General features: G+C 43.6%; 13 protein-coding genes and 1 pseudogene across 14 annotated transcripts; 10 read left to right on the top strand and 4 right to left on the bottom strand.

The window, feature by feature from the left end:
• The first annotated feature begins 14568 nt into the window (after window positions 1–14568).
• On the top strand, window positions 14569–25378 carry LOC139309849 (vomeronasal type-2 receptor 26-like). The gene is made up of 5 exons (XM_070934047.1): window positions 14569–14847; window positions 16759–17571; window positions 19525–19752; window positions 23339–23465; window positions 24468–25378. The coding sequence occupies exons 1-5, from the start codon at window positions 14569–14571 to the stop codon at window positions 25376–25378; spliced, it is 2358 nt and encodes a 785-aa protein (XP_070790148.1).
• Window positions 25379–30794: 5416 nt separating this feature from the next.
• On the bottom strand, window positions 30795–176224 carry LOC139309847 (zinc finger protein 721-like). Its single transcript, XM_070934046.1, has 9 exons — window positions 176220–176224; window positions 174007–174226; window positions 173691–173805; window positions 172623–172705; window positions 170152–170278; window positions 169176–169826; window positions 167891–169091; window positions 31411–32247; window positions 30795–30906 (listed from the first exon to the last, which is right to left on the bottom strand). The coding sequence occupies exons 1-9, from the start codon at window positions 176222–176224 to the stop codon at window positions 30795–30797; spliced, it is 3351 nt and encodes a 1116-aa protein (XP_070790147.1).
• On the top strand, window positions 50356–53515 carry LOC139311735 (zinc finger protein 420-like). The gene has a single exon (XM_070936224.1). It carries the CDS (start codon window positions 50356–50358, stop codon window positions 52549–52551), a length of 2196 nt encoding a protein of 731 aa, XP_070792325.1. The 3' UTR covers window positions 52552–53515.
• LOC139311734 (zinc finger protein 420-like) lies at window positions 59476–62636 on the top strand. The gene has a single exon (XM_070936223.1). It carries the CDS (start codon window positions 59476–59478, stop codon window positions 61669–61671), a length of 2196 nt encoding a protein of 731 aa, XP_070792324.1. The 3' UTR covers window positions 61672–62636.
• On the top strand, window positions 65829–71746 carry LOC139311733 (zinc finger protein 420-like). The gene is made up of 3 exons (XM_070936222.1): window positions 65829–65931; window positions 68252–68378; window positions 68578–71746. The coding sequence occupies exons 1-3, from the start codon at window positions 65920–65922 to the stop codon at window positions 70785–70787; spliced, it is 2349 nt and encodes a 782-aa protein (XP_070792323.1). The 5' UTR covers window positions 65829–65919; the 3' UTR covers window positions 70788–71746.
• Window positions 74962–83048, top strand: LOC139311732 (zinc finger protein 420-like). Of its 2 annotated transcripts, XM_070936221.1 has the most exons (4): window positions 74978–75068; window positions 77030–77112; window positions 78441–78567; window positions 78776–83048. In XM_070936221.1, the coding sequence occupies exons 2-4, from the start codon at window positions 77092–77094 to the stop codon at window positions 80977–80979; spliced, it is 2352 nt and encodes a 783-aa protein (XP_070792322.1). In that variant the 5' UTR covers window positions 74978–75068; window positions 77030–77091; the 3' UTR covers window positions 80980–83048. The 2 variants fall into 2 exon arrangements, with proteins under 2 accessions (XP_070792321.1, XP_070792322.1); XM_070936220.1 differs by lacking the exon at window positions 77030–77112 and having other exon boundaries at window positions 74962–75068.
• On the top strand, window positions 100278–114342 carry LOC139311731 (zinc finger protein 721-like). The gene is made up of 2 exons (XM_070936219.1): window positions 100278–102097; window positions 111003–114342. Exons 1-2 carry the CDS (start codon window positions 100278–100280, stop codon window positions 112477–112479), a joined length of 3297 nt encoding a protein of 1098 aa, XP_070792320.1. The 3' UTR covers window positions 112480–114342.
• Window positions 133383–137289, top strand: LOC139311730 (zinc finger protein 420-like). Its single transcript, XM_070936218.1, has 2 exons — window positions 133383–133506; window positions 133705–137289. The coding sequence occupies exons 1-2, from the start codon at window positions 133473–133475 to the stop codon at window positions 135915–135917; spliced, it is 2247 nt and encodes a 748-aa protein (XP_070792319.1). The 5' UTR covers window positions 133383–133472; the 3' UTR covers window positions 135918–137289.
• Window positions 144159–150084, top strand: LOC139311746 (zinc finger protein 420-like). The gene is made up of 3 exons (XM_070936240.1): window positions 144159–144222; window positions 147567–147693; window positions 147889–150084. Exons 1-3 carry the CDS (start codon window positions 144211–144213, stop codon window positions 150009–150011), a joined length of 2262 nt encoding a protein of 753 aa, XP_070792341.1. The 5' UTR covers window positions 144159–144210; the 3' UTR covers window positions 150012–150084.
• LOC139313437 (zinc finger protein 331-like) lies at window positions 155204–163289 on the top strand. The gene is made up of 4 exons (XM_070939048.1): window positions 155204–155341; window positions 156626–156751; window positions 161757–161883; window positions 162082–163289. The coding sequence occupies exons 1-4, from the start codon at window positions 155204–155206 to the stop codon at window positions 163287–163289; spliced, it is 1599 nt and encodes a 532-aa protein (XP_070795149.1).
• A 152-nt stretch (window positions 176225–176376) lies between the features above and the next one.
• LOC139311744 (zinc finger protein 420-like) lies at window positions 176377–182192 on the bottom strand. The gene is made up of 3 exons (XM_070936237.1): window positions 182142–182192; window positions 180678–180804; window positions 176377–180479 (listed from the first exon to the last, which is right to left on the bottom strand). Exons 1-3 carry the CDS (start codon window positions 182160–182162, stop codon window positions 178267–178269), a joined length of 2361 nt encoding a protein of 786 aa, XP_070792338.1. The 5' UTR covers window positions 182163–182192; the 3' UTR covers window positions 176377–178266.
• Window positions 182193–191248: 9056 nt separating this feature from the next.
• Window positions 191249–196846, top strand: LOC139311743 (zinc finger protein 420-like). Its single transcript, XM_070936236.1, has 3 exons — window positions 191249–191299; window positions 192639–192765; window positions 192964–196846. The coding sequence occupies exons 1-3, from the start codon at window positions 191279–191281 to the stop codon at window positions 195174–195176; spliced, it is 2361 nt and encodes a 786-aa protein (XP_070792337.1). The 5' UTR covers window positions 191249–191278; the 3' UTR covers window positions 195177–196846.
• A 2253-nt stretch (window positions 196847–199099) lies between these two features.
• On the bottom strand, window positions 199100–210962 carry LOC139309846 (zinc finger protein 558-like; annotated as a pseudogene).
• Window positions 210963–212693: 1731 nt separating this feature from the next.
• On the bottom strand, window positions 212694–215229 carry LOC139311749 (zinc finger protein 420-like). The gene is made up of 2 exons (XM_070936243.1): window positions 215109–215229; window positions 212694–214911 (listed from the first exon to the last, which is right to left on the bottom strand). The coding sequence occupies exons 1-2, from the start codon at window positions 215140–215142 to the stop codon at window positions 212786–212788; spliced, it is 2160 nt and encodes a 719-aa protein (XP_070792344.1). The 5' UTR covers window positions 215143–215229; the 3' UTR covers window positions 212694–212785.
• Window positions 215230–223973: the final 8744 nt, after the last annotated feature.

Raw genomic sequence — 223973 nt, 5'->3', positions numbered from 1 at the left:
CCGAGCTCTTGCATCAGGAGGGGGTGGTTCTTGCTCCTCGTCCGAGCTCTGTTCCTCCATTCCTGCAGACCTTACTACTTCCGAAAAGTCCTGCCTGGACTGACTCTGCCCTTCCCCCGTTTCTTCCAACGCCAACAGAGCTGCCCTCTCACTCTCTGTCAGTTCTTCTTCCATCTCATCTTCCCTCACAGATTCAGACTCCGATGGAGGCATGACAGGATGATATGTTGGCGAGTAGCCTGCAGGTTATTCTTTAGATGAAGATGCTGATCCTTTCCTACTTTTCTTAAAATAAATTCATTTGCTGGATGTTCTTCCTCTCCCTCCCCAGCCGCTGCCTCCTTCAAGGTGTGTGGAAAGTTGCCATCCCGGATTCAGGAAGGTAGCTCAGGAAGGGAGGCCCATCTGCTGCTATGACTGCATTCCTTGTGCAGAAGGAACCATCTCCACCCAGGAAGGTGGGTGACATTGGGGACCTGAGATAGGCAGATGTTCTTTCATATAATTTTAAAGGTATCACTGCAGGATGTAAGCTGTTTCAAGTAAAGCTGCCATTTGCAATTGACTGGTTATGATTTTGTCAATGCCGATAATATTCAAGTAGTGCCCCAGATGTTCTGGGATTGCACCCAAGATGTTGATTACTGTTGGTACTATCTTTGTTTTCTTTTGCCACAGTTTTTGTATTTCTATTTGCAGGTCTTTATATGTTGTGATTGTCTCCCATTTCCCTTCTTCTGTTCTGCTATACTGCAGCATCTGTTATCCAGACTTTTTGTCTTTCTTATCAACAATTGTTAAGTCTGGGTTATGTGGCAGATGGTTATCTGTTTGAATTCTAAATTTCCAGAGCGTGTTAGCATCTTCATTTTATATTTCTACTTTCTCCATTTTAGAAATGGTATTTCTTGCAGATCTTCCAATGTACCATTGTTGCTATTTTGTCATGCCGTTGTGGTAATCAATCTGGATGATCTTCTTGCAGCAGCTAACCAGGCAGTCCATTGTTTCTTCGACTTCTTTACAGAGGAATCATTTGGGGTCTGTTGCTATTCCATAGATGCTTTTTCAGGAGGCAATTGGACTTCCTTATTATTTCTTGGAAGATGTTTCGCTTCTCATCCAAGAAGCTTCTTCAGCTTTGACAGGATAGTAGGGAATGGAAGAATTTATATTCTGTCTGTTGCTATCTTCATAATTCTGGTTTTGAATTCATTTGTTTTTAAGGCTCCTTGGGAGTTGGGCGGCATAGAAATGCGATAAATTAAATTAAATTAAAATTAAGTTTTGTGCAGCCAGAATTAGCCTCTCTGTCTCTTCAAATGCCCTGCTCACAACTATTACTAGATATCTGCTTTGCCTCTGTGTGTCTGTGCGTCTATGTGTGTATGTGTGTCTGTGTGTACTGGCCATGCCTCTTTTCTATTCTTCCTTTGGTCTTTCCTGTAGGTCAGTTTGGTCTTTCAAATTACTTAGTAAGCCTTCGTGTGTCCTAGCTTCAGTGCATCTTCTTCATCATTCTTCAGATAATCTTCCAAAGGACCTTTTTTTCTTCTTCAAGTATTTACGATAGTATTCCATGCCCACCTATTCTCCTTTGTAAGTAGAGCCCGTCAATATTGCTGCATGAATGAAAGGCATGATTCATTGTCATTATTTTTTGTTCTTCCAATTGTTGGGGAAAAAATCTGGTCCGGTTCCAAGTCGGGAGAAAGGCACTAGAAATAAAATGGAGGCTGACTGGAAAGAAGGACTCTGTTTATTGATGAGCAGAACCAACAACAGTATGTAGTTTTGGGACAGCTGACAAATTGGTTTGACGAGTACCTGGATTTTCATAGGGTTCTGAAATGCTGCAGGAGGTTGTGCAATGCAGTCAGCCTTGTGCCTTTTGCCTTTTGTTATTCTGCTGCAGGGCAGGGCTGTCAAACTGAATGCATCACGAGCTGGCCATGCCAACACCTGGTTTAATGAAGGTTATCCAACATCTTCTTAAAAATTTCCAGTGTTGGGGCATTCACAACTTCTGCAGGCAAGTTGCTCCACTTATTAATTGTTCTAACTGTCAGGAAATTTCTCCTTAGTTTTAAATTGCGTCTCTCCCTGATTAGTTCAGATAATCTTCCAAATGACCTTTTTTTCTTCTTCAAGCATTTACAATAATACTCCATGCCCACCTATTCTCCTTTGTAAGTAGAGCCCATCAATATTGCTGTGTGGATGAAAGGCATGATTCATTGCCATTACTTGTGGGTCTTCCAATTGTTGGGGGGGTAAAATTAGGTCTGGTTCCAAGTTGGGAAAAAGGCACTGGAAATAAAATGGAGGCTGACTGGAAAGAAGGACTTAGTTTATTAATGAGCAGAACCAACAACAGCATGTAGTTCTGGGGCAGCTGACAAATTGGTTTGCTGAATCCATGGATTTTTATAGGGTTCTGAGATGCTGCAGGGGGTTGTGCAATGCAGTCAGCCTTGTGCCTTTTGCCTTTTGTTATTCTAATGGGGATGGGTTAATTCTATTATGTCCTAAAATTCCTGTCCTGTCCTTCTTAATCCTATTAGCTAGAGCTGATGATGTTTTTTTTTTGGTTTTTTTTTTTGGTGAATAGATTAGCCCAGTCTTTCTTAATGGGTACAAAATATCCATCTCTAAAGACTTTGGGCATCTGCTGGAGGCTGTTTTGCTATGCAGGAAGACTGGGAATCCTTTCTGCCTTTAAGAGCATGTTTCTCCATTTCTCCTTTGGGAAAATATAATATTTTGCCTCTTTTAATATTCCCCAAAATATTTCATTCTCAGCAGGTGCTTCCTACAATTCACCTTTGTGCCAATAATTATTTCCTTTAAAAAAAAAACAGTTTTTATTACTTTATAATATAGCATACAAAGAAAATACAAGAGTAAATAGTGGGGGGGGGAAGGGAAGGGGAAAGAGAGGGAAAGAAAATGGAAAAAAGAAAAAAAGACATTGACTTCTGACTCCCTTTGGTGCAGTAGGATAAGGCATTAACATCAAACCTCAACTTTTTACTTTTACATAATAGTATAAACTAGCCATTTCTATAACAACAAATCTATCGAATCGGTAAAATCCAAAATAAAAGTTTCATTTTTTTCCCACCTCAAGCACAAAGTCCAGAAGTGGTTTCCAGGTAGAAACAAAAGTATCTGTATTTTTTTTTCTTTGATCAAAACAGTCAATTTAGCTATCTCTGCTAACTCAATTTTTGCAGCCATTCATTCATTTCTTGCTGCTGTCAACATATATAATATCAAAGTTCTGTTTTGTTTTGTTTTTGCAACTATTATTTGCAGAGCTTCCTTGATTTTCCTTGCTTCTGGTGATTTTTCTTGAACTGATATTTTTTTATCTTCTTGTTTTTCAGCGTCTTTTTTTTTTTAAATCTAGTTTAGCTCACTTATATCTGATTTTAGCATGCTGGTTTTATTTTCCAATCTGATCTTCCATTTGAGTTGTGCACCCTGCAGAGTTTGCCGCAGGGGTGGGTGGGGAATACCTGATCTAGCACTGGGAATTCTTCATCTTCATTCTTACTGCTTATCTGTCAACATTCATTGCTTACTAATATTATGCAAATAACAGTTTCAGTAAAAGGTGAAAAATCCAACAGTAAGATGGACAATACTCTTGCTCTTTTCAGATTCAGAAAAATGCACCCCTTGTCCAGAAGACCAGCATCCAAATATCAGCAAAGATCGTTGTATTCCTAAAATTAAATCCTTCCTAAATTATAAAGACTATTTAGGGCTCATGCTAATTTCCATTGCCATGTTCCTGTCTTTAACTACAGCCTTTGTCTTGGGAATCTTCATTAAATTCCTAGACACTCCAATCATCAAAGCCAACAACAGAGACCTTTCCTACATCCTCCTGGTCTCCCTCCTCCTTTCCTTCTTCACTTCCTTCCTCTTCATTGGCCAGCCAAGGAGAGCCACCTGCTTTCTCCGACAGATAACCTTCAGCATCATCTTCTCCGTTGCCATTTCTTCCATCTTGGCCAAAACAATCACGGTGGTGCTGGTTTTCTTGGCCACAAAACCAGGGAATAAAGTTCAGAAATGGCTGGGGAAGAGCTTGGCCAACTCTATTATCCTTTCTTGCGCTGGTCTTCAAATTGTCATTTGCAGCAGCTGGCTTGGCACGTCTCCCCCATTTCCTGACTCTGACCTACACTCTCAGCCTGGAGAGATCATCCTGCAGTGCAATGAAGGATCCGTCACCATGTTTTACTCTGCTCTCGGCTACATGGGGTTCCTGGCTGCTATCTGTTTCACTGTGGCTTTCATGGCCAGGAATCTGCCTGGGACCTTCAACGAAGCCAAGCTGATCACCTTCAGCATGCTGGTCTTTTGCAGCGTCTGGATCTCCTTTGTGCCCACCTATCTGAGTACCAAAGGGAAGTACATGGTGGCTGTGCAGGTCACCTCCATTTTGGCCTCCAGTGCTGGCCTGCTGGGCTGCATCTTTTTCCCCAAATGCTACATTATTATTTTGAGGCCAGACCTCAATACTAAGGAACAACTAATCATGAAAGCTAAAAGTGAAAACTGATTCTAATGAGTGGTACTTATATCACAAACAGCGGAAGAACCTTTTCTCTTCCCCTGCTTCTTTCCCTTGTCCCCATTCAATGGTTTGGATTTATCAAGAAATTCCTCAATTAAAAGAATTTGTTTTACTTCCCATCTGAAAGACCTCTAAGATTGTTTATTATTTTTGTTTTCCTAGCCACTGCTGTGCATTTTAGTAATTAAACATTAAGTTTAATAATAAAATGGTGACAGATAGATAATAGGTACAATAGATAGAAAGACAGATGTCTATGGAGATTCTCAGTCATCCAGGCCATGGTTATCCCAAAGGTGCTTTTTCAAGTGGCAACTGGACTTTCTGGTTTTTCTTTGAAGATGTGTCAAGAGGGGGAGGGATATGACATCATCTATCCCCAATCTACAACACAGTCCTTTCAACAGTTCCAAGAAGGCTCAATACCCATTTGCACCATTCAGATGATCCTGATGACACAGATAAACCTCCAACACCTTGCTAAAAGACTAACACCTTGCTAAAAGAATGCAAGCGACCAGCTGTCTGCAAGGAGTATAAATCCTTCCATTCCCCACCATCCAGTCAGAGCTGAAGAAGCTTCTTGGATGAGAAGCAAAATGTCTTCAAAGAAAAAAACAAGAAAGTCCAGTTGCCTCCTGAAAAAACACCTTTGGGACATTTGTGCCAGCCACTCCGTTGCCGTTTCTCCATTGCAGTGTAGCGCAGCGTCCAGTATCCACTTTGATAGTGGGCGGTGGGTAAGTTAACAACCAGTTCGCTCAAACCGATGCAATCCAGCTGAATCCCACCACTGAGGAAGTAGAATCACTGGACAAAAGTTAGAATTTTGCAAAGGTTGAAGGTTGCCGGTCCAAGCTAATCTGAATCTCCACCTTGGGTTGACCAGCCCCAAAATGGTGTTAAGGAGAATATGATATATGCCCTCCAGAATATAGATTGTGCTTAATCGCTGCATCTGATTCACAGTTTAAGGTAAACATTGAAAACACAAGAAGCTGGTAGAATCCTACCCTCTTTAGTAACTCACAGTTTGGTGTGGAATGCTAGTATCTAAAGTTGATGACTTTAGAGTCGTGATGGTGAACCTATGGCACGCAAGCCCTCACTCCAGCTGAGCTGTATATACATCCAACAGGAACAGGAAGTGCCTCATAGGATAGAGGCAGGGGTGAAACGCTCCCAGTTCGGACTGGATCACTCGATCTGGTAGCGATGGCGGTGGGTGGTTCGAAGAACCAGTAGCAGAAATCCCTCCCCAGCCACCACCCCATGCCCAGCTGATCCACGCAATCATCAGAGGCTTTTTTTTTTACTTTTAAAAGCATTTTTTCTACAAATGCTTTTAAAAGTTATTTTTAAAAAAGCCTCTGATAATCGCGCGGCTCAGCTAGGATCATCAGAGTCTTTTAAAGGCATTTTTTCTACAACCTCTTCAGCTGAAAGGTTGTTAAAAAAATGCCTTTAAAAGGCTCTGACGATCCCAGCTGAGTTGCCTGATCGTCAGAGCCTTTTAAAAAAAAAAACCTGCTTTTAAAAGAAAACAAAAGCCTCTGAGGATCAGGCAACTCAGCTGGGATCGTCAGAGCCTTTTAAAAGCATTTTTTTTACAACCTCTTCAGCCGAAGAGGTTGTAGAAAAAAATGCTTTTAAAAGTAAAAAAAAAAGTTGGCCATGCCCACCCAGTCACATTACACTCCCCCCCCACACACCAAGCCATGCCCACAGAACCGGTAGTAACAAATTTTACATTTCACCACTAGATTGAGGTAAATCCTAGAGAGGCAGGAAATGCATCACTGAACAATGGAGATTTATTTATTTATTTTATTATACTTATATGCCGCCCTTCTCCCAAAGGACTCAGGGCGGCTCACAGAATTAAATGATAAGAACAATAAAAATAAACTACTAAAAACGATCAATTTAAAATCTCCCAATTAAAAATCACCCATCAGATCAGCAAATTTTTTGGAAAAGCCATGTCTTCAGGTCATGGCGGAAAGAGCGGAGGTTGGGGGCCGTCTGGAGCCCTGTGGGTAACCCATTCCAGAGGGTCGGTGCACCCACAGAGAACGCCCTCATCCTGGGCACCACCAGCTGACATTGTCTGGCCGATGGCACCCGGAGGAGGGCTGTCCTATGTGAGCGCACAGAGCAGTGGGAGGCCGGTAGAAGGTGGTCCTGCAAATACCTCGGGCCCATGCCATGTAGGGCTTTATAGGTAAGTACCAGCACCTTGAAGCGGATCCGAAGGATCACCGGTAACCAGTGCAGCTTGCGCAGGAGCGGTGTAACACGGGAGTAACGGGAAGCTCCCGTAACAATCCACGCGGCCACATTCTGGACCAGCTGGAGCCTCCGGGTACACCCCAGGGGCAGCCCCATATAGTCAGTAGTCCAAACGGGAGATAACGAGAGCTTGGGTGACTATACGGAGGGCATCCCTGTCTAGGGAAGGGCGTAACTGGCACACCAGATGAACCTGATGAACCCCCCTGGTCATGGTCGTCAGATGCTCCACTAAGGACAGCTGCGAATCCAGGAGAATGCCTAGATTACAAGCCCTTTCAGAGGGAGTAAGCAACTCCCCTCCCATCAAGAGTGATGGGGTCACTTAGACCATGAGATGCCAGCAACCACAGCCTCTTGGAGGGGTTGAGTCTGAGCCTGTTCCTGCCCATCCAGACCTGCACCACCTCCAGGCACTCAGACATTACGGAAAGGGCATCTCTGGGTTGGTCAGGGGTGGAGATGTACAACTGGGTATCATCAGCATACTGATGATAGCTCACCCCAGAACTACGAATGATCACACCCAGCGGCTTCATATAGATGTTAAAGAGCAAGGGAGAGGGAACCAACCCCTGAGGCACCCCACAAGTGAGGGGCTTCGGGGAGGATCTCTATCCCCCCCCGCCCAGACAAACTGCGTGCGACCCGAGAGGTAGGAGGAGAACCACTGCAAAATAGTGCCCCCCACCCCCAACCCCCTGAGTCGTCGCAGTAGGATACCATGGTCGATGGTATCAAAAGCCGCTGAGAGGTCAAGTAGGATCAGGATGGAGGAATAACCCCCATCCCGGGCCCGCCAGAGATCATTCACCAGAGCAACCAATGCCGTTTCCGTGCTGTGACCTTGCCTGAAGCCCGATTTGTACGGGTCTAGATAATCCGTTTCCTCCAGGAATTGTGGAAGTTGGTACGAGATGAATGCTAGAGAGGAATAAAGCTGCATACAAGGCAGACATAACACCTGTAACAGTGTAAGCATGCAGGGGGGGCAGGGGGAGCATGGGGGATGTGGGGTGACCCCCACACCCCTTTTTTGGTCCCAGGAGGCTTCAGGGAGGCCTGCTAGGCCCAAAACAGGGTGCAGGGGGCGCGTATGCGCAGGGTGGGGTGGGTGTTGTGCTCACATTGTATTATGGGTGCATGCACGCACGCTTTCGGCATTCAAGGACAAAAAGGTTAGCCATCACTGCTTTAGAGCAACCAACAATGAATTTTGCTTTAGGTGATTTTTTTTTTCTTTAAGCAACAATAGAACCCTGTGGTGTGTATACACGTTTATCTGAAAATAACTAGTAAAAATAATATTAGCAAGCACTTAGTATTTATGTTTTGCTTGGCTTTTTGTTCCAAATTTTAATTTTCACACCCATTTTCTGCCTTTTCCTATTTACAATATCAGAGATAGGATAGAAAGTGCTTCTCTTTCTTTGGTATCTGTTAAACTAAAGAGTAAGAATTGGAAAAACTCAACCACCGCATGAGATGTTATGTTTTCTCCAGCAATAATAGCATCCTTCACATGTGCCCATGTTTAATCACAGTAATGACAAAAAGTCCATTCTTTTTGGATTTACCTCATGAGGTCACACATCTGTATGTAACAAACAGAATTTACTCTTAGGCTGCATTAAGAGACTGATAGAATCAAGACCTATTCTCCAAAGCACCTGAAAACAGAATAGGAAGCAATAGATGGAAATTAATCAAGGTGAGAACCAACCTAGAAGTAAGGAGAAAATTCCTGACAGTTAGAACAATTAACCAGTGGAACGACTTCCCTCCAGAAGTTGTGAAGATGCTCCATCACTGGAGGTATTTAAGAAGAGATTGCACAACCATTTGTCTGAACTGATACAGGGTTTCCTGCTTGAGCAGGGGGTTGAACTAGAAGACCTCAAAGGTGCCTTCCAACTCTGTTATTGTGTTATTGTCAGGTTTCGAGGTCGTCTCAAATAAATTGCATTTCAAACAAAGTCTTTGAAGAAAACTCCCATTTATTGAGCACGACATTCAAAGCCTGAGTCATCGTAGCCAACACTGACTTCCAGACCCAAAACCCTCCCTTTCCGTTCCCCACTCCCCTGCACTCATTGGCCATCTTCCAAGTCACTCTACTCCTATCTACTGCTCCACTCAAAGGAATTTCCCCCCTCCCATCCCATCTCCTAGGGGATATTATCTACAGGGAAAATAAGTAGGTGAAAAGTCAAACGTCCCTTTCCAGACGCCTCCGCTCCTCCTTCTTATGTCAGCACTAGAGTAAATGCAGCTTGAAGTGCTGACAGTTATAACCACACACATTTTGTCACTTGCTCCTACTTGTCCCTACATCAAAAAAAATGGGAACATATGAAAGTAAGTTCAAGATGAAGAATCATGTCTCTTTCACAAATGTCCAGAAAGGAAAGCCAAGGCTAGATTCATGCAGTGGTGAAATCTGGCTGGATCTATCCAGCTTGCATGAACTGGTGGTGGTAGGCTCCGCCCACTCACCAGGACGTCATTACGTCCCATTTTTTACCCTCTAAGCATGCGCAGAAGAGGCATGCTCAAGCATAGCGAGAACGCATGCACAAGCGTTCACATTCCCAAATTAGTAGCGAAGGTAAGTGCATTTCACCACTGGATTCATGACTAGCATTGAAGGAGGTCCTGCAGGACTAAGGACACTGGTGATATTGTCTCGGTCTTGGCCATTCTGAAAGAGTTCCACCACAAAAAGTTGGGCCAAACTCATCAGCCTCCTTCTTTGATTTGTAGTAAGAGTTGCATCAGTAATTCTCCAGCTGATTCCAGCACATGGGTTCACACAGGCCTGAAGATTTCACTAAGGTCATGCTACTCCTTGTAATTATTAACATGACTGTGTTTCCTTCATTGCCTTTATGCCAAGGGATTCTTTTCCCCTCTGGAAACTGGTCTTGAAATAAACAACATACTCAGGGGCAACATATAGTAATATTTACCAGCAGTAAAGTTAGTGCATAAATACATCTCATGCCACTGGGAAGCTGGACTGAGTTTCACAGCCAACAGGTGTTGTGTTACTGTATTGACCCTAGTTCTATCACTGGACAATCCTTGCTGGACTTCATATGCATTAAAAAAACCCATTGAAATTCGATCCTGTTTCAAAAGACTTTGTGCTTCTCCTAAGGTCATACAATCCATCAGATCAGGAATGGTCTGCTTGCTTCTGCTTCTCATGCTGCTCTTCCTGTTGCCACAGGCTACCTGCAAGATACTCAGTGGCAAATGCCTCTTGACTCTGAGGAGGGCCGCAGTAGACCCATTCAATCATTACAAGCCAGGACACCATCTCATTAGTGGGCTCTTCTCTGCAACCAATCTTGCTAAAATTCAGCCATTTAGTTTCAACAGGAGTCCCTCTGCAAAATTTTATGGGTAAGTCATCCCATAGACGATGGAGCTACACCACCGTCTCTGCTTTTTATCTGAGCTTGGCACATTGCTATTTTATGCCTAAATCAAGCTGGTGTTGTGTGAAATTGGCTTTCTTCTTAAAACTCAATTATTTATTAAATAATTGCTGAATTGAATTTTTCAGAAGAGAGAGTCTCATTGCACAATGACTCTAGAGCAGGGGTCTCCAAACTTGGCAACTTTAAGACATGTGGACTTCAACTCCCAGAATTCCTCAGCCAGGAATTCTGGGAGTTGAAGTCCACAAGTCTTAAAGTTGCCAAGGTTAGGGAACCCTGCTCTAGACTTTCCTATTTCTATATGTTTCCATTTTGTGAGTTTGCTCTTAAATTACAGCACTTGCTATCCTCCGTCCACATCTTATATTGCTATGTTGCTTATCTTCTATCGTCTTTCCAGTTTTTGGTTTCCTCACTCAACTGACGTAGGAAAGACCGCAAAACTTTGATAGCTCAGAGATTTCTGAGTTATATTTCTCCCCCACTTTTAACTAAGCAAAACGGACAGAATTGCACAATGCACACAAGTCCTGATTGTTCAATTAAACCCTTTTTTTTTTAATTTGATTTATATGCCGCCCTTCTCGGGAGACTCAGGGCGGCTTACAATGTGTTAAGCCAGTGTTTCCCAAACTTGGCTATTTTAATATGCATGGACTTCAATTCCCAGAATTCCCCAACCAGGTTGAAGTCCATACATCTTCAAAGGGTCAAGTTTGGGAAACACTGCGTTAAGCAATAGCCTTCATCCTTTTGTATATTTATACAAAGTCATCTTATTGCCCCCACAAACTGGGTCCTCAATTTACCCATCTTAGAAAGGATGGAAGGCTGAGTCAACCTTGAGCCTTGGCGAGATTCGAACCTGCAGTAATTGCAGGCAGCTGGTCTTAATAACCAGCTTAATAACAGGGTGCCTTAGATCACTGTGCTACCAAGGCTCTGGGATTTCTGGGATTATCCAATACATTCAGTTGCAAGTTAACTTAACAGGCTTGCTGCACACCACCCACTAACCTGAGGTAAACATGAGGTAAATTTCACCTTAACAAAGCTCCGCATGTTGTCTGAATGCCACTTGAGGTCTTTCACTCCTCAGATTAAGCCTCTTGTATGAACTAGCCAAATAAATACCAAAATGGGCAGAAGGTAATTGGCAAAACCCTGGAAGGGAACTCAAAAGCTAATACAATCCTTGGTTGTATAAACAGAGGCACAGAATCAAAATCATGTGAAGTATTAGTACCACTTTATAAAGCCTTAGTAAGACCACACCTGGAATATTTGCATCCAGTTTTGGTCACCACATTACAAAAAAAATGTTTAGATTTTGGAAAAAGTTCAGAGAAGAGCAAGTAAGATGATTAAAGGCCTGGAGACTAAAACATATGAAGAACAGTTGCAGGATTTGGGTTTGGTTAATCTAGAGAAAAGAAGGACTAGGGATGACATGACAGCATATTCCAGTATCTGAGAGGTTGCCACAAAGAGGAAGGGTCCATTTATTTTCCAAAGCCCCAGAAGGGCAGGACAAGAAACAATGGATGGAAACTAAACAAGGAGAGAAGCAACCGGGAACTAGGGAGAAACTTCCCAACAGTGAGGACAATTAACCAGTGGATCATCTTACCTTCAGAAGCTGTGGGTGCTTCATCACTGGAGGTTTTTAAGAACAGACTGGGCAGTCACTTGTCTGAAATGGTACAGAGTCTCCTGCTTGAGGGGGTTGGACTAGAAGACCTCCAAGGTCCCTTCCAGCTCTATTTTGATTAATTGACTGGTTGATTTTATTAAGATTTGAGCACCACTCAACTCCAAAACAGCTCTGGGCAGCTCACAATATCAACACAGACATAATTAATAAAAACGGAATGCAAAGTCGATAAACAGGATTGATGGAATAGACAAGCAAGATGGCATCCAGTCACTTCATAAAATTCATAGACAAAGATGCAAAAATGCATCCTACAAGGGACACTGAGTATATGAGTATTCTCAGGGGATACAAACCAAGGGAGCAAGGTAGAAATGCAAAGAAACATAGAAAGAGATCATACCCTTTCATTTGAAGGGATACAGGAGCTAGTAATTCACTACAATTCTTCACATATTTTCCTTCTTCCCATAGCTTTTCTTCTGGTCTGTCATATAGACACACATTTCCACACAAGCTATTGATACATTCAATGATCAATTGCAAAGTTCCCAAGTGTTCTGTCCCCGTCCCCACACACACACAAACAGCCAGAAGAAGAATTACTTGGCACACACAATGTTCGTTATCAGGAACTTGGCAGCAATACGATAACCGTCTGCCAAGTGCTTTACTACGAGAAGAGGGAGTGTCCCTCCACCAGATAACCCCAACGAATACACATAGTTTTCAAAACAGTCCTAGCTCAAACATGGAATCTTCAGCACATTAGGCGTTGTACAAAGTGACTAGCCAGAAGTTAGCTTTGTCCGTCACAGAGTCTAAATGGCCACCACACTCTCCAGTGATTCAGCTTAATCCCTGGCACGCCTCCTCATCTGCTGCAAACGTTTATCTCGCCTTCGTTGGCGTGGATCCAGGAACGACTTATCACCGTCATCGGAGACACCTGGCTCCTGGCCAATCTCCTCTCCCTCGGCAGACACCTGAGGCATTGCCAGAGAGGAGGGGCCTGGAGAGGGAGGCCTGGCCGACTCCTCTCCTTCTTGTTCGGAGCCTTCTTCCTCCGATAAGATGGGCTCGGGGGTCAGAGCCACAACACCAAGGAGTGACTGGATTGCTAGAAAGCCATTTCATAAGACCCAGGAAGGTAGAGAGATACCTTATCAGCAGCAGTCACCAACTGGTGGTCTGTGGACCACTGGTGGTCCATGAGAAAAATTTGGTGGTCCCCAGAAAAATTATTTGCATTTTTTATATTGCACTAAATCAGGGGTCCTCAAACTACAGCCCCTGGGATGGATATGTGCAATGAACATTTGTGTTGCTGCGGAGAGTCTCCCCTTTTGGGGTCTTTTTGTGTGGGTTGGAGGGGGGCAGAAATTCCGTCTCAGGGTCTGCTTCAGCCTCCTGGTGTGGGGCTTTGGGCGAAGGCTGGAAGGAAGTGCCGCTGGTGGCAAAGAGCCGGAGGGCCTTGTTCCAGTGGGACTGCATCATGGCCTGGAACTGGCTGACCATCTCAGCCTGCTGAGCCTCCAGGCGCCGGTACCTGGCCTTGCACTCCTGCAGGTCTTCTCTCTGCTTGGAAAGCCTATGCTCCTAGTCCTCAGTGAGGTGCTTCTCCTGGGCCTCCTTCTCGGTCAGATCCAATTTGAACTGAACCAGCTGTTTTGCCAACTTTTTCTCATGGTGGCTGCTTAGCTCCAGCAATTGCTTCCTGTTGGGGCCCTAAAGATCCCAGGCGGGCAGGCGAGGAATAGCGCATAGAGACTGGCAAGGTGCCCCTTGACGTGAGTGACATTGAGTGGGTCACGCCCACACCAGTCACATGACCACCTAGCCACGCCCGCCCAGCCAGTCATTAGGCAGATCATATTAGTGGTCCGTGGGATTTAAAATTATAAATTTAGCGGTCCCTGAGGTCCGAAAAGTTGGTGACCCCTGCCTTATCAGTATCAGGAAGCATTTTGGGGGCTAAGACATAGTCTTTGATTTACAAATTGTCTAGGTTGTTTCAGTTCTAAAAGAATAACAGAGTTGGAAGAAATCTTTGAAGTCTTCTAGTCCAACCCCCTTATACCATTTCAGACAAATGGTTGTCCAATCTGTTCTTAAAAACTTCCAGAGCTCCAGCACTCACAACTTCTGAAGGCAAGTTGTTCTAACTGATTAATTGTCCTCACTATAAGGAAATTTCTCCTTAGTTCTAGGTTGGTTCTCTCCTTGATTAGTTTCCATCCATTGCTTCTTGTCCTGCCATTAGGTGCTTTGGAGAATAAGTTGACCCCTCTTCTTTGTGGCAACTCCTGAGATATTAGAACACTACTATCCTTTCATTCCTAATCCTTCTTTTCATTAAATTAGACATACCCCTTTCCAGCAACTGTTCTTTGTATATTTTAGCCTCCAGTCCCTTAATCATCTTTGTTGCTCAGCTCTGCACTCTTCCTAGAGTCTAGAATTCTATTTTAATTCAGTGATGCAGTGGTGGGGAATTAGGCAGGGATCCTTAATTCAGGAACATTACTTTTCCTCAATGCAGAACGATGACACGATGTGCATATATTTTCAGGGAAGGAGATGTGATGTACTGGAAAATTCTGTCCTTCCTTTTTGCCATTCAGGAGATCAACAAAGATTCCCACCTCTTACCCAACATCACTCTGGGATACAGTCTCCAAGACAACTTTAGAAACAGACGAATGACTTTGGACGGTCTGTTGGACCTGCTGTCAACCGGAGAGGCCAATGTTCCCAACTACAGTTGTGGAAGGAAGAAAAATGTGCTGGTTCTCCTGGAAGAGGCTGATACTGACATATCCATCCACATTGCTGCTATATTGGGCATATACAAAATAGCACAGGTATGTGAGTGGAAGGCAGTGGTGAAATGTAAAATATTTACTACCGGTTCTGTGGGCGTGGCTTGGGGGGGGTTAATATGACTGAGTGGGTGTGGCCAACTTTTTTTTTTTTTTTACTTTTAAAACCATTTTTTCTACAACCTCTTCGGGCAAAGAGGTTGTTTAAAAATGCTGTAAAAAGCCTCTGATGATCCCAGCTGACTTGCCTGATCTGCAGAGGCTTTTTTCTTTTTTTTTAAGCCTCTGACGATCCCAGCTGAGACACACGATCATCAGAGGCTGTTGTTGTTGGTTTCTTTACTTTTAAAAGCATTTTTTTGGCCGAAGAGGTTGTAGAAAAAATGCTTTTAAAAATAAAAAAAGCCTCTGATAATTGCGCGGCTCAGCTGGGCATGGGGGGAGCAGGGATTTTTGCTACCGGTTCTCCGAACCACCCGCCTCCATCGCTACCGGATCAGGCAATCCGGTCCGAACCGAGACCAGCCTCCAGAGACTCCTAGAGAGGTTCTGGAGGCTGGAGACAGCAAAAAACATTACTTCCTGTCCCACTGGGAGTTGGGAAATGGGCCGTTTCAGGCCTCTGGAGGGCCTCTGAGGGAGTGGGGAAGGCTGTTTTCGCCCTCCCCAGATGCATAGAGAGGATCTGGAGCCTGTTGAGAAAGAAAAACGGGCCTACTGGGCCATCGCGTGCCAGGAGGGGGGGTTGTGCGTGCATGCACAGGGCAGGATGCATAGAATTATGGGTGTGGGCACACATGCATGCGAACCTCCTCCGCTCCCCCCCCCGGCACACGATGGCAAAAAGGTTAGCCATCACTGGTATAGGATCTCCTGCTCAAGCAGGCAGTTGGACTAGAAGACCTGCAAGGTCCCTTACAACTCTATTATTCTATGTTCGAAGAGAAATTCCTTTAAAACCAAGGCCCCTACTTTCACAGTAACAACTACCATGTTGAACCTAAATCTCAGGCTGCCCTAGAGGCTAAAACAGAACTGCATCTTTATTGTACTCCAGAAAACAGTGCCCACTCAGTCACTGAGTGAGCAAATATAATGCAATACTACAGAATTTATACTTGGGCAGATCTCAAATTATGCAAGTTGACATGCAATGTCAATTCTCATAAGAGGAGATGTCCAGTGCAAGATATCAGGAAGTGAAGCTACTCAAAAGACTACAAGTTTATTCTATGCTAGCTCTCTATAAGTATCTGAACTACTAACAGTCAAGGCAAATTGGTGGTAGATAAAAATTCAATGGAATTCAAGGAGGGTTGAATTTATTGTAGATCACTTGTGGGCACGAAGTAACTCGAGACTGATTACATGTTTGACCCCTCCCTTGGGTTCAGCCTGGTCATTTCCTACAAGACACTTGGATTTCTTCTCAATTTTAGCCCTCATAATGTCCACAACTTCTGAAGGCAATAGCAATAGCACTTAGACTTATATACCGCTTCATAGTGCTTTTACTGCCCTCTCTAAGCGGTTTACAGAGTCAGCATATTGCCCCCAACAATCTGGGTCCTCATTTTACCAACCTCGGAAGGATGGAAGGCTGAGTCAACCTTGAGCCTGGTGAGATTCAATATGGTAAATTGTAGGCAGCTGGCAGTCAGCAGAAATTGCCTGCAGTGCTGCACTCTAACCACTGCGCCACCACAGCTCATGTGGAAGGCAAGTCGTTCCACTGGTTTATTATTCGCACTATCAGGAAATTTCTCCTTAGTTTTAGGTTGCTTCTCTCCTTGATTAGTTTCCATCCATTGCTTCTTGTCTTGCCTTCTGGTGTTGTACTGTCCCATTGTGTCCATTAAATTAATCTGGAGTCACCCAGTCATCATCTGAGCTCTAATGCTACTTTTTCAGTACCTTTTTCAGTAGGCGTCGTTCTTCTGTTTTCTATTTCAGATCAGCTACACTTTTATTTCACCGTCCATGAGTGATAAAGCTCAGTTTCCTTTTTTCTCCCGGACTGTCCCCAAAGAAGGTGCCCAATATTTGGGCATTATTAAATTGCTCCAATACTTTCGGTGGACATTCACGGGGCTCTTTGCTGCAGACACTGATAATGGAGAACATTTCATTAGGACTTTCACTCCAGTGCTGGCACAGAATGGCATTTGTGTTGTTTTCGCAGAACCCCTCTTGCTGAATACCAAGAATTTCCACTATCTGATCTCTGCTTTCCACAAATGGAGGCAAATCAATGTGCTTGTTTACTATGCAGAGTTTACATCTTTCCTAGAGGGGATACTTATTACCAATTATATATTTAAGCACTTGAGAAAACGTGTTCTGGGGAAAGTCTGGATCACAACAGCTTTATGGGACCTCACTATGGAGATAATATATAGTGATCTCCCTTTCAGATATACCCACAGTATTTTTTCTTTTCTTATCCAGACAAAAAAAAGGACCAGATATGATGGTTTTAAATATTTCTACCATCTTATGAGGCAGCTGACTTATAAACATTTTCACTGTTCATATGCAAAGTCTGCCTTGTCTGTGAAAGGCCGGACAAGGTGTTTAGAGGAAGAGAACTTGAAGACTCTGCCTCAAGAGAAAATTGAGAGGATATTCTCGCTAGACAATTCCTTAACTTACAATGCCATCTGGACAGTGGCCCGTGCCTTAAATGCGGCCTATTCCTCCCAATCCCTGAAGACAATAATGGCGAGAAAAGATAGGTTGGAAGTTCAAGAGCTTCAGCCGTGGCAGGTATTCCCTTCCTCCATCTCGTACAAAAGGGTGAAACAGGTGGATTGAACCTGACAGGTTTGGCTCCAAAGCAGGGGTGAAATCCAGCAGGTTCTGACAGGTTCTGGAGAACTGGTAGCGGAAATTTTGAATAGTTCGGAGCAGTGGTGAAATCCAAATTTTTTTACTACCGGTTCTGTGGGCGTGGCTTGGTGGGCATGGTGTGGTGTGGCTTGGTGGGTGTGGCAGGGGAAGGATACTGCAAAAACCCCATTCCCTCCCCACTCTGGGGCCAGCCAGAAGTGGTATTTGCCAGTTCTCTGAACTACTCAAAATTTCTGCTACCAATTCTCCAAACTGCTCAAAATTTCCACTACCTGCTCTCCAGAACCTGTCAGAACCTGCTGGATTTCACCCCTGGTTCGGAGAACTGGTAGCGGAAATTTTGAGTAGTTTGGAGAACTGGAAAATATCACCTCTGGCTGGTCCCAGAGTGGGGTGGGAATGGAGATTTTGCAGTATCCTTCCCCTGCCACGCCCACCAAGCCACGCCTACCAAGCTACACTATGCCCACCAAGCCACGCCCACAGAACTGGTAGTAAAAAAATTTGAATTTCACCACTGCCCCAAAGGTATTTTTTCCAAAAGGCAACTGGACTTTCTTGGGGTTTTTTCCCTTGGAAAATATTTCACTTCTCATCCAAGAAGCTTCTTCAGCTCTGAAGGAGTTTTTTTGGATGAGAAGCTAAACATTTTCCAAGAAAAAATCAAGAAAGTCCAATTGCCTTTTGGAAAAACTACTTTCGGGACAACCATGATCTGGATGACTGAGAATCTCCATAGACAGGTTTAGCGATTCCAAAATCCATTCTTTATACTCCTCTCCAAACAGTACATGCATTTTAGCAATTATATTTCATGACTCCTTTCCTTTAATAAAATCTCTTGGTTTCATTCTCCTTTCCCTGTTTCAGTTGGTCTCTGATACTGCCAAATGGTGATTTAGTCTTGGCTCTGGGGCAGAGGTGGTATTCAGCAGGTTCTGACCAGTTCTGGACAACCGGTAGCGGAAAGTTTGAATAGTTCAGAGAACTGGTAAATACCACCTCTGACTAGTCCCGCCCCCATCTATTCTCTGTCTCCCGAATTCCAGCTGATTGGGAGGAAATGGGGATTTTGCAGTAACCTTCCCCTGGAGTGGGGTGGGAATGGAGATTTTACAGTATCCTTCCCCTGCCACGCCCACCAAGCCACACACCCACCAAGCCACACCCACAGAACCAGTAGTAAAAAAATTTGAATCCCACCACTGCCCTGGGGTCATATACTACTATATCTCTTCTTTTTCTGTGTTTGGAGATTTTCTTTTCTCAATTTTGAGAATTTGATATTTGAGGAAGGAATTTATATGTATTTCCTACCTTACCATTATCTTTCACTGCATCATTTGAATGGGGCCCAAAATAAGCCAACCCATGAAATTTTACTCCGCTAGTCGTTGCAAACTATACGGGGCAGTGTTCATCTCAACTTCAAGACCATTGAGCTAGCATTGCCTAAAGACATTTCTGTGGTCATGTGCCCGTCATGACATCATGGAGCATTGTTACCTTCCCACCAAAGTGATACCTATTTATCTATTCACATTTGCATGCTTTCAAACTGCTAGATTAGCAGGAGCTGGGGTGAGGACAGCAGCTTACCCTGTCGCATGGCGCTTGGGTTTCGAACCTGAACTGCGGATTTCCAGCCAATAAGCCCAGCCTCTTAACCACCGTACTGCCCTATAGATTGATTACATCTACCCCAAATTCTGAAAGCAAACACAAACATTCAGAATAAAACCATCCCTTTTGTACACAAATTGATCTGTAGAGATTTGACACCATTAGAGATGCAGATGTGGTATTTCCACAACTAAGATAACAAAACCGATAATGTGTCATCTACGTTGTTCCATTTTCTGTCTGTAGCTCCACCCTTTCCTGAAGAACCCCCAGATCTACAATAACACCATGGACGGAATGTATGCAGACGGAAATGGAAATTTGATGGCTGACTTTGACATCCTGAGCTGGATGTGGTTTCCTAATAGGTCAGCCACCAGAGTGAAATTTGGAACTCTAGCAAGAGGGGAAACTGCAAGCGTCAAATTCAGCATTAACAAGGAAGCCATTGTGTGGTCCAAATGGAACAAACAGGTGAAGAATAACAGAATGACAAAGTTGGAAGGGATCTCAGAGGTCTTTAGTACAACAGCCTGCTCAAGAGGAGAGCCTATATCATTCCAGACAAGTGGCTATCCAATCTCTTTTTGAAAGTCTCCAGTGATGGAGCACCCACAGTTTCTGGAGGAAATTTCTCCTTAGTTCCAGGTTGTTTCTTTCCTTAATTACTTTCCATCCATTGCTTCTTGTCCTGCCTTCAGGTGCTTTGGAGAACAGACTGACCCCTTCTTCTTTGTGGCAATGCCTTAGATATTGGAACACTGCTATCACGTCACCCCTTGTCCTTCTTTTCACTAGAGTAGACAAACGCAATTCCTGAAACTGTTCTTCATATGTTTTAGCCTTCAGCTTCCTAATCATTTTTGTTGGTCTCCTCTGTACTCTTATAATATTCGAAAACTGCTATCATATCACCCCTAGTCCTTCTGATCTGTATATACATTTCTCATGAAGACAATGAGATATTCTGGGATTCCATTTTTAAGGATAGATTCCACAGCTTGTTTTAGAATGGAATGGAATGGAATGGAATGGAATGGAGTGGAGTGGAGTGGAGTGGAGTGGAGTGGAGTAGAGTGGAGTACAGTACAGTACAGTACAGTACAGTACAATACAATACAATACAATACAATACAATACAATACAATACAATACAATACAATACAATACAATACAATACAATACAAAACAATACAAAACAATACAAAACAATACAAAACAATACAATACAATACAAAACAATACAAAACAATACAATACCAGAGTTGGAAGGGACCTTGGGGGTCTTCTAGTCCAACCCCCTGCTTAGGCAGGAAACCCTACACCACTTCAGACAAATGGTTATCCAACATCTTCTTAAAAATTTCCAGTGTTGGACATTCACAACTTCTGCAGGCAAGTTGTTCCACTTATTAATTGTTCTGTCAGGAAATTTCTCCTTAGTTCTAAATTGCTTCTCTCCTTGATTAGTTTCCACCCATTGCTTCTTGTTCTACCCTCAGGTGCTTTGAAAAATAGTTTGACTCCTTCTTCTTTGTGGCAACCCCTGAGATATTGGAACACTCCTATTATGTCTCCCCTAGTCCTTCTCTTCATTAAACTAGACATACACAGTTCCTGCAACCATTCTTCATATGTTTTAGCCTCCAGTCCCCTAATCATCTTTGTTGCTCTTCTCTGCACTCTTTCTAGAGTCTCCACATCTTTTTTACAACATGGCGGCCAAAACTGGATGCAGTATTCCAAGTGTGGCCTTACCAAGGCATAATAGAGTGGTACTAACACTTCACGTGATCTTGATTCTAACCCTCTGTTTATGCAGCCTAGGACTGTGTGTGCTTTTTTTGGCAGCTGTTGCACACTGTTGGCTCATATCTAAATGGTTGTCCACTAGGACTCCAAGATCCCTCTCACAGTTACTACTATTGAGCAAGGTACCACATATACTGTACCTGTGCATTTTATTTTTCTTCCCTAAATGTAGAACCTTGCTTTTTTCACTGTTGAATTTCATTTTGTTAGATAGCGCCCAATGTTCAAGTCTGTCAAGATCCTTCTGTATCTTGAGCCTCTCTTCTGGAGTGTTGGCTATTCCTGCCAGCTTGGTGTCATCTGCAAATTTGATGAGTTCCCCATTTATCCCCTCATCCAAGTCATTGATGAAGATGTTGAAGAGCACTGGGCCTAAAACAGAGCCCTGGGGTACTCCACTGCATACTTCCCTCTATGTAGATGCAGTTCCATTGAGGACTACACGTTGAGTGCGGTTGGTCAGCCAGTTACGAATCCATCTGGTGGAGATGCTGTCTAACCCACATTTTTCTACTTTATCTAGTAGTAGGTTATGGTCTACTTTATCAAATGCTTTACTGAAGTCCAAGTATATTATATCGACAGCATTCCTCTGGTCCACTAATTTTGTCACTTTGTCAAAGAATGCAATAAGATTAGTCTGGCATGATTTGTTTTTGACAAACCCATGTTGGCTTTTGGTTATTACTTGGTTTTGACTAACACAATCGAAATGATTTTTTTAGAATTGATGAAGCACACACTGTCTTCATCTTAGTATTCTTTGGCTTCCTCAATTATGTAACATGCATCAGCAATAATTGAAGTACATTAATATTCCTTTCATTCAGCATCAACAATGGGCAAGGTGTTTTCTAGACTTTAAGAAGAAAGTTTTCTGTCCCAAAGACACAGGGAGAAATGACATGAAGATAAAGGGAAATGGAGGGAAGATTTAAGAGAAGAGAAGTAAAACTGTATTTGTTCATTTGGATGTGCATAGATTCAGCAAGTTGAAGAGATTTGATAGAACAGATGCTGGAGAATTCTAGAATTTCCATTTCTTTTCAGAATAGTAATGGTATAGTTGTTCCAGATTTGCTTTGGCAATATTCTAGAAGTCAGCCCTCCAAATGGGAAGCAGTTGGTACTGTTCCAAACATAGGGCACCCCCAAAGTAGATCCAGAATATCACAACTGGACTATCACAAATGCTTTCCAAGTTCAAGAATTACTTTCAAGAAAATGATTGGACCAACTCTGGAATGGCCAGCATAATATGGTCCTAAGGAGAAATGAATCTTCCAGAGTTTTCCAGAATATTCCATTTCTGGAATGGTCGATTTTGCTCAAACTAGCAAGAGCACTTAGATTTATACACCACCCCATTGTGCTTTACAGCACTCTCTGGGCAGTTTACAACATCAGCATATTGGGTGATGATGTAAAAAAATTTGGGTCCTCATTTTACTATCCTTGGAAAGATGGAAGGCTGAGTCAACCTTAAGCCCTTGATAGTACAGGGGTTTAGTGCACCCTGTTATTAACACAGCTGCCTGCAATTTCTGCTGGTTCGAATCTCTCCAAGGCTCAAGGTTGACTCAGCCTTCCATCCTTTCTAAGGTAGGTGAAATGAGGACCCAGTTTGTGGGGGCAATAAGCTGACTTTGTATAAAATATACAAAAGAATGAAGGCTATTGCTTAACGCATTGTAAGCCGCCCTGAGTCTCCGGAGAAGGGCGGCATATAAATCAAATAAAAAAAAAAAAAAAAAAAAGCCCGTCAGGATTGAATCAGTGGTGGGTTTCAAAATTTTTTACTACCGGTTCTGTGGGTATGGCTTGGTGGGCGTGGCATGGATGGGTGGGCTTGGCTTGGTGGGTGTGGCAGAGGAAGGATACTGTAAAATCTCCATTTCCACCCCAATCCAGGGGAAGGTTACTGCAAAATCCCCATTTTCTCCCGATCAGCTGGGACTTGGGAGGCAGAGAAGAGATGGGGGCGGGGCCAGTCAGAATTTTTACTACCAGTTCTCCAAACTACTCAAAATTTCCACTACCGGTTCTCCAGAACTGGTCAGAACCTGCTGAAACCCACCTCTGGATTGAACTCCTGACTGTGGGCAGAGATAGCCTGGAATACTGCATTCTAACCACTGCTCCACCACAGCTCGTTCCTATTTTGTCGACACTCTTCCAGCTCTATCTCTCATTTCATAACTGATCAGTTGTGCAGATGGTTCTAAATGCCAATTCTCTTCATTTTCAGCCCTGGCCATATTCTCAGTGTGTGGAGTCTTGTCAACCCGGATACTTCAAGGTGGTCCAGGAGGAAAAACCAAGTTGCTGTTATGACTGCATCCCCTGTGCAGAAGGGAGCATCTCCACTCAAGAAGGTGGGTGACTTAAGAGTCAAAGTAGACTTTGGGAAAGGAGCAAAGATTCCTAGAGATCTTTTCTATGAAGCTTTTTTGTCATTGAGATATTTTTTCCTCTCTTTTCTTCCTATATTTAACTTCTCACCTTTTAGTCTCAACATTCCTCCAGAGAAGGAAAAAGGCAGGAAAATCCTCCAGAAAACAAGAGTTTTTGGCAAACAAGCATGTCTTGCTTCAAACTCTACCCCTTCCTCTCCCAGCTACCCTTTCTCTCTTTATCAGCTTTAGTGACTTTGTTAAGGATATTGTTGAGTTACACCCAAAGTTGTGGTTTTACGCATGGAAACGTTTTGAGAGTAATTGTGAATAACATACAGACAAACTGGGTTTTATAGTATTTTACTTTTAGGGAAAAGCAAAATCATAGTCCTTTAACAATCCAAGTCTTAGCCATATAAAGTGCAATATAAGATCAATCTAGAGATATAAAATCTTCTTACCAGTTTGTAGAAAAATACAAGGAACAATCAGGAACAATATAAAAACAGTTCAATAAATATCAGAAAGCAGTAAATAATCATGATCAAACAATGACCATATAGAGCGATAAAAAAGAGTTACAGCATAGCAGCAGGTAAAAATGGTGTAGTATCCACAGCTAACCATAATTTAGCTATCCTTAAATACATTGGCTACAGAGCTCAGCCAATCAGGATGCAGAATGACTCAGCACAGTTCTTAAAGCTACATAATACATTCACATAATACAAACATACAATGTTGGCTTATATATTTCCTGGCCAACCAATTAGGCAATAACCATTTCCTAACAGACTTACTTGTGCAGGCAAGCACATACACCAACATGCATTCATAACTCCTTCTCTCCTCCTCTCTCATACAATCACACACACAAAGTATTAGGGTTGAGTTTTCTGAGCTCAAAATATGACTCCCGTACTATAAATTATAATTCCCACTATATACATTTATGAAAGGTGTTACCCTTGTCCTTTGCAGATGCAGACCACTGTACCAGATGTCCAGAAGATCAACATCAGAACAAGAACCGAGACCAATGTATCCCCAAAATCATCACCTTCTTGTCATATCAGGAGAATTTGGGGGTCATCCTTACCTCCTTTTCCCTCTTCCTAATCTTAACCTCCAGTTTTGTTTTGGGAATCTTCAGTAAATACCGAGAAACTCCCATCGTCAAGGCCAATAACCAGGATCTCTCCTATGTTCTCCTGGTCTCCCTACTGCTTTCTTTCTGCGCTTCCTTCCTTTTCATTGGTCGGCCAAGGAGGGCCACTTGCCTTCTTCGACAAACAGTCTTCAGCATCGTCTTCTCAGTTGCTGTCTCTTCTGTCTTGGCCAAAACAATCATGGTGGTGCTGGCCTTCCTAGCTACAAAGCCAGGGAACAGAGTGAGGAGATGGTTGGGGAAAAGTTTGGCCAATTCTATCATCCTTTCCTGTTCTAGCATCCAGGTCATCCTTTGTTCCATCTGGTTAGGAGTCTTTCCCCCATTCCCTGATTCTGACATGCATTCACAATCTGGGGAGATCATCCTGCAGTGCAATGAAGGCTCCACTGTTATGTTTTACATTGCTCTCACTTACATGGGCTTCCTGGCCACCATCTGTTTCATGGTGGCTTTCCTAGCTAGGAACCTCCCAGGGGCCTTCAACGAAGCCAAGTTGATCACTTTCAGCATGCTGGTCTTCTGCAGCGTCTGGATATCCTTTGTGCCCACCTACCTGAGCACCAAGGGAAAGTATATGGTGGCAGTGCAGGTCTTCTCCATCTTGGCTTCCAGTGCTGGTCTGCTGGGATGTATCTTCATCCCCAAGTGCTACATTATTTTACTAAGACCAGATCTAAATACAAAAGAGCAGCTAATATTGAAAAATGAAACGGGAAACTGATTCTGATGCAAGTTTCTTAACTGTGTAATTCCCACCCAGTGTTTTAGATCATTAATTATTTTTCAGGGAAATGGCTGCCCTTTCTAGGTGATTATATATAGAGGAACCCCTTACCTAAAAGCTGAACAATTACTATAGTACAACTTTATAAGGCCTTGGTAAGGCCACACTTGGAATAATGCATCCAGTTTGAGTTGCCATGATATAAATAAGATGTTGAGACTCTAGAAAGAGTGCAGAGAAGAGCAACAAAGATGATTAGGGGACTGGAGGCTAAAATCTATGAAGAACGGTTGCAGGAACTGCGTATGTCTAGTTTAATGAAAAGAAGGACTATAGGAGACATGATAGCAGTCTTCCAATATCTCAGGGGCTGCCGCAAAGAAGAGGGAGTCAAGCTATTCTCCAAAGCACTTGAGGGCAGGACAAGAAGCAATGGGTGGAAACTAATCAAGGAGAGAAGCAACTTAACATTAAGAAGAAATTTCCTGATTGTGAGAACAATTGATCAGTGGAACAGCTTGTCTCCAGAGGTTCTCAGCAAAAAAAAAACAACACCGTGAATTCAAGTCCCGTTTTAACCATGAAAGCAAGCTGGGTGACTCTGGGCCAGTCAATCTCTCTCAGCCCACCTCATCTCACTGGGTTGTTGTTATGATGAAAACAGGAGGAAAGTGTGTTGGATAGGTGTGCCACCTTGAGCTATTTGTAAAAATAACAACGGCGGGATATAAATAAGTGAATAAACACACAAACCAACCTGATTAGCTGGTCTTGTCAAATCATTCATCTATGTTCATCTTGCCAAGCATTAACATTTTTCCAGATCAGAATGACACACCTGGCATTCAGTGGTGGGTTTCAATTTTTTTTACTACCGGTTCTGTGGGCGTGGCTTGGTGGGGGTAGCATGGCTTGATTGGAGTGGCTTGGTGGGCGTGGCAGGGAAAGGTTACTGCAAAATCCCCATTTCCTCCCGATCAGCTGGGACTTGGGAGGCAGAGAAGAGACGGGAGCGGGGCCAGGCAGAATTTTTACTACCGGTTCTCCGAACTACTCAAAATTTCCACTGCCGGTTCTCCAGAATTGGTCAGAACCTGCTGAAACCCACCTCTGCTGGCATTTCCTTCGTTGCTAATTTTAATTGTGAGAAACGCTTGAGAAGTAAAAGTGTTGTTTCTCCTTATCGCACTTCATACACACACATGCGATATTCCTGCGATATTGGCGTTTCTTAGCAGCAAGAGCCACTAGGGGGCTCCCGCTACCAACATCAGAAGTCCTGGCAGCCTTGTAGCTTCAGACCCTGGAAATTTTGCCAGAGCTTGTTGCAAAGGGGAAATATTAAGGGTTGCCTCCTGGTATTTGGGGAGGGGGCCAGGGCCAGGAGCAGGAAATGGGAGTCCGCATCCAGAGTTTGGCCTATCTGGGAGGAAGCTCTCGTTCACCTTCACTTTTGGGTCCTAGAAATCAGAGGCCACACGCGGAAGAATCTTGAAAGATAGTAAACCTGGTTGTGAGAGGAACCTCAAGGTCTTCTTCCAATGTGAGCAACAACTGACCAAGAAAACAAAATAAAACAAAACCCAAAACAGGGACTTTTGGCTCAGAAGGAAGAAGCACTAGTAAACAGAAGTAGGGAAATCAGAAAGCTGTTGTGCAGCTGTTATCTCAATGTGTGTTTGATGGTGCAGGAACTGACTAGTGTTTCTCGACCATGGCAATTTGAAGCATGGCTGGCTGGGGAAATCTGGGAATTGAAGTCCACCTGTCTTCAAATTGGCAAGGTTGAGAAGCACTGGACTGCTAGCTCAGTTCTAAATCCCAACCAGTTCCCAACTGCATGCCAACACTGGCAACTCAAGTATCCAAGATGCCCGTCAGCCCACGAGTAAACTAGACCAGGAAATCAACTCTGCAGGGAAGCTAAAAATACTTTTTATTAAGAGACTCTTGCAAATCTGATTCTCCTCCACTATTTCCTGACCAGTGAGAACAACTATCCAGTGGAACGACTTGCCTCCAGAAGTTGTGGGTGCTCCATGCCTGAAATGGTATATAGCCTCTCCTGCTCAAGCAGGGGGTTGGACTAGAAGACCTCCAAGGTCCCTTCCAACTATGTTATTCTATGTTTCAAATGCAGCAAAAGATATTTTAAGTATTTGAAGTGTTGATGGAGCATGTCTGAGAGCAATACAACTTAGAGATTGCTCCCGTGCTCGGAAAGAGGAGAACAAAGCTTTTTTAAAATGGGGGGGGGGACTACAGAAACAGCTTTTTTCTAATCTTATTCCCAATAAATGCAGAGTCAAAAGACCCCCCCCCCTTAATACTTCATAAGAGCATCCCATTAACTATACCATTTTGAAGTGGAAGAAAACCTCTGAGCTAGGAAATATTTAATATTTAGCTATTTAAAAGGTCTGAGTTGAGAAATATTTGATACATTTAACAGTGTACTGAAGTTCAGAAGAAAAACTACACTACGCAGTACAAAAGAATTTCTCCTAGTTAAACAGCTCCAAGCCCAATAGAGGATATTTCAGTGATAGGGTTCCTGGCTTATTCCCCATTTCCTCCTAAAGAGTTGCACTTCCAGGGTGGTTGAAAGAAGGAAAGAGATCCTTCTGAACTCAAACTTACTTTTGGTTTTCGTTACCTTTCCTGCTCCAGTCGTGTTACTAGATCAGTGGTGGGTTGCCCCCGGTTCTGACCGGTTCGCAAGAACTGGTAGTAAAACTGGCGGGAGGCCCTGCCCACTGCCCTGGATGTCGTCATCAGAGATCTGCACATGCGCAGAAGCTTTGCTCGCACACACGCACGATCCTGTTGCGAACTAGTGGTAAAGGTAAGTAGAACCCACCCCTGTACCAGATGTGCCCGCGCCTCAAACTGAACACATTGAGGTGGAGATTGTAAGCAAAAGGTTTATTCTGCAGAAAAAGTGGGGCACAAAGATCTCTCTCAAAGCCTGTTTTTCCCACCAACATCCACCGGTGGGTTTTACAAAGCATTTCCCACAGTTTACAAGTCAGAGTCAGAAGGCCTAAATTCCTCTCCCCTTTTTAAATGTAAATTTTAAATTTTAATTTGTTTTAAATTACGGGGTTTTTAAATTCAGCCAAATTATTTAATTCGTTTTTATTTGATTTTAAATTTTTGTATTTATGTGTTTTTATCTTGTGGCCGTTCACCGCCCTGAGTCCTTCGGGAGAAGGGCGGTATAGAAATTTAATAAAATAAATAAATAAAATAAGAAGGTATTTCCTCATCTCCCTTTAGTTTAGTTTACTTTACTTTATTGTCATTGCACATTGTACAATGAAATTAAATGTCATCTTCAGTGTACATTATAGCTGTTAAAATAAAAACACAAAGATACATCCTTTACATTCTATATAATTGAAATTGAAAACCCGATATTGCACTATACCGTAGAATTCAATATGGTTATTGCCCTGGGATAGCAGCTGTTTTTCAGCCTATTTGTCCTTGTTTTTATTATCCTGTACCGTCTGCCAGATGGTAATAGTTCAAAAAAAGGGTGCCCAGGATGAGATGAATCTTTAAGAATGTTTTGAGCTTCCTTAAGGCACCGGGAGCTATAAAGCTCTTCCAAAGAGAGGAGAGGGCAACCTTTACAGTAATTCCTGCCTGTTTTACACTAACTTTTTAGCCATAGAAGAGAATTTTTTATTGGCCAAGCGTGATTGGACACACAAGGAATTTATTTTGGTGCATATGCTCTCAGTGTACATAAAAGAAAAGATACGTTCATCAAGAATCATAAGGTACATGAGGAAGAGGAGTCAGCCAGGCCTCCCTCTCCAGGCCCCTCCCCTCTGGCACTGTCTCAGGTGCTGGCCGAGGGAGAGGAGATTAGCAGGGAGACAGGTGTCTCGGATGAGAGTGACGGAGAGACATCATTCCTGGACGCACGCCTCCGAAGGCGTGATAAACGATTGCAGCAGCTCAGGAGGCGTGCTAGGGATTAGAACTGAGTCACTGGACCACACCCCAGAGACTATATAATAGAGGGTGGTGGCCAGTGATCCCTGTGACGAACAAAAAATAAACCTTGGATAGTCACTACAGCCTCGTCCGGAACTGCTGAGAGGAATATTTATTTTTGTTGGACTCTTGTACGCTGAGTATATTATCTTTCTGTTTCTGTGGAAATAAAGCACTTGGCAGACGGTGTGTATATCGCTGCCAAGTTGGAGATAAAGACCTGGGTGTGTGCCAAGTGCTTCCTTAACCCTCGGCTGGCTGTGTTTGTGTGTGTGTGTGGACGGGGACAGATCAGTGTTGAGGGAATTATTTGTTTAGCAGAGTGATGGAGTTTGGGAAAAAACTGTTCTTGTGTCTAGTTGTTCTGGCGTGCAGTGCTCTATAGCGTCGTTTTGAGGGTAGGAGTTGAAACAGTTTAGTGTACATAATACAAAGCTAAGCAAAACTATCCTAACATGCAGTGGTCCCCAACCCCCGGTCCGCGGACCGGTGCCGGGCCGTGGAGTACCTGGCACCGGGCCGCGCAGCGGCCGGGGGACATAAACGCTGCAGTGCAAAGGCTCCTGGGCCGTGCGCAATGGGCCGTGCGCAAAAGCTCCTGGGCCGTGCCCCCACCCCTGCGCGCGCTCAGCGGGCCGCGGCGATAAAAAGGTTGGGGACCACTGCTAACATGTACACAGAGTAACTGCAACACTTTCATAAATGTCGCTTCAGCAGTACTAGAGCATAGTTTTCCGTGATACTTCCTATTTTACTAACAGCATACGTCTTCTTTTTAGAGGTGTACAGGGGCAAATCTTTCCTGTTTGTGCCTTTTGTCTTGTCCCGTAGTACATTTGGGGTTATAATTTAGCAAGCTGAAGCATTTACGCCCCTATTCTAAGTTTAACCTGTTAACTGAATCACCAAGGATCCTTCTATTTAGACCAGGGATGGTGAATCTTTGCCTTTTTATGATTGTAGGCTTCAACTTCCAGAATTCCTGAACTGGCATATCTGAGATGTGTAAGCTAAGCCTTTAGCTACTGTACAAGTTAGGGCATTAACAGAAAACAAACACAATCAATATCATATCTCAGACTAGAAATCAGTTAAACCCAACCAATTTTAGATGGTGCAGACACAACACCAACCATCCAGTGTTTATTTTTGACAAAAAACTTGAGTCTTGTATTGGTTTAATGGTTCATTCTTTTGCGTCTCTTTCTCCCAGCGAAGTGCTCACTGAAGATCCTATTTCTCTTTGTTCTGGCGTGGCTTAAATATACAACGCAACTCTTATTTTTAGTGGGTTGAAAAGCTTCTGTTGCTTTGGAAGCCCTTCCCATATGCCATGTATTTCTACAGATTGTCCTGGGACACTTCTGTGGGGATGAAGCAAATTTTGAGAATCAACACAAGCCAATTAGCATCGTCTTTTCCTGCTATGCGCCTTCTTATGGCGATTAAAGTCACTCCCGGTTCTGAATTTCTTTCCACACTCCACACACTCATAAGGCTTCTCCCCTGTGTGGAGTCTCTTATGGACTGTAAGATGACTGCTGAGTCGGAAACTCTTTCCACAGTCGATGCATTTAAACGGCTTCTCTCCTGTGTGGATCCTCATGTGGGAGGTAAGCTGGCCACTCTCTCTATAACATTTCCCACACTCCAGGCATTTATAGGGTTTCTCCCCTGAGTGAAGCCTTCTATGGATCTTGAGTGAATGTCTTTGACTAAAGCTTTTTCCGCACTCATGACATGTATACGGTTTCTCCCCAGTGTGGGTCCTCTTGTGGCTACCAAGGCATCCACTTTTTCTGAAACTCATGCCACACTCCATGCACTTATATGGTTTCTCCCCTGTGTGAATTCTTTTATGGATCGTCAGTTCTCCAGAATCACTGAAGCATTTTCCACACTCCTGGCACTGATATGGTTTCTCTCCAGTGTGGGTTCTGCTATGTACAACATAGCCATTTTTTGTATTGAAGCTCTTTCCACACATGTGGCATTCATATGGTTTCTCCCCGGTGTGGAGCCTTTTGTGACGAGAGAAAGCACTCAAATCAGCGAAGCATTTGTCACATTCGGTGCATTTATAGGGCTTTTCACCCGTGTGGGTCCTTTTATGGAGAGTAAGTTTACATGACTTACTGAAGCACTTCTTACACTCAGAGCATTGATAAGGTTTCTCTCCACTGTGGACACTTCTATGGGAGATTAAGTGGCTGGATTTACGGAAGCTCTTTCCACACTCCAGGCATTTGTATGGTTTCTCCCCTCTGTGGATCCGTTCGTGGGCATGAAGGCCACTAGAACTGACAAAGTGCTTTCCACACTGCAGGCATTGAAAGGGCTTCTCCCCCGTGTGGATTCTCTGATGGGCAGTAAGGTTTGATAAGAAATGGAAGCTCTTTCCACACTCCATGCATTGAAATGGTTTTTCCCCCGTGTGGATCCTCTCATGTGACTTAAGATGAACTTTTTGACTGAAGCTCTTTCCACAGTGCAGGCATTGATAAGGTTTCTCCCCTTTATGCATCCTATTATGTTTAGTTAGTGTATCACGTCTATTGAAGCTTTTCCCACACTCTAAACATTCATAGGGTTTCTCCCCGGTGTGAATTCTTTTATGGGAAGTAAGGTTACCTGGGGCCTTGAAGCATTTCCCACACTCTGTGCATTTATATGGCTCTTCTCCGGTATGGACCCTCTTATGTAAATTGAAATTGCCTTTTTGTGTGAAGCTCTTTCCACACTCCGTGCAATGATACGGCTTTTCCCCTGTATGGGTCCTATTATGGTAAGTGAGGTCACTTGCAAAGCGGAAGCTCTTCCCACATTCCAGGCATTTACATGATTTATTCCCAGTGGGGCTTTTTTTCCGGGAATTCGGTTCCTTGCTCCAAGGAAACCTCGTTCTACCCTCCCTGCGTCGATACAACTTCTCCTCTCTGTGGATGCTTTGATGTGAAGTAAGGGAGGTGCTGGTTCTGAAGGTCTTTCCACAGGTGATGCATTGATGCTGCTGCTTCTCTTCGTGGACCCTCTTATGTGAATTAAGGTGATTTTTCTGCCTGAAGGTCCTTCCACAATCCAGACATTTGTGTGGATCTTCTGCTTTGTGAATTTTTTTATGTGATGCAAGGGAGCGGCTTGTACTGAAGCTTTCTGCACATTCCGTACATTTGTACATTTCCCCTCCTTCTTGTATGCTTTCATGTAAAGGAGGAGGAAGGGTCCCTCTGGAGTGTTGCCTGCTTTCATCTTCTTTCTCTCCAGCAGGGATTTCGCAACACTCACATAATCCCAATTCGTCTCGGAGTGTTTTCCCACACCTTGAACACACTTCTTTTTCTTGGCAATCATCTCCGTCCAATAAGACATTGGGATCTGGACAAGGTAAACCAGAGCAATTCTCCAGCTCAACCGTTAACTGGTTTTGCTCAGAACTTTGCTTTCCATACATCTTTTCTATATCTTCTTTTTTGTCTTTTGGCAAAGATGCTGCTACCTCTTGGCCAGAATCCTCCATCTCCCATCCGTCACCTGCTTGCAACAGAAAAAAAAAATGTTAACACAAACTTAAATGCAAAAGGGATCAAGCGCCGTTACCGTGTTTGAACAATATCAAACTTCCTCCCAAATCCCATTTGTTCCAAACATGGTGCTATGCTTGGTATTAAAGTAATATAAGATTTGGCCTTTGGGTCTTTCTTGTTCTCAATAGTACAGAATAAAAACCTGAAGATTTTGGATAAGATCATTGAACCTTTTTGGGGGAGGAGGGAACCATCCACTCAATTGCTTCATATTTAGTTTCAACGCAGCAGAAGGGACACTTAAAAGTGGCCCATGTTCGTTCAATCATTCCTTCATTCGTTCCTTCCTTCATTAATTTATTGGCCTCTCAGCTTGCCATAGGTAAACCCTGGATGGCTTCTGATATTAAAAAGATAAAAACTACATAAAACCTATACCCAATAATGTAAAATATTATGAAAATATAAATACTCAATCCTAACTAAAAGATAATAGACTTGATGATGGAGAGCCTAGTGGTTTAATTTTAATCTGAGAAGGTAGAATTTTTTTTTTATTGAAAAGTTTTTACAAACATTTTAACCAAGTTTTGAGCCCCACCTCCCTCCCCATTACCCCTCCCTCCCCTCCCCCTTCTTCCCCCCTCCGACTTCTCAGAGCGAAATACAGGGTATTTCATTTAGCAATCTTAATCTAACATATGCTAACTATCTATAAACTCTTTTCATCCCTTTTTCACTTTAACTCCCTATTTACGTAGCTAAGTAATAACATATCTTCTTAAATCCAAATATTCATTCATATACTATTTGAAACTTTTTAGTCCCATATTTGTTTTGAATATAATCAATTCATTTTCTCCAGTCCACAATATATCTTTCTTGTGATTGGTCTTTCAAATATGCTGAGATTTTCGCCATTTCTGCTAAGTTCGATACTTTTAATGTCCATTCTTCTATAGTAGGTAGATCTTCTTTCTTCCAATATTGTGCCACTAACAGTCTTGCTGCCGTTATTAAATTTAACATCAAATTAGTTTCAATAACAATACAGTCTGAGATAATACCCAGCAAAAATAACTGTGGGGTGAAATTTACCTTTTTCTTAAAAATCTTCTGCATAATCCACCATATTTTTATCCAGAAAGCTTTAACTTTTTTACACGTCCACCATATATGATAATAAGTTGCATCATCACAATCACATCTCCAACACTTAGGTTGTTGGTTCGGATACATACATGCTAATTTTTTAGGATCTAGATGCCATCTATAGAGCATTTTATAAAATTTTTCTCTCAAGTTTTGTGCTTGTGTAAATTTCACATTTCTAACCCAAATTTTTTCCCAAGTTTCCATCATTATTGGTTCCTGGATATTCTGTGCCCATTTTATCATACAATCTTTAACTAATTCAGTTTCTGAATCTATTTCTATCAATGCATTATATAACCTTTTTATATGCAATTGACCTTGATCTCTAATTTGTTTTACCAAATTTTCATCAGTTTTTATGATACCAATTTTCTGATCCTCTTTCCATCTCGCATGTATCTGTCCAAACTGAAACCAAGTCTGGGCTATCTTTTCTTCTCTTAATACATTTAAAGTCTTTAATTGCAATATATTCCCTTCCGTTATAAGAAGTTCCTTATATGTAATCCTATCTTGTTTCTGTTCCACACTTACATTTTCTATTGCATGTCTGGGTATTGCCCATATAGGTATTTTGTGATTTAATTTATATTGATATTTTCTCCAGACACGCAACAGAGCATTCCTTAATATGTGAGTCTTAAAAACATTATCCGTCTTTTTATCATACAACAGATACGCATGCCATCCATATAATAAATCATATCCCTCAATATTCAATATTCTATCTTCCGTTAAATTAAACCAGTCACTAATTGTTGATAAAACAGCTGCATCATAATATAATCTCAAATTAGGCATTTTAAGACCTCCTCTTTCACGTACATCTTGCATTATCTTAAGCTTTACTCTTGGTCTTTTCCCTGCCCAAATAAATTTATTAATACCTTTTTGCCATTTGTTCAAGTTCGCATCTTTCTTAAGTATTGGTATCATTTGAAACAAGAATACAAATTTTGGCAGGATATTCATTTTCACCGCTGCAATTCTTCCCAACAGGGACAACTGTAATTTATTCCATCTTTCAATCTCTTTTTGTACCTTTTGCCACAACAATTCATAATTATTTTTATATAATTATTAAAGAAAGTAGAAATTTTGAGGGACTTGGACCTGGAACTGAGCTTCAGCCTCATATCCACGAAGAGGTTTTACCTTGAAAAAAACTGGTTGTCACTCAGGTGACACCTGTGGGGGCACCTACTATCTGGAATGAGCTCCCCCCCGAGATACGGAGGATTCCGGATCTGCGTACCTTCCGTTGCACACTTAAGACATTCCTATTCCATCAAGCTGGCCTGACCTAAACTCTTTCTCTTTTTAAATGGGAATTTTAAATTTGGTTTTAAATTATTGGGGTTTTAAAATGGTTCAGCCAAATTTATTTAATTTGTTTTATCTCTATTTAAAATTTTGTATTTATATGTTTTATTTTATGGCTGTTCACCGCCCTGAGTCCTTCGGTAGTAGGGTGGTATACAAATTTAATAAAATGAAAAAAAAAATCATCTTTATCCCACAGGTGCTTTTTTTTTTCCTTGAAGATGTTTCAACTCTCATCCAAGAAGCTTCATCAGTTCTGACTGAATGGTGGAGGATGGAAGGATTGATATTCCTTGCAGTCAACTGGTCATTAGCACTGTTTCAGACCAGATGACTGCAAGAAATATAAATCCTTCCATTCTCCACCATTCAGTCAGAACTGAAGAAGCTTCTTGGATGATAAATGAAATGTCTTCAAGCAAAGACCAAGAAAGTCCAGTTGCCGTTTGAAAAAGCTCCTCTGGGCCACCAAGACCTGGATGACTGAGAATCTTTATAAATATTCATTCATCTTTAGTTGTTCCTGCATTTGCAGGTAGCACTACAAAAAGGGAAGCATTGGAGAAAATGGGAGGGGTTACAGTTGGAAGATCCCATCTGCAGAGGACCTGGCAGATCAGACAGACCACTTCTCTAGTAGTTACATCTTTGTGATAAACCCATGGACTCTTATCGGGCTCTTAAGTGCCATCATTCTAGACCAAAAAAATCCCAGCAAAATGAAAGCAACTTCTAAAAAAGATATGTACAAAGTGGGGCAGACAGAATCAGAAACTGGCTAGGACGGGAAACATCATGGTTTTAGGCCATTTTATCAGACTTAGTAGGAGTAGAAATTTTCTACTGCATACAGTGAATAAATAAGCTGTCAGTGTTCCAGAAAAACCCCAACTCCAAGTAAAGACGCGGAAGCTAACATTTTCCAAAGTTCTCTTTACTAGAATAGGCAAACTGGCACATCTGGGAAAACCCGAGTCTGAAAAGCCCGGATTTTCCTTCAGTAAGTCAAAGCTCCCAAAACCATCCCCTTTCTCCCCAGTCGATCACATGCTCCAATCAATGTCCGTTCCATCCCAATCCAGCCCCCTGACCACTCCTTCTCCACTCCTTCTCCAGATGCTGGATCGCCCTGACTTTGACCGACAAGAAGAATGCTATTATGTCTATAACCCCCTCTCCTAAATCCCCCCTCCTACTTTCCCACACATGAGAAGGTGGCAGCACTGGAGCTTCCAGCCTAATACGGTTTCCAAAGCTGACATAAGCATTTTATCTGAGAAACAGATCAGGCGCTCACAACCATCACCATTTCAGTCCAGGAAAAGAGAATCTGTCAAGAAATTGTGCAGCAGGTGTCCAAAAAGGTCAGAGATGCTGACACAAGCTTCTAGTTTTATGTAAATTAATATATTTGACATCAATATTTACAGTAAACAAGAACATCAGGTTAACAGGAGCATCATGAGGTAAACGAACACCACAGCATCATCATGAGGTAAAATTACCAAGCCCACAGAGAAAAAAGGCGGGAAACCGAACACTCCCCCTTTACACTCACACTAACCAATCACAGCATAGACTGCCTCATGCAGGAGACAGCTCTCTCCAACCAATCAGCTATAGCTGTGTGTTCTGACTCCTTCTACAATTCCACTGTTCCAGCTACTAAATTTCAATATCTCAACAGAATCCCTTACCTAAGGAGATTATGTTTCTTTCGTTTTCCAGCATGACCTCTCGGTACAGGGCTTTTTGCTCAGAATCCAGCAGGGCCCACTCCTCCACAGAGAAAAACACAGCTACATCCTCAAGCGATACCAAATCCTGACACAGGGAGACAAAAAAACCCGCAATGTATTCCATGAGAATTCCTAACAATGAACACTTCAATTAATTACTTGCAAGTCCTCTTCTTGATGAACATATTCCACCTACAAAGTTTCCAAGCAGGGCAAATTTGCATCTTCTCTAGAGAACCTTTCCAAAAACATAAAGTGCAAAAAGCCTCTGGCTAGAGATACATCTAGGTAATGCGCTATTAGTTTGGCCAATTCCGCAGGAGCAGCAACCTCATATTCCTTTGCTTTCTGCTGATGCAGGGGTGAAATCCAGCAGGTTCTGACAGGTTCTGGAGAACTGGTAGCAGAAATTTTGAGCAGTTTGGAGAACCGGCAAATACCACCTCTGGCTGGCCCCAGAGTGGGGAGGGAATAGAGATTTTGCAGTATCCTTCCCCTGTCACGCCCGCCAAGCCACGCCCACCAAGCCACACCACGCCCACAGAACCGGTAGTAAAAAAATTTGGATTTCACCTCCACACTGATGGGCTAGAGCTTGGATGTGTTGGGCCAATCCAACATTGAGTTAATTTTACCCAATGCAATGAGCCAATGAATCGTGCCAAATCAAGGAAGGTGGGGTTCAACATTTCATTTCTGTGTAAAAGTAAACCTTGGGTTTTACTTTTGACTTTGGGGTTTCATGAGAAGTATTAGTAGTGCTTTATAAAGCCTTATTAAAGCCACACCTGGAGTACTGCATCCAGTTTCAGCCACCATGTTACAAAAAGATGTGGAGACTTTGGAAAAAGTGCAGAGAAGAGAAACAAAGATAATTAAAGGCCTGGAGAGTAAAACATGAAGAACGGTTGCAGGAATTGGGTATGGCTAGTCTAGAGAAAAAAAGGACTAGGGGTGACACGATAGCCGTGTTTCAGTATTTGAAGGCTGCAACAAAAGAGGGAGTCAATCTTTTCTCCAAAGCATGAGAAGGCAAGACAAGAAACAATGAATAAAAACTAATCAAGGAGAGAAGCAACCTGAAATTAAGGAGAAACTTCCTGACAGTGAGAACTAACCTGGTGCCCGGATATCAAACTCGTGAATTACATTCATACAACATGCGTGTGTATCAATGGTGGGATTCAAAAATTTTTACTACCAGTTCTGTGGGCGTGGCAGGGGAAAAACTGTAAAATCTCCATTCCCTCTCAGTCAGCTGGGACTTGGGAGGCAGAGAATAGAGGGGGCGGGGCCAGTCAGAGGTGGTATTTACCGGTTCTCTAAACTACTCAAAATTTCCACTACCGGTTCTCCAGAACTGGTCAGAACCTGCTGAATACCACCTCTGGTCTGTACCAGATGTCAAGCTCAAGCATAGGAGACAAGGAAGAAGCCTCCCCAAAGAGTGCAGGAATCCTACACTCGGAGGTCCCTGAGCAACGACACAGTTGATAATTCTTCCACAACGGCAGCCAAACAATCCTTGCGATTCCCTGCCTTAAAACACATCACCATGAGACGACCTCAGGAAAACAGTCCTCCTAAGGATTTAGCATGCAGGTAGTCCTTGACTTCCAACAGCTCGTTTAGTGACCGTTTGAAGTTACAACAGCACTGAAAAAGATGACTTACGACTATTGTTCACACTTACAACCATTGCAGCATCCCCACAGTCACGAGATTAAAATTCGGACGCTTGGCAACTCTTACTTATGACAGTTGCAATGTCCTGGGGCCATCTGAGTCCTCTTTTACGACCTTCTGACAAGCAAAGTCAATGGGGAAGCCAGTTTCATGTATTGCTAACTTAACTGCGGTGATTCGTTTAACGACTGTGGCAAGAAAGGTCGTAAAATGAGGCAAAACTCGCTTAACAAATCTCGCTCTTAGTAACAGACATTTTGGGCTCGGTTGTGGTCATTTGGTGAGACTATCTAGGAGTCTCCCACCAATCATTCAAATAATGCAAATCACCCTGAAAGAATAAGCAGAGCTAAGTGCCAATAACTGTTGAGTGCCTTACACTAAATAAATAAATAAATGCTCAAGTGTGCCTTGCAAAAACCTGGTGTAAAAGATAAGACAGCAGTCATTTAGGTTTATGGGATTTAGCTGATTTTTAATATAATCTCCAAACAAGCACATTTCTCCCTTATAATAATGGGAATAGAGAGGGTCCTTTAGTGTTCATGTAACTGACCCTGTATGTTTCTTACTTTATTCACATTACTAATGTATCTATAAAAAAGTTGTAACCTGCAAGTATGCTGAAATAGTATGTCTCAATACTGTTGGTAGCTGAGCTTGCATGGTGAGGCGAGCTCCATGCGATCAAGGGAAAAGAGGAACTATACATACCCAATTCCAGCAACCGTTCTTTATGTGTTTTAGCCTCCAGTCCCCTAATCATCTTTGTTGCTCTTCTCTGGACTCTCCATCATCAGAATCCCGATCCACATAATGTTCAAACCCCCCCCCCCCCCACATCAGATCATCCGAGGAGAAAGGAAAACTGTTTTCACAGGTGGGATTTGCCCTTTGGAATAGCCTATTACAGCAATGTTTCTCAACCTTTTAAAATACATGGACATCAACTCCCAGAATTCCCCAGCCAGCCATCCTATCTTAAAAGTTGCCAAGTTAAAAGTTACAGGCTGGCCTATAGGAAAAGAGTGGTACTTGTTTAAATGCACCCAAGACTTTAAAAACACCGTTCAATTAAACAATGAAAAAGAATTCACGAATGAAATTAAGTCAGGAATGAAATTAACTCGGGCAAAGTCAATCCTGAGGATTAAAGGGCCTCAGCAGGAGCCTTTACCCGATGCTCTCTCCTGAGGTGCCTCGTCTTGAGCAACTCCCCGACACAGCAGCTCCTGGGAGGGATCGCCCCCTTTCCCTCCGGCCGGGTTAGCAGCCATTAAGCTTCTGGATCTGCAACAGCCCCAGAGGGAAGAAAAAAAAGGAAGTTATGGGAAACGATCGGGAAGGGCCGGCAGACCAATCTCCCCAAGGAGAAGGTGGGGGCTGCAGGAGGGGTCTTAGCAGCGCCCCAAGAAGCTGAATTGAAGGGTCTCCTGTCCAAGCATTTCCCCAGGTGGGAAGACGGGAGGGAGGAAAGAGGGAGCATCTTACCTGGCGCTCCATAGGAAAGAGGCGGCTCTCTTCCTCGCCCGGACTCCCGCTTCCCAAAAACATGCGCGCAGGAACGGATCCGCGATCCGTTTTCCACGCGGCCACGCTCCCTTCCTTCCTTCCTTCCTTCCTTCCTTCCCGGCCACGCACGTGGATCCCCCTTCTCGGAACGGCCCCAGCCAGGACTTTGCAGAGCCCAAGCAGGAGGCTCTTATAGCTCCGCCCCTCCCCGTCCAACTCCTCCCATTCTCTAAAGGGGGGGAGGGCGCCGCCCCCTCGGGGGTCCCCCTGCCTGCGCCCTGCCTTTTGCAACGGGGGAAGCGGTCCCGCGTGGGATGCTCAGCTGGGCAGGGAGTCCAGGGCTGCTTCTCCCGAGGCAATCAGAGAAAGGGGAACAGAGGGAGGGGACGAAGCCCAGGGAACGGGAGGAGGGAAGGGAAAGCGATGCTGAGCAGCACAGTTAGAAGGGACTCGTCCTTTAACAGAATAACAGAGTTGGGGGGGGGGAAGAGATCTTGTAGTGACTAGAAGACCTCCAAGGTCCCTCTCAGCTCTTCTTCTGTTAAAGGATGATTCCTTCCTAACTTTGCTGCTCCGCTTCCTGTTATGTAAATAGGTTTTCTTGGCGGGAAGTTTAAACTAACTGACCATCAGCTGATTGGCTGACCACCACAGCTGCATAAAGGGAGCTGTTTCCCTAGGTCAGCCGCTGGGCTCTCCCCCTACAATAAAGAGCTGTTGTCACTCACTGCCTGCCTTGCTGCGTCCTCATTCACCCAACTTAACACTTCCCTTTCTCTTCCCCCCCCACTCCCATCCCCGGGATTTGTCCCCTCCCTCTCTCCCCTGTTTCTCTGACTGCCTCGGGGTTGGACTAGAAGACCTCCGAGGTCCCTCACGCCTGTGTTATTCTGTAAATTACAATAAACTTTATTATTATTAATAATAATATTAATATTTAATAATATTTAATAATAGTATTAAAGATTATTATTATTATTATTATTATTATTATTATTATTATTATTATTGTTGCAATATTTTCAGGATCAGACTCAATAAAGATAATAGAAGTTATAGGTTTAAATATAATTCTCTTTAATCATAATAGGCATTCTATATTCGCTGAATATTCAAGATAGAAGCCAGGAAAATGGGGAGGGTGGCTCCTTTTATATACAAGGGGCGGAGCCAGGAATAGGAGTGGTAAAATATGAATACATTAAAGCTCAAGTAATAAGTTAACCCCTGATGTTCCATATATACATTATTTACACATTAGAGAATAAGGCATTTACATCTGACAAATCCCCCTCTAAATGCCGGTTCGTTATACAACACCAGTTACATTCAGATTCAGGACAATATAATACATATAATTTAGAAGTTAAATATTTGTGTTGTTTAGAAGGTAAGGGTTTTGTTAATATGTCAGCTAATTGTTCAGAAGTATCACAATGTATTGCTTTGATGAATCCGTCTTGAGATAGTTGTCTCACGTGCTTAAATTTTATATCAATATGCCTGGACCTTTGTCCAATTGCATCGGATCTAGAAATTTCAATGGCCGCTTTATTATCTTCATGCATAATAAATGGTAAAGTAGGTTTCTTCCAAACATCTGTGATCAAATCATTGAACCATACAAGGTTATTTGCAGCTTTAGACAAGCAAACATATTCTGCTTCTGTGGTAGAGGTGGCTACCAGTTCTTGTTTACCAGTATACCAGTAAACTGGACAATCGTTCAATAGAAAAACATAACCAGAGGTACTCTTTCTGCATGATGTATCACCAGCCCAATCTGCATCAGCATAACAAGTAATTTTTGGTTCTTTGTCATTATTGGGTTCCAATATTAAACAAAAATCTAATGTACTTTTCAGATATCTTAAAATTCTTTTGACAGCTTCCCAATGATACAAGGTTGGTTTGCTAACATATCTTGACAATAAATTGAGAGATAATGCAATATCTGGTCTAGTCCAATTAGATATATAAAGGAGTGAACCTATAACTGATCTGTAAAATGTGTTGTCTTTAAACTCAGGGGAAGATTCATCATTGTTTCTAAGAAAATCAGTTTGCATAGGTGTGTCACATGTTTTGGCATTATTTAAGTTACATTTGTTTAGGAGTTCAATGATTTTATCTTTTTGGGTAAGTTTGAATCCCCTTTTTGTTTTGTTAATTTGTACACCAAGGTATTTATTCACTCTACCTAGTGATTTCAATGAGAAGTGTTCGTTTAACTTATTTACAAAGATTTCCCTGCTCTCTTTGTGCTTTCCAATATATAAAATATCATCCACATAAATTAATACAAATTCAATATGATCATTACTCTTTTTTACAAAGAAACAGTTATCAGCAGTGGTGGCGTTGAAATCCATGGTCTTTAGTACTTTTACCAAACAATCGTACCATCTTTTGCCAGATTGCTTCAATCCGTACAGACTCTTATTTAGTAACCAAATTTCGTTCTTATTAGTGTATTGACTATGTGGTGCTCTTACATATATTTCCTTATCTAATTTTGCATGTAAGTATGCAGTCTGTATGTCATATTGAAACACGTCTAGATTGAGTGCAGATGCTACTACAAGAGCTGTTTTGACACTCTCTGTTCTCACTGTGGGTGAATATGTATCAGTATAGTCTTCTGGATATTTTTGTGCATAACCTTGTGCAACTAGTCTGGCCTTGTATAAGGTATTACCTCCTTCTAAATTCTTAATTTTATAAATCCACCTGGTACCTATAATTGTTTTATCCTTAGGTGCGATCGCAGGTGTGAATACATTTAATCCTTGTAAACTTTTCATTTCTTTTTCCATAGCTAGTTCCCATTTTTCTCTTTCTTCACGGGGAAGTTTCAATACTTCCTCATATGTATTAGGTGTTATTTGTTCTCCATCCATATGCATAATATAATCTTTGTATTTATTTGGTATTTGGTTTCTATTATTTCTAATATTTCTTTCAGGTTTGCTATGGTTGTCATGCAAATATCTGGCTTCCTTTTTTGTTAATGTGTCTGTCTTTATTTTATGCTGACTATTTGTCCAAGTTTTGGTTTTGTTCTTACTTTTGTTAATATTTTGATTTTCTGTTGTTCCTTCCTCGCAAGATATATTATCTTTGCTTTTATTAGGAAAAATTTCATTAAGGTGCAACTTAGACCAATTGGCCTGCTCATGAAACACAGCTGTTCTGGATACTATAAATTTGTTATTATTATCGATGAATCTGTACCCTTTGGTTCCAGTTTCGTATCCCATGAATCTTAATCTCCTGGATACGTTTTCTCCCTTTCTCCTCAATTGTTTAGGTATGTGCACGTCTGCAGTAACTCCAAATATGTGCATGTGTGCTAATTTAGGTTTTCTATTGTACATCACCTCATATGGTGTCTTATTCACAATACTGGACCATGTTCTATTTTGAGTGTAATTTGAATAATGTAAGGCTTCTGACCAAAATTGTTTGCCTAAACCAGCATCCTCTAATGTGCATCTAATCATGGTTTGTAGTGTGGAGTTCTTTCTCTCTGCAATCCCATTTTGAAAGGCAGAAAATGGATTGGACGTGAAATGTAGCATCCCTCTATCCTTTAACCATTGGGAGAATTCTTTAGACATGAATTCACATCCCCTATCTGTCATAATTTGTTTTATTCTGATATTATGTTGTGTTTCTATGCGTTTGTAGAATTCCTTAAATTTCTGAAAGGTTTCATCCTTGTGCTTTAATGTGTAAACAAAACCATAGCGACTGTAATCATCCACTATTGTTAGGAAGTAACGTTTTCTATAGGTAATTGATGGAGTTAATGGACCAACTAAGTCCATATGTACCAAATCAAAAATATTGTTAGTTGATCTGTTAGATTTTTTTGGTCTAGGACTGGTTTTTAGTTTGGTGGATTTACATACTGAGCATTCTAAATAATTTTCACAATTTTTTATTTTTACACCTTCTGCGTGTTCAGTCATTTTTTGTACTACAGGAAAGCTTGCATGTCCTAACTTCCTATGTAAGATATGAGCACACTCATCATGAATTGGTTTACCTATTTTTGGTTTCTTCTCATTGTGTGTATTTTTGTTATCATGAGTTATTTTACATTCATCATTGTCACTGTTACTGACATTTTCATCATCTGCTTCAATACAATCTTCCATATTTGAATCAATGTTATGTAACCATCTTTCTTTGGTTATCAGATAGGGTAGACCCCCTTTTATCATCACAGTGCCTACATTTGTTTTGTTCTTTTCTATAGTTGCTTTCCCCTTTGAGAAAACTATATTGATGTCAGATTCTCTGCTTAGTTTTATAGCACTTAGTATGTTGTGAGGTATTTCTGGGATTAATAATACCCCCTCTATTTTCCCTAAACCAGGCAAGGTCACATTTCCTCTGCCTAATACTTGAACCTTTTCTTGATTAGCTACCTTTATCACAAACTTATCTTCTGTAAATGAAGATAATATACTTTTGTTATTAGTGGTGTGATTTGTTGCACCAGAATCAATAAGCCAATTATTGTTCTCATCTTGTTGTGTTTTGGTGCTGTCTTGTTTATTTAGCCCATTTAGTGACCCAGATTTTCTCTCTTTTGAATTTTCTCTACCCCCTCTACTTTCTCTGTAGTTTGGTGGACTTCTATATTTGTGTCTATCTGTGGAAGATTGTCTGTAATTGTATTTGCTCCTATATTCTGGCCTATGTCTCTCCCTTGGGACTTTGGGACAGTCTCTTCTACTGTGTTCCCTGGATCCACAATTGTGGCATCTAAAGGCTTCATTATATTTATCTTGAAAGACTACTTTCCTAAAAGATTTGTGTTCTGTTTGGTTACTGGAACGATTTTTTCTTGAATTGTCTTCTGCTATCAATTTGTTAGATAGACTTTCTATTGATAAATATCCCAAATTAATGGTATCTAAGTGTGACATAAAGCTATCCCATGATGGATCAAGTGAATTGATAATAACACTTTTCATAGTTTGATCTGAAATCACTTCCCCCCTCAATTGCAGCTCAGCTCTTATTTTGTTTAGATTTATCAAATGTTCACTTATAGAAACCCCTGGTTTCACTCTAGAAGAAAAGAAATCCTTAGACATTCTTGTGGTTGTGGCTACGCTATCGCTGTGAAATAGATTAAACATGCATTGAATTATTTCTGATACAGTTAGGTTTGGTTTGATGCTATGATACATTGCAGGAGACACGCTAGAAATTATTATGAAAAATGCTCTATGATGTAAACAGTCTATTTTTAAAGTCCAAGGTCTTCTTGGAGGACTAGTTATAAAGAATAGTAAATTTTCTTTCATAAAAATAACCTGAAGCTGTTGGTACCACTCTTGTAAATTAATGCCATCAACTCTAAGTTTTGGGAAGTCACTGGGTAAGTTCCCCACATTATTTTGTCCATTACTTACAACCTGAGGCAGTCCGTGGTCTCTCAAGTGCAGGAAATTACAGAACGGCATTGGGATGCTTGTAACGAGTCTGCGCGGTTCTCTGGACAGTTCAAGTCTTTCGGGGCCGTCTACGTAGTTTTGCACATGCGCGTTGCTCATTTCTTCTTTGGCGCCGTTGTGGAAGGTTCTCTCCATTTCAGCTCTCTCGATCCGCTCCTCTTCAGATGAGTCGGTCTCTGGTTCGGTTTTTGGGGCTTTGGTGATGGCGGCGGTTCTTCTCTTTCTCTTGTGTGCGCTGGCACTCGATTCTGTCTGCGGTGTAGGACGGAATCGGCATGGCTCTCTGGGCTCGGGTGTCGTCGTTTTCGAAGTCAGAATGGGAGCGTGCAGGTCTTGAGTTGTCGGTTTGATTGCTTGCTTCTTCGTTGATGTCTTAGAAATTTTCAATCTTGGCCCAAAAGCAGCAAAAAGTGTTTTCATTGCTGACTCTACTTGAGACTTTGTTAAATCGTCTTCACTTTCTGATTTTGGTTCATCTGAAGAGTTTGAGACTTCTTTTTCACTCTCTTCGTCTGATAGCGTTTTTCGCGCCAGAAATTTTGAACTGAGCGTTTTGATTGGCTCTGCTTCACTCTCTTTTGAAGTTCGTTGAAACCAAGATGGCTGCCGTTCAAAATTTCGCGCGGGGTCACATCTTTTCTTTTTTACAACTATTTTCTCAGTAGTCATTTCACTCACAGTTTTTTGATCTTTGGGTTTTTCTTTAATGATGTTTTTCTCTCTCGCTGCTCCGCTGTTCCTCAGCATCTCCTGGAGGTCCGCGATGAGGCTTTCATCATTCTTTTGGCTTTTTAGTATTTTTAATATTTCTGACCTGAGTTCGTTATTTTCTATCTCGATTTCTTCCTGGTCGTTATTTTCACTCATCAGTTCTTCTTCTTCAGTGGTGTATTCTTCGGATTCTCTCGAAATCGCATTAGTGGATTCGTTGATCATCTCTTGATCAGTTTCTATTTCTTTGCTGTAGGCCCTGGTGTTGGGCCTATCTTTCTTGGACATTTTTAATTACTTATTGAGTCAATTAACCATCCTCTGCTACCAGCTTGTTGCAATATTTTCAGGATCAGACTCAATAAAGATAATAGAAGTTATAGGTTTAAATATAATTCTCTTTAATCATAATAGGCATTCTATATTCGCTGAATATTCAAGATAGAAGCCAGGAAAATGGGGAGGGTGGCTCCTTTTATATACAAGGGGCGGAGCCAGGAATAGGAGTGGTAAAATATGAATACATTAAAGCTCAAGTAATAAGTTAACCCCTGATGTTCCATATATACATTATTTACACATTAGAGAATAAGGCATTTACATCTGACAATTATTATTATTATTAAATCTTTAGTGACATTCACAGCCTTTGAGGCTGGTTAATGGCTCAGCAGCTCGAGTCCTAACCAAGGACCTAGGAACTGTTAAGGTATCGTCGGAGGATGTAAGTTGTTGTTGTTGTTATTATTATTAAAGGGCGATTCCTTCCTAACTTTGCTGCTCCGCATCCCTTTCCCTTCCCTCCTCCCATCCTGGGCTTCGTCCCCTCCCCCTCTCCCCCGGTTCTCTCCCTGGGGCAAAGAAGCAATGGACTCGTTGCCCAGCTGACCATCCCACGGGGGAGCGGGGGTGGGGGGGGGTGGGGGGGGCAAGCAGGGGCAACCCGAGTGGGCGGCGCTCTCAGGGCTTTAGAGAGTGGGAGGAGCTGGACGGAGAGGGGAGGAGCTACAAGCGCTTCCTGTTTGGTTCTGTGCAGACTCCTGGCTGGGGTCGTTCCGGGGAGGGGGATCCAGGTGCGAGTCCGGCGGCGATCCTGGGCGCCTCTCTTGGGGAGCGGAGTCCGGGCGAGGAAGAGAGCCGCCTCTTTCCTATGGAGCGCCAGGTGAGAAGCTCCTTCCTCCCTTCCTTCCTTCTTCCCACCTGGGGAAATGCTCGGACAGGAGACCCTTCAATGCAGCTTCTTGGGGCGCTGCTAAGATCCTCCTGCAGTCCCCACTTTCTCCTTGGGGAGATGATGATTATTACTATTATTATTACTATTATTATTATTTCCTGGCCCTTCCTGGTCGTTTCCCGTCCTTTTCCTTTTCTCCGGGGCCGTTTCAGATCCGGGAGGCTTGGAGTTCAAGGGCTGCGAAAGCGGCGGGGAGAAAAGGGGGCGATCCCTCCCAGGAGCCCTTGTTTCCAGAGGAGCCGCCTCCGGAGGGAGCATCGGGGAAAGGCTCCTTCTGATGCCCTTTCATCTCTTTGCCCTCGTTGCTTTCATCCCTTCAATTCGTTTCCATTCTTCAATTTAACTGCGTTTTTAAAGTCTTGGGTGCATTTAAAGGCCTTTTCCTGTGGGCCACTGTTTCTCAGCCTTGGCAACTTTGTGGTATGTGGATTTCTGCTCCCAGAATTCTCCATCTGTGTTGAAGTCCACATATTTTACAGCTCCCAAGATTGGGAAAGGTTGCTGTAGGCCAGGGGTGGGGAACTAGGGCCCTTTTAGGACTGGTGGACTTCAACTCCCAGAATCCCCGAGCCAGCTGTGTCAGGAATTCTGGGAGTTGAAGTCCACCAGCAATAAAAGGGCCCTAATTTTCCTCTTTTACAGTGGGGTATTCCAAAGGGCAAGTCCCAGCTTTGAAAGGAGTTTCTATCATCTGATAAGGAAGGTGGACATTATATAAACATAGAATAACATACTTGGAGTTGGAAGGGACCTTGGAGGTCTTCTAGTCCAACCCCCTGTTTGAGGAGGAGGAGTCTATACCATTTCAGACAATTGGCTGTCCAGTCTCTTCTTAAAAGCCTCCAGTGACCTTAGTCAGGATTCTGGGGATCAAGATTCGTACCTTGAAATGGCTGAAATAAAGACCTGTGTCCCATATCTGGGAAAGGTGAGAGAGAAACCACAACTGTCTTGCTAAAAATCCTTAAGGCTACAGGATGTCGGCATGGCTTCTTTGGCACCTTCCTTACTGTATCTCCTGTCAATCAAACAACTGTATTTCCTGCTGATGTCACTGAAATATGAAAGCATGAAAGAAATCATTCCAGATCTATCCCATCCATTGTCCAAATCTGAATACAGGTAGTCCTTGACTTAGGACCACAATCGAGCCCAGAATTTCTGTTGCTTGGCGCGATAGTGGCTAAGTGAGTTTTCCCCCTTTTTATGACCTTTCTCGCTACAGTTGTTAAGTGAACCCACTGCTGTTGTTCAGTTAGTAACACGGTGGTTAAGGGAATCTGGCTTCTCTATTGACTTTGCTTGTGGGAAGATTGCAATGGGATCACATGACCCTGGGACTCTGTAGCCGTTACAAATATGAGCCAGTTGCCCAGTGTCCAAATTTTGATCAGGTGACCATGGGGATGCTGCAAAGGTCCTGTGAAAAGCTGCCAGGAGTCAGTGTTTTTTCAGTGTCCTGGTAACTTTGAAGAGTCACTAAATGAATGGCTGTAATTCGAGGACTACCTGTATACGTGAGAGACAATTTGGACTCTGTCTCTTTGTTGGTGCCAGGCCAGATCTAGTACTCCTGACTAACAACTCAGCACAACTCCCTGGAAATGGGAGCGGATCTGCTTGAGGCCTCCAGAGTCCAGCTCTGTGGTCCTTTAATACATACATACATGAGATTGCTGCTCCTGCGGCATCGGACAAACCAATAAAACATTAACTAGATGTATCTCTAGCCAGAGGCACTTTATGTTTTTGGAAAGGTTCTCCAGGGAAGATGTTCGGTCATGAAATTGCCCAGCAGCTGTCCAGATAAAGTCAGAGACACTGACACAGACTTGTAGATTTTATATAAATATAAATATGTTCAACCTACAAATTTATCGCAGTCTTTGTCATCATCCAGAAAAGGAAGAACATAAGATAGTCAGGAACATCATGAGGTAAATCTAAAACATCATGCAGAACATACAGAAGGAAAAAAGGAGGGAAAAAAGGGAAACACCCCTTTATACTTACAGCAACCAATCACAGCGTAGATTGCATCATGCATGAGTCAGCACTCTCTAACTAATCAGTTACAATTGTGTTCCGGCCTATTTGTACACTTTACTGTTTCAGATTCTAAATTCAATATCCTAACATGTTTATTTGCCCTACTTGAAAACTAGAGGTTTTTCATTAAGAAGTAGACTCAAATGTAATTCATTGAAGTGTTCATTGTTAGGAATGTTCATGGAATACGTTGTGGTTTGTCTCCTCTCCCTGTGTCAGGATTTGGTATCGCTTGAGGATGTAGCTGTGTTTTTCTCCGTGGAGGAGTGGGCCCTGCTGGATTCTGAGCAAAAAGCCCTGTACCAAGAGGTCATGCTGGAAAACAAGAGGAACATGGCCTCCTTAGGTAAGAGATTCTGTTGAGATATTTACATTTAGGAGCCAAAGGTCAAATCTTATATCAACTTAATAACAAGCATAGCATCATGTTTTGAACAAATGGGAGTTTGGAAGAATATTTTTACTGTTCTAATACAGCAATGGTGCTTGATCCCTTTCACACCTAAGTTTGTCCTAACTTTTCTTTTTTTTTTTGTTACAAGCAGGTGACGGATGGGAGATGGAGGATTCTGGCCAAGAGGCAGCAGCACCCTTCCCAAAAGACAAAAAGGAAGTTGCAGAAAAGATGTATGGAAAGCAAAGTTCTGAGGAAAAGCAGTTAACGGGGGAGCTGGAGAATTGCTCTGGTTTCCCTTGTCCAGATCCCAATGTCTTATTGGACGGAGATGATTGCCAAGAAAAAGGAGAGTGTTCAAGGTGTGGGAAGACCCTTCGAGATGAATCTGGATTATGTGACTGTTGTGAAATCCCTGCTGGAGAGAAACAGGATGAAAGCAGGGAACACTCCAGAGGGACCCTTCCTCCTCCTTTACATGAAAGAATACAAGAAGGAAGGGAAATGTACAAATGTACAGAGTGTGCAGAAAGCTTCGATACAAGCCGCTCCCTTGCATCACATAAAAAAATTCACAAAGCAGAGGATCCACACAAATGTCTGGATTGTGGAAGGACCTTCAGGCAGAAAAATCACCTTAATTCACATAAGAGGGTCCATGAAGAGAAGCAGCAGCATCAATGCATCACCTGCGGAAAGACCTTCAGAAACAGCACCTCCCTTACTTCCCATCAAAGCATCCACAGAGAAAAGAAGTTGCATCAATGCAGGGAGGGTAGAACGAGGTTTACTCAGAGCAAGGAACCAAATTCCCGGAAAAAAAGCCCCACTGGGAATAAATCATGTAAATGCCTGGAATGTGGGAAGAGCTTCCGCTATGCAAGTGACCTCACTTACCATAATAGGATCCATACAGGGGAAAAGCCATATCATTGCACAGTGTGTGGGAAGAGTTTCACCCAAAAAGGCAATTTCAATTCACATAAGAGGATCCACACTGGAGAGAAGCCGTATAAATGCAAAGAGTGTGGAAAATGCTTCAGGACCACCGATTCCCTTACTTGCCATAATAGGATTCACACAGAGGAGAAACCCTATGAATGTTTAGAGTGTGGAAAAAGCTTCAATAGACGTGGTACTCTAACTCAACATAATAGGATGCATAACGGGGAGAAACTTTATAAATGCCTGCACTGTGGAAAGAGCTTCAGTCAAAAAGTTCATCTTAAGTCACACGAGAGGACCCACACGGGGGAAAAACCACTTCAATGTATGGAGTGTGGAAAGCGCTTCAGTTGCTCTTCACATCTTATGGTCCATCATCGAATCCACACAGGGGAGAAGCCCTTTCAGTGCCTGCAGTGTGGAAAGCGCTTTATCAATTCTAGTGGCCTTCATGCCCATGAACGGACCCACACAGGGGAGAAACCGTACAAATGCATGGAGTGTGGAAAGAGCTTCCGTAAATCCAGCCACTTAACATCCCATAGAAGTGTCCACAGTGGAGAGAAACCACATCGATGCACCGAATGTGGGAAGTGCTTCAATCAAAAAAGTAACCTCAATACCCATAAAAGGACCCACACGGGTGAAAAGCCTTATAAGTGCATCGAATGTGGCAAATGCTTCACTGAATTGTGTTACCTCACTTACCACAAAAGACTCCACACTGGGGAGAAACCATATGAATGCCGTACATGTGGAAAGAGCTTCAATGCAAAAAGAAGCTATATCCTACATAGCAGAACCCACACTGGGGAAAAACCATATCAGTGCCAGGAGTGTGGAAAAAGCTTCATTGATACTGGAGCACTGACGATCCATAAAAGGATTCACACAGGGGAGAAACCCTATAAGTGCACCGAGTGTGACATGAGTTTCAGAATAAGAAGTAGCCTTCGTAGCCACAAGAGGTCCCACACTGGGGAGAAACCGTATACATGTTACGAGTGCGGAAAAAGCTTTAGTCACAATAATTCACTCAGGTACCATAGAAGGCTTCACTCAGGGGAGAAACCCTATAAATGCCTGGAGTGTGGAGAATGTTATAATGAGAGTGGCACTCTTACCTACCACATGAGGATCCACACAGGGGAGAAACCATTTAAATGCATTGAGTGTGGAAAGAGTTTCAGAGACGGAAAGAGTCTTACACGTCATAAAAAAATCCACACAGGGGAGAAGCCATTTAAATGCATTGAGTGTGGAAAGAGTTTCAAAGACGCAAGTAATCTTAGGTGTCATAAAAGAATCCACGCAGGGGAGAAGCCGTATAAGTGTGTGGAGTGTGGAAAGAAATTCAGAACCTGTAGTGAATTTAATAGACATAAGAAGGCGCACAGCAGGAAAAGACGATGCTAATTGGTTTGTGTTGATTCTCAAAATTTACTTCATGCCCAGGAGAATCTGTAAAAATGCATGGTGTATGGAAAAGGGGTTCCAAAGCAGTAGACTTTTTTGATCCATTAAAAATAAGATTTTCCTTTTATAATTAGGAATTAAGTTTTGGATACCGTGTTTTTCCCAAAATAAAACCTGCTTACATCTTTTTGGGCTCAAAAATAAGCCCTAGGTCTTTTTTTGGGGGGGACACAATTTCAGGTTAATCAGCCCAGCTGTTCACTTTGCACCCCCTGGTGCATGCAGAAGAGGTGGCAAGGGGGAACAACGTTATCTGGCAGCTGCTGCATCCTGGAATAATATCAACCCAAAAAGAATAAAATGGCGCAGAGAATTAGAGAAATGATGGAAATGATGTACTCGTCATGGAAAACGGAAATAAGAGAAATAATTACAATGTTACATGGAGAATCGAAACTTGAGGACCCAAAAATTGAGATAGAGCATGCTCAAACTGACAAGGAAATAAAGACAGAGAAGTAAGATACAGAGACTGAAAATAAAAAAGAAGATAAAGACAATGAGATTAATTTTGAAAAACTAATTGAATATGTGAATAGCAACAATAAAAAGGAGGTTTTTAGAGATTACATTGCGATTAACAATGGAAAAAAAAGGATGGAAGGAAACAAAGAAGGAAAGAAGGGTGGAATAGAAAGAACATAAAAAACTTAAATGATTACACTGGGATTAACAGTGAAAAGATAAAAAAGAGAGAAAAAGTGTGGAAAACAACAGGAAATGCAGGGCAAAATAGAAGAGTCCAGGATTATGAAATAGGAGAGTTCAAGATTTTAAAGCGCAAAAGAAAAAAAGGGGAAAGAAAAAGGCAAAAATAAAAATGAAAAGGGAGAAAAAGATAGAAATGAAAGAGAAATATGCTATATATACTTAGAATTGAAATATGAATTGTAGTAAGAAATGGGAAATCGTAGAGATTGTAAAAATGAAATGAATAATAATTGGAATATTTTTATTTGCATTTTTGAAATTTAGATAATGATAAGTTTTTAGAAATATGAATAAATTTAAACTAATATTTGAAATACCTTTAATGGTATATGGTGGTGAAAGTAGCAATGACTACTGTATTTTTTGGTGTATAAGACGCACCTTTTTACCCCCCAAAAGGGGGTGAAAATCTGGGTGCGTCTTATACGCCGAATGTAGCCCTGCCTACCCTCCGGCCGCCTCCCTTCGGCCATTTTTGGGCAGTTCCAGGTGGCAGGGATCTGGGTCGGGGCACAGCCTGAGGAACAACCCTCTTCTGGACGGTCTGGGGGGGGGGGGGAATCCGCCTAGCAGCTTCGGGGAACAAGGCGGGTGCCATGATTTGCGGCTGGTCACCCCTCTAGCCACCCAGCGGGCAGCTCAGGGCAGACTGGCTGCGATGACTTCACTCCCCAGCAATGTGAGGAGCCTCCGCCACCGCTGCCTAAGCCCTTTGTGTGCCCAGAAGCCAAGTGAGCCGAACGGGAGCTCCTAAAGTCAAACACCCCTCTTTTCCAGGCACCGCTGCCCGGATTCCCCAATCCAATTTTCAGAGCTGCGTTTCAGGCAGCGGGCAGCCAGTTCCCCTGCAATGTGCAGCCGGGAACTGGAAACCGTTCTGGATTAGGGGTGGGGATTGCAGCGCTGCCACCTGAAAGTGCTTTTCTTCCCATTGCACATTGCAGAGCCACGCGGCAACGGGAATAGATAGAGGAGAATAAATATGATGGCAAAAAGGAAGTATAGAAATTGTAAACTTAGTTAAAATGACTAAACACAGTTTAAATTTGTGAATCGGCCAAATACTCTGTTCAGAGAAAATATGTTTGTATGTGTGTGTGTGTAAAAAATAAAAAAAACTTTTTTTAAAAAAAAAAAGATGAAGTCAGAGACACTGACACAGACTTGTAGCTTTTATATAACTATAAATATATTTAACCTACAAATTTACAGCAGTCTTTGTCATCATCCAGGAACATCAATGAGGTAAGTCTAACACCGTGATGGCCAACCTATGGCATGGGGGCCACAGGTAGCCATATCAGTGGGCACGCGAGTTCAACCCTGGCGTGAAACAGACTGTTTCCTGTCTCTGGAGGGCCAGGGGGTAGGGGGTGGGGAAGGCCCATTTTTTGCTGTCCCCAACCTCCAGAGCCTCTCTAGGAAGTTGGCAAATGGGCTGTTTTCGGCCTCCGGAGGGGTGAGGAAGGCCGTTTTCATCCTCCCCAGACCTCTAGAGAGGGTCTGCAGGCTGGGGACAGCAAAAAACAGGCCTTCTGGTCCCACCGGAAGTTGGCAAACGGGCCATTTCTGGCCTCTGGAGGACCTCCAGGTGGGTGGGGAAGGTCCTTCCCAGACTCCTAGAAAGGCTCTAGAGCCAAGTGAGATAGAAAAAAGGACCTACCGGGCCATCATGTGCCAGAAGCGGGGGGGGGTTGCATGTGCATGCGCGGGGCGGGGGCGCATAGAATTATGGATGTGGGCACGTAGGTGCACGAACCCCCCCCCCCCCCGCCCCCCACTCCTGGCACGCGATGGCGAAAAGGTTAGCCATCACTGGTCTAACACATCATGCAGAACACACAGAAGGAAAAAAGGAAGGGAAAAGAAGGGTTGGCTTTCTTCCCTTTCATCTTTTTTATTGTACAGCAATCTTTCTCCTCAAACCTACCACCTCTCTCTTTTCTTTCCTTCTTACGTTCTCTTCCCCCCACCCTCCTCTTCTCCTCCCTACTTCCTTTCTCCTTCTCCTCCTCTCTTCCTCCCTCTCTTACCCTCACTCCTACTCTAATTTCCCTTCCCTTCCTTCATCCCTCTCTTGCTGTATCCTTTTATGCATATGGACTGTTCAGAGGGCTGAAAAAGTTATTTTTGACTGGTTCTCGCACTTTTGACCAGTCCTCGAACTTACGACTGTCCCCACATTTTACATTTTTGCCCTATCTTGTCATCATGGTGAAGAGAAGCAGTTGTGAAATGAATGACATGGTTGTTAAGAATGCTGCACGGGCATAAATGTGCGGATGGTCATAAGTGTGAGGACCAGTCAAAAGTTCGAGGACCTGTCAGAAATGACTTTTTTCAGCCCTCTGGTTAGTCACTATACACATAGCCATGGCCACCCAGTCACATGACCTCCAAGCCACACCCACAAAATAAGCCACACCCACAATGGTGTCCCGCTTTACCAATGTTAAAATCTGGTCACCTTAATCTTGGAGTGTTAGTGGACAACCATCTAAATATGAGCTAGAAGAGTGTGGTGGCAGCCAGAAAAGCCAATGCAATCCTAAATTGCATTAACAGAGGGATACAATCAAGATCAAGGGAGGTACTGATACCACTCTATAAAGCCCTAGTAAGACCACACCAAGAGTACTGCATCCAGTTTTGGTCACCACACTATAAAAAAGATGTTGAGACCGTATAAACCAACAAACATGATTAGGGGACTGGAGACTAAAACAGATGATGAACGGTTACAGGAACTGGGCACGGCTAGTCTAGGGAAGAGAAGGACCAGGGGAGACAGGATAGCACTGTTCCAATATTTGAGGGGCTGCCACAGAGAGGAGGGGGTGAAGCTGTTTCCCAAAGCACCTGAAGGCCAGACAAGGAATGATGGATGGAAACTGATCAAGCAGAGATTCAACCTAAAATAAGGAGGAATTTTCTGACAGTGAGAACAATCCACCCATGGAACAGAAGTTGCCTTGGGAGGCTGTGGAGCTTCATCACTGGAGGCTTTCAAGAAGAGACTGGACTGCCATTTGTCAGAAATGGTGCAGGGTCTCCTGCTTGGGGAGGTTGGACTAGATGACCCACAAGGTCCCTTCCAACTCCCTTAATTTGTAATGTGTAACTTTGCTGCTCCGCATCCCTTTCCCTTCCCTCCTCCCATCCTGGGCTTTCTCCCCTCCCCCTCTCCCCCGGTTCTCTCCCTGGGGCAAAGGAGCAATGGACTCGCTGCCCAGCTGACCATCCCACGGGGGAGGGGGGGCAAGCAGGGGCACCCAGAGTGGGCGGCGCTCTCAGGCCTTTAGAGAATGGGAGGAGCTTTAACGGAGAGGGGAGGAGCTATAAGCGCTTCCTGTTTGGTTCTGTGCAGACTCCTGGCTGGGGTCGTTCCGGGGAGGGGGATCCAGGTGCGAGTCCGGCGGCGATCCTGGGCGCCTCTCTTGGGGAGCGGAGTCCGGGCGAGGAAGAGAGCCGCCTCTTTCCTATGGAGCGCCAGGTGAGAAGCTCCTTCCTCCCTTCCTTCCTTCCTTCTTCCCACCTGGGGAAATGCTCGGACAGGAGACCCTTCAATGCAGCTTCTTGGGGCGCTGCTAAGATCCTCCTGCAGTCCCCACTTTCTCCTTGGGGAGATGATGATTATTATTATTACTATTATTCCTGGTCGTTTCCCGTCCTTTTCCTTTTCTCCGGGGCCGTTTCAGATCCGGGAGGCTTGGAGTTCAAGGGCTGCGAAAGCGGCGGGGAGAAAAGGGGGCGATCCCTCCCAGGAGCCCTTGTTTCCAGAGGAGCCGCCTCCGGAGGGAGCATCGGGGAAAGGCTCCTTCTGATGCCCTTTCATCTCTTTGCCCTCGTTGCTTTCATCCCTTCAATTCGTTTCCATTCTTCAATTTAACTGGGTTTTTAGAGTCTTGGGTGCATTTATCGGCCTTTTCCTGTGGGCCACTGTTTCTCAGCCTTGGCAACTTTGTGGTGTGTGGATTTCTGCTCCCAGAATGTCCCATGTGTGTTGAAGTCCACATATTTTACAGCTCCCAAGGTTGGGAAAGGTTGCTGTAGGCCAGGGGTGGGGAATTAGGGCCCTTTTAGGACTGGTGGACTTCAACTCCCAGAATCCCCGAGCCAGCTGTGTCAGGAATTCTGGGAGTTGAAGTCCACCAGCAATAAAAGGGCCCTAATTTTCCTCTTTTACAGTGGGGTATTCCAAAGGGCAAGTCCCAGCTTTGAAAGGAGTTTCTATCATCTGATAAGGAAGGTGGACATTATATAAGCATAGAATAACATACTTGGAGTTGGAAGGGACCTTGGAGGTCTTCTAGTCCAACCCCCTGTTTGAGGAGGAGGAGTCTATACCATTTCAGACAATTGGCTGTCCAGTCTCTTCTTAAAAGCCTCCAGTGACCTTAGTCAGGATTCTGGGGATCAAGATTCGTACCTTGAAATGGCTGAAATAAAGACTTGTGTCCCATATCTGGGAAAGGTGAGAGAGAAACCACAACTGTCTTGCTAAAAATCCTTAAGGCTACAGGATGTCGGCATGGCTTTTTTGGCACCTTCCTTACTGTATCTCCTGTCAATCAAACAACTGTATTTCCTGCTGATGTCACTGAAATATGAAAGCATGAAAGAAATCATTCCAGATCTATCCCATCCATTGTCCAAATCTGAATACAGGTAGTCCTTGACTTAGGACCACAATCGAGCCCAGAATTTCTGTTGCTTGGCGCGATAGTGGCTAAGTGAGTTTTCCCCCTTTTTATGACCTTTCTCGCTACAGTTGTTAAGTGAACCCACTGCTGTTGTTCAGTTAGTAACACGGTGGTTAAGGGAATCTGGCTTCTCTATTGACTTTGCTTGTGGGAAGATTGCAATGGGATCACATGACCCTGGGACTCTGTAGCCGTTACCAATAGGAGCCAGTTGCCCAGTGTCCAAATTTTGATCAGGTGACCATGGGGATGCTGCAAAGGTCCTGTGAAAAGCTGCCAGGAGTCAGTGTTTTTTCAGTGTCCTGGTAACTTTGAAGAGTCACTAAATGAATGGCTGTAATTCGAGGACTACCTGTATACGTGAGAGACAATTTGGACTCTGTCTCTTTGTTGGTGCCAGGCCAGATCTAGTACTCCTGACTAACAACTCAGCACAACTCCCTGGAAATGGGAGCGGATCTGCTTGAGGCCTCCAGAGTCCAGCTCTGTGGTCCTTTAATACATACATACATGAGATTGCTGCTCCTGCGGCATCGGACAAACCAATAAAACATTAACTAGATGTATCTCTAGCCAGAGGCACTTTATGTTTTTGGAAAGGTTCTCCAGGGAAGATGTTCGGTCATGAAATTGCCCAGCAGCTGTCCAGATAAAGTCAGAGACACTGACACAGACTTGTAGATTTTATATAAATATAAATATGTTCAACCTACAAATTTATCGCAGTCTTTGTCATCATCCAGAAAGGAAGAACATAAGATAGTCAGGAACATCATGAGGTAAATCTAAAACATCATGCAGAACATACAGAAGGAAAAAAGGAGGGAAAAAAGGGAAACACCCCTTTATACTTACAGCAACCAATCACAGCGTAGATTGCATCATGCATGAGTCAGCACTCTCTAACTAATCAGTTACAATTGTGTTCCGGCCTATTTGTACACTTTACTGTTTCAGATTCTAAATTCAATATCCTAACATGTTTGTTTGCCCTACTTGAAAACTAGAGGTTTTTCATTAAGAAGTAGACGCGAATGTAATTCATTGAAGTGTTCATTGTTAGGAATGTTCATGGAATACGTTGTGGTTTCTCTCCTCTCCCTGTGTCAGGATTTGGTATCGCTTGAGGATGTAGCTGTGTTTTTCTCCGTGGAGGAGTGGGCCCTGCTGGATTCTGAGCAAAAAGCCCTGTACCAAGAGGTCATGCTGGAAAACAAGAGGAACATGGCCTCCTTAGGTAAGAGATTCTGTTGAGATATTTACATTTAGGAGCCAAAGGTCAAATCTTATATCAACTTAATAACAAGCATAGCATCATGTTTTGAACAAATGGGAGTTTGGAAGAATATTTTTACTGTTCTAATACAGCAATGGTGCTTGATCCCTTTCACACCTAAGTTTGTCCTAACTTTTCTTTTTTTTTTTGTTACAAGCAGGTGACGGATGGGAGATGGAGGATTCTGGCCAAGAGGCAGCAGCACCCTTCCCAAAAGACAAAAAGGAAGTTGCAGAAAAGATGTATGGAAAGCAAAGTTCTGAGGAAAAGCAGTTAACGGGGGAGCTGGAGAATTGCTCTGGTTTCCCTTGTCCAGATCCCAATGTCTTATTGGACGGAGATGATTGCCAAGAAAAAGGAGAGTGTTCAAGGTGTGGGAAGACCCTTCGAGATGAATCTGGATTATGTGACTGTTGTGAAATCCCTGCTGGAGAGAAACAGGATGAAAGCAGGGAACACTCCAGAGGGACCCTTCCTCCTCCTTTACATGAAAGAATACAAGAAGGAAGGGAAATGTACAAATGTACAGAGTGTGCAGAAAGCTTCGATACAAGCCGCTCCCTTGCATCACATAAAAAAATTCACAAAGCAGAGGATCCACACAAATGTCTGGATTGTGGAAGGACCTTCAGGCAGAAAAATCACCTTAATTCACATAAGAGGGTCCATGAAGAGAAGCAGCAGCATCAATGCATCACCTGCGGAAAGACCTTCAGAAACAGCACCTCCCTTACTTCCCATCAAAGCATCCACAGAGAAAAGAAGTTGCATCAATGCAGGGAGGGTAGAACGAGGTTTACTCAGAGCAAGGAACCAAATTCCCGGAAAAAAAGCCCCACTGGGAATAAATCATGTAAATGCCTGGAATGTGGGAAGAGCTTCCGCTATGCAAGTGACCTCACTTACCATAATAGGATCCATACAGGGGAAAAGCCATATCATTGCACAGTGTGTGGGAAGAGTTTCACCCAAAAAGGCAATTTCAATTCACATAAGAGGATCCACACTGGAGAGAAGCCGTATAAATGCAAAGAGTGTGGAAAATGCTTCAGGACCACCGATTCCCTTACTTGCCATAATAGGATTCACACAGAGGAGAAACCCTATGAATGTTTAGAGTGTGGAAAAAGCTTCAATAGACGTGGTACTCTAACTCAACATAATAGGATGCATAACGGGGAGAAACTTTATAAATGCCTGCACTGTGGAAAGAGCTTCAGTCAAAAAGTTCATCTTAAGTCACACGAGAGGACCCACACGGGGGAAAAACCACTTCAATGTATGGAGTGTGGAAAGCGCTTCAGTTGCTCTTCACATCTTATGGTCCATCATCGAATCCACACAGGGGAGAAGCCCTTTCAGTGCCTGCAGTGTGGAAAGCGCTTTATCAATTCTAGTGGCCTTCATGCCCATGAACGGACCCACACAGGGGAGAAACCGTACAAATGCATGGAGTGTGGAAAGAGCTTCCGTAAATCCAGCCACTTAACATCCCATAGAAGTGTCCACAGTGGAGAGAAACCACATCGATGCACCGAATGTGGGAAGTGCTTCAATCAAAAAAGTAACCTCAATACCCATAAAAGGACCCACACGGGTGAAAAGCCTTATAAGTGCATCGAATGTGGCAAATGCTTCACTGAATTGTGTTACCTCACTTACCACAAAAGACTCCACACTGGGGAGAAACCATATGAATGCCGTACATGTGGAAAGAGCTTCAATGCAAAAAGAAGCTATATCCTACATAGCAGAACCCACACTGGGGAAAAACCATATCAGTGCCAGGAGTGTGGAAAAAGCTTCATTGATACTGGAGCACTGACGATCCATAAAAGGATTCACACAGGGGAGAAACCCTATAAGTGCACCGAGTGTGACATGAGTTTCAGAATAAGAAGTAGCCTTCGTAGCCACAAGAGGTCCCACACTGGGGAGAAACCGTATACATGTTACGAGTGCGGAAAAAGCTTTAGTCACAATAATTCACTCAGGTACCATAGAAGGCTTCACTCAGGGGAGAAACCCTATAAATGCCTGGAGTGTGGAGAATGTTATAATGAGAGTGGCACTCTTACCTACCACATGAGGATCCACACAGGGGAGAAACCATTTAAATGCATTGAGTGTGGAAAGAGTTTCAGAGACGGAAAGAGTCTTACACGTCATAAAAAAATCCACACAGGGGAGAAGCCATTTAAATGCATTGAGTGTGGAAAGAGTTTCAAAGACGCAAGTAATCTTAGGTGTCATAAAAGAATCCACGCAGGGGAGAAGCCGTATAAGTGTGTGGAGTGTGGAAAGAAATTCAGAACCTGTAGTGAATTTAATAGACATAAGAAGGCGCACAGCAGGAAAAGACGATGCTAATTGGTTTGTGTTGATTCTCAAAATTTACTTCATGCCCAGGAGAATCTGTAAAAATGCATGGTGTATGGAAAAGGGGTTCCAAAGCAGTAGACTTTTTTGATCCATTAAAAATAAGATTTTCCTTTTATAATTAGGAATTAAGTTTTGGATACCGTGTTTTTCCCAAAATAAAACCTGCTTACATCTTTTTGGGCTCAAAAATAAGCCCTAGGTCTTTTTTTGGGGGGGGACACAATTTCAGGTTAATCAGCCCAGCTGTTCACTTTGCACCCCCTGGTGCATGCAGAAGAGGTGGCAAGGGGGAACAACGTTATCTGGCAGCTGCTGCATCCTGGAATAATATCAACCCAAAAAGAATAAAATGGCGCAGAGAATTAGAGAAATGATGGAAATGATGTACTCGTCATGGAAAACGGAAATAAGAGAAATAATTACAATGTTACATGGAGAATCGAAACTTGAGGACCCAAAAATTGAGATAGAGCATGCTCAAACTGACAAGGAAATAAAGACAGAGAAGTAAGATACAGAGACTGAAAATAAAAAAGAAGATAAAGACAATGAGATTAATTTTGAAAAACTAATTGAATATGTGAATAGCAACAATAAAAAGGAGGTTTTTAGAGATTACATTGCGATTAACAATGGAAAAAAAAGGATGGAAGGAAACAAAGAAGGAAAGAAGGGTGGAATAGAAAGAACATAAAAAACTTAAATGATTACACTGGGATTAACAGTGAAAAGATAAAAAAGAGAGAAAAAGTGTGGAAAACAACAGGAAATGCAGGGCAAAATAGAAGAGTCCAGGATTATGAAATAGGAGAGTTCAAGATTTTAAAGCGCAAAAGAAAAAAAGGGGAAAGAAAAAGGCAAAAATAAAAATGAAAAGGGAGAAAAAGATAGAAATGAAAGAGAAATATGCTATATATACTTAGAATTGAAATATGAATTGTAGTAAGAAATGGGAAATCGTAGAGATTGTAAAAATGAAATGAATAATAATTGGAATATTTTTATTTGCATTTTTGAAATTTAGATAATGATAAGTTTTTAGAAATATGAATAAATTTAAACTAATATTTGAAATACCTTTAATGGTATATGGTGGTGAAAGTAGCAATGACTACTGTATTTTTTGGTGTATAAGACGCACCTTTTTACCCCCCAAAAGGGGGTGAAAATCTGGGTGCGTCTTATACGCCGAATGTAGCCCTGCCTACCCTCCGGCCGCCTCCCTTCGGCCATTTTTGGGCAGTTCCAGGTGGCAGGGATCTGGGTCGGGGCACAGCCTGAGGAACAACCCTCTTCTGGACGGTCTGGGGGGGGGGGGAATCCGCCTAGCAGCTTCGGGGAACAAGGCGGGTGCCATGATTTGCGGCTGGTCACCCCTCTAGCCACCCAGCGGGCAGCTCAGGGCAGACTGGCTGCGATGACTTCACTCCCCAGCAATGTGAGGAGCCTCCGCCACCGCTGCCTAAGCCCTTTGTGTGCCCAGAAGCCAAGTGAGCCGAACGGGAGCTCCTAAAGTCAAACACCCCTCTTTTCCAGGCACCGCTGCCCGGATTCCCCAATCCAATTTTCAGAGCTGCGTTTCAGGCAGCGGGCAGCCAGTTCCCCTGCAATGTGCAGCCGGGAACTGGAAACCGTTCTGGATTAGGGGTGGGGATTGCAGCGCTGCCACCTGAAAGTGCTTTTCTTCCCATTGCACATTGCAGAGCCACGCGGCAACGGGAATAGATAGAGGAGAATAAATATGATGGCAAAAAGGAAGTATAGAAATTGTAAACTTAGTTAAAATGACTAAACACAGTTTAAATTTGTGAATCGGCCAAATACTCTGTTCAGAGAAAATATGTTTGTATGTGTGTGTGTGTAAAAAATAAAAAAAACTTTTTTTAAAAAAAAAAAGATGAAGTCAGAGACACTGACACAGACTTGTAGCTTTTATATAACTATAAATATATTTAACCTACAAATTTACAGCAGTCTTTGTCATCATCCAGGAACATCAATGAGGTAAGTCTAACACCGTGATGGCCAACCTATGGCATGGGGGCCACAGGTAGCCATATCAGTGGGCACGCGAGTTCAACCCTGGCGTGAAACAGACTGTTTCCTGTCTCTGGAGGGCCAGGGGGTAGGGGGTGGGGAAGGCCCATTTTTTGCTGTCCCCAACCTCCAGAGCCTCTCTAGGAAGTTGGCAAATGGGCTGTTTTCGGCCTCCGGAGGGGTGAGGAAGGCCGTTTTCATCCTCCCCAGACCTCTAGAGAGGGTCTGCAGGCTGGGGACAGCAAAAAACAGGCCTTCTGGTCCCACCGGAAGTTGGCAAACGGGCCATTTCTGGCCTCTGGAGGACCTCCAGGTGGGTGGGGAAGGTCCTTCCCAGACTCCTAGAAAGGCTCTAGAGCCAAGTGAGATAGAAAAAAGGACCTACCGGGCCATCATGTGCCAGAAGCGGGGGGGGGTTGCATGTGCATGCGCGGGGCGGGGGCGCATAGAATTATGGATGTGGGCACGTAGGTGCACGAACCCCCCCCCCGCCCCCCACTCCTGGCACGCGATGGCGAAAAGGTTAGCCATCACTGGTCTAACACATCATGCAGAACACACAGAAGGAAAAAAGGAAGGGAAAAGAAGGGTTGGCTTTCTTCCCTTTCATCTTTTTTATTGTACAGCAATCTTTCTCCTCAAACCTACCACCTCTCTCTTTTCTTTCCTTCTTACGTTCTCTTCCCCCCACCCTCCTCTTCTCCTCCCTACTTCCTTTCTCCTTCTCCTCCTCTCTTCCTCCCTCTCTTACCCTCACTCCTACTCTAATTTCCCTTCCCTTCCTTCATCCCTCTCTTGCTGTATCCTTTTATGCATATGGACTGTTCAGAGGGCTGAAAAAGTTATTTTTGACTGGTTCTCGCACTTTTGACCAGTCCTCGAACTTACGACTGTCCCCACATTTTACATTTTTGCCCTATCTTGTCATCATGGTGAAGAGAAGCAGTTGTGAAATGAATGACATGGTTGTTAAGAATGCTGCACGGGCATAAATGTGCGGATGGTCATAAGTGTGAGGACCAGTCAAAAGTTCGAGGACCTGTCAGAAATGACTTTTTTCAGCCCTCTGGTTAGTCACTATACACATAGCCATGGCCACCCAGTCACATGACCTCCAAGCCACACCCACAAAATAAGCCACACCCACAATGGTGTCCCGCTTTACCAATGTTAAAATCTGGTCACCTTAATCTTGGAGTGTTAGTGGACAACCATCTAAATATGAGCTAGCAGTGTGTGGTGGCAGCCAGAAAAGCCAATGCAATCCTAAATTGCATTAACAGAGGGATACAATCAAGATCAAGGGAGGTACTGATACCACTCTATAAAGCCCTAGTAAGACCACACCAAGAGTACTGCATCCAGTTTTGGTCACCACACTATAAAAAAGATGTTGAGACCGTATAAACCAACAAACATGATTAGGGGACTGGAGACTAAAACAGATGATGAACGGTTACAGGAACTGGGCACGGCTAGTCTAGGGAAGAGAAGGACCAGGGGAGACAGGATAGCACTGTTCCAATATTTGAGGGGCTGCCACAGAGAGGAGGGGGTGAAGCTGTTTCCCAAAGCACCTGAAGGCCAGACAAGGAATGATGGATGGAAACTGATCAAGCAGAGATTCAACCTAAAATAAGGAGGAATTTTCTGACAGTGAGAACAATCCACCCATGGAACAGAAGTTGCCTTGGGAGGCTGTGGAGCTTCATCACTGGAGGCTTTCAAGAAGAGACTGGACTGCCATTTGTCAGAAATGGTGCAGGGTCTCCTGCTTGGGGAGGTTGGACTAGATGACCCACAAGGTCCCTTCCAACTCCCTTAATTTGTAATGTGTAACTTTGCTGCTCCGCATCCCTTTCCCTTCCCTCCTCCCATCCTGGGCTTCCTCCCCTCCCCCTCTCCCCCGGTTCTCTCCCTGGGGCAAAGGAGCAATGGACTCGCTGCCCAGCTGACCATCCCACGGGGGAGGGGGGGCAAGCAGGGGCACCCAGAGTGGGCGGCGCTCTCAGGCCTTTAGAGAATGGGAGGAGCTTTAACGGAGAGGGGAGGAGCTATAAGCGCTTCCTGTTTGGTTCTGTGCAGACTCCTGGCTGGGGTCGTTCCGGGGAGGGGGATCCAGGTGCGAGTCCGGCGGCGATCCTGGGCGCCTCTCTTGGGGAGCGGAGTCCGGGCGAGGAAGAGAGCCGCCTCTTTCCTATGGAGCGCCAGGTGAGAAGCTCCTTCCTCCCTTCCTTCCTTCCTTCTTCCCACCTGGGGAAATGCTCGGACAGGAGACCCTTCAATGCAGCTTCTTGGGGCGCTGCTAAGATCCTCCTGCAGTCCCCACTTTCTCCTTGGGGAGATGATGATTATTATTATTACTATTATTCCTGGTCGTTTCCCGTCCTTTTCCTTTTCTCCGGGGCCGTTTCAGATCCGGGAGGCTTGGAGTTCAAGGGCTGCGAAAGCGGCGGGGAGAAAAGGGGGCGATCCCTCCCAGGAGCCCTTGTTTCCAGAGGAGCCGCCTCCGGAGGGAGCATCGGGGAAAGGCTCCTTCTGATGCCCTTTCATCTCTTTGCCCTCGTTGCTTTCATCCCTTCAATTCGTTTCCATTCTTCAATTTAACTGGGTTTTTAGAGTCTTGGGTGCATTTATCGGCCTTTTCCTGTGGGCCACTGTTTCTCAGCCTTGGCAACTTTGTGGTGTGTGGATTTCTGCTCCCAGAATGTCCCATGTGTGTTGAAGTCCACATATTTTACAGCTCCCAAGGTTGGGAAAGGTTGCTGTAGGCCAGGGGTGGGGAACTAGGGCCCTTTTAGGACTGGTGGACTTCAACTCCCAGAATCCCCGAGCCAGCTGTGTCAGGAATTCTGGGAGTTGAAGTCCACCAGCAATAAAAGGGCCCTAATTTTCCTCTTTTACAGTGGGGTATTCCAAAGGGCAAGTCCCAGCTTTGAAAGGAGTTTCTATCATCTGATAAGGAAGGTGGACATTATATAAGCATAGAATAACATACTTGGAGTTGGAAGGGACCTTGGAGGTCTTCTAGTCCAACCCCCTGTTTGAGGAGGAGGAGTCTATACCATTTCAGACAATTGGCTGTCCAGTCTCTTCTTAAAAGCCTCCAGTGACCTTAGTCAGGATTCTGGGGATCAAGATTCGTACCTTGAAATGGCTGAAATAAAGACTTGTGTCCCATATCTGGGAAAGGTGAGAGAGAAACCACAACTGTCTTGCTAAAAATCCTTAAGGCTACAGGATGTCGGCATGGCTTTTTTGGCACCTTCCTTACTGTATCTCCTGTCAATCAAACAACTGTATTTCCTGCTGATGTCACTGAAATATGAAAGCATGAAAGAAATCATTCCAGATCTATCCCATCCATTGTCCAAATCTGAATACAGGTAGTCCTTGACTTAGGACCACAATCGAGCCCAGAATTTCTGTTGCTTGGCGCGATAGTGGCTAAGTGAGTTTTCCCCCTTTTTATGACCTTTCTCGCTACAGTTGTTAAGTGAACCCACTGCTGTTGTTCAGTTAGTAACACGGTGGTTAAGGGAATCTGGCTTCTCTATTGACTTTGCTTGTGGGAAGATTGCAATGGGATCACATGACCCTGGGACTCTGTAGCCGTTACCAATAGGAGCCAGTTGCCCAGTGTCCAAATTTTGATCAGGTGACCATGGGGATGCTGCAAAGGTCCTGTGAAAAGCTGCCAGGAGTCAGTGTTTTTTCAGTGTCCTGGTAACTTTGAAGAGTCACTAAATGAATGGCTGTAATTCGAGGACTACCTGTATACGTGAGAGACAATTTGGACTCTGTCTCTTTGTTGGTGCCAGGCCAGATCTAGTACTCCTGACTAACAACTCAGCACAACTCCCTGGAAATGGGAGCGGATCTGCTTGAGGCCTCCAGAGTCCAGCTCTGTGGTCCTTTAATACATACATACATGAGATTGCTGCTCCTGCGGCATCGGACAAACCAATAAAACATTAACTAGATGTATCTCTAGCCAGAGGCACTTTATGTTTTTGGAAAGGTTCTCCAGGGAAGATGTTCGGTCATGAAATTGCCCAGCAGCTGTCCAGATAAAGTCAGAGACACTGACACAGACTTGTAGATTTTATATAAATATAAATATGTTCAACCTACAAATTTATCGCAGTCTTTGTCATCATCCAGAAAGGAAGAACATAAGATAGTCAGGAACATCATGAGGTAAATCTAAAACATCATGCAGAACATACAGAAGGAAAAAAGGAGGGAAAAAAGGGAAACACCCCTTTATACTTACAGCAACCAATCACAGCGTAGATTGCATCATGCATGAGTCAGCACTCTCTAACTAATCAGTTACAATTGTGTTCCGGCCTATTTGTACACTTTACTGTTTCAGATTCTAAATTCAATATCCTAACATGTTTGTTTGCCCTACTTGAAAACTAGAGGTTTTTCATTAAGAAGTAGACGCGAATGTAATTCATTGAAGTGTTCATTGTTAGGAATGTTCATGGAATACGTTGTGGTTTCTCTCCTCTCCCTGTGTCAGGATTTGGTATCGCTTGAGGATGTAGCTGTGTTTTTCTCCGTGGAGGAGTGGGCCCTGCTGGATTCTGAGCAAAAAGCCCTGTACCAAGAGGTCATGCTGGAAAACAAGAGGAACATGGCCTCCTTAGGTAAGAGATTCTGTTGAGATATTTACATTTAGGAGCCAAAGGTCAAATCTTATATCAACTTAATAACAAGCATAGCATCATGTTTTGAACAAATGGGAGTTTGGAAGAATATTTTTACTGTTCTAATACAGCAATGGTGCTTGATCCCTTTCACACCTAAGTTTGTCCTAACTTTTCTTTTTTTTTTTGTTACAAGCAGGTGACGGATGGGAGATGGAGGATTCTGGCCAAGAGGCAGCAGCACCCTTCCCAAAAGACAAAAAGGAAGTTGCAGAAAAGATGTATGGAAAGCAAAGTTCTGAGGAAAAGCAGTTAACGGGGGAGCTGGAGAATTGCTCTGGTTTCCCTTGTCCAGATCCCAATGTCTTATTGGACGGAGATGATTGCCAAGAAAAAGGAGAGTGTTCAAGGTGTGGGAAGACCCTTCGAGATGAATCTGGATTATGTGACTGTTGTGAAATCCCTGCTGGAGAGAAACAGGATGAAAGCAGGGAACACTCCAGAGGGACCCTTCCTCCTCCTTTACATGAAAGAATACAAGAAGGAAGGGAAATGTACAAATGTACAGAGTGTGCAGAAAGCTTCGATACAAGCCGCTCCCTTGCATCACATAAAAAAATTCACAAAGCAGAGGATCCACACAAATGTCTGGATTGTGGAAGGACCTTCAGGCAGAAAAATCACCTTAATTCACATAAGAGGGTCCATGAAGAGAAGCAGCAGCATCAATGCATCACCTGCGGAAAGACCTTCAGAAACAGCACCTCCCTTACTTCCCATCAAAGCATCCACAGAGAAAAGAAGTTGCATCAATGCAGGGAGGGTAGAACGAGGTTTACTCAGAGCAAGGAACCAAATTCCCGGAAAAAAAGCCCCACTGGGAATAAATCATGTAAATGCCTGGAATGTGGGAAGAGCTTCCGCTATGCAAGTGACCTCACTTACCATAATAGGATCCATACAGGGGAAAAGCCATATCATTGCACAGTGTGTGGGAAGAGTTTCACCCAAAAAGGCAATTTCAATTCACATAAGAGGATCCACACTGGAGAGAAGCCGTATAAATGCAAAGAGTGTGGAAAATGCTTCAGGACCACCGATTCCCTTACTTGCCATAATAGGATTCACACAGAGGAGAAACCCTATGAATGTTTAGAGTGTGGAAAAAGCTTCAATAGACGTGGTACTCTAACTCAACATAATAGGATGCATAACGGGGAGAAACTTTATAAATGCCTGCACTGTGGAAAGAGCTTCAGTCAAAAAGTTCATCTTAAGTCACACGAGAGGACCCACACGGGGGAAAAACCACTTCAATGTATGGAGTGTGGAAAGCGCTTCAGTTGCTCTTCACATCTTATGGTCCATCATCGAATCCACACAGGGGAGAAGCCCTTTCAGTGCCTGCAGTGTGGAAAGCGCTTTATCAATTCTAGTGGCCTTCATGCCCATGAACGGACCCACACAGGGGAGAAACCGTACAAATGCATGGAGTGTGGAAAGAGCTTCCGTAAATCCAGCCACTTAACATCCCATAGAAGTGTCCACAGTGGAGAGAAACCACATCGATGCACCGAATGTGGGAAGTGCTTCAATCAAAAAAGTAACCTCAATACCCATAAAAGGACCCACACGGGTGAAAAGCCTTATAAGTGCATCGAATGTGGCAAATGCTTCACTGAATTGTGTTACCTCACTTACCACAAAAGACTCCACACTGGGGAGAAACCATATGAATGCCGTACATGTGGAAAGAGCTTCAATGCAAAAAGAAGCTATATCCTACATAGCAGAACCCACACTGGGGAAAAACCATATCAGTGCCAGGAGTGTGGAAAAAGCTTCATTGATACTGGAGCACTGACGATCCATAAAAGGATTCACACAGGGGAGAAACCCTATAAGTGCACCGAGTGTGACATGAGTTTCAGAATAAGAAGTAGCCTTCGTAGCCACAAGAGGTCCCACACTGGGGAGAAACCGTATACATGTTACGAGTGCGGAAAAAGCTTTAGTCACAATAATTCACTCAGGTACCATAGAAGGCTTCACTCAGGGGAGAAACCCTATAAATGCCTGGAGTGTGGAGAATGTTATAATGAGAGTGGCACTCTTACCTACCACATGAGGATCCACACAGGGGAGAAACCATTTAAATGCATTGAGTGTGGAAAGAGTTTCAGAGACGGAAAGAGTCTTACACGTCATAAAAAAATCCACACAGGGGAGAAGCCATTTAAATGCATTGAGTGTGGAAAGAGTTTCAAAGACGCAAGTAATCTTAGGTGTCATAAAAGAATCCACGCAGGGGAGAAGCCGTATAAGTGTGTGGAGTGTGGAAAGAAATTCAGAACCTGTAGTGAATTTAATAGACATAAGAAGGCGCACAGCAGGAAAAGACGATGCTAATTGGTTTGTGTTGATTCTCAAAATTTACTTCATGCCCAGGAGAATCTGTAAAAATGCATGGTGTATGGAAAAGGGGTTCCAAAGCAGTAGACTTTTTTGATCCATTAAAAATAAGATTTTCCTTTTATAATTAGGAATTAAGTTTTGGATACCGTGTTTTTCCCAAAATAAAACCTGCTTACATCTTTTTGGGCTCAAAAATAAGCCCTAGGTCTTTTTTTGGGGGGGACACAATTTCAGGTTAATCAGCCCAGCTGTTCACTTTGCACCCCCTGGTGCATGCAGAAGAGGTGGCAAGGGGGAACAACGTTATCTGGCAGCTGCTGCATCCTGGAATAATATCAACCCAAAAAGAATAAAATGGCGCAGAGAATTAGAGAAATGATGGAAATGATGTACTCGTCATGGAAAACGGAAATAAGAGAAATAATTACAATGTTACATGGAGAATCGAAACTTGAGGACCCAAAAATTGAGATAGAGCATGCTCAAACTGACAAGGAAATAAAGACAGAGAAGTAAGATACAGAGACTGAAAATAAAAAAGAAGATAAAGACAATGAGATTAATTTTGAAAAACTAATTGAATATGTGAATAGCAACAATAAAAAGGAGGTTTTTAGAGATTACATTGCGATTAACAATGGAAAAAAAAGGATGGAAGGAAACAAAGAAGGAAAGAAGGGTGGAATAGAAAGAACATAAAAAACTTAAATGATTACACTGGGATTAACAGTGAAAAGATAAAAAAGAGAGAAAAAGTGTGGAAAACAACAGGAAATGCAGGGCAAAATAGAAGAGTCCAGGATTATGAAATAGGAGAGTTCAAGATTTTAAAGCGCAAAAGAAAAAAAGGGGAAAGAAAAAGGCAAAAATAAAAATGAAAAGGGAGAAAAAGATAGAAATGAAAGAGAAATATGCTATATATACTTAGAATTGAAATATGAATTGTAGTAAGAAATGGGAAATCGTAGAGATTGTAAAAATGAAATGAATAATAATTGGAATATTTTTATTTGCATTTTTGAAATTTAGATAATGATAAGTTTTTAGAAATATGAATAAATTTAAACTAATATTTGAAATACCTTTAATGGTATATGGTGGTGAAAGTAGCAATGACTACTGTATTTTTTGGTGTATAAGACGCACCTTTTTACCCCCCAAAAGGGGGTGAAAATCTGGGTGCGTCTTATACGCCGAATGTAGCCCTGCCTACCCTCCGGCCGCCTCCCTTCGGCCATTTTTGGGCAGTTCCAGGTGGCAGGGATCTGGGTCGGGGCACAGCCTGAGGAACAACCCTCTTCTGGACGGTCTGGGGGGGGGGGAATCCGCCTAGCAGCTTCGGGGAACAAGGCGGGTGCCATGATTTGCGGCTGGTCACCCCTCTAGCCACCCAGCGGGCAGCTCAGGGCAGACTGGCTGCGATGACTTCACTCCCCAGCAATGTGAGGAGCCTCCGCCACCGCTGCCTAAGCCCTTTGTGTGCCCAGAAGCCAAGTGAGCCGAACGGGAGCTCCTAAAGTCAAACACCCCTCTTTTCCAGGCACCGCTGCCCGGATTCCCCAATCCAATTTTCAGAGCTGCGTTTCAGGCAGCGGGCAGCCAGTTCCCCTGCAATGTGCAGCCGGGAACTGGAAACCGTTCTGGATTAGGGGTGGGGATTGCAGCGCTGCCACCTGAAAGTGCTTTTCTTCCCATTGCACATTGCAGAGCCACGCGGCAACGGGAATAGATAGAGGAGAATAAATATGATGGCAAAAAGGAAGTATAGAAATTGTAAACTTAGTTAAAATGACTAAACACAGTTTAAATTTGTGAATCGGCCAAATACTCTGTTCAGAGAAAATATGTTTGTATGTGTGTGTGTGTAAAAAATAAAAAAAACTTTTTTTAAAAAAAAAAAGATGAAGTCAGAGACACTGACACAGACTTGTAGCTTTTATATAACTATAAATATATTTAACCTACAAATTTACAGCAGTCTTTGTCATCATCCAGGAACATCAATGAGGTAAGTCTAACACCGTGATGGCCAACCTATGGCATGGGGGCCACAGGTAGCCATATCAGTGGGCACGCGAGTTCAACCCTGGCGTGAAACAGACTGTTTCCTGTCTCTGGAGGGCCAGGGGGTAGGGGGTGGGGAAGGCCCATTTTTTGCTGTCCCCAACCTCCAGAGCCTCTCTAGGAAGTTGGCAAATGGGCTGTTTTCGGCCTCCGGAGGGGTGAGGAAGGCCGTTTTCATCCTCCCCAGACCTCTAGAGAGGGTCTGCAGGCTGGGGACAGCAAAAAACAGGCCTTCTGGTCCCACCGGAAGTTGGCAAACGGGCCATTTCTGGCCTCTGGAGGACCTCCAGGTGGGTGGGGAAGGTCCTTCCCAGACTCCTAGAAAGGCTCTAGAGCCAAGTGAGATAGAAAAAAGGACCTACCGGGCCATCATGTGCCAGAAGCGGGGGGGGGGGTTGCATGTGCATGCGCGGGGCGGGGGCGCATAGAATTATGGATGTGGGCACGTAGGTGCACGAACCCCCCCCCCCGCCCCCCACTCCTGGCACGCGATGGCGAAAAGGTTAGCCATCACTGGTCTAACACATCATGCAGAACACACAGAAGGAAAAAAGGAAGGGAAAAGAAGGGTTGGCTTTCTTCCCTTTCATCTTTTTTATTGTACAGCAATCTTTCTCCTCAAACCTACCACCTCTCTCTTTTCTTTCCTTCTTACTTTCTCTTCCCCCCACCCTCCTCTTCTCCTCCCTACTTCCTTTCTCCTTCTCCTCCTCTCTTCCTCCCTCTCTTACCCTCACTCCTACTCTAATTTCCCTTCCCTTCCTTCATCCCTCTCTTGCTGTATCCTTTTATGCATATGGACTGTTCAGAGGGCTGAAAAAGTTATTTTTGACTGGTTCTCGCACTTTTGACCAGTCCTCGAACTTACGACTGTCCCCACATTTTACATTTTTGCCCTATCTTGTCATCATGGTGAAGAGAAGCAGTTGTGAAATGAATGACATGGTTGTTAAGAATGCTGCACGGGCATAAATGTGCGGATGGTCATAAGTGTGAGGACCAGTCAAAAGTTCGAGGACCTGTCAGAAATGACTTTTTTCAGCCCTCTGGTTAGTCACTATACACATAGCCATGGCCACCCAGTCACATGACCTCCAAGCCACACCCACAAAATAAGCCACACCCACAATGGTGTCCCGCTTTACCAATGTTAAAATCTGGTCACCTTAATCTTGGAGTGTTAGTGGACAACCATCTAAATATGAGCTAGCAGTGTGTGGTGGCAGCCAGAAAAGCCAATGCAATCCTAAATTGCATTAACAGAGGGATACAATCAAGATCAAGGGAGGTACTGATACCACTCTATAAAGCCCTAGTAAGACCACACCAAGAGTACTGCATCCAGTTTTGGTCACTACACTATAAAAAAGATGTTGAGACCATAGAAAAGGTGCAAAGAAGACCAACAAACATGATTAGGGGACTGGAGACTAAAACAGATGATGAACGGTTACAGGAACTGGGCACGGCTAGTCTAGGGAAGAGAAGGACCAGGGGAGACAGGATAGCACTGTTCCAATATTTGAGGGGCTGCCACAGAGAGGAGGGGGTGAAGCTGTTCCCCAAAGCACCTGAAGGCCGGACAAGGAATGATGGATGGAAACTGATCAAGCAGAGATTCAACCTAAAATAAGGAGGAATTTTCTGACAGTGAGAACAATCCACCCATGGAACAGAAGTTGCCTTGGGAGGTTGTGGGAGCTTCATCACTGGAGGCTTTCAAGAAGAGACTGGACTGCCATTTGTCAGAAATGGTGCAGGGTCTCCTGCTTGGGGAGGTTGGACTAGATGACCTACAAGGTCCCTTCCAACTCCCTTAATTTGTAATGTGTAACTTTGCTGCTCCGCATCCCTTTCCCTTCCCTCCTCCCATCCTGGGCTTCGTCCCCTCCCCCTCTCCCCCGTTTCTCTCCCTGGGGCAAAGAAGCAATGGACTCGCTGCCCAGCTGACCATCCCACGGGGGAGCTGGGGGGGGGGCAAGCAGGGGCACCCCGAGTGGGCGGCGCTCTCAGCCCTTTAGAGAGTGGGAGGAGCTGGACGGAGAGGGGAGGAGCTACAAGCGCTTCCTGTTTGGTTCTGTGCAGACTCCTGGCTGGGGTCGTTCCGGGGAGGGGGATCCAGGTGCGAGTCCGGCGGCGATCCTGGGCGCCTCTCTTGGGGAGCGGAGTCCGGGCGAGGAAGAGAGCCGCCTCTTTCCTATGGAGCGCCAGGTGAGAAGCTCCTTCCTCCCTTCCTTCCTTCCTTCTTCCCACCTGGGGAAATGCTCGGACAGGAGACCCTTCAATGCAGCTTCTTGGGGCGCTCCTAAGATCCTCCTGCAGTCCCCACTTTCTCCTTGGGGAGATGATGATTATTACTATTATTATTACTATTATTATTATTTCCTGGCCCTTCCTGGTCGTTTTCCGTCCTTTTCCTTTTCTCTGGGGCCGTTTCAGATCCGGGAGGCTTGGAGTTCAAGGGCTGCGAAAGCGGCGGGGAGAAAAGGGGGCGATCCCTCCCAGGAGCCCTTGTTTCGAGAGGAGCCGCCTCCGGAGGGAGCATCGGGGAAAGGCTCCTTCTGATGCCCTTTCATCTCTTTGCCCTCGTTGCTTTCATCCCTTCAATTCCTTTCCATTCTTCAATTTAACTGCGTTTTTAAAGTCTTGGGTGCATTTAAAGGCCTTTTCCTGTGGGCCACTGTTTCTCAGCCTTGGCAACTTTGTGGTGTGTGGATTTCTGCTCCCAGAATTCTCCATGTGTGTTGAAGTCCACATATTTTACAGCTCCCAAGATTGAGAAAGGTTGCTGTAGGCCAGGGGTGGGGAACTAGGGCCCTTTTAGGACTGGTGGACTTCAACTCCCAGAATCCCCGAGCCAGCTGTGTCAGGAATTCTGGGAGTTGAAGTCCACCAGCAATAAAAGGGCCCTAATTTTCCTCTTTTACAGTGGGGTATTCCAAAGGGCAAGTCCCAGCTTTGAAAAGAGTTTCTATCATCTGATAAGGAAGGTGGACATTATATAAACATAGAATAACATACTTGGAGTTGGAAGGGACCTTGGAGGTCTTCTAGTCCAACCCCCTGTTTGAGGAGGAGGAGTCTATACCATTTCAGACAATTGGCTGTCCAGTCTCTTCTTAAAAGCCTCCAGTGACTTTAGTCAGGATTCTGGGGATCAAGATTCGTACCTTGAAATGGCTGAAATAAAGACCTGTTTCCCGTATCTGGGAAAGGTGAGAGAGAAACCACAACTGTCTTGCTAAAAATCCTTAAGGCTACAGGATGTCGGCATGGCTTCTTTGGTACCTTCCTTACTGTATCTCCTGTCAATCAAACAACTGTATTTCCTGCTGATGTCACTGAAATACGAAAGCATGAAAGAAATCATTCCAGATCTATCCCAGCCATTGTCCGAATCTGAATACAGGTATTCCTTGACGTAGGACCACAATCGAGCCCAGAATTTCTGTTGCTTGGCGCGATAGTGGCTAAGTGAGTTTTCCCCCTTTTTATGACCTTTCTTGCTACAGTTGTTAAGTGAACCCACTGCTGTTGTTCAGTTAGTAACACGGTGGTTAAGGGAATCTGGCTTCTCTATTGACTTTGCTTGTGGGAAGATTGCAATGGGATCACATGACCCTGGGACTCTGTAGCCGTTACAAATATGAGCCAGTTGCCCAGTGTCCAAATTTTGATCAGGTGACCATGGGGATGCTGCAAAGGTCCTGTGAAAAGCTGCCAGGAGTCAGTGTTTTTTCAGTGTCCTGGTAACTTTGAAGAGTCACTAAATGAATGGCTGTAATTCGAGGACTACCTGTATACGTGAGAGACAATTTGGACTCTGTCTCTTTGTTGGTGCCAGGCCAGATCTAGTACTCCTGACTAACAACTCAGCACAAGTCTCTGGAAATGGGAGCGGATCTGCTTGAGGCCTCCAGAGTCCAGCTCTGTGGTCCTTTAATACATATATTCATGGCTGAGATAATCTGCCTCTGAATCCAATCCCTGGTCCTTCCACCCCTTTCAGTTTTCTTCTCACCCAGGGTGAGCTTCTATGTAATGTTGGTGTGGCTGCAAGGGACTCACATAAAGGGGCTCCCTAGTTAGCCTCGAAATACAGGCTGCTCAGGAATATCATTAGGATGTTTGATGGCAAACTTTTCCCTTGTTGTTGTTTTTTTCACTCCTAGACACTCTCGTGGCCTCGTCTTCATCCCCCGGAACCTCAGGTCTTTATAGCGGAGGCTTAACAATGGTTGAGCTTCCAAGGCAGGTAGGAGGATTCTTCCCGCCCCTCCCCAGATGTGCCAATCTCACAATAACAGAATAACACAATTGGAAGGGATCTTAGAGATCTTCTAGTCTATCCCCCTGTTTCAAGCAGGAGACCCTATACCATTTCAGACAAGTGGGTGTCCAGTCTGTCCTTAAAAACCTCCAGCCTACAATTTCTGAAGGCAAACCGTTCCATTAGTCAATAGTTCTCACTGCCAGGAAGTTTCTCCTTAATTCCAGGTTGCCTTTCTCCATGATTTGTTTCCATCCATTGTTTCTTGTCCTGCTTTCTGGTGCTTTGGAAAATAAGTTGAGCCCTTCTTGTTTGCGGCAGCCCCAGAAATACTGGAACACGGCTATCATGTCTCCCCTAGTCCTTCTTTTCTCCAGACTAGCCATATCCAGTTCCTGCAATCGTTTTTCATATGTTTTAGTCTCAAGGCCTTTAATCCTTAGTTGCTCTTTGCACTTTTTCCAAAGTCTCCACATCTTTTTGGTAATGTTGTGACCAAAACTGAACTCGGTATTCCAGATGTGGTCTTTAGTAAGGATTTTTAAAAAGTGTTGACCATGAGAGCCTAAAGTAAAAAGTAAAGTTCAAGCTTGACTTTTGCACAGAAATTAAATGGTGAACCCACTTGATTTGGAAGGATTTATTGGCTCACCACACTGGGTACAATTAACCCAATGTTGGATTCAGTCAAGATATCCAAGGTCAAGCCCATGAATGGACAACAAACGAATATGAGATTGCTGCTCCTCCGGCATCGGACAAACCAATAAAACATTAACTAGATGTATCTCTAGCCAGAGGCACTTTATGTTTTCGGAAAGGTTCTCCAGGGAAGATGTTTGGTCATGAAATTGCCCAGCAGCTGTCCAGATAAAGTCAGAGACACTGACACAGAATTGTAGTTTTTATATAAATATGTTTAACCTACAATTTACCACAGTCTTTGTCATCATCCAGAAAAGGAAGAACATAAGATAGTCAGGAACATCATGAGGTAAATCTAAAACATCATACAGAACATACAGAAGGAAAAAAGGAGGGAAAGAAGGGAAACGCCCCTTTATACTTACAGCAACCAATCATAGCGTAGATTGCATCATGCATGAGTCAGCACTCTCTAACTAATCAGTTACAATTGTGTTCCGGCCTATTTGTACACTTTACTGTTTCAGATTCTAAATTCAATATCCTAACATGTTTGTTTGCCCTAGTTGAATATTAGAGGTTTTTCATTAAGAACTAGACTCAAATGTAATTCATTGTTAGGAATGTTCATGGAATACGTTGTGGTTTCTCTCTTCTCCCTGTGTCAGGATTTGGTATCGCTTGAGGATGTAGCTGTGTTTTTCTCCGTGGAGGAGTGGGCCCTGCTGGATTCTGAGCAAAAAGCCCTGTACCAAGAGGTCATGCTGGAAACCAAGAGGAACATGGCCTCCTTAGGTAAGAGATTCTGTTGAGATATTTACATTTAGGAGCCAAAGGTCAAATCTTATATCAACTTAATAACAAGCATAGCATCATGTTTTGGACAAATGAGAGTTTGGAAGAATATTTATACTGTTCTAATACAGCAATGGTGCTTGATCCCTTTCACACCTAAGTTAGTCTTAACTTTTCTTTTCTTTTCTTTTCTTTCTATTCCAAGCAGGTGACGGATGGGAGATGGAGGATTCTGGCCAAGAGGCAGCAGCATCTTTGCCAAAAGACAAAAAAGAAGACGTAGGAAAGATGTATGGAAAGCAAAGTTCTGAGGAAAAGCAGTTAACGGGGGAGCTGGAGAATTGCTCTGGTTTACCTTGTCCAGATCCCAATGTCTTATTGGACCGAGATGATTGCCAAGAAAAAGGAGAGTGTTCAAGGTGTGGGAAAACCCTTCGAGATGAATCTGGATTATGTGACTGTTGCGAAATCCTTGCTGGAGAGAAACAAGATGAAAGCAGGCAACACTCCAGAGGGACCCTTCCTCCTCCTTTACATGAAAGCATACAAGAAGGAAGGGAAATGTACAAATGTACGGAGTGTGCAGAAAGCTTCGATACAAGCCGCTCCCTTGCATCACATAAAAAAATTCACAAAGCAGAGGATCCACACAAATGTCTGGATTGTGGAAGGACCTTCAGGCAGAAAAATCACCTTAATTCACATAAGAGGGTTCACGAAGAGAAGCAGCAGCATCAATGCATCACCTGTGGAAAGACCTTCAGAACCAGCACCTCCCTTACTTCCCATCAAAGCAGCCACAGAGAGGAGAAGTTGCATCAATGCAGGAAGGGTAGAACGAGGCTTACTTGGAGCCAGGAACCGAATTCCCCCCCAAAAAGCCCCACTGGGAATAAATCATGTAAATGCCTGGAATGTGGGAAGAGCTTCTGCTCTGCAAGTCACCTCACTTACCATAATAGGATCCATACAGGGGAAAAGCCGTATCATTGTACAGTGTGTGGGAAGAGTTTCACCCATAAAGACAATTTCAATTCACATAATAGGATCCACACTGGAGAGAAGCCGTATAAATGCAAAGAGTGTGGAAAATGCTTCAGGACCACCGATTCCCTTACTTGCCATAATAGGATTCACACAGGGGAGAAGCCCTATGAATGTTTAGAGTGTGGAAAAAGCTTCAATAGACGTGATACACTAATTAAACATAACAGGATGCATAAAGGGGAGAAACCTTATAAATGCCTGCACTGTGGAAAGAGCTTCAGTCAAAAAGTTCATCTTAAGTCACACGAGAGGACCCACACGGGGGAAAAACCATTTCAATGTATGGAGTGTGGAAAGCGCTTCAGTTGCTCTTCACATCTTATGGTCCATCACCGAATCCACACAGGGGAGAAGCCCTTTCAGTGCCTGCAGTGTGGAAAGCGCTTTGTCAGTTCTAATGGCCTTCATGCCCATGAACGGACCCACACAGGGGAGAAACCATACAAATGCCTGGATTGTGGAAAGAGCTTCGGTGACTCCAGCAGCTTAACCTCCCATAGAAGGATCCACAGTGGAGAGAAACCGTATCAATGCTCCGAGTGTGGGAAGTGCTTCAATCAAACAAGTAACCTTAATATCCATAAAAGGATCCACACAGGTGAAAAGCCTTATAAGTGCATCGAATGTGGCAAATGCTTCACTGAATTGTCGTCCCTCACTCGCCACAAAACGCTCCACACTGGGGAGAAACCATATGAATGCCACACGTGTGGAAAGAGCTTCAATACAAAAAATGGCTATGTTGTACATAGCAGAACCCACACTGGGGAGAAACCATATCAGTGCCAGGAGTGTGGAAAACGCTTCAGTGACTCTGGAGAACTGACGATCCATAAAAGGATTCACACAGGGGAAAAACCATATAAGTGCACGGAGTGTGGCTTGAGTTTCAGAAAAAGTAGTTACCTTGGTATGCACAAGAGGACCCACACTGGGGAGAAACCATACACATGCCATGAGTGCGGAAAAAGCTTTAGTCAAAATAATTCACTCAAGAAGCATAGAAGGCTCCACTCAGGGGAGAAACCCTATAAATGCCTGGAATGTGGAAAATGTTGTAATGAGCGTGGCAGTCTTACCTCCCACATGAGGATCCACACAGGAGAGAAACCTTTTAAATGCATTGAGTGTGGAAAGAGTTTCAAAGACGGAAAGACTCTTACGCGTCATAAAAGAATCCACACAGGGGAGAAGCCGTTTAAATGCATTGAGTGTGGAAAAGCTTTTAAAGACGGGAGTTATTTTACGCGTCATAAAAGAATCCACACAGAGGAGAAGCCGTATCAGTGTGTGGAGTGTGGAAAGAAATTCAGAACCTGTAGTGAATTTAATCGACATAAGAAGACGCACAGCAGGAAAAGATGATGCTAATTGGTTTGTGTTGATTCTCAAAATTTGCTTCATGCCTAGGAGAATCTGTAAAAATGTATAGTGTATGGAAAAGGGGTTCTAAAGCAGTAGACTTTTTTGATCCATTAAAAATAAGAATTTCCTTTTATAATTAGGAATTACGTTTTGGATTCCGACTTTTCCCCAAAATAAAACTTGCGTATATTTTTTGGGGCTCCAAAATAAGCCCTAGGTCCTTTTTTTGGGGGGGGAGAAACACGATTTCAGGTTAATCAGCTCAGCTGTTCACTTTGCACCCCCTGGCGCACGCAGAAGAGGCGGCAAGGGGGACCAACATTATCTGGCAGGTGCTGCATCCTGCCTGTACCTTGGTCAGTGCACTCTGGGGCTCGTCTTTGCACGGCGGCATCAGCAGCAGACAGAGGCATGGGGCAGAAGGCAGGTGAACCTAACATGCTGCGTGGCCTGCAGGCAAACTAAGAGACCTAATGACAAACCTCCTGTGGCCACCCACCCACTCTAGCTCCAGATTTTCGACTGGAAGCATTGCGGTGAGATAATTGGGGAATTAGTGGGCTCCGATGAGCTCTGCAAAAACCCGGACTGACAAACCGCTGCCAAGGGGTCTTCGGACCGGAACCGTCCTGTAGGGACAGGGAAGAAGGAGCTGTACCTCGGAAGACCAAGAGGAACAGGCAAGTTCCTCAAAGGTCAGAGGAAAGTCTCTCCGATTCTGCAGCGGAGGCAGCAGCCTTTGAGGCTGTCAAGAAGCTGGGGCAACCAAGCAAAGTATTGAGCAGGAGTGGTGACTGGAACGGAGTTTTTGAACCTGGGTGAGTGACAGCCAACCCACAGGCGAAATAACAACAACAAAAAAATAACCCGTTTAAACCTGAAAAAACCCCAGCGTAAAAATAGCGGCTAATGGGCAATGGGGGGAAGGAAAGAGGATGTATGAAGTGGAATTTAAAGGGACAAAAGAAAATTGACTATTTTATTTGGAAAACTTTAAAAACCTCAAAATTGGCTAAAGGATTGGAAAGAAAATAAATAGATCCTTTTTTTTTTTAATGTTAAGAAAAACAAAAGAGAATTGGATAATAAGCCTTGCAACAGAAGTGCTGTATAAATAAAAGGTAAATAAAAGAAAAAAGGGGGGGGGAAATATTGTTCAATTTGGACTAGACTATAAAATTGATTTGGTATTTCCAAAATTAAAAAGAAGAAAAAAGAAGCTAGCAAAGATTGTTAATGTGGATTGAAACAAAACGGATACTTTGTCAGACAGCTAAGAGGAATTGTGGATTGTAGACAGACATCTTCAGGAGAAAAAAGATCATTGCAATTTGGAACCTTTGTTTTGGAAAATTCTCAACTTTATTAGTGATAACAGCCGTGAGAACTTGGGGAGGATTGCTTTGTCTGCAAGTGGCTTGACTTTGGGGAAAAAAGAGGAATACAACGGAACTTTTAAAACTGAATAATATCAACCCAGAAAGAATAAAATGGCGCAGGGAATTAGAGAAATGATGGAAATGATGTACTCGTCATGGAAAACGGAAATAAGAGAAATAATTACAATGTTACATGGAGAATCGAAACTTGAGGACCCAAAAATTGAGATAGAGCATGCTCAAACTGACAAGGAAATAAAGACAGAGAAGTAAGATACAGAGACTGAAAATAAAAAAGAAGATAAAGACAATGAGATTAATTTTGAAAAACTAATTGAATATGTGAATAGCAACAATAAAAAGGAGGTTTTTAGAGATTACATTGGGATTAACAATGGAAAAAACAAAAAGGATGGAAGGAGACAAAGAAGGAAAGAAAGGTGGAATAGAAAGAACATAAAAAACTTAAATGATTACACTGGGATTAACAGTGAAAAGATAAAAAAGAGAGAAAAAGGGTGGAAAACAACAGGAAATGTGGGGCAAAGTAGAAGAGTCCAGGATTTTGAAATACAAAATGATTACACTGGGATAAACAGAGGAGAAATAAGAAAAGGAGAAAAGAGATGGGAAACAAGGGGAAATATAGGACAAAATAGGAGAGTTCAAGATTTTAAAGCGCAAAAGGAAAAAAGGGGAAAGCAAAAAGCAAAAATAAAAATGAAAAGGGAGAAAAAGAAATATGCTATATATACTTAGAATTGAAATATGAATTTAGGAAGAAATGGGAAATAGTATGATTGTAAAAATGAAATGAATAATAATTGGAATATTTTTATTTGCATTTTTGAAATTTAGATAATGATAAGTTTTTAGAAACATGAATAAATTTAAACTAATAATTGAAATATCTTTAATGGTATATGGTGGTGAAAGTAGAAATGACTAAGTTGTGGCTTTGAGCAATATATGGGGAAAGCTATATGATTAGAGGATGTTTAATTGTATATTGTGGTGAAAGCAGAAATGATTAAGTTGTGGTTTGGAGGAACATATGGGGAAAACTATAAACATAATATAATAATATATAAACTATAAACATAATTGATTTGTAAGAAGCTGGATTGTATTAAAATGGAAATAATTGGAATATCCACATTCATATTTTTGGAATTTATATAAAGAAACATGGGGAAAATTATTTAGTTTACGATTAATATACAAAGAAAAAAGATAGTTATATAACTAACTGATATATACTAAAATGTTGGATTGTATTATCAAAGGAAATGTATGTTATAAAATAAGTGGCTGTAGTATTCCTATAAGAATTGAACAATTGTAACACTATATAATTAATTAATTTGAGGATCGATATAAAAACAGATGACAGTGGGAAGGGGTGCAACATAGAATAGAAGGGAAAAATTGAATTTGGTTAAGATTAGAGATGAGAATGAAGGGGGTAATATTGGTTTGAAAAAAATAGATGAGAATAAATATCATGGCAAAAAGGAAGTATAGAGATTGTAAATTTAGTTAAAATGACTAAACACAGTTTAAATTTGTGAATCGGCCAAATACTCTGTTCAGAGAAATACATTGTATGTTTGTATGTGTGTGTAAAAAATAAAAAAAAAAACTTTTTTAAAAAAGATGAAGTCAGAGACACTGACACAGACTTGTAGCTTTTATATAAATATAAATATATTTAACCTACAAATTTACAGCAGTCTTTGTCATCATCCAGAAAAGTAAAAACAGTCAGGAACATCAATGAGGTAAGTCTTAACACCGTGATGACGAACCTATGGCATAGGTGCCACAGGTGGCACACGTAGCCATATCAGTGGGCACGCGAGTTCAGCTCCGGCGCGAAACAGGCTGTTTCCTGTCTCCGGAGGGCCTTGGGGAGGGGGGTGGGGGGGTGGGTAAGGACCATTTTTTGCTGTTCCCAGCCTCCAGAGCCTCTCTAGGGAGTTGGCAAATGGGCCATTTTCAGTCTCCGGAGGGGTGGGGAAGGCAGTTTTCGCCCTCCCCAGACTCCTAGAGAGGCTCTGCTGCGGGGGGGGGTCTAATTGTTTTTTTACTACTGGTTCTGTGGGCATGACTTATTTTGTGGGCGTGGCTTGGAGGTCATGTGACTGGGTGGGCGTGGCTAGCTGGTCATGTGACTGGGTGGCCATGGCTATGTGTATAGGGACTACTCAGAGGGTTGAAAAAAGTCATTTCTGACAGGTCCTCGCACTTTTGATTAGTCCTCAAACTTACGACCATCCTCACATTTATGCCCGTGCAGCATTCTTTTTTTAATTTTTTTTTTATTAAACAAGAACATAAGACAAAAATACTTACAAACATGTATACATAAAGACAATACAAAAAAGAAAAACAAACTAACATTAATTCAGCCTATCGGCTGACTTCTGCAAGTGCAGCATTCTTAACAACCATGTCACTCATTTCACAACTGCTTCTCTTCACCATGGTGACAAGATAGGGCAAAAACGTAAAATGTGAGGACAGTCGTAAGTTCGAGGACTGGTCAAAAGTACGAGGACCAGTGAAAAATAACTTTTTCAGCCCTCTGAGTAGTCCATATGCATAAAAGGATACAGCAATAGAGAGGGATAAAGGAAGGGAAGGGAAATTAGAGTAGGAGTGAGGGTAAGAGCGGGAGGAAGAGAGGAGAAGGAGAAAGGAAGAAGGTAGGAGAAGAAGAGGGGGGAAAGAGAAAGTAAGAAGGAAAGAAAAGAGAGAGGTGGTAGGTTTGAGGAGAAAGATTGCTGTACAATAGAAAAGATGAAAGGGAAGAAAACCAACCCCAAACAAATATAAAGATATTAAAATAAAGTATGAATTGTTAAATTTTAAAGAATAAAAGAGAACAAATATGAATAAATAGCAATAATTAGAAACACACATACAAACATACAATGTATTTTCTTTGAACAGAGTATTTGGCCGGGTCACAAATTTAAACAGTGTTTAGTCATTTCAATTAAATTTACAATTTCTATATTTTCTTTTTGCCATATTTATTCCTCATCTATTTTTTTAAAAAAAATATTACCCTTCATTCTCATCTCTAATCTTAATCAAATTCAATTTTTCCCTTCTGTTCTATATTATACCCCTTCCCATTGTCATCTATTTTTATATCCATCCTCACATTGGTTAATTATGTAATATTACAGTTGTTTAATACAAATTCAACATTTTAATATAAATCAATTAATTATATAACTATCTTTTTCATATATTAATATGAACATGAATATTCCAATTATTTCCATGCAATCCAATTTCTTACAAATCAATTAATTATATTTACCAATAATAAACCAAATAATTTCCCCCATATATTCCTCCAAACCACAACTTAACCATTTCTGCTTACAATACAATATACAATTAATATATTAATTATTACCTGGCAGCGGTGGGTTCGGTCAGTGGAGCTCGGGGTGAAGGTTTTTTGAGGCCTCCCTCGCCCCTGGATGAGCCCAGAGGCATTGGCAGAGAATGTGGCTGCTCCGCTCCGACGTTTTGACACTGCCGAGAGTGGCGTTATGGTGGTTTGTTGGCAGCGGCTGTTGGTAGCAGCAGCGGCGAAGATGAAGGTGAAGGAGGAAGTATGGCTGTGGGGCAGCGAGTAGTGGCAGCCTGTTGAATTTCCACCTAACCCACTCAGAAACTGAGGGGAATATAAACGGGTCTTGGGATTGGAGAAGAGAGACAACCCCACCCCCCCGAATACCTTGTCGGCTGCAGAGGACCTGGAGGCCTCCAGTGACATTTAATGGAGGCTGGGGTCTAGAAGAACTGAGGAAAATAGAGCTGGTGGGCGTCAGAGGGTTTTTCTGTCGCATGGATACCAGCCCTTTTCCCCCTCCCCCTCCCGGGTACTGTGTCCGCCTAAATGAGCTCATTATTTGCCCTAACTTTCTTCCCCCCCTTTTTTCATCGGGACTTACTCGGATGTGATCTTGAGTATAAGACTATGCCAAGGATTTTCCATCTTTGCCCCTGGTGTGACTCACTGACTGACTGATAGACTGATAAACTCTTCCTCTGACCATGGGTCAGCCAATTGATGCAACTGTTGAGGGGTCCTCTATTACATCATGATTCTCGTCTGTTGGAGAAGTTTTTTCGATCTATGGCCCCCTGGGGGCCCTGCCGTGAGAGGGCGGGCCGGAGGCCGTCCCCATTGGATGAGATAATCAGGACCCTCCTGTCGTGGGAGGACAGTAGAGATACCAATAGTACATCAATGATCAAATGGCTGTGTTACATCTTTTGTAAAGTCCCCTGTTTGAGCTCCGTGCCTCCATCACTGCACGGAGATGTACACAACAGTGGATCTTCTTGCGCTGCGAGATTTCCCCCTCTCGCAGATGTGGCCCTCCTCACTATCGAGGGCCCACCTCAAGGACGGGTTTTGGGACCCAGAGAGGTGGCATGTGAAAACTAGGGGATTGAGGGGTTTTCTATGGAAATTTTTAGTCAAACTTTTAAGGGATCCCAGGGAGGTGGAGGGTCAGATTGGAACTCGGGTTGTGGGTATGGGGGATAACCCACAAGGGGGAGGGTCGGGTCTGGCCGTGAAGCACGGCGTGGGGCGTGGGGGACCCGGGGTCGAGGGTGGGTTAGAGCTCATCCGGATAGTGTTCTGAACACCAATACTGTAGGTGGGAGGGGTAGATATGGCGGGAGCAGGGGGCCACATTGTGTTGGGGAGTGCGCACTCGCTGTCTTCGAGCGGTGGCATGCTCCGGCCCCCAAGGCTCCACTCGCCCCCCAGGTTGCATAGACCCTCAGGACCCGGGCCTTCGGCTGATACTGTGCAATGCCAGGTCCGTAGTAAATAAAGCCCCCCTCATTTGTGATCTTGTTCAGGAGGGGGGTGCGGACCTGGCAGATATTACGGAGACCTGGTTGGGCCAGGAGGGGGGGTTCCCCTTGTTGAAATGTGCCTGCCAGGTTTCCAAGCATTCCATCAGCCGAGGTCACAGGGGAGGGGAGGGGGGTAGCGGTTATTATTAAAGAAGGTCTGAGACCAAGGGAGGCCACTGTTCCTCAGATGGCCGGCTGTGAATCCCTCCTTGTGAAATGGGGTCATGGGGTTCAGATGGGTTTGCTGATCACGTACCTGGCTCCCTGCCACGTGGCAACAGCCCTGCCCGAGTTACTCAACGTCATCGCCGCGGTGGTGGTTGATACCCCCAGGCTTATGGTCATGGGGGATTTCAACCTGCTGTCCGTTGGTGAGAGGTCTGAGGTGGCTCGGGAGTTCATGGCTTCCATGACAGCTATGGACCTGACCCAGTTAATTCATGGCCCTACCCACACGGGGGGAAACACGCTGGATCTGGTTTTTGTCTCTGGACAGTGGTTGAGTGATCTTGAGCTAGGGGATATAGCCACCGAGCCCTTGTCATGGTCAGATCACTCTCTCCTTCGTCTCGACCTTCGAACTGCTGCACCCCGCCGCAGGGAGGTGGAGCCGGTAAGATGGTTCCGCCCCAGGCATGTGATGGAACCTGATAGGTTCCAGATGGAGCTTGGGCCATTTCCTGAGGCTCTGGCACACACCTCGACTGGAGACCTAGTGGCCGCCTGGGATAGGGCGGCCGTTGGAGCTCTGGATCGGGTTGTGCCTTTGCGGCCACTGACCTGGCGCCAATCTCAATTGGCTCCTTGGTTCTCCAAAGAGCTGAGGGAGTTGAAGCGCCGGAAAAGACGCCTAGAGAGTAGTTGGAGGGCCAGTCTTTCTGAATCTGACCGGACACTAGTAAGATCCCATATTAGGAATTACCTAGTGGCGATAAAAGCAGCGAAATGTAGTTATTTTGCTGCTCTTATTGTGTCATCAGATAACTACCCGGCTGCCCTCTTTAGGGTGACCCGCTCCCTGCTCCACCAGGAAGCGCGGGAGGACCCCTTGGAGCGTAGAGCCGAGGATTTTGCTCAGTATCTGTATGACAAAATCACTAAAATTCGGGACGATCTGGACTCCGACTGAGTAGTCTCAGGGGGAGGGACTGGGGCAGGTCTTGAGAATGTTATCTGGGATGAGTTTGATCCTGTGACCCCAGAGGACGTGGACAGAATTCTGGGCAGACTGAACGCGACCACTTGTTTATTGGATCTGTGTCCTTCTTGGTTAGTGCTGGCTTCCCAGGAAGTGACACGAGGCTGGCTCCAGGGGATTATAAATGCTTGGTTGGGTGAGGGTGACTTTCCCGCCGCCTTGAAAGAGGCGGTGGTGAGGCCTCTCCTCAAGAAGCCTTCCCTGGACCCGGCAATGTTGGTAAACTATCGTCCGGTCTCCAACCTTCGCTTTGTGGCGAAGGTCGTTGAGTGTGGTTGCGCATCAGCTCCCCCAGCACCTGGATGAAACGACGTATCTGGATCCGTTCCAGTCGGGCTTCAGGCCCGGGTACACCACGGAAACGGCATTGGTCGTGTTGGTAGATGATCTCTGGAGGGCTAGGGACAGGGGGTGCTCCTCTGTCCTGGTCCTGTTGGATCTCTCAGCGGCTTTTGATACCATCGACCATGTATCATGCTGCACCGGTTGGAAGAGTTAGGGGTGGGAGGCACTGTGTTGCAGTGGTTCTCCTCCTTTCTCTCTGACCGGTCACAGTCTGTGTTGACAGGGGGGCAGAGGTCGACTCCGAGGCCCCTCATATGTGTGGTGCCGCAAGGGTCAGTCCTCTCGCCCCTCCTGTTCAACATTTATGTGAAGCCGCTGGGCGAGATCATCCGTGGTTTCGGGGTGAAGTACCATCAGTACGCTGACAACACCCAGCTGTACATCTCCACCCCAGACCACCCCAACGATGCCCTTGAAGTGATGTCCCGGTGCCTGGAGGCCGTGCGGATCTGGATGGGGAGGAATAGGCTCAGGCTCAACCCATCCAAGACCAAGTGGCTGTGGTTTCCGACGACCCTACTTTACTTTCAGTTTCGCTTTTTCAGCATAGCTAGGGGGAAAAAATCTGCTCCAGGACTCTTTGCAGCTACAGACCCCTGCGCAAAACAGCTGAGAGTCGGAAGGCCGATCTAATCAACTTGTGGTAATTAACCTATGCTGAAGCTGAAAGGGGCTGTTTTCTCTATTTTTGCAGGTACCGGTCTACTCATTTGTTTTCTTTTAACACTGATCAGCTGTAGGGCGGCCCTTTGAAGCCCGGCGGCAAGAGTTTAAACAGTTTTTTCCCCTCTAGCCATCAGCTGGGACTCAGGAGGCAGCAATAGATTGGGAGTGGGCGGGGTAAGCGAACAGCGACCAGGCTGGGAACCGGTTTGGGGGCGTGGCCAGCCAATCTTATTACCGGTTCTCTGAACTATTAAATTTTTTACTACAGGTTATTGCGAACCAGTGGGAACCGGGAGCAACCCACCACTGCTCTGCAGGCTGGGGATAGCAAAAAACAGGCCTTCTGGTCCCACCGGAAGTTGGCAAACAGGCCATTTCTGGCCTCTGGACGACCTCCAGATGGGTGGGGAAGGCCCTCCCCAGAGTCCTAGAAAGGTTCTGGAGCCAAGTGAGAAAGAAAAAAGGACCTACCGGGCCATCATGTGCCAGGAGCGGGGGGGGGGGAGTGGGAGGATTGCATGTGTATGCGCGGGGGGCGCATAGAATTATGGGTGTGGGCACTTAGGTGCATGACACCCCCCCCCAGCCCCCATTCCTGGCATGCGATGGCGAAAAGGTTAGCTATCACTGGTCTAACATCATGCAGAACACACAGAAGGAAAAAAGGAAGGGAAAAAAAGGGAAACTCCCCCTTTATACCTACATCAACCAATCGCAGTGTAGATTGCATCCTGCATGAGTCAGCACTCTTAACTAATCAGTTACAATTGTGTTGTGGCTTATTGTAGACTTTACTGTTCCAGCTACTAAATTCAATATCCTAAAATGCTTATTTGCCCTACTTGGAAACTGTGGAGGTTTTTCATTAAGAAGACGACTCACATGTAATTCATTGAAGTGCTCATTGTTAGGAATGTTCATGGAATACGTTGTGTTTTTTCCCCTCCCTGTGTCAGAATTTGGTATCACTTGAAGATGTAGCTGTGTTTTTCTCTGTGGAGGAGTGGGCCCTGCTGGATTCTGAGCAAAAAGCCCTGTACCAAGAGGTCATGCTGGAAAAGAAGAGGAACATGGCCTCCTTGGGTGTTAAGATACTGTAGTGCACAATACTTTTTTTAAAAAAATTAATGCACGTGAAGTCCTTTGCTTTACTTTACTTTATTTCGGATTAACTCATTGTGCCCACGTGACACCCCTCCTGCGCGAGCTGCACTGGCTCCCAGTGGTCTTCCGGGTGCGATTCAAGGTGTTGGTTACCACCTTTAAAGCGCTCCATGGCATTGGACCTGGATACCTTCGAGACCCTCTTCTGCCACCAGTAGCCTCCCACCGGCCAGTCCTCTCCCATAGAGAGGGTCTCCTCAGGGTGCCATTGGCCAAATTATGTCGGCTGGCGACACCCAGGGGGAGGGCCTTCTCTGTGGGAGCCCCTGCCCTTTGGAATGAACTGATTTTAATTGGTTTTAAAATATGGGATTTTAAATTTGGTGTTTTAAATTGAGCCTATCATTTAATAATTTTAATTAATTTTAAATTTTCTCTGTCTTTGTGCTTTTAATCAGGCTGTACACCGCCCTGAGTCCTTCGGGAGAGGGGCGGTATAGAAATAAAATAATAAATAAATAAATAAATAAATAAATAAATAAATAAATAAATAAATAAATAAATAAACATACCACCCTACTCCCGAAGGACTCAGGGCAGTGAACAGCCAAAAGATAAAACACACATAATACAAAATTTAAGAAACAATATAAAAACACATTAAATAATTTGGCCCAAACAAATTAAAACACCCCTATTGTTTTAAAACAAATTTAAAATTAACGATTAAAAGGAAGTTAGGCCAGGCCAGCCTGTTGAAATAGAAAGGTCTTGAGGGCACGTCTCGGCCTCCGTTAGCCCGCGATCACAAATTCACAAGAAATATACTCGAGACAAACAGCGGAGTATCTTGGTTTATACATAACTCAGATTCGGGAAGACTTGGCCGCCGACTGGGTTAGTTCAGACGAGATGACTGAGGCAGGCCTTGAGAGTGTTATTTGGGAGGAGTTCGATCCCGTGTCTCCCGAGGACATGGACAGGATCTTGGGACGGCTGAACACGACCACATGTTTATTGGACCCGTGTCCCTCCTGGTTGGTGCTGGCTTCCCGGGAGGTTACACGAGGCTGGCTCCAGGGGATTATCAACGCTTCTTTGAGTGAGGGTGTCCTGCCGGCCGCCTTGAAAGAGGCGGTGGTGAGGCCTCTCCTCAAGAAGCCATCCCTGGATCCGGCTGTTTTGGCTAACTATCGTCCAGTCTCCAACCTTCGCTTTATTGCAAAGGTTGTTGAGAGTGTGGTGGCGCGACAGCTTCCCCAGTACCTGGATGAAGCTGTCTATCTGGATCCGCTCCAGTCCGGCTTCAGACCTGGGTACAGCACGGAAACAGCATTGGTCACGTTGGTGGATGATCTCTGGAGGGCCCGGGATAGGGGTTATTCCTCTATCCTGGTCCTATTAGACCTCTGAGCGGCTTTTGATACCATCGACCATGGTATCATGTTGCGCCGGCTGGTGGGACTGGGAGTGGGGGGCACCGTTTTGCGGTGGTTCTCCTCCTATCTCTCCGACCGGTCGCAATCCGTGTTGACAGGGGGGCAGCGGTTGACCCCAAGGCGCCTTGTTTGTGGAGTGCCACAAGGGTCGGTCCTCTCGCCCCTCCTGTTCAACATTTATGTGAAGCCGCTGGGTGAGATCATCCGTGGTTTTGGGATGGAGCTCCATCAGTACGCTGATGATACTCAGCTGTACATTTCCACCCCAGACCATCCCAATGATGCCTTGGAAGTGATGTCCCAGTGCCTGGAGGCCGTGCGGGTCTGGATGGGGAGAAACAGGCTTTGACTCAACCCTTCCAAGACCGAGTGGCTGTGGCTGCCGGCGTCCCGGTATAGCCAGCTGAGGCCATCGCTGGTTATTGGGGGCGAATCATTGGCCCCCACGGAGAGGGCCCGCAACTTGGGTGTCCTCCTGGATGCACGGCTGTCTTTAGAAGGGCATATGACAGCCGTGGCCAGGAGGGCTTTTTGTCAGGTTCGCCTGATACGCTAGTTGCGCCCCTTTCTGGACCAGGACTCCCTACGCACAGTCACTCAAGCACTCGTCACCTCTCGTCTCGACAATTGTAACGCTCTCTACATGGGGCTCCCCTTGGGGTACACCTGGAGGCTCCAACTGGTGCAGAATGCGGCCGCGCGGGGCACTATGGGAGCGACGGGGCGCTCCCATGCGACTCCTCTCCTGCGCGAGCTGCATTGGCTTCCGGTGGACTTCCAGGTGCGCTTCAAGGTGTTGGTGATCACCTTTAAAGCGCTCCATGGCTTAGGGCCAGGATACTTACGGGACCGCCTTCTGCCACCAATAGCCTCCCACCGGCCGGTTCGCTCCCACAGAGAGGGCCTCCTCAGGATGCCGTCGGCCAGACAATGCCGGCTGGCGACCCCCAGGAGGAGAGCCTTCTCTGTGGTGGCACCTACCCTATGGAACAATCTACCCCCAGAGATACGAGTGATCTCCGACCTCCGGACGTTTCATCAGGCCCTAAAAACTTATTTTTTTCAGTTAGCCGGTCTGTCTTGATTTTAGGGTTAGTTTTAAAATTTTAATATTTATTTTAAATTGACAAGTTTTAAATTACGGGCCAAATTTATAAATTATTTTAACTCTATTTTTAACTGTAATGTTATGTATAGATGTTTTTATTTTGGTTGTTCACCACCCTGAGTCTGAAAGGAGAAGGGCGGTATAGAAATTTGAAAAAAAATAAAATAAAAAATAAAATAAAAAAATTTGTGACGTCAGCTCTTTCTTGAAGCCGGAATGCAAAGCAAAGCAAAGACGCGGCTATCGGGAGCTAACCCCAGCGTTCTTTTATAGAGCTGATTGCGAGGATGTGGTTCAAAACCCTAAACAGCTGGGTGTGATCGTAATTCCCGCCGCTACACTTTGGGCGCACAGTACTGACTTCATCCGCGCCAGCCGCTACCTCTCCGTTGGCGTCGCTGCTGACCGATCGCCGTTCCCACTAGGTCTCCGCGATCCCCAATAAGCACCTGTGCTCCATAGACTCCTAGTTGTGGGCCCTAACCCCACCACCAGCACCTCGTGACACCCGTACCTGCACCACCCCCCTGGGAAGCGCTGTGTTCATGGCTCAGCGTTTGTGGTCATGGTGTCGAGTGCTACTTGACGCTCAACAGCACGGCGGAAAGTGCGCAAATCCGGGATCCTCCGTATCTCCGGGGGGAGCTCGTTCAAAATGGCAGGTGCCCCCACAGAGAAGGCTCTTACCCTGGGGGCCGCCAGTCGACACTGTTTGACCGACGGCACGCCGAGGAACCCCTCTCTATGGGAGCGTACTGGCCGGTGAGAGGCTACTGGTGGCAGAAGGCAGTCTCGTAAGTACCCAGGTCCTAAGCCATGGAGCGCTCTAAAGGTGGTAAACAAAACCTTGAAGTGCACCCGGAAGACCACCAGGAGCCAGTGCAGCTCGCACAGGAGAGGTGTTACATGGGAACGCCACGTCGCTCCCATAACCACCCGCGTGGCCTCATTCAGGACCAGTTGCAGCCTCCGGGTGCTCCTCAAGAGGAGCCCCATGTAGAGAGCATTACAGTAGTCTAGGCGGGAAGTGACGAGGGAATGAGTGACCATGCATAAGGAGTCCCGATCCAGAAAGGGACGCAACTGGCAGATAAGGCGGACCTGATAGAAAGTCCTCCCGGCCACAGCCGTCAAATGCTCTTCTAAAGACAGCCGTGTATCCAGGAGGATGCCCAAGTTGTGAGCCCTCTCCGTGGGGGCCAATGACTCGCCCCCAATAGTCAGTGGGGGCCAACAACTCACCCCCAATAGTGAGGGCCAACGACTCGCCCCCAATAGTCAGTGATGGCACCAACTGACTATATCGGGATGCCGGAAACGACAGCCACTCAATCTTGGATGGGTTGAGCCTGAGTCTGTTTCTCCCCATCCAGATCCGCACAGCCTCCAGGCACCGGGACATCACTTCAAGGGCATCATTGGGGTGTTCCGGGGTGGAGATGTACAGTTGTGTATCATCAGCATCCTGATGGTACTTCACCCCGAAACCATGGATGATCTCACCCAGCGGCTTCACATAAATGTTGAACAGAAGGGGTGAGAGGACTGACCCCTGTGGCACCCCACATACAAGGCGCCTCGGGGTTGACCTCTGCCCCCCTGCCAACACAGACTGTGACCAGTTGGAGAGAAAGGAGGAGAACCACCGCAACACAGTGCCCCCCACCCCCAACTCTTCCAACCGGTGCAGCATGATACCATGGTCTATGTATCAAAAGCCACTGAGAGGTCTAATAGGACCAAGACAGAGGAACAACACCTGTCCCGAGCCCTCCAGAGATCATCGACCAACACGACAAATGCCGTTTCCGTGCTGTACCCATCCCTGAAGCCCGACTGGAACGGATCTAGATAAACAGTTTCATCCAGGTACTGGGGAAGATGTCGTGCCACCACACTCTCAACAACCTTCACCACAAAGCGAAGATTGGAGACTGGACTATAATTCACTAACACCGCCAAGTCCAGGGAAGGCTTCTTGAGGAGAGGCCTCACCACCGCCTCTTTCAAGGCGGCGGGAAAGTCACCCTCACTCAAGGAGGCATTAATAATACCCTGGAGCGAGCCTCGTGTAACCTCCCAAGAAGCCAGCACCAACCAGGAGGGACACGGGTCCAATAAACATGTGGCTGTGCTCAGTCTACCCAGAATCCTGTCGACGTCTTCGGGAGTCACGTTTTTTCCTGTCCCCAGCCTCCAGAGACTCCTAGAGAGGCTCCTAGAGACTCCGAGAGAGACTCCGAGAGGTTCTGGAGGATGGGGACAGCAAAAATTGTCACTTTCTGTCCCACTGAGATTTGGGAAATGGCCCCTTTCATCCTCCGTAAGGCCTCCAAGGGAGTGGGAAAGGCTGTTTTCGCCCTTTCCAGATGCATAGAAAGGATCTGGAACAAGATAAGAAAGAAAAACGGGCCTACCAGGCCATCATGTGCCAGGAGCGGGGGTGGGTGGGGATGCGTGGGGTGGGGATAGATCCTGACAGACTTGAACACTGGGCCCTATCTAACAAAATGAAAGTCAATGTAGAGAAAAGTAAAGTCCTACACTAAGGCAAGAAAAACCAAAAGTACACATATAGACTGGGTGAAACCAGGTTTAATAGCAATACCTGTGAGAAGGATCTTGGAGTCTTAGTGGACGACCATCTAAATATGAGCTAGCAGTGTGTGGTGGCAGCCAGAAAAGCCAATGCAATCCTAAATTGTATTAACAGAGGGATACAATCAAGATCAAGGGAGGTACTGATACCACTCTATAAAGCCCTAGTAAGACCACACCAAGAGTACTGCATCCAGTTTTGGTCACCACACTATAAAAAAGATGTTGAGACCATAGAAAAGGTGCAAAGAAGACCAACAAACATGTTTAGGGGACTGGAGACTAAAACAGATGATGAACGGTTACAGGAACTGGGCACGGCTAGTCTAGTGAAGAGAAGGATCGGGAGACATGATAGCACTGTTCCAATATTTGAGGGGCTGCCACAGAGAGGAGGGGGTGAAGCTGTTCCCCAAAGCACCTGAAGGCCAGACAAGGAATGATGGATGGAAACTGATCAAGCAGAGATTCAACCTAGAAACAAGGAGGAATTTTCTGACAGTGAGAACAATCCACCCATGGAACAGAAGTTGCCTTGGGAGGTTGTGGAGCTTCATCACTGGAGGCTTTCAAGAAGAGACTGGACTGCCATTTGTCAGAAATGGTGCAGGGTCTCCTGCTTGGGGAGGTTGGACTAGATGACCTACAAGGTCCCTTCCAACTCCCTTAATTTGTAATGTGTAACTTTGCTGCTCCGCATCCCTTTCCCTTCCCTCCTCCCATCCTGGGCTTCCTCCCCTCCCCCTCTCCCCCCCCCCTTTCTCTCCCTGGGGCAAAGGAGCAATGGACTCGCTGCCCAGCTGACCATCCCACGGGGGAGAGGGGGAGGGGTGGGTGGGGGTGGGGCAAGCAGGGGCACCCAGAGTGGGCGGCGCTCTCAGGCCTTTAGAGAGTGGGAGGAGCTGGACGGAGAGGGGAGGAGCTATAAGCGCTTCCTGTTTGGTTCTGTGCAGACTCCTGGCTGGGGTCGTTCCGGGGAGGGGGATCCAGGTGCGAGTGCGGCGGCGATCCTGGGCGCCTCTCTTGGGGAGCGGAGTCCGGGCGAGGAAGAGAGCCGCCTCTTTCCTATGGAGCGCCAGGTGAGAAGCTCCTTCCTCCCTTCCTCCCTTCTTCCCACCTGGGGAAATGCTCGGACAGGAGACCCTTCAATGCAGCTTCTTGGGGCGCTGCTAAGATCCTCCTGCAGTCCCCACTTTCTCCTTGGGGGAGATGATTATTACTATTATTACTATTCTTCCTGGTCGTTTCCCGTCCTTTTCCTTTTCTCTGGGGCCGTTTCAGATCCGGGAGGCTTGGAGTTCAAGGGCTGCGAAAGCGGCGGGGAGAAACGGGGGCGATCCCTCCCAGGAGCCCTTGTTTCCAGAGGAGCCGCCTCCGGAGGGAGCATCGGGGAAAGGCTCCTTCTGATGCCCTTTCATCTCTTTGCCCTCGTTGCTTTCATCCCTTCAATTCGTTTCCATTCTTCAATTTAACTGCGTTTTTAAAGTCTTGGGTGCATTTAAAGGCCTTTTCCTGGGGGCCACTGTTTCTCAGCCTTGGCAACTGTGTGGTATGTGGATTTCTGCTCCCAGAATTCTCCATGTGTGTTGAAGTCCACATATTTTACAGCTCCCAAGATTGGGAAAGGTTGCTGTAGGCCAGGGGTGGGGAACTAGGGCCCTTTTAGGACTGGTGGACTTCAACTCCCAGAATCCCCGAGCCAGCTGTGTCAGGAATTCTGGGAGTTGAAGTCCACCAGCAATAAAAGGGCCCAAATTTTCCTCTTTTACAGTGGGGTATTCCAAAGGGCAAGTCCCAGCTTTGAAAAGAGGATGGTGGACATTATATAAACATAGAATAACATACTTGGAGTTGGAAGGGACCTTGGAGGTCTTCTAGTCCAACCCCCTGTTTGAGGAGGAGGAGTCTATACCATTTCAGACAATTGGCTGTCCAGTCTCTTCTTAAAAGCCTCCAGTGACTTTAGTCAGGATTCTGGGGATCAAGATTCGTACCTTGAAATGGCTGAAATAAAGACCTATGTCCCATATCTGGGGAAGGTGAGAGAGAGAAACCACAACTGTCTTGCTAAAAATCCTTAAGGCTACAGGATGTTGGCATGGCTTCTTTGGTACCTTCCTTACTGTATCTCCTGTCAATCAAACAACTGTATTTCCTGCTGATGTCACTGAAATATAAAAGCATTAAAGAAATCATTCCAGATCTATCCCAGCCATTGTCCAAATCTGAATACAGGTATTCCTTGACGTAGGACCACAATCGAGCCCAGAATTTCTGTTGCTTGGCGCGATAGTGGCTAAGTGAGTTTTCCCCCTTTTTATGACCTTTCTTGCTACAGTTGTTAAGTGAACCCACTGCTGTTGTTCAGTTAGTAACACGTTAAGGGAATCTGGCTTCTCTATTGACTTTGCTTGTGGGAAGATTGCAATGGGATCACATGACCCTGGGACTCTGTAGCCGTTACAAATATGAGCCAGTTGCCCAGTGTCCAAATTTTGATCAGGTGACCATGGGGATGCTGCAAAGGTCCTGTGAAAAGCTGCCAGGAGTCAGTGTTTTTTCAGTGTCCTGGTAACTTTGAAGAGTCACTAAATGAATGGCTGTAATTCGAGGACTACCTGTATACGTGAGAGACAATTTGGACTCTGTCTGTTTGTTGGTGCCAGGCCAGATCTAGTACTCCTGACTAACAACTCAGCACAACTCCCTGGAAATGGGAGCGGATCTGCTTGAGGCCTCCAGAGTCCAGCTCTGAGGTGCTTTAATACATACATTCATGGCTGAGATAATCTGCCTCTGAATCCAATCCCTGGTCCTTCCACCCCTTTCAGTTTTCTTCTCACCCAGGGTGAGCTTCTATGTAATGTTGGTGTGGCTGCAAGGGACTCACATAAAGGGGTTCCCTAGTTAGCCTCGAAATACAGGCTGCTCAGGAATATCATTAGGATGTTTGATGGCAAACTTTTCCCTTGTTGTTGTTTTTTTCACTCCTAGACACTCTCGTGGCCTCGTCTTCATCCCCCGGAACCTCAGGTCTTTATAGCGGAGGCTTAACAATGGTTGAGCTTCCAAGGCAGGTAGGAGGATTCTTCCCTCCCCTCCCCAGATGTGCCAAACTCGCAATAACAGAATAACACAATTGGAAGGGGTCTTAGAGATCTTCTAGTCTATCCCCGTTTCAAGCAGGAGACCCGATACCATTTCAGACAAGTGGGTGTCCAGTCTGTCCTTAAAAACCTCCAGCCTACAACTTCTGAAGGCAAACCGTTCCATTAGTCAATTGTTCTCACTGGCAGGAAGTTTCTCCTTAATTCCAGGTTGCCTTTCTCCATGATTAGTTTCCATCCATTGTTTCTTGTCCTGCTTTCTGGTGCTTTGGAAAATAAGTTGAGCCCTTCTTGTTTGCGGCAGCCCCAGAAATACTGGAACACGGCTATCATGTCTCCCCTAGTCCTTCTTTTCTCCAGACTAGCCATATCCAGTTTCTGCAACCGTTTTTCATATGTTTTAGTCTCAAGGCCTTTAATCCTTAGTTGCTCTTTGCACTTTTTCCAAAGTCTCCACATCTTTTTGGTAATGTTGTGACCAAAACTGAACTCGGTATTCCAGATGTGGTCTTTACTAAGGATTTTTAAAAAGTGTTGACCATGAAAGCCTAAAGTAAAAAGTAAAGTCCAGACTTTTGCACAGAAATTAAATGGTGAACCCACTTGATTTGGAAGGATTCATTGGCTCACCACACTGGGTACCATTAACCCAGATGTCCAGATAAAGACACTGACACAGACTTGTAGATTTTATATAAATATAAATATGTTTAACCTACAAATTTATCGCAGTCTTTGTCATCATCCAGAAAGGAAGAACATAAGATAGTCAGGAACATCATGAGGTAAATCTAAAACATTATGCAGAACACAGAGAAGGAAAAAAGGAGGGAAAAAAGGGAAACACCCCTTTATACTTACAGTAACCAATCATAGCGTAGATTGCATCATGCATGAGTCAGCACTCTCTAACTAATCAGTTACAATTGTGTTCCGGCCTATTTGTACACTTTACTGTTTCAGATTCTAAATTCAATATCCTAACATGTTTGTTTGCCCTACTTGAAAACTAGAGGTTTTTCATAAAGAAGTAGACTCAAATGTAATTCATTGAAGTGTTCATTGTTAGGAAGGTTCATGGAATACGTTGTGGTTTCTCTCCTCTCCCTGTGTCAGGATTTGGTATCGCTTGAGGATGTAGCTGTGTTTTTCTCCGTGGAGGAGTGGGCCCTGCTGGATTCTGAGCAAAAAGCCCTGTACCAAGAGGTCATGCTGGAAAACAAGAGGAACATGGCCTCCTTAGGTAAGAGATTCTGTTGAGATATTTACATTTAGGAACCAAAGGTCAAATCTTATATCAACTTAATAACAAGCATAGCATCATGCTTTGAACAAATGGGAGTTTGGAAGAATATTGACAAGTGTTCAAATACAGCAATGGTGCTTGATCCTTTTCACACCTAAGTTTGTTTTAACTTTTCTTTTTTTCTGTTACAAGCAGATGACGGACGGGAGATGGAGGATTCTGGCCAAGAGGCAGCAGCACCCTTGCCAAAAGACAAAAAGGAAATTGCAGAAAAAATATATGGAAAGCAAAGTTCTGAGGAAAAGCAGTTAACGGGGAAGCTGGAGAATTGCTCTGGTTTCCCTTGTCCAGATCCCAATGTCTTATTGGACGGAGATGATTGCCAAGAAAAAGGAGAGTGTTCAAGGTGTGGGAAAACCCTTCGAGATGAATTGGGATTATGTGAGTGTTGCGAAAGCCCTGCTGGAGAGAAACAAGATGAAAGCAGGGAACACTCCAGAGGGACCCTTCCTCCTCCTTTACATGAAAGCATACAAGAAGGAGGGGAAATGTACAAATGTACGGAGTGTGCAGAAAGCTTCGATACAAGCCGCTCCCTTGCATCACATAAAAAAATTCACAAAGCAGAGGATCCACACAAATGTCTGGATTGTGGAAGGACCTTCAGGCAGAAAAATCATCTTAATTCACATAAGAGGGTCCACGAAGAGAAGCAGCAGCATCAATGCATCACCTGTGGAAAGACCTTCAGAAACAGCACCTCCCTTACTTCCCATCAAAGCATCCACAGAGAAGAGAAGTTGCATAAATGCAGGAAGGGTAGAACGAGCCTTACTTGGAGCAAGAAACCAAATTCCCAGAAAAAAAGCCGCACTGGAAATAAATCATGTAAATGCCTGGAATGTGGGAAGAGCTTCCGCTCTGCAAGTCACCTCACTTACCATAATAGGATCCATACAGGGGAAAAGCCGTATCATTGCACAGTGTGTGGGAAGAGTTTCACCCAAAAAGGCAATTTCAATTCTCATAAGAGGATCCACACTGGAGAGAAGCCGTATAAATGCAAAGAGTGTGGAAAATGCTTCAGGACCACCGATTCCCTTACTTGCCTTAATAGGATTCACACAGAGGAGAAACCCTATGAATGTTTAGAGTGTGGAAAAAGCTTCAATAGACGTGATACGCTAACTAAACATAATAGGATGCATAAAGGAGAGAAACCTTATAAATGCCTGCAGTGTGGAAAGAGCTTCAGTCAAAAAGTTCATCTTAAGTCACACGAGAGGACCCACACGGGGGAAAAACCACTTCAATGCATGGAGTGTGGAAAGCGCTTCAGTTGCTCTTCACATCTTATGGTCCATCACCGAATCCACACGGGAGAGAAGCCCTTTCAGTGCCTGCAGTGTGGAAAGCGCTTTGCCTATTCTAGTGGCCTTCATGCCCATGAACGGACCCACACAGGGGAGAAACCGTACAAATGCATGGAGTGTGGAAAGAGCTTCCGTAAATCCAGCCACTTAACATCCCATAGAAGTGTCCACAGTGGAGAGAAACCACATCGATGCACCGAGTGTGGGAAGTGCTTCAATCAAAAAAGTAACCTTAATACCCATAAAAGGACCCACACGGGTGAAAAGCCTTATAAGTGCATCGAATGTGGCAAATGCTTCACTGAATTGTGTTACCTCACTTACCACAAAAGGCTCCACACTGGGGAGCAACCATATGAATGCCGTACATGTGGAAAGAGCTTCAATGCAAAAAGAAGCTATATCCTACATAGCAGAACCCACACTGGGGAGAAACCATATCAGTGCCAGGAGTGTGGAAAACGCTTCATTGATACTGGAGCACTGACGATCCATAAAAGGATTCACACAGGGGAGAAACCCTATAAGTGCACCGAGTGTGACATGAGTTTCAGAATAAGAAGTAGCCTTCGTAGCCACAAGAGGACCCACACTGGGGAGAAACCGTATACATGTTATGAGTGCGGAAAAAGCTTTAGTCACAATAATTCACTCAGGTACCATAGAAGGCTTCACTCAGGGGAGAAACCCTATAAATGCCTGGAGTGTGGAGAATGTTATAATGAGAGTGGCACTCTTACCTACCACATGAGGATCCACACAGGGGAGAAACCATTTAAATGCATTGAGTGTGGAAAGAGTTTCAGAGACGGAAAGACTCTTACACGTCATAAAAGAATCCACACAGGGGAGAAGCCGTTTAAATGCATTGAGTGTGGAAAGAGTTTCAAAGACGCAAGTAATCTTAGGTGTCATAAAAGAATCCACGCAGGGGAGAAGCCGTATAAGTGTGTGGAGTGTGGAAAGAAATTCAGAACCTGTAGTGAATTTAATAGACATAAAAAGGCGCACAGCAGGAAAAGACGATGCTAATTGGTTTGTGTTGATTCTCAAAATTTACTTCATTCCCAGGAGAATCTGTAAAAATGCATAGTGTATGGAAAAGGGGTTCCAAAGCAGTAGACTTTTTTGATCCATTAAAAATAAGAATTTCCTTTTATAATTAGGAAATAAGTTTTGGATACCGTGTTTTCCCCGAAATAAAACTTGCTTACATTTTTTTGGGCTCAAAAATAAGCCCTAGGTCTTTTTTTTGGGGGGGGGGACACAATTTCAGGTTAATCAGCCCAGCTGTTCACTTTGCACCCCCTGGCGCATGCAGAAAAGGCGGAAAGGGGGAACAACGTTATCTGGCAGCTGCTACATCCTGGAATAATATCAACCCAGAAAGAATAAAATGGCGCAGGGAATTAGAGAAATGATGGAAATGATGTACTCGTCATGGAAAATGGAAATAAGAGAAATAATTACAATGTTACATGGAGAATCGAAACTTGAGGACCCAAAAATTGAAATAGAGCATGCTCAAACTGACAAGGAAATAAAGACAGAGAAGTAAGATACAGAGACTGAAAATAAAAAAGAAGATAAAGACAATGAGATTAGTTTTGAAAAACTAATTGAATATGTGAATAGCAACAATAAAAAGGAGGTTTTTAGAGATTACATTGCGATTAACAATGGAAAAAACAAAAAGGATGGAAGGAGACAAAGAAGAAAAGAAGGGTGGAATAGAAACATAAAAAACTTAAATGATTACACTGGGATTAACAGTGAAAAGATAAAAAAGAGAGAAAAAGGGTGGAAAACCACAGGAAATGCAGGGCAAAATAGAAGAGTCCAGGATTATGAAATAGGAGAGTTCAAGATTTTAAAGCGCAAAAGAAAAAAAGGGGAAAGAAAAAGGCAAAAATAAAAATGAAAAGGGAGAAAAAGATAGAAATGAAAGAGAAATAGGCTATATATACTTAGAATTGAAATATGAATTGTAGTAAGAAATGGGAAATCGTATGATTGTAAAAATGAATAATAATTGGAATATTTTTATTTGCATTTTTGAAATTTAGATAACGATAAGTTTTTAGAAATATGAATAAATTTAAACTGTAATAATTGAAATACCTTTAATAGTATATGGTGGTGAAAGTAGATATGACTACCGTATTTTTCGGTGAATAAGATGCACCTTTTTACCCCCCAAAAGGGGGTGAAAATCTGGGTGCGTCTTATACGCCAAATGTAGCCCTGCCTACTCGCCGGCTGCCACCCTTCGGCCGTTTTTGGGCAGTTCCAGGCGGCAGGGATCGGGGTCGGGGCACAGCCTGAGGAACAACCCTCTTCCGGACGGTCTGGGGTGGGGAATCCGGCCGGCAGCTTTGGGGAACAAGACGAGTGCCATGATTTGCGGCTGGTCACCGCTCTAGCCACCCAGCGGGCAGCTCAGGGCAGACTGGCTGCGATGACTTCACTCCCCAGCAATGTGAGGAGCCTCCGCCACCGCTGCCTAAGCCCTTTGTGTGCCCAGAAGCCAAGTGAGCCGAACGGGAGCTCCTAAAGTCAAACACCCCTCTTTTCCAGGCACCGCTGCCCGGATTCCCCAATCCAATTTTCAGAGCTGCGTTTCAGGCGGCGGGCGGCCAGTTCCCCTGCAATGTGCAGCCGGGAACAGGAAACCGTTCTGGATTCAGGGTGGGGATTGCAGCGCTGCCACCTGAAAGTGTTTTTCTTCCCATTGCACATTGCAGAGCCACGCGGCAACGGGAATAGATAGAGGAGAATAAATATGATGACAAAAAGGAAGTATAGAAATCGTAAATTTAGTTAAAATGACTAAACACAGTTTAAATTTGTGAATCGGCCAAATACTCTGTTCAGAGAAAATACGTTTGTATGTTTGTATGTGTGTTTGTGTAAAAAATAAAAAAAACTTTTTTTTAAAAAAAAAGATGAAGTCGGAGACAATGACACAGACTTGTTGCTTTTATATAAATATAAATATATTTAACCTACAAATTTACAGCAGTCTTTGTCATCATCCAGGAACATCAATGAGGTAAGTCTAACACCGTGATGGCCAACCTATGGCATGGGTGCCACAGGTGACATGAGTAGCCATATCAGTGGGCACGCGAGTTCAACTCTGGCGTGAAACAGACTGTTTCCTGTCTCTGGAGGGCTGGGGGGTGGGGAAGGCCCGTTTTTTGCTGTCCCCAGCCTCCAGAGCCTCTCTAGGAAGTTGGCAAATGGGCCGTTTTCGGCCTCCGGAGGGGTGAGGAAGGCCGTTTTCGTCCTCCCCAGACCTCTAGAGAGGGTCTGCAGGCTGGGGACAGCAAAAAACAGGCCTTCTGGTCCCACCGGAAGTTGGCAAACAGGCCTCCAGGTGGGTGGGGAAGGTCCTTCCCAGACTCCTAGGAAGGCTCTAGAGCCAAGTGAGAGAGAGAAAAGGACCTACCGGGCCATCATGTGCCAGAAGCGGGGGTGGTGGTGTTTGCACATGCATGCGGGGGGGGGGGGGCGCATAGAATTATGGATGTGGGCACGTAGGTGCACGAACCCCCTACCCGCCCCCCACTCCTGGCACACGATGGTGAAAAGGTTAGCCATCACTGGTCTAACACATCATGCAGAACACACAGAAGGGAAAAAAAGTGTTGGCTTTCTTCCCTTTCATCATTTTTATTGTACAGCAATCTTTCTCCTCAAACCTACCACCTCTCTCTTTTCTTTCCTTCTTACTTTCTCTTCCCCCCACCCTCCTCTTCTCCCTACTTCCTTTCTCCTTCTCCTCCTCTCTTCCTCCCTCTCTTACCCTCACTCCTACTCTAATTTCCCTTCCCTTCCTTCATCCCTCTCTATTGCTGCATCCTTTTATGCATATGGACTACTCAGAGGGCTGAAAAAGTTATTTTTGGCTGGTCCTCGCACTTTTGACCAGTCCTCGAACTTACGACTGTCCCCACATTTTACATTTTTGCCCTATCATGTGATCATGGTGAAGAGAAGCAGTTGTAAAATGAATGACATGGTTGTTAAGAATGCTGCACGGGCATAAATGTGCGGATGGTCATAAGTGTGAGGACCAGTCAAAAGTGCGAGGACCTGTCAGAAATGACTTTTTTCAGCCCTCTGAGTAGTCTCTATACACATAGCCATGGCCACCCGGTCACATGACCAGCTAGCCATGGCCACCCAGTCACATGAAATCCAAGCCACACCCACAAAATAAGCCACACCCACAACGGTGTCCCGCTTTACCAATGTTAAAATCTGGTCACCTTAATCTTGGAGTCTTAGTGGACAACCATCTAAATATAAGCTAGCAGTGTGTGGTGGCAGCCAGAAAAGCCAATGCAATCCTAAATTGCATTAACAGAGGGATACAATCAAGATCAAGGGAGGTACTGATACCACTTCATAAAGCCCTAGTAAGACCACACCAAGAGTACTGCATCCAGTTTTGGTCACCACACTATAAAAAAGATGTTGAGACTGTAGAAAAAATTCAAAGAAGACCAACAAACATGATTAGGGGACTGGAGACTAAAACATGATGAATGGTTACAGGAACTGGGCACGGCTAGTCTAGGGAAGAGAAGGACCAGGGGAGACAGGATAGCACTGTTCCAATATTTGAGGGGCTGCCACAGAGAGGAGGGGGTGAAGCTGTTTCCCAAAGCACCTGAAGGCCAGACAAGGAATGATGGATGGAAACTGATCAAGGAGAGATTCAACCTAGAAACCAGGAGGAATTTTCTGACAGTGAGAACAATCCACCCATGGAACAGAAGTTGCCTTGGGAGGTTGTGGGAGCTTCATCACTGGAGGCTTTCAAGAAGAGACTGGACTGCCATTTGTCAGAAATGGTGCAGGGTCTCCTGCTTGGGGAGGTTGGACTAGATGACCTACAAGGTCCCTTCCAACTCCCTTAATTTGTAATCTGTAACTTTGCTGCTCCGCATCCCTTTCGCTTCCCTCCTCCCATCCTGGGCTTCCTCCCCTCCCCCTCTCCCCCGGTTCTCTCCCTGGGGCAAAGAAGCAATGGACTCGCTGCCCAGCTGACCATCCCACGGGGGAGAGGGGTGGGGGGAGGGGGAGGGGCAAGCAGGGGAACCCGAGTGGGCGGCGCTCTCAGGCCTTTAGAGAGTGGGAGGAGCTGGACGGAGAGGGGAGGAGCTACAAGCGCTTCCTGTCTGGTTCTGTGCAGACTCCTGGCTGGGGTCGTTCCGGGGAGGGGGATCCAGGTGCGAGTCCGGCGGCGATCCTGGGCGCCTCTCTTGGGGAGCGGAGTCCGGGCGAGGAAGAGAGCCGCCTCTTTCCTATGGAGCGCCAGGTGAGAAGCTCCTTCCTCCCTTCCTTCCTTCCTTCTTCCCACCTGGGGAAATGCTCGGACAGGAGACCCTTCAGTGCAGCTTCTTGGGGCGCTGCTAAGATCCTCCTGCAGTCCCCACTTTCTCCTTGGGGAGATTATTATTATTATTATTTCCTGGCCCTTCCTGGTCGTTTCCCGTCCTTTTCCTTTTCTCTGGGGCCGTTTCAGATCCGGGAGGCTTGGAGTTCAAGGGCTGCGAAAGCGGCGGGGAGAAAAGGGGGCGATCCCTCCCAGGAGCCCTTGTTTCGAGAGGAGCCGCCTCCGGAGGGAGCATCGGGGAAAGGCTCCTTCTGATGCCCTTTCATCTCTTTGCCCTCGTTGCTTTCATCCCTTCAATTCGTTTCCATTCTTCAATTTAACTGGGTTTTTAGAGTCTTGGGTGCATTTAAAGGCCTTTTCCTGTGGGCCACTGTTTCTCAGCCTTGGCAACTGTGTGGTATGTGGATTTCTGCTCCCAGAATTCTCCATGTGTGTTGAAGTCCACATATTTTACAGCTCCCAAGATTGGGAAAGGTTGCTGTAGGCCAGGGGTGGGGAACTAGGGCCCTTTTAGGACTGGTGGACTTCAACTCCCAGAATCCCCGAGCCAGCTGTGTCAGGAATTCTGGGAGTTGAAGTCCACCAGCAATAAAAGAGCCCTAATTTTCCTCTTTTACAGTGGGGTATTCCAAAGGGCAAGTCCCAGCTTTGAAAAGAGTTTCTATCATCTGATAAGGAAAATGAACATTATATAAACATAAATAACATACTTGGGGTTGGAAGGGACCTTGGAGGTCTTCTAGTCCAACCCCCTGTTTGAGGAGGAGGAGTCTATACCATTTCAGACAATTGGCTGTCCAGTCTCTTCTTAAAAGCCTCCAGTGACCTTAATCAGGATTCTGGAGATCAAGATTCGTACCTTGAAATGGCTGAAATAAAGACCTGTGTCCCATATCTGGGGAAGGTGAGAGAGAGAAACCACAACTGTCTTGCTAAAAATCCTTAAGGCTACAGGATGTTGGCATGGCTTCTTTGGTACCTTCCTTACTGTATCTCCTGTCAATCAAACAACTGTATTTCCTGCTGATGTCACTGAAATATAAAAGCATGAAAGAAATCATTCCAGATCTATCCCAGCCATTGTCCAAATCTGAATACAGGTATTCCTTGACGTAGGACCACAATCGAGCCCAGAATTTCTGTTGCTTGGCGCGATAGTGGCTAAGTGAGTTTTCCCCCTTTTTATGACCTTTCTTGCTACAGTTGTTAAGTGAACCCACTGCTGTTGTTCAGTTAGTAACACGGTGGTTAAGGGAATCTGGCTTCTCTATTGACTTTGCTTGTGGGAAGATTGCAATGGGATCACATGACCCTGGGACTCTGTAGCCGTTACAAATGTGAGCCAGTTGCCCAGTGTCCAAATTTTGATCAGGTGACCATGGGGATGCTGCAAAGGTCCTGTGAAAAGCTGCCAGGAGTCAGTGTTTTTTCAGTGTCCTGGTAACTTTGAAGAGTCACTAAATGAATGGCTGTAATTCGAGGACTACCTGTATACGTGAGAGACAATTTGGACTCTGTCTGTTTGTTGGTGCCAGGCCAGATCTAGTACTCCTGACTAACAACTCAGCACAACTCCCTGGAAGTGGGAGCGGATCTGCTTGAGGCCTCCAGAGTCCAGCTCTGAGGTGCTTTAATACATACATTCATGGCTGAGATAATCTGCCTCTGAATCCAATCCCTGGTCCTTCCACCCCTTTCAGTTTTCTTCTCACCCAGGGTGAGCTTCTATGTAATGTTGGTGTGGCTGCAAGGGACTCACATAAAGGGGTTCCCTAGTTAGCCTCGAAATACAGGCTGCTCAGGAATATCATTAGGATGTTTGATGGCAAACTTTTCCCTTGTTGTTGTTTTTTTCACTCCTAGACACTCTCGTGGCCTCGTCTTCATCCCCCGGAACCTCAGGTCTTTATAGCGGAGGCTTAACAATGGTTGAGCTTCCAAGGCAGGTAGGAGGATTCTTCCCTCCCCTCCCCAGATGTGCCAAACTCGCAATAACAGAATAACACAATTGGAAGGGGTCTTAGAGATCTTCTAGTCTATCCCCGTTTCAAGCAGGAGACCCGATACCATTTCAGACAAGTGGGTGTCCAGTCTGTCCTTAAAAACCTCCAGCCCACAACTTCTGAAGGCAAACCGTTCCATTAGTTAATTGTTCTCACTGCCAGGAAGTTTCTCCTTAATTCCAGGTTGCCTTTCTCCATGATTAGTTTCCATCCATTGTTTCTTGTCCTGCTTTCTGGTGCTTTGGAAAATAAGTTGAGCCCTTCTTGTTTGCGGCAGCCCCAGAAATACTGGAACACGGCTATCATGTCTCCCCTAGTCCTTCTTTTCTCTAGACTAGCCATATCCAGTTTCTGCAACCGTTTTTCATATGTTTTAGTCTCAAGGCCTTTAATCCTTAGTTGCTCTTTGCACTTTTTCCAAAGTCTCCACATCTTTTTGGTAATGTTGTGACCAAAACTGAACTCGGTATTCCAGATGTGGTCTGGAATTACTAAGGATTTTTAAAAAGTGTTGACCATGAAAGCCTAAAGTAAAAAGTAAAGTCCAGACTTTTGCACAGAAATTAAATGGTGAACCCACTTGATTTGGAAGGATTCATTGGCTCACCACACTGGGTACCATTAACCCAGATGTCCAGATAAAGACACTGACACAGACTTGTAGATTTTATATAAATATAAATATGTTTAACCTACAAATTTATCGCAGTCTTTGTCATCATCCAGAAAGGAAGAACATAAGATAGTCAGGAACATCATGAGGTAAATCTAAAACATTATGCAGAACACAGAGAAGGAAAAAAGGAGGGAAAAAAGGGAAACACCCCTTTATACTTACAGTAACCAATCATAGCGTAGATTGCATCATGCATGAGTCAGCACTCTCTAACTAATCAGTTACAATTGTGTTCCGGCCTATTTGTACACTTTACTGTTTCAGATTCTAAATTCAATATCCTAACATGTTTGTTTGCCCTACTTGAAAACTAGAGGTTTTTCATAAAGAAGTAGACTCAAATGTAATTCATTGAAGTGTTCATTGTTAGGAAGGTTCATGGAATACGTTGTGGTTTCTCTCCTCTCCCTGTGTCAGGATTTGGTATCGCTTGAGGATGTAGCTGTGTTTTTCTCCATGGAGGAGTGGGCCCTGCTGGATTCTGAGCAAAAAGCCCTGTACCAAGAGGTCATGCTGGAAAACAAGAGGAACATGGCCTCCTTAGGTAAGAGATTCTGTTGAGATATTTACATTTAGGAGCCAAAGGTCAAATCTTATATCAACTTAATAACAAGCATAGCATCATGTTTTGAACAAATGGGAGTTTGGAAGAATATTGACAAGTGTTCAAATACAGCAATGGTGCTTGATCCTTTTCACACCTAAGTTTGTTTTAACTTTTCTTTTTTTCTGTTACAAGCAGATGACGGACGGGAGATGGAGGATTCTGGCCAAGAGGCAGCAGCACCCTTGCCAAAAGACAAAAAGGAAATTGCAGAAAAAATATATGGAAAGCAAAGTTCTGAGGAAAAGCAGTTAACGGGGAAGCTGGAGAATTGCTCTGGTTTCCCTTGTCCAGATCCCAATGTCTTATTGGACGGAGATGATTGCCAAGAAAAAGGAGAGTGTTCAAGGTGTGGGAAAACCCTTCGAGATGAATTGGGATTATGTGAGTGTTGCGAAAGCCCTGCTGGAGAGAAACAAGATGAAAGCAGGGAACACTCCAGAGGGACCCTTCCTCCTCCTTTACATGAAAGCATACAAGAAGGAGGGGAAATGTACAAATGTACGGAGTGTGCAGAAAGCTTCGATACAAGCCGCTCCCTTGCATCACATAAAAAAATTCACAAAGCAGAGGATCCACACAAATGTCTGGATTGTGGAAGGACCTTCAGGCAGAAAAATCATCTTAATTCACATAAGAGGGTCCACGAAGAGAAGCAGCAGCATCAATGCATCACCTGTGGAAAGACCTTCAGAAACAGCACCTCCCTTACTTCCCATCAAAGCATCCACAGAGAAGAGAAGTTGCATAAATGCAGGAAGGGTAGAACGAGCCTTACTTGGAGCAAGAAACCAAATTCCCAGAAAAAAAGCCGCACTGGAAATAAATCATGTAAATGCCTGGAATGTGGGAAGAGCTTCCGCTCTGCAAGTCACCTCACTTACCATAATAGGATTCATACAGGGGAAAAGCCGTATCATTGCACAGTGTGTGGGAAGAGTTTCACCCAAAAAGGCAATTTCAATTCTCATAAGAGGATCCACACTGGAGAGAAGCCGTATAAATGCACAGAGTGTGGAAAATGCTTCAGGACCACCGATTCCCTTACTTGCCATAATAGGATTCACACAGAGGAGAAACCCTATGAATGTTTAGAGTGTGGAAAAAGCTTCAATAGACGTGATACGCTAACTAAACATAATAGGATGCATAAAGGAGAGAAACCTTATAAATGCCTGCAGTGTGGAAAGAGCTTCAGTCAAAAAGTTCATCTTAAGTCACACGAGAGGACCCACACGGGGGAAAAACCACTTCAATGCATGGAGTGTGGAAAGCGCTTCAGTTGCTCTTCACATCTTATGGTCCATCACCGAATCCACACGGGAGAGAAGCCCTTTCAGTGCCTGCAGTGTGGAAAGCGCTTTGCCTATTCTAGTGGCCTTCATGCCCATGAACGGACCCACACAGGGGAGAAACTGTACAAATGCATGGAGTGTGGAAAGAGCTTCCGTAAATCCAGCCACTTAACATCCCATAGAAGTGTCCACAGTGGAGAGAAACCACATCGATGCACCGAGTGTGGGAAGTGCTTCAATCAAAAAAGTAACCTTAATACCCATAAAAGGACCCACACGGGTGAAAAGCCTTATAAGTGCATCGAATGTGGCAAATGCTTCACTGAATTGTGTTACCTCACTTACCACAAAAGGCTCCACACTGGGGAGCAACCATATGAATGCCGTACATGTGGAAAGAGCTTCAATGCAAAAAGAAGCTATATCCTACATAGCAGAACCCACACTGGGGAGAAACCATATCAGTGCCAGGAGTGTGGAAAACGCTTCATTGATACTGGAGCACTGACGATCCATAAAAGGATTCACACAGGGGAGAAACCCTATAAGTGCACCGAGTGTGACATGAGTTTCAGAATAAGAAGTAGCCTTCGTAGCCACAAGAGGACCCACACTGGGGAGAAACCGTATACATGTTATGAGTGCGGAAAAAGCTTTAGTCACAATAATTCACTCAGGTACCATAGAAGGCTTCACTCAGGGGAGAAACCCTATAAATGCCTGGAGTGTGGAGAATGTTATAATGAGAGTGGCACTCTTACCTACCACATGAGGATCCACACAGGGGAGAAACCATTTAAATGCATTGAGTGTGGAAAGAGTTTCAGAGACGGAAAGACTCTTACACGTCATAAAAGAATCCACACAGGGGAGAAGCCGTTTAAATGCATTGAGTGTGGAAAGAGTTTCAAAGACGCAAGTAATCTTAGGTGTCATAAAAGAATCCACGCAGGGGAGAAGCCGTATAAGTGTGTGGAGTGTGGAAAGAAATTCAGAACCTGTAGTGAATTTAATAGACATAAAAAGGCGCACAGCAGGAAAAGACGATGCTAATTGGTTTGTGTTGAATCTCAAAATTTACTTCATTCCCAGGAGAATCTGTAAAAATGCATAGTGTATGGAAAAGGGGTTCCAAAGCAGTAGACTTTTTTGATCCATTAAAAATAAGAATTTCCTTTTATAATTAGGAAATAAGTTTTGGATACCGTGTTTTCCCCGAAATAAAACTTGCTTACATTTTTTTGGGCTCAAAAATAAGCCCTAGGTCTTTTTTTTGGGGGGGGGACACAATTTCAGGTTAATCAGCCCAGCTGTTCACTTTGCACCCCCTGGCGCATGCAGAAAAGGCGGAAAGGGGGAACAACGTTATCTGGCAGCTGCTACATCCTGGAATAATATCAACCCAGAAAGAATAAAATGGCGCAGGGAATTAGAGAAATGATGGAAATGATGTACTCGTCATGGAAAATGGAAATAAGAGAAATAATTACAATGTTACATGGAGAATCGAAACTTGAGGACCCAAAAATTGAAATAGAGCATGCTCAAACTGACAAGGAAATAAAGACAGAGAAGTAAGATACAGAGACTGAAAATAAAAAAGAAGATAAAGACAATGAGATTAGTTTTGAAAAACTAATTGAATATGTGAATAGCAACAATAAAAAGGAGGTTTTTAGAGATTACATTGCGATTAACAATGGAAAAAACAAAAAGGATGGAAGGAGACAAAGAAGAAAAGAAGGGTGGAATAGAAACATAAAAAACTTAAATGATTACACTGGGATTAACAGTGAAAAGATAAAAAAGAGAGAAAAAGGGTGGAAAACCACAGGAAATGCAGGGCAAAATAGAAGAGTCCAGGATTATGAAATAGGAGAGTTCAAGATTTTAAAGCGCAAAAGAAAAAAAGGGGAAAGAAAAAGGCAAAAATAAAAATGAAAAGGGAGAAAAAGATAGAAATGAAAGAGAAATAGGCTATATATACTTAGAATTGAAATATGAATTGTAGTAAGAAATGGGAAATCGTATGATTGTAAAAATGAATAATAATTGGAATATTTTTATTTGCATTTTTGAAATTTAGATAACGATAAGTTTTTAGAAATATGAATAAATTTAAACTGTAATAATTGAAATACCTTTAATAGTATATGGTGGTGAAAGTAGATATGACTACCGTATTTTTCGGTGAATAAGATGCACCTTTTTACCCCCCAAAAGGGGGTGAAAATCTGGGTGCGTCTTATACGCCAAATGTAGCCCTGCCTACCCGCCGGCTGCCACCCTTCGGCCGTTTTTGGGCAGTTCCAGGCGGCAGGGATCGGGGTCGGGGCACAGCCTGAGGAACAACCCTCTTCCGGACGGTCTGGGGTGGGGAATCCGGCCGGCAGCTTTGGGGAACAAGACGAGTGCCATGATTTGCGGCTGGTCACCGCTCTAGCCACCCAGCGGGCAGCTCAGGGCAGACTGGCTGCGATGACTTCACTCCCCAGCAATGTGAGGAGCCTCCGCCACCGCTGCCTAAGCCCTTTGTGTGCCCAGAAGCCAAGTGAGCCGAACGGGAGCTCCTAAAGTCAAACACCCCTCTTTTCCAGGCACCGCTGCCCGGATTCCCCAATCCAATTTTCAGAGCTGCGTTTCAGGCGGCGGGCGGCCAGTTCCCCTGCAATGTGCAGCCGGGAACAGGAAACCGTTCTGGATTCAGGGTGGGGATTGCAGCGCTGCCACCTGAAAGTGTTTTTCTTCCCATTGCACATTGCAGAGCCACGCGGCAACGGGAATAGATAGAGGAGAATAAATATGATGACAAAAAGGAAGTATAGAAATCGTAAATTTAGTTAAAATGACTAAACACAGTTTAAATTTGTGAATCGGCCAAATACTCTGTTCAGAGAAAATACGTTTGTATGTTTGTATGTGTGTTTGTGTAAAAAATAAAAAAAACTTTTTTTAAAAAAAAAAGATGAAGTCGGAGACAATGACACAGACTTGTTGCTTTTATATAAATATAAATATATTTAACCTACAAATTTACAGCAGTCTTTGTCATCATCCAGGAACATCAATGAGGTAAGTCTAACACCGTGATGGCCAACCTATGGCATGGGTGCCACAGGTGACATGAGTAGCCATATCAGTGGGCACGCGAGTTCAACTCTGGCGTGAAACAGACTGTTTCCTGTCTCTGGAGGGCTGGGGGGTGGGGAAGGCCCGTTTTTTGCTGTCCCCAGCCTCCAGAGCCTCTCTAGGAAGTTGGCAAATGGGCCGTTTTCGGCCTCCGGAGGGGTGAGGAAGGCCGTTTTCGTCCTCCCCAGACCTCTAGAGAGGGTCTGCAGGCTGGGGACAGCAAAAAACAGGCCTTCTGGTCCCACCGGAAGTTGGCAAACAGGCCTCCAGGTGGGTGGGGAAGGTCCTTCCCAGACTCCTAGGAAGGCTCTAGAGCCAAGTGAGAGAGAGAAAAGGACCTACCGGGCCATCATGTGCCAGAAGCGGGGGTGGTGGTGTTTGCACATGCATGCGGGGGGGGGCGCATAGAATTATGGATGTGGGCACGTAGGTGCACGAACCCCCTACCCGCCCCCCACTCCTGGCACACGATGGTGAAAAGGTTAGCCATCACTGGTCTAACACATCATGCAGAACACACAGAAGGGAAAAAAAGTGTTGGCTTTCTTCCCTTTCATCATTTTTATTGTACAGCAATCTTTCTCCTCAAACCTACCACCTCTCTCTTTTCTTTCCTTCTTACTTTCTCTTCCCCCCACCCTCCTCTTCTCCCTACTTCCTTTCTCCTTCTCCTCCTCTCTTCCTCCCTCTCTTACCCTCACTCCTACTCTAATTTCCCTTCCCTTCCTTCATCCCTCTCTATTGCTGTATCCTTTTATGCATATGGATTACTCAAAAGGCTGAAAAAGTTATTTTTAACTGGTCCTCACACTTTTGACCAGTCCCCGAACTTACGACTGTCCCCACATTTTACATTGGGGAAAGTAAATAAATATCTTGGAGTACAGATAAGTAAAACTAAAAAAGGATTTAGATTGTCTCAGAAAGATAAAATTATAGAACTCTTGAACAGATGCAATATGAATGATGCAAAGCCTCGTGATACTCCAATGCAGGTTGATTTTCTAAAGAATATGAATGAATTATCTCCTGAGTTTAATGACAATACACTTTACAGATCAGTTATCGGTTCCCTCTTATATATTGCCATTTGGACCAGACCTGATATTGCTCTACCCCTTAATTTACTTTCTAGATATGTCAGTAAACCCCTAATTTATCATTGGGAAGCAATTAGAAGAGTGTTAAGATACTTGACACACAGCTTAGATTATTGCTTATTATTAGAGCCCAACGATGTCAAAGAGCCTATTCTCACCTGTTACGCCGATGCTGACTGGGCAGGCGACACTAAGACCAGGAAGAGCACTTCCGGCTATGTATTCTTTCTTAACAACTGCCCAGTCTACTGGTATACTGGAAAACAGGATTTAGTAGCCACATCAACCACTGAAGCAGAATATATTTGCTTGTCAAAAGCTTCTAATAATCTCATCTGGTTCAATGATTTATTAACTGATGTTTGGAAGAGTCCTTTGCAACCATTCACTATACATGAAGATAACAAAGCTGCAATAGAGATATCTAGAGCAGATGCTATTGGTCAAAGATCCAGGCATATAGATATCAAATACAAACATGTAAGACAATTGTCTCAAAATGGATTCATCAAAGCTATTCATTGTGACACTACAGAACAAATAGCTGACATATTGACTAAACCTTTACAATCGAAACAACATAAATATCTAACTTCAAAATTATATGTTCTATATTGTTCTGACTCTGAATGTAATTACTGCTGTATGTCGAATCGGCATTTAGAGGGGGATTTGTCACGGATAAATGCCTTATTCTCGAATGAAAGAGGTATATGCTCATGGAGTACCAAGGGTTAATTTATTCTTCTTTTCATAATGTATTTCTCACTAACCACTCCTCCTCCCTAATCCCGCCTCCCTGGTATAAAAGGAGATGCACACTCCTCCTCCTTGCTTCTATCTGCAATCACTCTGTGAATATAGAATGCCTTCTGTGAATAAATAAGACTTTGTTTGAATACTACAACTCTGAATTCTTTATTGAGTCTGATCCTCGAATTACGGCAACAAATTTGTAATCTGTAACTTTGCTGCTCCGCATCCCTTTCCCTTCCCTCCTCCCATCCTGGGCTTCCTCCCCTCCCCCTCTCTCCCCCCCCTTTCTCTCCCTGGGGCAAAGGAGCAATGGACTCGCTGCCCAGCTGACCATCCCACGGGGGAGAGGGGGAGGGGTGGGGTGGGGGCGGGGCAAGCAGGGGCACCCCGAGTGGGCGGCGCTCTCAGGGCTTTAGAGAGTGGGAGGAGCTGGACGGAGAGGGGAGGAGCTATAAGCGCTTCCTGTCTGGTTCTGTGCAGACTCCTGGCTGGGGTCGTTCCGGGGAGGGGGATCCAGGTGCGAGTCCGGCGGCGATCCTGGGCGCCTCTCTTGGGGAGCGGAGTCCGGGCGAGGAAGAGAGCCGCCTCTTTCCTATGGAGCGCCAGGTGAGAAGCTCCGTCCTCCCTTCCTCCCTTCTTCCCACCTGGGGAAATGCTCGGACAGGAGACCCTTCAATGCAGCTTCTTGGGGCGCTGCTAAGATCCTCCTGCAGTCCCCACTTTCTCCTTGGGGGAGATGATGATTATTATTATTACTATTCTTCCTGGTCGTTTCCCGTCCTTTTCCTTTTCTCTGGGGCCGTTTCAGATCCGGGAGGCTTGGAGTTCAAGGGCTGCGAAAGCGGCGGGGAGAAAAGGGGGCGATCCCTCCCAGGAGCCCTTGTTTCGAGAGGAGCCGCCTCCGGAGGGAGCATCGGGGAAAGGCTCCTTCTGATGCCCTTTAATCTCTCTGCTCTCGTTCCTTTCATCCCTTCAATTCGTTTCCATTCTTCAATTTAACTGCGTTTTTAAAGTCTTGGGTGCATTTAAAGGCCTTTTCCTGGGGGCCACTGTTTCTCAGCCTTGGCAACTTTGTGGTGTGTGGATTTCTGCTCCCAGAATTCTCCATGTGTGTTGAAGTCCACATATTTTACAGCTCCCAAGATTGGGAAAGGTTGCTGTAGGCCAGGGGTGGGGAACTAGGGCCCTTTTAGGACTGGTGGACTTCAACTCCCAGAATCCCCGAGCCAGCTGTGTCAGGAATTCTGGGAGTTGAAGTCCACCAGCAATAAAAGGGCCCTAATTTTCCTCTTTTACAGTGGGGTATTCCAAAGGGCAAGTCCCAGCTTTGAAAAGAGTTTCTATCATCTGATCAGGATGGTGGACATTATATAAACATAGAATAACATACTTGGAGTTGGAAGGGACCTTGGAGGTCTTCTAGTCCAACCCCCTGCTTGAGGAGGAGGAGTCTATACCATTTCAGACAATTGGCTGTCCAGTCTCTTCTTAAAAGCCTCGAGTGACCTTAGTCAGGATTCTGGGGATCAAGATTCGTACCTTGAAATGGCTGAAAGAAATTCCTGGGTCCCATATCTGGGAAAGGTGAGAGAGAAACCACAACTGTCTTGCTAAAAATCCTTAAGGCTACAGGATGTCGGCATGGCTTCTTTGGTACCTTCTGTTAGGATATGGTTTTAGCCTAACAAGTTGTCCAGGCAATATATGTGTTGTGTGATTTTAACATAAATACGTATTGTGTGACTTTAAAGTTTTACTGCTGATTCATTGTAATGCTGAGTCATGCTGTAATTAGATAATCACTGGTTGTGAACATATTTAAGGAAGGTACTGCAAAGTATTCAGTTGATGATAAGCTACCATAGTGTGATGAGTGCTATCCATTGTGCTATCATCGGTTAGATGGATCTGCTACCATCGTGGTTTGTGAACCAGAGGGAGTTTGTTATTCTAACCAACTACTGTTTGTGTGGTAAGAAGATTTTGTATCACTGGACTGATTTAACTGGCAAAGACTTGGATTGATTTAAAGACTATGAGATTGTTTTTTCACTATAAAGTAAACTCTTGATAAACCAGTTTGCACATCTCTTATTCATTGCTCTCAGCAACGTTTCTCTGTGCTCTACACTCTGCTGGTTGGTAACACAACAACAATATCCTTAACAGCTTCCTTACTGTATCTCCTGTCAATCAAACAACTGTACTTCCTGCTGATGTCACTGAAATATAAAAGCATGAAAGAAATCATTCCAGATCTATCCCAGCCATTGTCCGAATCTGAATACAGGTAGTCCTTGACTTAGGACCACAATCGAGCCCAGAATTTGTGTTGCTTGGCGCGATAGTGGCTAAGTGAGTTTTCCCCCTTTTTATGACCTTTCTTGCTACAGTTGTTAATTGAACCCACTGCTGTTGTTCAGTTAGTAACACGGTGGTTAAGGGAATCTGGCTTCTCTATTGACTTTGCTTGTGGGAAGATTGCAATGGGATCACATGACCCCGGGACTCTGTAGCCCCTCTGTAGCCAAAGTCAGCTTATTGCCCCCACAAACTGGGTCCTCATTTCACCTACCTTAGAAAGGATGGAAGGCTGAGTCAACCTTGAGCCTTGGCGAGATTCGAACCCTGCAGTAATTGCAGGCAGCTGGTCTTAATAACCAGCTTAATAACAGGGTGCCTTAAACCCCTGTACTACCAAGGCTCTTATACTTTGAAGAGTCACTAAATGAATGGCTGTAATTCGAGGACTACCTGTATACGTGAGAGACAATTTGGACTCTGTCTCTTTGTTGGTGCCAGGCCTGATCTAGTACTCCTGACTAACAACTCAGCACAACTCCCTGGAAATGGGAGCGGATCTGCTTGAGGCCTCCAGAGTCCAGCTCTGAGGTGCTTTAATACATACATTCACGGCTGAGATAATCTGCCTCTGAATCCAATCCCTGGTCCTTCCACCCCTTTCAGTTTTCTTCTCACCCAGGGTGAGCTTCTATGTAATGTTGGTGTGGCTGCAAGGGACTCACATAAAGGGGCTCCCTAGTTAGCCTCGAAATACAGGCTGCTCAGGAATATCATTAGGATGTTTGATGGCAAACTTTTCCCTTGTTGTTGTTTTTTTCACTCCTAGACACTCTCGTGGCCTCGTCTTCATCCCCTGGAACCTCAGGTCTTTATAGCGGAGGCTTAACAATGGTTGAGCTTCCAAGGCAGGTAGGAGGATTCTTCCCTCCCCTCCCCAGATGTGCCAATCTCGCAATAACAGAATAACACAATTGGAAGGGGTCTTAGAGATCTTCTAGTCTATCCCCCTGTTTCAAGCAGGAGACCCGATACCATTTCAGACAAGTGGGTGTCCAGTCTGTCCTTAATGTTGAATTCATCCTGGTGGGCTTCTCATGTTTAGTCCAGATTAGGAAAACACAGGACAAGCGTTTTCTCGGGATGAGAGAGCAGCAAACAAAAGGCTACAATCTCTTTTATTAGTTACCCTAATACAGCGTCATCAGAAGGCGTTATTATGGCCACACATCTCATATTACACACAAGAGATAGGGAAACAATGGTAAAGATACAAAGCAAAACCTAACTCTGGCTGCTTGGTACCAGATACTACCAGGCGAGAGGCCCATCTCTGTTATCTGATTCTCAGGAATGTGTTTACAAAGAGATAAGAGATATTTTTACTTTGTACCCCAGGATGTTTATACAAGGAGATATCTTTACTTTGTATCCCAGGATGTTTATACAAGGAGATATCTTTACTTTTGCAGGCACGTCCTATGTTATAAACAAAGAGAGAATGAATAGGGCCCTTCAGAGAGTATCCATATGAACCCGCTTTTCATAGTTTGATTATTTCGATGCTAAGCTCCATACAAGTGTCCAACCAGTTAAACTGGTCTATACATGTACTATGGCCACTGCATTCCCACATTTCCTCTGTTTTTGTTTTTTGCAACTAGGTTCAGCTGTGTTGTTATTATGATGTTCTCTTTATGCCTGGGAAACATGCCTATCATCATAGCAAACAAAGCAGGAATATATTGAATACTACAACATACAGAAATAAGCAAAGCAATGATCATGAGTACAGTAGACAATATGTTCTTCAGCCATCTGGTTTCTGCAAATGTTTTTAGCTCACCCATCCTTTTATTACGGTGAACAAAGTTAGTGGAAAAGTGGCCAGGAGATGTCAAGCGAGGTAGGCCATCAAGTTTCTGAGTTGTACATTTCCACAAATCACTCACACAAATTGTAAATCCATCCGAATCCAGACACCCAAGAAAACCACATGTCAGGAGTTTGTAACCTCTGAGTTATCTTGGAAGCCCTATCTTGCAAGTCCCGAGCACCTTCTCTGACCACACCTGATTTCTTCCTCCAGTTCCAGAAGGGCTTTAGTTTCACTTATCAGGACGTCCTTCCTATTGGAGGGAATAAAACCTTTGCACATTTGCAGAAGGGAGGGGAGACATTGGATACAGCAACAAAGCAAAACAAGCAGTACAATTATAGATACAATAGTTGGCATAATTGATTTCAACCAAGAACCATCCGGGAGCCATGACCAAAGAGCAGCCCAGATGTCAATGGCGCCAGATCCATTGAATGATAAGGGATTGTTTTTTTTTTTTTTTTTTTTTATTGCAAAAGTTTTACAATTACATTTTCACCCCCTTTTTCACCCCCCACCTCCCGCCCCAAACTTCCCATCCTCCCTAACCCTCCCTAACCCTCCCCCCCCAGACTTCCCTATTACTTACTCATAACTAATGACACTAATATATAAGCCTGAACCCGTCCCTCCCCCTATAAAGTTTTTCCTCTTTATCCCTTTGCATTAAAATATTTCTAATACATTATTTTCAAATAAAAGCTATTTGATACTTTCTAGTTTGATATTTGTTCTGAACATATTCTATCCACCTTTTCCATTCCCATTCATAAGTCTCTTGTGAACAATCTTTTAAATACGCTGAAATCTTCGCCATCTCTGCAAAACTGGCCATCTTCACAGTCCATTCCTCGATAGTGGGCAAAGCTTCATTCTTCCAGTATTTACCTATCAACAGTCTTGCTGCCGTTATCATATACAATATCAATTTTGTTTCACCCAATGTAAAACCCTTAACTATACCCAATAAAAACAGTTGTGGAGAAAACTGAATTTTTTTCTTCAAAACATTCTGCATGACCCACCAAATTTTTATCCAAAAAGCCTTAACTTTCCTACAGGTCCACCAAACATGATAATACGTAGCATCCAAACATTCGCATCTCCAACATTTTGGCTGAACATTAGGGTACATACATGACAACTTTTTGGGATCTAAATGCCATCTATAAAACATTTTATAGAAATTTTCCCTCAGATTCTGCGACTGTGTAAATTTAACATTCTGAACCCAAATTTTTTCCCATGTTTCCAACATCACTGGTTCTTCAAAATTTTGTGCCCACTTAATCATACAATCTTTAACTAATTCGGTTTCTGAATCCCTTTCTAGCAAAACATTATAAAGCCTTTTAATATGCATTGGACCTTTCTCTTTTATATGTCTAACCAATTCTTCCTCATGCAACATAATACCAGTTTTTTGGTCCTCTTTCCATCTCAATTGTAATTGATTATATTGTAACCAAGTTAGATTAAGTCCTTCATCCAACAGTGTCTGTAATGTCTTCAGCTGCCATCTGCCCGCATCTGTAAAAAGAACCTCTTTGTATAAAAACCCCCCGAGTGACATTATATTTGTATTCCACAAAGTATGACCAAGATCCAGCCATAGCGGTATTTTGTAATCCCATTTGAGTCGGTGCTTCTTCCAAACTCTCATCAAGGAGTCTCTAAGTATATGGCTTTTAAATACTTTATCTACTTTGTCGTCATAAAATAAATAAGCATGCCATCCAAATTCGAGATCAAAACTTTCTGCGTTTAGTATTCCAGTCTTTTTACTTCCAAACCAATCACTTGTTAAAGTTAAAGCTGCAGCATCATAATATAACTGTAGGTTTGGGAGTTTAAGGCCTCCTCTTTCTGGAACATCTTGCATAATTTTCAGTTTCACTCTCGGCTTCTTCTCGTTCCAGACAAACTTATTCACACCAGACTGCCAAACTTTCAATTGTTTATCACTTTTAAGCACCGGAATCATTTGAAACAAAAACAGAAGTCTTGGCAAAATATTCATCTTAACTGCTGCTATTCTTCCAAGTAAAGACAGTTGCAGCTTTTTCCAGGTCTCCATATCTTTCTGGACCTCTCGCCACAACACCTCATAATTATTTTGAAACAATTTCAAATTTGATTCTGCAACCTGAACTCCAAGATATTTTACCTTAGGTACAATTTCAAAACCTGCCCTCCTTTCAAGCTCATATTTACGATCTTGTGTCATATTTTTAACTATCATTTTGGTCTTTTTTGAATTCAGTCTAAAACCTGAAACTCTACCATAGTCTTGTATAATGTCATTCATCAAGATTATTGATTCCATTGGTTGTGATAGGGTAACCACCAGATCATCTGCAAATGCCTTTATTCTGTAATCCTCTTGCCTTATCATTATGCCTTTCAAAATTTTAGAATCCCGTATTGTGTTTAACAAGACTTCCAATGTTAAAATAAATAAAAGTGGGGACAACGGACATCCCTGTCTTGTTCCTTTTTCAATTTTAAACTCTGTCGTCAAACTTCCATTAATAATAATCTGTGCCTTTTGCTCTTGATAAATTGCTGAGATTGCCTGTATAAATTGGTCCCCAAAGTCCATCTTTTTTAAAGTCTTTAATAGAAAATTCCAATCCACTCTATCAAAGGCCTTCTCTGCGTCCAAAAAAGCCAGCACTGCAGGAATCTGTTTATTCTTATCAAGATATTCCAATAAGTCTATTACTTGCCTTACATTGTCCTTCATATATCTGCCTTCAATAAATCCCGCTTGATCCTCATGAATCACCTTTTGAATTACTGGCATCAATCTGTTGGCTAATACCTTCGCATAAATTTTATAGTCTGTATTCAAAAGAGATATTGGTCTATAATTCTCTGGTTTTTTAGGACCAACTTGTTCTTTTGGTATCAAAGATATATAAGCAGTTGTCCAAGATGGGGGTATTTTACCCCCTTGTTGAATGTTACAAAATAAGTCTCTAAGTTGTCCCACCATTTCAGCTTGCAAAGTTTTATAATACACTGCAGTCAGACCATCCGTGCCAGGAGCTTTGGCTGTTTTTAACTGTTTAATTGCTGCTGTTATCTCCTCCTCTGTTATGGGATAATTCATTCTTTCCTTTTGTTGATCAGTAATTTTTGTAATTCTCTTATCATTTAAATATTTTTCTATAAGTCCATTCTGCACCTCTTCTTTAGCATATAATTTAGTATAATAATCCACAAAAGCTTCTTTAATTAATTTTTGTTGAAAGATTTCTTTCCCGCCAATATCAATACTATCAATAGTCCGTATACTTTGTTTTTTCCTCAATGTGTAAGCCAACCATCTGCCCGGTTTGTTAGCGTTGCAAAATGTATTATGCTTCGCATATTGTAGGCTTGTTGCAACTTGTTCCGCCATAAGCATTTGAAATTGGTCTTTCAAAAGTTTTATAGCACCTCGAATTCTTTCATCTGTTGGGTTTTTAATAAGTAGCTGTTCTTTATTCTTTATTTCCATTTCCAACTCGATTCTTTTCTTTTGTCGGAACTGTCTGTGTTTAGAGTTCATATAGATAAGTACCCCTCTCATATAAGCTTTACTTGCATCCCAAACAATTTCAATTGGAGTACCTTTATTCAAATTTATTTCAAAAAATTCTTTCAAATGCTTTTTAAGTTCTATTATATTTTTTTCATATCTAAACAAGTTCTCATTTAATCTCCAAGAGCGTCTCTCAACCTTATCCATCTCAATTTCTATCCATACAGGGCTATGGTCAGTCAAGGTTCTTGGAAAAATCTTTGTTCTTTTGGTCTTAACAAGTAGATCATTTGACAACAGGATAAAGTCAATCCTAGAAAAAGATCTATGTCTATCAGAAAAAAAAGTGTAATCCAATACATTTGAATTATGTATTCTCCAAACATCTTTTAATTCCATATCTTCTTTCATATCAAAAAAAGTCTGTGGTAGTCTAATTCTAGACTTTGCCAAGCTCTTTTTATCTAATTTAGAATCAATTACTCCATTCCAGTCTCCCATAATTAAAATAGATCTATAGTCCCATTGCAATATTTTAGTATGTAATATCTTATAAAAATAATCCTGTTGTTGGTTGGGAGCATAAATTCCAATCAAAAGAATTGGTCCATTTGCTGTAAGCAATTCAATTGCTACAAACCTACCATCTTGATCTGCTTCTATAACTTTCGCTATTAATTTTTTATTTACATAAATAACCACACCATTCTTTTTCTGCGAAGTCGAAGATATAAAATGTACTCCTAATTTTGAGTTTATCAAATATTTTTGATCTTGAGTAGTTATATGCGTTTCTTGTAAACATATTATATCATTATTAAATTGTTTCAAATATGTAAATATTTTCTTCCTTTTCTGTGCTGAATTCAACCCATTGACATTCCAAGATAGACACTTAAAGGTCATCGACCTCTTTCTGGAGCGCGGAGCAATATCTTTGAAGTTCCTCCGAAAGCTTCGATCTCGCTCCTCCCATAGCGCCACTCTCTTGTACGGTACTCTTAACTGCCTTCTTGTCTTGTCTTTCCTGTTGTTGTTGTTGCTGTTGTTTAAATAGCTTAGATTGAGCTCTAGTTATACGTTGATCTTTCACTTCAGCCAACTGAATCAAATCCAAAATTGGAGAAGAATCCAGCAAGGGCTCACTCAAAAAACCTCCTTCTGCACCTTGCACTGTTTCTAATTCCTGCTTAGACTGTTCTTCCAATTGCCTCTCTTCACTCTCCTTAATCTCCAAAACTGTAGATGTACGTGGAGATGGAGTTCTTTCCTTAAGTATAGTACTATAAAAATGTTGTGCCTTCTCCACGGTATTCAACCGATATCCTTCTCCCTTGTATCTAAAAATTATCCCAGCTGGTGCATCCCACCGGAAGGGTATCTGTAAATTTTTCAATTCCTTAACAAGAAAACCAAATTCTTTTCTAGCTTTCAGCATTTTAGGAGGTAATTCTTTAAAAATTTCAAGTCGTGAACCCCCCACTTGTACAGAAGTATGAAAAGATTTTTGCAGGATATGATTTCTAATTTCTCTATCAGTGAAATATATCACCACATCTCTAGGCAGTTGTCTTTGTCTGGCCACCCAAGAGTTGACTCTGTAAATTTTATCTATTTTGTGAAATACCAAATCAGGACTAGCTTGTAAAATCTTAGCCAAGGCTTCAGAGCAAACTTGTCTCAAGTCCTGTCTCTCCTCCTCTCGAATTCCCCGAAGCCGTATAGCAAATTCCATCGCCCGGAATTGTATCATAACAATCTCATCTTCAATTCTCTGCATTTTATTGTCAACTTCATCAATTTTATAATCATTGTCTTTCATCTTGACATTAACTTCTGATTTAAATTCTTCAACTTTAAAATCAACTTTCCCAATAAATTCTACCAGGCCAGACGCCACTTCTGATATTTTTTTGGTCACCTTTTTTTGATTCTGATTCACCATGTCTTTAACTTCATTAATTTCCTGCATAAATTCCTGATGTGATTTTTGAAGTTTATCATCTATCTCCTGTTGGGATTTTTGAAATTTGTCATCCAAAGTTTTAGAAATAAATTCTTTTAAATCTCCCACATCAAATTCTTTTTTCTGAGCTTGTAACTGTTGAGCAGGGGGAGGTTGCTTTTCATGTTTGTGTGTGGGGGATCCCCCCCCTGACGCCTTCCCTTCCTGCTTCTTTGAAGCCATCCTGGCTCGTGATCTAGTTTTTCTGAAAAGGGAGGTTCCTTTTCCTTTCCCTCCTGCACAAAAACTTCTAAAAAAATCCCCCAGATTTAATCAAATAAAGACTGGAATAAAGCAAAGTCCAGTATTAAAAAGGGAGAAATTATTGTTTCTCTTTTAACAAGCAGGGCAACTTTGTAACAACTTGGAAACTTTGTAACAAAACAAGATAACTTCACCAATCCACATTCACTGGCTCGTTAACTCTGAGGCTAGGCGCCATATTTTTTTCTTTTCAAAGCACTTTCACTCACTCGCATTTCTCAAATTGAAAGTCAATAAAGTGCTGATACTTGCGTTTCCAAATTTCAGGATTCAGGTAGTTTCGCTGTTTATTAAAGCCGGTTCTTTCGCTTTAAGTTTCCTGCAGCCGGCTTGTTCTGCAAAAGCAGAATCGTCCCACGTCGCCCGGAGTTTCAGCAGGCTGGAAGGGAGCCACGCCTGTTCTCTCCCCAGAAACTTCCCTGGGGGGTCACAGGGGCTCAACCAGTGCCCTGCGATCTCTCTTCTTCAATCCTTTAGGATCTAGAAGTTTTCGAGCCGCTTCTTCGTTTCGAAGCGGCTCTACAGGCGGCGGGGCTGGCGGAGCTTCAAAGAGCGCCGCCGACGCCGAAGACAAGGAAACCGGAAGCCGATAAGGGATTGTTTTTTGATCAAGTTTTCCATATGTTCTATGGTGTGAGTGATGTTATACTGATAATCAGATACATAGGTACAACAATGTGAATGTATAAGGGCACAATTGCCTCCTTTAGCTAAGGCATATCGGTTTTGTAGGACTACCTCTCTGATTTCAGCCAGTTCTTTATTCATCAGCTTCAGCACCTTGATAGTCTCATTGAACATATATACTGTCCAGTTATTTAATAAATGAAGATCCCAATAGTTCATTGCCACCCGAGATTGGGCAAGATGCCTCTGAATATCTGAGTTTTTAATGAGCCACCCAGTGTCAGTGATGGGTGTGGTTTAGGAAATAGGAGTAGTGGAGTTTGTCCGATTAGCAGCTATTTGAATGTCTTTTATTACTGTCCCATCATGATTGAATATAGAGGCTGCTGACATGAAGGATCATGAGATGTAGGGGCAATAGATGCAAGATCGTGACTTAATTCCAGAATCCATGATATATAATCTCCTCTATGCAATTGTTACAGAGGCTCATTGTCTTTATTCACTCCCCCCTCAGCTGGAAATGTCAATATGGGAACCTTAGGTGTTGGAGTAGACTTAGGTAGAAAATAAGGACCTTGTGCATAGACAATGCGTTTGTGGCAGGAGCGTTCTTACATGGTCACTTGAGAGTCCCAAAGCTAACAATGTCCAAGGTCATAAACAAATCATAGTCACTTATACGTGTGAAACAAAATTACTAGCAAAATTAGAAAAACAATTCTACTAACATTAGTATGTGTAAGAAAGTGTTAAAATGTATATGTACAATGTGAAGGTATTTTTTCTCCTGATGAATCTTCCGCTGTGCGCAGGGGACCAACTTCCGGTGTAGTTCTGCAAAGCTGATGGTCACCACCTTGCGTTAAGAGTCTGTTGCTGTCTCAGCACCAGGGGTTTCTCCTTCTTTTTGTTGTAAATGAAATGGTCTTACGTGTCTTTTGGGGATCCAAATGATGCGATCATTGTCCTGGACAGCAGCATATCCATGGCCCCAGGTAATAAGGTCAGCAGGTCCTCTCCATGCAGGATCAAGTTGTTGGTGGAAATAGACCTTTGGTTTTAGGGCAGCTGATGGATAAGCAGAAAAATGACGGGTCGCATCCGATGTGGGAGGCTGTCCAGTCAGGTTAAGAAAGTTCAAAGTATATAAACAAAGATTGAGTTTGTTTTGCATGGCTGGGAGGCCGAGGCATTTTTCCTCTTTCAATTTTATAAGCCAAATTTGTGTGTGATGGACCACTTGTTACAAAAGTCTGCAAAGGCAGTACTGGTGTAGCAGATCCATTGTCAGTTTTAAGTTCAATTGGGCGTCCCATCGATGCAGAAGTCCGAATACAATGATTTATTACATGTTTGGTTGCTTCCTCCCTTTTTGGGAATGCCAATAATAAATCCTGAATAAATATCCATGGAAACATGCAAATATTTCCATGGGGCAAAGGATGGGTACTGAGTTACATCCATTTGCCAAATTTCACAAGTTTTAAGTCCTCTAGGGTTAACACCCATAGGGATAGAATGAGCTTGTTGACTACAGGTAGGACATTGTTGTATGATGGCAGTCACTTCAGCTGCCATGAGACCAAATTGTTTCGCTATTTGCTTTTTATTTTGATGAAAATAGGCATGACTGTCCCATGGTGTGATGGAAGATATAACCATGAGCGCAGTTGCAGCTTTGTCATTTCCCTCTTTCAATCTCTGTCTCCGCTACCCACAATATCTATAACCTTCCAATAAACAAATCTCCTTATAACACTAAACATTCAAGTCCTTCTCTCACTGCCATTCTGACTTCCAAGCCAGCCCGTCTGTGCAAACCAACTTTCTCTTAAACAATTCAACTCCTTCTCTGTACCAATATCTGATCGTCCTTCTAAATCTCCTTGTAGACAAGCATACTTCCAAAAGTCAACTTTCTGCTTTCCTTCACTAACTCTCTCTTACATTCCCTGTAACACTGGGTTCTTTGCATACCAGTCTTTATTCAAAATAGCACAATTATCTATTCACAGCCTACAATATCCAGTCAATCCTAAAAATTTCCTCAACTCTTCAGGTGTTACTTCTTTCATTAATTAAATGTCCTAAGTATTTTATCTCTCTGTCTACATATTGTAATTTCTAACTCATCTCTGTGATAATTCCTAAAAATGGCAGCAGTTTTTGCTGCTGACAAACAAAAAAAAAACAAATAAACAAACAACAGACAAACAAAGAACAAACATGCCATTTGTTAAGTATGCAAAATGCACGTAGACATAAAAACATTAAGGAGTATTTTGAGTCAATACTCTGAAATAGAATTGGGTATGAAAGTATTTAAAATGTCAAAAATGTTCAGAAGGAAAAAAATCAAAATTGCATTCTGAGCCGTTCAGTGCTCTGCAAAGGCAGGTATCAGATATCACCCTTTCACTCCCGCCTTTCTCTGGCTGGTACTTTGAGAGAAAAAAAAATGGTTAAAAGTACAAAGTAGCCCCCCCCTCTTTCGTGCCTCTCATCTCCCAGGGAAAAAAAGGAGGGGGTGAGGGAAAGGAAAAATTTTTTTAAAACAGACCAAGCCTCCCTTCTCCTCGGAGGGCAGGGAGAGAAAAGAAAAAAGGTGCTTATACACAAAATTACATTTCATGCAATCCAATACACAACCATTCACATCTGTACTGCAATCAGACCTTTTGTATAATACATCCTTCATGCGAATCAGTCATTCAAATTATTTCAATGAACTAGTTTATTCCCAAAACAGTGAAAAAATTCAGGCAACAGTCATAATCACAAAAAGTGATATGGGCCCATAACCATTGCCCGGTTTTCCACAGTTTCAAGTTCAAACCCAGTCAATTTTTTGCTGGCCAGCCAAGCATATCAATTCCACACACTATCATTATAGATGTACATCAACAAAATATTTTTAAACAGAAATCACTTCAAGTTGATTAGTTCAAATTATCTGAGTCTTCCCATTTAGACAGGCTCTAATTTTATTTCCTGCTAAACCCCGGGTGGGAAGAACAATAAACAATTTATTTATTTATTTATTTATTTATTCAGCCTGAGAAACATACTGAGAGTCAGAGATCAAATTAAAAGCTTGTTGAGAAAAAGTGTGAAAGCTAAGATAGTCGCAGACAATTAGTGTAAGATTCTTTCCAGATGTCCTTGTAAGCAGTGGCTCCTCTGGAGAAAATCATTAAGCAAGTAAACCTAGGATCTTTAGGCAAATGATATGAAATACAGCTTACATAGTCAGTTAGAGCACACTGAAGAGATGAATCATTCCGAAGACAAAAGTAAAAGTCAGATTTTGGGATAGAAAGAATAATATTTATTAGATCAGTTCCATTTCTTCGACAGTCTGGATTACGTCCCAAGGTTATAATTTCAGCAATAGCTTAAATAAAGGGTAAAACATTTTTAGATGGTAATGAGACAAATAAAGCAATGTACCTTTTGCTGTTCTAAAACAGAATTAAATCTCCTGGCTTTTTTCTTTTAGTCAATAACTCAAATAATGGACTAAGTAAATGCATAGGTAAAGAGAAATATGAGCAGTCCCAATTAATTGTACCCAGTAATTGTTGCAAATTTTACTTTGGGTAACTTTAAAAGCCGGAGCAGAAAGAGATTGCACATAGTTTATGCCCTATACAGATAAGAAGCGTACAGCTGTATTTTTTCTGGGGCAATGTGCAATTCATTTACACATAAATCATTTTGTATTTTCAAAAAGCCAATTAGGTTGTATTTTTTGTGCTCCAATTAAAATGTCATCTATATGATGATCCTGACACACTTTAATCATATCTGCCAAATTAAGATTTTTTTCCAGCCCAACAATAGCTTTTAAGTGGTGTTGTTTTTTAGCTTTCTTTCTTTATGTTAGAGAAGGCTTGTTGATGCTTGCCAGAAACAAGCATTTTTCTGAAGGCTTGTTAAGCACATTCAGAAGAAGCTTGCAAAATTGCAGCCGGCAGACACACTGAAAGCATTTCAGCAATTTATTCTATCCATCCCCCTTTTTTTTGTCTAACTGTTTCTTTAAATTCTGCTTAGTGGGGGTGTAACTGACTCCTTCAGAATGAGCTGATGTTTAATTTCATGCCGTGCGTCTGTGTGGGTGATTTAACGTGAGAGCAATCTCTCAACAAAGTCTGAAACGGAACTATTAACAGTGTCCTGAAGGCTTTTATTTATTTATTTTTTAATGTATCATAAAACACTCTATAACTAATCTCCAGAGTGCAAAAAATTTTTCAGGGCTGGGGAGGTTTGTGGAGGCATGTTCCCATCTGCTTCCACATATTCACTTTTAAAGAGCCCTTTTATTGCCAAAAGTATTTTAGAAGGTAAATCAAATTCTTTTCATGGGCAGGACTTTCCCGTTATCTTTTTAAAACAATAATTGAGGACTTGGCCAATTCTCTAAGTTTGTGGAGGTACGTAACCTGGGAGAACTAGAGAATTCTGCCCCCATACTCACGATTTATGGGAGGGTGCTTCGTTCGCAGACGACCGGCCCTGGTTTGCAGAGGCTCTTCCAGCCGAATGAGTATGAGGGTGCCAAGAGACGTGCTCGATCCATGAATCACGTCGGGGACACCAGATGTTGAATTCATCCTGGTGGGCTTCTCATGTTTAGTCCAGATTAGGAAAACACAGGACAAGCGTTTTCTCGGGATGAGAGAGCAGCAAACAAAAGGCTACAATCTCTTTTATTAGTTACCCTAATACAGCGTCATCAGAAGGCGTTATTATGGCCACACATCTCATATTACACACAAGAGATAGGGAAACAATGGTAAAGATACAAAGCAAAACCTAACTCTGGCTGCTTGGTACCAGATACTACCAGGCGAGAGGCCCATCTCTGTTATCTGATTCTCAGGAATGTGTTTACAAAGAGATAAGAGATATTTTTACTTTGTACCCCAGGATGTTTATACAAGGAGATATCTTTACTTTGTATCCCAGGATGTTTATACAAGGAGATATCTTTACTTTTGCAGGCACGTCCTATGTTATAAACAAAGAGAGAATGAATAGGGCCCTTCAGAGAGTATCCATATGAACCCGCTTTTCATAGTTTGATTATTTCGATGCTAAGCTCCATACAAGTGTCCAACCAGTTAAACTGGTCTATACATGTACTATGGCCACTGCATTCCCACACCTTAAAAACCCCCAGCCCACAATTTCTGAAGGCCAACTGTTCCATTAGTCAATTGTTCTCACTGCCAGGAAGTTTCTCCTTAATTCCAGGTTGCCTTTCTCCATGATTAGTTTCCATCCGTTGTTTCTTGTCCTGCTTTCTGGTGCTTTGGAAAATAAGTTGAGCCCTTCTTGTTTGCAGCAGCCCCAGAAATACTGGAACACGGCTATCATGTCTCCCCTAGTCCTTCTTTTCTCTAGACTAGCCATATCCAGTTTCTGCAACCGTTTTTCATATGTTTTAGTCTCAAGGCCTTTAATCCTTAGTTGCTCTATGCACTTTTTCCAAAGTCTCCACATCTTTTTGGTAATGTTGTGACCAAAACTGAACTCGGTATTCCAGATGTGGTCTTTACTAAGGATTTTTAAAAAGTGTTGACCATGAAAGCCTAAAGTAAAAAGTAAAGTCCAGACTTTTGCACAGAAATTAAATGGTGAACCCACTTGATTTGGAAGGATTCATTGGTTCACCAACTGGGTACCATTAACCCAGTATTGGATTCAGTCAAGATATCCAAGGTCAAGCCCATCAATGGACAACAAACGAATATGTGGTTGCTACTCCTGCACCATCGGACAAACCAATAAAACATTAACTAGATGTATCTCTAGCCAGAGGCACTTTATGTTTTCGGAAAGGTTCTCCAGGGACGATGTTCGGTCATGAAATTGCCCAGCAGCTGTCCAGATAAAGTCAGAGACACTGACACAGACTTGTAGATTTTATATAAATATAAATATGTTCAACCTACAAATTTATCGCAGTCTTTGTCATCATCCAGAAAAGGAAGAACATAAGATAGTCAGGAACATCATGAGGTAAATCTAAAACATCATGCAGAACATACAGAAGGAAAAAAGGAGGGAAAAAAGGGAAACGCCCCTTTATACTTACAGCAACCAATCATAGCGTAGATTGCATCATGCATGAGTCAGCACTCTCTAACTAATCAGTTACAATTGTGTTCCGGCCTATTTGACACTTTACTGTTTCAGATTGTAAATTCAATATCCTAACATGTTTGTTTGCCCTACTTGAAAACTAGAGGTTTTTCATTAAGAAGTAGACGCAAATGTAATTCATTGAAGTGTTCATTGTTATGAATGTTCATGGAATACGTTGTGGTTTCTCTCTTCTCCCTATGTCAGGATTTGGTATCGCTTGAGGATGTAGCTGTGTTTTTCTCCGTGGAGGAGTGGGCCCTGCTGGATTCTGAGCAAAAAGCCCTGTACCAAGAGGTCATGCTGGAAACCAAGAGGAACATGGCCTCCTTAGGTAAGAGATTCTGTTGAGATATTTACATTTAGGAGCCAAAGGTCAAATCTTATATCAACTTAATAACAAGCATAGCATCATGGTTTGGACAAATGAGAGTTTGGAAGAATATTTATACTGTTCTAATACAGCAATGGTGCTTGATCCCTTTCACACCTAAGTTAGTCTTAACTTTTCTTTTCTTTTTTCTATTCCAAGCAGGTGACAAATGGGAGATGGAGGATTCTGGCCAAGAGGCAGCAGCACCTTTGCCAAAAGAGAAAAAGGAAGTTGCAGAAAAAATATATGGAAAGCAAAGTTCTGAGGAAAAGCAGTTAACGGGGGAGCTGGAGAATTGCTCTGGTTTCCCTTGTCCAGATCCCAATGTCTTATTGGACGGAGATGATTGCCAAGAAAAAGGAGAGTGTTCAAGGTGTGGGAAGACCCTTCGAGATGAATCTGGATTATGTGACTGTTGGGAAATCCCTGCTGGAGAGAAACAGGATGAAAGCAGGGAACACTCCAGAGGGACCCTTCCTCCTCCTTTACATGAAAGCATACAAGAAGGAGGGAAAATGTACAAATGTACAGAGTGTGCAGAAAGCTTTGATACAAGCCGTTCCCTTGCATCACATAAAAAAATTCACAAAGCAGAGAATCCACACAAATGTCTGGATTGTGGAAGGACCTTCAGGCAGAAAAATCATCTTAATTCACATAAGAGAGTCCACAAAGAGAAGCAGCAGCATCAATGCATCACCTGTGGAAAGACCTTCGGAAGCAGCACCTCCCTTGCTTCCCATCAAAGCAGCCACAGAGACGAGAAGTTGCATCAATGCAGGGACGGTAGAACGAGGCTTACTCGGAACAAGAAACCGAATTCCCCCCAAAAAAGCCCCACTGGGAATAAATCATGTAAATGCCTGGAATGTGGGAAGAGCTTCTGCTCTGCAGGTGAGCTCACTTACCATAATAGGACCCATACAGGGGAAAAGCCGTATCATTGCACGGTGTGTGGGAAGAGTTTCACCCAAAAAGGCAATTTCAATTTACATAAGAGGGTTCACACTGGAGAGAAGCCGTATAAATGCACAGAGTGTGGAAAATGCTTCAGGACCACCGATTCCCTTACTTGCCATAAGAGGATTCACACAGGGGAGAAACCCTATGAATGTTTGGAGTGTGGAAAAAGCTTCAATAGACATGATACACTAATTAAACATAATAGGATGCATAAAGGGGAGAAACCTTATAAATGCCTGCAGTGTGGAAAAAGCTTCAGTCAAAAAGTTCATCTTAAGTCGCACGAGAGGACCCACACGGGGGAAAAACCATTTCAGTGCATGGAGTGTGGAAAGCGCTTCAGTTGCTCTTCACATCTTATGGTCCATCACCGAATCCACACGGGGGAGAAGCCCTTTCAGTGCGTGCAGTGTGGAAAGCGCTTTGCCAATTCTAGTGGCCTTCATGCCCATGAACGGACCCACACAGGGGAGAAACCGTACAAATGCCTGCAGTGTGGAAAGAGCTTCCGTAAATCCAGCCACTTAACATCCCATAGAAGTGTCCACAGTGGAGAGAAACCATATCGATGCACCGAGTGTGGGAAGTGCTTCAATCAAAAAAGTAACCTTAATACCCATAAAAGGACCCACACGGGTGAAAAGCCTTATAAGTGCATCGAATGTGGCAAATGCTTCACTGAATTGACGTCCCTCACTTGCCACAAAAGGCTCCACACTGGGGAGAAACCATATGAATGCCGTACATGTGGAAAGAGCTTCAATGTAAAAGGAAGCTATATCCTACATAGCAGAACCCACACTGGGGAGAAACCATATCAGTGCCAGGAGTGTGGAAAAAGCTTCATTGAGTCTGGAAAACTGACAATCCATAAAAGGATTCACACAGGGGAAAAACCATATAAGTGCACGGAGTGTGGCATGATTTTCAGAATAAGCAGTAGCCTTCGTAGCCACAAGAGGACCCACACTGGGGAGAAACCGTATACATGTCATGAGTGCGGAAAAAGCTTTAGTCAAAGACATTCACTCAAGATCCATAGAAGGCTTCACTCAGGGGAGAAACCCTATAAATGCCTGGAGTGTGGAGAATGTTATAATGAGCGTGGCACTCTTACCTCCCACATGAGGATCCACACAGGGGAGAAGCCGTTTAAATGCACTGAGTGTGGAAAGAGTTTCAAAGACGGAAGGAATCTTACATGTCATAAAAGAATCCACACAGGGGAGAAGCCCTTTAAATGCATTGAGTGTGGAAAGGCTTTCAAAGATAGGAGTTATTTTACACTCCATAAGAGAATCCACACGGGGGAGAAGCCGTATGAGTGTGTGGAGTGTGGAAGGAAATTAATAAGCTCTGGTGAATTTAATCGACATAAGAAGATGCACAGCAGGAAAAGACGATGCTAATTGGTTTGTGTTGATTCTCAAAATTTGCTTCATGCCCAGGAGAATCTGTAAAAATGCATAGTGTATGGAAAAGGGGTTCCAAAGCAGTAGACTTTTTTGATCCATTAAAAATAAGAATTTCCTTTTATAATTCGGAACTAACTTTTGGATACCAAGTTTTCCCCCAAATAAAACTTGCTTATATTTTTTGGGCTCCAAAATAAACCCTAGGTCTTTTTTTTGTGGGGGGGGGGGGACATGATTTCAGGTTAATCAGCCCAGCTGTTCACTTTGCACCCCCTGGCACACGCAGAAGAGGCGGCAAGCGGGCCCAACGTTATCTGGCAGCTGCTGCATCCTGCCTGTCCCTTGGTCAGTGCACTCTGGGGCTCGTCTTTGCACGGCGGCACCAGCAGCAGACAGAGGCATGGGGCAGAAGGCAGGTGACCCTAACATGCCACGTGGGCTGCAGGCAAACTAAGAGACCTGATGACAAACCTCCTGTAGCCACCCGCCCACTCCAGCTCCAGATTTTCGACTGGAAGCATTGCGGCGAGACAGTCGGGGAATTAGGGCAAAATAGAAGAGTCCAGGATTTTGAAATACAAAATGATCACACTGGGATAAACAGAGGGGAAATAAGAAAAGGAGAAAAGAGATGGGAAACAATGGGAAATATAGGGCAAAATAGGAGAGTTCAAGATTTTAAAGCGCAAAAGAATAAAAGGTGAAAGAAAAAGGCAAAAATAAAAATGAAAAGGGAGAAAAAGAAAGAAATGAAAGAGAAATATCCTATATATACTTAGAATTGAAATATGAATTGTAGTAAGAAATGGGAAATCATACGATTATAAAAATGAAATGAATAATAATTGGAATATTTTTATTTGCATTTTTTAAATTTAGATAATGATAAGTTTTTAGAAACATGAATAAATTTAAACTAATAATTGAAATATCTTTAATGGTATATGGTGGTGAAAGTAGAAATAACTAAGTTGTGGCTTTGAGCAATATATGGGGAAAGCTATATGATTAGAGGATGTTTAATTGTATATTGTGGTGAAAACAGAAATGATTAAGTTGTGGTTTGGAGGAACATATGGGGAAAACTATTTGGTTTATTATTATTTAAACATAATTTAATTTAATTTAATTTAATTTCGAATTTATATACCGCCCTTCTCCCTGAGGACTCAGGGCGGTGTACAGCCAAGATAAAAAACATAGAATACAAATATTAAAACATTTAAAAATATATATAAAATTTGGCCCAAAAAATTAAAAATCGCAGACTAATTAAAAGAATTTAAAAATTTTAAAAATTTCTTCTTAAGCCAACCCGGCTTGCTGAAAAAGATAGGTTTTCAGGGAACGACGGAAGGCATTGAGGTCCTGGATTCTTCTTATCTCCGGGGGCAACTGATTCCAGAGGGTGGGAGCCCCCACAGAGAAAGCCCTCCCCCTGGGGGCCACCAGCCTACATTGTTTGGCTGATGGCACCCTGAGGAGGCCCTCTCTGTGGGAGCGCACGGGTCGATGGGAGGTCATCGGTAGCAGCAGGCGGTCTCGGAGATAGCTAGGCCCTATGCCATGGAGCGCTTTAAAGGTGATAACCAACACCTTGAAGCGCACCCGGAAGACCACCGGGAGCCAGTGCAGCTCGCGCAGGAGTGGTGTTACATGGGAGCGCCATGTTGCTCCCATCACTACCCGCGCTGCTGCATTCTGGACCAGCTGGAGCCTCCGGGTGCTCTTCAAGGGGAGCCCCATGTAGAGAGCGTTACAGTAGTCAAGGCGAGAGGTGACGAGGGCGTGAGTGACTGTGCACAGGGAATCCCGATCAAGAAAGGGCCGCAACTGGCGAATCAGGCGAACCTGATAAAAGGTCCCCCTGGTAACAGCCGTCAGATGTTCCTCCAAAGACAGCTGCCTATCCAGGAGGACTCCCAGATTGCGAGCCCTTTCAGTGGGGGCCAAAGACTCGCCCCCAATAGTCAGTGATGGAGTCAACTGACTATATCGGGATGCCGGGAGCCACAGCCACTCAGTCTTGGAAGGGTTGAGCCTGAGCCTGTTCCTCCCCATCCAGATCCGCACAGCCTCCAGGCACTGGGACATCACTTCAAGGGCATCGTTGGGGTGGCCTGGGGTGGAGATGTACAGCTGAGTGTCATCAGCGTACTGGTGGTATCTCACCCCAAAGCCACGGATGATCTCGCCCAGTGGCTTCACATAAATGTTGAACAGAAGGGGCGAGAGGACCGATCCCTGCGGCACTCCACAAATGAGAGGCCTCGAGGTCGACCTCTGCCCCCCTGCCAACACAAACTGCGACCGGTCGGAGAGAAAGGAGGAGAACCACTGTAACACGGTGCCTCCCACCCCCAACTCTTCCAGCCGGTGCAGCATGATACCATGGTCGATGGTATCAAAAGCCGCTGAGAGATCTAATAGGACCAGAACAGAGGAATAACCCCTGTCCCGAGCCCTCCAGAGATCATCAACCAACGCGACCAATGCCGTTTCCGTGCTGTGCCCAGACCTGAAACCCGACTGGAACGGATCCAGATAGGATGTTTCCTCCAGGAATTGTGGAAACTGTTGCGCGACCACACTCTCAACAACCTTCGCAATGAAGCGAAGGTTGGAGACAGGACGATAGTTAGCCAATATTGCTGGATCCAGGGACGGCTTCTTGAGGAGAGGCCTCACCACCGCCTCTTTCAGGGCAGTGGGGAAGTGACCCTCACTCAAGGAAGCGTTAATGACGCCCTGGAGCCAGCCTCGTGTAACCTCCCGGGAAGCCAGTACCAACCAGGAGGGACACGGGTCCAGTAAACATGTGGCCGCACTAAGTCTCCCCAAAATCCTGTCCACATCATCGGGAGTCACAGCAATTGATTTGTAAGAAGCTGGATTGTATGAAAATGGAAATAATTGGAATATCTGCGTTCATATTTTTGGGATTAATATAAAGAAACATGGGGAAAATTATTTGGTTTACGATTAATATACAAAGAAAAAAGATAGTTATATAACTAACTGATTTATACTAAAATGTTGGATTGTATTATCACAGGAAATGTATGTTATAAAATAAGTGGCTGCAGTATTCCTTTAAGAATTGAACAATTGTAACACTATATAATAAATTGAGGATTGATATAAAAATAGATGACAATGGGAAGGGGTGCAACATAGAATAGAAGGGAAAAATTGAATTTGGTTAAGATTAGAGATGAGAATGAAGGGGGTAATATTGGTTTTAAAAAAATAGATGAGAATAAATATGATGGCAAAAAAGGAAGTATAGAAATTGTAAATTTAGTTAAAATGACTAAACACAGTTTAAATTTGTGAATCAGCCAAATACTCTGTTCAGAGATAATACATTGTATGTTTGTATATGTGTTTGTGTAAAAAATAAAAAAAAACTTTTTTTTAAAAAAAAAGATGAAGTCGGAGACACTGACACAGACTTGTAGCTTTTATATAAATATAAATATATTTAACCTACAAATTTACAGCAGTCTTTGTCATCATCCAGAAAAGTAAAAACAGTCAGGAACATCAATGAAGTAAGTCTTAACACCGTGATGGCGAATGTATAGCATGGGTGCCACAGGTGGCACACGTAGCCATATCAGTGGGCACGCGAGTTCAGCTCCAGCATAAAACAGGCTGTTTCCTATCTCCGGAGGGCCTCGGGGAGGGGCGGTGGGGGGGAGGGCCCGTTTTTTGCTGCCCCAGCCTCCAGAGCCTCTCTAGGAAGTTTGCAAATGGGCCTGGCCTCCGGAGAACACAAAGAAGGAAAAAAGGAAGGGAAAAAAGGGGAAACTCCCCCTTTATACTTACAGCAACCAATCATAGCGTAGATTGCATCCTGCATGAATCAGCACTCCCTAACTAATCTGTTACAATTGGGTTGTCGTTTATTGTAGACTTTACTGTTCCAGCTACCAAATTCAATATCCTAAGATGCTTATTTGCCCTACTTGGAAGCTGTGGAGGTTTTTCATTAAAAGAAGACGAGTAACATGTAATTCATTGAAGTGCTCATTGTTAGGAATGATCATGGAATATGTTGTCTTTTTTTCCCTCCCTGTGTCAGAATTTGGGATCATTTGAGGACGTAGCTGTGTTTTTCTCCATGGAGGAGTGGGCCCTTCTGGATTTTAAACAAAAAGCCCTGTACCAAGAGGTCATGCTGGAAAAGAAGAGGAACATGGCCTCCTTAGGTGTTAAGATACCGTAGTGCACAATAATTTTTTTAAAAAAATTAATGCACGTGAAGTCCTGCAGCACTGGAGATTTTTTTTTGTTTTGGGTGCTGTATTGTTCTCTAAACTGCTGCTTTTCAAATTTGCAAGCTATTTATCTGAGGTTTTCATCCTTTTCTATGAAGCCTGGCTTTTCTTCACAAATGGACAGTATGGAGAGTGTGGCCTTCACGATCCACTCTCTCCCATTTGTTAAGAATCTGATCCAATCTTGCACATGCTGTGCATGAAGGGAAGAAATAACCAAGCGGAGCAGGTTAAGAACAAAGATTTATTTATTTATTAGGAAATTTATATTAGGGCTGTTGGAAGAAAAATTCCTCTGGTTCAGTTCCCAGCTGGGAGAAAGGCGCTGGAAATAAAATGGAGGCTGATTGGAAAGAAAGATTCTGTTTATTGATAGGCAGAACTAGCCTGTGATTCTGGGGCAGCTGACCAAATGGGCGAATGAGTGGATAGATCTTCATAGGTTTCTGTGACTTTGAACTGATTGTACAATGAAGAGGGGATTGTGTCTTTTGCTAAATGGTGGTGGGTTAATGCTATTATGCCTTAAAATATCCTGTCCTGTCCTGCTTAATCCTGTCACCCTGTAGCTGAAGATGTTTTGTTTATGAATAGATTGGCCTGGATTCCTTAATGGGCCCAAAGTCTCCATCTGTAATCATTTCTGCTGCATTTTACTATGCAGGAAATTGGGGCTGGAGCATGTTTCTCCTTTGGTGAAATATACTAATCTGTCTCTTTTAATCCCCAAAATATTTCATTCTTCCAGGAGGGGGAGGGATGCCTGATTACTTCTTACAGGGCCCAAGGTCTGTCTGGATCTTGAGCCTATCTTCTGGAGAGTTGGCCATTCCCACCACCTTGGTGCTGTGATATTGTTCTCCCCTGGAATGTTACAATTTTTACCAGCCCTCTGTCAAACTGTCCTACCTTACAGGGTTGTTTTGTGGGGGAGGAAGAAGAATCGGGGACTAATCTTCAGCTCATGGGGAGGGCAGTGTTGTTGTTTTTAAAGGGGTTTTAAATTTACCATATGTTTCAGACTATAACGCGCAATGGAGTATAAGAGGCACCAAGATTTCCAAGAGGTAAACAAGTAAAAAAAATTTTTGCCCTCCCCTGCCCCCAGGAGCACTCTGCAGGCCTCCAAAATCCTCTGCGCCTCTCATTTTTGTGAAAAACGGACCCATTTTTCACAAAAACGGCCTGCAGAGGGTTTGGGAGGCCTGCAGAGTGCGCCGGGAGGGCAAAAACGCAACGCATGGGGGGGGGGGTTGGGAGGCCAAAAATGGGAAGTAAGGGAGGTGCTGCTTCCGAAGGTCTTTCCCAGGAGTGAAGCCCTTTAGCAGAGACAACATTTAAGCTCTCCAGAAAGAGCACACCCAGGAGAAGCAATCCTTAGATCCATTTGCGCCACATAAATATACAGCTGGTCTCACTCACCTCATAAAATATCCTAAGGAAATAATCCAGATTTAAGGAAAGATCACATGCCCCCCAGAAAAGAAGTAAAAAAATCAGTGTCAATCTTGCATCCTGCCTCTTGGAAGTACACCCCAAAAGGACAGTGCCAAGAACCACTAAAGCAGTGAAAGAAGACCCCCTCTACAGATAGAAGAAGCACTTGAGATAAGCCTAACTACAAAGAAAGCAATTAAAATGTAGCAAAAGAGCAAACACAGTAGTTGTTTATTAAACCAATTACCAGAACAAATAGACGCAGGAACTAGCCAGATTTCTGAAGCTGCTTCTTTTCAGGAACAGAGATTAATATTTTCCCTTCCAAACAAAACTGAATAGGGAAAATTATCCCATCAATAAGCACAGGATTAAACATCACCAAGCACAGAATTAAACTTCACCAAAAATCAGTTTTAGACCAAAACTCAGAAAGGGTATGTAAACTCACATTTGAATGTCAACCTTTCTAGCTAGTAATAACTAGCAGTCAGCACGGGTTTGTTAAAAACAGATCATGCCAAAGCAATCTTATTTCATTCTTGAACATAGTGACTAAATTAGTAGACCAGCGAAATACTGTGGACATAATATACTTAGACTTCAGCAAGGCATTGGACAAAGTAGACCACAACCAACTTCTTGGCAAGTAAGAAAAAAGTGGGATAGATAGCATCATCACCAGACGGATTTCCAACTGGCTGACAAACCATACTTAACGAGTAGTCCTTAATGGGTCTAAGTATATGAAGGGAAGTAAGCAGTGAGATACCACAAGGTTCCATTTTAGGCAAGTACTAATAGGTAGTTAGGCCAGTAATAGAAGGGGAACTTACCAAATATGCAGATGATACTAAGGTGGCAGGAAGAACTAACACTCTATAGGCTCAAGATCCAGATGGATGCAGACAGACTTGAACACTGGGCCCTATCTAACTGTAGGAAGTTAGCACCCACCCCTTTCCTGGAAGAATGAAATATTTTAGGAAATATTAAAAAGGCAGAATATTAGATTTCCCTGGATGAGAAATGGAGAAACATGTTTTAAAAGACAAGCAGCTTCCTGCCTCTCCCCCCACACGTTTGTTAATGGGCCATAATCTGCAACACAATAGGCTCCATCTAGCACAGAAACTAAAACTATAGGGCCCATCTAGCAGCAGAAACTCACCACAAGGCACCTGGTAAGATTACATCAGCCAGCAAGGCTAGCTAAGACCCCCACCCCCTGGGAGTCTGACAACCAATCAGAATACTCTTTCTGGGCCCCAGGAAGTTCAAAGCCAGGGCATAACTCGCTGCCTCTCAGCCCCTTTTCTGTTCAGGAACTCAAGCCATGTGATCCTGTCCACCATTAAACCATTTTTCCAAGCAGTCTCCATGTTTCCAGTGTCTTTTTCTCCACTTGGAGCAGAACCCAGCAGGATATTTCTTCCAACATAACAAAATGAAATTCAATGTAGAGGAAAGTAAAGTCCTACACTAAGGCAAGAAAAACCAAAAGTACACATATAGACTGGGTGAAACCAGGTTTAATAGCAATACCTGTGAGAAGGATCTTGGAGTCTTAGTGGACGACCATCTAACTATGAGCTAGCAGTGTGTGGTGGCAACCAGAAAAGCCAATGCAATCCTAAATTGCATTAACAGGAGGGATACAATCAAGATCAAGGGAGGTACTGATACCACTCTATAAAGCCCTAGTAAGACCACACCAAGAGTACTGCATCCAGTTTTGGTCACCACACTATAAAAAAGATGTTGAGACTGTAGAAACCAACAAACATGATTAGGGGACTGGAGACTAAAACAGATGAAGAACGGTTACAGGAACTGGGCACGGCTAGTCTAGTGAAGAGAAGCACCGTTCCAATATTTGAGGGGCTGCCACAGAGAGGAGGGGGTGAAGCTGTTTCCCAAAGCACCTGAAGGCCAGACAAGGAATAATGGATGAAAACAGATCAAGCAGAGATTCAACCTACAAATAAGGAGGAATTTTCTGACAGTGAGAACAATCCACCCATGGAACAGAAGTTGCCTTGGGAGGTTGTGGGAGCTTCATCACTGGAGGCTTTCAAGAAGAGACTGGACTGCCATCTGTCAGAAATGGTGTAGGGTCTCCTGCTTGGGGAGGTTGGACTAGATGACCTACAAGGTCCCTTCCAACTCCCTTAATTTGTAATGTGTAACTTTGCTGCTCCGCATCCTTTTCCCTTCCCTCCTCCCATCCTGGGCTTCCTCCCCTCCCCCTCTCCCCCGGTTCTCTCCCTGGGGCAAAGAAGCAATGGACTCGCTGCCCAGCTGACCATCCCACGGGGGAGGGGGGGAGGGGGTGGGGTGGGGGGGGCAAGCAGGGGAACCCGAGTGGGCGGCGCTCTCAGGCCTTTAGAGAGTGGGAGGAGCTGGACGGAGAGGGGAGGAGCTATAAGCGCTTCCTGTCTGGTTCTGTGCAGACTCCTGGCTGGGGTCGTTCCGGGGAGGGGGATCCAGGTGCGAGTCCGGCGGCGATCCTGGGCGCCTCTCTTGGGGAGCGGAGTCCGGGCGAGGAAGAGAGCCGCCTCTTTGCTATGGAGCGCCAGGTGAGAAGCTCCTTCCTCCCTTCCTCCCACCTGGGGAAATGCTCGGACAGGAGACCCTTCAATGCAGCTTCTTGGGGCGCTGCTAAGATCCTCCTGCAGTCCCCACTTTCTCCTTGGGGAGATGATGATTATTACTATTATTATTCCTGATCGTTTCCCGTCCTTTTCCTTTTCTCTGGGGCCGTTTCAGATCCGGGAGGCTTGGAGTTCAAGGGCTGCGAAAGCGGCGGGGAGAAAAGGGGGCGATCCCTCCCAGGAGCCCTTGTTTCCAGAGGAGCCGCCTCCGGAGGGAGCATCGGGGAAAGGCTCCTTCTGATGCCCTTTCATCTCTCTGCCCTCGTTGCTTTCATCCCTTCAATTCGTTTCCATTCTTCAATTTAACTGGGTTTTTAGAGTCTTGGGTGCATTTAAAGGCCTTCTCCTGTGGGCCACTGTTTCTCAGCCTTGGCAACTTTGTGGTGTGTGGATTTCTGCTCCCAGAATTCCCCATGTGAGTTGAAGTCCACATATTTTACAGCTCCCAAGATTGAGAAAGGTTGCTGTAGGCCAGGGGTGGGGAACTAGGGCCCTTTTAGGACTGGTGGACTTCAACTCCCAGAATCCCCCAGCCAGCTGTGTCAGGAATTCTGGGAGTTGGAAGTCTACCAGCAATAAAAGGGCCCTAATTTTCCTCTTTTACAGTGGGGTATTCCAAAGGGCAAGTCCCAGCTTTGAAAAGAGTTTCTATCATCTGATAAGGACGGTGAACATTATATAAACATAGAATAACACACTTGGAGTTGGAAGGGACCTTGGAGGTCTTCTAGTCCAACCCCCTGTTTGAGGAGGAGGAGTCTATACCATTTCAGACAATTGGCTGTCCAGTCTCTTCTTAAAAGCCTCCAGTGACCTTAGTCAGGATTCTGGGGATCAAGATTCGTACCTCGAAATGGCTGAAATAAAGACCTGGGTCCCATATCTGGGAAAGGTGAGAGAGAAACCACAACTGTCTTGCTAAAAATCCTTAAGGCTACAGGATGTCGGCATGGCTTCTTTGGTACCTTCCTTACTGTATCTCCTGTCAATCAAACAACTGTATTTCCTGCTGATGTCACTGAAATATGAAAGCATTAAAGAAATCATTCCAGATCTATCCCAGCCATTGTCCGAATCTGAATACAGGTAGTCCTTGACTTAGGACCACAATCGAGCCCAGAATTTCTGTTGCTTGGCACGATAGTGGCTAAGTGAGTTTCCCCCCTTTTTATGACCTTTCTTGCTACAGTTGTTAAGTGAACCCACTGCTGTTGTTCAGTTAGTAACACGGTGGTTAAGGGAATCTGGCTTCTCTATTGACTTTGCTTGTGGGAAGATTGCAATGGGATCACATGACCCTGGGACTCTGTAGCCGTTACAAATAGGAGCCAGTTGCCCAGTGTCCAAATTTTGATCAGGTGACCATGGGGATGCTGCAAAGGTCCTGTGAAAAGCTGCCAGGAGTCAGTGTTTTTTCAGTGTCCTGGTAACTTTGAAGAGTCACTAAATGAATGGCTGTAATTCGAGGACTACCTGTATACGTGAGAGACAATTTGGACTCTGTCTCTTGGTTGGTGCCAGGCCAGATCTAGTCCTCCTGACTAACAACTCAGCACAACTCCCTGGAAATGGGAGCGGATCTGCTTGAGGCCTCCAGAGTCCAGCTCTGAGGTGCTTTAATACATACATTCATGGCTGAGATAATCTGCCTCTGAATCCAATCCCTGGTCCTTCCACCCCTTTCAGTTTTCTTCTCACCCAGGGTGAGCTTCTATGTAATGTTGGTGTGGCTGCAAGGGACTCACATAAAGGGGCTCCCTAGTTAGCCTAGAAATACAGGCTGCTCAGGAATATCATTAGGATGTTTGATGGCAAACTTTTCCCTTGTTGTTGTTTTTTTCACTCCTAGACACTCTCGTGGCCTCGTCTTCATCCCCCGGAACCTCAGGTCTTTATAGCGGAGGCTTAACAATGGTTGAGCTTCCAAGGCAGGTAGGAGGATTCTTCCCTCCCCTCCCCAGATGTGCCAATCTCGCAATAACAGAATAACACAATTGGAAGGGATCTTAGAGATCTTCTAGTCTATCCCCCTGTTTCAAGCAGGAGACCCGATACCATTTCAGACAAGTGGGTGTCCAGTCTGTCCTTAAAAACCTCCAGCCCACAACTTCTGGAGGCAAACCGTTCCATTAGTCAATTATTCTCACTGCCAGGAAATTTCTCCTTAATTCCAGATTGCCTTTCTCCATGATTAGTTTCCATCCATTGTTTCTTGTCCTGCTTTCTGGTGCTTTGGAAAATAAGTTGAGCCCTTCTTGTTTGCAGCAGCCCCAGAAATACTGGAACACGGCTATCATGTCTCCCCTAGTCCTTCTTTTCTCCAGACTAGCCATATCCAGTTCCTGCAATTGTTTTTCATATGTTTTAGTCTCAAGGCCTTTAATCCTTAGTTACTCTATGCACTTTTTCCAAAGTCTCCACATCTTTTTGGTAATGTTGTGACCAAAACGGAACTCGGTATTCCAGATGTGGTCTGGAATTACTAAGGATTTTTAAAAAGTGTTGACCATGAAAGCCTAAAGTAAAAAGTAAAGTTCAAGCTTGACTTTTGCACAGAAATTAAATGGTGAACCCACTTGATTTGGAAGGATTCATCTGCTCACCACACTGGGTACAATTAACCCAATGTTGGATTCAGTCAACATATCCAAGGTCAAGCCCATGAATGGACAACAAACTAATATGAGGTTGATGCTTCTGTGGAGGTGGCCAAACCAGTAAAACATTAACTAATTGTATCTCTAGCCAGAGGCACTTTATCTTTTCGGACATATTCTCCAGGGAAGATGTTCGGTCATTAAATTGCCCAGCAGCTATCAAAATGAAGTCAGAGACACTGACACAGACTTGTAGTCCTTTATATACAATAAATATTTTTTAACCTACAAATTCACAGCAGTCTTTGTCATCATCCAGAAAAGGAAGAACATAAGATAGTCAGGAACATCATGAGGTAAATCTAAAACATTATGCAGAACACACAGAAGGAAAAAAGGAGGGAAAAAAGGGAAACGCCCCTTTATACTTACAGCAACCAATCATAGCGTAGATTGCATCATGCATGAGTCAGCACTCTCTAACTAATCAGTTACAATTGTGTTCCGGCCTATTTGTACACTTTACTGTTTCAGATTCTAAATTCAATATCCTAACATGTTTGTTTGCCCTACTTGAAAACTAGGTTTTTCATTAAGAAGTAGACGCAAATGTAATTCATTGTTAGGAATGTTCATGGAATAAGTTGTTGTTTCTCTCCTCTCCTGTGTCAGGATTTGGTATCGGTTGAGGATGTAGCTGTGTTTTTCTCCGTGGAGGAGTGGGCCCTGCTGGATTCTGAGCAAAAAGCCCTGTACCAAGAGGTCATGCTGGAAAACAAGAGGAACATGGCCTCCTTAGGTAAGAGATTCTGTTGAGATATTTACATTTAGGAGCCAAAGGTCAAATCTTATATCAACTTAATAACAAGCATAGCATCATGTTTTGGACAAATGGGAGTTTGGAAGAATATTGATAAATGTTCAAATACAGCAATGGTGCTTGATCCCTTTCACACCTAAGTTTGTCCTAACTTTTCTCTTTTTCTGTTGCAAGCAGGTGACGGATGGGAGATGGAGGATTCTGGCCAAGAGGCAGCAGCACCTTTGCCAAAAGACAAAAAAGAAATTGCAGAAAAAATATATGGAAAGCAAAGTTCTGAGGAAAGCCAGTTAACGGGGCAGCTGGTGAATTGTTCTGGTTTACCTTGTCCAGATCCCAATGTCTTATTGGACCGAGATGATTGCCAAGAAAAAGAAGTGTGTTCAAAGTGTGGGAAAACACTCCGAGATGAATTGGGATTATGTGAGTGTTGCGAAAGCCCTACTGGAGAGAAAGAAGATGAAAGCAGGCAACACTCCAGAGGGACCCTTCCTCCCCCTTTATATGAAAGCATACAAGAAGGAGGGGAAATGTACAAATGTATGGAGTGTGCAGAAAGCTTTGAGACAAGCCGTTCCCTTGCATCACATAAAAAAATTCACAAAGCAGAGGATCCACACAAATGTCTGGATTGTGGAAGGACCTTCAGGCAGAAAAATCATCTTAGTTCACATAAGAGGGTCCACGAAGAGAAGCAGCAGCATCCATGCATCACCTGTGGAAAAACCTTCGGAAGCAGCACCTCCCTTACTTCCCATCAAAGCAGCCACAGGGAGGAGAAGTTGCATCAACGCAGGGACGATAGAACGAGGCTTACTCGGAACAAGAAACTGAATTCCCCCAAAAAAAGCCCCACTGGGAATAAATCATGTAAATGCCTGGAATGTGGGAAGAGCTTCCGCTCTGCAGGTGAGCTCACTTACCATAATAGGACCCATACAGGGGAAAAGCCGTATCATTGCACGGTGTGTGGCAAGAGTTTCACCCAAAAAGGCAATTTCAATTTACATAAGAGGGTCCACACTGGAGAGAAGCCATATAAATGCACAGAGTGTGGGAAATGCTTCAAGGCCCCAGGTAACCTTACTTCCCATAAAAGAATTCACACCGGGGAGAAACCCTATGAATGTTTGGAGTGTGGAAAAAGCTTCAATAGACGTGATACACTAACTAAACATAATAGGATGCATAAAGGGGAGAAACCTTATCAATGCCTGCACTGTGGAAAGAGCTTCAGTCAAAAAGTTCATCTTAAGTCACATGAGAGGATCCACACGGGGGAAAAACCATTTCAGTGCATGGAGTGTGGAAAGAGCTTCCATTTCTTATCAAACCTTACTGATCATCAGAGAATCCACACGGGGGAGAAGCCCTTTCAATGCCTGCAGTGTGGAAAGTGTTTTGCCCATTCTCAGAACCTTCATGCCCATGAACGGACCCACACAGGGGAGAAACTGTACAAATGCCTGGAGTGTGGAAAGAGCCTCTGTAATTCCAGCAGCTTAACCTACCATAGAAGGATCCACAGTGGAGAGAAACCACTTCAATGCACCGAGTGTGGGAAGTGCTTCAATCAAAAAAGTAACCTTAATATCCATAAAAGGACCCACACAGGTGAAAAGCCTTATAAGTGCACCGAATGTGACAAACGCTTCATCAGTTCGAGGTACCTCACTCGCCACAAAAGGCTCCACACCGGGGAGAAACCATATGAATGCCGCAGGTGTGGAAAGAGCTTCAATGCAAAAAGAAGCTTTATTGTACATAGCAGAACCCACACTGGGGAGAAACCATATCAGTGCCAGGAGTGTGGAAAACGCTTCAGTGATTCTCGAGAACTGACGATCCATAAAAGGATTCACACAGGGGAAAAACCGTATAAGTGCACGGAGTGTGGCATGAGTTTCAGGACAAGTAGTTACCTTGGTATCCACAAGAGGACCCACACTGGGGAGAAACCATACACATGTCATGAGTGTGGAAAAAGTTTTAGTCAAAACAATTCACTCAAGAAGCATAGAAGGCTTCACTCAGGGGAGAAACCCTATAAATGCCTGGAGTGTGGAGAATGTTATAATGAGAGTGGCACTCTTACCTCCCACATGAGGATCCACACAGGGGAGAAGCCGTTTAAATGCATTGAGTGTGGAAAGAGTTTCAAAGATGCAAGTAATCTTAGATGTCATAAAAGAATCCACACAGGGGGGAAGCCATATCAGTATGTGGAGTGTGGAAAGAAATTCAGAACCTCTAGTGAATTTAATCGACATGAGAAGACGCACAGAAGGAAAACATGATGCTAATTGATTTGTGTTGATTCTCAAAATTTGCTTCATGCCCAGGAGAATCTGTAAAAATGCATAGTGTATGGAAAAGGGGTTACAAAGCAGTAGACCTTTTTGATCCATTAAAAATAAGAATTTCCTTTTATAATTAGGAATTAAGTTTTGGATACTGAGTTTTTCCCAAAATAAAACGTGCTTATATTTTTTGGGGCTCCATAATAAGCACTAGGTCTTTTTTTGAGGGGGGGAACATGATTTCAGATTAATCAGCCCAGCTGTTCACTTTGCACCCCCTGGTGCACGCAGAAGAGGCAGCAAGGGGGACCAACGTTATCTGGCAGCTGCTGCATCCTGCCTGCCCCTTGGTCAGTGCACTCTGGGGCTCGTCTTCGCACGGCGGCACCAGCAGCAGACAGAGGCATGGGGCAGAAGGCAGGTGATCCTAACATGCCGCTGGGCTGCAGGCAAACTAAGAGACCTGATGACAGACCTCCTGTGGCCACCCACCCACTCCAGCTCCATATTTTCGACTGGAAGCATTGCGGCGAGACGGGGAATTAGCGGACTCCGATGAGCTCCGCGAAAACCCGGACTGACGAACCGCTGCCAAGGGGTCTTCCGACCGGAACCGTCCTGTAGGGACGAGGAAGAAGGAGAGGTATCTCAGAAGACCAAGAGGAACAGGCAAGTTCCTCGAAGGTCAGAGGAAACTCTCTAATTCGGCAGCGGAGGCAGCAGCCATTGAGGCTGTCAAGAAGCTGGGGCAACCAGGCAAAGTATTGAGCAGTAGGGGTGACTTGAAGCTGGGTGAGTGACAGCCAACCCACAGGCAAAATAACAACAAAAAAACCCTTTTAAACCTGACAAAACCCCAGCGTAAAAATAGCGGCTAATGGGCATGGGGGGAAGAAAAGAGGATGTATGAAGTGGAATTTAACGGGACAAAAGAAAATTGACTTTTGAATAAAATTATTTGGAAAACTTTGGAATAGAAAGAACATAAAAAACTTAAATGATTACACTGGGATTAACAGTGAAAAGATAAAAAAGAGAGAAAAAGGGTGGAAAACAACAGGAAATTCAGGGCAAAATAGAAGAGTCCAGGATTTTGAAATACAAAATGATTACACTGGGATAAACAGAGAGGAAATAAGAAAAGGAGAAAAGAGATAGGAAACAAGGGGAAATATAGGGCAAAATGGGAGAGTTCAAGATTTTAAAGCGCGAAAGAAAAAAAGGGGAAAGAAAAAGGCAAAAATAAAAATGAAAAGGGAGAAAAAGAGAAAGAAATGAAAGAGAAATATGCTATATATACTTAGAATTGAAATATGAATTGTAGTAAGAAATGGGAAATCGTATGATTGTAAAAATGAAATGAATAATAATTGGAATATTTTTATTTGCATTTTTGAAATTTAGATAACGATAAGTTTTTAGAAATATGAATAAATTTAAACTAATAATTGAAATACCTTTAATGGTATATGGTGGTGAAAGTAGCAATGACTACCGTATTTTTTGGTGTATAAGATGCACCTTTTTACCCCCCAAAAGGGGGTGAAAATCTGGGTGCGTCTTATACGCCGAATGTAGCCCTGCCCACCCTCCGGCCGCCACCCTTCGGCCATTTTTGGGCAGTTCCAGGCAGCAAGGATCTGGGTCGGGGCACAGCCTGAGGAACAACCCTCTTCTGGACGGTCGGGGGGGGGGGGAATCCGCCTGGCAGCTTCGGGGAACAAGGCGGGTGCCACAATTTGTGGCTGGTCACCCCTCTGGCCGCCTAGTGGGCAGATCAGGGCAGACTGGTCGCGATGACTTCACTCCCCAGCAATGTGAGGAGCCTCCGCCGCCGTTGCCTAAGCCCTTTGTGCGCCCAGGAGCCAAGCGAGCCGAATGGGAGCTCCTAAAGTCAAACACCCCTCTTTTCCAGGCACCGCTGCCTGGATTCCCCAATCCAATTTTCAGAGCCGCGTTTCAGGCAGCAGGCGGCCAGTTCCCTGCTATGTGCAGCGGATTGGATTTGGGGTGGGGATTGCAGCGCTGCCGCCTGAAAGTGCTTTTCTTCCCATTGCACATTGCAGAGCCGCGCGGCAACAGGAATAGATGAGAATAAATATCATGGCAAAAAGGAAGTATAGAAATTGTAAATTTAGTTAAAATGACTAAGCACAGTTTAAATTTGTGAATCGGCCAAATACTCTGTTCAGAGAAAATACATTGTATGTGTGTTTGTGTAAAAAATAAAAAATAAAAATAAAAAAAAAAGATGAAGTCGGAGACACTGACACAGACTTGTAGCTTTTATATAAATATAAATATTTAACCAACAAATTTACAGCAGTCTTTGTCATCATCCAGGAACATCAATTAAGTAAGTCTAACATCGTGATGGCCAACCTATGGCATGGGTGCCACAGGTGACATGTGTAGCCATATCAGTGGGCACGCGAGTTCAACTCTGGCGTGAAACAAACTATTTCCTGTCTCTGGAGGGGTGGGGCGTGGGGAAGGCCCATTTTTTGCTGTCCCCAGCCTCCAGACCCTTTCTAGGAAGTTGGCAAATGGACTGTTTTCAGCCTCCGGAGGGGTGGGGAAGGCCGTTTTCTTCCTCCCCAGACGCCTAGAGAGGTTCTGCAGGCTGGGGACAGGAAAAAACACCTTCTGGTCCCACCAGAAGTTGGCAAACAGGCCATTTCTGGCCTCTGGAGGACCTCCAGGTGGGTGGGGAAGGTCCTTCCCAGACTCCTAGAAAGGCTCTAGAGCCAAGTGTGAGAGAAAAAAGGACCTACCGGGCCATCATGTGCCAGGAGCGGGGGGGGGGGAAGCGGGGGGGGTTGCACGTGCATGCGCGGGGGTAGGGCACATAGAATTATGAGTGTGGGCAGGTAGGTACACGACACCTTCCCCCCCAGTCCCCACTCCTGGCACGCGATGGCAAAAAGGTTAGCCATCACTGGTCTAACAGATCATGCAGAACACACAGAAGGAAAAAAGGAAGAGAAAAAAAAGAGAAACCCCCCCTTTATACGTACAGCAACCAATCATAGCGTGGATTGCATCCTGCATGAGTCAGCACTCTTAACTAATCAGTTACAATTGTGTTGTGGCTTATTGTAGACTTTACTTTTCCAGCTACTAACTATTCAATATCCTAACATGCTCATTTGCCCTACTTGGAAACTAGAGGTTTTTCATTAAGAAGAAGGTCTCGTATGTAATTCAATGAAGTGTTCATTGTTAGGAATATTCATGGAATACTTTGTGTTTTTTTCCCCTCCCTGTGTCAGAATTTGGTATTGTTTGAGGATGTAGCTGTGTTTTTCTCTGTGGAGGAGTGGGCCCTGCTGGATTCTAAGCAAAAAGCCCTGTACTGAGAGGTCATGCTGGAAAACAAGAGGAACATGTCCTCCTTGGGTGTTAAGATACTGTAGTGCACAATATTTTTTTTAAAAAAATTAATGCATGTGAAGTCCTTTGCTTTATTTTGGATTTATATACTACTCCCGAAGGACTCAGGGCGGTGAACAGCCAAAAGATAAAACACACATAATACAAAATTTAGAAAACAATATAAAGGTCCCAAGGTTACTGAGTCCAGTAGAAGGACGGAGGCCTCTGGTGTAGGATTGGTCAGTAAGTCAGGCAGGGGGCAGCGACTGAGGGCATCCGCGTGACCCAGGGTCCGTCCAGGTCGATGCACAAGTTGATATGAATAGGCCGAAAGAAAAATGGCCCATCTAGTCAAACGTGGGGAAAGGGCAGCGGGGGTGGGCCTGTCGCCTGCCAAAAGTCCTAGCAAAGGCCGGTGATCAGTCACAAGTTCGAATTGCCGGCCATAGAGGTATTCGTGGAACTTTTTAACCCCCGCAATTGCAGCCAGAGCCTCTCTGTCCAACTGACTATAGTTCCGCTCTGCGCTTGACAGGGTGCGAGAGTAAAACGCAATGGGCGCCTCTAGGCCGTTCGGCAGTCTATGGCCTAGGACGGCACCAACTCCTACAGGGGAGGCGTCACAAACTAATACAAGCGGTAGCGCTGCATTGTATTGTATTAGGAAACTGTCTTCTGATAGAAATTTCTTTACTGCCTCAAAAGCGGCAGCTTGTGGTTTCCCCCAGACCCATGGTACATTCTTCCCCAATAGTTTGTGTAGGGGATCTGCGACGGTGGCTTTGTCTTTCAGGAACATTGAATAAAAATTTAGCAGTCCAAGGAAGGCTTGGAGCTCTGCTTTGGTCTTGGGGGCAGGTGCGCTCCTAATAGCTCTCACCTTGCTTTCGGTAGGGTGGATGCCTGTGCCGTCCACCCTGTACCCCAAAAATTCAACGGAGGGGACAGCGATCATACATTTGTTCTTTTTAAGTTTAAGTCCCGCTTCCCTAAATCTAGACAGGACGTTCCTTACTCTGTCCCCTAGCTGGCGTTCGTCCTGGGCGCTGACTAGAACGTCATCGAAATAGGGCACCACTCCGGGGAGCCCTTGCAGAAGGCGCTCCATGGTGCTTTGAAATAGGCCGGGTGCGACGCTCACCCCAAACTGGAGCCTGGTGCATTTAAATGCACCCCTATGAGTCACAATCATTTGCGCCTCTGCCATGGCATCATCAACTGGTAATTGTTGGTAGGCCTGAGCCAAGTCTAATTTGGCAAAAAATTTTCCGGGCCCCAGGGAGTGTAGTAGATGATGCACGATCGGCACCGGATAGGCGCTCGGTTGCAAAGCCTTGTTGATCGTGCACTTGTAGTCAGCGCAGATCCTAATTGAACCATCAGACTTAACTGGGGTCACTATAGGGGTTTCCCACTTTGCATGGTCAACGGGAACCAACACCCCTTGTTTAATTAATTTGTCCAGTTCCGCATCGATCTTCGGTTTCAATGCGAAAGGCACCCGTCTGGCCTTGAGTCTTATTTGGGCTACGTTGGGGTCTAAATTAAAGGAGATAGGGGTCCCCACATACTTGCCCAACGTGTCCCCGAAAACGTCCTGGAACTCGGTCAGGAGACTGTCTTTTAACGATGACTTGAGCATCTGGTGGACGCCGGTGAAGCCCATGCCGAGGGCTCGGAACCACCCCATGCCGAGAAGGCTGGGAAGCTGCTTCGTGACAATGGTCAGCGGCAGGTCTCTTTCGTAGTCTCCGTAGGTGACTCGGAACGTGCCCACGCCTTCGAGGGGGACTCGGTTCCCCTGGTAGTCTAGGATGCGCAGTCTCTGTTTGGAGAGCTGGTCCTTCCGGAACGATGGCAAGAGGGTCTTTGGGGTCGCCCAAGACATTATGGAGAGAGCCGATCCGGTGTCGATCTCCATCGAGCATGGCTTGCCGTTGATTTCGACCACCGTGCTGACTTTGTCCTCGATTTCCGCGCTGGCCTGGTCTATGTGAATGCTGCGGCCATCTCGAGGTTCAAATTCGCGCCGTTTTTTCGCGCCGCCTTCTCTCGTTGGCTGTTTCTGGCGCGCTGATTCTGGTTGGCTGCGGCGCTCACGTGGTTGGTGTTTTCTGGGCAGAATGGCTCTACAGACTCACGCCAAGTGCCCTTTTTTCTCGCAACGCCTGCAAATCGCCTCCCTGTACTTGCAGGACAGTCTGTCATGGTGCCCTCCACAGCTGGGGCAGCTTCGCCGCGGGCTGCCCATGTCTTTTCTCTGGTGCTCTGTTCGGAAAACGTCCTCATCCGACTCGGACTCCGAGCTGGATCCGGCGTCTTCTCTGTGCACCGGGGCAGACTTGAGGTTATCTTTGCTGGTCAGCGGACGCTGCAGCATTTCTGCGGCTTTTGTGGAGGCTTCATGAGCCCTGGCCTCGTCTAGGGCTCCAGCAAGCGTCAAATCAGGCTTGGCGAGCAGGCGCCGTTGTAGCCTAATGTCCCGAACGCCACAGATAAGTTGCTCCAGCAACGCATCGTCCAAGTCTCTATAATCGCAATGAGTTGCGGCTTTTCTCAGGCTGGCCATGTAAGCGCTGACTGGTTCTCCCTCTCGCTGAACGCGCTGTCTGAGTTGGTATCGTTGCACGAACTTGGAGGGCACGGGAGCATAGTGAGCCCGGAGCGTGGCCATCAGGGTGTCCCAGGAGACGGTCTGGACCGGGGTTGGCTCACACAGTGACTCTGCCATCTCGAACACGTCGGGTCCGCAGTGGCTTAGGAAGAGGGCTCTCTTCCGATTAGCGGAGAGCCCTTGCATGTCGCTGGCTTCGAGCGAGCATTCGAACCTTGTTAGGTACGAGACCCATTTTTCGCGGGTCGGATCAAAAGGCTTGGGCGGAACGTAGGCAGACATGTTCGGTATGTCTCCTGTAGTTCGCCTCGTCGCCTAGCTGAAGCTCGTGTCTCACTGGTTCGCTTCTTGTGCTCTCGATCCCACCTTCGTCGCCAATGAAGTGGTTCGGGAATAACGAGAGGCACAACCAAGCAAGTGACAACAGGTCTTTAATTTACAGTGAGACTTCAGCCAAAACTCAGAGGCTGCAGCCCTCCTTATATACAATCCTGGAGGGACTGTCAGTCAATCAGAAACATAGGCAGGTTTGAAACTCCCGCTCAAAAGTATCAATACATAACAGGAGGAGCTGGACGGAGAGGGGAGGAGCTATAAGCGCTTCCTGTCTGGTTCTGTGCAGACTCCTGGCTGGGGTCGTTCCGGGGAGGGGGATCCAGGTGTGAGTCCGGCGGCGATCCTGGGCGCCTCTCTTGGGGAGCGGAGTCCGGGCGAGGAAGAGAGCCGCCTCTTTGCTATGGAGCGCCAGGTGAGAAGCTCCTTCCTTCCTTCCTTCCTTCTTCCCATCTGGGGAAATGCTCAGACAGGAGACCCTTCAATGCAGCTTCTTGGGGCGCTGCTAAGATCCTCCTGCAGTCCCCACTTTCTCCTTGGGGAGATTATTATTATTATTATTATTATTATTATTATTATTATTATTATTATTATTATTATTATTATTATTATTATTATTCCTGGTCGTTTCCCGTCCTTTTCCTTTTCTCTGGGGCCGTTTCAGATCCGGGAGGCTTGGAGTTCAAGGGCTGCGAAAGCGGGGGGGGGGAAAAGGGGGCGATCCCTCCCAGGAGCCCTTGTTTCAAGAGGAGCCGCCTCCGGAGGGAGCATCGGGGAAAGGCTCCTTCTGATGCCCTTTAATCTCTTTGCCCTCGTTGCTTTCATCCCTTCAATTCGTTTCCATTCTTCAATTTAACTGGGTTTTTAAAGTCTTGGGTGCATTTAAAGGCCTTTTCCTGGGGGCCACTGTTTCTCAGCCTTGGCAACTTTGTGGTATGTGGATTTCTGCTCCCAGAATTCCCCATGTGAGTTGAAGTCCACATATTTTACAGCTCCCAAGATTGGGAAAGGTTGCTGTAGGCCAGGGGTGGGGAACTAGGGCCCTTTTAGGACTGGTGGACTTCAACTCCCAGAATCCCCGAGCCAGCTGTGTCAGGAATTCTGGGATTTGGAAGTCCACCAGCAATAAAAGGGCCCTAATTTTCCTCTTTTACAGTGGGGTATTCCAAAGGGCAAGTCCCAGCTTTGAAAAGAGTTTCTATCATCTGATAAGGAAGGTGGACATTATATAAGCATAGAATAACATACTTGGAGTTGGAAGGGACCTTGGAGGTCTTCTAGTCCCACCCCCTGTTTGAGGAGGAGGAGTCTATACCATTTCAGACAATTGGCTGTCCAGTCTCTTCTTAAAAGCCTCCAGTGACCTTAGTCAGGATTCTGGGGATCAAGATTCGTACCTTGAAATGGCTGAAATAAAGACCTGTGTCCCATATCTGGGAAAGGTGAGAGAGAAACCACAACTGTCTTGCTAAAAATCCTTAAGGCTACAGGATGTCGGCATGGCTTCTTTGGCACCTTCCTTACTGTATCTCCTGTCAATCAAACAACTGTATTTCCTGCTGATGTCACTGAAATACGAAAGCATGAAAGAAATCATTCCAGATCAATCCCAGCCATTGTCCGAATCTGAATACAGGTAGTCCTTGACTTAGGACCACAATCGAGCCCAGAATTTCTGTTGCTTGGCATGATAGTGGCTAAGTGAGTTTCCCCCCTTTTTATGACCTTTCTTGCTACAGTTGTTAAGTGAACCACCCTGCTGTTGTTCAGTTAGTAACACGGTGGTTAAGGGAATCTGGCTTCTCTATTGACTTTGCTTGTGGGGAGATTGCAGTGGGATCACATAACCCTGGGACTCTGTAGCCGTTACCAATATGAGCCAGTTGCCCAGTGTCCAAATTTTGATCAGGTGACCATGGGGATGCTGCAAAGGTCCTGTGAAAAGCTGCCAGGAGTCAGTGTTTTTTCAGTGTCCTGGTAACTTTGAAGAGTCACTAAATGAATGGCTGTAATTCGAGGACTACCTGTATACGTGAGAGACAATTTGGACTCTGTCTTTTTATTGGTGCCAGTCCAGATCAACTCCCTGGAAATGGGAGCGGATCTGCTTGAGGCCTCCAGAGTCCAGCTCTGAGGTGCTTTAATACATACATTCATGGCTGAGATAATCTGCCTCTGAATCCAATCCCTGGTCCTTCCACCCCTTTCAGTTTTCTTCTCACCCAGGGTGAGCTTCTATGTAATGTTGGTGTGGCTGCAAGGGACTCACATAAAGGGGTTCCCTAGTTAGCCTAGAAATAGGCTGAAATCAGCCTTCTGCACTGGCTGCTCAGGAATATCATTAGGTTGTATGATAGCAAATTATTCCCTTGCTGTTTTCTTTTCACTCCTAGACACTCTCGTGGCCTCGTCTTCATCCCCCAGAACCTCAGGTCTTTATAGCGGAGGCTTAACAACGGTTGAGCTTCCAAGGCAGGTAGGAGGATTCTTCCCTCCCCTCCCCAGATGTGCCAATCTCGCAATAACAGAATAACACAATTGGAAGGGGTCTTAGAGATCTTCTAGTCTATCCCCCTGTTTCAAGCAGGAGACCCGATACCATTTCAGACAAGTGGGTGTCCAGTCTGTCCTTAAAAACCTCCAGCCCACAACTTCTGAAGGCAAACTGTTCCATTAGTCAATTGTTCTCACTGCCAGGAAGTTTCTCCTTAATTCCAGGTTGCCTTTCTCCATGATTAGTTTCCATCCATTGTTTCTTGTCCTGCTTTCTGGTGCTTTGGAAAATAAGTTGAGCCCTTCTTGTTTGCAGCAGCCCCAGAAATACTGGAACACGGCTATCATGTCTCCCCTAGTCCTTCTTTTCTCCAGACTAGCCATATCCAGTTCCTGCAATCGTTTTTCATATGTTTTAGTCTCAAGGCCTTTAATCCTTAGTTGCTCTTTGCACTTTTTCCAAAGTCTCCACATCTTTTTGGTAATGTTGTGACCAAAACTGAACTCGGTATTCCAGGTGTGGTCTTTACTAAGGATTTTTAAAAAGTGTTGACCATGAAAGCCTAAAGTAAAAAGTAAAGTTCAAGCTTGACTTTTGCACAGAAATTAAACGGTGAACCCACTTGATTTGGAAGGATTCATCTGCTCACCACACTGGGTACAATTAACCCAGTGTTGTATTCAGTCAAGATATCCAAGGTCAAGCCCATCAATGCACAACAAACGAATATGTGGTTGCTGCTCCTCCGGCATCGGACAAACCAGTAAAACATTAACTAGATGTATCTCTAGCCAGAGGCACTTTATGTTTTTGGAAAGGTTCTCCAGAGAAGATGTTCGGTCATGAAATTGTGCAACAGTTGTCCAGATAAAGTTAGAGACACTGAAACAGACTTGTAGATTTTATATAAATATAAATATGTTTAACCTACAAATTCACCGCAGTCTTTGTCATCATCCAGAAAAGGAAGAACATAAGATAGTCAGGAACATCATGAGGTAAATCTAAAACATTATTTGTATTTGTATTTGTATTTATTGAATTTGTATACCGCCCTACTCCCGAAGGACTCGGGGCGGTGAACAGCCATAAAAATAAAACATGGAAATACAAAATTTAAAATAGAGATAAAACAAATTAAATAAATTTGGCTGAACCATATTTAAAACCCCAATAATTTAAAACCAAATTTAAAATTCCCATTTAAAAGCGGAGAACTTTAGGTCAGGCCGGCTTGCTGGAATAGGAACGTCTTAAGCGTGCGACGGAAGGTACGCAGATCCGGAATCCTCCGTATCTCGGGGGGGAGCTCGTTCCAGATAGTAGGTGCCCCCACAGAGAAGGCTCTCCCCCTGGGGGCCGCCAGTCGACATTGTTTGGCCGACGGCACCCAGAGGAGCCCTCTCTATGGGAGTGTACCGGGCGGTGGGAGGCTATTGGTGGTAGCAGGCGGTCCCGTAGATAACCAGGTCCTAAGCCATGGAGCGCTCTAAAGGTGATAACCAAAACCTTGAAGCGCACTCGGAAGACCACCGGGAGCCAGTGCAGCTCACGCAGGAGGGGCGTTACATGGGAGCGCCACGTCGCTCCCATCACCACCCACGCGGCTGCACTCTGCGCCAGTTGGAGCCTCCGAGTGCTCCTCAAGGGGAGCCCCATGTAGAGAGCGTTACAGTAGTCCAGACGGGAGGTGACGAGGGCATGAGTGACCGTGCGTAACGAGTCCCGATCCAGAAAGGGACGCAACTGGCGGATCAGGCGAACCTGATGAAAAATCCTCCCGGTCACGGCCATCAAGTGCTCTTCTAAAGACAGCCGTGAATCCAGGAGGACACCCAAGTTGCGAACCCTCTCCCTGGGGGCCAATGCTTCGCCCCCAATAGTCAGCGATGGCACCAGCTGACTATATCGGGACGTCGGAAACCACAGCCACTCGGTCTTGGATGGGTTGAGTCTGAGCCTGTTTCTCCCCATCCAGATCCGTACGGCCTCCAGGCACCGGGACATCACTTCAAGGGCATCGTTGGGGTGGTCTGGGGTGGAGATGTACAGCTGGGTGTCATCAGCGTACTGATGGTACTCCACCCTGAAACCACAGATGATCTCGCCCAGCAGCTTCACATAAATGTTGAACAAAAGGGGCGAGAGGACCGATTCTTGTGGCACCCCACATATAAGGAGCCTTGGGGTCGACCTCTGCCCCCCTGTCAACACAGTCTGCGACCGGTCGGAGAGAAAGGAGGAGAACCACCGTAATACGGTGCCTCCCACCCCCAACCCTTCCAACCGGTGCAGCATGATACCATGGTCGATGGTATCAAAAGCCGCTGAGAGATCTAATAGGACCAGGATAGAGGAGCAGCCTCTGTCCCGAGCCCTCCAGAGATCATCCACCAACGCGACCAATGCCGTTTCCGTGCTGTACCCAGGCCTGAAGCCCGACTGGAACGGATCTAGATACGTCATTTCATCCAGGTACTGGGGAAACTGTCGTGCCACCACACTCTCAACAACCTTCGCAACAAAGCGAAGGTTGGAGACTGGACGATAATTAGCCAATATTGCCAGGTCCAGGGAAGGCTTCTTGAGGAGAAGTCTCACCACCGCCTCTTTCAAGAAGACACAGAAGGAAAAAAGTAGGGAAAAAAGGGAAACGTCCCTTTATACTTACAGCAACCAATCATAGCGTAGATTGCATCATGCATGAGTCAGCACTCCCTAACTGATCAGTTACAATTGTGTTCCGGCCTATTTGTACACTTTACTGTTTCAGATTCTAAATTCAATATCCTAACATGTTTGTTTGCCCTACTTGAAAACTAAAGGTTTTTCATTAAGAAGTAGACTCAAATGTAATTCATTGAAGTGTTCATTGTTAGGAAGGTTCATGGAATAAGTTGTGGTTTTTCTCTTCTTCCTGTGTCAGGATTTGGTATCGGTTGAGGATGTAGCTGTGTTTTTCTCCGTGGAGGAGTGGGCCCTGCTGGATTCTGAGCAAAAAGCCCTGTACCAAGAGGTCATGCTGGAAAACAAGAGGAACATGGCCTCCTTAGGTAAGAGATTCTGTTGAGATATTTACATTTAGGAGCCAAAGGTCAAATTTTATATCAACTTAATAACAAGCATAGCATCATGTTTTGAACAAATGGGAGTTTGGAAGAATATTGATAAATGTTCAAATACAGCAATGGTGCTTGATCCTTTTCACACCTAAGTTTGTCTTAACTTTTCTTTTTTTCTGTTACAAGCAGATGTTGGATGGGAGATGGAGGATTCTGGCCAAGAGGCAGCAGCACCTTTGCCAAAAGGCAAAAAAGAAGATGTAGAAAAGGTGTATGGAAAGCAAAGTTCTGAGGAAAAGCAGTTAAAGGGGGAGCTGGAGAATTGCTCTGGTTTACCTTGTCCAGATCCCAATGTCTTATTGGACAGAGATGATTGCCAAGAAAAAGAAGTGTGTTCAAGGTGTGGGAAAACACTCCTAGATGAATTGGGATTATGTGACTGTTGCGAAATCCCTGCTGGAGAGAAACAAGATGAAAGCAGGCAACACTCCAGAGGGACCCCTCCTCCTCTTTTACATGAAAGCATACAAGAAGGAGGGGAAATGTACAAATGTACAGAGTGTGCAGAAAGCTTCGATACAAGCCGCTCCCTTGCATCGCATAAAAAAATTCACAAAGCAGAGGATCCACACAAATGTCTGGATTGTGGAAGGACCTTCAGTCAGAAAAATCATCTTAATTCACATAAGAGGGTCCACAAAGAGAAGCAGCAGCATCAATGCATCACCTGTGGAAAGACCTTCAGAAACAGCACCTCCCTTACTTCCCATCAAAGCAGCCACAGAGAGGAGAAGTTGCATCAACGCAGGGACGGTAGAATGAGGCTTACGTGGAGCAAGGAGTCGAATTACCCCCAAAAAAGGCGCACTGGAAATAAATCATGTAAATGCCTGGAATGTGGGAAGAGCTTCCGCTCTGCAAGTGACCTCACTTACCATAATAGGATCCATACAGGGGAAAAGCCGTATCATTGTACAGCGTGTGGGAAGAGTTTCACCCAAAAAGGCAATTACAATTCACATAAGAGGATCCACACTGGAGAGAAGCCGTATAAATGCACAGAGTGTGGAAAATGCTTCAGGACCACCGATTCCCTTACTTCCCATAATAGGATTCACACCGGGGAGAAACCCTATGAATGTTTAGAGTGTGGAAAAAGCTTCAATAGACGTGATACACTAACTCAACATAATAGGATGCATAAAGGGGAGAAACCTTATAAATGCCTGCACTGTGGAAAGAACTTCAGTCAAAAAGTTCATCTTAAGTCACACGAGAGGACCCACATGGGGGAAAAACCATTTCAGTGCATGGAGTGTGGAAAGCGCTTCCATTGCTCTTCACACCTTACGGTCCATCACCGAATCCACACGGGGGAGAAGCCCTTTCAGTGCTGATGATGCTAATTGGTTTGTGGTGATTCTCAAAATTTGCTTCATGCCCAAGAGAATCTGTAAAAATGCATGGTGTATGGAAAAAGGGTTCCAAAGCAGTAGACTTTTTTGATCCATTAAAAATAAGAATTTCCTTTTATAATTAGGAACTAACTTTTGGATACCGTGTTTTTCCCAAAATAAAACTTGCTTATATTTTTTTGGGCTCCAAAATAAGCCCTAGGTCTTTTTTGGGGGGGGGACACGATTTCAGGTTAATCAGCCCAGCTGTTCACTTTGCACCCCCTGGTGCACGCAGAAGAGGCGGCAAGCAGGACCAGCGTTATCTGGCAGCTGCTGCATCCTGCCTGTCCCTTGGTCAGTGCACTCGGGCTCGTCTTCGCACGGCAGCACCAGCAGCAGACAGAGGCATAGGGCAGAAGGCAGATGATCCTAACATGCCGCGTGGGCTACAGGCAAACTAAGAGACCCGATGACAAACCTCCTGTGGCCACCCACCCACTCCAGCTCCAGATTTTCGACTGGAAGCATTGCGGTGAGATAATTGGGGAATTAGCGGGCTCCGATGAGCTCCACGAAAACCCGGACTGACGAACTGCTGCCAAGGTATTGAGTATTGAGCAGGAGTGGTGACTGGAACGGAGGTATGAAGCTGGGTGAGTGACAGCCAACCCACAGGCGAAATAACAACAACAACAACACAACAACAACAAAAAAAAAAACATGAACCTGAAAAACTCCCAGTGTAAAAATAGCGGCTATATATACTTAGAATTGAAATATGAATTTAGTAAGAAATGGGAAATCGTATGATTGTAAAAATGAAATGAATAATTGGAATATTTTTATTTGTATTTTTGAAATTTATATAATGATATGTTTTTAGAAATATGAATAAATTTAAACTGTAATAATTGAAATACCTTTAATGGTATATGGTGGTGAAAATAGAAATGGCTAAATTATGGCTTTGAGCAATATATGGGGAAAGCTATATGATTAGAAGATGTTTAATTGTATATTGTGGTGAAAGCAGAAATGATTAAGTTGTGGTGTGAAGGAACATATGGGGAAAACTAGTTTATTATTATCATGTAAACATAATTGATTTGTAAGAAGCTGGGTTGCATGAAAATGGAAATAATTGGAATACCCACGTTCATATTTTTGGAATTTATATAAAGAAACATGGGGAAAATTATTTGGTTATGATTAATATACAAGGAAAAAAGATAGTTATATAACTAACTGATTTATACTAAAATGTTGGATTGTATTATCAAAGGAAATTATGTTATAAAATAAGTGGCTGTATTATTCCTATAAGAATTGAACAATTGTAACACTATATAATTAATTGAGGATCGATATAAAAATAGATGACAATGGGAAGGGGTGCAACATAGAATAGAAGGGAAAAATTGAATTTGGTTAAGATTAGAGATGAGAATGAAGGGGGTAATATCGGTTTAAAAAAATAGATGAGAATAAATATGATGGCAAAAAGGAAGTATAGAAATTGTAAATTTAGTTAAAATGACTAAACACAGTTTAAATTTGTGAATCGGCCAAATACTCTGTTCAGAGAAAATATGTTTGTATGTGTGTTTGTGTAAAAAATAAAGAAACCTTTTTTTTTAAAAAAAAGATGAAGTCGGAGACACTGAGACAGACTTGTAGCTTTTATATAAATATAAATATATTTAACCTACAAATTTATAGCAGTCTTTGTCATCATCCAGAAAAGTAAAAACAGTCAGGAACATCAATTAAGTAAGTCTTAACACCGTGATGGCGAATGTATAGCATGGGTGCCACAGGTGGCACGCGTAGCCATATCAGTGGGCGCGCAAGTTCAGCTCTGGCGCGAAACAGGCTGTTTCCTGTCTCCGGAGGTCCTCGGGGTGGGGGGTGGGGAAGGCCCATCTTTTGCTGTCCCCAGCCTCCAGAGCCTCTCTAGGAAGTTAGCAAATGGGCTGTTTTCGGCCTCCGGAGGGGTGGGGAAGGCTGTTTTCGCCCTCCCCAGACTCCTAGAGAGGCTTTGCAGGCTGGGGACAGCAGAAAACAGGCCTTCTGGTCCCAACGGAAGTTGGCAAACAGGCCATTTCTGACCTCTGGAGGACCTCCAGGTGGGTGGGGAAGGCCCTCCCCAGACTCCTAGAAAGGCTCTGGAGACAAGTGAGAGAAAAAAGGACCTACCGGGCCATCGTGCCAGGAGCTGGGGGGGGAGCGCGGGGTTGCACACGCATGCGCGGGGGTGGGGGGCATAGAATTATGGGTGTGAGCATGTAGGTGCATGACACCCCCCCCCAGCCCCCCACTCCTGGCACGCGATGGCGAAAAGGTTAGCCATCACTGGTCTAACACATCATGCAGAACACACAGAAGGAAAAAAGGAAGGGAGAAAAAGGGAAACTCCCCTTTTATACCTACATCAACCAATCATAGCGTAGATTGCATCCTGCATGAGTCAGCACTCTTACTAATCAGTTACAATTGTGTTGTGGCTTATTATACACTTGTTCCAGCTACTAAATTCAATATCCTTACATGCTTATTTGCCCTACTTGGAAGCTGTGGAGGTTTTTCATTAAGACAACTCACATGTAATTCATTGAAGTGCTAATTGTTACGAATGTTCATGGAATATGTTGTGGTTTCTCTCCTCTCCGTGTCAGAGTTTGGCATCATTTGAGGATGTAGCTGTGTTTTTCTCTGTGGAGGAGTGGGCCCTGCTGAATTCTAAGCAAAAAGCCTTGTACCAAGAGGTCATGCTGGAAAAGAAGAGGGACATGGCCTCCTTAGGTGAGGGATTGTGTTAAGATACTGTAGTGCACAATAATGGTTTTTTACTGCACATGAAGTCCTGCATCATTGGAGAAATTTTTTTTGTTTTGGGTGCTGTATTCTTCTCTAAATTGCTGATTTTCAAATTTGCAAGCTATTTATCTGAGGTTTTCATCCTTTTCTATGAAGCCTGGCTTTTCTTCACAAATGGACAGTATGGAGACTGTGGCCTTCACAATCCACTCGCTCCCGTTTGTTAAGAATCTGATCCAATCTTGCACATGCTGTGCATGAAGGGAAGAAATAACCAAGCGGAGCAGGTTAAGAACAAAGATTTGTTTATTTATTAGGAAATTTATATTAGGGCTGTTGGAAGAAAAATTCCTCTGGTTCAGTTCCCAGCTGGGAGAAAGGCACTGGAAATAAAATGGAGGCTGATGGGAAAAAAGATTCTGTTTATTGATAGGCAGAACCAACTTGTGATTCTGGGGCAGCTGACCAAATGGGCGAATGAGTGGATGGATCTTCATAGGTTTCTGTGACTTTGAACTGATTGTACAATGAAGAGGGGATTGTGTCTTTTGCTAAATGGTGGTGGGTTAATGCTATTTATGTCCTAAAATGTCCTGTCCTGTCCTGCTTCATCCCATCACCCGGTAGCTGAAGATGTTTTGTTTATGAATAGATTGGCCTGGATTCCTTAATGGGCCCAAAGTCTCCATCTGTAATCATTTCTGCTGGAAGTTATTTTACTATGCAAGAAATTGGGGCTGGAGCATGTTTCTCCTTTGGTGAAATAATAATCTGCCTCTTTTAATCACCAAAATATTTCATTCTTCCAGGAGGGGGAGGGATGCCTGATTACTACTTTAAGGGCCCAAGGTCTGTCTGGATCTTGAGTCTATCTTCTGGAGAGTTGCCCATTCCCACCACTTGGTGCTCTGATATTGTTCTCCGCTGGAAAGTTACAATTTTTACCAGCCCTCTGTCAAACTGCCCTACCTTACAGGGTTGTTTTGTGGGTGAGGAAGAAGAATCAGGGACTAATCTTCAGCTCATGGGGAGGGTGGGAGGGGAAAGTCGTGGAATTAATGGATCAATCCATCAAAGGATGGGTAGCATGTGGCTGCTGCTGCCTCCTCTCCCTAGTAAATACCCACCAGAGATTCTGCTGACCCCTTACTGAAAGGACACCCCTACGTCACCCCATTTTGGATTTTACCCGGAGAGGCTTGTTCTGATCGGGCAGTGTTGTTTTTTTTTAAAGAGGTTTTAAATTTACCCTATGTTTCAGACTGTAAGACGCAACAGAGTATAAGACGCACCAAGATTTCGAAGAGGTAAACAAGTAAAAAAAAAAATTTTGCCCTCCCCGGCCTTGAGGAACACTCTGTAGGCCTCCAAAACCCTCTGCGCATTTCATTTTTGTGAAAAACGGATCCATTTTTCACAAAAACGGGGCCTGCAGAGGGTTTGGGAGGCCGGCAGAGTGCGCCTCGAGGGCAAAAACGTAACACGGGGGGGGGTTGGGAGGCCAAAATTGGGCCCGTTTTTGGAAAAAATGGGGCGCACAGAGTGTTTGGGAGGCCCACAGTGTTCCTGTTGGTTGGGGAGGGGAAAAATGCCCCCATTTTTGCAGAAAATGGGCCTCTTTTCACAAAAAATAGGCTCATTTCTGGCTCCCCAAACCTCCCCCATGCATCGCGTTTTTACCCTCCCTAGCCCCTGGGAGCACTCCGCAGGCCCCCCAAACTCTCTGCAGACCTCATTTTTGCAAATTTTGAGAATGAACAACAACCAATTCATGTCTGCTGTGCATCTTCTTATGTCGATTAAAGTCACTAGAGCTTATTAATTTCTTTCCACACTCCACACACTGATACGGCTTCTCCCCTGTGTGGATTCTCTTATGAAGTGTAAGATAACTCCCGTCTTTGAAACTCTTTTCACACTCAGTGCATTTAAACGGTTTATCCCCTGTGTGACTTCTTTTATGACGCGTAAGAGTCTTTCCGTCTTTGAAACTCTTTCCACATTCAATGCATTTAAATGGTTTCTCCCCTGTGTGGGTTCTTTTATGACGCGTAAGAGTCTTTCCGTCTTTGAAACTCTTTCCACATTCAATGCATTTAAATGGTTTCTCCCCTGTGTGGATCCTCATGTGGGAGGTAAGACTGCCACTCTCATTATAACATTTTCCACACTCCAGGCATTTATAGGGTTTCTCCCCTGAGTGAAGCCTTCTATGGATCTTGAGTGAACTATTTTGACTAAAGCTTTTTCCGCACTCGTGACATGTGTATGGTTTCTCCCCAGTGTGGATCCTCTTGTGCATACCAAGGTAACTACTTTTTCTGAAACTCATGCCACATTCCATGCACTTATATGGTTTTTCCCCTGTGTGAATCCTTTTATGGATCGTCAGTTCTCCAGAATCACTGAAGCATTTTCCACACTCCTGGCACTGATATGGTTTCTCCCCAGTGTGGGTTCTGCTATGTAAAATATAGCCTTTTTTTTCATTGAAGCTCTTTCCACACATGCGGCATTCATATGGCTTCTCCCCAGTGTGGAGCCTTTTGTGACGAGAGAGATGCCCCAATTCAGTGAAGCATTTGCCACATTCGATGCATTTATAAGGCTTTTCACCCATGTGGGTCCTTTTATGGGTATTAAGGTTACTTGTTTGACTGAAGCGCTTCCCACACTCGGTGCATCGATGTGGTTTCTCTCCACTGTGGACACTTCTATGGGATGTTAAGTGGTTGGATTTACGGAAACTCTTTCCACACTCCAGGCATTTGTACGGTTTCTCCCCTGTGTGGGTCCGTTCGTGGGCATGAAGGCCACTAGAACTGATAAAGCGCTTTCCACACTGCAGGCACTGAAAGGGCTTCTCCCCCGTGTGGATTCGGTGATGGACCATAAGATGTGAAGAGCAATGGAAGCGCTTTCCACACTCCATGCATTGAAGTGGTTTTTCCCCCGTGTGGGTCCTCTCGTGTGACTTAAGATGAACTTTTTGACTGAAGCTCTTTCCACAGTGCAGGCATTTATAAGGTTTCTCCCCTTTATGCATCCTATTATGTTGAGTTAGAGTACCACGTCTATTGAAGCTTTTTCCACACTCTAAACATTCATAGGGTTTCTCCCCTGTGTGAATCCTATTATGGCAAGTAAGGGAATTGGTGGTCCTGAAGCATTTTCCACACTCTTTGCATTTATACGGCTTCTCTCCAGTGTGGATCCTCTTATGTGAACTAAGATGATGTTTCTGCCTGAAGGTCCTTCCACAATCCAGACATTTGTATGGATCCTCTGCTTTGTGAATTTTTTTATGTGATGCAAGGGAGCGGCTTGTATCGAAGCTTTCTGCACACTCCGTACATTTGTACATTTTCCCTCCTTCTTGTATGCTTTCATGTAAAGGAGGAGGAAGGGTCCCTCTGGAGTGTTGCCTGCTTTCATCTTGTTTCTCTCCAGCAGGGATTTCGCAACAGTCACATAATCCCAATTCATGTCGGAGTGTTTTCCCACACCTTGAACACACTTCTTTTTCTTGGCAATCATCTGTGTCCAATAGGACATTGGGATCTGGCCAAGGTAAATCAGTGTATTTCTCCAGCTCAACCATTAACTGCTTTTCCTCAGAACTTTGTTTTCCATACATCTTTCCTACAACTTCTTTTTTGTCTTTTGGCAAAGGTGCTGCTGCCTCTTGGCCAGAATCCTCCATCTCCCATCCATCACCTGCTTGGAATAGAAAAAAAAAGAAAAGTTCTAAACATGGTGCTATGCTTGGTATTAAAGTGATATAAGATTTGGCCTTTGGGTCTTTCTTGTTCTCAATGGTACAGAACCTTCTATCTGCCATCTGTTATCTGCTTGCAACAGAACGAAAGAAAAGTTAAGATAAACTTAGGTGTGAAAGGGATCAAGCACCATTGCTGTATTAGAACAGTATAAATATTCTTCCAAACTCTCATTTGTCCAAAACATGATGCTATGCTTGTTATTAAGTTGATATAAGATTTGACCTTTGGCTACTAAATGTAAATATCTCAACAGCATCTCTTACCTAAGGAGGCCATGTTCCTCTTGTTTTCCAGCATGACCCCTTGGTACAGGGCTTTTTGCTCAGAATCCAGCAGGGCCCACTCCTCCACGGAGAAAAACACAGCTACGTCCTCAAGCGATATCAATTCCTGACACAGGGAGAAGAAAAAAAGACACCATATTACATGAATATTCCTAACAATGAACACTTCAATGTTCACTGAGTCTTCTTCATTGAGTCTTCACATGGGAGTCTCCTTCTTAATGAACAAACTGCAGAATTTCCAAGTAGGCAAACGAGCGTGTAGGATATTGAATTTAGTAGCTGGAACAGTAAAGTCTACAATACGGTGCAACACAATTGTAACTGATTAGTTAGAGAGTGCTGACTTATGCAGGATGCAATCTACGCTATGATTGGTTGCTGTAAGTATAAAGGGGGAGTTTCCCTTTTTTCCCGCCTTTTTCCCTTCTGTGTGTTCTGCATGATGTTTTAAAGTTACCTCATGATGTTCCTGTGTTCCTGACTCTCTTATGTTTTTACTTTTCTGGATGATGACAAAGACTGCTGTAAATTTGTAGGTTAAATATATTTATATAAAATCTACAAGTCTGTGTCAGTGTCTCCGACTTCATTTTGACAGCTGCTGCGCAATTTCATGACCGAACATCTTCCCTGGAGAACCTTTCCAAAATCATAAAGTACCTCTGGCTAGAGATACATCTAGTTAATGTTTTACTGGTTTGGCTGATTCCACAGGCGAAGCAACCCCATATTCCTTTGCTGGCCACTGATGGGCTAGACCCGGTGTCAGCAACCTGAGGCTCTGGAGTCGCATGTGGCTCCCTGTTGGCTGAACCCACCACTGGCTGGCCCTGACCATCACCCTCCCCTCCCTGTCACTCCTCACCTGAGAAGGTAATAGTAATACCATTACTAAATTTGTAGATGATACAACAGTGGTGGGACTCATCTCTGGGAGGGGTGGTGGCAAGTCTGCCTATCGAGATAAGGTGGACCAGTTGCTTTCATGGTGTGGAGACAATAACTTGGTCCTCAAGTCCAATAAGAGGAAGGAGTTTATAGTGGACTACAGAAGGAATAGATCAGACATTGCTTATCAATGGAGACCGAGTGGAGCAAGTGGCCAGTTTTAAGTTTCTGGGTGTTATCATAAAAGAAGACCTGATCTGGGGCGCTCACATTGCAGCTCTGGTCAAAAGGGCCCAGCAGAAATTATACTACCTGAGACTTTTCAGGAAACAACAACTGGATGACAAAAAGCTGGTGACCTTCTATTGCTGCACCATAGAGAGTATTTTAACTTATTGTACCTGTGTATGGTTTGCCAATTGCACAGTGGCAGATAGGACAGCAGTCCAGAGGGTCAACGTCATTGCCCAGAGGATCACTGGTTGTCCTCTCCCCTCCTTGGAAGAGCTTTATAGCTCCCGCTGCCCTAAGAAAGTTCAAAACATTCTTAAAAGATCCATCTCATCCTGGGCATCCTTTTTTTGAACTATTACCATCTGGAAGATGGTACAGGATAATAAAAAAAAAGGACCAATAGTCTGAAAAATAGCTTCTATCCCAGAGCAGTAACTATATATGAATTCTATTGTATGGTGCAATATTAATGCAATATCAGGGGTTTTCAATTGAATTGTATGGAATGTGAAGGATGTGTGTTTGTATTTTATTTTTATAGTTCTAATGTACACTGAAGATGACATTTAATTTCGTTATATGAGGTGCAATGACAGTAAAGTAAAGTAAAGTAAACTAAACTAAAGGCGACGGCAGTGGATGGAGACTTGCTCCATATTCCAGAGCGGAAATGAAGCTCCCCTGTACTTGCCTCTTCTTCCGGCCCTTGTTGGTGCTGTGTGCACCTCGATCGGTCAGGGAGACGCGTGACTTGCTCTCTGACCCGAGACACTGGCCTGGCCTGGCTGACGCCAGTTCTCTTGCTGCCTCCATAGCCTGCTCACTGGTCTTGCAGCACCTTCCGCAGCACATTTAAGTTTAGTGCACTTCACAATAGGGAGACGGCGTCCCCTCCCCCTCCTGGAGCCCATTATGATGCAGAGCATTGGTGCAGTCGGGCCGGGTCAGTGTCTCGGGGCAAAGAGAAAGTCCCATGTGCAAATCCCCAAAATGCAATGCATGTGTGTCCCCTGCTCATGTGCCCCCCTGCAGATGTGCTTGCGTCCCCATGCATGCATCCTGCCCCGTGCATGCATGGCAGACAGCTGGCCAGTAGAAGGCACACACCCATGCGTGGCGGAACTGAGCTGGGGCGACGGCTTGCGTGCCCACAGAGAGGGCTCTACATGCCACCTCTGGCACTCGTGCCATAGGTTCACCACCACTGGTATAGAGTCTCCTGCTTGAAACAGGGTTGGACTAGAAGATCTCCAAGGTCCCTTCCAATTGTGTTATTTTGTTATTGGGAGATTGGCACATCTGGGGAGAGGAGAGGAGAATCCTACCTGCATTGGAAGCTCAACCACTGATAATCCTCTGCCACAAAGACCTGAGGTTCCAGGAGATGAAGATGAGGCCCTGAGAGTGTCTAGGAGTGAAAAAAACCAGCAAGAGAATAATTTGTTATCAAACATCCTAAGGATATTTTTCAGCTTAGAGTGCAGAAGGGTGAGTTTAGCCTATTTCTATGCTAACTAGTGTCAAGGACTACCTGTATTCAGATTTGGACGAAGGCTGGGAAAGACCTAGAAGGATTTCTTTAATGCTTTTATATTTAAGTGACATCAACAGGAAATACAGCTGTCTGATTGACAGTAGACACAGTATGGAAGGTACCAAAGTAGCCCTGGCGAATTCCTGTAGCAATAAGGATTTTTAGCAAGCCTGTTGTAGTTTCTCTATCGCACTCCCCAGATATGGGGCATAGGCCTTTATTTCAGCCATTTCGAGGTAAAAATATTGATCATCAGAATCCTGACTAAGGTGCTCCCTCACTGGAGGCTTTTAAGAAGAGACTGGACAGCTACCTGTCTCAAATGGTATAAACTCCTCCTCCTCCTCAAACGGGGTTGGACTAGAAGACCTCCAAGGTCCCTCCCAAATCTATATGTTATTCTGTGTTTCTATAATGTTCACTTTCCCTTATCAGATGATAGAAACTCTTTTCACAGCTGGAAGTTGCCTTTTCGAATAGGCTACGGCAGAAGTGAGGAAGTATGGCTCTATTATGATGGGTGGACTTCAACTCCCAGAATTCCTGACACAGCTGGCTCAAGGATTCTGGGAGTTGAAGTCCACCAGTCTTAAAAGGGCCCTAGTTCCCCACCCCTGGCCTACAGCAACCTTTCCCAATCTTGGGAGCTGTAAAATATGTGGACTTCAACACACATGGAGAATTCTGGGAGCAGAAATCCACATACCACAAAGTTGCCAAGGCTGAGAAACAGTGGCCCCCAGGAAAAGGCCGATAAATGCACCCAAGACTCTAAAAACCCAGTTAAATTGAAGAATGGAAACGAATTGAAGGGATGAAAGCAACGAGGGCAAAGAGATGAAAGGGCATCAGAAGGAGCCTTTCCCCGATGCTCCCTCCGGAGGCGGCTCCTCTCGAAACAAGGGCTCCTGGGAGGGATCGCCCCCTTTTCTCCCCGCCGCTTTCCCAGCCCTTGAACTCCAAGCCTCCCGGATCTGAAACGGCCCCAGAGAAAAGGAAAAGGACGGGAAACGACCAGGAATAATAATAGTAATAATAATAATCATCTCCCCAAGGAGAAAGTGGGGACTGCAGGAGGATCTTAGCAGCGCCCCAAGAAGCTGCATTGAAGGGTCTCCTGTCCGAGCATTTCCCCAGGTGGGAAGAAGGAAGGAAGGGAGGAAGGAGCTTCTCACCTGGCGCTCCATAGGAAAGAGGCGGCTCTCTTCCTCGCCCGGACTCCGCTCCCCAAGAGAGGCGCCCAGGATCGCCGCCGGACTCGCACCTGAATCCCCCTCCCCGGAACGACCCCAGCCAGGAGTCTGCACAGAACCAGACAGGAAGCGCTTGTAGCTCCTCCCCTCTCCGTCCAGCTCCTCCCACTCTCTGGTCAGCTGGGCAGCGAGTCCATTGCTTCTTTGCCCCAGGGAGAGAACCGGGGGAGAGGGGGAGGGGACGAAGCCCAGGATGGGAGGAGGGAAGGGAAAGGGATGCGGAGCAGCAAAGTTACACATTACAAATTAAGGGAGTTGGAAGGGACCTTGTAGGTCATCTAGTCCAACCTCCCCAAGCAGGAGACCCTGCACCATTTCTGACAAATGGCAGTCCAGTCTCTTCTTGAAAGCCTCCAGTGATGAAGCTCCACAACCTCCCAAGGCAACTTCTGTTCCATGGGTGGATTGTTCTCACTGTCAGAAAATTCCTCCTTATTTGTAGGTTGAATCTCTGCTTGATCAGTTTCCATCCATCATTCCTTGTCTGGCCTTCAGGTGCTTTGGGAAACAGCTTCACCCCCTCCTCTCTGTGGCAGCCCCTCAAATATTGGAACAGTGCTATCCCGTCTCCCCTGGTCCTTCTCTTCCCTAGACTAGCCGTGCCCAGTTCCTGTAACCGTTCATCATCTGTTTTAGTCTCCAGTCCCCTAATCATGTTTGTTGGTTTCTACGGTCTCAACATCTTTTTTATAGTGTGGTGATCAAAACTGGATGCAGTACTCTTGGTGTGGTCTTACTAGGGCTTTATAGAGTGGTATCAGTACCTCCCTTGATCTTGATTGTATCCCTCTGTTAATGCAATTTAGGATTGCATTGGCTTTTCTGGCTGCCACCACACACTGCTAGCTCATATTTAGATGGTTGTCCACTAACACTCCAAGATTAAGGTGACCAGATTTTAACATTGGTAAAGCGGGACACCGTTGTGGGCGTGGTTTATTTTGTGGGTGTGGCTTGGAGGTCATGTGACCGGGTGGCCATGGCTAGCTGGTCATGTGACCGGGTGGCCATGGCTATGTGTATAGGGACTACTCAGAGGGCTGAAAAAAGTCATTTCTGACAGGTCCTCGCACTTTTGACTGGTCCTCACACTTATGACCATCCTCACATTTATGCCCGTGCAGCATTCTTAACAACCATGTCACTCATTTCACAACTGCTTCTCTTCACCATGATGACAAGATAGGGCAAAAATGTAAAATGTGGGGACAGTCGTAAGTTCGAGGACTGGTCAAAAGTGCGAGGACCAGTCAAAAATAACTTTTTCAGCCCTCTGAGTAGTCCATATGCATAAAAGGATACAGCAATAGAGAGGGATGAAGGAAGGGAAGGGAAATTAGAGTAGGAGGGAGAGGAAGAGAGGAGAAGGAGAAAGTAAGAGGAAGTAGGGAGGAGAAGAAGAGGGTGGGGGGAAGAGAAAGTAAGGAAAGAAAAGAGAGAGGTGGTAGGTTTGAGGAGAAAGATTGCTGTACAATAAAAAAGATGAAAGAAAGCCAACCCTTTTATTCCCTTCCTTTTTTCCTTCTGTGTGTTCTGCATGATGTGTTAGACCAGTGATGGCTAACCTTTTCACCATCGCGTGCCAGGAGTGGGGGACGGGGGGGAGGTTTCGTGCACCTACGTGCCCACATCCATAATTCTATGCACACACCCCCCCCCCCCGCATGCATGTGCAAACACCACCACCACCACCCCGCTTCTGGCACATGATGGCCCGGTAGGTCCTTTTCTCTCTCTCACTTGGCTCTAGAGCCTTTCTAGGAGTCTGGAAAGGACCTTCTCCACCCACCTGGAGGTCCTTCAGAGGCCAGAAATGGCCTGTTTGCCAACTTCCGGTGGGACCAGAAGGCCTGTTTTTTGCTGTCCCCAGCCTGCAGACCCTCTCTAGAGGTCTGGGGAGGACGAAAACGGCCTTCCTCACCCCTCCGGAGGCCGAAAACGGCCCATTTGCCAACTTCCTAGAGAGGCTCTGGAGGCTGGGGACAGCAAAAAACGGGCCTTCCCCACCCCCCACCCCCTGGCCCTCCAGAGACAGGAAACAGTCTGTTTCACGCCAGAGTTGAACTCGCGTGCCCACTGATATGGCTACCTGTGGCACCCATGCCATAGGTTGGCCATCACGGTGTTAGACTTACCTCATTGATGTTCCTGGATGATGACAAAGACTGCTGTAAATTTGTAGGTTAAATATATTTATATTTATATAAAAGCTACAAGTCTGTGTCAGTGTCTCCGACTTCATCTTTTTTTTAAAAAAAAGTTTTTTTATTTTTTACACAAACACACATACAAACGTATTTTCTCTGAACAGAGTATTTGGCCAATTCACAAATTTAAACTGTGTTTAGTCATTTTACAATTTCTATACTTCCTTTTTGCCATCATATTTATTCTCCTCTATCTATTCCCGTTGCCGCATGGCTCTGCAATGTGCAATGGGAAGAAAAGCACTTTCAGGTGGCAGCGCTGCAATCCCCACCCCGAATCCAGAACGGCTTCCAGTTCCCGGCTGCACATAGCAGGGGAACTGCCCACCCACCGCCTGAAAGGCAGCTCTGAAAATTGGATTGGGGAATCCGGGCAGCGGTGGCTGGAAAAGAGGGGTGTTTGACTTTAGGAGCTCCCGTTCGGCTCACTTGGCTCCTGGGCGCACAAAGTACTTAGGCAGCGGTGGCGGAGGCTCCTCACATTGCTGGGGAGTGAAGTCATCGCAGCCAGTCTGCCCTGAGCTGCCCGCTGGGTGGCTAGAGGGGTGACCAGCCGCAAATCATGGCACTCGTCTTGTTCCCCAAAGCTGCCGGGCGGATTCCCCCCCCCCCAGACCGTCCAGAAGAGGGTTGTTCCTCAGGCTGTGCCCCGACCCAGATCCCTGCCTCCAAATAGCAGGGCTATTTGGCGTATAAGACACACCCAGATTTTCACCCCCTTTTGGGGGGTAAAAAGGTGCGTCTTATACACCGAAAAATACGGTAGTCATATCTACTTTCACCACCATATACCATTAAAGGTATTTCAATTATTAGTTTAAATTTATTCATATTTCTAAAAACTTATCGTTATATAAATTTCAAAAATGCAAATAAAAATATTCCAATTATTATTCATTTCATTTTTACAATCATACAATTTCCATTTCTTACGATTCATATTTCAATTCTAAGTATATATAGCATATTTCTCTTTCATTTCTATCTTTTTCTCCCTTTTCATTTTTATTTTTGCCTTTTTCTTTCCTTTTTTTCTTTTTCACTTTAAAATCTTGAACTCTCCTATTTTGCCCTATATTTCCCCTTGTTTCCCATCTCTTTTCTCCTTTTCTTATTTCCCCTCTGTTTATCCCAGTGTAATCATTTGTATTTCATAATCCTGGACTATTCTATTTTGCCCTGCATTTCCTGTTGTTTTCCACACTTTTTCTCTCTTTTTTATCTTTTCACTGTTAATCCTCAGTGTAATCATTTAAATTTTTTATGTTCTTTCTATTCCACCCTTCTTTCCTTCTTTGTCTCCTTCCATCCTTTTTGTTTTTTCCATTGTTAATCGCAATGTAATCTCTAAAAACCTCCTTTTTATTGTTGCTATTCACATATTCAATTAGTTTTTCAAAACTAATCTCATTGTCTTTATCTTCTTTTTTATTTTCAGTCTCTGTATCTTACTTCTCTGTCTTTATTTCCTTGTCAGTTTGAGCATGCTCTATTTCAATTTTTGGGTCCTCAAGTTTCGATTCTCCATGTAACATTGTAATTATTTCTCTTATTTCCATTTTCCATGACGAGTACATCATTTCCATCATTTCTCTAATTCCCTGCGCCATTTTATTCTTTCTGGGTTGATATTATTCCAGGATGTAGCAGCTGCCAGATAACGTTGTTCCCCCTTTCCGCCTTTTCTGCATGCGCCAGGGGGTGCAAAGTGAACAGCTGGGCTGATTAACCTGAAATTGTGTTCCCCCCCCCCAAAAAAAAGACCTAGGGCTTATTTTTGAGCCCCAAAAAATGTAAGCAAGTTTTATTTGGGAGAAAACACGGTATCCAAAAGTTAATTCCTAATTATAAAAGGAAATTCTTATTTTTAATGGATCAAAAAAGTCTACTGCTTTGGAACCCCTTTTCCATACACTATGCATTTTTACAGATTCTCCTGGGCATGAAGCAAATTTTGAGAATCAACACAAACCAATTAGCATCGTCTTTTCCTGCTATGCACCTTCTTATGTCTATTAAATTCACTACAGGTTCTGAATTTCTTTCCACACTCCACACACTTATACGGCTTCTCCCCTGCGTGGATTCTTTTATGACACCTAAGATTACTTGCGTCTTTGAAACTCTTTCCACACTCAATGCATTTAAACGGCTTCTCCCCTGTGTGGATTTTTTTATGACGTGTAAGACTCTTTCTGTCTCTGAAACTCTTTCCACACTCAATGCATTTAAATGGTTTCTCCCCTGTGTGGATCCTCATGTGGTAGGTAAGAGTGCCACTCTCATTATAACATTCTCCACACTCCAGGCATTTATAGGGTTTCTCCCCTGAGTGAAGCCTTCTATGGTACCTGAGTGAATTATTGTGACTAAAGCTTTTTCCGCACTCGTAACATGTATACGGTTTCTCCCCAGTGTGGGTCCTCTTGTGGCTACGAAGGCTACTTCTTATTCTGAAACTCATGTCACACTCGGTGCACTTATAGGGTTTCTCCCCTGTGTGAATCCTTTTATGGATCGTCAGTGCTCCAGTATCAATGAAGCGTTTTCCACACTCCTGGCACTGATATGGTTTCTCCCCAGTGTGGGTTCTGCTATGTAGGATATAGCTTCTTTTTGCATTGAAGCTCTTTCCACATGTACGGCATTCATATGGTTTCTCCCCAGTGTGGAGCCTTTTGTGGCAAGTGAGGTACGACAATTCATTGAAGCATTTGCCACATTCGATGCACTTATAAGGCTTTTCACCCGTGTGGGTCCTTTTATGGGTATTAAGGTTACTTGTTTGACTGAAGCGCTTCCCACACTCGGTGCATCGATGTGGTTTCTCTCCACTGTGGACACTTCTATGGGATGTTAAGTGGCTGGATTTACGAAAGCTCTTTCCACACTCCATGCATTTGTATGGTTTCTCCCCTGTGTGGGTCCGTTCATGGGCATGAAGGCCACTAGAATTGATAAAGCGCTTTCCACACTGCAGGCACTGAAAGGGCTTCTCTCCCGTGTGGATTCGGTGATGGACCATAAGATGTGAAGAGCAACTGAAGCGCTTTCCACACTCCATGCATTGAAGTGGTTTTTCCCCCGTGTGGGTCCTCTCGTGTGACTTAAGATGAACTTTTTGACTGAAGCTTTTTCCACACTGCAGGCATTTATAAGGTTTCTCCCCTTTATGCATCCTATTATGTTTAGTTAGCGTATCACGTCTATTGAAGCTTTTTCCACACTCTAAACATTCATAGGGTTTCTCCTCTGTGTGAATCCTATTATGGCAAGTAAGGGAATCGGTGGTCCTGAAGCATTTTCCACACTCTGTGCATTTATACGGCTTCTCTCCAGTGTGGATCCTCTTATGAGAATTGAAATTGCCTTTTTGGGTGAAACTCTTCCCACACACTGTGCAATGATACGGCTTTTCCCCTGTATGGATCCTATTATGGTAAGTGAGGTGACTTGCAGAGCAGAAGCTCTTCCCACATTCCAGGCATTTACATGTTTTATTTCCAGTGCGGCTTTTTTTCTGGGAATTTGGTTTCTTGCTCCAAGTAAGGCTCGTTCTACCCTTCCTGCATTTATGCAACTTCTCTTCTCTGTGGATGCTTTGATGGGAAGTAAGGGAGGTGCTGTTCCTGAAGGTCTTTCCACAGGTGATGCATTGATGCTGCTGCTTCTCTTTGTGGACTCTCTTATGTGAATTAAGATGATTTTTCTGCCTGAAGGTCCTTCCACAATCCAGACATTTGTGTGGATTCTCTGCTTTGTGAATTTTTTTATGTGATGCAAGGGAGCGGCTTGTATCGAAGCTTTCTGCACACTCTGTACATTTGTACATTTTCCCTCCTTCTTGTATGCTTTCATGTAAAGGAGGAGGAAGGGTCCCTCTGGAGTGTTCCCTGCTTTCATCCTGTTTCTCTCCAGCAGGGATTTCCCAACAGTCACATAATCCAGATTCATCTCGAAGGGTCTTCCCACACCTTGAACACTCTCCTTTTTCTTGGCAATCATCTCCGTCCAATAAGACATTGGGATCTGGACAAGGGAAACCAGAGCAATTCTCCAGCTCCCCCGTTAACTGCTTTTCCTCAGAACTTTGCTTTCCATATATTTTTTCTGCAACTTCCTTTTTCTCTTTTGGCAAAGGTGCTGCTGCCTCTTGGCCAGAATCCTCCATCTCCCATTTGTCACCTGCTTGGAATAGAAAAAAGAAAAGAAAAGTTAAGACTAACTTAGGTGTGAAAGGGATCAAGCACCATTGCTGTATTAGAACAGTATAAATATTCTTCCAAACTCTCATTTGTCCAAACCATGATGCTATGCTTGTTATTAAGTTGATATAAGATTTGACCTTTGGCTCCTAAATGTAAATATCTCAACAGAATCTCTTACCTAAGGAGGCCATGTTCCTCTTGGTTTCCAGCATGACCTCTTGGTACAGGGCTTTTTGCTCAAAATCCAGCAGGGCCCACTCCTCCACGGAGAAAAACACAGCTACATCCTCAAGCGATACCAAATCCTGACATAGGGAGAAGAGAGAAACCACAACGTATTCCATGAACATTCATAACAATGAACACTTCAATGAATTACATTTGCGTCTACTTCTTAATGAAAAACCTCTAGTTTTCAAGTAGGGCAAACAAACATGTTAGGATATTGAATTTAGAATCTGAAACAGTAAAGTGTCAAATAGGCCGGAACAGAATTGTAACTGATTAGTTAGAGAGTGCTGACTCATGCATGATGCAATCTACGCTATGATTGGTTGCTGTAAGTATAAAGGGGTGTTTCCCTTTTTTCCCTCCTTTTTTCCTTCTGTATGTTCTGCATGATGTTTTAGATTTACCTCATGATGTTCCTGACTATCTTATGTTCTTCCTTTTCTGGATGATGACAAAGACTGCGATAAATTTGTAGGTTGAACATATTTATATTTATATAAAATCTACAAGTCTGTGTCAGTGTCTCTGACTTTATCTGGACAGCTGCTGGGCAATTTCATGACCGAACATCGTCCCTGGAGAACCTTTCCGAAAACATAAAGTGCCTCTGGCTAGAGATACATCTAGTTAATGTTTTATTGGTTTGTCCGATGGTGCAGGAGTAGCAACCACATATTCGTTTGTTGTCCATTGATGGGCTTGACCTTGGATATCTTGACTGAATCCAACACTGGGTTAATGGTACCCAGTGTGGTGAGCCAATGAATCCTTCCAAATCAAGTGGGTTCACCATTTAATTTCTGTGCAAAAGTCTGGACTTTACTTTTTACTTTAGGCTTTCATGGTCAACACTTTTTAAAAATCCTAAAGACCACATCTGGAATACCGAGTTCCGTTTTGGTCACAACATTACCAAAAAGATGTGGAGACTTTGGAAAAAGTGCATAGAGCAACTAAGGATTAAAGGCCTTGAGACTAAAACATATGAAAAACAATTGCAGGAACTGGATATGGCTAGTCTGGAGAAAAGAAGGACTAGGGGAGACATGATAGCCGTGTTCCAGTATTTCTGGGGCTGCTGCAAACAAGAAGGGCTCAACTTATTTTCCAAAGCACCAGAAAGCAGGACAAGAAACAATGGATGGAAACTAATCATGGAGAAAGGCAACCTGGAATTAAGGAGAAACTTCCTGGCAGTGAGAACAATTGACTAATGGAACAGTTTGCCTTCAGAAGTTGTGGGCTGGAGGTTTTTAAGGACAGACTGGACACCCACTTGTCTGAAATGGTATAGGGTCTCCTGCTTGAAACAGGGGGATAGACTAGAAGATCTCTAAGACCCCTTCCAATTGTGTTATTCTGTTATTGCGAGATTGGCACATCTGGGGAGGGGAGGGAAGAATCCTCCTACCTGCCTTGGAAGCTCAACCATTGTTAAGCCTCCGCTATAAAGACCTGAGGTTCCGGGGGATGAAGACGAGGCCACGAGAGTGTCTAGGAGTGAAAAAAACAACAACAAGGGAAAAGTTTGCCATCAAACATCCTAATGATATTCCTGAGCAGCCTATATTTCGAGGCTAACTAGGGAGCCCCTTTATGTGAGTCCCTTGCAGCCACACCAACATTACATAGAAGCTCACCCTGGGTGAGAAGAAAACTGAAAGGGGTGGAAGGACCAGGGATTGGATTCAGAGGCAGATTATCTCAGCCATGAATGTATGTATTAAAGCACCTCAGAGCTGGACTCTGGAGGCCTCAAGCAGATCCGCTCCCATTTCCAGGGAGTTGTGCTGAGTTGTTAGTCAGGAGGACTAGATCTGGCCTGGCACCAACAAAGAGACAGAGTCCAAATTGTCTCTCACGTATACGGGTAGTCCTCGAATTACAGCCATTCATTTAGTGACTCTTAAAAGTTACCAGGACACTGAAAAAACACTGACTCCTGGCAGCTTTTCACAGGACCTTTGCAGCATCCCCATGGTCACCTGATCAAAATTTGGACACTGGGCAACTGGCTCCTATTTGTAAGGGCTACAGAGTCCCGGGGTCATGTGATCCCATTGCAATCTTCCCACAAGCAAAGTCAATAGAGAAGCCAGATTCCCTTAACCACCGTGTTACTAACTGAACAACAGCAGTGGGTTCACTTAACAACTGTAGCGAGAAAGGTCATAAAAAGGGGGAAAACTCACTTAGCCACTATCGCACCAAGCAACACAAATTCTGGGCTCGATTGTGGTCCTAAGTCAAGGACTACCTGTATTCAGATTCGGACAATAGCTGGGATAGATCTGGAATGATTTCTTTCATGCTTTCATATTTCAGTGACATCAGCAGGAAATACAGTTGTTTGATTGACAGGAGATACAGTAAGGAAGGTGCCAAAGAAGCCATGCCGACATCCTGTAGCCTTAAGGATTTTTAGCAAGACAGTTGTGGTTTCTCTCTCACCTTCCCCAGATATGGGACACAGGTCTTTCTTTCAGCCATTTCAAGGTACGAATCTTGATCCCCAGAATCCTGACTAAAGTCACTGGAGGCTTTTAAGAAGAGACTGGACAGCCAATTGTCTGAAATGGTATAGACTCCTCCTCCTCAAACAGGGGGTTGGACTAGAAGACCTCCAAGGTCCCTTCCAACTCCAAGTATGTTATTCTATGTTTATATAATGTTCACCTTCCTTATCAGATGATAGAAACTCTTTTCAAAGCTGGGACTTGCCCTTTGGAATACCCCACTGTAAAAGAGGAAAATTAGGGCCCTTTTATTGCTGGTGGACTTCAACTCCCAGAATGCCTGACACAGCTGGCTCGGGGATTCTGGGAGTTGAAGTCCACCAGTCCTAAAAGGGCCCTAATTCCCCACCCCTGGCCTACAGCAACCTTTCCCAATCTTGGGAGCTGTAAAATATGTGGACTTCAACTCACATGGAGAATTCTGGGAGCAGAAATCCACACACCACAAAGTTGCCAAGGCTGAGAAACAGTGGCCCCCAGGAAAAGGCCTTTAAATGCACCCAAGACTTTAAAAACGCAGTTAAATTGAAGAATGGAAACGAATTGAAGGGATGAAAGCAACGAGGGCAAAGAGATTAAAGGGCATCAGAAGGAGCCTTTCCCCGATGCTCCCTCCGGAGGCGGCTCCTCTCGAAACAAGGGCTCCTGGGAGGGATCGCCCCCTTTTCTCCCCGCCGCTTTCCCAGCCCTTGAACTCCAAGCCTCCCGGATCTGAAACGGCCCCGGAGAAAAGGAAAAGGACGGGAAACGACCAGGAAGGGCCAGGGGGAAAAAATGATAATAATAATAATAATAATAATAATAATAATAATAATAATAATAATAATAATCTCCCCAAGGAGAAAGTGGGGACTGCAGGAGGATCTTAGCAGCGCCCCAAGAAGCTGCATTGAAGGGTCTCCTGTCCGAGCATTTCCCCAGGTGGGAAGAAGGAAGGAAGGAAGGGAGGAAGGAGCTTCTCACCTGGCGCTCCATAGGAAAGAGGCGGCTCTCTTCCTCGCCCGGACTCCGCTCCCCAAGAGAGGCGCCCAGGATCGCCGCCGGACTCGCACCTGGATCCCCCTCCCCGGAACGACCCCAGCCAGGAGTCTGCACAGAACCAGACAGGAAGCGCTTGTAGCTCCTCCCCTCTCCGTCCAGCTCCTCCCACTCTCTAAAGCCCTGAGAGCACCGCCCACTCGGGGTGCCCCTGCTTGCCCCACCCCCACCCCACCCCTCCCCCTCTCCCCCGTGGGATGGTCAGCTGGGCAGCGAGTCCATTGCTTCTTTGCCCCAGGGAGAGAAGGGGGGGGGAGGGGGAGGGGAGGAAGCCCAGGATGGGAGGAGGGAAGGGAAAGGGAAGCGGAGCAGCAAAGTTACAGATTACAAATTTGTTGCCGTAATTCGAGGATCGGACTCAATAAAGAATTCAGAGTTGTAGTATTCAAACAAAGTCTTATTTATTCACAGAAGGCATTCTATATTCACAGAGTGATTGCAGATAGAAGCAAGGAGGAGGAGTGTGCATCTCCTTTTATACCAGGGAGGCGGGATTAGGGAGGAGGAGTGGTTAGTGAGAAATACATTATGAAAAGAAGAATAAATTAACCCTTGGTACTCCATGAGCATATACCTCTTTCATTCGAGAATAAGGCATTTATCCGTGACAAATCCCCCTCTAAATGCCGATTCGACATACAGCAGTAATTACATTCAGAGTCAGAACAATATAGAACATATAATTTTGAAGTTAGATATTTATGTTGTTTCGATTGTAAAGGTTTAGTCAATATGTCAGCTATTTGTTCTGTAGTGTCACAATGAATAGCTTTGATGAATCCATTTTGAGACAATTGTCTTACATGTTTGTATTTGATATCTATATGCCTGGATCTTTGACCAATAGCATCTGCTCTAGATATCTCTATTGCAGCTTTGTTATCTTCATGTATAGTGAATGGTTGCAAAGGACTCTTCCAAACATCAGTTAATAAATCATTGAACCAGATGGGATTATTAGAAGCTTTTGACAAGCAAATATATTCTGCTTCAGTGGTTGATGTGGCTACTAAATCCTGTTTTCCAGTATACCAGTAGACTGGGCAGTTGTTAAGAAAGAATACATAGCCGGAAGTGCTCTTCCTGGTCTTAGTGTCGCCTGCCCAGTCAGCATCGGCGTAACAGGTGAGAATAGGCTCTTTGACATCGTTGGGCTCTAATAATAAGCAATAATCTAAGCTGTGTTTCAAGTATCTTAACACTCTTCTAATTGCTTCCCAATGATAAATTAGGGGTTTACTGACATATCTAGAAAGTAAATTAAGGGGTAGAGCAATATCAGGTCTGGTCCAATTGGCAATATATAAGAGGGAACCGATAACTGATCTGTAAAGTGTATTGTCATTAAACTCAGGAGATAATTCATTCATATTCTTTAGAAAATCAACCTGCATTGGAGTATCACGAGGCTTTGCATCATTCATATTGCATCTGTTCAAGAGTTCTATAATTTTATCTTTCTGAGACAATCTAAATCCTTTTTTAGTTTTACTTATCTGTACTCCAAGATATTTATTTACTTTCCCCAATGACTTTAACGAAAAATGTTCCCCTAATTTTGATACAAATATATCTCTCTTATCTTTATGTTTGCCAATATACAAAATATCATCCACATAGATTAACACAAATTCTAATGATTCACCTTCTCTCCTAACAAAAAAACAATTGTCTGCAGTTGTAGCATTGAAATTCATAGTTTTGAGTACATTGACCAGGCATTCATACCAGCGCTTGCCGGATTGCTTCAATCCATACAAACTTTTGTTTAGTAACCATGTTTCATTTCTATTTGTGTTTTGACTATGGGGAGCTCTTACATATATTTCTTTATCGAGTTTTGCATGTAGATATGCAGTTTGTATATCGTATTGAAAGACTTCAAGGTTAAGGGCTGAGGCTATTACTAAAGCTGTCTTAACACTTTCAGTTCTTACAGTGGGAGAATATGTGTCTGTATAATCCTCAGGGTATCTTTGGGCAAAGCCCTGTGCAACCAGTCTTGCTTTATATAATGGGTTACCCCCTTCTAAGTTCTTAATTTTAAATATCCACCTAGTGCCTATAATTGTCTTATCTTTTGGGACTGGTGTTGGAGTGAATACTTTGGGTTCTCGTAAACTGTCCATTTCTTTGGCCATGGCCAATTCCCATTTCTCTTTTTCTTCTGTGGGTAGTTTTAATACATCTTCATATGTATTAGGTGTTGATGTATCATTATTTATATGCATTATGTAATCCTTATATCTTTCTGGTACTTTATTCCTATTGCATCTAATTGTTCTTTCTGGTCTACTGTTGTTATCATGTAAATATCTTGCTTCCTTTTGTGTTAATGAATCTGTTTTGATTTTGGGGCAATTTCCCATCCATATTTTGGTGTCGCTCGTTTGTGTACTGCAGTTTTGTCCTTCCCCTTTTGTTTTATCTTGTGTTTTAATAGCTGATCTTGTTATTGGGAGTACCTCATTAAGATGTATCTTAGACCAATTGGCCTGTTCATGAAATACGGCTGTCCTAGAAATTATGAATTTGTTATTATTGTCAATAAATCTATATCCTTTTGTACCTGTTTCATAACCCATGAATCTGAGCCTCCTAGATACATTATCTCCTTTACGTCTCAATTGTTTCGGTATATGTACATCTGCTGTGACTCCAAATACATGCATGTGGGCTATCTTGGGTTTTTTACTGTACATTAATTCGTATGGAGTTTTATTTATGACACTAGACCAAATTCTGTTAAGTGTACAATTGGAATATAATAATGCTTCTGACCAGAAATGTTTGCCTAAACCAGCATCCTCTAATGTACATCTAATCATGGTTTGTAGTGTCGAGTTTTTTTGTTCTGCCACTCCATTTTGAAAAGCAGAGAAAGGACTAGAAGTGAAATGTAACATCCCTTTTGCTTTTAACCATTGGGAGAATTCCTTTGACATAAACTCAGATCCTCTGTCTGTCATGATCTGTCTTATTTTTGTGTTGTGTTGTTTCTACACGTTTATAAAATTCTTTGAATTTTTGAAATGTTTCATCTTTGTGTCTTAAGGTATAGACAAAGCCATAACGGCTGTAGTCGTCTACAATGGTAAGAAAATATTGTTTTTTGTATGTAATTGATGGAGTTAGTGGGCCAACTAGGTCCATATGTACTAGGTCAAAAATATGATTTGATGATCTTGCTGCCTTTTTTGGTCTGGGCTTGATTCTGAGTTTTGAGGATTTACATACTGAACATTCCAAGTAATTTTTACAGTCTTTTATTTTAACACCTTCAGCATGTTCAATCATTTTTTGTATTACAGGAAAACTGGCATGTCCTAATTTTCTGTGTAATATATGTGCACATTCATCATGAATTGGTTTTCCAATTATTGGTCTTTTGTTAGTGTGTGTATTGCTGACAGATATAGTTCTATCATTATGTTCTGGTTCATGTTCCTCATTGTCACTATCTATATCATTTTCATTTTCTGTGTTAGTGTCATTTTCAATGTTTGAATCAATGTTGTGTAGCCATCTTTCGTCTGTGATCAAATAAGGTAAATCTCCTTTGGTGATTATATTACCTATGTTTATTTTGTTTTTCTCTAGAGTTACTTTTCCTTTTGAGAATATTATATTTATGTTAGAGTCCCTATGCCTTATTCTCGAATGAAAGAGGTATATGCTCATGGAGTACCAAGGGTTAATTTATTCTTCTTTTCATAATGTATTTCTCACTAACCACTCCTCCTCCCTTTGTAATCTGTAACTTTGCTGCTCCGCTTCCCTTTCCCTTCCCTCCTCCCATCCTGGGCTTCCTCCCCTCCCCCTCTCTCCCCCCTCCCCCCCCCGGTTCTCTCCCTGGGGCAAAGAAGCAATGGACTCGCTGCCCAGCTGACCATCCCACGGGGGAGGGGGGGGAGGGGGTGGGGTGGGGGGGGGCAAGCAGGGGCACCCCGAGTGGGCGGCGCTCTCAGGGCTTTAGAGAGTGGGAGGAGCTTTAACGGAGAGGGGAGGAGCTATAAGCGCTTCCTGTCTGGTTCTGTGCAGACTCCTGGCTGGGGTCGTTCCGGGGAGGGGGATCCAGGTGCGAGTCCGGCGGCGATCCTGGGCGCCTCTCTTGGGGAGCGGAGTCCGGGCGAGGAAGAGAGCCGCCTCTTTCCTATGGAGCGCCAGGTGAGAAGCTCCTTCCTCCCTTCCTCCCTTCCTTCTTCCCACCTGGGGAAATGCTCGGACAGGAGACCCTTCAATGCAGCTTCTTGGGGCGCTGCTAAGATCCTCCTGCAGTCCCCACTTTCTCCTTGGGGAGATGATTATTATTACTATTATTCTTCCTGGTCGTTTCCCGTCCTTTTCCTTTTCTCTGGGGCCGTTTCAGATCCGGGAGGCTTGGAGTTCAAGGGCTGCGAAAGCGGCGGGGAGAAAAGGGGGCGATCCCTCCCAGGAGCCCTTGTTTCAAGAGGAGCCGCCTCCGGAGGGAGCATCGGGGAAAGGCTCCTTCTGATGCCCTTTCATCTCTTTGCCCTCGTTGCTTTCATCCCTTCAATTCGTTTCCATTCTTCAATTTAACTGGGTTTTTAAAGTCTTGGGTGCATTTAAAGGCCTTTTCCTGTGGGCCACTGTTTCTCAGCCTTGGCAACTTTGTGGTGTGTGGATTTCTGCTCCCAGAATTCTCCATGTGTGTTGAAGTCCACATATTTTACAGCTCCCAAGATTGGGAAAGGTTGCTGTAGGCCAGGGGTGGGGAACTAGGGCCCTTTTAGGACTGGTGGACTTCAACTCCCAGAATCCCCGAGCCAGCTGTGTCAGGCATTCTGGGAGTTGAAGTCCACCAGCAATAAAAGGCCCCTAATTTTCCTCTTTTACAGTGGGGTATTCCAAAGGGCAAGTCCCAGCTTTGAAAAGAGTTTCTATCATCTGATAAGGAAAATGAACATTATATAAACATAGAATAACATACATAGAGTTGGGAGGGACCTTGGAGGTCTTCTAGTCCAACCCCCTGCTTGAGGAGGAGGAGTCTATACCATTTCAGACAATTGGCTGTCCAGTCTCTTCTTAAAAGCCTCCAATGACTTTAGTCAGGATTCTGGGGATCAAGATTCGTACCTCGAAATGGCTGAAATAAAGACCTGGGTCCCATATCTGGGAAAGGTGAGAGAGAAACCACAACTGTCTTGCTAAAAATCCTTAAGGCTACAGGATGTCGGCATGGCTTCTTTGGCACCTTCTGTTAGGATATGGTTTGAGCCTAACAAGTTGTCCAGGCAATATATGTGTTGTGTGATTTTAACATAAATACGTATTGTGTGACTTTAAAGTTTTACTGCTGATTCATTGTAATGCTGAGTCATGCTGTAATTAGATAATCACTGGTTGTGAACATATTTAAGGAAGGTACTGCAAAGTATTCAGTTGATGATAAGCTACCATAGTGTGATGAGTGCTATCCATTGTGCTATCATCGGTTAGATGGATCTGCTACCATCGTGGTTTGTGAACCAGAGGGAGTTTGTTATTCTAACCAACTACTGTTTGTGTGGTAAGAAGATTTTGTATCACTGGACTGATTTAACTGGCAAAGACTTGGATTGATTTAAAGACTATGAGATTGTTTTTTCACTATAAAGTAAACTCTTGATAAACCAGTTTGCACATCTCTTATTCATTGCTCTCAGCAACGTTTCTCTGTGCTCTACACTCTGCTGGTTGGTAACACAACAACAATATCCTTAACAGCTTCCTTACTGTATCTCCTGTCAATCAAACAACTGTACTTCCTGCTGATGTCACTGAAATATAAAAGCATGAAAGAAATCATTCCAGATCTATCCCAGCCATTGTCCAAATCTGAATACAGGTAGTCCTTGACTTAGGACCACAATCGAGCCCAGAATTTCTGTTGCTTGCCGCGATAGTGGCTAAGTGAGTTTTCCCCCTTTTTATGACCTTTCTTGCTCCAGTTGTTAAGTGAACCCACTGCCGTTGTTCAGTTAGTAACACGGTGGTTAAGGGAATCTGGCTTCTCTATTGACTTTGCTTGTGGGAAGATTGCAATGGGATCACGTGACCCTGGGACTCTGTAGCCCTTACAAATAGGAGCCAGTTGCCCAGTGTCCAAATTTTGATCAGGTGACCATGGGGATGCTGCAAAGGTCCTGTCAAAACCTGTCAGGAGTCAAGTTTTTCAGTGTCCTGGTAACTTTTTTTTATTTTATTTTTTTTATTTTTAATTTGATTTATATGCCGCCCTTCTCCGAAGACTCAGGGCGGCTTACAATGTGCTCAGCAATAGCCTTCATCCTTTTGTATATTTATACAAAGTCAGCTTATTGCCCCCACAAACTGGGTCCTCATTTCACCTACCTTAGAAAGGATGGAAGGCTGAGTCAACCTTGAGCCTTGGCAAGATTCGAACCCTGCAGTAATTGCAGGCAGCTGGTCTTAATAACCAGCTTAATAACAGGGTGCCTTAAACCCCTGTACTACCAAGGCTCTTATACTTTGAAGAGTCACTAAATGAATGGCTGTAATTCGAGGACTACCTGTATACGTGAGAGACAATTTGGACTCTGTCTGTTTGTTGGTGCCAGGCCAGATCTAGTACTCCTGACTAACAACTCAGCACAAGTCCCTGGAAATGGGAGCGGATCTGCTTGAGGCCTCCAGAGTCCAGCTCTGAGGTGCTTTAATACATACATTCATGGCTGAGATAATCTGCCTCTGAATCCAATCCCTGGTCCTTCCACCCCTTTCAGTTTTCTTCTCACCCAGGGTGAGCTTCTATGTAATGTTGGTGTGGCTGCAAGGGACTCACATAAAGGGGCTCCCTAGTTAGTCTAAAAATGGGCTAAAATCAGCCTTCTGCACTGGCTGCTCAGGAATATCATTAGGATGTATGATAGCAAATTATTCCCTTGCTGTTTTCTTTTCACTCCTAGACACTCTCGTGGCCTCGTCTTCATCTCCCGGAACCTCAGGTCTTTATAGCGGAGGCTTAACAATGGTTGAGCTTCCAAGGCAGGTAGGAGGATTCTTCCCTCCCCTCCCCAGATGTGCCAATCTCGCAATAACAGAATAACACAATTGGAAGGGGTCTTAGAGATCTTCTAGTCTATCCCCGTTTCAAGCAGGAGACCCTATACCATTTCAGACAAGTGGGTGTCCAGTCTGTCCTTAAAAACCTCCAGCCCACAACTTCTGAAGGCCAACTGTTCCATTAGTCAATTGTTCTCACTGCCAGAAAGTTTCTCCTTAATTCCAGGTTGCCTTTCTCCATGATTAGTTTCCATCCGTTGTTTCTTGTCCTGCTTTCTGGTGCTTTGGAAAATAAGTTGAGCCCTTCTTGTTTGCAGCAGCCCCAGAAATACTGGAACACGGCTATCATGTCTCCCCTAGTCCTTCTTTTCTCTAGACTAGCCATATCCAGTTTCTGCAACCGTTTTTCATATGTTTTAGTCTCAAGGCCTTTAATCCTTAGTTGCTCTATGCACTTTTTCCAAAGTCTCCACATCTTTTTGGTAATGTTGTGACCAAAACTGAACTCAGTATTCCAGATGTGGTCTTTACTAAGGATTTTTAAAAAGTGTTGACCATGAAAGCCTAAAGTAAAAAGTAAAGTCCAGACTTTTGCACAGAAATTAAATGGTGAACCCACTTGATTTGGAAGGATTCATTGGCTCACCACACTGGGTACCATTAACCCAGTGTTGGATTCAGTCAAGATATCCAAGGTCAAGCCCATCAATGGACAACAAACGAATATGTGGTTGCTACTCCTGCACCATCGGACAAACCAATAAAACATTAACTAGATGTATCTCTAGCCAGAGGCACTTTATGTTTTCGGAAAGGTTCTCCAGGGACGATGTTCGGTCATGAACTTGCCCAGCAGCTGTCCAGATAAAGTCAGAGACACTGACACAGACTTGTAGATTTTATATAAATATAAATATGTTCAACCTACAAATTTATCGCAGTCTTTGTCATCATCCAGAAAAGGAAGAACATAAGATAGTCAGGAACATCATGAGGTAAATCTAAAACATCATGCAGAACATACAGAAGGAAAAAAGGAGGGAAAAAAGGGAAACGCCCCTTTATACTTACAGCAACCAATCATAGCGTAGATTGCATCATGCATGAGTCAGCACTCTCTAACTAATCAGTTACAATTGTGTTCCGGCCTATTTGACACTTTACTGTTTCAGATTCTAAATTCAATATCCTAACATGTTTGTTTGCCCTACTTGAAAACTAGAGGTTTTTCATTAAGAAGTAGACGCAAATGTAATTCATTGAAGTGTTCATTGTTATGAATGTTCATGGAATACGTTGTGGTTTCTCTCTTCTCCCTGTGTCAGGATTTGGTATCGCTTGAGGATGTAGCTGTGTTTTTCTCCGTGGAGGAGTGGGCCCTGCTGGATTCTGAGCAAAAAGCCCTGTACCAAGAGGTCATGCTGGAAACCAAGAGGAACATGGCCTCCTTAGGTAAGAGATTCTGTTGAGATATTTACATTTAGGAGCCAAAGGTCAAATCTTATATCAACTTAATAACAAGCATAGCATCATGGTTTGGACAAATGAGAGTTTGGAAGAATATTTATACTGTTCTAATACAGCAATGGTGCTTGATCCCTTTCACACCTAAGTTAGTCTTAACTTTTCTTTTCTTTTTTCTATTCCAAGCAGGTGACAAATGGGAGATGGAGGATTCTGGCCAAGAGGCAGCAGCACCTTTGCCAAAAGAGAAAAAGGAAGTTGCAGAAAAAATATATGGAAAGCAAAGTTCTGAGGAAAAGCAGTTAACGGGGGAGCTGGAGAATTGCTCTGGTTTCCCTTGTCCAGATCCCAATGTCTTATTGGACGGAGATGATTGCCAAGAAAAAGGAGAGTGTTCAAGGTGTGGGAAGACCCTTCGAGATGAATCTGGATTATGTGACTGTTGTGAAATCCCTGCTGGAGAGAAACAGGATGAAAGCAGGGAACACTCCAGAGGGACCCTTCCTCCTCCTTTACATGAAAGCATACAAGAAGGAGGGAAAATGTACAAATGTACAGAGTGTGCAGAAAGCTTCGATACAAGCCGTTCCCTTGCATCACATAAAAAAATTCACAAAGCAGAGAATCCACACAAATGTCTGGATTGTGGAAGGACCTTCAGGCAGAAAAATCATCTTAATTCACATAAGAGGGTCCACAAAGAGAAGCAGCAGCATCAATGCATCACCTGTGGAAAGACCTTCGGAAGCAGCACCTCCCTTGCTTCCCATCAAAGCAGCCACAGAGACGAGAAGTTGCATCAATGCAGGGACGGTAGAACGAGGCTTACTCGGAACAAGAAACCGAATTCCCCCCAAAAAAGCCCCACTGGGAATAAATCATGTAAATGCCTGGAATGTGGGAAGAGCTTCTGCTCTGCAGGTGAGCTCACTTACCATAATAGGACCCATACAGGGGAAAAGCCGTATCATTGCACGGTGTGTGGGAAGAGTTTCACCCAAAAAGGCAATTTCAATTTACATAAGAGGGTCCACACTGGAGAGAAGCCGTATAAATGCACAGAGTGTGGAAAATGCTTCAGGACCACCGATTCCCTTACTTGCCATAAGAGGATTCACACAGGGGAGAAACCCTATGAATGTTTGGAGTGTGGAAAAAGCTTCAATAGACATGATACACTAATTAAACATAATAGGATGCATAAAGGGGAGAAACCTTATAAATGCCTGCAGTGTGGAAAAAGCTTCAGTCAAAAAGTTCATCTTAAGTCGCACGAGAGGACCCACACGGGGGAAAAACCATTTCAGTGCATGGAGTGTGGAAAGCGCTTCAGTTGCTCTTCACATCTTATGGTCCATCACCGAATCCACACGGGGGAGAAGCCCTTTCAGTGCGTGCAGTGTGGAAAGCGCTTTGCCAATTCTAGTGGCCTTCATGCCCATGAACGGACCCACACAGGGGAGAAACCGTACAAATGCCTGCAGTGTGGAAAGAGCTTCCGTAAATCCAGCCACTTAACATCCCATAGAAGTGTCCACAGTGGAGAGAAACCATATCGATGCACCGAGTGTGGGAAGTGCTTCAATCAAAAAAGTAACCTTAGTACCCATAAAAGGACCCACACGGGTGAAAAGCCTTATAAGTGCATCGAATGTGGCAAATGCTTCACTGAATTGACGTCCCTCACTTGCCACAAAAGGCTCCACACTGGGGAGAAACCATATGAATGCCGTACATGTGGAAAGAGCTTCAATGTAAAAGGAAGCTATATTGTACATAGCAGAACCCACACTGGGGAGAAACCATATCAGTGCCAGGAGTGTGGAAAAAGCTTCATTGAGTCTGGAAAACTGACAATCCATAAAAGGATTCACACAGGGGAAAAACCATATAAGTGCACGGAGTGTGGCATGATTTTCAGAATAAGCAGTAGCCTTCGTAGCCACAAGAGGACCCACACTGGGGAGAAACCATACACATGTCATGAGTGCGGAAAAAGCTTTAGTCAAAGACATTCACTCAAGATCCATAGAAGGCTTCACTCAGGGGAGAAACCCTATAAATGCCTGGAGTGTGGAGAATGTTATAATGAGCGTGGCACTCTTACCTCCCACATGAGGATCCACACAGGGGAGAAGCCGTTTAAATGCACTGAGTGTGGAAAGAGTTTCAAAGACGGAAGGAATCTTACATGTCATAAAAGAATCCACACAGGGGAGAAGCCCTTTAAATGCATTGAGTGTGGAAAGGCTTTCAAAGATAGGAGTTCTTTTACACTCCATAAGAGAATCCACACGGGGGAGAAGCCGTATGAGTGTGTGGAGTGTGGAAGGAAATTAATAAGCTCTGGTGAATTTAATCGACATAAGAAGATGCACAGCAGGAAAAGACGATGCTAATTGGTTTGTGTTGATTCTCAAAATTTGCTTCATGCCCAGGAGAATCTGTAAAAATGCATAGTGTATGGAAAAGGGGTTCCAAAGCAGTAGACTTTTTTGATCCATTAAAAATAAGAATTTCCTTTTATAATTCGGAACTAACTTTTGGATACCAAGTTTTCCCCCAAATAAAACTTGCTTATATTTTTTGGGCTCCAAAATAAGCCCTAGGTCTTTTTTTTGTGGGGGGGGACATGATTTCAGGTTAATCAGCCCAGCTGTTCACTTTGCACCCCCTGGCGCATGCAGAAGAGGCGGCAAGCGGGCCCAACGTTATCTGGCAGCTGCTGCATCCTGCCTGTCCCTTGGTCAGTGCACTCTGGGGCTCGTCTTTGCACGGCGGCACCAGCAGCAGACAGAGGCATGGGGCAGAAGGCAGGTGACCCTAACATGCCACGTGGGCTGCAGGCAAACTAAGAGACCTGATGACAAACCTCCTGTAGCCACCCACCCACTCCAGCTCCAGATTTTCGACTGGAAGCATTGCGGCGAGACAGTCGGGGAATTAGGGCAAAATAGAAGAGTCCAGGATTTTGAAATACAAAATGATTACACTGGGATAAACAGAGGGGAAATAAGAAAAGGAGAAAAGAGATGGGAAACAATGGGAAATATAGGGCAAAATAGGAGAGTTGAAGATTTTAAAGCGCAAAAAAATAAAAGGTGAAAGAAAAAGGCAAAAATAAAAATGAAAAGGGAGAAAAAGAAAGAAATGAAAGAGAAATATCCTATATATACTTAGAATTGAAATATGAATTGTAGTAAGAAATGGGAAATCATACGATTATAAAAATGAAATGAATAATAATTGGAATATTTTTATTTGCATTTTTTAAATTTAGATAATGATAAGTTTTTAGAAACATGAATAAATTTAAACTAATAATTGAAATATCTTTAATGGTATATGGTGGTGAAAGTAGAAATGACTAAGTTGTGGCTTTGAGCAATATATGGGGAAAGCTATATGATTAGAGGATGTTTAATTGTATATTGTGGTGAAAACAGAAATGATTAAGTTGTGGTTTGGAGGAACATATGGGGAAAACTATTTGGTTTATTATTATTTAAACATAATTGATTTGTAAGAAGCTGGATTGTATGAAAATGGAAATAATTGGAATATCTGCGTTCATATTTTTGGAATTAATATAAAGAAACATGGGGAAAATTATTTGGTTTACGATTAATATACAAAGAAAAAAGATAGTTATATAACTAACTGATTTATACTAAAATGTTGGATTGTATTATCACAGGAAATGTATGTTATAAAATAAGTGGCTGCAGTATTCCTATAAGAATTGAACAATTGTAACACTATATAATAAATTAATTTGAGGATCGATATAAAAATAGATGACAATGGGAAGGGGTGCAACATAGAATAGAAGGGAAAAATTGAATTTGGTTAAGATTAGAGATGAGAATGAAGGGGGTAATATTGGTTTAAAAAAAATAGATGAGAATAAATATGATGGCAAAAAAGGAAGTATAGAAATTGTAAATTTAGTTAAAATGACTAAACACAGTTTAAATTTGTGAATCGGCCAAATACTCTGTTCAGAGATAATACATTGTATGTTTGTATATGTGTTTGTGTAAAAAATAAAAAAAAACTTTTTTTTTAAAAAAAAGATGAAGTCGGAGACACTGACACAGACTTGTAGCTTTTATATAAATATAAATATATTTAACCTACAATGATGACCTCTTTGTCATCATCCAGAAAAGTAAAAACAGTCAGGAACATCAATGAAGTAAGTCTTAACACCGTGATGGCGAACGTATAGCATGGGTGCCACAGGTGGCACGTGTAGCCATATCAGTGGGCACGCGAGTTCAGCTCTGGCGCAAAACAGGCTGTTTCCTGTCTCCGGAGGGCCTCGAGGAGGGGCGGTGGGGCCGGGGAGGGCCCGTTTTTTGCTGCCCCAGCCTCCAGAGCCTCTCTAGGAAGTTTGCAAATGGGCCTGGCCTCCGGAGAACACAAAGAAAGAAAAAAGGAAGAGAAAAAAGGGGAAACTCCCCCTTTATACTTACAGCAACCAATCATAGCGTAGATTGCATCCTGCATGAATCAGCACTCCCTAACTAATCCGTTTCAATTGTGTTGTAGTTTATTGTAGACTTTACTGTTCCAGCTACCAAATTCAATATCCTAAGATGCTTATTTGCCCTACTTGGAAGCTGTGGAGGTTTTTCATTAAAAGAAGACGAGTAACATGTAATTCATTGAAGTGCTCATTGTTAGGAATGATCATGGAATATGTTGTCTTTTTTTCCCTCCCTGTGTCAGAATTTGGGATCATTTGAGGACGTAGCTGTGTTTTTCTCCATGGAGGAGTGGGCCCTTCTGGATTTTAAACAAAAAGCCCTGTACCAAGAGGTCATGCTGGAAAAGAAGAGGAACATGGCCTCCTTAGGTGTTAAGATACTGTAGTGCACAATAATTTTTTTTTTTTTAAATTAATGCACATGAAATCCTGCAGCATTGGAGAATATTTTTTGTTTTGGGTGCTGTTTTCTTATCCAAACTGCTGATTTTCAAATATGCAAGCTATTTATCTGAGGTTTTCATCCTTTTCTATGAAGCTTGGCTTTTCTTCACAAATGGACAGTATGGAGACTGTGGCCTTCACGATTCACTCTCTCCCGTTTGTTAAGAATCTGATCCAATCTTGCACATGCTGGGCATGAAGGGAAGAAATAAACAAGCGGAGCAGGTTAAGAAAAAGATTTGTTTGTTTATTAGGAAATTTATATTAGGGTTGTTGGAAGAAAAATTCCTCTGGTTCAGTTCCCAGCTGGGAGGAAGGCGCTGGAAATAAAATGGAGGCTGATGGGAAAAAAGATTCTGTTTATCGATAGGCAGAACCAGCCTGTGATTCTGGGGCAGCTGACCAAATGGGCGAATGAGTGGATGGATCTTCATAGGTTTCTGTGACTTTGAAGTTTGAACTGATTGTACAATGAAGAGGGGATTGTGTCTTTTGCTAAATGGTGGTGGTTTAATGCTATTATGCCCTAAAATGTCCTGTCTTGTCCTGCTTAATCCCATCACCCAGTAGCTGAAGATGTTTTGTTTATAAATAGATTGGCCTAGATTCCTTAATGGGCCCAAAGTTTCCATCTGTAATCATTTCTGCTGCATTTTACTATGCAGGAAATTGGGGCTGGAGCATGTTTCTCCTTTGGTGAAATATAATAATCTGCCTCTTTTAATCCCCAAAATATTTCATTCTTCCAGGAGGGGGAGGGATGCCTGATTACTTCTTACAGGGCCCAAGGTCTGTCTGGATCTTGAGCCTATCTTCTGGAGAGTTGGCCATTCCCACCACCTTGGTGCTCTGATATTGTTCTCCCCTGGAAAGTTACAATTTTTACCAGCCCTCTGTCAACCTGCCCTACCTTACAGGGTTGTTTTGTGGGGGAGGAAGAAGAATCGGGGACTAATCTTCAGCTCATGGGGAGGGTGGGAGGGGAAAGTTGTGGAATTAATGGATCAATCCGTCAAAGGATGGGTAGCATGTGGCTGCTGCTGCCTCCACCCCCTAGTAAATACCCACCAGAGATTCTGCTGACCCCTTACTGGAAGGACACCCCTACCCCACCCCATTTTGGATTTTACCCGGAGAGGCTTGTTCTGATCGGGCAGTGTTGTTTTTTCTAAAGTTTTAAATTTACCCTATGTTTCAGACTATAAGACACAATGGAGTATAAGACGCACCAAGATTTCGAAGAGGTAAACAAGTAAAAAAAATGTTTTTGCCCTCCCCTGCCCCCAGGAGCACTCTGCAGGCCTCCCAAACCCTCTGCAGGCCCTGTTTTTGTGAAAAATGGGTCCGTTTTTCACAAAAATGAGACGCGCAGAGGGTTTTGGAGGCCTAGAGGGCAAAAACGCGACGAATGGGGGGGGGTTTGGGAGGCCAAAAATGGGAAGTAAGGGAGGTGCTGGTTCTGAAGGTCTTTCCACAGGTGATGCATTGATGCTTCTTGCTCTCTTCGTGGACCTTCTTATGTGAATTAAGAAGTTTTTTCTGCCTGAAGGTCCTTCCACAGTCCAGACATTTGTGTGGATCCTCTGCTTTGTGAATCTTTTTATGTGATGCAAGGGAGCGGCTTGTATCGAAGCTTTCTGCACACTCCGTACATTTGTATGATTTCCCCTCCTTGTATGCTTTCATGTAAAGGAGGAGGAAGGGTCCCTCTGGAGCGTTGCCTGCTTTCATTTTGTTTCTCTCCAGCAGGGATTTCACAACACTCACATAATCCAGATTCATCTCGGAGTGTTTTCCCACACCTTGAACACTCTCCTTTTTCTTGGCAATCATCTCCGTCCAATAAGACATTGGGATCTGGACAAGGGAAACCAGAGCAATTCTGCAGCTCAACCATTAACTGGTTTTGCTCAGGACTTTGCTTTCCATATATTTTTTCTGCAACTTCTTTTTTGTCTTTTGGCAAAGGTGCTGCTACCTCTTGGCCAGAATCCTCCATCTCCCATCCGTCACCTGCTTGCAACACAAAAAAAAAAGTTAACACAAACATAAGTGCAAAAGGGATCAAGCACCGTTACTGTGTTTGAACAATATCAAACTTCCTCCCAAATCCCATTTGTTCCAAATATGGTGCTATGCTTGGTATTAAAGTAAATTATGACTGGTCATCACGCTTTTGACCGTTCCTCAAACTTACGACCATCCTCACATTTATGCCCATTGCAGCATTCTTAATGACTGTGTCACTTGTTTCACAACTTCAGTTCTTCACCACAGTGACAAGATAGGGTACAAAAATGTAAAATGTGAGGACAGTCGTAAGTGCGAGGACCGGTCAAAAATCACTTTTCCAGCCCTCTGAGTAGTTCCTATGCACATGTAGGGACACCATTGTGGGTGTGGCTTATTTTGTGGGCGTGGCTCGGAGGTCATGTGACTGGGTGGGCGTGGCTAGCTGGTCATGTGACCGGGTGGCCATGGCTATGTGTATAGGGACTACTCCAAGGGCTGAAAAAATTGATTTCTGACCAGTCCTCACACTTTTGACTGGTCCTCACACTTACGACCAGTCATTTATGCCCGTTGCAGCATTCTGTCACTCATTTCACAACTGCGGTGCTTCATGTGCGCTTCTCCTCGCCTGGCCTCTCGTGATCATGGGGATGCTGCAATAGTCGTAAGTGTGAAAAGCTGTCATAAGTCACTTTTTTCAGTGCCATTGTAACTTTGAATGGTCACTAAATGAACTGTTGTAAATCAAGGATTACCTGTTCAAAAGTACAAAAAGCTGCCTTAAATACCAATCATTAGATTAGAAATATCTACAAGCTGGAGTTACAAATCAGGCAGGGTGCCAGAGCACCTTGAGGAATTAAAATAGTTAAACTACAATGATAACTATCAGCAACCAACTCTTGCTCATAAAGTGAAGCCCTTTAGCAGAGACAACATTTAAGCTCTCCAGAAAGAGCACACCCAGGAGAAGCAATCCTTAGATCCATTTGCACCACTTAAATATACAGCTGGTCTCACTCACCTCATAAAATATCCTAAGGAAATAATCCAGATTTAAGGAAAGATCACATGCCCCCCAGAAAAGCAGTAAAAAAATCAGTGTCAATCTTGCATACTGCCTCTTGGAAGTACACCCCAAAAGGACAGTGCCAAGAACCACTAAAGCAGTGAAAGAAGACCCCCTTTACAGACAAAAAAAGATAAGCCTAACTACAAAGAAAGCAATTAAAATGTAGCAAAAGAGCAAATACAGTAGTTGTTGTTTATTAAACCAATTACCAGAACAAATAGATGCAGGAACTAGCCAGATTTCTGAAGCTGCTTTTTTTCAGGAACAGAGATTAACATTTTCCCTTCCAAACAAAGCTGAATAGGGAAAATTATCTCATCAATAAGCACAGGATTAAACATCACCAAAAACCAGTTTTAGATCAAAAGTCAGAAAGGGTATGTAAACTCACGTTTGAATGTCAACCTTTCTAGCTAGTAATAACTAGCAGTCAGCACGGGTTTGTTAAAAACAGATCATGCCAAACCAATCTTATTCCATTCTTGAACATAGTGACTAAATTAGTAGACCAGCGAAATACTGTGGACATAATATGCTTAGACTTCAGCCAGGCATTGGACAAAGTAGACCACAACCAACTTCTTGGCAAGTAAGAAAAAAGTGGGATAGATAGCATCATCCCCAGACGGATTTCCAACTGGCTGACAAACCATACTTAACGAGTAGTCCTTAATGGGTCTAAGTATATGAAGGGAAGTAAGCAGTGAGATACCACAAGGTTCCATCTTAGGCAAGTACTAATAGGTAGTTAGGCCAGTAATAGAAGGGGAACTTACCAAATATGCAGATGATACTAAGGTGGCAGGAAGAACTAACACTCTATAGGCTCAAGATCCAGATGGATCCTGACAGACTTGAACACTGGGCCCTATCTAACTGTAGGAAGTTAGCACCCACCCCTTTCCTGGAAGAATGAAATATTTTAGGAAATATTAAAAAGGCAGAATATTAGATTTCCCTGGATGAGAAATGGAGAAACATGTTTTAAAAGACAAGCAGCTTCCTGCCTCCCCCTCCCACACACACAACTTTGTAAATGGGCCAAAATCTGCAACACAATAGGGCCCATCTAGCACAGAAACTAAAACTATAGGGCCCATCTAGCAGCAGAAACTCACCACAAGGCACCTGGTAAGATTACATCAACCAGCAAGCCTAGCTAAGACCCCCACCCCCTGGGAGTCTGACAACCAATCAGGATATTCTTTCTGGGCCCCAGGAAGTTCAAAGCCAGGGCATAAACCTGGGGACTCGCTGACTCTCAGCCCCTTTTCTGTTCAGGAACTCAAACCATGTGATCCTGTCCACCATTAAACCATCCTTCCAAGCAGTCTCCATGTTTCCAGTGTCTTTTTCTGTTGCCGTAATTCGAGGATCGGACTCAATAAAGAATTCAGAGTTGTAGTATTCGAATGTGGTCCTAAGTCAAGGACTACCTGTATTCAGATTTGGACAATGGCTGGGATAGATCTGGAATGATTTCTTTCATGCTTTTATATTTCAGTGACATCAGCAGGAAATACAGTTGTTTGATTGACAGGAGATACAGTAAGGAAGGTGCCAAAGAAGCCATGCCGACATCCTGTAGCCTTAAGGATTTTTAGCAAGACAGTTGTGGTTTCTCTCTCACCTTTCCCAGATATGGGACCCAGGTCTTTATTTCAGCCATTTCAAGGTACGAATCTTGATCCCCAGAATCCTGACTAAGGTCACTGGAGGCTTTTAAGAAGAGACTGGACAGCCAATTGCCTGAAATGGTATAGACTCCTCCTCCTCAAGCAGGGGGTTGGACTAGAAGACCTCCAAGGTCCCTTCCAACTCCAAGTATGTTATTCTATGTTTATATAATGTTTACTTTCCTTATCAGATGATAAGCTGGGACTTGCCCTTTGGAATACCCCACTGTAAAAGAGGAAAATTAGGGCCCTTTTATTGCTGGTGGACTTCCAACTCCCAGAATTCCTGACACAGCTGGCTCGGGGATTCTGGGAGTTGAAGTCCACCAGTCCTAAAAGGGCCCTAGTTCCCCACCCCTGGCCTACAGCAACCTTTCCCAATCTTGGGAGCTGTAAAATATGTGGACTTCAACACACATGGAGAATTCTGGGAGCAGAAATCCACATACCACAAAGTTGCCAAGGCTGAGAAACAGTGGCCCACAGGAGAAGGCCGATAAATGCACCCAAGACTTTAAAAACCCAGTTAAATTGAAGAATGGAAACGAATTGAAGGGATGAAAGCAACGAGGGCAAAGAGATGAAAGGGCATCAGAAGGAGCCTTTCCCCGATGCTCCCTCCGGAGGCGGCTCCTCTCGAAACATACTGAACATTCCAAGTAATTTTTACAGTCTTTTATTTTAACACCTTCAGCATGTTCAATCATTTTTTGTATTACAGGAAAACTGGCATGTCCTAATTTTCTGTGTAATATATGTGCACATTCATCATGAATTGGTTTTCCAATTATTGGTCTTTTGTTAGTGTGTGTATTGCTGACAGATATAGTTCTATCATTATGTTCTGGTTCATGTTCCTCATTGTCACTATCTATATCATTTTCATTTTCTGTGTTAGTGTCATTTTCAATGTTTGAATCAATGTTGTGTAGCCATCTTTCCTCTGTGATCAAATAAGGTAAATCTCCTTTGGTGATTATATTACCTATGTTTATTTTGTTTTTCTCTAGAGTTACTTTTCCTTTTGAGAATATTATATTTATGTTAGAGTCCCTATGCCTTATTCTCGAATGAAAGAGGTATATGCTCATGGAGTACCACGGGTTAATTTATTCTTCTTTTCATAATGTATTTCTCACTAACCACTCCTCCTCCCTAATCCCGCCTCCCTGGTATAAAAGGAGATGCACACTCCTCCTCCTTGCTTCTATCTGCAATCACTCTGTGAATATAGAATGCCTTCTGTGAATAAATAAGACTTTGTTTGAATACTACAACTCTGAATTCTTTATTGAGTCCGATCCTCGAATTACGGCAACAGAAAAAGACACTGGAAACATGGAGACTGCTTGGAAGGATGGTTTAATGGTGGACAGGATCACATGGCTTGAGTTCCTGAACAGAAAAGGGGCTGAGAGTCAGCGAGTCCCCAGGTTTATGCCCTGGCTTTGAACTTCCTGGGGCCCAGAAAGAATATCCTGATTGGTTGTCAGACTCCCAGGGGGTGGGGGTCTTAGCTAGCCTTGCTGGCTGATGTAATCTTACCAGGTGCCTTGTGGTGAGTTTCTGCTGCTAGATGGGCCCTATAGGTTTAGTTTCTGTGCTAGATGGGCCCTATTGTGTTGCAGATTTTGGCCCATTTACAAAGTTGTGGGGGGGGGTGTGGAGGCAGGAAGCTGCTTGTCTTTTAAAACATGTTTCTCCATTTCTCATCCAGGGAAATCTAATATTCTGCCTTTTTAATATTTCCTAAAATATTTCATTCTTCCAGGAAAGGGGTGGGTGCTAACTTAAGGTGACCAGATTTTAACATTGGTAAAGAGGGACATTGTGGGCGTGGCTTATTTTGAGGGCGTGGCTAGCTGGTCATGTGACTGGGTGGGCGTGGCTAGCTGGTCATGTGACCGGGTGGCCATGGCTATGTGTATAGGGAAAGGTGAACAGATTTTAACATTGGTAAGAGGGACACCATTGTGGGCGTGGCTTATTGTGTGGGCGTGGCTTGGAGGCCATGTGACTGGGTGGGCGTGGCTAGCTGGTCATGTGACCGGGTGGCCATGGCTATGTGTATAGGGACTACTCAGAGGCCTGGAAAGTCATTTCTGACAGGTCCTCACACTTTTGACTGGTCCTCACACTTATGACCATCCTCACATTTATGCCCGTGCAGCATTCTTAACAACCATGTCACTCATTTCACAACTGCTTCTCTTCACCATGATGACAAGATAGGGCAAAAATGTAAAATGTGAGGACAGTCATAAGTTCGAGGACTGGTCAAAAGTGCGAGGACCAGTCAAAAATAACTTTTTCAGCCCTCTGAGTAGTCCATATGCACAAAAGGACTAACCAGAGGGCTGAAAAAAGTCATTTCTGACAGGTCCTCGCACTTTTGACTGGTCCTCACACTTATGACCATCCTCACATTTATGCCCGTGCAGCATTCTTAACAACCATGTCACTCATTTCACAACTGCTTCTCTTCACCATGATGACAAGATAGGGCAAAAATGTAAAATGTGAGGACAGTCGTAAGTTCGAGGACTGGTCAAAAGTGTGAGGACCAGTCAAAAATAACTTTTTCAGCCCTCTGAGTAGTCCATATGCATAAAAGGATACAGCAATAGAGAGGGATGAAGGAACGGAAGGGAAATTAGAGTAGGAGTGAGGGTAAGAGAGGGAGGAAGAGAGGAGGAGAAGGAGAAAGGAAGAGGAAGTAGGGAGGAGAAGAAGAGGGGGGGAAGAGAAAGTAAGAAGGAAAGAAAAGAGAGAGGTGGTAGGTTTGAGGAGAAAGATTGCTGTACAATAAAAAAGATGAAAGGGAAGAAAGCCAACCCCAAACAAATATAAAGATATTAAGATAAAGAATGAATGGTTAAACTTTAAAGAATAAAAGAGAACAAATATGAATAAATAGCAGTAATTAGAAACACACATACAAACATACAATTTATTTTCTTTGAACAGAGTATTTGGCTGGTTCACAAATTTAAACAGTGTTTAGTCACTTCAATTAAATTTACAATTTCTATATTTCCTTTTTGCCATATTTATTCCTCATCTATTTTTTTAAAAAAACCAATATTACCCTTCATCCTCATCTCTAATCTTAATCAAATTCAATTTTTCCCTTCTATTCTATATTATACCCCTTTCCATTGTCATCTATTTTTATATCCATCCTCACATTGTTTAATTATGTAATTCTGTAATACAGTTGTTTAATACAAATTCAACATTTTAATATAAATCAGTTAGTTATAAAACTATCTTTTTTCTATATTAATCAATATGAACATGAATATTCCAATTATTTCCATGAAATCCAATTTCTTACAAATCAATTAATTATATTTACCAATAATAATAAACCAAATAATTTCCCCCCTATATTCCTCTGAACCACAACTTAACCATTTCTGCTTTCAACACAATATACAATTAATAGTATCTCAATTATTATAATTCCCTAGTTAAATACAGCTTTTTTTTCTTTTGTGTTTTAAAATCTTGAACTCTCCTCCTAAATTTCCCATTGTTTGCAGTTTTTCACCTACCTTTTTTGGGGAGGAAAAATAAAAATAAATCTCTCTCTGCCTCATTTTGTCACGTTGCACCAAAGATCCTGGTTTCGGTTTCGTTTCTGCAGCTTAGCTAGGGGAAAAAAAAACTGCTTCAGGAACTCTTTACACTGATTGCCTGTAGGGCGGCCCTTTGAAGCCCCGGGCAAGAGTTTAAAGAGTTTTTTTTTCTTCTAGCCATCAGCTGGGGCTCAAGAGGCAGCGGGACTCAGGGGGCAGAATGAAAAATTGGGACTTTTTTGAAACGCCGTGGGACGCGGGACAAATTGCTAAAAATCGGGACTGTCCCGCCAAAAGCGGGACGTCTGGTCACCTTATGCTAACTTCCTACAGTTAGATAGGGCCCAGTGTTCAAGTCTGTCAGGATCCATCTGGATCTTGAGCCTATAGAGTGTTAGTTCTTCCTGCCAGCTTAGTATCATCTGCATATTTGGTAAGTTCCCCTTCTATTACTGGCCTAACTACCTATTAGTACTTGCCTAAAATGGAACCTTGTGGTATCTCACTGCTTACTTCCCTTCATATACTTAGACCCATTAAGGACTACTCGTTAAGTATGGTTTGTCAGCCAGTTGGAAATCCGTCTGGGGATGATGCTATCTATCCCACTTTTTTCTTACTTGCCAAGAAGTTGGTTGTGGTCTACTTTGTCCAATGCCTGGCTGAAGTCTAAGTATATTATGTCCACAGTATTTCGCTGGTCTACTAATTTAGTCACTATGTTCAAGAATGGAATAAGATTGGTTTGGCATGATCTGTTTTTAACAAACCCGTGCTGACTGCTAGTTATTACTAGCTAGAAAGGTTGACATTCAAACGTGAGTTTACATACCCTTTCTGACTTTTGATCTAAAACTGGTTTTTGGTGATGTTTAATCCTGTGCTTATTGATGAGATAATTTTCCCTATTCAGCTTTGTTTGGAAGGGAAAATGTTAATCTCTGTTCCTGAAAAAAAGCAGCTTCAGAAATCTGGCTAGTTCCTGCATCTATTTGTTCTGGTAATTGGTTTAATAAACAACAACTACTGTATTTGCTCTTTTGCTACATTTTAATTGCTTTCTTTGTAGTTAGGCTTATCTTTTTTTGTCTGTAAAGGGGGTCTTCTTTCACTGCTTTAGTGGTTCTTGGCACTGTCCTTTTGGGGTGTACTTCCAAGAGGCAGGATGCAAGATTGACACTGATTTTTTTACTGCTTTTCTGGGGGGCATGTGATCTTTCCTTAAATCTGGATTATTTCCTTAGGATATTTTATGAGGTGAGACCAGCTGTATATTTAAGTGGTGCAAATGGATCTAAGGATTGCTTCTCCTGGGTGTGCTCTTTCTGGAGAGCTTAAATGTTGTCTCTGCTAAAGGGTTTCACTTTATGAGCAAGAGTTGGTTGCTGATAGTTATCATTGTAGTTTAACTATTTTAATTCCTCAAGGTGCTCTGGCACCCTGCCTGATTTGTAACTCCAGCTTGTAGATATTTCTAATCTAATGATTGGTATTTAAGGCAGCTTTTTGTACTTTTGAACAGGTAATCCTTGATTTACAACAGTTCATTTAGTGACCATTCAAAGTTACAATGGCACTGAAAAAAGTGACTTATGACAGCTTTTCACACTTACGACTATTGCAGCATCCCCATGATCACGAGAGGCCAGGCGAGGAGAAGCGCACATGAAGCACCGCAGTTGTGAAGAGTGACAGAATGCAGCAACGGGCATAAATGACTGGTCGTAAGTGTGAGGACCAGTCAAAAGTGTGAGGACTGGTCAGAAATCAATTTTTTCAACCCTCGGAGTAGTCCCTATACACATAGCCATGGCCACCCGGTCACATGACCAGCTAGCCACGCCCACCCAGTCACATGACCTCCAAGCCATGCCCACAAAATAAGCCACACCCACAATGGTGTCCCTATATGTGCATAGGAACTACTCAGAGGGCTGGAAAAGTGATTTTTGACCGGTCCTCGCACTTACGACTGTCCTCACATTTTACATTTTTGTACCCTATCTTGTCACTGTGGTGAAGAACTGAAGTTGTGAAACAAGTGACACAGTCATTAAGAATGCTGCAATGGGCATAAATGTGAGGATGGTCGTAAGTTTGAAGAACGGTCAAAAGCGTGAGGACCAGTCATAATTCACTTTAATACCAAGTATAGCACCATGTTTGGAACAAATGGGATTTGGGAGGAAGTTTGATATTGTTCAAACACAGTAACGGCGCTTGATCCCTTTTGCACTTATGTTTGTGTTAACTTTTTTTTTTGTGTTGCAAGCAGGTGACGGATGGGAGATGGAGGATTCTGGCCAAGAGGCAGCAGCACCTTTGCCAAAAGACAAAAAAGAAGTTGCAGAAAAAATATATGGAAAGCAAAGTCCTGAGCAAAACCAGTTAATGGTTGAGCTGCAGAATTGCTCTGGTTTCCCTTGTCCAGATCCCAATGTCTTATTGGACGGAGATGATTGCCAAGAAAAAGGAGAGTGTTCAAGGTGTGGGAAAACACTCCGAGATGAATCTGGATTATGTGACTGTTGCGAAATCCCTGCTGGAGAGAAACAGGATGAAAGCAGGGAACACTCCAGAGGGACCCTTCCTCCTCCTTTACATGAAAGCATACAAGGAGGGGAAATCATACAAATGTACAGAGTGTGCAGAAAGCTTCGATACAAGCCGCTCCCTTGCATTACATAAAAAAATTCACAAAGCAGAGGATCCACACAAATGTCTGGATTGTGGAAAGACCTTCAGGCAGAAAAACCATCTTAATTCACATAAGAAGGTCCACGAAGAGAGCAAGAAGCATCAATGCATCACCTGTGGAAAGACCTTCAGAACCAGCACCTCCCTTACTTCCCATTTTTGGCCTCCCAAAAATGTTTGGGAGGCCTGCAGAGTGCTCCTGGGGGCCGGGGAGGGCAAAAACATTTTTTTAACTCGTTTACCTCGTTTCGAAATCTTGGTGCGTCTTATACTCCATTGCGTTTTATAGTCTGAAACATAGGGTAAATTTAAAACCTCTTAAAAAAAACAACACTGCCAGATCAGAACAAGCCTCTCCGGGTAAAATCCAAAATGGGGTGGGGTAGGGGTGTCCTTCCAGTAAGGGGTCAGCAGAATCTCTGGTGGGTATTTACTAGGGAGAGGAGGCAGCAGCAGCCACATGCTAGCCATCCTTTGACGGATTGATCCATTAATTCCACGACTTTCCCCTCCCACCCTCCCCATGAGCTGAAGATTAGTCCCGATTCTTCTTCCTCCCCCACAAAACAACCCTGTAAGGTAGGGCAGGTTGACAGAGGGCTGGTAAAAATTGTAACTTTCCAGGGGAGAACAATATCAGAGCACCAAGGTGGTGGGAATGGCCAACTCTCCAGAAGATAGGCTCAAGATCCAGACAGACCTTGGGCCCTGTAAGAAGTAATCAGGGATCCCTCCCCCTCCTGGAAAAATGAAATATTTTGGGGATTAAGAGGCAGATTATTATATTTCACCAAAGGAGAAACATGCTCCAGCCCCAATTTCCTGCATAGTAAAATGCAGCAGAAATGATTACAGATGGAAACTTTGGGCCCATTAAGGAATCCAGGCCAATCTATTCATAAACAAAACATATTCAGCTACCGGGTGACAGGATTAAGCAGGACAGGACAGGACATTTTAGGACATAATAGCATTAACCCACCACCATTTAGCAAAAGACACAAGCCCCTCTTCATTGTACAATCAGTTCAAACTTCAAAGTCACAGAAACCTATGAAGATCCATCCACTCATTCGCCCATTTGGTCAGCTGCCCCAGAATCACAGGCTGGTTCTGCCTATCGATAAACAGAATCTTTTTTCCCATCAGCCTCCATTTTATTTCCAGCGCCTTTCTCCCAGCTGGGAACTGAACCAGAGGAATTTTTCTTCCAACAGCCCTAATATAAATTTCCTAATAAATAAATAAATAAATCTTTTTCTTAACCTGCTCCGCTTGGTTATTTCTTCCCTTCATGCACAGCATGTGCAAGATTGGATCAGATTCTTAACAAACAGGAGAGAGTGGATTGTGAAGGCCACAGTCTCCATACTGTCCATTTGTGAAGAAAAGCCAGGCTTCATAGAAAAGGATGAAAACCTCAGATAAATAGCTTGCATATTTGAAAATCAGCAGTTTGGAGAAGAATACAGCACCCAAAACAAAACAAAATCTCCAGTGCTGCAGGACTTCACGTGCATTAATTTAAAAAAAAAAATTATTGTGCACTACGGTATCTTAACACCTAAGGAGGCCATGTTCCTCTTCTTTTCCAGCATGACCTCTTGGTACAGGGCTTTTTGTTTAAAATCCAGAAGGGCCCACTCCTCCATGGAGAAAAACACAGCTACGTCCTCAAATGATCCCAAATTCTGACACAGGGAGGGAAAAAAAGACAACATATTCCATGATCATTCCTAACAATGAGCACTTCAATGAATTACATGTTACTCGTCTTCTTTTAATGAAAAACCTCCACAGCTTCCAAGTAGGGCAAATAAGCATCTTAGGATATTGAATTTGGTAGCTGGAACAGTAAAGTCTAGAATAAACGACAACCCAATTGTAATGGATTAGTTAGGGAGTGCTGATTCATGCAGGATGCAATCTACGCTATGATTGGTTGCTGTAAGTATAAAGGGGGAGTTTCCCCTTTTTTCCCTTCCTTTTTTCCTTCTTTGTGTTCTCCGGAGGCCAGGCCCATTTGCAAACTTCCTAGAGAGGCTCTGGAGGCTGGGGCAGCAAAAAACGGACCCTCCCTCCCCCCCACCGCCCCTCCCCGAGGCCCTCCGGAGATAGGAAACAGCCTGTTTTATGCTGGAGCTGAACTCGCGTGCCCACTGATATGGCTACGTGTGCCACCTGTGGCACCCATGCTATACATTCGCCATCACGGTGTTAAGACTTACTTCATTGATGTTCCTGACTGTTTTTACTTTTCTGGATGATGACAAAGACTGCTGTAAATTTGTAGGTTAAATATATTTATATTTATATAAAAGCTACAAGTCTGTGTCAGTGTCTCCGACTTCATCTTTTTTTTAAAAAAAAAAGTTTATTTTTTACACAAACATATATACAAACATACAATGTATTATCTCTGAACAGAGTATTTGGCCGATTCACAAATTTAAACTGTGTTTAGTCATTTTAACTAAATTTACAATCTCTATACTTCCTTTTTGCCATCATATTTATTCTCATCTATTTTTTTTAAACCAATATTACCCCCTTCATTCTCATCTCTAATCTTAACCAAATTCAATTTTTCCCTTCTATTCTATGTTGCACCCCTTCCCATTGTCATCTGTTTTTATATCGATCCTCAAATTAATTAATTATATAGTGTTACAATTGTTCAATTCTTATAGGAATACTGCAGCCACTTATTTTATAACATACATTTCCTGTGATAATACAATCCAACATTTTAGTATAAATCAGTTAGTTATATAACTATCTTTTTTCTTTGTATATTAATCGTAAACCAAATAATTTTCCCCATGTTTCTTTATATTAATTCCAAAAATATGAACGCAGATATTCCAATTATTTCCATTTTCATACAATCCAGCTTCTTACAAATCAATTATGTTTAAATAATAATAAACCAAATAGTTTTCCCCATATGTTCCTCCAAACCACAACTTAATCATTTCTGTTTTCACCACAATATACAATTAAACATCCTCTAATCATATAGCTTTCCCCATATATTGCTCAAAGCCACAACTTAGTCATTTCTACTTTCACCACCATATACCATTAAAGATATTTCAATTATTAGTTTAAATTTATTCATGTTTCTAAAAACTTATCATTATCTAAATTTAAAAAATGCAAATAAAAATATTCCAATTATTATTCATTTCATTTTTATAATCGTATGATTTCCCATTTCTTACTACAATTCATATTTCAATTCTAAGTATATATAGGATATTTCTCTTTCATTTCTTTCTTTTTCTCCCTTTTCATTTTTATTTTTGCCTTTTTCTTTCACCTTTTATTCTTTTGCGCTTTAAAATCTTGAACTCTCCTATTTTGCCCTATATTTCCCATTGTTTCCCATCTCTTTTCTCCTTTTCTTATTTCCCCTCTGTTTATCCCAGTGTGATCATTTTGTATTTCAAAATCCTGGACTCTTCTATTTTGCCCTAATTCCCCGACTGTCTCGCCGCAATGCTTCCAGTCGAAAATCTGGAGCTGGAGTGGGTGGGTGGCTACAGGAGGTTTGTCATCAGGTCTCTTAGTTTGCCTGCAGCCCACGTGGCATGTTAGGGTCACCTGCCTTCTGCCCCATGCCTCTGTCTGCTGCTGGTGCCGCCGTGCAAAGACGAGCCCGAGTGCACTGACCAAGGGACAGGCAGGATGCAGCAGCTGCCAGATAACGTTGGGCCCGCTTGCCGCCTCTTCTGCATGCGCCAGGGGGTGCAAAGGGAACAGCTGGGCTGATTAACCTGAAATCGTGTCCCTCCCCCCCCCCACACACACAAAAACGACCTAGGGCTTATTTTGGAGCCCAAAAAAATATAAGCAAGTTTTATTTTGGGAAAAACACGGTATCCAAAAGTTAATTCCTAATTATAAAAGGAAATTCTTATTTTTAATGGATCAAAAAAGTCTACTACTTTGAAACCCCTTTTCCATACACCATGCATTTTTAAAGATTCTCTTGGGCATGAAGCAAATTTTGAGAATCACCACAGACCAATTAGCATCGTCTTTTCCTGCTGTGTGTCTTCTTATGTCGATTAAAGTTACTGCAGTTTCTGAATTTCTTTCCACACTCTACACACTGATACGGCTTCTCCCCTGTGTGGATTCTTTTATGAAGCATAAGATTTCTTCCGTCTTTGAAACTCTTTCCACACTCAATGCATTTAAAGGGTTTCTCTCCTGTGTGGATCCTCATGTGGGAGGTTAGACTGCCACTCTCATTACAACATTTTCCACACTCCAGGCATTTATAGGGTTTCTCCCCTGAGTGAAGCCTTCTATGGATCTTGAGTGAATGTCTTTGACTAAAGCTTTTTCCACACTCATGACACATGTATGGTTTCTCCCCAGTGTGGGTCCTCTTGTGGCTACGAAGGCTACTGCTTATTCTGAAACTCATGCCACACTCCATGCACTTATATGGTTTTTCCCCTGTGTGAATCCTTTTATGGATCGTCAGTTTTCCAGAATCAATGAAGCTTTTTCCACACTCCTGGCACTGATATGGTTTCTCCCCAGTGTGGGTTCTGCTATGTAGGATATAGCTTCTTTTTGCATTGAAGCTCTTTCCACATGTACGGCATTCATATGGTTTCTCCCCAGTGTGGAGTCTTTTGTGGTAAGTGAGGGACGTAAATTCAGTGAAGCATTTGCCACATTCGATGCACTTATAAGGCTTTTCACCCGTGTGGGTCCTTTTATGGGTATTAAGGTTACTTTTTTGATTGAAGCACTTCCCACACTCGGTGCATCGATGTGGTTTCTCTCCACTGTGGACACTTCTATGGGATGTTAAGTGGCTGGATTTATGGAAGCTCTTTCCACACTGCAGGCATTTGTACGGTTTCTCCCCTGTGTGGGTCCGTTCGTGGACATGAAGGCCACTAGAATTGGCAAAGCGCTTTCCACACTGCAGGCACTGAAAGGGCTTCTCCCCTGTGTGGATTCGGTGATGGGACGTAAGGTGTGAAGAGCAATTGAAGCGCTTTCCACACTCCATGCATTGAAGTGGTTTTTCCCCCGTGTGGGTCATCTCGTGTGACTTAAGATTAACTTTTTGACTGAAGCTTTTTCCACACTGCAGGCATTTATAAGGTTTCTCCCCTTTATGCATCCTATTATGTTTAATTAGTGTATCATGTCTATTGAAGCTTTTTCCACACTCCAAACATTCATAGGGTTTCTCCCCTGTGTGAATCCTCTTATGACAAGTAAGGGAATCATTTCTCCTGAAGCATTTTCCACACTCTGTGCATTTATACGGCTTCTCTACAGTGTGGATCCTCATATGTGAATTGAAATTGCCTTTTTGGGTGAAACTCTTCCCACACACTGTGCAATGATATGGCTTTTCCCCTGTATGGATCCTATTATGGTAAGTGAGGTGACTTGCAGAGCGGAAGCTCTTCCCACATTCCAGGCATTTACATGTTTTATTCCCAGTGGGGCTTTTTTTCCGGGAATTTGGTTCCTTGCTCTGAGTAAACCTCGTTCTACCCTTCCTGCGTCGATACAACTTCTCCTCTCTGTGGATGCTTTGATGGGAAGTAAGGGAGGTGCTGTTTCTGAAGGTCTTTCCGCAGGTGATGCATTGATGCTGCTTCTTCTTTTCGTGGACCCTCTTATGTGAATTAAGATGATTTTTCTGCCTGAAGGTCCTTCCACAATCCAGACATTTGTGTGGATCCTCTGCTTTGTGAATTTTTTTATGCGATGCAAGGGAGCGGCTTGTATCGAAGCTTTCTGCACACTCCGTACATTTGTAACTTTCCCCTCCTTCTTGTATGCTTTCAAATAAAGGAGGAGGAAGGGTCCGTCTGGAGTGTTGCCTGCTTTCATCCTGTTTCTCTCCAGCAGGGATTTCGCAACAGTCACATAATCCCAATTCATCTAGGAGTGTTTTCCCACACCTTGAACACACTTCTTTTTCATGGCAATCATCTGTGTTCAATAAGACATTGGGATCTGGACAAGGTAAACCAGAACAATTCTCCAGCTCCCCCGTTAACTCCTTTTCCTCAGAACTTTGCTTTCCATGCATCTTTTCTACATCTTCTTTTTTGTCTTTTGGCAAAGGTGCTGCTGCCTCTTGGCCAGAATCCTTCATCTCCCATTTGTCACCTGCTTGCAACAGAAAAAGAGAAAAGTTAGGACAAACTTAGGTGTGAAAGGGATCAAGCACCATTGCTGTATTTGAACAGTATAAATATTCTTCCAAACTCTCATTTGTCCAAAACATGATGCTATGCTTGTTATTAAGTTGATATAAGATTTGACCTTTGGCTACTAAATGTAAATATCTCAACAGCATCTCTTACCTAAGGAGGCCATGTTCCTCTTGGTTTCCAGCATGACCTCTTGGTACAGGGCTTTTTGCTCAGAATCCAGCAGGGCCCACTCCTCCACGGAGAAAAACACAGCTACATCCTCAAGCGATACCAAATCCTGACACAGGGAGAGGAGAGAAACCACAACGTATTCCATGAACCTTCCTAACAATGAACACTTCAATGAATTACATTCGCGTCTACTTCTTAATGAAAAACCTCTAGTTTTCAAGTAGGGCAAACAAACATGTTAGGATATTGAATTTAGAATCTGAAACAGTAAAGTGTACAAATAGGCCGGAACACAATTGTACCTGATTAGTTAGAGAGTGCTGACTCATGCATGATGCAATCTACGCTATGATTGGTTGCTGTAAGTATAAAGGGGCGTTTCCCTTTTTTCCCTCCTTTTTTCCTTCTGTATGTTCTGCATGATGTTTTAGATTTTTTTTTTTTATTTACACTTTATTGGATTTTTTTTTACACAAATAAAATATAATAACAATTCTGTTTAACATCGGATTCGCAGTGTTTATACATATATACATGAAAAATTATCTGGTGTCGTTTATACTATACATTTCTAATTAATTTCTAATTAATTTCTGTGCCTTTTACTCCTTCCTTAATTCTGATTAATTTCTACACCTTTTTCTCCTTCTTTGATTCTATCATTTATCCATTCGTACCATCTTCCCCACACAGTATCATAGTCTGAATTTTCATCATCATTTATCTCATGTGTTAATTTACTTATCTCTGCACACTCTAATACTTTGCTAATTATAAGGTCATCTGGTGGTGGGTCTTTCTTTTTCCAGTATTGAGCGTACGCCAGTCTGGCAGCTGTAGCTATGTGTATTAGGAGGTGGACCTTTTCCTTTCCATACCCTTTCTTTGCCATTCCCAGGAGAAATATTTCTGGATTCAAATCGATTTCTTCTTTAATTATGTCTTTCAACCATCTCCGAATTTTGCTCCAGTATCTTTTTGCTTCGGGGCATGTCCACCACATATGAAAGAAGGTGCCCTGACCATGGCCACATTTCCAACAATTTGGGCGTACATTGGGGAACATTTTTGCTAATCTCGCAGGTGCTAAATGCCACCTATGGAGCATTTTATAATGATTTTCCTTGTATGTGGCTGCTCTAGTTAATTTATAGTTTTTATTCCAGGCTTCTTCCCATTCGTTAAAGTTCAAACTGTGCCCAATGTTGCTCTCCCATGCTCTCAATTGGTTTCTGATTGTATCCTCATCTCTGTCTTCATCTAATAAGTAGTTATATAACTTGGCCAATGCTTTTTTTCCTGGTCCCATCAAAATTTTGTCTAATCCGTTGTTTCCTAGTTCTAAGCCATATTCATCCTTATCTTTCTGGTATCTTGATTTTATTTGTAGGTAAGTCCACCAGTCTAGGGTTATACCTTGGTCTCTCAGGGTATAATTTGATTTGAGGTTTCCCCCTCCGTCGACAATGTCTTTATATCTGCACAGTTTCTCCATTCCCCACCTATTGGGGTAAATCAATGCCTCTGCCGCTGAGAGCCAATTTGGGACTTTTGAGTAGTATCTCTGCCTAATCCCCGCCCATGTTTGTATTAAGGAATCCCTAATTTTATGCCTGTGGAAGTAGGTTTTCTTTTTCTTGTCTTTGTCCCATAGGTACGCATGACACCCTCTCTGTAAGTCATGGCCTTCTAACGTTAGGATTCTCTTATTCTCCAGAGTGATCCATTCCCTTATCCATATCAGTTTTGCTGCTCTGTAATACGTTTCCCAGTTCGGGAGTCCAAATCCTCCCACATTCCTTTTTTCCTGTAAGATTTTGAGTGAGATCCTCGATTTTTTTCCCTCCCAAACGAATTCCCTGATGTTCTTATTTAATTCTAAAAAAAAAATTTTCTCTAAGGTCACTGGTAAATTTTGATATAGGAATAGCATCTTGGGAAGGATGTTCATCTTAATTGCCGCAAATTTGCCTATAAGTGACAATTTAATCTTTTTCCATCTATCCAAATCTTGTTTTAGTTTATTAATTAATGGGGTATAATTATCTTCTTTTAGAGATGAACACCTTTTGGTTAGCCAGATTCCTAAATATTTTATTTTTGGGACAACCTGTAGGCCCAAAGCTCCTTCTATCTCTTTCTTCTGCGTTTCAGTTACATTCTTAATTAGTATTTTGGTTTTAGATTTATTCAATTTAAAGCCAGCCACCTCTCCATATTTACCCAATTCCTCTAATACTTTTTGTCCGGATATTAATGGGTCTTCAAATATTAGCGCCACATCATCCGCAAAGGCTTGCGTTTTGTAAGTCTCTTTTCTAATCTTTAGGCCTTTGATTTCCTCATTATTTCTAATCTTTCATAGCAACACTTCTAGGGTCAGGATGAATAATAACGGTGACAGGGGGCAGCCCTGTCTTACTCCCTTCTTGATTTGGAATGTTCTTGTCCTATCTCCATTTACCAAAATGCTAGCCCTCTGATTGTCATAAATATTCTTTATCATCTTTTCGAAGTTTTGCCCAAATCCCATTGTTTTAATTTGCTTGGTCATAAAATTCCAATTTAAATTGTCAAATGCCTTTTGGGCATCCAAAAAAACTATGGCCAACTGCTTTTCTGGGTGTTCTTCATAATATTCTAAAGTATTTAACACAATTCTCAAATTATCCCTGATTTGTCGCCCCGGGAGAAATCCATTTTGATCTTTATGGATCCAGTTGTTTAATATTTTTTTGGTTCTTTCTGCCATTATACCCATGAATAGTTTGTAATCAGTATTTAAGAGCGAGATCGGTCTGTAATTTTGGATTTTTTGGGGGTCGGCACCTTCTTTCGGCAGCAATGTAACATGTGCTTCCCTCCACGAGTCGGGGATTTTGGAGCCCATCAAGACCTCATCGAAAATTTCCATTAATTTGGGTTGTAAAATTTCTTCCAATTTTTTATATATTTCTCCTGGGAATCCGTCTGGGCCTGGTGATTTGTTGTTTTTGAGTTTGGAGAGAGCTTTTTTGAATTCTTCAGTTGTTATCTTTGCATTTAACATCTCCTTCTCTTCCTCCGTTATTTGTGAGAGCTCCGCATTTGCCAGATATTGGTCTATTTTTTCTTCCAAGACCTCCTCCTCTTTATATAGTGCTTCATAATACTCTCTTGCTCTTTCTAATTTTTCTTCTTCTTTATTTAAAAGATTTCCATCAGCATCTTCTAGTGTCTGAATTGTCCCTTTTTCATTTTCCTTTTTTAATTTATAGGCCAGCCACCTGCCCGATTTGTTGGCGTTCTCAAAGTAGTACTGTTTTGTTCTTTTTATTTTTTGGGCTAGCTCCTCTTGATCTAGGATGTTTAATTTATGTCTCCACACCAGCCAATTTTCTTTTGCTACAGTATCTCCAGGTGTTTTCTGGAGTTTCCTTTCTGCTTCATCTAGATGTTTAATGAGATCTTCCCGGGATTTCCTTTTTAATTTGTTTTTATATGCTGAATAGGATATTATTACCCCTCTTAGATAGGCCTTCATTGCGTCCCATACTATTTCGCGGGGAGTTCCTTGATTCTCATTTTCTATAAAAAAAGTCTTTATTTCTCCTTTCAATTTTTCTACACACTCTTGGTCGCATAGTAGTTTTGTGTTGAGCCTCCATCTCTATTGTTTCTTTCTCTTTATGGTTCTCCATTTCATTTCCAGGGGGTTATGATCAGCCCAGATATTTGGGCTAATTTCCGCTGTCTCTATTTCTAACCCCAACGTCCTGGTGACCCAAACCATATCTATTCTCGACCATGACTGTTGCGGATTAGAATAGAATGTATATTGTCTTTCGTTTGGGTGTAAAGTTCGCCATATGTCAATTAGGTTCATTTCCTCCACCAAATCGAAAAAAGCTTTTGGTAAAGTTGCCCATTTATTTTTATTCAATTTATTACTTTTGTGGTCATTGTCTGGGTCTACAATTCCGTTGAAATCGCCTATCATGCAAATTTTATTATAGTCCGTTTTCCCTAATTGTTCACGGAGCTTTTGAAAATATTCTCCTTGTTTTTTATTTGGGGCATAAATGCCCACAAGTAGTATTTTAGTATTTTCTCTCGTAATTTCAACCATGAGGGTTCTTCCCTTTGTGTCATTATATTTCAATTCTGCTTCAATTCCTTTTTTAACATAGATTACTACCCCTCTCTTTCTTTTTTCAGCTAATGAGGTAAATAGATTACCATATTTTTTATACTCCAAACGTTTACCCTCGTCCTTTTTTATATGGACCTCCTGTAAGCAGATTATATCCATATTTTGTTTTGCTAGTTTTGTAAGTGTTAATTTCCTCTTTTTACTATCGTTTAATCCATTAACATTTATTGAGATTAATTTCAAATCATTCATTCTTATTTTCCTTGCTCGGTCTTAGTTCTTGTTTAGTCTTACGGCTCTTACTGGTCTTGTTTTTTTCTCTTTGGTTTCTTCTTCGGTCTTCTTCTCCTCTGCGGTTCCTTCCTCTTCTAAATTTGTCGCCTCTATTTCCTCCTTACTGCTCTGTTCTTCTTCTGCACCTCTTAACTGATCAAGAAAATCTTGTGCTGTGCTCAAGCTATCTATTTTTATTTTTCTCCCCTGCCAGGTGACTAACATCCCCTCTGGCAAGAGCCATCTAAATAATATATTTCTTTTGTTCAATTGCACAGCCAAAAATCTGTATTCCTTTCTCACCTCCCTCACTCTTCTTGGAATCTGTTTTAATATTATCACTTCTTTTCCTCTGTATGTTATTTGTCCGTCCCTCGCCATATTGTATAGGATGTCTTTTACTTTTTTTCTTGCGAATCTGATGTGAACTTCCCTGGGGAGCCTATTCCTCCTCGCATAATTTGTTTGAACTCTATAAACGTCGTCCAGTTCTCTGATGATCTCACGTTTTTCTTGTTGAAGTACTTCTGCGATTAGTTCCGCCATCTTCTCTCCCAGATCCTCATCTTGCAGTTGCCCATCGTTTTTTCCGGTCGGCGAGCTGCAGCGACATGGTGCTGAGTGAGTGATTGTCACTCCTTAACATCGTTTGTCACCGCGTTTTGGGGATCCCTTCGGGGGCGCGGGTCCTGGAGAGCCCCGCGGACAAAAGAGAGAGCCGGGTGAGCGAGAAAGTGAAGCGCAAACACTTCTCGCTAAATCGGGCAGCTCTGTCAAACCGACGCGTGTGAAGTCAGCCTTTCAATGGCTGACCTGAAGCTGTGGTAGCCGACAACCAGATGGGAAGCAAGGAAGATCGGAGGCTGCAGTGCCGAGATTGAAACGTGTCCTCCCTGCATATGTGAGATCGAACATCAGGAAGGGGCCGGCGGAATCGGGCGAGAAGGGCTTAAACTGAAAAAGGCGGCGACGGAGATCGGAGAACAGTTTGAATGACTACGGAGCCCGACAAGCCGGCGCTGGGAATAAGAAGCTGAGGACGCTAGATTACCTGTGCAAGAAGAGGATCGGTGGGCATAGGGAGCAAGGAAACTAAAAGAATCCAGAAGAACTCTTTTTTCCATTTGCTGGTGATTGCAGAAAGGTCAACTAAGTTGGAGATTGGACCCTATCTAATTGTGCCAGAGAACAGGAAGTGCAGCCATTGAAGAAGCCTGACAGAGCAAACTGAAAAGGACAGGCATAGAGACAATCTAGCTTCGAGGCTAATCATAGAGTTTTGACAGTTTTGACAGTGGCAAAGCAAACGTGGGAAGAAGAAAGGATTGGAGGAGACCAGTGGCTGAGTGAGAAAGAATATTACCATTTTGGAAAAACTTTGCCTGTCCCCAATTGAAATATTTCCCCCCTCCTCTTTTTTTTCCCTTTTCCTCTGAAACTTCTCTTCATAACATTTGGATCCCTTGCATAATAATAGTTTTATCAACAAGAATTGTAAATCTTTATAGTATTTAAGCTCTGATCCCTGCCTATATACAAGATATATTTTTATAGAGTTTATTAGATTTATACCCACTTAATTAATTATTTAAGTGTATTTACATATATTTATTTACATCTATTTGTACTGATAATACTCTCATATACTTGACATATTGCTATAGTAGAATTACAATATTTACATATATTTATTGGTAAACAGCAGTATAGGAATTTGAACATAAAATCTTCTTTAAGTAGTAATTTAGATATAGGAATTTTAGTCATAGATTATAGATTTATCTAGGAGCTATTGTGTTACCCTGATTTAAATTATTAGGACTTGAATTAATTATTAACAAGTAGAAATAAATTCTTATCAATTAATTACTATTCATTATACCAATTAACTATAAATTAATTACAAACCATAAATATTGTCTGGAAGTGATATAGATTGATAAATTGATATCGATTTAATATTTCATTGAAGATACTGTTTGGAAGTGATATAGATTGATAAATTGACATTGATTGATAAATAATTTCTCTCCATATTCTGAAGAAATATAAAAAAGAGGTGGCAACCAGTGTATGAAAATTTGGAGAAATATAGAGAAAATAATCAGGGAACAAAAAATAATCTTGAAAGAAATGACGAGCTTGTCATCAACAATCCTGAAAACAGGAAAAAAGACCCCCTCAAACCCTACTATATCTATGACCTCTCCGGCTACCCAAAAGTCAACGGAAGGACTACAAAAAACGGACAAGGCCATAACAACACCAACATTACTAACAGTGCAGTCAACATTGACATTAATTCAAGAAACAATGATGGCCATGCAGGAAAAAATGTCCAACAATCACACCGAACTTAAAACAGATATCCACCTACTGGATCAGAAGATGAATGAGATTCAAGTCTCAATCTCTAACAACGAACAAAGGATCCAGAAAGCGGAGCAAAAAATAGAACAAAATGAGAAGAAACTAGATATGGTAGACCAGACATTGACGACGCAAAACAAGGAATTAGAAGATTCGTTAATACAATTAGAGATGGACAGGGCATCGTTCTTCTTGCGCTTTCAAAATGTGGAAGAAGAAAAAGATGTTTTAGATTTACCTCATGATGTTCCTGACTATCTTATGTTCTTCCTTTTCTGGATGATGACAAAGACTGCGGTAAATTTGTAGGTTAAACATATTTATATTTATATAAAATCTACAAGTCTGTGTCAGTGTCTCTGACTTTATCTGGACAGCTGCTGGGCAATTTCACTGTGGTGAAGAACTGAAGTTGTGAAACAAGTGACACAGTCATTAAGAATGCTGCAATGGGCATAAATGTGAGGATGGTCGTAAGTTTGAGGAACGGTCAAAAGCGTGATGACCAGTCATAATTCACTTTAATACCAAGCATAGCACCATGTTTGGAACAAATGGGATTTGGGAGGAAGTTTGATATTGTTCAAACACAGTAACGGCGCTTGATCCCTTTTGCACTTATGTTTGTGTTAACTTTTTTTTTTGTGTTGCAAGCAGGTGACGGATGGGAGATGGAGGATTCTGGCCAAGAGGCAGCAACACCTTTGCCAAAAGACAAAAAAGAAGTTGCAGAAAAAATATATGGAAAGCAAAGTCCTGAGCAAAACCAGTTAATGGTTGAGCTGCAGAATTGCTCTGGTTTCCCTTGTCCAGATCCCAATGTCTTATTGGACGGAGATGATTGCCAAGAAAAAGAAGTGTGTTCGAAGTGTGGGAAAACCCTTCGAGATGAATTGGGATTATGTGAGTGTTGTGAAATCCCTGCTGGAGAGAAACAAGATGAAAGCAGGCAACGCTCCAGAGGGACCCTTCCTCCTCCTTTACATGAAAGCATACAAGGAGGGAAATCATACAAATGTACGGAGTGTGCAGAAAGCTTCAATACAAGCCGCTCCCTTGCATCACATAAAAAGATTCACAAAGCAGAGGATCCACACAAATGTCTGGATTGTGGAAGGACCTTCAGGCAGAAAAACCATCTTAATTCACATAAGAAGGTCCACGAAGAGAGCAAGAAGCATCAATGCATCACCTGTGGAAAGACCTTCAGAACCAGCACCTCCCTTACTTCCCATTTTTGGCCTCCCAAACCCCCCCCATTCGTCGCGTTTTTGCCCTCCAGGCGCACTCTGCAGGCCTCCCAAACCCTCTGCAGGCCCTGTTTTTGTGAAAAATGGGTCCATTTTCACAAAAATGAGACGCACAGAGGGTTTGGGAGGCCTGCAGAGTGCTCCTGGGGGCCGGGGAGGGCAAAAACATTTTTTTTACTTGTTTACCTCTTCGAAATCTTGGTGCGTCTTATACTCCATTGCGTTTTATAGTCTGAAACATAGGGTAAATTTAAAACCTCTTAAAAAAAAAAACACTGCCAGATCAGAACAAGACTCTCCGGGTAAAATCCAAAATGGGGTGGGGTAGGGGGGTCCTTCCAGTAAGGGGTCAGCACAATCTCTGGTGGGTATTTACTAGGGAGAGGAGGCAGCAGCAGCCACGTGCTAGCCATCCTTTGACGGATTGATCCATTAATTCCACAACTTTCCCCTCCCACCCTCCCCATGAGCTGAAGATTAGTCCCCGATTCTTCTTCCTCCCCCACAAAACAACCCTGTAAGGTAGGGCAGGTTGACAGAGGGCTGGTAAAAATTGTAACTTTCCAGGGGAGAACAATATCAGAGCACCAAGGTGGTGGGAATGGCCAACTCTCCAGAAGATAGGCTCAAGATCCAGACAGACCTTGGGCCCTGTAAGAAGTAATCAGGGATCCCTCCCCCTCCTGGAAGAATGAAATATTTTGGGGATTAAGAGGCAGATTATTATATTTCACCAAAGGAGAAACATGCTCCAGCCCCAATTTCCTGCATAGTAAAATGCAGCAGAAATGATTACAGATGGAAACTTTGGGCCCATTA

This window comes from Pituophis catenifer, unplaced genomic scaffold (genome assembly GCF_029215685.1).
Source record: "Pituophis catenifer annectens isolate HBS135680 unplaced genomic scaffold, rPitCat1.0.hap2 SCAF_2, whole genome shotgun sequence".
Taxonomy (NCBI): domain Eukaryota; kingdom Metazoa; phylum Chordata; class Lepidosauria; order Squamata; family Colubridae; genus Pituophis; species Pituophis catenifer.
Note: the sequence above shows the minus strand (reverse complement) of the source record. Positions and strands in the feature narration are given on the sequence as shown.

Coding starts and splice junctions, on each gene's coding strand:
- LOC139311732 (XM_070936221.1), top strand. CDS start 77,092: ATGGTTGAGCTTCCAAGGCAG. Junction 77,113..78,440: donor TGGTTGAGCTTCCAAGGCAG/GTAGGAGGATTC, acceptor TCCCTGTGTCAG/GATTTGGTATCGCTTGAGGA. Junction 78,568..78,775: donor GAGGAACATGGCCTCCTTAG/GTAAGAGATTCT, acceptor TATTCCAAGCAG/GTGACGGATGGGAGATGGAG.
- LOC139311733 (XM_070936222.1), top strand. Junction 68,379..68,577: donor GAGGAACATGGCCTCCTTAG/GTAAGAGATTCT, acceptor TGTTACAAGCAG/GTGACGGATGGGAGATGGAG.
- LOC139313437 (XM_070939048.1), top strand. CDS start 155,204: ATGCGCAGTCTCTGTTTGGAGAGCTGGTCCTTCCGGAACGATGGCAAG. Junction 155,342..156,625: donor TGCCGTTGATTTCGACCACC/GTGCTGACTTTG, acceptor GGTTCTGTGCAG/ACTCCTGGCTGGGGTCGTTC. Junction 156,752..161,756: donor TCTTTGCTATGGAGCGCCAG/GTGAGAAGCTCC, acceptor TTCCTGTGTCAG/GATTTGGTATCGGTTGAGGA.
- LOC139311734 (XM_070936223.1), top strand. CDS start 59,476: ATGGAGGATTCTGGCCAAGAGGCAGCAGCACCCTTCCCAAAAGACAAA.
- LOC139309849 (XM_070934047.1), top strand. CDS start 14,569: ATGTACTGGAAAATTCTGTCCTTCCTTTTTGCCATTCAGGAGATCAAC. Junction 17,572..19,524: donor AAGAGCTTCAGCCGTGGCAG/GTATTCCCTTCC, acceptor TTCTGTCTGTAG/CTCCACCCTTTCCTGAAGAA. Junction 23,466..24,467: donor GAGCATCTCCACTCAAGAAG/GTGGGTGACTTA, acceptor TGTCCTTTGCAG/ATGCAGACCACTGTACCAGA.
- LOC139311735 (XM_070936224.1), top strand. CDS start 50,356: ATGGAGGATTCTGGCCAAGAGGCAGCAGCACCCTTCCCAAAAGACAAA.
- LOC139311746 (XM_070936240.1), top strand. Junction 147,694..147,888: donor GAGGAACATGGCCTCCTTAG/GTAAGAGATTCT, acceptor TTCTGTTGCAAG/CAGGTGACGGATGGGAGATG.
- LOC139311743 (XM_070936236.1), top strand. CDS start 191,279: ATGGTTGAGCTTCCAAGGCAG. Junction 191,300..192,638: donor TGGTTGAGCTTCCAAGGCAG/GTAGGAGGATTC, acceptor TCCCTGTGTCAG/GATTTGGTATCGCTTGAGGA. Junction 192,766..192,963: donor GAGGAACATGGCCTCCTTAG/GTAAGAGATTCT, acceptor TTCTATTCCAAG/CAGGTGACAAATGGGAGATG.
- LOC139311749 (XM_070936243.1), bottom strand. CDS start 215,142: ATGCTGGAAACCAAGAGGAACATGGCCTCCTTAG. Junction 214,912..215,108: donor GAGGAACATGGCCTCCTTAG/GTAAGAGATGCT, acceptor TGTTGCAAGCAG/GTGACAAATGGGAGATGAAG.
- LOC139311730 (XM_070936218.1), top strand. CDS start 133,473: ATGCTGGAAACCAAGAGGAACATGGCCTCCTTAG. Junction 133,507..133,704: donor GAGGAACATGGCCTCCTTAG/GTAAGAGATTCT, acceptor TTCTATTCCAAG/CAGGTGACAAATGGGAGATG.
- LOC139311744 (XM_070936237.1), bottom strand. CDS start 182,162: ATGGTTGAGCTTCCAAGGCAG. Junction 180,805..182,141: donor TGGTTGAGCTTCCAAGGCAG/GTAGGAGGATTC, acceptor TCCCTATGTCAG/GATTTGGTATCGCTTGAGGA. Junction 180,480..180,677: donor GAGGAACATGGCCTCCTTAG/GTAAGAGATTCT, acceptor TTCTATTCCAAG/CAGGTGACAAATGGGAGATG.
- LOC139311731 (XM_070936219.1), top strand. CDS start 100,278: ATGGAGGATTCTGGCCAAGAGGCAGCAGCACCCTTGCCAAAAGACAAA. Junction 102,098..111,002: donor AGTCACAATAATTCACTCAG/GTACCATAGAAG, acceptor CCGCTCTGCAAG/TCACCTCACTTACCATAATA.
- LOC139309847 (XM_070934046.1), bottom strand. Junction 172,706..173,690: donor GGAGGGAGCATCGGGGAAAG/GCTCCTTCTGAT, acceptor TTTCACTCCTAG/ACACTCTCAGGGCCTCATCT. Junction 32,248..167,890: donor TTTAATCGACATAAGAAGAT/GCACAGCAGACA, acceptor CCGGAAAAAAAG/CCCCACTGGGAATAAATCAT.